Source organism: Sander lucioperca, chromosome 9 (genome assembly GCF_008315115.2).
Source record: "Sander lucioperca isolate FBNREF2018 chromosome 9, SLUC_FBN_1.2, whole genome shotgun sequence".
Taxonomy (NCBI): Eukaryota; Metazoa; Chordata; class Actinopteri; order Perciformes; family Percidae; genus Sander; species Sander lucioperca.
In genome coordinates, this window is record NC_050181.1 from 37,554,842 (window position 1) to 37,803,361 (window position 248,520).

The following is a 248,520-nucleotide window of genomic DNA, read 5'->3' on the forward strand; positions in this document are numbered from 1 at the left end:
AGCTCGAGAACAATTACATTCCTTCAAATCAGGATTAGTCTCATAATATGTGAGAGTACGGGTCAGTCTCTACAAGGCTACAGAGAGAAAGAACTCAATTTCCACTGAAACTGACACCAAATTATGCCTAGTTGTTAGTTATTTTATCCCAGAGTTTTTCTTAATTCCTTAATATCTAAAGTGCAGATATTTTTTGTTACATTTCAAAGACTTTAAATTACATTTTGTAACATTCCTGCTTGAAAAAAAGGGAATTATTTAAAATTTTTATAATACACCGTCTTTGCTGATGCAGAGTTTTGCTGTTTAGATATTGAGGTTTGGACAGAATAAATGACAGCTTTATGTGTGAAATACCTCATAGCACCAGCATCCGTCAGATATATGATTCATTTTTCCTCTCCCATTGTGTCTGTATTTATCCGCAGAGGCAGTTAAGGGCCTCTGCTTGGCATGTTCTCCCTCTGTAAGTGCCTTCAGAAAAGGACTGGCTGTAAAAGCTGCAGTCAAATAGCTGTAATTATCTACAATCAGTTGACATCCAGGGGCTGGCTGAAAGGCTGCTCGCACACAAACATGGCAGAAGGAAAGAGGTATCGAGGGGGCACGGAGGGTAAAATATCTCTGGAAAAGAAAAGAAAATGGTGGCGATGTTAGTTTCAATATCAGCTGGCAAGGTTGTGAAAAACAAGTTATAATTGAGATCACAAATGAAGCCGCAGCAGATGTGAATACTAATCAGAGTAGAAAATGAAAACAGGAATGACTCACCAAAGCCTTCTGTCTCCTACAAAACCTCGTATTTCCTGTATTTCTCCCCAAAAAACACCATCTATACCAAACGTTGTTGTTTTGAAGGATAAACACATTTTACACAACCTACTTTTCACATTTGATTGAATACGTTTACATTTATTTTACTCCTACTTGAGTAAAACATGTAGGTCGAGTCACAAGACTGCAACTTGTGCACGGTATTTTGTCACACTTTCCCTTCCGCCACTTAAAAAATATTGACCATAATGCCATAGAAGATAAAATTCTTGCACAGGCTGAACATTGCTACTGATGGCTCAGACAGGCAGAGAGAAAATAAGTGCATGTAGGCTCCTTGATTAGGCAGAGAGGGCAATGGATGAATAAGAGTGTTTAGGATGTTGTCATGCGGCAGTCATCCCTCTTAACAGCCATCATAAATGAGCAACTGAGATTAAACTGAGCTTGAATTCTGCAAGGGAGATAATTAACTGTGCTGTTGTTGGATATGTCTGAATGTCAGAGAGGATAAGAGAGCACAAACAATAAGCAGAGAGGCTTGGGTTAATCAGCTCTGTATGTTTTTCTTATTAAATATACACGTCAAAGCTCTTGTGTGCATGTACCTGACAGAGGAGCGGTGTTAGTGGAGTGGGAATCAGAGTGCAAAGTGCGTCTTTGTCAGTGCTTACATAAAATAGTTCCCAGAAACAAAACAAAAGTCTCTCCTGCTCTTTTTTGTCCTCTGTCTCTCTCCATCTTCCTGTCTCACTCTCACTGTGGGCAAATGACAGCTTTGTCTGAAAGTGATTAGCAGTTTGACAAATTCCTAACAACTTCTGTAATCTGTAATAGGCTACAGGTCGCTGTTCATACATGCAAGAGCATGGATCGAGAGGAGGTGGAGGGTTAAGACCCCAAAAAGCGTCTCATAATCTGTGATATCACATGATCAAAGCTCAAAATTGTACATGTCCAGACTTACGTGGTCATCGGCGAGCAGCAGTAATGTATCACACTCTTGCTTAGCGCATTAGTGTTTCACATTACTGGTCTCCCACAGGCACACACGCTTCTGCCGGAGCATTAAGGTTGTGACAGAAGCTGCGAAGCATTGGCCTGGAACCACTGCTCTGGAACACGCTGAAAGGCTGAACAGCCTCAGATGAATAGATGGTAATTAATACACATAGCACCCGGGAGACTGCAGTACAATCTCAGGGCAAATTACCCTATCAATAAAAATGGCCTACAGACACAATGAGAGACAGAGAAGAGAGAGAGAGAGGGGGGGTGCAAGCACACTCTCTGGGTATTTGACTGTGAAAGTCATGCTTCCCTAGAAAAACAAACATAAAAGAATTGTTCAAAAGTGAACAATGAGGAGAAAAAAGCTATGAAGGAGAAAACAAAACCAGAGAGAAGGATATGTATATATATGATAAATGATTAAAGATAATATGTGGCAGGCTAAAGCAAAAGATATCAGTATCATAACACCTTGGCATCAAACTTAGGCTACATAAAATGGTCTCTTTAGCAGGGAGATGATAAAGCTAAACTTAATGTTCACAGTCAAACACTATCAATTGGATTTCCCGGGTCTTCCAATATCTCTCACCAATTACTCTTTCTTTGCTTCTCATCTTCCCTCCATCTCCTGCGCGCACCTCCCATAATGATGAAACAAGGCTTCAAGATATCTGGAGAAAAAGATCAATAGGGTAAAATGCATAGCCTACACATAATTAAAATCTTTCACCTAATCTTCTTCTCAGATCATCCCATCCAATGTCCCAGCATTCCTCTGGGCCAGTATCTCACTCCAGCTCCTTTCTCTCAGACGTATCTCTCTGGACGTTACACCTCTGCCTCCCCCTTCAGCAAGAGACAGTTCATACATTGGAACATTTATCTGCCTAAGGGCACAGTCCAGATTACAGCAGAGCGCTCCCCCAGTGAACTTGGCAGGACTCGCACTCATGATCCGGTCAGTTACGCGCTGTGGTCCCCCGAAAGATCAAAGGCTGAGCGAGCTGCCTGAAGAGACACAGAGAAACACACAAGTCCCACAGTGACTCCAAGAGAACATGAAGGCTCTGGTTTGAGATTCAAAGTGAAAGGCGAGCTGGATCCAGTGTCATTCCTCTTCAAATGCAGGTTTTATACTGTCAGCACATCTGAGAGGGCAGATGTTTAACACACAGGCAGATATCTGTGGCTGTCTGGTAGATGAGGCCTGCTGGTTCCATCACACTTAACTCACTCTTGTGGTTGCAGCTGCTTGTTTTGGCCATATCATTTATTATATAAAATGGCATTTAGGGACAAAGCTAATGAGGCAATAAAAATGACAGAATAAATCAAAAAATGAGAGTAAAAGCAGTCAAAGTCTGGTTTATAGGATAAATAATATATATATAAAATGGTGTTCTACTCATAAAGTCTATAAGGGGAGGTGTTTGTAGACAGTACTCACAACACTCACACACAAGGCAACGGCATCATTTATGCTAAAAACCAACATATGTTATGCAGAAACACTGCAATGTAAAACTTTGTTTGTGTCATATCTGAAATTCTTCAAGACAATGCCGAGTTAAGTCTTTTGCTAATTGAAAGTTAAGATGCATGTCTTTGAATGCTGACCAGTAAAATGACACGGCTTTTGAGCTTATTTCTTTCAAAGCTGTATAAATACTATCACAAAACAACCTCAAATCAAGGCCCATAGCTTTTCCCGGAGCATTCAAAGTTATAGAACTTGTTTTATTGAACTGCTATTTCCAAGGCCACGAATGAACTGTCATTCTTAAATTGAAAGCCAACACAAAATGGGAAGTGTTTAAGAAATACGACTAAAATCATAACAGCTACTACGCATGCATATTAACAGACTCATCTTTTCTGGAGAAAAACTTCAGTCAAGTCAATAGGCCTCATTGTTAAATATGGAAGGTGTGTAGACATGCAAGGCCTGTTTGATTCAGTGTTATTTTTCTATTTGTTCCTGGTTTTACCACATCAATACATGAGACATGCTCGCTTTAGGGGTACCAAATATATTAAGCACAACTGTCACATACCACCACCAATAAAAATAATTTTGGTTCTCCAAAAACGATACACAAAAATAAACACAAGAACACTCATTCAGCGATAACGTACATTTTATTTATCCCTGCCCTTGAATAATTACAATTGCCCCTCTCTGGGGATAATTGTGGGGTCAAAAATGTATACAATCGCCATTGTCAGGAAGGCCAGGGTGTAAACACTCAAGCAAATCAAGGCTCAGAAAAGTAAAAGTGAAGTCCTAAACTTTTCTGACTTAAATGGTTTAGTATGCTTTAAAATACCTAGTTCGTACAGTTTTTGATCTGAAAGGCAAAAGAGTACCTTACAGCTGTTGCAAATGACCACACTCACAGGTGGGACAAAAAAGCCTGCCGTCAAAGAGAAGGGGGAGATGTGATGTATTGTACAACTGGGAATAAAAAGGTGTACACTTTGTCCTCATAAGCTTTCATGCTGTTGAGCTCAGGTGTACACATGAAAAGTGGCAGAAGTAGAATGGAAAAAGTGAGTCTGAGAGAGAAGTTTACATCCTGCATACTTTCTCACCTCTTGACGTTAGAAAGGTGTGTGGTGAGGAGGTTTTTTACACTTACAGGATCGAAGAAGCGGTTGGTTTGAGGCCAATTATGGTCTGGCTGCAGTCAAAGTCTCAGGTTCATACATCATCTCTCAGCGTTAGCTTTATAGAGACACATATGCCTTTACAATGACTGCAGACACAATAATTAAATCCAATATTAATTAGAGTCCCCGTAAGTCATTCAAGCCTGTTAGTTTGAGACAGACTACACAGTCAATGTTGTTTCAAGCTCCACCATACTCCTCAGTGTACGAGAGCATAGAGCAGCTCACACTTTTGGTAAGGACAAAAAGGGGACAGCACGGATCTCTCCAGTGACTGAATTTGGAACGTAGATGTCCGCGAGCAATGTTTGCTCATCTTATAGGGCATGACGTGTCCACATGGGGCTTGTGTTGTCCTTGAAACATTCTTTAAAGCAGCTACAAAGAGTTTTAACTGGTTATGAAACAGTCTCAATTTAATACTGATGCCTCTATATCTACATAAGCAAACGAGACCATCAGCGAGAAGACTGGCTATTTCTATATAGTTCTTCATAGTGTTTGTCCCCGGGTCAATTCCCAGCAAAATCAGACTACAACCATTTACGCCACGCAGACCAAAAGAGCCTATGTTTACATTTTCCTTGGCAAAATTTCACAGTGAGTAGCAGTTAAGTGGAAGCAGGAGGAGAATATTTCTTTGAGAATTTTATTTTTAATGCTATATTTTGTGATTATGGCTGACACTGGGGCAGGATCATCAAAGAAAAAAAGAAAAGAATTGACTGATGAACAAAACAAAGACAGATACAGGGTTTTCAGGACGCGTCATCAGACCCGAAGTCGCCATGTTGGAGGTACTCCGCATCACAACAAAGCACCATAGATCCCGAACGGCGTCAAGGAAAATGGTTAATTATCGCCGTGTTTTAGGTTGTACCAATAGCTCAGACTGAGAAAAACATTTGGAATATTATCGACTTCCAAAAGTTATTAAAAACCAGGGAGAGGAATGCCAGAAGTTATCAGAGGAAAGGAGGCGCTTGTGGTTGGCAAAGCTCAACCAGGATCTACGAGGGAAAACTCTGTCTTGTTCGGTCTTTGAAATGAAAAAAAAAACTATTGAGAGTCACTTGTTTACACCTTGAGTGTCACAATGATATCATACAGTTAAGGTTAGGTTGATTAAAGACGTTATTGCATTACTTACTTTGGCCTTCACAACACATTGGTCGTTAATGACTTGGTACTGCGTCTCCCTCACCCATCACACACCATCTGGTTATAAGCCTCCAAACTTTTGTAGGATTTAAGGTCTTCCGCTGTGTATGGGCTCGGCGAGAAAACCAGGTAGTTGACTATATCGGGATATGCAACTGAAGAATCACCGGGTCGCCATGGATCCAAGAAGAGGGAGCCAACTTGTAGGGATCTGCACCGCCAGTAAACTGTAATTTCTCAAAATATCGCGCCTTTTTTGTGGTCCAAGTCCTTCCATGCCTTTGCATCTTGGACGCGTTTTGATGAGCTTTCTGTTGTTTAGACATAAAGTATTAAAGTCTCCAAAGTGCACATTACTCCATTTAGTTGTTTACACCGAGTGCCTCCAATATGGCCGCGCATGTAGGTTACCGCCCAGAACGTGACGTCGGTGAAAACCCTCTATAGATAGCACTTTATTGTCCGTAGACATGGGAATTTGTTTTGCAATACAAGCTCGATGGTGTTTTTTGCCTCCAACGACGCCTTCCAGGCAGCTAACCCTAACCTTAACCCTAAACATAACCATTGTCACGCTGCCTGGGAGGAGATGTTGGGGGCAGAAAACACCAAAGACCGCAATACAAGCTCCAACAATTACATAACAACATAAAGATAAACAGCTAAAACATATAGGCATCATTAAAAACAAAACATAAATAGATAATATGAGAGGGGCCCTGCCCTGCAAGAGTGGTCTTAAATAGTCATAAATATAAAGATGAAAGTGGGGGGGAACTATCACTTCTTTGCCCTCCTGTGTTGATTCAGCAGAGATATTGCCAGAGGAACAAATAAGTGTTTGTATTTGTTCTTTCTGCAGTCTGGGAACCTATAGCGCCTCCCGGAGGGCAGGAGTTGGTACTCCCCATGCAACACATGGGAAGAGTCCAGGGAGATTTTGTCAGCCAGTCTGACGGTGTGCAGTACATGGCTTTCAGTGAACGCATTCTCCACTGAGTGGCCCACCAATTTGGAACAGATTCCCAGGAGCCGTCGAATCCTGTCCTTCAGATGAGCTGAGAGGCTCCCAAACCACACTGCGCCTCCATACTGCAGGATGCTTTGAATTGTTGACACAAAGAAAAGAGACAGGATTTCGCTGCTTGCTCCAAATGACCTGAGTCTCCTTAAAAAGTAGATTCTCTGCTGTACTTTGCTGCAGATATAGTCTACATGGTGGGTCCAGGAAAGGTCACTGCCCACGTGCACTCCTGGGTATTTGAACAATGATTTTTGTTTTATGGTTTGATTGTGAATGGTTATTGGTGTGATGTGGCACTCATGAGAGGTGCCAAAGATAATCTCCTCATTTATCTGTGTATTGAGGATGAGGGCATTTAAGTCACACCATTTTATCAGATGATTCACTGTTTCCACATAGAGGTCAGCCCCCTCCCCCTCCTTCTGCACGGGTAACACAGTCCTTGGTATTGAGTGTGAAGAGCAGAGGAGAGCTAACACATCCTTTTGGGGCACCGCAGCTGGTTGTGACCATGGGGGAATAGGTGTTATTGACCCTGACCAGCTGTTGCCTGTTAGTAAGGAAGGAACAGTACCAGTGAATGATATTTGGGTTCGTACCCAAGCTAAAAGGGACAGTTGATTGAGCACAGGTGAAAACACATGTCAACCTTGGTTGGTCATTCAACAGATGGAGATAATTGCAGGATTTGAAAGGATTTAAACCAATCCTGAATTGTCCCTCTTCGTCTCAGGTATTCCACCATTGTCATTTTACAGTTATTTATCTTACATAGCCACAAATAGATACATTACCTTATCGCTATGCATCCTGCAAACAGTAGTAATAGTAATAGTTTAAAGTTGCCTCATTCTTTCACTACAAAAGAACAAAACAAATGCACGCACTAGCCAGATTACCATCTTTACCACACGAGGCGGTGGACTTTTGTCCACAGGGGCTGCCAAAATCAACACAAAATGAAAGTTCCTTGTAGCTGCTTTAAGATTTTGGCCCTAACTTGGCAGAGTTTCACCTTTTTACCTCGACACGTGCTGAGAATAAAATAGAAAGAGCTCAGATTACTAATTGACATTAAGAAGGAAATCTAAAGGCTCAGTTTAAAATTGGAGGAGCTAATTTAATTTATCCAAATCAAATGCGCTTTTGAATTAGAACTGTTTCCTCATGATGCACTCTAACTAGTGATGGGGCCGTATCCTTGGGACTTCAGTGTAAGCACTGACAGATCAGTGGGGTGAGAGTGTGCACTTGGTCATTAAGTCTGCAGACAAGCTCATCATAAGCAAGAATAACACTAAATGAAGACATGATGCCACTATAATATTCAGTATACTGTAATAGGAGAGCCTACAGCACAACATGCATACAATATTGTACACTTTGTGTCTTAAACAAACACAATAAACTGTTTAAAATCTGAAAAGGGTTGGTTTTGATTTTAGTGGAGGGCACATGTGCACAGCACCTAACTATGCAAATTGGATGTGGAAATTGAAATGTTAACCTGATGACAGCGCTAGATGAAAAAATGAGAGAATCACCAGTTGTTACAATCATCCTGAGGGAAACATCAATGTCAATTTATAGTGTCAAATCATAACAGAAGTTATCTCAGGACACTTTACAGATAGAGTAGGTCTAGACCGCACTCTATAATTTACACACACCAAACAATTCCCCCCAAGAGCAAGCATTAGTTGTTGAGATCTTTCATTCTGGACCAAAGTGGTGGGCCACCTAATTTTGATTTAAAAAAGCACCACAACTGAAAGAGATTGGTTGTGTCAGTTTTTGGACATTACGTCATATGATTCAGCGATGGGTGTACCATTTCAGATCCTGGCCTTCTCTTGGTCAGTCTACCCACGGCAAAAGGTTACAGAGCTTATGTCCACTATAAAATGATTCCTGATGGGTACAGCAATGTGTGATTCAGCTGGAATTGGGCAGAGTCCCAGCAAAGGTATGAGTCATCAACATCGCCACAAGTCTGTTTACCAACACTTCCCCTCCCCTCCCACATAAAGGTGGCCTGCAAGCACCTCCTGATATAACCCAATCATCTTTACATCTGTTTACACTGCCACGCACGCACGCACGCACGCACACACGCACACACACACACACACACACACACACACAGTATGAGAATATCCACTTGCCTTATTCTGTTGATAGGATTGCTGAATGCACTAAGGCAACATAACGGTTAAAATTTGATTAACAAAATGGTCATGCGTATCTAAAGTGTGTGATGTAGAGGGGCCGGCTGATGGTTAGCTCATAAAAAGGATACGTGTCAGCCCTTCTGTTAATCTGTGTGACAGACTACAGACTTCATCTGTGAAGCAGCCTGAAACATCCTTTAAGTACAGTGGCACTCTCTGCTGGTGAGATTAATAAAAGTGTCCATTATAATGTCCAAATTTTCAGACCAAAAATGTGAAAGCATCTTAAAATAATATCTTTACCATAAGCAGCTCCATTTGTTCTTTCTATTTGTTTTCAAAACACAAAACCAGTTTTTACAGTTTTTATTTATAGGGATGCTGTCCTAGTTGCTCAAAATCTGTGGGACTGTTACCAGATAAGATAAACATTTTTATACGATTATTCCAAAACTTGGTATAAGATGTGGTCCTTTTCTTACCATCTCAGCCCTCTCTTGGGATTCTAAAGCTGTATGGCACATGTTAATGTCACCCTCCCTCGGTCAACACTTGTGATTGACATTCAATTCTTTTTTCTTTTTTCATTCTCTGCCACCTGTGCTTGGCTGTCAGAGTTCAGAGCGTGACTCTGCTGCCATCGCTGCAGGGGAACAACAGGCTCTGTGACAAAGGTTCCCAGACACTGCCCAGGGGGACCCCAAATGTCGAGGCAGGTAGGTCCTTATTTCAATCAGGTTCAAAGGTTAGGCTTCATCACGGGGACAGGCTAGCCTGGGGTATAATGGTAACATCAGGCCTTTATTTTTTGTGTATTTGTATGCAGTTTGTATCCATCTGTCTCTCCAGTGACTTTGCTTCATCTATTTATAGGGCTGCTAGGACATTAGCTCAGTGTCTGTGTAGAAATGTCATGTAAGACATCAGGGCCTCACAGCATTCATCTGTAAATGTGAAGGTCAAGAAACTTGAAGTTTTATTCATAAACTAGAGAAGTTGACCTTTTACTTAAATCATTTTGTGCAGCCAATGTGGAACACTGATGAGACAATGGAAATAACTTTTACAAAGTCAAGAATACTAATAAGAACAGCTGTAAAGACATTGTGATCCTTTGAATCCTCTTGTTTCTGGAAGGTAAAAGCAGGCAAGAAAAGCACTTCTAAAAATACCAACAATCTGAACTGGCCTCTGACTACAGCCAGATTCATATGCAAAGCTTTGTGTAATATGCATGTCTAAATCTGCTGAATCAATTTTAAACAAACTCAGTTTTAAGCCACGTCCATCTTCTTCCCTCTCTGTCTCTCAGGGAAGGTATGGAAGAAAGCTATGACACATTTGAAGAGGAGTTAAGGCCACCAAGAGCAGATCCTCCTCCACTTAAGCCTGTTCGACAGATCTACAGACCAGGTGGCGACACAAAAACACCCACACACACAGAATCTGTAATGCTTGCACATAAAAGCCTTCATCCATTGTGCATATATTGTACATCTCTATAAATACTTGGGAGCAGCAGAACAGGGAGCGACTGAAATATGACTCCTGGTCAAAGGCAACACAGTGACAATGCAGCTCAGAAGTGCTGAATGGATGGTGGGTGTAATCAGCCTCACTCACTTGCGAAGCAGAGCTCTTAAAAGTCTATAATCTAGTTGCCAGCACTTTGGTCCAGACTGAAATAATTTTGTAGTCTTTTAAGGTCTCCAGAGAATGAATCCTAAGGACTTTGGTCTCCCGACTTTTCTATCCCCCATGCTCCCTCAGCCCTGAATTCCCTCAGCCCTGTGTTCCTTCAACCCTATGTTCCCTCAGCCCTTTGTTCCCTCAGCCCTATGTTCCCTCAGCCCTTTGTTCCCTTAACCCTATGTTCCCTCAGCCCTGTGTTCCCATAACCCTATGTTCCCTCAGCCCTGTGTTCCCTTAACCCTATGTTCCCTCAGCCCTGTGTTCCCTTAACCCTATGTTTCCTCAGACCTAGCGCTGTGCAGCCCTAACCCCTAAACCAAGATGATCAGTATTACTGCAGCAATGAATACAATGTCACATATCCAAAACATCATATATGACCGGTGGGCTGAGGGAACATAGTGCTAATTTTGATGTGGGGGACATTTAATAGAAATGAGGGAACATAGGGCTGAGGGACACAGGGCCTAATTTGGATAGTGGGAACATTTCATAGAACTAAGGGAACATAGGGATGACCCCGGTTTTGTCTGCTTGTAAAAAAAAAACTGGCACAGTAGACTTGTAATTTTATGTAAATGAGAGGTTAATAAAATGTAGCAAATGTCAGCCAACAATAATGTATGAATATGCATCAAATGAATCTGGATAAATACATTCCAGATTGAGGGAATGGTTGTTTGTGGTTTATAAGATTTGTGATATCATCCCTCCGTAAATGTCCATCTGTCTGTTTCAGAAATGTACATGACAAGGAAAGTCAGAGAGGTTAGTTGGAAAACACCAACATGAACATTTTTTTTTACTGCGTTCACATCCCTAATACATCTTTTCTCATAAGCTACATGTTGTTCTCCAACAGGAAATGCCTCCATTTTCACAGCAACCAAGAGCAGAACCCAAGATTTTACCCAGGGAACCCAGCTTCTCCAGAAGAAGTGACTCATTACCATCTTTCTCCTCAACCTCTGTCAGCTTTCAATGTTTACTTCACTGGATTACAATAAAAGTGTCCCCTCCTTGTTCTTGCATTTCCTTAAGCATCCTTGCATAAAGCTGTGTCCATCCAAAACCTGAACCAGGTTGACAGACCGTGGGAGAACGTCACCCTCAACCGCTGTCTGTTTGTGGCCATTACCATCCTGGTGCTCACCTCAGGCTTTCACAGGCTTCATGGCAAGTAAACCAAAATTAGCACCACTGTTACAAAATGACATGCCTGCTGTGACTAAGTGGTTTTATATATATATTTATTTTTTTTTAAACAGAAAGTCTGCGCGGTCAGGGGAGAGCAGAGGAGGATGAGGAAGTTGAACTGACAGTGAGACGGTCAGGCATATTACGACACAGGGGACAACCAGCACAGGTAAAGACATCAACAAGTAACTCGGATTCACCTATTTGACTCTTTCATCATCCAGCTGTTCATTGTACCACAGTTTATATATGTCAAATACTTCATGTGTTCTCCCCATTCTAGCCCGAGCCAACTCTTTGGGAGGTCATGCTTTGGTGGCTGCCAGACCTTGATGACGAAGAGGATGAGGAGGACGATGATGACGACGATGGAGAAGTCAAAAGAGGAAAGCCAAAGAGGGGAGCGACAGCACGAGCATACAGAGGTCTCAGAAACAAGCCACTGCCAGACAAAAAACTCATGAAACCAAAACAAGGGAAAATAAAGGACAGGAGGGCCAGGAAAGCCAGGGACGAAGAAATCAAAGACAAGAAAGAAAGAGATACAAAGGAGGAACCTAAAGAAGCAGCAGATGAGGAAGACGAGGGTGAAGGAATAGAGGAACAGCCAGAGAAGAATAAAAAGCTGGAGGAAAAGAAAGAGAAGAAAAAGACTCAAAAGGGATGAGTTCATTCTTTCTACAGTGGCCATGTCATTTTCTAAACAATGTTCACCTGAATAGATTTGATAACATTTATTAAAGGAGGAAATATTGAACTCAATGAAAGATTTTTTCTATCAAATCTTTCAAATACCATTAGGCTCAAAAATAATGTGTGCTTTCAGTTAAATGACCTCAATATTGTTGCTTTGCTAGACAGATTTGATTTGAGTTACCTGTAAAGACATTTAATGTCCTGACTGCATTATTTAAAATATCTATGTGATCATTAGATTTTCTTTAGTGTTGAAAGATCTACAACAGCTTTAATAAACTGCTTGTCAATCATGCCAGCTCAGTAAACTGTCAATAGTATGTAGCTGGTAGGTACTGAACATGGCCGACAAAAGATTGAGATTGGGGGTCATCAATAATTTGACCCACTGTTGACACACAAGCTTATGTCCTCTGAGAGCTGCTTCAGAGAGCCCAGTTAAAGTGCTCATATTATGCTTTTTGGCTTTTTCCCTTTCCTTTATTGTGTTATATATTTTTTTTTGTGCATAGGTTTACAAAGTGAAAAAGCCCAAAGTCCACCCCAAAGGGACTTACCATCTCCAACAGAAAACACTGTTCACAAACTGCTCCAAACAGCTCTATTGTAGTCCAGCCTTTACTTCCGTGACGAACGTGCGTCACTTTGTAACACACGTCATAATGCTCGCCTAGCTGCTAGCGTGGCACGCCCTCATACTCTGCAACTGACTAGCTGGCAGCACTTACTGCACATGTGCGACTCCCAACAAAGATGGAACAGAAGTGAGATGTCTCACTCTGTAGCTAAAACAGAGAGCTCAACACACAGGGTGAAAAGAGGAGCTGCAGCAATGTGCAGTACAACAAAAATATGGTGTTTTTTGATAATTAAACCTATTATGATATAATCTCTAAATACAATTATGAACCTGAAAATGAGCATAATATGAGCACTTTAAAAAGGACCTTTCTTCTGCTACGACCTATTCACACAATCACAGGATACATCAATTAATCTTTGTGTTTGATGTCTTCGTAAAAACCCAGACTTTGATAGACAGATATTTTTTTTCTCCACAGAATTTAATTACAAAAACAGAATCTTAAAAGATGAGCTATTTTCAATCATAGCTCCATATCCCGAATCTAAGCATTTATACAAAACAGTGTGGTCATACGGGCTGCCCTACACATTAACATAAACCAAACAAATGTATAAAGATTTACTAAATGTAGACTTTAAACATAATTGAAAACACCATGAAAGAAAGCAATCATGATACTCTAGTAGGGATCAATTATTAGACATAAGACCGTCAGGAGGAGGTGGCCTCATTGGCATGGGGGGCATGGGCATCTGACGGGGCATATGGGGGTTACCCGGAGCCCCAGGTGGGAGAGGGGGCATCCCACCTGGCGGGGGAGGGGGCATAGAATCATTTGGTGGGCGAGGTCCAACTCCACTCATGAGAGGAGGAGGGCGCTTCACACCTGCAGGAGGTGGGGGTCCGCTGGACTGGGGAACAGCTTTCTCCATTTTGAAGTGGAACTGTAGGAAGAACTAGGAGGAAAATAACATGAAAGATTGGTTTGACCGAATACTTCCACTTTCCTGATAAAATACCCAGGTTGGCTTTGTGGTAACAAATGTTAATCAGCTTATCAGTACCTGTTTAGTTTCTCTGTTCCAGTGGGTCCAGAAGCGGTTTTCTGCTTTATCAATTTCTCTACTCGGGACCTAAATGAGCAAATATGTTGATGTTATATCACAGCGAGGAGAAAAATATTATAAAAGCACAGTAGAAGTGCAGCTTCCACTCACCTTAAAGGCAATAGTCTCATATGGCTCAGCAGCCAAAAGCAGGTACTGCCAGCGACGATCAGGGGGCTCGATGCGCTGTTCGTAGGCAGACATGAAACGATGCCTGGGCCCAATTCCTTCAGCGATCTCTGGGTAGTCAATCTGAGGAACAGAGATAAGAACAACAGGTAGTTATAGATTTGTCCTTTACAGTCAAACCACAACGACTAAAAACAGCCATATTTAGTCATTACTGCTGTGGTAAAAACAGTAAAAACAGTGAGTACCGACTTTACACACAACGCGCTTACGGGCTGTGTACAGGTAACGTGAAGAAGACGGCGCCTATTGCAAAATGGAGGAAGAGAGAAATAAGCCGAGGGGGCGAAGAAAATTCTATACAGTATGTCTATTGTAAAACTCATCTAGCCTACCACAGTAGCACAATTTTAATGCTTCAGAATTTCAGCAGAAAGCATCCAGTCTAACATTACATTAGCTGATTGGGTTAGTTGTTCATTTTAAGAGATCTGTCTTATTTTCTCTTTTGTATATTTACAATTGCTCTTTAATAAAAGCAAAAGTACTTCTTATCAGAGTCCTCGATTAATGGATGGAATAATCTGTGGAATACTCGTCTACTAAAATAACTGATGTATTAAGCCTCTTTTACAGTTCTGCGGAGGCTCCACGCAGAGCTTTTGCCATAGCCTATGTAAGTGGCCTGATGTTTATACTTGTGCGCTGGTGTGTGCGTTGAGCCAGCATGTGTGTGTGTGTATGTGTGTGTGTGTGTGTGTGTGTGTGTGTGTGTGTGTGTGTTTGGGGAGTGGGTGATAGAGCGAGGGAGAAGTGAGAGAGTGACGGCGATTAGCTCCAGAGCGAGTTGTGACTCTAGAGTCATAATGAGAGAAACAAAGTGTCTCCCCTGTGTTTTCTGACCACGGTGGGAAATCTGTAGCAGGGAAAGTTAACCCTCTCCTTGCTTTCATGTTGTTTATGGAGAAGGCGAACCAGGAAATGAGTCGGGGGAAATGCAACGCTACCAAGCCACGGCCGAGTGACGTGCGTCGCTGCGACGTGTAGTTACATTTTTCGAGAGGTGCACGTCAGGTTATGGCGTAGGGTCCGGCGTAGACGCAGAGGGGTCTGCAGGGGTACGCCATCGATTCTACGCACAACCATAAAACGGCCTTTAGACAGCAGTTTCAGACTGAGAAAAGGTCAGGTTCTTAGAAGTCCAGTATATAGCCAGACTTGGGAGAATGGGGCTTGAGGAGCTGGACAACATCTATTTACAGCTGTTTCAGCTGTAAGGGGTGAGACTAGACCACACTCAAAAGCCAGCATCTATCTTAAGTGGAGCTTTAATGTTAATTTGCTTTGTTTAAGAATCTTCACAAAACAATAAAAAAAAAAAAACTTCAAATCAACAGATTTTACTGTGGGATTCCCACCAAACACACTAACCTGGAAAAGTAAGGACTGTTGTCCGGTCTCTGGGTCCCTCTGTTTGGTTACTATGAAGAAGAGAAAGACATGGACCATATATTAAAATGCAATATATGTGCAGTGAAACCACAATCAGCATAAACTTAATAATGACTACACTGAATCCAGCTTACCTTTGTATCCTGGTCGACCAATTTTGACAAACTTCTTGACCTCAACTTTTACTTTTGCTGGAGCTGGCTGAGCAGGAGCTTCTTTTGCCTCTTTGGCTGCTCTCCGCGCTCTGAAACAAACAAAATAAACAGTTTTTAACTGTTAATCAATGCAGTGGACACAGTGGGTTGTTGCTCCGTCAATTCACAGCAACCATAAAATAGCTGATGATTAGGGCTGGGCGATATGGAGAAAATAAAATATCACAATATTTTTGACCAAATACCTCAATATCGATACCGCAACGATATTGTAGTGTTGACTATTGGTGCTTTCACAAAATATTTACATAGAGATTTTTGATAAATAAGCATCAGTAATGTGGCTATAAGGACTAAATGGGTAAAGGCAAATAATAGAACAGCTAGAACAGCCTGGTAAGTTCAGAAAATGACATAATTTTACTGTAATGCAGCCTATAAAACCAGGAAAAGACAACACTTATGCCATATTACGATATCCAAAATCTAAGACGATATCTAGTCTCATGTCACGATATCGATATAATATCGATATATTGCCCAGCTCTACTGATGATCCACACACAAGTCGAGTATATGTAAAGTGGGCGTGTGGTTTGATAAGTTTATCAGTCATGGGAAGGTGTGGTAGAATAAATCTGTCACAGAAAACACAACATAAACAGAATCAATAGATAGAAATAGAAATTGCACATTGCACTTACAAGTTGGTCTGATGTTTCTTTCCTTGTGTGTGAGCCAAGTAGCTGCCCTGTGATGCAGAGGAGAGCAGTTTGTCAAACAAGATACTTGGATAACAAGAAATAACACCAAGTTCAGATAACATAATCTAGGAAGGTGTCATCATGTGCCTCCTCACCTCATTGTTATGAAGTGTCAAGCAAAGTTTGCACTCGTATGATCCTAAATGATTCTTCATAAAGTAGGGGTCTTTGTTTATGTCAATGGTCTCCAGGGCCAGCTGACGTAACCGTTCTCGCCTATCACGGTTACTCTCAGAGGCAGATGCCACCCCACCGCTCCCCGTCTTCCCTCCAGCTCGGTGCTGGAAATCCATCTTTGCAATGCGATGGGTTCAATCACGCAGACACCCACACCTGTTTACCCAGTTAACACTGGACGGGTACTCAACGTAGATCCTTCCTGATTATCTGAGGAAAAATAAAGCACACAGTGTTGCCAAGGATGTAAATAAAGAATAATATTTACTGTTATTACCGTACTATGCATTCCTGGACTGAGGTGTGGAGTTAGACTACCACTTATGAGTAAACATTGCAAGAATATTGACTGGGTCGTATTTACTGTATTAATAATATACTCTATTGCTCAGATAATAATATGATTTGAATGTAAGTTCATATCTTATGTGCATGTACACAGTTTGAATAGCAGATTAAGTAAAGTATGTGCCCCTTTAATTCCAAGAGAATAGAACAAACACATCCTAACTCCAGTCTAGGCTGCATATCTTGTTTTAAAAACAATACAATGGATCCTCAGTCCCTTCTTGGCTGAGGTTCTTTATGCTAACTTCTCTTAACGGGGATTGCTGTCCTACTAACTTAACTAGCAACAAAGTCACAGCACAGTTATTTAGCCAAATATTTCTTAATTACTTCAGATCATTAACCACAGTCAAGAGGGGTTATATCACGCCGTAACACAAATGTATTCCATTTAATGATTTCTACGAACTCCAGTTAGCCCCAGTATGTTAGCATAACGCAACGCTAACGTTACCTACTGAATGCATTGCACTAATGCTAATGCTAAGCTAACGGTGTTACCAGCTAGTAATTGATGGATTTTAACAAATCTGAATGATCAAACTAGAAGTAAAAAGTATCTAGCTGTGTATGTGTGCTAATACGGTGGTTAGTTACACGACAAAAAGATAATTAATTAGCTATACATGAAGTGATATTGTAAACAGTTTACTGTTCAAAACACTCACCGACTCCACAACGTTAGGATCATGCCATGTATATTTGGAGTGCGCATGCCCAAGTAGCTTCTTCTTTGGCTTTTGGCAGTTGGCAAACGGCTTCAGGTACATTACCGCCCCCTACTGGACTGGTCTGGACTGGTCTGACCATAGAAATATTTTTTTATTTTAATTATTTCTATGGGTCTGACACACTCAGTGAGAATGATTGAATAAAGCCACAGAAGAGCGTACAGAGTAAACATGTGTTATACCTGTCTCTTGCTACATCTGTGGTAGTCTTTATTGCCCCATGCACAACATTTTTATTGTATTATGACCTCTCAAACAAACTATTCCAGCTGAATCACAAACACATCTAACAATCACAAATGAAATAGACTTCCTCTCTGAGATTCAACACGTTCTTGCATTTCACACTATAGTTCATAAACAGGGTCATGCTTATAGCTCACCTAGACCTTTGATTAAAGTTAAACCACTTGCAATACAAATTATTCGTTTCCATAATACTCAAGTTTTAATTATTCATCTGCTTTGTTTATATCACAATTGGGAATCTACTGTAAACCCCCATTTTATTGCTCATACATCCAACGTGGCTATTGACGGTTTTTTATGTATTCTTTTCCACATTCCTTCAGCATTTGCCAATAGTGAAATAGATCTATTTATCCATGTTGTTAATTATATTTTTTATCATAACAGTAAACAAATACATCACATTATATTACGCAGTCGGAACAACAGGCTGCATCATTTAAGTACTTTGTAGTTTGTAAACGCTGTTTCACCCAGAGAGAGCACCTTTTTCTCTCACAGAGACCACAAACACAGACCACCACACCTTTTCACTGTCAGGGCTTTTGGGGAAAACAGCCGGCAAAGTATATCACTATTTCTAAGAGAAAATTATTTAGTAAAGAGGATTTAGGTTTAATTTATCTCTCGTTCACACTCCAGTCCAATTGGTGGCAGTAATGCACCTTTAAGTTGGTTTGCCAACCGATAATAAACCATAAAGAAGAAGAAACGCACTGTTCGCCTAGTATGACCCTCACCGACTACCGTACTATTACCAGCGAAACGCGTCACTGCCGTACCAATCCCGAGAAGAGTGTTGTGTGTGTCCTGTGTGTAGCATAAAGTAGAAGTAGGCTAACAGTCTTGGCTGTTTGCTTGACCGCAGAAATGAGCAAACACACGTCATATTTCGAGTACACCAGATAACGACACAGCGACGTTTAACCGACAACTCTGTCACTAACGTTACGTAGCTATTGCTGTCTCACTCCATTATTATGCTGTCGGTGGGAATGGCTCAGTCGTAGCCAAAGTATCCCCTTTAACCTGTGTTTTACTCATAGTTTGTACTGCGTCAGTTAACGTGATGCGTTTCAACGAGAAGGAGCTGGTGTCTCTGAGCCGCCAGCCCTCGGAGATGGCAGCCGAGCTGGGGATGCGAGGACCCAAGAAAGGAGACGGTAACCGGCTTCATTACATACCAATTCAGTCCTTATCACACCTATTTCCGTTTCATGTTATACCTAATATTAGCATCAGCATCCATCAGATATAGTTTATGTTCATGTCATGCATCAGCTGTATACCGTCTCTGTACTGTCTCATATCAGTTCCCTTTTGTTGTTTTACAGTTGTAAAGAAGAGGCTGGTGAAACTCGTCGTTAACTTCCTCTTTTATTTCCGAACTGATGAGGAGGAGGTCAGTTGGATTACGGGTTTTACCTGCCCGTAGGGCATTTCCATCCATGTATTCGTTGTATTTCCTCCTGTTTGTCTTGAGAAAGTGAAACAATGTCATTATTTATTTGTCAGCCAATTGGAGCTTTGCTGCTGGAGCAGTGTCGGGTGGAAAGGGAGGACAGACAGAGCTTTTCTATTGGTGAGTTACACTTTCCATTTCACATTCACATGACTCACCTACACTTTCTTAGCCTGGCTCCGCCCTCCTTGTTGACTGGTTTTAGTTTCAGTTTGTAACATTATATTACAGTTACCGTTTGTGCATGTGTATTATTTATTCCTGAGTAATTCTATGTGTTTCTCTTTGTAGCATTTCTGGATGAAGCAGAGAGGAAGTATCTGTTTGAGTGTGACTCAGAAGAGCAGTGTAGGGAGTGGGTAGACTCGATTATGAAGGCCAGGTAGGACTGACTCTTTTCCATCTTATTACAACAGACACCACGATCATATGTTTGGTGACCTGGCGGTAACTGGCAGACAATTAATTGATTACAATTTTGATAATCAGTAATTTCAGTCAATTTTCAAGTAAAAAATACCAGAATTTCTCCATTACAAGCTAAAGACTTTGAGTTCTATGGCTGATAATAACACAATACAGTTTAAGGCACTAATCACTGCGATTTGTCAGCTTTTTATGTTTTTATTTTAAAGACTAAATTGTTTATGCATGCCTCAAAGAGAAGAATGAATGTGACTTTTGTTGCAAAGAAACCTTACAATAGTTGTGGCCTACTTGCTTTATGTCAGCACATCAGATGTATAATAATAATATAATGATCAGCTAATGACCACATGAATCACCCTCATGCATATATCATACATCAATGATAGCCTCATTGTACACGCGATCCATAATAATGAAAGAAAATCTAAATGCATGGTAAAAATAACATATTGTCAATATTTAAGAGAACCCCCAACATTTCACGAATCATGTTTTTACAGGAGCTCATGTCTTATTAAGAGGCCCCTGGCTCCCCTGTAGTTGGCGCCCTGCTTATTGCATATGGTCATTGAGTAATCTAAATTAAAAAAAAATGCAGCAGCATGTCTGCATTTTTCCTTCCAACTTTACTACACAACTATGGCCATATGAATGAACAGTACAGCAACTGTGTTCTCTACTGAATACTACCTGAATATGGTCACATATCTGCAACGATAAACAGCTTGGCTGGTCTCAATGTGCAGTGAGAATTTACACCTCATTATGTCTTAGCCTCCAGTAATAGACTCACATGGGTGAATCTGTCACAAATGAATGATGTAGCTGTTTCCAGAGACACAATGTCAACAATGTGACTTGTGTTGAACAGTTTTTAACTGATTCATCACTACTTGACCTTGTGTTTAAGTATACTTGGGAAAACCATGATGTTCCCAAACAGGGAATAATATCCCCCCTCGAATGTCAAATTAATTTGTCATCTCATGCCTCTCTTGCAGTTACGAGTTCATGAGGAAGAACCTTATATTCTATCGAACTGAAATCCACAGGCTCACTGGCAAGGTAAGACCCGTCATTGCAGAAATCTTGATGCACTAAATGCCACACAGATGGTGCTGGTATCCAACTGTGTCGTACTAGCAAGGATTTAGGTGTGAAGTGTATTTGTGCCATGCTTGACTCACTGAAATGCACAGTATCAGCAATAACAGAAGATAGATGGATAGCTCAGGATAGGAAAATTCAGTAGTTTAGGTTTTATTCAACAAGGTTTTGCTGTTGAGATTTATGCCACTCCATCAAACAAAAGTGAAACGTGAAATTTCTTTTTTGGTGCTCAAAGCATATATTACGTACTTTAGAAAAACTTAAAAGCAATATGTCTTTTCAGAAAAGGTTTCCTGGATGACTCAGAGACCTCAAATAGTTGTCACTGAAAACTGTTCATAGCAAAGTCTGTAAAGAAATATGGTTGTTTAGGTTATCAAATGTAATTTTTGGATGCTGTAAGAGCCGCTAATTAAATTCCACTCACCTACACTGTATTTTGTGGAGGAAGAAGTCTCAAACTTCTAACCATTTTATGTAAAGGTTGATTTTGCTTTGCCTCTACTTTATTCATCTTCTCCTTTCTCCACAGGACCCCTTGGAGCAGTACGGTATATCAGATGAAACTCGCTTCCAGGTCAACAATGGCCTGCGACTTATGCCTAGAGATACTTCCTCCCTGTAGAGCAGCTACCTGTGTCCAGATGTACTTTATTTTCATTTCAGTCCGCCCTGCATTACCATAAGCACACCAACTTTTTAGATCTTCACTGCTCTGAATGTATTTAGTGTTGCTGGGCATTCACACCCATTTTTTTTTACCCTCATAGTGTTTTAAAACGTTCTTGTGGCAGTGATAAAGGCAGTAATGTTTCCTTTTTACCGTACGGGATTCTCAAACCATAGCTCAAAACACTCTGACAAGTCTGATCTCCCCCGCCACAGCCTACACGTACTACCCCCATTCAAAATAAATGGAAAGACCTGCGTTTTTGTAGGATGGCCGACACAGGCAGACTGAACGCGGCCTTACAGCGAGATATCTAAGGCCATGCAAAGTAATGGAATGATAACGCTGATTATTTCTTTAATTTCAAATCATCACAGGTTACACGGGGCTGTGGAAAAGTGGGCACGCTTAATTTTGGTTTAGGGGACATTACATGCCATTTTCCGACTTTGTCTTGGTTAATTGGTTGTCTGTATAAACGTGTTTTATACTATGTTTTCTACTGGACTTTTAGACAATGTGATTTTCAGAGCGTCTGATGATGTGCTGTAGAGCTGTGACTTTCTTTCAGGACCGTTTGTAATATGAGCACTATTGGGTTTAACAAGAATCAATCCAGGGCATATGAATACTGATAACTGAGTAAATGTACGCTGCTTGAAGAAGCTTATGATTATTAGATACAGTGCCCAATTTAGAAAATCTTTGGCAGTATTTACTGTCTCAATTTAAACTGCATGGGCCCTTTGATTTGCTGAGCTGAGCCTCCCATTTCACTCAATTTTTGGTTGTGAGACAGATATTTTTACCTATCCCATTATGTATTTAGACTATTTAGTTTTAAAAACTATATTTTTGCACAAACTACTTTACTGGGTGTTGATTTTTTTTATTTTTTTTATTCTAATTTCACTCATTTACTTGAACCTACTGTACCTTTTTCTGTGGCACTTTGAATCAGATTTATTTTAGATAAGCTGTTGGACCAGGCTCTTGACATGATTTATGAATATCACACCAACTTCTTTGACTACAACAGAGTTGCAGCTAATGCTTAGTTGAAACATTGCTCTCATTCCTATTTCACTATTCTGCTACTGGTAGAGTAAGGTCTGGCAATGCAAGACTGCTATTCTGCACAATGGTAAGATATTGATTTCAGCAATCAGGAGTCTAACCACATACAGGATATGTCATTTAATGTATATATTTCAAACCTTTGCACATCGAATGTGTTCAGTCTGTTTTTACTTAATGTTAGATTATATTTGTTTCACTTTTTTTCCCATTTTTCTTTTAGTAATAAAGCCATTTGAAAGACTGTTTCTGTTAATTAGAATACATTTGTCAACACCAGAACGTTATTTAATTATTGTGTGTATTTAATCATGATTTGTCCAACAAAAGTGTTCACCCGCTGGCAGGGGCGTAGAACAAAATTCTTGTCTCTGTAGAAAGGCATTCTCTATGGGACCCTCCCCACATTCACAGCTATTCATTGTAGCATCTTTTTGGGCCCTTCTCACAGTCCGACACCCCTGCCGGCTGGCAATGATGCTGCGACATAGATTGAATAAGACAGTCACCCTCAATGATATCTAGTTTATCATCATGAAAAACAGAGGCTTTATCACTCCTTTATGCCAGTTCAGGTGATCATTTGACAAATCAACTATCAATATGTGCATGCCTCATTGAAACAAATACATTTATCACTCGAAAATTAATAAATACAAGCAAAAAAATTACATTTGAAATATATTCGTATCTTTTATATGAGGTGACTGGAAAATAAGCTATGTTTGATTCGTCAAATGCTATTTTGTTTGACATAATTTCTCTTCATAACCGGTCGGCTGAACATGTAGGAGGCTACTCTGTTGATAACTGACACGTTTCTTTAATGGTTTCCTTAGCAACGCAAAATGTGTGATTCAAAAATAGTGACGTCACATCCTTCCCGTGATGCTTAGCGAACCCAAATTGAACGCTTGGCAAAAGAAAACAATTGTATTTAGCATGCTCTGTTTTAAAGAGTCAAACGCATAAAACAAGACATTTCAAGTGGAATTGACACCACTAAGAAAAACAATTCAACGGCGCGTAACAAGGAGAGTGTATCCGGGAGCGGTAGGTGTTAAAACAGGAGTAGATTGTGAACAAACAATGTTGCTAATTCATTAGCCGGACAGCTAGCGTATTTTACGTTAGGTCACTTACATCTGAGCTAGCGTTAGCATTAGCATAGCTCTGTATGCTGGATTATATAATTATTTGTTTCTGTCTTTTTTTATATAATTTTAGCGTCACGATTACCGATCATCGATAGCCACTACAACTGTATTTTTGTCTAATGGAACCAGCAAGCAAATACCTGCAGTTAGGATGGTTTCTACAATAAACTATGTGCTAGTTCTCACAAAGATAATTACCGTTAACATTAAGTGTTGTTAGCAGAAGACTGAGCCCACCCGCAGCTGATCACTTGCACTGTAATTAATGTCATTGTCATTTGCGAACAGATTTGCCCCTAGTTAGTTAGCTAGTTTTAGAGGGATTTAAATTAAGGTACTAGAGAGACACTTGATTGGTTTGTCTTTGTAATCCGATTGATGGATGTCTTATGCTATGCCATTATATCTCTAGGAATGCTTCCTGAAGGTGACTGTTAGTTTGTCTTTTCATTATCATCCAGTTAAATGTGATGTCAAGTGAATTACTCTTATTTTCTTTACCGAATACCAAATGAAATAACGTTACATGGCGGCATCGAAGGCATACTTTTTTATTTTTTATTTATTTATTTTTTCAGTCAGCCTTTTATAAGTCAATTTAGTAGGAAGTGGATCACTCATTTATTTTGCCATGCCAGAACATATAACGTTAATGCTACACTGCAGTATTCCTGAAAACAATTAGTCTATTAATCGAATCTACAGAAAACTCAAATGTTGATAATCAATTCAATCCATTCAAGGTTTGTCATTATACACTACTAGATTGCACACCGAAATGTTTTTGTCATTCATTTATTGAAGAAAAAGAAAAAAGTAGATCAAGATTGATGGATTGAAAAAAAATCTTTAGTTGAAACCCCTAAACGGTGACATTATCTTTTGCGCAACAGTCATGTATGCGCACAATAGGCTTAGTTGTCAGTGTCAAAAGGACTGACCAGAAGTCAGCAAGTCATAGCTATGAGTGTACATCTGAGATGTGCATTCAGGAAACTGTTATATGATGTTATAAATGTGTTGATGATCAGTCTTAATCTGTTTTCAGGCATCATGGATCAGGACTACGAGTGCAGGCTGCTCAGACAGATCAACATTCAAAATGAGAACGCAAGCCCCGTAGTAAGTAAATAATACGCACACTTGTATATTAAGGAGCTGTGTTTTCTTTGGAACAAATAGTTCCTAAAAAATGAACCTAAATTGCCTCATCTATCCAAGGCTTACAGTGTTGACTAGTATCACTGGTGTGTTTATGTCATTAGCTCTACGATAGCATGATGACAACCCCTCCCAAAGAGGATTGTTTACTAGCAAAGGACTCAAGATGGGCGGAGATGGTGTTACTCTCCATGTGTTGGAAGAATAAACGGTTTAACAGGCCAGTCTTTCTTTTGACGATGTCGCTAGTGTTGAGTGAAAACAAGACCTTCCCAGCCAAATGACTGTGTTTTGTGAATGATGCCTCCTGTTGTTACCACCTCAGACAAAAGTACCATCTGCCACCTAAATGATCTTTGTGCTTTGTTACCAAGTTTCCACATCACTGTCCAAGGTCTGTTTGTGTTTGGTCTCCAGTCAGAAAAGGCTTTCTCCTCTCTCCACTTGTGTAGAAAGCGTTGGGAGCGGTGCGAGCGCTGACACCCACCAGCTCCCCCCTGTCCTCCCCTAGCAAGCATGGTGATCGCTTTATTCCCTCCCGGGCTGGAGCCAACTGGAGTGTCAACTTCCACCGCATCAATGTGAGTCCGCTGCAATACACCCAGGACTCCGCTGTGTTCTCAAGATCTAAGTGTTGATATTAGCTTATGAAGAAAATAACCCAAACCGTTTTTTCTTTTGCTTGCCTGTAATTGCCTTCCATGAATGTTTATGTATTCCACTTTCTGATGTAGGAAATTGAAAAGTCGCACAATCAAAACAGAAAAACCAAAGATGGCACAACAGACAGCAACAAAGGTAATCAATCCACCTTTATGTCCTGAGACTAGGCATGGGACAAGTTAATATAATAATAGATCATGATACAGTGTCTTGCCAATTATTATTGGTACCCTTGCACCAATATGGAATATTGTGCTCTGCTCCTGAGGCACAGGTGCATCCTTCCTTTACTGCAGACAGTTGAATAATTTTATGACTTGTATGTTGCTGGATGTTACAAAGTCAATGACCAAAAGTGCATTATAATGCAGGGATTAAGTACAGTATGTGGTGGATTTATGTTTTAGAAAAGATTTTTCACCATTTTTAGGGTGTATTTTTCTCTTCAGCTTCATTGCTGTGATGTATTAAAGACTACTTGTGCGGAAACTACAGTAGCATTCATTTTTATTGTACATTACTTGTTTGGTCTATACAATGTCAGCAAATTGCAAAAAGATATGTCTGTCTCAAGTTGATGCCTTCAAATGTGTTGTTGTTTTGTACAACTAACAGTCCAAAGCCCATATTCAATTTACTGTCATAGAACAATAAGAAATCTAGAAAATATTCACATTCACAAGCTGCAACCCTAAAATATTTTTTTTTGTGCCATTTTTGCTTAAAATGACTAAGTGATTATCAAAATTGCAAATTCATCTTCAGCTCTAGAGATGACTGCCTTTCTGTATATCGTGTATTGCAGAATTATCTTGATTATGAAAATGATCCTGATAGTAATGTAACCCTGAGTTATCCTATGGCTGTAATAGTGTGTAATAGCTGGTGTGAGTCGGATCCCTTTTTCAGATCATTTCTGCAGGTATCTCTGTCTGCTCCAGTCAAAGTTGATAATTTTGACCTTCTCTTGTTTACTAAGCCTGGACAGGCTCATGGAAACTGGAGATAAGGATGAAACAAAGCTTTGTGAAAAATTCTCCCTGATCTTTAGAGATGTGAGAGAGAGAGAGAGCTAAAATTGCGGAGGGAGCACAGTGTTTGAACTTAATCATTTGGACAGCCTGGTCTGATTTCCCCTCTGTCTCTCCCTCTGCCTTCAGCGGATGGTCTGGCTTACTCAGCCCTGCTGAAGAACGAGCTGCTAGGAGCGGGCATCGAGAAAGTCCAGGACCCCCAGTCAGAGGACCGCCGTCTGCAGCCATCCACTCCTGCCAAGAGAAGCCTTTTTAGTGTAAAAAAAAATTGTTAACATGTCTGTAACTTTCAATGCATCGGTTTCATGGGGAGTTTTTCCTGCATCAATAATCCTCCCTTTGTGTTTTGTAGTATTCTGTAAGTGCTAAGAGGGCTCTGCCAGAAGAGGATGGAAACACGGTCTCTCCATATTCTCTGTCACCTGTCAGTAGCAACAGGTAGTGTGTTTTCCTTGTCATTCCTCAAATCTCATCTCCTCCTCCATTTTGGAGAAGTAGCGTCGTATTCCTTAACTAAATTGAGTTGTGCATTGCAGCCAGAAACTGCTGCGGTCGCCAAGGAAACCTACCCGCAAAATATCCAAAATTCCTTTCAAAGTCCTGGATGCGCCAGAGCTTCAGGATGACTTCTACCTCAACCTAGTTGACTGGTCCTCTCTGAATGTGCTCAGTGTTGGACTGGGTACCTGTGTGTACCTGTGGAGTGCCTGCACCAGCCAGGTGTGTGTGTGTGTGTTTGTGTGTGTGTGTGTGGGATCGGTTAACACCCACGTACCGTTTACTAAAAGAGTATTAGGATGTCATTGAACTGCCTCTTGGACGTCATGTTAATCTGTGTTTTTGTCTTTTTAGGTGACACGCCTATGTGACCTTTCTGTAGAAGGAGATTCTGTAACATCAGTGGGCTGGTCCGAGAGGGTGAGTTTCACTGTCATCTATTATCTTTTTTCAAATTGTTGTCAGGGTTACATAAAAATATATACAACATCCAACATCTCAAATACGATTGTAGTAGAACCTGCACAACAAAACTCTATTCACTTTTTTACTGATCAAGCAAAGAGTTAGTGACAAAAGGACTCAGATTGACCTGGCAAACATCAGTCATGGAAAAGAACTTGGTGTTTAGTAAAAAGGAAAATTGAGTTTTGGTGTGCAGGCTGTTTCAAATTCCTGTATTTTTTTGTTGTTGTAAATGCTGTTTTGAAGTCATTACAGACCCTTGGCATATCAGTGTGATATTCAGAGTGTGTTGTCTACTTTTAGGGTAACCTGGTGGCGGTGGGGACTCATAAAGGCTATGTACAGATCTGGGATGCAGCAGCAGGGAAGAAGCTCTCCGTACTAGAAGGACACACAGCCAGAGTGGGTGAGTGGATTGGCCGGAGCGATGGAGGCGGAGACAGTCGCAGGAGTAAAACATTACAACCGTTTGTTCATTTTCACACACAGTTGTTTAGCAACATCTCTCATTCGTGGTCGGCGAATCCTCTTTCCCTTTCGATTTCATTCTTCGCTGCCAGGTGCGTTGGCCTGGAACGCGGACCAGCTGTCGTCTGGGAGCCGCGATCGCGTGATCCTGCAGAGGGACATCAGAGCCCCGCCTCTCCAGTCAGAGCGCCGTCTCCAAGGACACAGACAGGAAGTCTGCGGGCTCAAGTGGAGCACAGACCACCAGCTGCTAGCCTCGGGTGGAAATGACAACAAGGTATGTAGACAGAGAATCTCACCTGTCTGTGAGCTACACGTCAGTATCAGGACCACGTTTTTTCATAAAACATCCCGTTTCTCGACCTCCTCTCCCCTCGTTTCAACCTGTCTGTAGTTGCTTGTGTGGAACCACTCGAGCGTCCTCCCGGTGCAGCAGTACACAGAGCACTTGGCTGCAGTGAAGGCCATCGCCTGGTCTCCCCACCAGCACGGCCTGCTGGCCTCTGGAGGCGGCACCGCCGACCGCTGCATCCGCTTCTGGAACACTCTGACCGGCCAGCCCTTACAGTGCACAGACACCGGCTCTCAGGTCTGCAACCTGGCCTGGTCCAAGCACACCAATGAACTGGTGAGTCACCGGAAGTTTTGCTAGTCATGCATACAGCATGTTATACGTTATGTTTTCATAGTAAAGTTGCTGCCGTATTGGTCCGAATATAAGACTATAATATAGGACTGAACGATTTTTGAAAATAATCTAATTGCGATTTTTTTCCCCCAAATATTGCGATTTCGATTCGATTATTTTTTTAAGCTCTTTGTCTTCTGTATTATTCAACAAAGAATAATATAATAATGTATAGTATGAACACACAATTACACACTAGACAGTTAAATAAGTAAAAATATAGTGTATATATATATATACACACACACACACACACACACACACACACACACAATTTTTTACAGTGCACAGAGAGGAGCTGCCTCCAGCCCCTCCCCCTCGTGAAGTTGCGTGCTGCCGCGTGCACTTGTTCAGAGAGGCTATCGTTACGTTAGCTAGTTGCTGGTGTTCTTGTCGTGGGATTAACTGTACTAATAAAACTGTTGAAACACCGCGGCCACGCTGCTGTGAAAGCTCCCCGAACGTCATTTATCAGTCTGGTTGTTACCCCTTTCAGTGGCAGCTCCTCCACTCATATCTTTATAACGGAGCTAACTGCTAACCGGAGCTAACCGCTAATCAGAGCTAACCGCTAATCAGAGCTAATCGTTGCCAACCGAGCCTTGAGTTCTGTGTGCCTGTATTCATTGACTGCATGTATGGACTCGAGCCCGAATAAAACCCTTCATTTTATTAAAATGGCTGTAAAAGTTTTAAACTACAACTCAGAGTTGTTTGAATGACAGAAATCTGCTCAAGGTACAGTGTAGCGTTAGCATGCTAGTTGATGCTTTCTCTACGGAGTGCAGACTGATTGCTCTCGTGAGTCATGTGACCAAATCGCAGCCTTTGCGATTAGGAAATCGCGTTTTAACATATCACGATATTATCGAAAATGCAATTAATCGTTCAGCCCTACTATAATATAGACTTTCCTAGAAAAAAAGTCTGAAAAAGTGGGGTCGTCTTATAATCGGGGTCTAGACTTTCAGCTGTTCAAGTCGCAGAGTGTAAGGGATGTCACCTTTTTCAACAGCCAATAGAGAAGTCAGATATAAACTATAGAAATAAAATGATCCATTACAAACATCTGGTTGAAAAAGCAGAGTTTTAGACGGAGCCTCAACGAGCGCCCGAAAGCACCCAGCGGCATGGAACAAAGCTGTGACTCAGAAATAAAACGTGTTTTCGCTGACTCATCACTAGAAGTGTAACTGTGGCAGGCATCTCACTATCACTAACGTTATCCACATTCAGACATAGACGAAACAAATGATATATCCAGCTACAAAAAGCCTGGAAGTCTGAAGTGGAACGGAAGTACAACGAGGCGTTGTCACGGAGATGGTATACTGTCTAAAAATGCAAACAGCCAGAGAAAATCTTACCATGGTCCTCAAAGCGGCCGCTTCCAAGGGATTGACAGGAGGGTGTGTGATTACGTGACAGAAAAAACGGAATGATGGGATGCCCATTACCAGAGCTTCAGCTGAAGGCCTTGGAAATATTTACCATTGATTTAAATGTGGCACTTTCATCTAAAAAGATATTGAAAATATTATTGTATTTAAAAGATGTTCAAAACAACAGCCCACCTTGTTTTATTCAATGTGTTGTTATTAGAATTATTTTTCAAATCAAATTATTTTCTTTATGAAAACATTATTTGGCTTTTATAAAGTATTTTTCCAAAAATGAGTCTTGAAAAAAGGGGGGGGTCGTCTTATATTCGGACCACAGCGGTATTTGCACACTGTCGTAATTGAACTAAGTCAAAGTGACTCCTGGATGTGTTGCTACCCAACAAGATACATCATGTCAATGACACAATTCTAGTGTTGTTGAAAGGTCGACTGAAGAAAACTGTTTACCCTGCTTCCAACCTTTGAGCTTAGCTAAAAGCATCTCTCTGTAATATAGGCAGAGTTATGGCATTTGTAATGATTTTATTTGACAGTATGCAGGCAGTATATGTCCCAAACGAACAATGTTCTTCGTCTGAGGCAAATCTGTGAAAAGCACTGTTTGTTTTCTGCAGGTCAGCACACATGGCTATTCCCAGAACCAGATCCTGGTGTGGAAGTATCCCTCTCTCACTCAAGTGGCCAAACTTACCGGACATTCCTACAGAGTACTCTACCTGGTCAGTGTGTACTTATATCTGTCTGTTTGTCCCAAAAGTGAAGCAACAAACTAGGTGCTAAAAACATTGCTGGGAAATGAATATAAGACACAATCTAATAAACAAAATATGTGCACTCACTAAAACCTTTGAATTAAAATTGTGAAATGTGCCGATGAAGTATTATAATTCTCCTTTTGTTTATTTCTGCAAATCAAGGAAATAGAATCGACTCTGACAAACAAAATGTCGGGATGTTGTTCCGGAAGTGAAATTATGAAGTGTCCCACGCAAGAAGGGAACTAAAACAAAAAGAAATACCCCTGATTACTTTGATGTTCTACTGTTATGATGCTGTATATTCAGTGTATGATAATGAGTTCATGTGCAGGCCATGTCCCCGGACGGAGAAGCCATTGTGACTGGAGCTGGAGATGAAACACTTCGCTTCTGGAACGTCTTTAGCAAGATGAGATCCACTAAGGTATCCTCGCTGCTTCTTGCTTTACGTCTAAGATCAGTCCCTCCAGAAAAACGCGATTATGCAATCGCATTATTCAATGCATAATCAGCCCAAGTCTTGGTCTTAGTCTATGTATGCGGGGGCCGCATTTTTTCAAGTATGTCGCACTTTCGCCGCATAAATTGCAGATTTCCGTGCAAAATATGCGGGGCTTGCATGATTTCATAATCCCCGCATTTTCGTTGCAAAAAAGTCACAAATATCTCAGCAGAAAGTTGAAAAATGTTGCGTTTACTTCACACAAGAGCAGCCATTTTCCCCTGTTGCCATGGGAACGTTATGAAGTGACGTAATTACGCGACGTGAACATCATCGAAAAGCTGCAAACCCCGTGATGAAGCCATGATGAAACCGCAGTTTTTGCAAGTTCCCGCAATTTCATCGCATAAAATTGCATAAATATCCCGCATATTCCATCGCATCTTTTAAGAAAACGTGCCGCATAATCAAGGATTTTTGCCCGCAACAATCACAAAAAAAACTCTGCGTTTCTCTGGAGGGACTGGAAGATCTTTTTCTTTGTTCCCTCCTCTGTCTTTCACTTTTTGGATTCCCCGTGGTCTTTGTCTTACCTCTTTCTCCTGTCTCCCTCCCTCTTTTAGGAATCTGTGTCAGTGCTGAACCTCTTCACCAGGATCCGGTAGTAAGCAAGCCTCTGTACTATGACGGAATAAAGCCAGGAAGGGAATTCATCTTTGCATGTATCAAGCTGTAAATGGGCCCTTTCTTTGAGTTTTCACCTCAGTAGTCTCGAGAGGGGCCCCCCCCACCCCCCTCGATTGCCCTTATTTGTTTAGCCAAGTTGTAGCTGGAGGTGAGAGAGAGCTGGAGAGTGTCGAGGGCAGAGGACACACACACACACACACACACACACACACACACACACGTACAGTATTCCACTTCCTCCTGAACGATGGAGCCACGGCCTCCTCCATCAGACCAGTGATCTCTGAAGAGGAGGAGAGTTTTGGGGTCGCTTCCCTCCCCATGTGATTATGTTTTGTTTACAGACTGACGTTGTGCTTACCTGCCAAAATTTGAGTTTGTCCTTTTTGATTGTCTTATTTATTTTATTTAGGTTTCTTTTGTTTTAAAAACAAAAACAAAATCATTTTTAACATATAGTCCTACTAGTGTGTTTGTTTCAAATGCTGGTAGGTTTTTCCTTTTTATGTGTGTAACTGCAGTTTCTGGTCTGATCTGTGGAGTATGTTTGGCTTTGTTCAGGTTTGCAGAAAAATCCAAGCTTGTCTTTTTGTATTTTACTGAGGAACAATAATGTTTCATTTACACTGATAACCGATTACATAATTCTATGCCATTTCGAGAACTGTTAATGGTTAACAAGGATTGGACGAATGGACCTGATCTTTTAAATCTTGCATTAAGTTAATTTTAGTCTAATAATATTAAGCAGTATTGGCTCATTGTTTCATAATCTCTCTTGCTATGGCATACGGCACATCTAGCACTGTAGAACGGTCGCTTACTAGAGTAGTTCACATGAAAGCAAGAAGATTTAATGTGAATTGTGTAGATGCTTTTCACTCATCTTGTTTTCCGACTTTCCTGAATGGAAGATCAGGCAAGGAAAGTTTAAATGAACACACTTTGGCTTATCAGCGTAGTTTGTAACAGCAACGAAAGCACACTGTAAAACGTGGGGTTAAATGAGAGGAGCTCCTGCTTTGTGCTGTGTCTTAGATATTCAAGCTCAGGGCACGTTGTCTTTTGCTACTTCAGACCATTTCTGTGTTGAGCAGTCATTCAGTTATACTTTTGTTTTTATCTGGGGAAAAAAAGATTTCATATCATCTGCAATTTGTTTTCTCCCAGTTTTGATTATGTCCCCCCTGTTTGAATGTTTTGAGTCAACTAGCACGCCACATTTAAACGAATGCTATTTATTTGTGTTGTGAAGAAAAGTTCTTGTACAGAAATGGCTTGTTTCTTTACTAATGTTATCTGAGGGAGGTTGATGGGCTAGACTTTATTTCTTTTAATGCCACTTCAAAATCAAGACATTGCTGCCAACTTGAATTACAAAAAGAATGTTAAAAAGAAAAATATTTCTGTACTGAGAGATAATCAACAAATAAATGATCATATCTTGTACATTACGTCGTCGCTGTTTTACTGTTCCATACCTCGACAGTATACATCTATAAAATCAGTCTGCCACTGTGATGTAAAAGGCGTGAAATCATTGTAATATGATGCTCTAGTTCAGGCAAGATCAGATCAATTAATTGATCTATACAAACGTGTAGGCAAAGCCTGATATAGCTTATGATTACTGATTCATAGAGCTCCGAAACACATGAATGAGCTGCACTGGGTGACCTGCTCCTTTTTTACCATGAACATGGGCATCCATTTTTGGAGGCCACAACGTGAAGTGATTATATACTTAAATGAACATTATGAATATTTTATACCAACCCTGCCAATAGATCCACATAAATCCTACACTGGATTGGGCCCGTGTTAGTGAGGACTAGATTAGGACTGTATTTAAAGCTGATTCTGGTTTCCAACTTCTCCCCAGGTGTGTCTGTTTAAAACGGTGTCCTCGAGATCTGACAACCCACAAACACACGTAGCAGAGCTACCCACACCCATGTTTGTACTGTTGCTTAATTAAATAAAACATCAAAAGAGAGAAGTTGTCTCCGTCCGTGTTTTAAACAGACACACCTGGGGCGAAGTTGGAAACCAGAATCAGCTTTAAATACAGTCCTAATCTAGTCCTCACTAACACGGGCCCAATTATAGTAACTACATGAAAACTTCACTGTTGTTGCATGAAATGTGGTTTGTGTTTAGCCTACATCATCAGTTTCTATCATGTGAAGTAAGAGGCTAAGCCAGCCTGGTGGCCAAGCTGCAGACAGATGCTCCTCAACAGTGTGCTCCCCAGCAGTCAGCTCCCCCTGCTGTTCATAAGGTGCCTCTGCACCCCTTTCGTTTAAGAATTTCAAAAGCCAAATATTAAAGCCAAATGGAAAAGCCAATGTTAAATTGAAATTGAAAAGCCAAATATTAAATCCAAATGGAAAAGCCAAATGGAAAATTAAAAAAAATAATATTTTTAATTTGAAAAATGGAAAATTAAAAAAAATAAATAATATTTTTAATTTGATCTCGCTTTGTTTTCACTTTGGACTTTCAATTTCTCTTTGGACTTTCAATTTGAATTATAAATAAATATTTTGTCCATACACTGTTGCTACCACACCCACACAATCAACCTTAACCATGTTACCTTAAAGGTGAGAATCCAATCAATCAATCAATCAATCAATCAATCAATCCAAAAGAACTAGATCGTGCGTATAAGCAGTCGGCATGGGTTTTCTCAGAAGTGGTGGTTGGCGTCTCCCTTAGAGATAGGGTGAGAATCTCAGTCATCAGTAAGGAGCTCGGAGTAGAGCTGCTGCTTCTTTGTGTGGAAAGGAGCCAGCTGAGGTGGTTCAGTCACTTGGTAAGGATGCCTCCTGGGCGCCTCCCTAGGGAGGTGTTCCAGGCAGGTCCAGCTGGGAGGAGGCCTCGGGGAAGACCCTGGGCTGGGTGGAGAGGTTATATCTGCACCATGGCCTGAGAACGGCTTGGGACCCCCAAGTCAGAGCTGGTTCATGTGGCTCGGGAAAGGGAATTTTGGGTCCCCTGATGGATGTGCTGCCCCCGCGACCCGACCCCGGATAAGCGCTTGAAGATGGATAGATGGATGGACAGATGGGTGGATGGATGAAATCATATAAAATATGATTCCAGTGATTTGTAATCCCGTCGTTCCGGTCCGTCTTTGTGAAGGCCATCTCAAAGCTCTTACTCCTGCCCCGAGGAACAAAGAGCGAAGAGCGAGGATGGATCTCGAGGAGCTATGAGCGAGGATACACGAGAGCAGCCTTCCCGGAAGCCGTGCAGCTGAAAGCCGTTGCTAACCCGCACAGCCGATGAATTCACATGATGCTTCAGAGGAAAGGATGTCTCATCTCTCTAAAAACACATTTCCTCGTTTCCTCTCCTCGCATGATTTCCTCGCGTCGCTCCCATGCTTTCTCAGTGGGACGGACTAAGACGCGAGGAAGGGAAGCAAGTGGAGGAAACGTGGATGCAATTGAAGGACCTGGCACGTACTCCTAGTGTCCTGAGGGTAGAAGCTCCTCCTGAGCCTCTCAGTGCTGGCCTGGTATATCGGAACCTTCTTCCTGACCTCAACAGGGAGAAAAGGCTGCTATCCGGGTGGTTGGGATCATTAATGATTTTTCTAGCCTTATTATTGCAGCGCCTGGTGTAAATATCCTTTAGGCAGAGTAAAGCACCGCCTATTTTATGTTCAGCCGGTCGAACCGCTCTTTGCATGGCCTTAAGATTCTGTTTGGTGCTGTTTCCGTATCAGGCAGTGATGTTCCCCGTCAGGACGCTCTTGATGGTGCAGGAGTAGATAATCCTCAAACACTCACTAAAAGAAAAATCCTGCCAGTAATGTTGACTGGCTTTATAACCGTCTTTGAGGAAGGTTAAACATCCCAACAGAGATTGTATCTGGTTTCATTTTGTCCTCGGTTATGCATCACATTGTAAGAGCGAGAGTTTTTAACGGCAGCAAAACATCCTGTGGCCTCACCTTGTTCCCTGAAAGTCAGCAAATGTTCATCATATTATCTGTCCAGCCCACACAAGCATAGTGTTTTACCCAGAGCATGAAAAACAATGAACGTTCTCCGCCTCCCAATGCTCCTACACCTCTTCTTGTGCCCTGTGGCCTATCCAAACTCACTATTACACATTTAAGCAGGAAATGGATTATTTTTTCAGTGTAAAAAACAGCTGAAGGGTCTAAATACATGACGAATCAGGGGATCTTAAATGATTTTGCTCCTGTGGTTTTGCTATAATTTACCATTATAAATCAGAAAATGGCTGATATTGAATACTAGTCTTTATTTCGATCAGGAGGCTATAGGCCTCCATGATTCAGCTTGTCTCAACACCAGAGTGCCCAAGCCATTCTCCCCCTCAGACTCCATTATAATGTCATCTAAATAACATGCATAGTCCATTATAGTGATCAGATAAATCATCTGAATGGAAGACATTCAACACAGTCTCATCTGTGGCTCTCGGTGGGCAGATGTTAACATTAAGGCCTGAAAGCAGAGGGGAGGACAGAGGGGGGTGGGGGGTTGTTAATATGCATAATCCTACCTCCTGATGTTTCTATCAAGAGGCACAGAGTGGGATGTTCGTTATACAACTAAAGCCTCACAACACAGAGAGCAGGATCTTCCCCCAGGTTCCTCCCTAAGCCCGACTCTTGAGATGTATTGATAACCGAACTACAGCTGTATCAAAGGAACAAGGCTTTTGTGAGAACTAATGGCTGCAGCCACCCAGGCTTCTTTTGGGTAATTTCTTTCAGAGCACAAAGAGGGTCACCCATGTGCCTATTTCACAAATAGACTCTAGTCACTTACCCCAGCAGCACCTTTGCATTCATTCAACGGTGGATTGACAGGGTGTTCTTCCACCGCCTGTAGACTGTGACGAGCCCTCAAATAGCAGTTGTCAGAGAAGATGCCATGATGTAAACAGCTGAAACAAGGTCAGAGCAGCATAAAGGTTCAGTTGTGTCTGATTGTCTTGAGGCTATTGAAAACGTTGTTAAAATGTCACACAGGGTCCTAAAAGCAGCAAGAAAGTCAAGGTGTCCTTGTTATTTTCGGAAAATGAAGTTATTCCGTCCTTAAATCGAGCCCTTCTGTGACGACTGCTCAGTTATTGATGAATATAAATAAAAATGCTCAGCACAGCTTTGCAAATATAAAGAGCTGCTTCCTTTTCTCTGCATGTCACTGTAAATTAAACACGGACAACAGCATTTTACTACATCCCAGAGGACTGGTAGCTTGTGAAGAGAATTGGAGAATCATTTTTGATATTTTCTAGATGAAGTAAAAACAGGAGCCCTAAAATGAAGACTTGTCAACATGTAAAGCATAAAACTCACGTGGAATTATCAACAGGATTCATATTGTTTATATATGTTTTATATTATTTGGTTTCAAACTGTTGTTTTTCATTTGCTTGTAACAGTTCATATGCCAAGGAAATATTCCTCATAGACTATTTCTTCATAAGGGAGATGCCACCTAAGCTTCTAATTGCTGACAAAGCTTTTTAATGCCCCGTGGCTCACTGACAATACTGTTTTATAATTCTAAATCACAGGGAGGTACAATCCAATCCTTACATAAACAAAAAATGTTAAAATTTGGTTTGTAATTCTTTCTTCCTTCTGACGGGTCGTTTGGCAGTTTTCCTCTGGTTCAGAAAGGATGAGTGAGGAGCGGGCAGAGTCATAAAGCACGAAAGAACCGCAGGCACCTCTGCTGACTGTGATAATGCTGCTCAGTTTTACAGTCGTTGTACTAGAAGAAAAATCAAATAATGTTATACTAATAATACTAAACCCAAACTCTTAAAGGTACAACAACTGCACATTTAAATCACTCTCTTGCACCCTGCAGGCCTACAATTACAACTAAACTGTCAAGGAGGTCAAAAACAATGAGAATAATTTGACTATTATGTCATTTGAATTGAAATTATATAAAGTGGTACTATTCAGGACTCCTCTCACCCCGCAAAACATCTTTTTTTAGCTTCCTCCCTTCTTAAAAAAAGTATCAAAACCAACCCAAGGGTGTTGTTGTCCACAAGACACTGTATCTACACAATGGTATACATCATAGTTGGGTTGTGGCATTGACAGTATCCCCATGGGAATGCGTGTTTTATCTATTTATTGTTTTAATATTCTTTAAAAAAAGTTACAAAGCAATGATTTTCAAAGATTATATGAAAGGAGGGCATTAACAGCTGCAATATATACTGTATGTTCGTTGACGTGTGTGTGTGTGTGTGTGTGTGTGTGTGTGAGCTGGTGTGTTTGTAGGTGTATTTGTATGTAATTGTGTGTGTTCATATGTATAGTAGATATATAGGTTATATATAATAAGATAATTGTGAATACGACATATGTGTTAAATGAAATAACAATTACAATAAGTTATTGAGTTATGGAAAAGGGGTAGGATTAAATAAGTGTATACTTCCTCCTACTCCTTTTCAGACATGTCTATGTTGGTTTTTATTTTTGTGTAATGTTTTGTTTGGATTATTTTGATATGTCTGAAATAAATTTCTTCATTCATTCATTCACTCATTTTATGTATACAGATTTTATTGTTGACTATGGTCATTTTAAGTTTTTATCGATTTCTTTATGTTTCAGTGTGGTTACTGTGTGTGATGGTTATGTTTTTATGTGAGCTAAAAGCAATCAACTATGTTGAAAATAAATGACAAAGTATTGAATTTCCCAGATCCACTGGGCTTTTAGTTTTAACAAAATTAACCAATAGGCTAAGTCTAAGTGTATAACTGGCTCCAAGCAGGAGGATAAATTAAACTGTGTTAAGCTCAATTGTTTTTATCCAAAGCAATTAATTTTACCAGTTACAATTTCCACAGCCCTTTAGGTATGTAACGTTCCACTCTTGTTGTTTCCCTCACCAATTCATTTGATGCATAGTCCTGATCTGCACAATTCAGATTTAATTAAATTACATCTCAGATCCTCACTATACACAGGTGCTCAGTCTTTCACACACTTGGGGCACAAGATTTCAATTTATGTTGTGTGTGTGTGTGTGTGTGTGTGTGTGTGTGTGTGTGTGTGTGAGAGAGAGAGAGAGAGAGAGAGAGAGAGAGAGAGAGAGAGAGAGAGAGAGAGAGAGAGAGAGAGAGAGAGAGATAAAGGTGTTTTCTTGATCAGATTAAAATTACGCGCTGACATGAGGTCAGAAAACTGCGTTGATTTAACCCTACAGGAATCAATCTTTAAATAGAAATCTAAGGGATATTTTCCATCGACATACATTCTATCTCCCCATATGTTTTATTCATAAGCATCGTAACCTTATAACCATATAATGTAATGTGGATGCTGGTTTGGGCCGCACCCTTAACGAGGTCTGGAGGAAAAAAATCCACGTCAATTGGCCTCCCCTCGCGGTCGTCACTCCACCTCGTCCCGCCTCCGCCTCCGCCTTGTCTTCTCCGGGCAGCAGACGTATATAAACACGCTGATCCATCTTCCTCCAGCCTACCCAGTAACATCACGATAACCATTACGTGGAGCTCAGATGGGAGGGCGCAACAGCCTCAGATCGTGGCTGATTTCAACAGAAAAAGAGACTCAGCCTTGGCTGCCCATCCAGCACACGTTGCATCGCATTATGTCGGCATCACCTGTTGTTCAGGTCGATACACGGTGAGTCCAGCACTTACAGCCTTTGTTCCTTTTTATTAAGCGAATGCAATGTTAGGCTGCAGGATATTCATATGTTTGCATTGTTTATCGCTCCACAACCTTTTCTCTTTTTTTGCACTTCAGGATTGAAAAACAAATATGATGAAGAAAAAAAAACACAAAACACCCTCCGAGCCATTAAAAAGAAAACACGAATAGCTGTCGAAATCCCCGACAGCGTCTACGGGAAATTAAATGGCAACCCCTTCCTCCTCTTCCTGCCTCGCCTGGCAGGGGAAAATGTTTATCATGTCGTCATGTTGTCGTGATTTGAGAGAAAGAGAGAGAGAGAGAAATATAACTGACCTTACTTTAGACCAGGATAGGAAGATAGCAGAGGTCTTTTGGCTCTATAACCTCCTGAGAGAAAACTTCGGTGCAGCAACAGGTGGCATGTTTTTTCTTTTCTTTTCCCGGGCCGGAATCGAGGCGAGATGCTGAAGAGGAGATGGACCCGGAGGAAAGTAGGGCGTCATTTCAGCACCAATACGCTGGACAGCTCCCACGTCGAGGGCTACTCATTTCTCTATAGCTGCGATCTGGACGGAATGACAGGTTTCTTTTTTCGCTTTTATAGCTTATATTTTCAATCCTGTTGACATGTCTAGCGAATATTAACACAACCCTAATGGTGAGCATTCAAATGTCCCTGCTGCTTGGAAACTAAATGGACGATTTTTGAGCTGCAGATGCTTGAATGTGTGCCTGCAAGAGCAACAGCAAATTAAGTCATTTGTGTTTATCAATACTAGGATACAATGACTCTGGTGAACATTATTGATTATCTCTTTTGGGGTTCTCCATTTGGTCTAAATAGAGTGTTGTCTCTGCTCAGCACTCCTCTTTTCTCTACTCTACACTCAAGGACCCCCCTTTCCCTCCTTCCTTCCTTCCTTCCTTCCTTGCTTCCTTCCTCTCACTTAACTGTCCCCACCTTCCCATCCCCCTCTTCCAATGGCTCCCAATCTTGTTGCATAGCTACCAGCTCAGAAACATACTGGAGATGCAGGACAATCTGTCTGTCTCTTTTCTCTCCCTCTTTTTCTCTTTCAGTCCAAATGTGACTTTTTTTGGAAAGAAATCACATATCAATGAGTTGATTTTCTATTTTCTCAATCGAAATGGGGGTGTAATTGCAAACTGTGCACAGCTTGGGGTTTTCTGTTCATTGCATATAGTGAACAGCATTTAGTGCTGTGCTGTGATCCTCTCTGTTCCTCCCCTCCTCCTCCTGTCTCCCTCTTTTGAGAGAAACTGAAAGGTTGACATTACAACAACAAAGGAAGGATGGAATGTCAACAGGCTTCAGAGAGAAATGGGTTGAGGGAAACATAAATATGGGAATTGCATTAGTGTTTCCATCTCCGACATCTGAAGTTCACAAGCTGTCACACACCCCTAGCCGGTGGTCGGGTGCTCGGCAACACCTGTGACACATGCATATCCTGAAATGCTCTGTAACTCTGGGTGACAATGCAAGATTGATGTATCATGTTTAACTGCGGAAGGTATTTCAAGTATTTCAAGGCCCCGTGGTGTTACAACAGTTTTTCTTTCATTACAGATTGAAGCAGTGGATGTGGCGCTCCAAACACAAATGAGAGGATGCTTTGCCAAAGTGTTGGTAGTGCTGAGTGGAAGACTAGTGATTTTGTTGTGACGCTGATCAAAGAACAACAAGTCCCAGTCTGCCTCTCAGCACAAGCAGTTCTCTTCAGTCAGCTTTAACGTGCACGGCTCTTTAATTGAGAATGCGTTCACATTTCAGTGTTGGCATTGTAACTGAGTTTTCATGTTTAATTCAGCTTCAACAATATGTAACCTGTCCTTAAAAAAAATGTAATGTGTAAATGTTCTGATTCATCCCTGCCTGCATGTGTCTATGTGTAAAATTGCAAAAGCACAGTTTAATCAACGATACTCTGAACTGAATCACGCACAATGAAAACTGTACTAAAACCTCAGGGAAATACTGAAATAATGACATACAGAAGCACATTCCGTACAAAACAGACCCAATAACCCAGCGTTACTCACTTCCCTTTCCCTTTCCAGTAGTTTATTCTGCACTTCACTTCTTTCCAATTGTGCTACATGAATGTAATTGTTTGTGTGAATGTTAATTGCTCCTTAATTAATCTGCATTGGACCTTATTTCTAGCTTTTTATATTGGTGAAATAAAAGACGGATGTAAACCTTTTATGTGTATTTCTGCATTTCCTCACATTGGCACCAATGTGACAGCATTGAACGTACATGTCACAATGTCACTATACAACACACACCAGGTGCTGAGGAGCTCCAAAAAAAAAATCCTGTTCTCGTATCCTACTAAATACACTCCATTCCCCAACCTCTCTTAGATGAGATGGCTTGCTGCCAGAAAGCTTTACTTAACGATGTACTATGTGCAACACTTTGAGTGCTCAGAGGTTGAAATACATGTCAACCATCAATAAGAGGGGTCTCAATCCCTCTTCAGTGGCTGCCTCAGTCACTGTAATGGACAGTGGAGAGCACTTGCTTCCCGCTGTGCTTTAGTTTCTTCAGAATGTGTGTGTGAGTTTTGAGTGACCAAGTGATGGTCATGGTCAGGTTATGCTGCTGTGTAAATACATGAATGCATGCAACTAAATTCTAACGCACACCAAATGGTAAAGATATCACAAAAAACAGCTATGCAGGAAATCATGCTAATTATTAAATTATTATTAATTATTAAATTAAAAGAAGTGTATGGAGGCTGACCTGACTGCGTGCATGTTGACTGACACATTGCTAAGAAGAAAGCATTCAGTGTGAACTTAGCAGCAGTGATAGGAGCAGGGGCGTAGCACAACATTCTGGGCTCTGTAGAAAGGCATTTTCTATGGGCCCCCTCCCGCATCCACAGCTATTCATTCTCGCATCTTTTTGGGCGCTCCTCACATGAGGGCCCTGGGTAAAGTCCCCTTTCCCCCCCCCCCAGTCCGACACCCCTGGCTAGGAGCCCATTAGATCAGAAATAATTAGGGAATGAGTCTCTGAATGCATAGCCAGGCCTTTTCTGAGCTTTGATTAATATCAGTAAACAGACCTGAGCAAAATATACAGTAACATGTCTAGAGTCAACCAAGAAGCCTGAGAGGCAAGCTCACACATTAAAGAAGACACAAGTCCAATAGATCCTGCTCACTGCTCCAGTGCGGGTGTAACGGCTGATGCTGTATTCACAGAGATGAGCAAATTTAGAATAGAATAAATATAGTAACAGACACAGATGTACAATTAAAAGACTTCAAATCACAATGCTTCAGCATTACGTCAAAATCTACCAGAGGTGCTGAAATATATTTAAAAAAAAGAAGTGGAGGTGAGCACAATTATTTCTTAGAAATGGGAAATTGTAAAAGGATTAGATGAAAATGATGGAAAAGGCTTGAGGCTTTAGACACTAAACATTCACAAACACACCACATGCCTCTCCCTCCCCCAGGATACCTGCATGAGTGACCTGACAGGAGCTCTATTTTTATTGTGCATGGCAAACACGGTGCTTAGAACACAAGGCAAGCTCATATCAAATGAAAAAAGCACATTCTTTTAAAAAAAAAGACGAAAAAAAAACGATATTTACAATAAATGTTTCAGATAAATGCAAAGTAAAGGTTGCTTGATTTAGCATAATTGAAACCCAAAGCTGACATGAAACCAATGATACATTTGAATGACGAATCATCTTTATCTCCACTGACACTAAACTTAAAAATTCAGAAAAGCTCGCAACGTTTTAATTAAATATGCATTGTGGCTGGTCTCATTCACACTGCACCCTGTAAGTCTCCAGATTGGCGACGTGCTGTTTTTTCATATATAAAAACCAGGGACTGGCTTGCGTTGCTAAGCAACACAAAAGAGTGAAGTGCATTTGTTTATTGGCCAATAAGAATGCAGACAAAGTTTCAAGGTTTTCAAGGAAGGTCCTATACTAATGTAACTCTCAGGAAAAAAAAAGCAGAGCTGAGGATTCTCTGAGAAGAACCTTTTCATATGAATGTATAAAGATGTTTCTGCCTCGCGTCCTTCACAGAGCTCATGAACAGCTCTCAGCCTGTTTGCTTAAGGCGGTGGATTTATTGTTGATTGTAGCCCCATACAGAACATACAAATTATCGCTAAACCTTTTTCTCTTGAAAGAGGCTCTATAAATTTAAAATCTACTGAGGTGGTCAGCAGTGAACCTGACCATTTTATAACATACTCTGGCTACGTTCTGGCCTATTGTTATTAATAAAGATATAGATCTAAGGAACAAAGCATGCACCCTTACATGTGCAGCCTTCTGAGCCCCAAGAACCTCTGCCACGCACAGGACGCCATGCACATATGGTGCTTTATTTATCTCATTTCGCCTGAATTAACAAAGCTAGTATAACCTTGTGAGAAACGATGGATTCACAGTCAAAGACACTTGAGTTTATAATTACTGTGTCTGAACAATGAAAGCAGTTGCCAAGAGTCCAGGCAGATGGTTTCACGAAGAAAGAAAATGCTAGAAAATAATGATGGATGTGTAAAAGGAAGTGCACAACAGTTGACAAATTGCATCAGACACATTCTCAAGAGCACAGACCTTCTGTAATGCATGTACTCCCTCCTCGTCGTTATTACTATCTGGGCACCCAGCCTGGCGTGATGGTATGCCAACTGTTCCCCCGCTGTCTGTACTGGCACCCGTCACCAGCACCCTGGCACCCTGGTGGGACTCTGGGGGAGGGAGAGGCAGTCAGCATGTGGCTACATGTGTGGTCAGGAGACACGGGAATCAGGAGAGAACATGGGTGCCCGTCATCAAAGCGGGGCTGACGTTTGATGAGCAGACACTGATCAACCCTGTTATCAGACATAAGCTCCACCTCATGGCAGATTGTGCTTGGCATTAAATAATTACAAATATCAAAGCAGGGTCATTGCTCATATCTTTTTGTTGATGATGAATAATTTGCAATACTGTAGGACAAATAACGGCTGCTTACAGAAAATAAGGGAAAGCTATGCACTACAAAATAGAGGCCTTTTGCACAGCCAATGTGTGCACAGGATTATGATTATGAGTGTCTACTGCTGATGCCAAATTATCAACTGTGTAAGTTAATAGTTTATGTTCCCCTGATTTCATTGGCCTTTAAATACAGAAGTGTATCAGGAACCTGTTTAAATTAGGTTAAAGAACTAGAGGGAAAATGTCGAGTCAAACTTTATAGTTAGTTATGAACTTTTTAAAGCATGACACACATCACTGATTGTTGTTATTTCTTGTTGTTACACTTTTTCTTTTAATGTGTAACTGCCTGTTTTTGACCAATATTATCTTGGTTATTTTGTTGTTAATCCCCTTGTAACAGCTTTTGCCTCACTGTTAAACATGGAAGGCATCAGTGTCAATGTCAGAATCTATCTGTTTAAGAAGCTAAATAAAGAAATAATTTTTTTTTTCTTGCAATGACCAAAGTAGGGTGTTAAATCTGTCTCATACTGTGCTACAAGAATTGTTTTTTTTTTACTAGAATGTGTACTGTTCATAGAGCTGGGCAATATGGAGAAAATTACATTACATGTAATTTAGCTGATGCTTTTATCCAAAGCAACATACACTTGCTATGTATGTCAGAGGTTGCACGCCTCTGGAGCAACTAGGGGTTAAGTGTCTTGCTCAGGGACACAGGGTTCAGGGTTGATGTATCGCAGTGGGAATCAAACCCAGATCTCCCACACCATAGGCATGTGTCATATCCACTGCACCACCCCCACTATCAAATATCAAACATCATGTAAATCAAATATATTTTTGACCAAATACATTGATGGCAATATTGTAGAGTTGACAATTGGTGCTTTAACAAAATATTTTCACAATGAGATTTTAGATAAATAATCATCAATAATGTGGATATAATGACTAAGTGTGTAAAGGCAAACAATATAACAGCTAGAACAGCCTGGTAAGTTCAGAAAATATTATATCACTTTACTCTAATGCAGCCTGTAAAACCAGGACAACACTTGTGTCATATTCCGATATCCAAAATCTGAGACATATATCAACATATTGCCCAGCCCTAATTGTTCATAACATAAAACTGTGTTTTCGGAAGTTGGTGGCAAAAATGTATATTTTACTTACTATGACTAGTTATTTCACAATTGCATTTGAAAGGTGAAGATGGGTGCTTTGGGAAAAAACAGCGTAATGTAGAGTATCCATTGACTGTATTCAGCGAGGGCCAAGGAGGCTTCAAAACCCTAAATTATATAAAAAGAAGAATTTAACATTCAGTTAGATACGCACATAGAGCCTACATTTAATTCTAATAATATTCACATTCTGAATGGGTCAATTGTGCCACTATATCAGCAACATATAGACAATATGGAGGTCACATGGTGAGAGCCTTGGATTATGAATTAAAGTGTAAAGTGTAGCATGCTATTAATTAAGAGAAGCACTACCTGATCACCTCCGACAGTACAATCATATTAATGTATTGTACTTTCAACCATGGTGGAACTCATTCACACAAATGAACAAAACAGCCACCACACAAACAACCTTTAACGAGAACTTGACGCGAAAATAATTTTCAAGCAGCTTAGTTTTACGTTCATAAAAATGTCTGATTATATTTACAGAAAAAAACAAAACATATTTAGGGTCACAATGAACAATAGTTTGAGTCGTGAATATATATCACATCATTCATATTTTGGCAAATAATAAAGACTTTAGTCCAAAACACTAAACAATGTTGGGAGCCAATTTGAACTACATAAATAGTGTGTAGCACAAACACCGTTGAAACAACTTGACATCAACATCAGTATTTTTCATATATTATCGTAATGTAGAAAACTTGCAGATTACATGATGAAACAGAACAGAACTATGATAAATGACTTGTTTGATATATCTTGTTTCATCATGTTTTATATCCATGATGTGAGACTGTCAAGTCTCATCAAACCTGAAACACTTGAAATGAAATCATGGTTCACTGTGATGGCAAGATAAGCACACTGGTCAAATGAATATTAATTCTATGGTCAACAAACTTGAGGCCTACCCAGTGACACACAAAGCACAGCTGACAAGTCTTGTCAAAATGTCACCAGCAGCACAGCCAGGTATTCCCGAAGAAATAAATAGCACAGGCGTATATAAAAGTGAAATGAAATAACAGTAAAACACAGAGGTATATAAGTAAGAAAGCTGAATTATTTGTTTGATGTGTTGCTTACAAAAAGTATGAATTTGGAGTTTGAAAGTTGCACTATACAAGTATGATTTAACCAAAACATACTTCTAGCTCCATTTCATCTGCTGGGCTATACAACCGGTCTCAGACCTGCTTTATTTACATTGATGAGGACCCCACAGTTATACAAGAAGGTCAACTTAAAATTGAGAATCAAAAACCGAGATATCTGGTGATGTGAGAAAGAAAGAAAGAAGCCCCCGCCCCACCCAACCCTCCCCTCAAAAAAAGAAAAGGCGTGGCTTTTGATCTTCGGCACATCGCCTCCAGCTAGAGGAAAACTGAAATGTGTAACACTTTCACAGGTAACGACTGGTAGGGTCAGAGATGAGCCGTCAGCTGAAGATAAATCGGACAGTCAGTTCTAGGTGGTCTTCACCAGATCGTAGACGTGGATGTGGACGTCATCGTCATATTTGATGTAGTATACCGTGGGCTTAGCTGGGACCTGGTAGATGACCAAGCCCGTCCTCTTCAGACCGTTATCTGTGACATACTCCACCTGTTTACCCACGAGGCTCTCTGGCTCCTCACCTGGCTTCCTGTCGGCTGGCAGCAGGTGTTTGTTCTCTGGGTGACAGACAGATAAATAACGGCCAGATAAGTCAGCGAAAGACTAAATAAGAACGAGAGCAAGCAATTTCTTCTTTTATCATTTTTAAGCAAAGCTTAAACATTTGCGGAAAAAAACCCTGCAAGGTTAAGATAATAAATCATCTACAATTGGAAGCTGAACATTGCCTCCTCCCAGTTCCCAGCACTACCCCAGAACTGCGGGGAACACAAAGTTTGCCGACAGTGCGGGCACTTCGCAGTTTAAACACAATACACTAGTTAAACACAATCTTAGCCTCAAGCAGAGAGTATGCCGTGACATGTTAATAAATGAAAAAGCAACGCCACTGCCGGCTGCTTTTAGAAGACGAGAGGCTGTAAATCAGAGCGCAGATGAGGCAGAGATGATGTTGAAATTTAACATGGCCTACTTCGTTGCTAAGGAGGAACTACCCTTCACCAAATTCAAAAGTCAGCTCGACCCCTAATGTTTACATACATTTGTTAAGTATTGTTTTTAACTGTGAAATGACCGAAAGATTACTAAGCACTTTTTAAAATTCTGAATGTATATATGGTATATTTATTTTAATATTTGTACTGTCGTGACAGCGATGGTGCTGTCGGTTTACCTTCTATGTTGCATCTTCAAAAGTGCACAATAAAATGTGACACAGAATTTGAAAGAGCACATTGTAATTTCTGCATTTAATATATTATATATGTTAAGTATTTATTAGTAATACAGTGGAAATTAGTAGAATGTGAATATTTGGTTAGCATGTTGATTTACGGTGTGTGCCCCTACATTTTCTGGTTGCGCCCCTAAATTTTCAGTTGGGGGCCACTGTGCTCCTAGTGAAAAAAGTTAGTCTGGAGCCCTGGATAACATAAGCATTTTGGCTCGGTGGATGTCAATTTTAAAGTCATGTTAAAACTATTTCCCATCCTTCTTCCAATTTCCAGCCCCAGACTGTCACTCCCCCTGTACTAACGTTACTCGGTACGTAACGTTAGCTCACAATGCCGTGTGTTTCTCACTCCCGTACTTATTGTTCAGACGTGACATGAGAAGAGGGAGATTAGCGAACGTTAGCCAACCTATTTATAAAAATAATCACATTTGAATAGTAATTTCAGCATTCGAAAAGTACTGATTTTTTTACTATTCAAATTATATTCAACTTTCCAAATTCGTTCCAACAGCCCTAGTAGATAGCATTGTCTCTTCATGATAAGACACAAGTGCTCATAACAGAACATACTCTCTCAAACATACTCTCACAAAAGCAGAAACTATGCACAAAATGTTCAGGAAAAAAAGAAGGCGGCGGAATAGAGATTGGAGTGTTTTGTAATGCTGACTATGTAAATGTGCCCTGCTCTCTTCCTCCCACCCTCCCAGGAGCATCTAAAATACAAAATGTTTACAGTTTAATGCACACAAACAATAAAGCACTTGTTAATATACCTGATTCAGGCAGGACACGTAGATCTCCGTCCTTATAGTCGTCCCAGAGCTGGTACATGTAAAGCACCGGGTCCTTCTCGTAGGTGATGTAGTACCAGTGGGTCATGATGGGGGCTCGGGACAGCACCATGCCTCGCCACTCATTTTTCTCACCGTCCTCCTTCTCAAACAGATGCTCCACAGCCCGGCCTACCAGCTCCTCTGCCCCGGGAGGCACCTTAATCTTATTGTTCACTGCAGGAAGAAGACACTTTGATAAGCCTGTGTTAAATGGCAAACTTTATAGATCCCAGCATAGTAAGGCATTACAATTATGGCTGCACAATATGATGAAAATATGCGATACGCGATAACGTTGAATATTGCGATAATGATATTACTTGCGATAAATTAACAGATATTAGAGTATACTCAGTTCTGCCTTTCTGTTGCTTTCAGTGTTCTTTTAAAATACAAACTGCTTGTCGAATTTAAAACAAATAATCATTTCTAACATTCTCTTATTGAACAAATTGAACATTGAATTGAGGCACTACTAAAAGAGAATGACATACATTTTAAAGTGCAATTTTCTACTGATATTTTCTTTAAACTAAAACACAAAAAATCTCGTAGTGTCTATCGTGATATGTCGCAACCTTTCGACCATATGTATATTGCGCCAGTTGATGTTGCGATGACAATAAAAAAACGATATATTGTGAAGCCCTAATTACAATATTATCCTTAGCGATAGACCGATTTTATCGGCCGGCCGATATATCGGGCCAATATTTGCGTTTTTACCTGTATCGGCTGATACACGGCTGCTGCGTTCGCCGATAGTTTTTCCATATGTCATATGTTTATAATATGTCAGCAAGCAATGCATCATCAAGGCTGTGTTGTAGATGTTGATGAAAGCCTTTTACCTTTGCACAGTTAACCATATGCAGTGCACCCATCCATTTGATGCACATTGCACACATAATTTGGGTGATATGAATGATGATTGCAGAAGTGACACTGATCTGTGGTTTTGTTTATTATTTTTAAAGAAATGGGAGAGCAGATTCCAAAAACAAATCCAGTGTGGCAGGTTTTACATTTTTATGACATAAATTGAGGAAGCAAAAGCAGTATCGGCTTCAAATATCGGCAGCCCGTATCGGTCATCGGCTAAGGCCGATGGGGGAAAAATAAAAAAAATGAATAAATAAATCGGTATCGCCACTAAAAAAATCCATATCGGTCAATCCCTAATTATCCTATGATGCTGCCAAAAAGAAATGTTTTAAACTGACTAGAACAAAAATTGTTGGCAGATGTATTAGATGTAACTTATTCTTTGCACTAAAAAATGTCCAGTATCGACTAGGCTAAAGTGTTCACACTGTCAGTGTTATCATTTCAAGTGTATACCATTCTTTCATAAATGATTGTCCCTTTTGGTTGTTTTCTACAACTCATTAATTCATAATCAGGTACAAAATAAGTGATACATTTCACGATTCAGTAAGCCAAAACAGTGGTGTGATTAGAAGACACAAACTCAAGCATGAAACAGAAACTTCGAAGAAATAGGCAAAGTGATTCCTGAGAAACTGTACTGAAACTGTACTGAGAAACATTATATATGACCAGAGTAGTTACCAAAATAAAAAAAAGCTAAAAAATACAACTTCTAAATACTTAAGTGCTTACATATGCACACCCAAAGCAAAGCAAAAATATGTCAATGATTAGAGATAGACCTTGACACACTTACCGACTTTCTCTGACAAGACCTGCAGATTGGACACCCGATTGTCTTTGAAGAGCTCGATGCCATAAACGCAGTCAAAGCCGTCATATTTGACCATGTAGAGGGAGCTGTTCATAGTTAGGCGCTCCAGAACGGTGCCTTTCCACTTGGTCACGTTACCCTTCTCCCTCCACGTGTGCTGAATCCTACGGCCCAGCAGGTTGTCAGGGTCTGGGCTCAGGGTCGACGCCGAGCTCTCGCTCAGCTCTCCACTGCTTCGCTTCCTGTGAACATCGAGGGAATTAGGTCCATATTAATATTAATGTAGTTGTAGATCTAAAAGGCCTTTTCCAAACATCCAGGATGCTAAATGGGTAATATTCCCCCCAAACAGTGAAATGTTACATATTATGCACTAGAGGTGTTGAAATTAATCAAATAATCAATGCATCGAATCGTGGACATGGACGATGCTGCATCAATTATCGGCCAGGCCATGATCGATTATTTCTGTTTACAATTTAATGTATGCCTAACAACCTTTCTGTTTACATATTCTGTTATGTTTTGCACATTCAGGAAGTGCCATGTGCTCAGTGCTGTAGTTTTATGTATCCAATGTATTTAGTATTAGAGCACTGCAGAATGTTTTGTTTTTGAAGCTTGAAAAGCTATGAATTAAATATCCTATATGGCTTTAATAGAAAAATGTATTTAACGCATCGTGATGCATCGAGATATCGAATCGAAGACATGATAATCGTAATCGAATCGGGATCAGTGAAGATTCACACCTCTATTATGCACACAAAGGTATAAATCTGTCATATATTAATATACAAGTGTCATGCTATCAGCTTAACCAATTTCTGTCATGTTTAGTCATCTTCCCACTGAGGAAAACTTGCTTTAGTGCCTCTAAACATGCCATTACTAATGGCAGCGTAACTTCACCAAGTGTCTGCAAACATGGCACAGAGGGGTAGCAAACAAACACACTGTAACCAATAGTACTGTAAAATGGCAGCAAAAATATGTTTGTAAATCTATTAGTCGGACTAGTCAGTCTTATCTATCTTATTAATGGTATCTGTAGTGCTTATGATATGGCAATGCCTTAAACCCCGAAGATGTTTGGCAGGTTCAACATTACAGGCTCATGTTGTGCTTACTAACAAAAGCCAACCCCACATTACGTTATGATTACAATCTAAATACAAAGGCCAAGTATGCCAGACTGAATTATAAATAAAATGACGTATTACAAAAACCTATTCAATGTACTTTGCTACAGCTTTAATGAAGAGTGGAAACAAGTAAGCACATTATAAAAAGGATGTCAAACTGTTTTGGAATAATGTTTTTATCCAAGTTTAAAGCAACTAGGCTGCAGTCTAATATAAGGGGAATACTAGAAACACTGGGATTAAAAAGTTGTTAATAAAAAAGGTATTAGGTTTGAAGAGTACTTCCTGCTGTGTCATTCTATGTACATAGAGAAGTAACTGTCATACATCAGGGTAAAGGGGGTTTAATCAGACGTGCTGTGTGATCCTACCTGCCCCGTTTCTTTGACATGTTTCCATAAATTCACACAACCCTGTAAGACACAAGACAGTTCAGTAAGTGAATATCACAGGACCAGCTGACGCTTACATTGTTATCTAACCTTAATTCATATTAATTAAAATATATACACATACATATATTTAGCAATTAACAGTTATTTTACCCAGCAGGTCTGCTGCCCTGAGCTCAGTCAACCACAGCCATGCAAATAAGCCAATAGACCCGCATTCGCGCGTTGTAAACAACGCAACGTTAGCTGCGACAAGCCTAATGCTAACTAACGTAGCTCAATGCTAATAAAGACCACAGGTTATACAGTATATAATACAGCTAACCATATGGCTAATAAATGTGTAACTTCCCCGAGACTAGCTAAATTGACGTTAATGTCGACGTGTCGTGGGAAATGTGTAGCTACAGTGTGTCTAAAATAGGAAACAGCTAGGTAGCCAACGTTAATGAATCCTTTCAGTCACTGTTTATTTTAAATGACTTACATTTCTGAGAATTTGGCTTAAACATTTCTCACATAAGCTAGCTGAACAAAAGGAAATGCATCGCCATGTAAGCGCTGCTTTTGCACACTGATTTTAGCTTCTAGAATAACGGACAAATAAGGACTGACCATAAGAAATTAACTGGCATTTTTAATCCAAACGACAAATTCAATAGGCAGGAGCCGGCAAAATAAGCTGTTTGCCTTACCTGTTCAATGATTTCACATGTGTTTGTCTTTACAGAGCAGATTCCACCACCTAACTCACGTAGGCTAGATACACGGAAACAACTCTGACTGTGGACTACAAATACCAGAAGGAACTCGCAGCTCTCAAAGCACTCTGGGAATTTAAGTCAGTTTTATGTACTTTCTTGATTTAGTGCTACCGCTAATAATAATCATTACACAGCCCAGTGTTTAATGTATTTTTGACAAGTTGGATATTTACATTATTAACACTTCTCTTTTCGATGTTCGGGACATGGGGAAGCTAAGAAAGTCCCGAAACTACATGTCCCAACATTCACCACAGATCAAGCCCATTTTCCTTCAGTAGAGTACTGCACATTTCCAAGGCATGGGCAGTCAAACAATTTATGAATCAAAGTCTGATGAGAAAGGCAAGGTTTAAAGTTTTAACAGAATGGAATGTAACAGATTCACATAGGTGTTATTTGATTGTCTATTAATCAATCATAACATTTGTGAAAGGCAGCTAACTAGGCCTATGCCCAAACATCTCACATAAAATACATCACAAAAAGGATTTTAATGCTTGAAGGCTGTCATGAAAGAGGAAAATGTGGTCTTTCTTGTAGCTGAAATGCTTATTTCCACCACAAGATGTCATACTAAACACAAAATCTCTGCCACAGGCTCTTCTAGCAGACATCATAGCCTACTATGGACTGACCAGTGTGGAGAGTAAATGATGCAGTACCCTTGGGTACCTGTCTGACATAGTGGAAGCTTTTAGTTTTATCTTGTACCAAACCACCTGTGTGTGTGTGTATGTGTGTGTGTGTGTGTGTGTGTGTGTGTGTGTGTGTGTCTTGTCTGTATCTGCTCTTTGGGCTACTTACCTTTACACAACTATTAACTAAAACAAGTATGTATGTAAGTATGTATTGAGTTGATGTAAATTAATGCTTTTGTTTTTTTATCCGATTCATCGATTAATCGAAAAAATAATCAACAGATTAATCGATTAGGCTATTAAAATAATCGTTAGTTGCGGCCCTACATCACACAGAATATCCTCCTTTTAAGTTTATGATCACATTGTATGGATAACAACACCTGTGTGTGTGTGTGTGTGTGTGTGTGTGTGTGTGTGTGTGTGTGTGTGTGTGTGTGTGTGTGTGTGTGTGTGTGTGTGGCACATTTACTGGCAATCACAAAGCAATCATACAAGAATGAATGATTGTGGCTCCATTTCCTAAAAAAACAAAATTGTAACACAGCCTATTATTCATGCATTTATTCACCTATTTATGTTTAATTCATTCATTTTGGTGTAAAATGCCAGTATTTTGACACACAAATACCGATTTACCATACATTATACATATTGTATGACCAAACAGACAATAAGAAGAAAATCATAATCATCATGATTTTGTCCACAGAGTAACTTGAGAACACTGAGGTCATTTGCTTGTGTCCCTGGCAATTTGTGAGTTTGTGGTGTTTTAAAGGTCAATTCCAGTATTTTTAGACTCATCATATTTAAATTGGAAAACCGTTGGACTAAAAAAAGGAAATAAATTATTCAGTACCCCAAATCTTATTTCTAGCAGTGTGAAAGCTTTCCAACAGCATTTAAACCTTCATGTTGGGGAATGAAATGTACAGAAACTGAACAGTAAACAGAGTGAATAAATAATTGTAAATCCAAATAATTTGACCTTATTAGTGTCAGGTCCAAATTTTGTAATAGGGATGGGAGGGATCGCGGCTACGACCCTGATCATGATGTACGTATGTCTGCTTTAAAAGTTGGCTTAACCTCTCTGCAAAAACAGACAGGTAAATGTATTTGTGTTCAGTTGAACCTCACCTACACATCTTGAACTCATCATCATGTGTGGCCTATCAGAAAATGTTTGCTCTCAACTAGATCAATTAATTAGATAATTTTACCCACATGCCATTAGTAGCCATGGCGGTCAGAGTGGTTACAGCTGGAGTGAGCTCTTTCTGATAATCAAATTTTTTGATTTAAAACAGTTTGACCACAGATATGTCGGATTAGTTCCCTACAGATGGAATTGCTGTGAGGTGTGAATGAGTGTCGGTGCTCTGTAAAGCTGACAGTCTTCAGGAGAAAGCCAGTGTTGTATCGACACAAAGCTGTCCGGCATCCAAGGTTGCCTTCTCTTGTCATTGTTGTTGTCACAGCAACAGATAAGGCCTGGATATTGGAGACATGGGCTGGCTTCTTTTTTTGTTTTTGTTTTGTTACATTTAGTCCCATGATGCTCTACAGCACGCATTCAGCAAATCAATGGAGGTGACTCAGTTTTCAGGGCAAAAGGAACACATTCCCAAAACCAGTTGTTACATCTCTGCCTCTTGCATTTGTTAATTTATACCGACTGTATTGCAGTTGCAAGGCCCCAAAATATAAATCCTTATGTTTACTCGTCTGTGACTGACATCTTCTGCAGCTCGTCTCGCAGGTTTCTCCAGTGCTGCCATCTGAAGAGGGGAGCCCACAGCGGCCCTCTCCCCTGGGACACCATGAGAATACCGTCTCTAAAAATAGAGGTCTCCTCCTCTCCTTCCAACTCTGCTGCTCTTCCAGGTATGTGTCGCTTCTGTTTGCATTAGAGGACACACTCACAGATCATCCACACACTTCTGCACAGAAATTATTTCCACCCTGCTGAGAAATACTGTTGATTGTTTTTTGTCAAATATTGCCGGGAGATTGCATAGCAGACTTGTAAAGTCAACACAAGGTTGGTGTGTGTGCATGTGTGCATGTGTGCGTGTGTGCGTGCGTGCATGCATGGATTGATTAGATATCTCTATTATTAGCAACATCACTATGCAACCTGAACTATGTAGCTTTAAAGGGATGGCATATCATGTCTGTATCATACGTCTGGAGATGAATTGAACGTGACTGTGATGTGTGTGTGTGTGTGTGTGTGTGTGTGTGTGTGTGTGTGTGTGTGTGTGTGTGTGTGTGTGTGTGTGTGTGTGATGCGTGCGTATGTGTGTGTGTGCGTGTGTGCGTGTAAGCATGCGTGAAGCAGGGTGTTGGAGCTAAAAGAGAAGTGAGCTGCTGAGGTTGTTTTCAGCAACATTAATTAGCAGGGTTCTGTTTCTGTCTGGATCAAAGCTCACCTTTCACTCTCTGAAGACAAACTTGCAAATATGAACACATTCAACAAAACTCTGTGAGCCAAATCAAGACCAAACATGAAGAAACAGTATCTTGAGTATTGTGATTTGGATTTCCAGAGACCCTGAGGACAGTATATACAGAACAACACGATGAGCATGTGTATTCGGCTGGCTGCTGGCTATTCCTGTGTTTTCTATCATGTTTAGATGGAAGCTAATTCCCCTTTGTACTGAGGATTAGTTTTCAAACAGATCTATTTATCCCTGGAGAAATGAAAAATATTTTTTTTAGACTTTTCAAGAGGTTCACACCTGCCTTCGGCTTTTGATAGCCAATCTCAAGGATTCAGTCAAATAAATTAAAAATCCCCAAAGTCCAAATTCACCAATTCTGGTGAGAGAATGAATCACCTTTGGATTGCATGTGTGTAATGTAATCTCTTGGTACATGTGATGATGAAGTGCTGTGTCGTCAGGCTGACAGTGTTGCTCATCTATTTATCAACTCATCCACAGCTAATGTATGAACATGCGAGCCTATAGGATTTACTGGGCATTGTACCTCAGGGGCAGTGTAGTGTTTTTCTGATTACACATGCTTTTTATTTATCTAACTAACTTTATCTGTCAGTTGGTGGTAAGGTTCTCATTTTGGGATTTCCTGTAGGGAGTCGATATCTATAAAATACTGAAGCTAAGGTATGTCTGTCTATCTATCTAGTATGGAGAATATTTCAAAAACACAAAAACCAGTAGGCTGTCTTAAAAAATAATAGCTAAAACCACAAAGAATAAAGTGCCACAGAAATAACTACATAAAAAACGACTGAGAGCTGAAGGTAGCCGGAGCATCTGCCATCCAGCACTTAACCATGACACTAAATGTTTCAATATAATTATCCAGTCTGTATGATAATAAGTAAATCCTCTCATTAATCGGGTCTTAGGATTGTGTAGTGTGTGCTGTCACAGCTAATTGACCCCAAGAAAGAGGTGGAGTACATCTGCCTTCATTTATGCACACCTCTAATTAACACCATACCAGAACCAGAAAGGGACACATTTGTGTGTGTGTGTGTGTGTGTGTGTGTGTGTGTGTGTGTGTGTGTGTGTGTGTGTGTGCGCGCACGTGCGTGTGTGACATGGGATCTCTTGACCCCAATCAACAGAGCCAGACCATATGGAGAGAGAAGTATATGCTGGTTTAGTACCACATATGTAGAGCTATATGCTCTATATATCATCAAGACATGGTCTCTCTTTTCCCAGTGGTTAGCATTTGTATCACTTCAAGTATCAGAAGTTAGACATATCAGCCATTTATTCATTACTTTTAACAAAACATTTAGACTTATTCTAATCTTGCTAACTAGTTTTCAAGTACTCTCAATTGCATTATTTGGTGTTAACGTGTTACAGTTGATTCAGGTTGAGTCAGGAGGCCTGTCCTGAGCAATCAGTTGCAAACCTGCAATTAGCTGTTTTTTTGGCTTCTTAGGGGCAGTAGAAACAAAGCCATAAACACAACACTGACAATCTCCTTTTAAGTTGATATTGTGAACTTGTGAACAAATGGTTGTCTATTTGCACATCCAAGCAATAAACTGAACTCTGTTTTGGTCACTAACTCCTGAGAGAAATATTTGTCTTTTCAGCTGCTAAATACTCCACTATGTTCACCAGCTAGGTGCTACCTGTGTCTGTCTGCAGTTTGGTGCTGAGCAGGTAGTGTACACTGTTATCCCAAATTAATTGACTTTACTAGAAATATCCCGTTGCCTTCAACCGTCTAAGTTTTTACACAAGGTGAAACTGAACAGGTCAAGTTGTATTAACACAGAGCAGTAAGTTGATGCAGTAGACAAATTAAGTTTACATTAGTAGTCATTACTAAAAATGATTAGTAAACATAAATTATACGTTACATTGTTACATCCAAGCCATTGCCAAATGAGTTGATACAAATTCTAATTAAGACTATCAGCTCCACAAAACTCTCTGTGTATTTCTCAGTATGACTATGTTCAGAAACTGGTGTTGTCCGGCAACTTTCGCACAAGAATTCCTCATGGGGGAGACAGAAACTACACACTATAGCTTTAAACATGCAAGGAAATATTACAACTATAAAACATTAAGCTACTTATCGTACTGAAGAAATAATTGGTTTATATAAATATTGTTTTTCCTTTATGACAATTTGGTTTTAAGAACAATGTATTCAATACATTTGTTCCAAAAGAACAGAAATAAAACAATACACACAAAACATTGTCATTTACAATGTATTGTGCTGAATGGAAATTTTCACTCAGGAGACAGAGTTACTGATTTCCAACCTGTGTAACGTAACTGAACCCTGCCACTGCCCAGAGGCCATCAGTCCCCACCCGGGTCTCATCATGGTGCAACAATAAATGGAGATAAACATGAACACTAAATCAACCATACAAAACTAAGACCTAGATAACATAAATGCACACCTAAAACATTAACAGAAAATTATTAAAACACCCTTTAACTAGGACAGAAACCAATGAAAGTGGTGAAAGTGAACCAAAACAGTAAAGTTTAAATTCATATATAAACTTCATTATTTTTGGTCTTAACTCAAACCAAAACAGTGAGTTAAAAGACTCATGCTGAAAAATGAAATTAAAATGAAATTGTTCCAAATGTATCAGCTTATTAGTATGTTTAGTGTTCCTGGAGAAATTGTGCTTTTTGAAATTTGAAGGTTAACTTTCCGCTCCTATCCTAGGTGACTGAAGTAAATGGGATGGGGTTTAGCATCTTGCTCAACGACAATTCGGCAGGATAGTGTTATTGATGGGCAGTGTTATTGATTGTAGTCGTGGTGGAGATGTAATCTGACACTAGCTGCTTACAGGACAGCCTCATTCACCCCGAGGCAGCCAGTCAGAGGACACAGACGTCTATCCTTTTACTCCTCACACTCTAAGAAATAATTTGAGCTTCATGTTTCCCCTGCTGAGATAATAAACAGTGCTCAATGTATTGATCACTTTACCCTGCAGATGTGTTATTGCATCTAATGTTGATCACAGTTTATTTGGATGAATAACAGTGCTGTGTTACTCTCTGTAGTCTCTCCAGCGGGCTACTGGACTTAGTGGACTCTCTATCTGTCTGCCCACGCTTTCTCTCCCTTGTTCTTCAATCCTTTAATCTCTGCATAAACCCTCTCTGACTTCATAGCCCTGAGTCATTCTGTCTCCTCTCCTCTCCTCTCCTCTCTTCTCCTCTCCTCTCCTCTCCTCTCCTCTCCTCTCCTCTCCTCTCCTCTCCTCTCCTCTCCTCTCCTCTCCTCTCTTCTCCTCTCCTCTCCTCTTTGATGGCTGTATATATGTATAACTGTAAACACACTTAGGTACACCTGTTTAACTGCTTGTTTACACACATATCTAATCAGCCAATTACGTAGCAGCATCTCAATGCATTTAGGCATGCAGCATGGCGTGGCATGGTTGTTGGTGCCAGACAGGCTGGTGTGAGTATTTTAGAAACTGCTGATCTACTGGCATTTACATGCACAACCATCTTTAGGGTTTACAGAGAATGATCCGAAAAAGAGAAAAAAATCAGGGCAGTTCTCTGGGCTAAAATATCTTGTTGATGACAGAGGTCAGGGGAAAATGGCCAGACTGGTTTGAGCTGATAGAAAGGCAACAGTAACTCAAATAAACACTCACTACATTACTCATTACAACCAAGGTGTGCAGAAGAGCATCTCCGAACGCACAGCACGTTGAACCTTGAAGCAGCTGGCTACAGCAGCAGAAGACCATGTAACTCCTTTTATGACCACAGTGTACCATCTTCTGAAGGCTAACACCAGCAGGATAACACACCATGTCACAACAAACACTGAAGTGCTCATATTATGCTCATTTTCAGGTTCATTATTGTATTTAGAGGTTATATCAGAATAGCTTTACATGGTTAAATTTTCAAAAAACACCATATTTTTGTTGTACTGCACATTGCTTCAGCTCCTCTTTTCACCCTGTGTGTTGAGCTCTCTGTTTTAGCTACAGAGTGAGGCATCACACTTCTGTTCCATCTTTGTTGGGAGTCGCACATGAGCAGTACCTAGGTAAGGACTACTAGCCAGTCAGAAGCAGAGTATGAGGGAGTGCCATGCTAGCAGCTAGGCGAGCATTATAACGTGTGTTACAAAGTGACGCACGTTCGTCTCTGAAGTAAAGGCTGGACTACAATAGAGCTGTTTGGAGCAGTTTGTGAACAGTGTTTTCTGTTGGAGATGGTAAGTCCCTTTGGGGTGGACTTTGGGCTTTTTCACTTTGTAAACCTATGCACAAAAAAGATATATAACACAATAAAGGAAAGGGAAAAGCCAAAAAGCATAATATGAGCACTTTAAATCATCTCAAACTGTTTGAACATGACACTGAGTTCACTGTACTCAAATGGCCTCCACAGTCACCAGATCTCAATCCAATAGCACCTTTGGGATTCATTGTATATCTTCAGCTAATTTCTAATTTAAGGCAAAGGCTTTTAATTCTGACTCTGCAAACAAAAATGATGGTTGGTTAAAATGATCACAACATCCACGAAGAGCACATTAAAGCTGCAGGAGTGGAAGAAGTATCTTTATCTTTTATCAATTATATTTTACTTGATACAAAGTAGAAATACTGAAATGGTAAAATAAGTTAAAGTCCTGCATTAAAAATCCAAATGAATTAAGTAAAGCTGTGAAAGTATAACAACAAAATGTATATTAAGTATATACATTTATTATTGGATTATTATAATTTATGAATCACTGTGTAAGCAGCATTTCACTGTTTTAGCTGGTGAAGGTGCAGCTACATTTAACTACTGTATATACTGTTCGGTAGTTGAAGCTGACAGTGCATCACATATCTTAAACCCACGCTTTGTATGTTAAACCTGAATCTGCAAAGTAACTACAGCTGTCAAATAATGTAGTAAAAATACATTCCCTTTTAGTTGTAGTGACATAGAAGTATAAAGTAGCATAACATTTAAATACTCAAGTAAGTAAATTTGTACTTAAGTACAGTACTGGAGTAAATGTACTTAGTTGCATTCCACGATTGTAAAACCATCACTTCCCATTAAAAAGTGTTATAATTGCACCAAAATAAAGCCAAGATTTGTTATCATCATTCTTGTTAAGTAAGTCATATAAGTCATAGTTTGTTGTCGGTCATTTGAACTTCAATAGTATCTTTTCTTCCCAACATGCTGCTGTTGCTATTTATTCCCTATCTATTACACTGCCCACTGAGCAGTGTAATAGATAGCATTATCAAGCTTTGCCAATCACCGATTTGCACACACTAATTTCTGCTTTCCAGTAAGTGAAGCCTGTGAGTTTCATTTTTATACCAAGTCAGATGTTTTATAGCCACAGCACGACATATTGGAAAGATATATTGCAGATACAAAATAAAGTATAAAGATACACACAACAGCAATGTGGTCAGATCCACAAAATGCCAGCTGTGACCAGAGGCTGTGACTATAAAAAGTGAATTAAATCTTCAACCTACTTTTTTTCTGTTGAATAGATGTGTGATATGAAAAACATATCAGGATCTGATGTTAAATACACAGCATATGAGTGCAAGGCCTCCAATCTACTGCTTTAGTTTTACTTTTTTTTTTTTTTTTTGCTGTTTAGTGCGATCTGGTTTGTTTTAATGAGTCCGTATGACGAAAGCTCAGCCGGTAACGATACCGCAGGATAGCTGTGGAGCAACAGTATGCCTCATCCTCCATCCTGCGCCCATCGCTCTCTTGGGTTGTGAGTGTGCGTAAGTGTGTGTTTGGTGGTGGTGATGGTGGCAGTGGGGTGGAGACAAGCTGTGAGTCTTGGTGTGGGGCTTGTGGGTGAGTAAGAGACAGGAGGAGGAAGAGAGCTGGTCTGCAGCTTTAACCTTCCAGTGACTCAGCAATTTCAGAGATGATTTTTTCGTAAATAATCCCCTCTTCTCATTTCTGCTCCCTTCACTCCCTATCCCCTTTGCCCTTTTCACACTCACATCACTGCCTCTTCCCTCCTCGCTCCCAATAAACATTTATGTCTCATTACCTAATTGCTTTTGTACATAAAAATAACATCTCATCACTGTAATGATTCTTAATTAGAGAAAAGGTACAGCACATTTGAAAACTCATCATCACACATCCATTGTCTTCCAATTGCTCCTTTTCTAGAACAGCGATTGAGGTGGAAAACATAATCCGGTGGGGTAAAAAGGGAGAGTCATTATTTAAATTCTGTTGGTTTGCGGTAGGATCTTCAGCTAAACACTCATCACTAACAGCCGTCATCTGTTTAGTGCAGAGAGAGACGTCAGTGGCACTTTGCTAAAAACATAGAGACGCAGGGACAGAAATAGACCATACTGGGATATCTGAGGAGAGAAGGAGAAAGGAGAGGCCCTGGGTATTCTGCCATCCTAGATAACATTGACTCTCCGGCATGGTGGGGTGGAGAATTAGAGCCAACAGAGACAATGAGGAGCATAAGCGTGCACTGGGTCATGCACTGAACTGTGTGTGTGTGTGTGTGTGTGTGTGTGTGTGTGTGTGTGTGTGTGTGTGTGTGTGTGTGTGTGTGTGTGTGAGAGAGAGAGAGCAATGAGGTGGCCGCAGCAGTGGTGGTCTGATAGAAGACAGAGAGAGGAAGGGAAAGTAAATGAGCTTGCTATTAGATTAGGAAGAGACAGGATTAGAGAATACAACAACCAGTGGAGAACATTTGCAAGGGAGCACGTGTCATGGGTGTAAAATGGAAACTTAGCACAAGATATTGATCATTTCCTTCATTTGTATCAATTAGCAGCACATTTTGGTTTGAGGACTGACTTGATATTAGCCTGATAATCGGACTGCTGTTTAGTTTTACATCATAATTCATTCTGATGTCGCGTTCTTGCGAATTTCTGTTTAGGAGAGCACTGACTGATTCATCTGCCCACTTACGTTCACTCATCACAGTAGTTGTAGTTTCTTTTTTTTAAGATATATTTTTTTAGGCATTTAATTCTTCAATGAGATAGTGACAGAGAGGAAAGGTGAGAGAGAGGAAAAACCTGTAGCAAAGGCCCCTAAGCCAGACTTGAACCCCGGCAGCTGCTCTACCTAATAGTACGCATTCTAACCGTTTATCTACCGGGGCGCCCCAGTTTCTAGAGACATTTACCATAACGTTTTTCACGTCAGTTGAATAAATATGCCAATATAAGAGTTGTTATTTCTGTAAGACTAAGAGTCTACAGCCATGGTGGCGGCTCTGTGAGGCTGTAGTGAATTGGTGCTTTTATTTAAATGCTAAAAAACATCAGCATGCTAACACACTCACAATGACAATGCTAACATCCTGATGTCTAGTAGGATTTTATGATGTTTACCAGTGTTTAAGCATGCTAACATTTACTAATTAACACTAAAAGTACTTGACAAACTTTGGACTTAATGATGGCGCTAGAGGAAAAGTTAGGGGATCACCCTAATTATAAAGATGCATCCTTTAAGAACCAAGAATGTCTGTACAAACATTCATTGAAATCCATCCAGTAGTTGTTGAGATAGTTCAGTCTGGACCAAAGTCGTGGATGGAATGACAGCTGTGTCGATCTCATTCACACTTGTGGCCATTTTTCTGCCATTGTTTTCCTGGCTCTGGCTCAGAAAGATGACATCCCCATTCTTAATCCAGTTTACAAAAGTTTGATAGCCTTGTTTGAGGCTAACGTTGTGACTGTAGTACTTGACTCCGGACTCAAGTCCACTTTTTTAAGCCTTGCACTTGTCTTGGTCTCGAGCCTTGTTGGATTGAATTCTCTCTATTGGGAACAGGTCAAGTTGTCTCTGGCTGCTGATTTGGGATCAGTTGTACAGAACAATGCCTATAAATTCTATGTATTAATTAGTTTGATGTTAGAAAATAGATCATTATTTTTTACAGATCAGAACTCTTTAATCACTATATTAACATTGGAAAGACACTATTGCCTATTATGGTTTTGAACATGGCTCGATTTGCTCTGGACTCGGTCTTGACTTGGTCTCGACTTCCTTTGGGCTCGGTCTTGATTTGGTCTTGAATGGACCTGGTCTTGGACTTAACTTGGACTTGATTAAGTTGGTCTTGACTACAGCCCTGCCTTGTCATGACAACACCACTGAGCCGGGCTCTCAGGCCCACCCAGTGTCCTCAGATTGGAAACAATGCCTCTCTCCATTTCAGTCCATATTCACTGGGTTCCTCATATTAGCCATGTCAGATTGAACAATGGGTCACCATGACTGGTTTGGCTTTTTCTCAAAGCTCACTGTGCCCAGACCTCACTCCTACTCATTCCCATTACTCACCACTTATTTATACTGTTTGACTTATCATATAAAGGCCAGCTATGATGTAGATCATTATGTATGCCTCATTTGGTTTTGTCAGGATGACATGGGTTACAGAACATGATGAATACAGCGGAAATTGAGCTGTAATTTACAGGTTTTTCATCTCTATCTATCTTATCTTCATCATGGCTGCAAATATCTGCTTAGCATGAAGGCAAGAGAGAGAGTCATCACTTGCTTTTTGAAAGGTAATCAAACAATTTAACATGTTAACTAGATCAGACCAGACTTAGTGGTTATACTTTATTTCTCTTGAGCGAAATAATGTGCCTTTGATTTCTGCTTGCACATCCTCTTTTTACAATACATTTTGATTTTCTCCTAGTAGCCACTGCAACATCTTGTTTGCAGTGAATTGCTTAATGATGATTGATAGTTTGACAGGCATTGGCTGAGTGGTCTAATGGGCACACTGTTTCACATTTCGCATATTTCCCTACTAAAATACATTCTTCAGTCAACTTTGTCCCAGAACCTTTAGCCAATTATTCTGATCAGTGGGGGCATTTAAAGGCCCCCGTCTCTTTTTTCTCCCTGACACTGTATATAATTAGTTGGGATCATATTTGTTTTTCAGTTGCAAGTGATTCTGTGTACCTATTTAATGATCAGGTCACAATGCCACCGTTTCTCAGATAAACATGAATATTGTTATTATCATAGTTACACATTTAGCATGAAAAAGAATCTCTGGATCAAAAACACAATGTAAAAACATTAGACATTAGACATTCGTCAGGCATTAAACACCAACATAATACACTTAAGCCACAGACTGCAACAACCAAAACGGAGTCAAATACCTTGGACAATAACCGGTCAATAATTGATCAAACATGTACATAAAGATGAGACAAGCAATGCATTTCAAGATTCATAGAATAAAATACAGTTTAAATAGGGGAGATTGGTAACCAGTCAAAGTATATTATACAGTATTTATTATCTCTGTATATCAATATTGCAGGTGGAAGTGTGCAAAAAAGTTTACGTTCATCTGTAATTTAAGTGTAATTAAAGTCCCCCTCCACTGACTTCACATGCAAGTTTGCACGTAACTCAACTCTAGTCCACGCATGCTTTTAGCAAAACACTTGATTCCCCAAAACTGTGGTAGATTGTAGAAGCTCCTAGATCTAACTTTGTGTGGCTGTAAGTTAGGCACTAAAAAAAGAACAAAGCTTTCTTTAAACAAATAAAGATAAATATGTCATGGTGAGAGACAAACCGATATTAAAAGACAAAATGAACCTAGGGGTTAATAACACGTGTACCGAGTCGACCGTTACTAGCTTATAACGCTAGTCGTCGGGGCAAGGGAAAAGTAAAACCCTTTTAAACTGGTTACTGGTTGCACAGCGTTCGTCATTCGACTGATCGTGACTGTTTTCCTAAGATGGCACCTGCATGTATACATGAACGGTTCATTTTGCGCCGGATTTGTCCTTTAAGACCATATGCCATACAGCACATTCTCATTAGACACTATGCTGAGCACTTTCAGTACATTTCTATTGCCTAGTGTTTGTCTTTGCAGGACTTACCCGAGGTCTGTTTGTTCCCAGGTGAGAGAGAGATTGAGATTGAGAGAGAGAGAGAGAGATTGAGAGAGATTGAGAGGGTGGGATGGACCCAGGGGTGCTCTGTGTGAATGTGATGGATGCTGTGGGGTTTCTCTATCTTCCTGATAATTAGACCGTCTCTGCTGTTTCCACCTCACATACAGCGGCCTGCTTGAGATGCCTCAGCACACATTCATCAATCTTTACTAAGGCCACTTAAAATCACTACTAGAGATTATGTTTCTGCACAGAGTGCAGGATTCCACTAGAAAATGCAAGCTCCCACAGCCGTATATTAGTGATTATGGTCACATAGCCAAACACAATGACAGAGCAGAAGAGTCTGGCCCCTGGGCTAATGCTCAACAACAACAACTAAAAGCTCGACACTGCCAGAATTAAATAGCTCTGTTAAAGGGTCAAAGCAACAACTAGTTTTTTCTCTGTTTTCTGTCACTTCCTCTCTGCCTCCCCTCACATCATCTGAGCTGTTAGTTAAAGTAATAGTTTTCATGCACACAATATATCTGCATAGAAATAGGAAAAATTACCTTGTGATTTGTGCAAAGCTAATTTTGTAATGCTGTTTATTTCCCAGTGACACGTGTGTCAAAATGAGAGAAATCAGTTGCTCAGGTTTGAGTTTGAGTGTCTTTGAAAATAATTATAAGTATATAAGTATTTTTCACATTTTGCATTAAAGAAAAAGTCTAGTATTTTTTAATCTTGATCTTCGTCTATTCTAGAGATTTGGGAGATGCAGGCAACGTATATCCTCCGAACACAATTTCCACACAAATTTCAACTTTACATAAATCATTCAGACAGCTAGTCGATCACTATGCAGTTAGCTACAACAGCTAATCCAGGGGACTCGTTTCTGTCTACTTTCAATCACACTCAGAGACAAGCATTTGAAATGATGATTTTCTTTCCAAAGTGTCAGGAGGCTGTCAAGATGAGTGTTAAGGGGTGCATGCATTATTCAGCAGAAATTATTGTTGCTGCTTGAGTGTAAATGCTGGCGAGGTGAATGCAATTCTCGGCAGGGATGTAAAACTCGGCACATCACCGTCACACGTGTGCCCAGTGTACGTAAATGGTCTGCAGTATGCATTTTCAGGCATGTATGGACAGGGATTAGTTCTGAAATGTTGCTAAAACGCTTTTGAGGACAAAGATTGTTTTGGTTTTAAAGGCAGGTTTAAAATGAAAACCTAGTAGTGTAGATGTAGCCTTAAAGGCAAGTGTTTGAAATGATTTATTTAAGTTTATTTGCAAAGTGCTGGCGGTGCTTGCCGAGATGCCTAGTGCTAAGTTAACATGACCAATAGAATGGACCCAACTATGGGAATAAGATCCATGTTGAAAAATACTGGAATTTTCCTTTAAACATAAGCCTATATAATGTCTTCTTAATTAAAGATGCCCTTTTGAATTTTTGTTTACAACAGTGTTTCTCACCCAAATTGTGTGTATCCTTGAGGCCTAACAAAGCTTTCAAATGTATTACCTTCCTAATAAAACATTTGCAAAGCTGATATTTGGATCATTTTAAATCATGCATTGTTTACATCCATGTGTACTTGATAGCAGTTTTCTTCGGGTGCCACCTGCAGATCAGTAGAATAACGCTAAACTTTTGCAGGAACGTGTATCGTTTCACTCTTATCCTTTTGCATGTGCATGATACAAACAAATCAAGGGCCCACTCATAAAAACATTGCTCCATAGTCCTATAAGTGGTTAAACAATCCACAGGGTGCCTTTAAAATGAATAGATATAGCATATGTAATGACATGACCCTTAATCACACACGTAAAGAGTGTGGGGTGACTTTAAAGTGTGCTGCGCACTGATTAGTTAATAAAGTGTGTGTGTGTGTGTGTGTGTGTGTGTGTGTGTGTGTGTGTGTGTGTGTGTGTGTGTGTGTGTCTGCTCTGATGAATAGCCAAAGTGTCACTGAGTACAGACCTTGACAGAGCAGAGCAGATGAGATGATTCAGAAGCTAAAGCATTGTCCTGGCTCTTTCAACATCAGTTGACAGCACAGAGCAAATATTATTGGTGGAAGTGGATGATGGAATGAAATCAATGAGTGGCGGCCTTAGTTTCCTGTCACAAAACAATCATAGGTGAAACAGCCTAAAGACCTGGAGGAGATTAAATGTTTTGCAAACGAAACAAAAAAAAGGCAAAAAAGGGAATAATATCTGCCTGGATATTCTTCTTTCCATGAATCATATTTCATATTTCATGTTTCATGAATCATATTTCCGGTTTTCCATATTGCTGGCATATCACTGCACTGCTCTCTTTTCTCTCCTTCTTTTGGCCAGAGGGTTCATGGACGTTTCTGGGTCGTCTGTAATGGGAAGTGTTTAGCAGAGCAGGCGAATGGAGTGCTGCTCAGGCCAGCTGCTCACAAAGAGCCCAGCAACCTTTCAGCTCCTCTCTCCTTTGCTGCTTTTCTCATTTCATTTTCAAGAGAAGAAACAAAGTTGAAAGACAAAGTTCAGAAAAAAAATAGTTGCTGAATTATTTTTTTACCTTGCAAACTGTATTCAGGGACTTTCTTAGGAAGCCACATTTGAACGGTTCGTAATTTACATAAAACATTGTATGTATAAGCAGCATACTGTATGCAGGATGTGCTCTTGTTACTGCGGTTGCTCTCTTCCTCCTCCTCCTCCTCCTCCTCCTCTCCCCCAAGAGACACATTGCTCATTACATAATTTGTTGATGTAAGCAAATAAACAGTACTCTATTAGAAATGGTGTTATAAGTAAAGGTGTTGTTAGTGTTCTCATTTTTAGCTGCCAATTGTACTGTAAAGCTTTGCATCACAAGTCTGAATCCACGTCTCATATTTTGGGAACATTACATGTAATGGATTGAGTAAATCTAAGTGTGTATGCATTTTAAACCTTTTTAGAGTCATGCACTGAAATATACATGTGTGTAGTGTATAATGCAATATTGATGAGAAAGTAACCATAATCATATAAAATAGTTAATAACAACAAAGCTTGGCCACATTTTAATAGTTGGTTAGAATTTTTAAATGATGTTTGTTGCCACAATATAAGAGACCATACTTACTATACAAACCAATTATAATACAGTTGGATTTATATGTATAGTGGTTAAAAAATATTGTGTAATCCATTTTTGACCAGCGATTGTATACTGGCACGCCTGCTAATCATAAATTCTTGGATTACTGGACTCTTTGCCATTTCCTGTCTTTTGATGTATGCGTGCAGTAAGTGTGCCACTGAATGGTGGACTGTATTACAGTTGGGTAAGGGTCATGTGATTTATAGGCCATGTGTTTTTGGATAAGGGCTGCATTGATCAGTTGGAGGAAAATCTCTTGTTTTGTCTAAACGCGAAATGAAACAAAAACCCTCAGGGGCCAAAGATTAGAGAGGACCAACAAGTTAAATTCAGATAAAATGACAGCTTGTCCTTTCCTCCTGTCTCTTATGTGTGTTGTTCTCTTGATCATTTCAGCTTGACGCACTTCTCACATCCTCCCCAGCCCACTGTCCAGCAACTGTGCTGTTGCCTGCGGCTATAAGATGATGTACTGTATCTCTCTCTTTCTCTCTCTCTGTGTCTTGCTCACTGACTCATTCGTGGACTCAGAGCTTGGACCAAATGCTAATGCTGGCATTCAGATTTAAGGTGTGTTCTCTAGATGCTCCCCGGCCAAAGCTTCCTCAGCAGAGCAAATGTTCGGGCGGAAGGGTGAACGTTTGTGCCTCTGTCTTCTTTCCACACACACACATAAAGTTTCCTGTGCACATCCACACTTGCAAATGTTACAACAATAACAAACTGCACATGTCCTTATGAATCGCAGTTGCTGAAAATGCTGATTTTGCTGGTAAAAAACCCAGGGGACACAAATGTTTTAGCTTCTAAAAACGGGCAAATTAGGGAGTTTGCGTCCAGTCAAGGAGCAGTGCGAGGGAACTGGGAAGGAGATGGATGGGAGGGGGATGGGGTTACCAGTAAGCAGCTAAATAAGCAAATTGCCCTCTGGAGGTAAACAGCCTGGGGGGTAGTGCGGGAGATGTTGATGATTAATTGAAGTAGGACAGCCAGGGACACAGTAGAGGACCAGCACTGCAGAGGAAACCAGGTAGAGGACAATCCTCTGCCATATACAGGATGAAACTATATATTCAGACCACATATAGCTTCACAACTTGGTGTAGAATCCACCTGCAGCCACTATCAGTACATTGCTTCCTCATTGAATTACCATGAAATGGATAGAGAAAGGGAGAGAGAGTGTGTGTGTGTGTGTGTGTGTGTGTGTGTGTGTGTGTGTGTGTGTGTGTGTGTGTGTGTGTGTCAATAGAGCGGAAGAGAGAGAGGACATTATGTCACGTCAAGGTAAAACTACGTACACGCACTGCGGATGGCCTCACCCACATTTGTACCAGCTGCATGTAGACCTGAGGAGGCAACATGAATGGTGTAAAGCTCTGTGTCCAAACCTCAATTTGCATGTCATTTTTATCTTTCTATCTCAGCATAGCTGAGAATCCAGACAGCAGTGGGGGGGAATAGACAGAGAGGGAATGGGTGGGGGCTGCTCCCAGGCTGCCAGAGGAGTGTGTCCTTGGACTGCCCTCATCTCTGACGCACACACCCACCCACCCTTTCTCACACACACACACACACACACACACACACACACACACACACACACTCCTGCCACTGGTTAATTTACTCTCTCTCTCCATATCAGACAAATACAAAACTAGGGCTTGCATGTGCACACACACGCTCATAGGTACAGGAATTAATACACTTGCTGTTGTGCTGTGTGCTTTTACATACACACACACACACACCCACACACAGTGGGAAGCTCTTAGACTTAGCTCAGACATCTCATCAGGGATGCAGCAGAGCCCCTGTCTGCAGAGAGAGAGAGATCTGATCTGATATGGGGTAGAACGAGGGTGGAGGGGTTGCTAGCTGGTTTACAAGGTTGAGGTGCATGTGTATTGCAGCTACCAATCATAGGTTAAATGTTCACATACACTGCATCCAACACAGCATGCCGGCCAAAAAAGACACACACCAATGAATAAAAGTCCACACACAGAGGTAAGTATGCCAATGCGCTCATCTTTTTATTGCACAACAATGTATCGTCTTTTTACGAACGCTTAAACGACATTGCCACTGACTGACAGACCAGCTTATTGAGAGAGACCAAGGTGTGGCTTTGTGTTCTCGGCCAGCAGAGGTGGTGGACAAGACAGCCTTTTGGACGCAGGCTCAAATCAGCCCCCGCGCCCGTTGCTGCCAGCTGTGCATCTCAGTCTGAAAGGACTGGACGGCGACAAATATCGCCAGCATCCCAAGTATCCCTCTGATCCTTTGAGATCGATTTGGAAGTGCTGCGGCTCGGGCTGGGAGCTGATTTGTCCCTGGATTGTAGACATCAACTTAGACAGAGCTGGAGTTGTGAAATACTTGAACCTTTTTGTTAAGAGCATAAGCAGAGCACAGCCTGAGATGGTTGCAGATTGGCCTCCAGAGAGAAAGAGAGAGAGGACACATGCTGTGTCACATATCTGTGCTGTTGTCTACATGGTGCTGGTAAAGTGTGTCTGGATGCCCACACCGAGCTGCTCGTGCAGGCTGTGAAATGCTACTTAGTCTAGGGATGTGCTGGAGTCTTTTCTAGGCGCATTACAGTGTTGCTTTTTTAGAACAAGTGGAGTTGTGACCGTGTAACACTTTCCAGCTTGTGCTGGCGTCTCTCTCAGCCTCACATGGGTTTCAAACCCCTAAATGGTATCATATTCTCAAGTGGGACCAACATTATAGAAGGAAAGGCACAGGAACACACACACGCACACACAAACTCAAGCACACAATACACAGTCCTGAAGCAGAGAGAAGGCTTAGGTAAGCTAAGCAGGCTACAGTAGCTACGACACAAAGGTTAAGACTAAAAAAAATCATTGTAGAGTAGTTGGTACACAGCAATGTCTAGATTTGAAGGTCCCACTAAGAATCGTACACAGAACTCTGTTTAGATAAGAAAAATACAAGCATGCACTCTGCTGTTATCTGTCAAGGTAACTCAACCCGGGAGCCGAGACTGTGACTGCTGTGAATCGTGAGTCAAATTCAGCCATGGAGAATTTTTTTTTTTTATTTATTTTTTTATGGCAAACCAGATTATTGTGCAACCAGCATCAGAGTTTGAAGACCTGTGCAGCAATATCGTTTGAGAAAGATTTTCCAGCATGTGCACAGTGTAGTTTTTTTCCTGTATTTATGTTGTGCAGGAATTTTATTTATTATTTTCTTTGTCATTTTTGGCTCTGTGCACCAAGCAGATCATCTAAGCTAACGTCTAGACTGCCGATATCCACCAGAAGCCTGTCAGAGCTCACCCTCTCACTGTAGAAAATGTTTCTTTTACAGCAGGTTGTGGTAAAACACAACAATGTGCCCCACATTTCTGTGTATACCATGAAAGTACAGAGTACAGCGCGCATGGTGTTGGAAGGCTCACACCAACAAAAATGTGCAATTTTGTGTTTCCCAAATCAGGGAAAATTATATATACTGACATTGTCATTTTAATTCAGCAATACTAGTCTTCATCTAATGTTTCTTTTTTTTTTTTTTTTTCTTTTTTTTACATATATTGCAAGTTGAAAATAAAAACACATATTTGCATTTTTACAGGCACATACATACCACAAAAATAGACTATGTGGAAACTAGATACTAGGCACAAGGTATATACAGTCCATGTGCATGGGGCACATTGCAAAAACAATAACCAAACAAAATATACAGATAAATCAAAGACACTTTTACAAACAAAAAGAATACCCTGATTTGCTAACATATCAACACCAAGGCATTCAGTACCCTTAATATCTGGTACAGCAAGAATGAGAGGTTTGAAACTTAGATATTCTCAATAATTGTCAGTCAGTGTTTATGTTTGAGGGATTTCAATCCCACTTCACAGCAAGGTCCAGAAGAAGAACCATTAAACAATCGCACTTTGAACCCCCCCATCATCAGGCAAATACAGCGCTATATCACACACACAGTTCATCGGGGGCTGGAAGCCAACTAACTGAACACACTTGTGACACAGACACAAAACAGATAACTGACAGAAGTATGTGCTTGGCCAGGGCTGTATCAGCCTCATGGCTGAGGGTTGAAACAGAGTGGTACTGTTCAAAGTGTCTGGGATGCCATCCTTTGAGTGGGAGTGAATTACACACTACAGTATCTTACTGGATGGATGCAATGAAACAGAGACGGTGCCTGATATTGCCTGAAACATTAGCTCTTTAACTCTCCTTCCATCTTGCTCTCACTGACTGTGGACTCATTCAAATAATATCAGCACAGTCCTGATAGCAGCTTAATAGGGCAAACTCTGGTATTAGCACAAAGGAATAGGGAAGAGGACCATTTGATTGCACTGGAACAGCATTGAAGCACACAACAGCTATTGACTCAAATGGACTCATTTCATTCACATTCGTATTGGCATTTTGGCATGTACCTTTCCCATAGGAAAAAAGCAATACAAAGTTCCCGTGTTACTGATGGAGTGGGTTGCGGGTAGCACTGTGACCCAGGTAGGACAAAGAACAAGGTTTATTGCATGTTACTGATCAAATGAAAAGTGACAATGAGCCAGGGGTTAATAAGCCGTATAATGAAGCCCTTGGATAAAAACAATCACTTATACCTTGTTTTAAGATTTAAACAGCTCTCAAGTGATCAAAACAAAACGGCAGCGAGTTTTGTTAATAACAATCTGAGGGTTATAACTCCACTCGATATATATCCTTGTTTTTCTACGGCAATCAAAATTCAAGGGGAATCTTTCAGCACGGTTAAATCAACAAGTTGATTATGGGAGGATAGACAAGTCTACATACTGTAAATCAATGAATGTGGCAAGCAATACATCTCTCTGGAAAGGTAGCAAACCTAAGTGAAATGTCCATTGCATCAATTTTACAGTTTGGCTCCAGATCGATGGTCAGAGCTGGAAAAATTTGAATGCAGTGTTTGTTTAATACATTGAATCAGCTGCCTATTTTCTTTCCCAATTGGATTCACTCTTCGTCCTTTACAGTTTAACCAGTTAATGGATCCAGGAGAAGTACTGCACCCGTTTTTTTGTTTTTGTTTTTATAAGAATGGAGCATTGATTTTCATTTTGATTACAAGATTGAAGTGCAACACAAGGTGCTTAACTAAATGTCTTCAGTGCTCGCTTTGGACAGAGGAGTTCAAAGTGGTTACAACTCGCTCTCGTTCACGCCCATATCAATAAATTAACTAAAAGAATGGGTTCTCTGGCGATAAATCTGGGGATAGGGTGTGTGTGTGTGTGTGTGTGTGTGTGTGTGTGTGTGTGTGTGTGTGTGTGGGGGGGGTGGGGGGGTGGGGTGGGGGAGTTAACATACAGGTTAAATACAGCAACATTGTACTCAAAGAAGCATCATCAAACCTAAAAAGATCACACAGACACTCAGCAACACGTACAGCAATGCCCACAACCCCCTTGCATCATAAAAGCCTCTTTGAATCTCTGTCCCTTTATTTACATGGCAGTTTATATCTGATTAGCTGTCTTCCTTCTCCTATGGCATACATTCAGCAAGAGAAGGCTTTTAGGTTCAACAGGATCAGAATATTTAGAACAAATATAACCAAAGCCTCAACCCAATCCCGAATTTGAACAATAGGTTTGTTGTGGATCGAAATGTTGAGACGTTTGTGGGAGTTTTGGGTAATATGGGGCACATAAAGACTTTGATATGGAGCAAAGAGGGTTTTTTTTACGTGAGGCATCCGTGCCCCATATTGCCCATCACCAGTGATCTTACAATTTAATATCTTCAAATGGGCTTTAAAGTGACGTTTTGGAGGATCTGATTTGCTGAACTCAAAGCATGGATTCCTCCTGGGACTCCAAACCAGTTTTAAGCAGTTTGTCCTGTCTGTTTTTACGAAAATGACACTGCACGTCCTCTCATTCCCTCCCAACATTTTTGGTTAAGGTAACAACATGGTCACTGGATTACAATACTTCAAGTGAAGCCACAATAGCTGCTGGATTCTTTAAGATTTCACATTAAAAAGAAAACAAAAGGAAAACTTTCCTGTACAGCATATGTATAGATATTTATATTCATATATATTTATATATAGGCGGGGTAGAGTATTGCAGAATTATATTGCATGTGTTAATCAATAAACCTAGACAAAAACAAGCAAGTATACAGTATGGGTTGTTCACAAATGTTACCTTTCAATAAAGCTCAGACTATTTAACCACCTTTGCATTCAGCGTTACAATCAGTGCGCTGACCAAACAGCTGACCGCCTCCCAGATGTTTCATCAAAACAGGTCAGTGCCACTGTCAGCATGTCAAACCAATCGCGCTTGACAAAGCAAGTGTTGAGTGTGTGTGAGTCCATTCTCTGAAAATAAACCAAAACGTACCAACAAACTCACGCGCACAAACTTACACCCACATATATACATACACACAAACCAAATATATGGCTTCTAACGTTGAATCAAGGCAGTTAAATAAATGGCATTTTCTTCTATGTTTCTTTTTTAGTTGATACAGACACAACCACACTTTGTGTTCAAGCTCAACTTTGGTTTGGGTAGATACAATGAATATAATATCCCTCCGTACTTTTTTCATCAACTATTTACACATCGATGTAAGATCGACCAGCGGTCTAAAACACTATTTTTACTACTTTTTTTAAACAATATGAAGAGCAATGTGTTCTTTTGCTACGACAGCTTATACGGAAAAATTACACTCAAAACACTTTTTGAACGCTTAAAATGTCATTGTCATTTGACCTCAAGTCCCTGATTTTCATTTTTAAATCCAGCTCCTGCTAGATTGCATTGCATGGATTTTACACAGTATGCAATAGTTACATGAATCATACTTTTCTTCAGATCTTTACAGTAAAGACAGCGATATACAGTAGGTGTTTGGAAGCAGAGTGTAAGGGGTGATACTAAGACTAAAGGTGCTGGCACAGTACACCAGTTCAACCTTAAGTTATACTAGTTTAATTGTATAGACTCCTCCTAGCCAAAGTGTCTCAAGACTATGAGTTGCTCTTTTCCTTCTGCTGACACCAGCACACAGTGCATCCAGGTCGAATGACTGGTGGCCCTGGCGGTAGCTGATTGGTCATTTAGCAGGCTGACAGATCAGCTGGACTGACCCAAAACAAACAGATTCTCCTACAAAAAAGGCCTCTTTCCTGAACTCTACCAGGGTCACAAGTTGGAAGACAGCCGGGATCTGGCAGAGTCTAGCTCTGGAAGGCTGACAATTGAATCTTTCTTGGGAACTCCAGAGTCTGGAGGTCCTGATCCAGCAGCTGCTGCTACTGCCCCCATTCCAGCAGGTCCGCCGGGAGGGGGTGTGGAGGCAAAGGCCACCCTTTGTTGAGCTCCTACCGATCTCCCAACTCCCGAGGGCCCTGGCAGGCTGGGGTGAGAGGGCTGAGGGGGACCGATGGAGTTGTTGGATGTGCGGGTGGATGGTGGGGGGCTAGGGGCTGCAGAGGCAGCTTGTGGTGTTCCCTCCTGGGGGAGTGAAAGCTGGGAGGCAGACAGGGCCCGGGTATCCTGGCTCAAGCTACCTGTATGAAGGGAGTGGGTGCTCTTGTGTGAGGCAGGCCTCTGCTGGGTCTGTGTGGGGCTGGGTGCATGGTGCTGTACTAGGGACAACTGGGATCCAGAGGGTCCTGCGTTCGCCATGTATTGGAAAGTCCGTCCTGAAGCTGCGAGCGGGCTTTGGACAGGCGGGCTGGAGATTGCAGATCCAAACGCCCCTCCGAACGCCTGAGGGGGTTGAGACTGAAGAGGAGACATGGAGACTGGGCTGGCCAGGCTCTGCATCACATGGAACCTTCGCACCATACGAGGAGACTGCAGAGTCCCTGGACCCACCAGGGGACTCGCCATTTGAGGACAAAAGCTCATGGCCACAGCCTGTTGAAGAGTGGCAATAGCAGAGCCTGACTGCGGCTGGCCGGGGGGAGCAAAGATACCGCCGATGGAAGGGGTCATAGACATGGCCCGCGGCCGCTGCAGGTCCACTAGCTTCACCATCTCACGGTCGTACTTGACAATCTCTTGGATCATCTCGTTCTCCTGGTTGTTGAAGACACCAGAGTTGAGATCATGCTGAACCTTGTGCAACAGGATGGAGTTCTTTTTACCTGCAGAAATAAATACATGGATTGATTATTAAAGAGCTACCAACAGAGATGAGAAAGAATGAGGCAGAAGGGGCAAAAAGCAGAAAAATATATGGAAACGAGAGGATTTGGAAAGAGAGAGTAATATGAGTTAGATATTATGTCCTTCACATCAGGTACATCCTCTAGCAGAATAAGCCCTGAGGGAAATGAATGTGTCACCCTGTACTCTCATCTACTGTTACAGTTTCCCCTGTCATTCTGAGGGAACAGCATGGTTCATTTTACTTCCTATTTCAACAAAGATTTTCTGGACACTTTTCCTAAGCACAATATTATATTGTTCTCTGTGCATTTGGGTTCATTTTAGAGCTGTATGCAATGACTTACAATAATGCAATACATGTGTTACATGCTTTTGTACTGCTAGTCATATGTCTGACTGCATCAGTGTCCCCAGATGTCAGCCTCTAAGCCTATGTACTGTGTGCATGCATTGGAGGAACTTTTTACCAATACGGTCTAGACGGTCGATGGCAACAGTCTCGAAGGCGCGTCTCATCATGGGATATTCTTCCAGCACCTCATTGAAGTGGTCAACAGACAGAGAGTAGAGTCGACAGTAAGTCTCTGCTCGCACGCTGGCTGTTCGCCGACCCCTCGTCAATAAACAGATCTCTGAAACGAGGAAAGAGACAGTGCATCAGCTTCGAAAAAGAAAATGGCACCACCAGAAAAACTATGTGTAAGCCACAAACTGTGTCCTACCTCCAAAATAAGAGCCGTCAGAAAGCTTCATCGCCAGAGTGCCCTTAGTGATGACGCTGCAGACTCCGTGCTGGATGAAGTACATTTTCTTACCAATGGTGCCTTCCCTTATGATGTAATCATGCGGCTGGAATACCTCAAAACGCAGCTTGGTCAACATGGCCGTCACAAAGTTTGGCTCTGCGTTGGCAAACAGCGGCATGGATGCCACCAGTTTGCGACAGTTGAAGTTTACAATTTCCTAAGAAAAGACACATTGATTGGACACGCTCACCACGCTGCAGTCAAGTGTTTCTTTCTGCATGCATGAATGGTGAGTTCAGGGATTTGAGTATAAAAATTAATCTTGTGAGTATATGTGAAGACAAACTGCAAAATAAAGGCGAAAAACATGTCAAGATCACGGTGAACACAGTGAATCATTTTAAGCATCTCAAACACAAAAATCATCTTACAGTACAACTTCATATGTGGAAATTGTGTGTCTTATAGTGGGTTTATGTCTCACCTCTCTGAGGGGCTCGCTGAGTTCTCCCAAAATGCTCTCCTCATCAAACATCTTGCCTTGGTATCTGTGCTCATAGTAGTCATGGATTTTCTGTCGGAAGTCAGACGGCAGCTTGTGGAAGGACATATACTGCTCCACTTGTTTGTACTGAGAGGGAGCGGGACAAACAGAGATAATGTTCTGTTAATGCAGTGCATGATAATAACAATGATAATTCTGACAACATCTTGTATATTTTTTTCCACTGTAACAATGTTTAATTGTATTGTCTGGTGGTGTATTTTTCTTATTGTCTGAAAAATCCCATGAAGAGGATCCCAAACCAACAATGCATTGATCCCACCAACAAGTCCTGTCTGTGTAGACGAAGCCTGATATAGCTTAATCGTCTGTGCCAAAAAGATCCATTGGTGTCCAAAAAAATATTCATAACACATCAATGAGCCACACTGTTGCTCTGGGTGACACTAGAGATCAATGCTTCTGTTTATACATACAGCAGGAATTACAATTCACACACAGCCAGTTTGCAGAGATATTTGAATATGTTTGTATGAAAGCCAAAAGCATTGCAAAATATATTGTTTCATATGTTAAGTAAGCGGTTACACGTTGTTGTTTTTTTAGCTACACTGATATCGACACTCAGCTGGCAGTCCAATGCAGCAGCCTGGCAGTAAATCTTACCTTCATGAAGGGTATAATGTTCAGTTTCTATTGAATTGCCTGATTCAAATTTATGGCCATTTTGGAGGCTGTAGTTCATGGTGCTTTTCTGAATTGTAATGCATTATCCTCAGAGGTTTTTCTAGTGTTTTATTTTTGGGTGGGACAAAACATTTCAGCACAAACACCTCTCAGTATAACACAACATAATTCAACAGCACCACAAACTACAGCCTCCAAAAGGGATGCAGCATATCAATGAAAATAAACAAGGTTTATTTCTGAGGATGATGCAGCAGCAGCGTTTTACCCATCTTGCCTCCAGTGAATCAACAAACACAATGCAAACTGCACAAAACAGTGCAAGCACATGCCCTTCAACTGTCAACTGAAATGAACACACTCGCCCTTTGATCAATGCTACCTGCAAGTTTATCAATGCCAGATCAATAGAAGGTGAAGGGTCCAACACAGCAACAACACAAACAATCAGCTCCTATTGTTGAGGTATGCTAATCACAATCCATCCAAAGTGACCACTGACAAACCAAAAACTACGTGGCCGGCCTGCAGAGGAGGGGAGTGATGGATGTGGCGGTGAACAGAACAGACAGTAAACTGTTGTGAGAAAAAGATTTCTCCTTGTACTTCGCTGTCAGACTGTGTGCACTTCAACTCAAATGGAAAGCCTAATAAGACTCACAGCTCAATTCTGCACCTATATAGCTCTCCCAAACACAATTTTGAGAGACAGTGAAAACTCAGCTCACATGCTGTGTGCTCACAACTTTCAGGGACTGAGGAAGTCATGGTCCAAACCGCCTCTATCCCCTTTGGTCCTAAAACATGTGCAGAGGATGAACGCCACAAAGAACTGTCAGCTGGCATCAAGTGACATCTCCTGACAATGTCTTCAGCAGGTTAGCTTCAGAGTAGAGAGACTGCTCCACAACTGGAAGGTCCCAGGTTCACTTCTGGTGATATTGTATCAGCAGCCATGTATCCTGTCAGAGGCCCCCCGAGCAAAACAATGAGATCCACCTACTCATACACTAAAAGCTCTGGATCCTCAACAGCATCAGATAAATGCTTCAATTGGAAATTGTTTGTACTCTGAGAAAGACAGGCTGGCCCCCTGTTTCCAAAAGAGAGACATATTTGGCAAACAAAGCTTTCTATTTGTACATAACTGAAAACTTGTGTACACAGGAAGAACCCTGCAGTACTGTACAGGGCATTAAAATCCCCACCTTTTTGACAGCAGTACACAGCTAAAAAGCCCCCCACTATATTGTAATTCCAGCTGATATTGTCTTTGCACCTGACACACCAAACTAAACAGACCTGGCCCTGTGAGTACCATTTCATATAACTAGGTACACATTAGCAACAGCAACTCAATTATCTCAACTGCAGAATTGACTAACAGTATTTACAGTGCAGTCAGAAAGTTGTACATTTTGTTTCATTGTTTGATTTTATATGAAACGTTACCTCTGGGGTTAAAGTGCTTTAAATTGAGTGTGATTACATCCACAGGAAGACAGTACGAAGATAGGAGACAGAAAGTAACAAGTTAACGTAAACTAGAATAAGGTCTTTATATTTCATATTTGGGTTAAAATCATTTGCTGTCAATGGCTGGCTGGACTCTATGACCCAAAGACATCAGCAGACACTTGGCATTCTCTCCGTTGATGCTCTGCCAAGTTTGTACTCTTCAGTTCTTGCTTATTTCAGGCACTTTTTAAGTTCAGTCTGGTATTGAGCCAAAGAAACACATACTCCGTTTGGACTGAGGTACGTTAGGGTATATTATCTTGGTGCATTTTCCTAAAAGTAGGGGTATATATAGGGCTGCAAGTCCAACATTGCTCACCTACTATGGATGTTAACACCCACAAAAAATCTTACCCCATCAACACCCACCGCTCTTTTGGGAATGGTCTGCCTGAATTAAAAGACAAATTGACTATTTTTGTTAGTTAGACCCTTGCGATGAATTTGGAAAAAACATTTTCAAGGATTTAATATTTCTGTTGAACTGCCAATTTATGATTTGATATTGAGTGTGGAATGCTTTGTTTTTAAGTTGTTTTTTTAGACATTTACCATTTTAAATAACATTGTGATAACTTTGCATATCTCCTGGTTCACCTCCTGACCAAGTATAGGGCCCAAGAGTCTACTCCACAAAAAGTTTTCATATTACGAGTCTGTAAAAGTTCTAATGCTAGCATCTCACATGAGGAAGAGTAGGTGGTACAATCTTAAAGCCTCAGTGTCTCTATTCTATTTCAAATCCAATGTGCTCGATTACAGAGCCAAAATAGTGAAAATGAATACTTTCTGAACTGTATGTAGGTTTAGTGCTGCCACATACTGTTTCTGCAGAGGGGATGTTGGTATACAATACCCCCACATTGCTAGGCAAGAGAAGTATTGTCACACTGCCCAGAAAAACCAATGCGTTTTTCTGACAGATACCTTCACCCACGCTGCTACCTTCTGCCATATAACATATTTAACATAATTAAACCAAAACATGCAATATTTGAATTATTCAGCATCTAGGTAAAGTACACACACAGCTCCTCTGATGGAGTCACACATTTCAAAGTCTCACCTGCATGAGTGACTCTGCTTCCTGGCATCTGCAGATGGAGAGTGGCCTGAAGAAATGACCCTTTGTCACAACACTTTACCCGACATGTCAAAAGCTAACGCTGCAGCTGGTGAGCCTTTCATAGAACAAGAGTGCTGATTGTGAACAAAGTGTAGGTGCAGGGCGGTCGGGCAGCAAAGGAAAATCTCACACTCCCCGCAGAGACGCAGCGACCATGCAGCTGTGGTTAGATTGTGACTCGGCTAAGTCTGAATGAATCTGATTGAACTTAGATGGTGGCATTTAATGACTTGACTTTAAGAGTCATGTCACAGTGCGGCGTATTGATCAACCAGGCCAACCTGAAATCTCTCCACTGTCACAGAGGAGAGGGAGCAAGCGTTTGGCCGGTGCGCCACAGCACCCACAGGGGACTGAAAAAACACCCAAATGAGAGTGAAAATGACATCCATTTCCTGTGTCACTTTGATGACCGTGTATGCGGCAGCGAAACGCTCCACTTCATTTTGTCATCTAAACAGCTGCTTTTGGGAACTCTTTGCATTTTGTAAATTGTCATTTAAATGAAGATTTATGGAGAGTTTTGTCTTTGATATTTTTCCACGTTTAAGCTCCCATTAACTACCGACCCAATATTGCTATCAGCTTTTTACCATTTCCCGCTACTTCTCCTTCCTCCTACTTCTCTTTCCTTTCCTTTCTCCCTTGTGTTTAGTTTCCTTTTCTTTTCCATCTTCTCCTCTCCTCTCCTCTCCTCTCCTCTCCTCTATGCCACAACCTCTCTTTACTGGAAATACTAATTCGGGTTCATCCCAACGGCCATTTGACTGTATAATTCATTCACTTAATTCCCAGCTAAATCACCTCATTATAGTATGCAGCACATTCACCAAAGAGAGCAAATCAGATAGTGGTAAGTCAGAGCTTGTCTTGTCTTTCTTCAGTTCAGAGATGTGTACACAGGGAGGAACAACACACTGTGAGGTCTCCCACAGTACAAAGTCTCATTAGATGAAATGAGGCTTCTAAGGAAACACTGAAAATCCTACAGTTCAGTCAGAGGGATGACCAAAAGAGACTGGCTGATAAGGGTTTGTTCATCAGACACACTTTCTCATTGAGTAGTGGATATCATTTGCCACGACTAAAGGGATGCTGTTTTTGTTGTAAACGTTGGCGTAGGTATTTCTTTGGCCATCTTTGCAAAGTCAGCCTGTTTCTGGATAATTGGAGCGATCAGTGACAAGCAGTCTGGCTAAGAGAAGACAGATCACTGTTGTTGATGATGGCAGCCGCACAAAGACGGAGCGGGGGAGGAGGGGGAGAAGGTAGAAAACAATCTTGTATCCTGTCTTGTGTCACATTATGGCAGAGAGCTCAGACTGAGATTAGTATCTACGACTACAAGAGAGGAGAGCTGATTCAATGTAAAAAAAAAAATAATAACTGTGTAAAAGCTGTGAGGCCATTGAAAAAGCTGAAAAAGGTTAAAAGAGTTATATGACCACTCTACTGCATGTCTTAAAGGCATAATCTGTGATGTAAAGGGAAGCCCGATTATCTCAAATGTATATTGTTTTAAAAAACATTATGTTAATTAGGTCTTTTTCCACAGAAGATCCACATTTTGACGTGTCACAGTATGAAATACACAGGTGTAAATAATACATTTAATGATGGCTGAATTCAATTTAGCTGCTTCAGTTTCAGGATGCTGGTATTGTGTATGCTGGGTCGTTAATGTTATTCATAACACGTGTGCTTTTCCTGCTATGACAGGTGAAAATGTCTGCTGTGAAAAATGTCTGTCATACGTGAACTCTTCCCAACAAATGTTGTTCACACCAGAACTAGAAATGATGTCACATTTTCTAAAGCAGCAGCTGAGTGATTTTAGGCGCACTTTGTTATCATGTTAATCAAACAAGATTATCCATACCATGAGCTGCAGTCAGACCGGAATTTGACTGCCAAAAGTTTCTTTTTTTAAAGTGTGGCCAATAGCAGGGGTGACAGAAAATAGCATGGGTAGGGTTCTGAACATAAACTGATGGAGCTAGCATTACAGCAGGCTAACAACAGATGTTTACAAAGTTGTAAATTATACAAAAGTTGTAAATTATATTTATCAACATTTTAATGTCATTGACCTCTGTCACTTTCATTGCGCTTACTGCAGCCAAGCAGCATCCTTCCTTCTCTGCTGCTTGCATTATTCTGCTGTGCAGTTAGCATCAAACAAGAATATAAACAAACAATACCGATACTACCATACTATTTAGTTTGCCAGAAAAATATTTAGTATGTCCCAATATATAATATGTCACACGCAGTATGCCAAATATACCAGCATATCATGCTGCATTCGGTCGCATTGCAGTATGCAAGCAAGAATGCTTTTCTGGTTATTCTGACCCACAATCCTCTGCGCAGCAGAAGATACAACACATCGACTGAGCCACCGAGAGAGATGACAGCCTGATGATAACTCACTGAAGGAAGCCTGCGACAGTATAGAGAAAGCTGGACATTAGAGAGCCTCATGCTTTAATCCGATTGAACTCTGAGCGAAGTGAAGGAGGCGGGTCAACTCACAAACAGAAGCAAATGTGTCTCGCCCCACACCACAAAGAAATGAATGGGGAGCAAAGTCTGATCTGACTGCGCCATAGCATGTGACTATTAAAGGTCCTGCACACCTACACAGGTGTTTACACTTGTTCTTGATTAGTCCACGCTAAATTAGACCGAATTAGACCGAACTTCATGATCCTCTCCCACCCAAGCAGGTGCAACAAAACAAATACAAGGGTCAGACATTAGCAGTTAAGCACAGTGCTACATGCCACATTCACATCATACTGTTAGAGCATAATTACAAGTAGCTGAGTGTGAAAAACCACAAACGTCAGCCTCCAAATTTTAAGATATTTTGTGAATTTCTGACAGCGACTATATGTCCCACTTAGTGAAAAGAACTACAAAAGTGTCAACAGACTGCTGGCAAAATAGCTGCCTGCAAAACCACCCTCCCTGGGTGTTGCATCTAAATAAAATCCCACGTTAACACTAATATAATGAATTCAGCTGATTTAAAAGGAGCTATTCACGATTACTTTGTATCTGGTTTCACCTATGAAATACAGAACATCAGAAAAGTCTACTGGGAATACTGTGTGAACACTCAGGTCAGAAAAACGGGAGGTTTTCATGTTCTTCTTATTATGCAGCATCAGACAAAGTCTAATCAAGCAAAGGTACGTGGAAACGCCTGTGTGGGTGCACCATGGAGTGTGAAGGGCTTTTAATGCTGCAATTTCTAGTGACACACCGGATTACATAAAACAGGGTAATGTCAGAATCCCAAAAACCAAATCACAGAACATAATGCACCAGTAGAAGTGTTTTTACTGGCCAGATATGCAAGTTTGAAGGTCAGATATCAACAAACATGAATTCTGATGTGCAAATGTCCAAGAAGTGTGGTCACCAGAAACACATGCCCCAATTTGTCATTTGCATTTTTTTTTTAAAGGTGAATCAAAGGTGGCACAAGTGAGGGTGTTTCTTTTTTGTGTAGGTCTATGTGCCCCTCTGCTATGTGTCAGTGTTCAGGACTTATAAATACCTCATATAGGTGTCTGCACCAAAAAGTCAACAAGCCAAATTCTTCCTAAATTTAACCAGCATGCATTGTGAGTCTGACATTACTGCTGGGCTGAAATGGAAACCTCCACACAATGTTAGCTGGATCCTCAGTGGGGCTGTAACAGACTGCCAGCAGTAATGCTTTGCTAACACTCTCCAAATGATAGAAATGTCACTCACAGTCCTATCTGGAGGCGTGGCGAATTCACCCAGCAGCATCGGCATCAGCCTTATTGGCATGGCTGGCACTTTACGTGTTATTTTTCTTCAAATAAACACGTCTTCGACTCAAATACTAATCCTCACAGAGCAGCAGAAAAAAAAATGCAGCAAGAAAAAGGCAAATCTGACAACTGGTCAGAAAAAAGGGTTATGGGAAAATGCACTTTCCTGCACAAACATTCTGAGACAGGGTGAAGATGCATTAGAAAATGTCTAAATATGAGTGAATATGCACAGAGCACACAGCACTATGAACACATTTATGACGTAAAAGCATACTTCTTACTTCTCAATTTATCCTTAAACTGAATAGAATTATAGGCTGTTTGAGGATTACACTTCATCACAGCTGTTAATAAGATATGACTAAATATGATGAAATTTAACTAGATATTTAAAACTAAAGGAAAAAATTAAAATTTTCAACAATCAGCAACAGTAAAAAGGGACAGAGTTATGGTCTTTTTCTTGGTCAGGTTGCTCGTTTATGTGACCCCCCACTGTGGAAGTAACCATTCCTCAGAGATAAAACCAAATGGATTCCTCTCTAACCTTTTAACTCCCATCACGCAGGACACAACAGTAAGCACTCAACTTGCTGAATCGTTGTCATCGAAAGCATTTCTGGGAAATGATTTATACCCAAGCGTCCAGCAACATGGCTAAAAGAACGCAGCCAAACACACTGTAAAACGATGTTAAAACAGGCAGTGTTATATCTCGCAATGCACCAGGACAACAAGGCCCTAGCGTCTCCCACAGGTTTCCCCTCCCCCCCTCACTTTGCTCCCTGTAGCAGACAGTTAGCAGTAGCACTGCACCTCTCAAGGACACCACCACCAGAGAGGATAGAAAAGGGCGGAGAGGAGGAAGAAAGAAAGAGAAATACAGATCGAGAGGAGAGGACAGAGAGAGGGATAAAGATAAGAGGGAGATGGGAGACAGAGCAGAAAATCAGGTGGAGATATTTAAAAGGTGGAGGGGCAGAAAAGAGAAGGGGATGATTGAAGTAATGTAAAGTGGGAAAGTTAAAGACGCATAACAGATGATACAGAGTGAAGGTAGAGTGAGAGCCAGTGAGTGAGCAGGAAGAGAGAGACGGAGCGAGATAGGGAGAGGGAGAGGGAGAGAGAGAGAGAGGGGGGAGAGAGAGATAGGGAGAGACAGAGAGATAGGGGGGGAGAGAGAGAGAGAGCCATGGTTGCCTACGTCACCTTCAGGATGACATTGGCAGGACATACAGGTCTGCTGCCTCATCAATTCTACTGCTGCCCAAGGGGACATCATAGCACACACACACACACACACACACACACACACTCTATGTCTTGCTTTCTCTCTCTCTCTCTCTCTCTCTCTCTCTCTCTCTCTCTCTCTCTCTCTCTCTCTCCCACATTAGCCCTCCCACACACACACACACACACACACACACACACACACCCATCCTGTCCAGCCCCTGGCGACGTGGCTCTACCTGGCCGAACACACCCGCAGCCTCTGATTGGCTGCTGAATGCCAGCAACACTCCCCCTGCTCCCCAGCCAGCAAGACTCTGCTTGGAAACAGAGAGGCTGCGCCGTTACCACCACAGGCCACTGCTGCAGCACTGCTCAGCACTGCTCTGAGCCGCATCCTTGATGACTGATAGGCAAAGAAAACTAGCTGATGAGAATAGGTATGAGTGGTTGAACAGCATTCGATAATGTGTGATTAAGGTACACCTAGTTGTATACACAGTTTTCCACTCATGTTCGCGGTTATCGCATCCTGCATTTTGAATCAATTAATGGATGAGGCTTCAATATGATACATTTCCATTTAATCAGCAGCAAATATTTAATCATGTAAAATCAACTGCAGCCAATGACTAACAAAGACACACGAGGAAAGAAAAATAACGAGCAGTTCCATTGTTTTAATCACAGTGACCCACCAGTGGACCCAATCAGTACAAGACTCATGCTGTGCAGCCACACATAGTTGAAACTGATCCAACTTTCTCTCCCCCGATACAGACACCCAAACTAAAGGTTCAGCAGATGCTGAGTGAGTACCGACCCGACACCAGTGATCTTCTTCTCGCTAATTTCAAATCTGTAATATGTTTTTCTATATGTAAGGTAACGTGAGGCTGTATCTACAGATGTGCAAGTCATTGTTAATCAAAGATAGCATCAGTCTTCTTTTTCTGAGCCTCTCTCCTTTATCAAGCTTTGTTAAACATGTAATTAAATCAATTTAATTCTTGCAACCTTTAAAAATTACCTCAATCTAAAACTCTAAGGTTTTCATCTTTGGTAACATTCACTAACCATGCATGTCAAAGTCAACACTTACTATGGCCTTACAGTTCAGCACACTTCTGCACATATCTTCGGTTTTTGTACGGATTAAACCAACAAAGATATAATGTGTCTATCAAAGAGCTTCAGAGGTGCTGGTAGGCAGATGTCCCTCTGTCTCATGCTAAGCTAAGTTAGCCGGCTGGTGATTGCAGCTTTATATTTACTACAGACATGATAGTTGTACTGATTTTCTCATCTAGGTTTTATCAAGAAAGTGAATATTTCCCAAAATATCAAGATTTTCCTTTAAGGGGAAACACAAGTGGAAAACTGGATGTTTAGCTGTTAACAGGAAACAGCAAAAGTGTTGAGAACATGGGACAGAGGTGATTTAATGAAGCTTCTCACCTTTTCCTGATACTGCCGTCTGGAGGAGTCCAGGGACTGGATAAGAGCTGTTGCATGGCCAATAAAGACAGCATAGCAAGTGGCTCCTACAATCATACTCAGCATGGTGAGCCAGATATCTGAGAGACTCTCCGGGGCCTGCCGGCCATAACCTATGCACAGCATGTGGCTCATTGCTTTGAATACAGCAAAGGAGTACAGCTCTGACCAGGTATCATTCTGTGGAGAGAGAGAAAGGGAAGATAAGCAAACCGTTAAAGACATCAATGTTACATCAAAAAGGCATGTTGTGAGGGAGAGTGGTGGCAGAGAGTAGGGAACCAGAAGAAAAGCTTTGTGGACAGCGGGGTCATGGAATAGCACTTTTTACAAATGAGAACTCCAGGGATGGAGTTGCATTTAAAGGAAAGAGGGAGAGAAGTGGAAACAGGGGAATCCTTCGAGGCCTAATCAGTAAAGTAAAGTAAAGTAGAGGCGGTTTGGAAATGATTTCCTCGGAGAGAAATGATAATGAGGGGTCATTAAATATGCCCTTTCAGAGCTGTGTGAGTAGGAATCTACTGCAGGCGGTGACAGCCAGCGGCCACCAGGCTGCTTGTGTTGAGATTCATGACAGGGGAAAACCTCAGGTCGTAAGTTACAAATGTTTCTGGTCACTTTGAAAACATCTGATTCTCAGTATAATTTGCTAAATGTTAAAAGTGGCTCTGTGTTATTGCACTGTAGTGTTATACCAAAACTCGTCACAAAAGAGAGGGGTGAATGAGCAATACGAACAAGCTCCGCTGATCTGATAGGCCTACTTTTGTCCACCAGCTTCCTTTGTTTCCCTTTTTTCTTTCATTATGTCTGTGACAGTGGTGACCTCGACATGAACAGACTGCTGATGGTTTAATTTCCAGGGAAACTAGAATCCTGTGTAATGAAACTGTATTATTGAAGCATAGCTCCTGTCCTTGTAAAAATGAAGTTAAAAACAGCCTCCTGAAAACCTCTTAGAGCCTGGCTTCAAGCACAAAAAACATTCTCTATCATGGGGCCTGACCCACACGCACGCACACACACACACACACACACACACACACACACACACACACACACACACACTCCTCTCTAAATTTGTAGCAGGAGGTTACAGTCTGCATTCAGCAAAGGCAATCATCTATATCCTCTCTTATAACTTACAGAGGTGCATTAGCAGTCTATTAGTGCATGCGCCATCACATTATAAAACACTCTTTCTTTTCCCTGGCTTATTTCAAATAACTAAACTACCCCTGCAACCGTCCCGGTAAATCCACGTATCTACAAAATGTCAGGTTTTCATGAGCTGACAAAAGTTGCTATATCATTTTGAAACAGTTAATTATGAGAAATATTATGTCTTATTTGTATATTTGTATTTTTGTATATTATGTTGATATGTGCCTATATGTATATGTTGTCTCTACTGTACAGTATGTTACTACTACATGTCTATTTGTTGAATGTTGTGGTGTCTTAAATAGTAATGCTATGATGCTGTATGAAGAGGAATCCGCCGACACTGTTCTTGATTATAAAAAGGTTTATTACAAACAAAGATTCAGCATCAATTTAACAGACCCATGGATATCTGGAGAGACGACCGACCCAATCTTCAAAATTTGCCGCTCTGACTTTTCTTTGTGTGCACAACATATATATCCTATGCATTGTATCAATATAGGGCGTAATATGTGTGAGTATATGATTCGACCACAGAACTGGCCAATCCATGCCTGTTATCTGGCACAACTCCAAAAAAGGTATCTTCTGTCTTGGGGGGACCTCCGCTCTGCTTAACAATTTCCAGATGTTCTCAGTAAGTGTAGAGTAGAGTTCATAGGACTCCCTTATAACAAACCTTTAAGCAAAGTTTATAGAAAGTTATAGAATGGTCATATACCACAATGTATAGAGAGTTAACACCTACCGAAGTCAAATTCCTTGTGTATGTAAGTATACTTGGCCAATAAATCTGATTCTGATTCTGATATTTTACAACTTGGGCTCTGGAAAATTGCAACCGGCTTTTTTTTTTTTTTTCTTTATCTACTTTTTGATGATATATTGATAGAAGGACTTCTCCATCACGAACAGAGAGAAAATGAAGACTCCAAAAATAAATACAGCTCCACCAAGTGGGCTGAGGCTAAATGGTGTATGTGAAAACAGAAAGAGAAACAGTGGAGTGAAACAGATTAAATAATAGATGAATGATGAGCACTTTGGTTCTGAAATAGCACAAGCAAGAGAGCAGGAGGGAGACTCCATATCCTCATAAGTCTCAACAGCCCTCCCCGGAGATTTTGGTTTGGGAACTATCCGTTGCTTTGTTGGTAATCACCATCTCCATTAGCTGCAGATATTCTGTTTGAAGTTGGCTGATAACGCAAAGGGCTTTAAATGTATCTTCCAGTGTCCTAAAATGCCTCATTGAATCCGCTGCCTGATATAGGTCACATAAACTGTATACTGAACCTTAAATTTCACCTGCTTTCCAGAAGTGACAAAATGTACCACCATTTGACTGAGGGTGTGTGCTAATTTCAAGAAAGAAGACTATGAGTTTATAGCCACGCTGGCAGATCTGTGAGGCTGTAATGCTCATTGAAAAGAAAAAAACAAATGCTAGAAAAAAGAATTCTTAATCTTTAGCAGTCATAATGAAGTAAATTTAATAATTGTACAGAGGGTGATGTCTGAATAAACGTCTTTGGTAACATACATGACAAAGGTTTGTCATGAGAATTAAAGTGTTATGATATTTGTGTGGTATTGCAAAGTTCACAAAGTGAGAATAGTGGTGAGATTTTATGATATCATAGCTAGTGTTGGGTGAGGCAAAGACATGTAAGAAATACAGTACTATGTTTCCTCAACAATTATGCATACAGTTTATTAAAAATCATCAGTGTTTTCATCCGGGTTTTTTTCCAGTGTTACCACCTTTATTTAGCGTGTTAGCATGCTAACATTTGCTATGGAGCATAAAGGACAGCTGATGAGAGTGTCTGCCTGGGAACATCTGGTCCAAATTGTATGGTAATCCATCCAATGGTTGTCAAGACATTTCACTCCAACAAACCAACAAATGTCTATATCATGGTGGCGCTACTCATTAGGATTAATCCTCTGGGGAACAATGAATGTCTGTGCAAATCCATCCGATAGTTGTTGAGATATTTCAGTCTAGCCTAAAGTGGTGAACCAACCCACTGACACTGCCATTCCTAGAGCAAAAAATGACAAAAGGCGCACCCAAAGACCTACACACAAAAGATGAACTTTTTCCCTGTTACCAGTCTCATCAGGGAAGAGGCAGATAATGGAAAATCGAGTTACATCAGATTGGATGACCAATCGCTGTGTGTGTCCAACGGCCAATAAGCTGGACAAATATCAAAAGATAATCAACACACATGTAACAAAGCCTCTGCCCTGGCCTCAGTATTTCATCCATCAACATGAACACGGTGTGATTGCTGCCCAGACTGGTGTAGATGTTGTTGGTTTATTAATTTAAACTCTTATTCATGCTGCTTATGGTTCATACATTTTGGGAAGTACGCTTATTAGCTTTTTGCCAACATGAGAGAATTGATACCTCACGTCTGTGTGATAATTATGGAGCTAGAGTTAGCCAGCTTGCTAAGCTTAGCAAGACTGGAAGCAGAGGGAAACAGCTTTCCTGTCTTGTTCCAGCACATAAAATCACAACTTGTCGTTTTTACATTTCTGTTTGTGCACGGATTAAACAAACAAGATGTAACTTGTTAATTTGTGAGCTTTAGAGGTGCTGGTTGGTGGTTTTCTTTTAGGCTCTGGACAGACAGCTCATTGTTTCCCCCTGCTTCCAGTCTTTAAGCTAAGCTAACCGTCCTCCGGCTCTAACTCCGTACCTAACATAGGCTACATGAGAGTGGTATTGATGTTCTCATGTAAGTATCGACAAAAAAAAAAAAAAAAGCATATTTTCCAAAATGTGAAAGTACTCCTTTAACACATGTATGTGCAGATAACACTATTCAGCATTCCTAAGTATAACAAAGTACTTACAAGCATCACTATGAGTTGACTATGAGAAATTTTAATGAATAATTCTACTTCTACAGAACACACTCCAGACATTTTGGTTAAAAAAAAAAAAAAAGAATGGTCAAAATCATTTGCATGATGCATCAGAGACAGACTTTAACCGACAATTTCTACTGGATGCGGAACGTCTCCGGAACGTCGACGGAGTCATTAGGTTTGCATTAAAGTCAATGTGTGTATTTCCACTGACTGCAGAACGTCTGCGTCCCTACTCCGTCCCAGTTCCGTCAGTCCGCAGCCCTCCGGAGCAGATACGCAGAGCTTCTATTTTTGACGGACGACGGAGAGCTCCGCAGCAATTCAGCACAATTCAGATTGTGCGGGACAGGAAGTCGAGCACAGAAACAAAATAAAACACCCGGATACTTTTAAAAATAAAATACACCGTGCTCACTGCAGGTCATATTTCCCTGCACTACACCTTGAAAACACAGCACAGAGTTGTTTCCCCTCTACTCCTCTGGATGGAAACAAACTGTTGTTGGTTTTGTGGTTCTGTTTATAGAAACTACATCCTGTTATATCGCAAGAACATACGTGAATTCGCGAGATCTCGTGGTCGGCTGGCTGCAGCCGTTACGCAACAAATCCGGACCTGGTGGGTATTGACCATAGACTGTATATAAGAATTATTATATATATATATATATATATATATATATATATATATATATATATATATATATATATATACATAAGTATTGACGGACGGCGGAGCACGCAGCCGTTCCGCAGCGGAGCCGGTCCGCAGACGTTCCGCATCCTGTGGAAATCCACGGTAAGCCTCTATCAAGCTCTAAAAACGCAGGATCCTACATTTCCCACAATGCAACTTAATACTTTAAATGCTTGGTAAATGCCCATGTTTTTCAAACTCCATGACCCCAGTTTCTACACAGGCTTTTAGTTATAAATATGTAATCTCCAACCCAAACCCGAGATAACCCCAGTGACATTATGACGGGTTGTTTTTGTAGACTTGACAAAGCTCCTCCAGAGCGACAGAAAACACTATACGATTGTTTTCACAAGCTGAGGAGTAATGACCATGACTAGTAAACCGACCTATATGTGTAAAATCTGTGAATTTGTTTGTTGATGTTGTTACATATTTACTCTGTGAATATTTTTGATGAATTGGCCTGCATTTGGAAAGGCTATAATAACTATTGAGCCTCCAGTTCTATTGTTGTGTCTGAAATATGAACCATTGAGTTTGATTTGAACATCTTCTCTTTCATAACAGGCACTCTTTTAAATCACTTCTCAAAACTCACTTTTATAGACTTGCTTTTATGTGATGTCTCTTTTTACTCTCTTGTTATTCTCTTCTTATTGTCTCATTTTACTGTTTTAATTGATCTCTATCTGTTATTGCTATTGATCTCTATTCTATATTTATATGCTTATTTTGTTTTCTCATTACCTTGTTTTGCATCTTTTGCTTTTATTTACCCAGTTTTGTCTTGCAAATGTTTGGCTGTATAGCTGTTATTTTGTTGACCTCTTTCGCCTTGCTTGTCTGTCAAAGTACTTTGTAAACTTTGTTTTTTAAGGTGCTATATAAATAAAGTTATTATTATTATTATTATTATTATTATTATTATTATTATCTTTGAAGAAAACTCTTATTAAGATGTCATGGTGACTACTAGAGGATCACCTAACTGGAATGGGCTTGCTTGGAAGGATGTATTCATTTTGAAATGATCTCATTCAGGAGGCCAATTTCATGGCGACCATATGTAACAAAGCAACTGTCTTTAAAAACAGCAACATTTGCACTTCTGCTTGAGTAGTTTTCAACACATTAAGCTTACTGCTGCTTAAGTAATGGTTAAGTGCAGTAACCTAACTTCTTGCTTGATATGATATTGTAGCACGGCCTGCATTCAGCCCAATGAGATCCTTCAGAACCAAAACACCGGAGTTCCTCTGGGACTGAGATAATCACATCCGTTCTCTCCTCGCCCAGGAAACATACACCACCTAATTTCCAGTCCATTTATAGAGGTGAGACAGCGGCTTTCACTTTTCATGTTGATATGCTGTTACAGGCCTAGTGAGTAGTTTAAATCAAATTTGCAAAGTCCAGCAACAAACCTGTAATACTGTTTGGTCAAACTAGGTGTGGTGATTTAACACCATACGTAGTAATTACCAGCTTATCTTCTCCAAGGGAGCAGACCACTGCAAAGCCTCCTCCTGCTGATGGCAGTGGGGCGTGATAAGAAAGAGATGTCTCTGTGATGTGGATACAGTAAGGGATGGGTACACTCACAGTTGTGATTACAGAGTTGAAACTATTCACCCTGTGTTTGTCAGTTAGCGCTGCTGTCACTATTATTACCCAGTCGCCTACACTGATGCAGCAAGGCTCTGCCACCGAACCGCAATCTACCATGGAGATTAAAGGTCCTATGACATGCTGCTTTTTGGATGCTTTTATATAGGCCTTAGTGGTCCCCTAATACTGTATCTGAAGTCTCTTTCCTGAAATTCAGCCTTGGTGCAGAATTACAGCCACTTGTCCAGTCCCACAATGAGCTTTCCTTAGTATGTGCCATTTCTGTGTCTGTAGCTTTAAATGCTATTGAGGAGGAGAGAGGGGGGGCAAGGTGGATGGTGGGGGTGTGGCCTTGACCAACTGCCATGCTTCCAAGGGGGTAAGCTTCGCTTCAAAGCTCGAATCTCCTATGGCGCCATTTTGATGCTACAAAGCGATCACCCCCCGTTAGCATTCCATTGACTGCCATTCATTTTGGCGTCACTTTGACAGCGAATAACTTTACATCTGAAGCGTTTAAAGACTTTATTTGTCCATTGTTTATTTCTAAAGAAACACGACAATGTATAAAAGGCTCCATTACCTTGTACCTCACGTAGCAGACGTTTTTGTAAAAATAGGCTAACGATTGTGTCATAACCACGCGACTTACTGTCGCATAGTAGAGGAATTACTGTATAGTATAGGAGAAGCTCGCAGGCAGTTTAGACTTACATTAGCTGTTTAAGTTTAATTACTAATGTTAACTAGCATTTTAGTTAGCAATAATTAGCCTGTGTCCATGTTATCTCCTTACATATACCTACGCTCTCCGTCTCTGCAAGATTGGGAATGATTGAGATTTCTCTTGGCACAGCTACCAGAAGACTTACAACTTTCAGACACGTTGCTCACGTCACATTTACGTCGTTTCTCTCAGTTGGAGGCTGCGCAGTAACGCTCAGCGCTCACCGGAAAAGTGCTTCTAAAGGCCTTCACTGGTCTCCGTCCAGAGCAACGGGATCTGTTGGTCCATTCTTATATACAGTCTATGCATGCTTCGCTTGTTTTCAAGCCATGATGTCTCTCTCTTTCTCATGGGTGGGCCAAATTCTCTGGGCGGGCAAAGCAGAGAAAGAGGACGTAATTCCAGATCGGCCCATCTGAGCTTTTATTTTCTCAAAGGCAGAGCAGGATACCCAGGGCTCGGTTTACATCTATCGCCATCTCTAGCCACTGGGGGACCATATGCAGGCTAGGGGAACTCACATTAATGTTAAAAAACCTCATAAAGTGAAATTTTCATGCCATGGGACCTTTAACTATGTAGCTGACTAGGCTGCATAAATGCTAATGCTAAATATAAACTTAACCAAATGATGGATGGTAGTTGGGGTGCACTGCAAAAACAACCTATATGTTCCCTGAGGTATTACAAGTTTGACTGACTCTAATTGTTGGTGGATGTCATCCAGAGTTGTTTTGTAAGTGTTCTCAACGCCCTCCATGGGTCCTGCCTCTGGCCCCCACACCACCAGTGCCACTGTAGGGTGCAAGGCATGATGGATGGCCTGGCTGCAACACAATGGCTAATGTTACAAGTTGTCAGCCACTCAATAGGGGGGCGGTCTCAGGTGGCTGGATGCAGCCTGTACCAATGCCAGAGCAGCCCTTTAGTTTGGGAGTGACGGCTCTCTGGAGACTGACTGTCTTTGATTTTACAGAGATAAAGAGCAATGGAGTCAGTGGCCTGTCAGCCCCAAACTTCATCATCCTGGACTTCAAACTCGGCACTGCACACAGCACAAGGTTGTCCTCTTGAGAGTCATGTAAGATTATAAAAGCAGAACTATTCAAGATGTCTTAGCTAAGGTTGTTGTGCTTGCAGTGCTTTATAGGGAAGGTCAGCACGGTTTATATAATTTTTACACTCCATACATGAAATAAAAGAAAGACCATATTAATAGTTGAGAGTATAGCTGCATATGAGTATATTGATATTTATAATATGATGATGCAATGATGCACTTAGAGTCCTGTTGAAGTGTCCAAGATGGACCAGTGCTAGCCATTTGTTTGTGACGAGTAATGTTCCCACCTTCCATGCTGTGCTGAGGAATTTTATGTACAGATTCATGTGCCAATTAACAAAGAATTAATCAAATAATACAATTTCAACTGCCTTAACCAACCCTGCACTTACTGATACCAGATATACCTCCCAACTCTGGAAACACTGGAACACGCATCTGTACCTGTTTTAATTATTGTGCATAGCTATTTGTATGTCTGTATGTATGTATGTATGTATGTATGTTTTGTATGTTCCCTTTATGTAATATGTGGTAGTCAGTATGTCTGTATGTATTTATGTTTGTGTGTTTGTGTGTACCCCTCTTTTAATATGTTATGTGTACTTTTCTATCTGGACCTTGAGTCTGTAAATAAATACATTTAATAAATTCTCGATTTATTAAACTAATATTTAAAAAATCCTCAGTGCCCAAGATGACGTCTTCAATTTGCTTAGTTTGTCTGACCAACAGTCCCAAACCCAAAGATTTTCACTTTACAATAATTTAGAACAGAGAAAAGCATCAAATCATCATCAATGGAAGAGCAGGAACAAGTGAATGTTGGCTGAAGCGATGAATCGATCAAATTATCAAATAAGTTGCTGATTAATTTCTGTCAGTCAACTTAATGATTAACCGACTAACCATTTCAGCTCTAATTACATCAACATATCTTTTAGCTTTACTATTTCTAAAGAAAATACATGGATACCAGGACTCAGTATTTGCTTTGTTACATTCAGAGTTGTGTGTGTAGGTGTATTTCCGGGGAGGAAAATAGGGCGCTCTACCAGGTGAGCTACCCAGGCGCCTAGGTACATGTATCTTAAATGTTGTCTTTTTTTATTATATTAGATATTACACTGCAGTATTGTAAATCTACTTTCTGTACTGGATTTTAAAGATGAGTGATATAAATAGAAGATGCCTGACAGAGATCATGTCACCATCAGCTAATTTTGATTAAATATCACATGAAATCTCCATTTATCAAACCCAAAATATCCCCACCTTATTAATACTGAGAGCCTAAAAGTGCAGTATGTCCGATTCTGACACATTAAACAAAGACAAACTGCTTCCTTTCACCAACATGAAAGAGAGGACATCCATTCTCAACACCTCATTAACTTGTTTAAACTGGAATTACTTTTGTACAGCAATAAACACAAGTTCCACTGCTGTCATCGTGGAAATACCTCAAATCTGAAACTTACAAGTAGTCGTGGCAGACACTGACGATGTCTGGGAGGGGGACCCAATCAGTTTAAAACCCCATTTGGACCTGTGCCTCATGTCTGGGTTAGTGTGTTCTTCCTTCACTCAGTAAAATGCTCACAGACAGGACCTATAAACAACCAGCTTTTATCTCTCTGAGAGAGACATGGTAACAAAGAGCCCAGCTGCCAGGCCATATCCCTCCCTTCCCTCTGTTTTCCCCTTTTATCTTTCCTGTCATCACCCCACCATGATGAAGAGGAAGCACGAGGGGATATAGAGGTGTGCTTAAATATCTTCTTTTTTACAGCTTCTTCATTGGTATCCTACAGTTGTTTTGTCTAGCACACCGGCTGAATGCTACTGCAGAGGGCAGTGGTAGGAGTAATTTTCCTAATACGTTGGAGAGAAATACTGACTTTTCCTCCTGAATCAGTAATAGCATAATTGCAGCAAACATGACTTAGGATAATAATGGTTCCCTGGATAGTGCAGTGCACTGTTTTTAAAATGGACCATCCAAATTACAGTGTATATATAGGCCTAACTATCGCCGCTAACATAGAGGACCCATTTTTAGCCACGCTAGCAGCATAGCTTGAGGGATGAAAATGTGGGTCCACCATTTGGGTTCAGACTGAATAAATAAATGAATGAATATCTTAACAACTGTTGCTTGGATTCATTGCTATGAAATGTTGGCTTCATGGTCTTCAGAGGATGAAGCAAACTGACTAGTGCCAGGTCATACTTTAATTTGTCCAATATTTTTGGTAAGTACCTGTAAAACTAATGACTAGTGATGTTTAATGTTAAATAGGAAATTGAATGCCAACACACCAAACTAAGATAGTGAACGTGGTAGACATGATAGATGCTAAACATCAGCATGTTAGCATTAACACTGTGAGCTAGTTAGCTTTACAGAGCTGCTAGTGTGGATTTAGACTTAGTTTTTAACAAAGGTTTAAGAGGTTAAAAAATAAACCCATTTTCTGACCTTTAAATTAATGTAAAGCTCTTTCAAATGCAAAAGCTCACACATATTTGAGGCTTTCCACCATCCCTGCTAAGAGTTTATCATGGCCACAAAATATTGATTGACATTCAGCCCAAAGAAATTGATGGCGGTCACATACTTCAATCAATATTCTGTAACCACCGTTAGCTCCTTTCCAATCAACTCAAAATAAAAAATGCAAATCCAGTTCTGGGGCAAGGATATGTGCAACTTGGTATGCGCAGACAATATTCCCTGTCACATACCTCCATCTTGTTGAGGGACACCCAGCAGTCTGAGGGGAAGTCCTGCAGCATGGGAACCAGGAACTGTAGGCAGCCGTCCCAGTGACACAGCAGCAGCATCATACCAATCAAGTTAAAGATCCGCATCACTGCACTAGCCAGGTCATAGGTCATATGGAAGATCTGGAGCGAGACAATAAGACAGGGAGGGGAGTTTAAACTGGGCTGAGACATGCAGAGATAGAAAATACGTTGGATTTGGGGATATTAATTCAGGGAATATGGCTTTCATAACTTTGTCAAACACTCAAATTCACTTCTCAGTGGCAGGACTGATTTCCCACTCTGCTCCACAGTCTCCCGTGGATCATACCAAGTTTGATTAATGAGTAGGGGGGACAGGTTCCCATCAGTTGCACATCAAACACAGCAGGAGCAGGCAAGACATTTGTTACACAGAGACACATGACATCAATCAGAGGCTCAAACATGCACACAGAGTCTAGTCACAAACACAAAACACTCACGCAAGCCTGCAGGCACACTGATACACTAACAACACCGACAGACATGCCAACACGTACACATACACACATTCAAACACACAGAGTGATGGACAGGGACCATCATGATCCTTAACAACTGATAGTCTGTCGTCTCACACATCAATCATTCTGAGTCACTGGACAGTCACTTAGGCCAATCATCTATCACCCAACTGACTTCAAGAAACCACCCTTTGTTGGTGCTTAATAGCTGAATTTAATACCACAATAAACTTTATAAGGTTTACATATGTAGAAATTGCAAAACTTGTCATAGTAAGACATGTAGAAAGGTCTGATAAATGGGTCACCTCTTACTCAGTGCAGCTGAGGGAGAAGTGATACTCTGTGATGGGAGTGATGAGGAATGGACTGGACATGAATCACATGAGCAGATCTTTCTAAATGCCGCTTTAACCTTTACAGGGTTTTCACTGTCTGTTTTTATCAATCAGCGACTGACAAATAGAGTCATTTGTCATATCGTCTTCACTGAGGATGGATGAGAGAAACTATAGCGTACACAGTCGTGTTGTGCTGGCTGATGGAGATGTTCAGCACCACGGACATCTCCAAGAAAGTTACAGGAACTAAAAGAAGCTTCTTGGATTTTCAAAATAAATTATGACAGATAATGTCAAACAGACTGGGCTGTTGAAACTGGGTATTTCCTGTGTCAGTGTCTCACTCTCCACCACATCTCTGCTCTCATTCTCCATGCATGCCAAGTATCACTTCCCATCATGCACCACTGTGTCTGTGTGTGTGTGTGTGTGTGTGTGTGTGTGTGTGTGTGTGTGTGTGTGTGTGTGTGTGTGTGTGTGTGTGTGTGTGTGTGTGTGTGTGTGCATCACATCATATCTTCAGAAATTCAATTATCCAAAGGTCAAGTTAGCAGCCGAGCCCCACTGCACTGCTCACCACTGCAAAATGCCAACACCAGGCCGCCCATTCTAGCATAAGCAAAAGTTGAGTGATCTCGTAACATTGTTGGACCTCTTGTCTCCCAGGCTGCTTTACTTCATTTGAGAATGAAGTCCAATAGAGAGGTTGGAGCAGGACCCCGACAAAGTGCATCCCTCACAGAGCAAATAAAAACTGAGTGGCCAGGAAGGGCAGGACTGGGCCATTGAGTTCAGTCCACTAGACTAGCGCTGTGCAATTAATCAAATTTTGATCGCGATTTCAATTTTGGCTCCTTACAATCACAAAAAAAAATGTAATCAAGAAAAACAATTATTTCGCACATTACGTTTTGCAAGTAAATTCTTATTTTACCTTGTGTTCTGAATGGAGGAAAAAAACATTCAAAGGGGAAAAGTATTAAAGGAAATATCACAGTTCAAGGTGTTTTCATTGTTGATTTGATTTGTTTTAAGTTCAATAAATGCAACATCTTTACAAAAGTCAATGAGTAATCATTCAATCAACACTCAATCAATATTGACCAAAATAATTGTGATTATGAATTTTTCCATAATCGAGCAGCCCTAGCGGGACTACCTAGCAACAGCACCCATCTTCACATCCAAAGCCAGTCAAGCCTCGGAGGAAATTCCAGCTTACCTAACCTCTCCGATCCCTTTAAATGAACAATTAGTGACATATATAATCACAGTCAACAGCCCTCTAGTGCTGAATGTTATCATCACCCTCTACCCCACCTGCTCTTCCTCTGGCACCTTAATTGATTAACTGTGTTTTCCCTGGTAATAGGCTGCTTATTAGACCGCCTGATGCCACCTGTGGGACTACCAGGTCAGACAGGGAGACAGAGGGGTGGGGGGGGGAGGTGCTTGTGTGACAATAACAGTAATTAGAATGCAAACTCAAACATCCTGCTGACATTAAACATTTCTCACCAGGTGGCAGGTGAGAACATTAATATCTAGCCTCCAGGCGGAGGAGAGCAGGCCGCTCGGAGCAAACCTAGAGGCAGATTATTGGTTTGGTCACGAGCCAACATCAGCATATTGGAGGCAAAGCAATGACCTTTCATCACAGACTAGATTGGGTGTTTCTTCCTCTGTGGCTCAGAGTTGTGTGATTAGAGTTTATATAATATTTACTGAGAGACAGTCATGAAACGTATGCTCTTACCTCTTCCCATTGGTGAATGTAGCGTATTAATCTGGAGAGCCTCAACAGCCTCAGAAGACTTAGGATCTTGGTAAAGCGGACAATCCGCAGGGCCCGAGCAGTCTTGTACACCTCCGAATCGATCCCTTTCTCCACTATGAGGAATATGTAATCCACTGGGATGGAGGAGACAAAGTCCACAATGAACCACGTTTTTAAGTACTTTTTCTTAATAGTTTTAGGGTCCAAAATGATGTCTGAGTTGTCCTCAATGATGATTCCAGTGCGAAAGTTGAGCACCAGGTCCATGAGGAAGAAGGTGTCGGAGACCACGTTGAAGATGATCCAGGGCGTAGTGGTCTCCTCCTTAAAGAAGGTGATGCCCACGGGGATGATGATCAGGTTGCCCACCATAAACAGTAGCATTGTGAAATCCCAGTAGAACCTAGCAGGTGTGTGTGTGTGTGTGTGTGTGTGTGTGTGTGTGTGTGTGTGTGTGTGTAGGGAAGAAAAGATAAAGATAGAGTCAGTCAAAAGGGAGTTGCAGTGGAAAGCCGATAGGCACAAGAGACTTCTTAACTCAAGATGGCAAAGTGTAAACGAAGTGCAGGAGCCACCCTTTGTCTGCCTGAACATGCAGAAAGTAATTAGATGCTTTCTTTTTCCAAGGTTCACATGCTGTATTATTTAGTCATGAGCAATTTCTCCATGCATTCTATATTCGTATAATGCAACAAAATTAATCGTATGGTTGTCTCTGCTAATGGCTGATGATTCATGGTTCATTTTCTGAACTATGGTAGGTTTTCTAATCTATGACTGACTGAAGTGAAGGTGCTCTTCAGGCTGCATTTTCAATGTTTAAAAGATGGAAGCAACTTTCAAGCCCTTTTTAAACCCTTCTGTTTTGTTGACAATGGCTTGTCACTACCCCACTATTGTATGTGTAAAATATATAAAGATAATTGCAAAATATTTACCAATTTATTGTGTCTTTTTTTCATTTCTTCTGATCATATCAAAACTTATTATGTACCAAGGTATCAAAGTGATATTTTTTTCCATTGCCACGCACTTAGCTTGCACATTTTATGAAGGTGACAAAAATATAGAAATACAGAAATTAATCAATAAAACATTGAACTGTTTGATGTTTTCTAGAATGTATTGGCATATGTTATATATTACATAGTATCCTTCATATTGATGTTACTTATGTTTGAGGTAAATTAGACCTTTCCTAAACAAACTATTATGAAGAAAAAAACTCCAATAAGATCAAAGAAGCTGCATAAAAAGTACTGTCAACACAAATCATAGATATTGACCACTGTTTTACAGCCAGGGTCTCTGAGACAAAACAAACAAAAGTAAGTTTCTTACATTTTCTGTAGCAGAATTAGGTTCATACTCAAGTCTCATACAATTAGGAAAAGCCCTATAAGCTGATAAAACATGTTAAGTATCCTATGTTTCTTGAGCTGGTAAAGGGAGCCAGGGTCTCCAGGACCCTATCGGTTTCATTTATCACGCTGCATTTGGAACTCTTTTCGACCTTGCAGTACACATGAATACCAATAAGGCGTGTGTCTTGCTATTTACTGCCAGTGGTGATGTGGCAGTTTATTGAATGGGACAGCGAGTAAAAGCAGTGATGTTTGAGCCAGTCAGAGGAAGCTCTGCAGGACAGGTGCAGCGCTGAGTCATTACACTGCGACTTATGCAACAAGCTCTGACTCCTCCACTTCACGGTAATAACAATAACCGCCCCGATGATAATGTTTAAAGCAACTTTGCTGCTTTAACTATGCATTCATTAGCATAAGAATGACGAAGGGGGCAGCTACAGAGTCACATCGTGGGAGCTTGTATGGTCAAGAAAGGTATGCAAAGTGGCCTGTAGTCAAATAACATCCCTGCTGTTGAAAACATGTCTCAAGTTTAGTAGTCTACTGACTCGGCGTTATGTGATACATATGGGCCAAATATGAATGGCGCTGTGAAGGGGGGTTTGAAGGTAGCGCTCAAACGCGCGAGAGAACTCCAAATTAGACGGGAGCTGTCCACTCCTTGTGGTGCTGAAACCAAGCAGCCCAGCCTCGAGAAAACCCTGCTGATTGTCTGACCTAAATGCAATTCAGCGACTGATACATGTCGAGAAAAAAAGGCTTACAGGCTAATTTATCAAGCCAGAGTAACGAGGAGCCTTATTGGGTCGTATATTTCTTTAAATATTTGTGTGACAAAATAGCTGCTGAATGTCCACTTGGGTTATCGGTGTTTCAGCGGTGATAAACAGAGCGCGTCCGTCATTGAAATGCAGGATCCGGGGAGTTGTACAGGCCGATATGTCTCCAGTGAGCATGCTTGAGCTTTTCGCACACTTGGCTCAAGGTGACATTCCATTACTGAGTGCATCCCATACACACATACACACACAGGCGTAGCCTACATCCTGTCAGCACGGCTCTTGTCGCAGAGCATAGCTTACAACCAATATTAACCAGATCTTTGAAAAACAATGGCATTTTAAATAAACCCGAATTAGCGTCAGAGAGCTGTCCAGTTTGTTAAATGTGAGCGTGCTGCAATGAAAAGTCGAGATGTGTTAGCAGGCCGAGCTTGTTGAGCATCCCAGGCGTGCTACTGTACATGGAGACTGGAATAGGATTTGTTTACAACCTTGAAAGGACACTCTTTGCTTAACTCCATTTGCCTGACAACAGGTTGTGTGGGGGATTAATGGCAGCACGTTTCAATGCATCGATTCCAATCTCTACAGATTCAAATCATAAGGGATGAAATGATAAATCAGCAGCCTAGCCTTGAACAATACCCATGCATGTGTCCCATGGAGTCACAGTGGTTACTCACTATAGAGTAAGTTGTAGATGACAATGAGGACCCATATGGGCCCCCCATGACTTTCAACGTGCAACCAATGGCAGCCCCGGCTCTTACCTGAAATCGCTGTAAGGGTGGATAATCCAATTTCCAGCTGATTTTACCCTCTCCTGCTCTCTCTCAACTGCTTTTTGACTACCATACATGCGTAAAGAGAATTTGTTAACTCCGGGCTGCAGCATATTACTAAACTGCCGCTGCATGAAGGTGGTTTGGCTGCCCCGAGGCTCCGCATCCTCGGCCGGCACAATTGGCGGTCCATCCTCCGACTTCAGGAAAGTGACAGAGTTCCTGGGCTGCTGGGTCTGAGTCTGAGTCGGGCCGTGCAGCGAGGACGAGGCTTTCCGGCTTGGTGCGTTAGAGAAGGACACCCTGGAGTCCTTTTTCTCGGGAACACCGCTTGACACGGGGGTAGTGCCGGGGTTTGCGCTCTCTCCTCCGTGCCCCCCGGACATGGACCCGCCTGGTGTGATCGAGCCGTCCATGCTGGCGGTGGTCGAGTTACGTGCTCCTCGCTTGGCGCTCCCTCCGTCCTCGGCCCTCCCCGACCCTCCTGTCTGCTTCTCCTGCTTGGAGATGATTGAGCGCAGGCTCCCGGTACCCGAGTCCCTCCTGCATTCTCCGTTTTTGTTGCATTTCATGCTGGAAATTGGAGCGACGCTTTTGCGACCATCACCCGCTGTCGCGTTTAAAACCTCTACCGCGACCGCTGATACCGACGCCTCCGCCCCAGATGCTCTGCTGGTCTCGCCGCGCTGGGCAGCATCGCCCGGACAGGGTGTCTGGGTCTCGGTAGGTCTGGAGGCAGCAGTGGGCCGTGGAGCGGCAGGAGCGTCCTCTGTGTGCGTGTGGCAGGGCTCCTTGTTTGAGTTTCTCCTGGAACCCGAGGACGCGGCTCCCCCTCCTGGCGTAAAGTTCTTCATCCTGATACTGCCGCCGCCTCCTCCTCCTCCACCTCCGCCGCTGCCGCTCCCCCCGGCTCGGCGCAACCGCGGATGCTGAAACTTGGACTCCTCTTCTCCGTCCTCCGTTTCGTCCATCACGACGTTGCTGGCCGCACCGGGCTGCTTACCGCTCGGTGCGCCGGAAGAACCGGACTCCAGACAGTTCTGGGTGCTGTTGCTTCTTGTGCATTTGGACGCAGCAGCCTTCGGTGCGCTGATATGGCTGCATCCACTGCCTCCCACCGCCTTCTTTTTCATGGTGGCAGCAGACGCCGGTGGTACCTCATTCCTGTCCATGACATTGAGCATATCAAATGTTCTCCAATTAGGCCCTATCTTTGGAGAAAACCAATCAGAGACAGAGGCGAGATGGAGAGAAGAGAGAGGGAGAGAGAAAGGAGAGAGTGACAGAGGGACAGAGGGGCAGAGGGAGGGGTGGACGTGACTTCTTTGCAAACTGCGCTTTTACTTTCCCTAGTCATTGTGTCAAAGACGCTCAAGCATTAACCTAATTGAGCCATTTGACTGTGTGTCAAATATCATTACACTGAATGGGCTTATGCCGCTGCTAATTCAACTCAGGCTGCTTGCAGCTGAGTCCTCGCAGTCATGACCTAAAGCTTGAATTGCCTCAAGTAGCTCTTTGCAAATGATCACACGAAATAGATGCTTAATATGTTGCCAATCGCGGTATCTAACATCAAAAGTTTAATCACCACGTGTTAATGAAATTTCAAATGATGTCATATGTTTTAGAAGGTGCTTTCAATGACAACCTCCCTGAACTGATATTGCCTATAGTTGGTGTTTAGCGCGACCTAGCGGCCACACACGGGTAGCACAGAAGGTAGAGGACAAATGTTTAACGTTATGTGATTCTCACAACAGAAATGTCAAACTTTGTGGTCAGAAAGTAACAGAACATGTCGTCTCAAAGATGTCAGATCCTTTGGGTGCTTGTGGCTGGGTTCAAGCCCCTGAGGGAACACAATGTACCTTCTACTTCTTACAAGGTGCATTTTTGCTTTACCTTGGAGTCTGGTCTTGTTAGTTTAGAGGATCAGATCACAGTCCAAAGGTTGATGTGCAACCATTTGTAGGCTACTGGTGGTATGATACCTGTGCGTTTTTACCCCTTAGGGTTATTTTCTAAAAGTGTGAGTAAGAAAAACACCAAAGGAGCACTGAGGAGTATTCAATCAGGTATTCATTAGTCAGCTACATAATCAGTGCAGGTACCTGTAACAAGGGTCAACAAATACAGCAGAGGTATTCATGTGCATACAGTGACAGAAGGATGCTGTTGCAGTCATATACAGGTTCAGCATCACTGATGGGATTATTTGGTGCTCTGATTTAAACTGCATGGTAGGAGCATAAAACCGGCTGGCTCCAAATGTCTAGTGCAGTAATTACATTTTCATTAGCATCTCTGTTGGAAGGAATCACACTAGTACAGTGTTGTAATATAACAAAGGACCAATACTTCATTAGTATATAGAATAGGCATGTTGCCAATGGCCAAAGCTACAGAGCTGCAGAACATTACCCCAACACATTCAGGATATGGGCCATGATAATCGAGTGCTTTGTCACCTGAGAAGTAGTTAGCCTATATTTTCTTTAGACTAATTTTAGTCACATATGTAAAGGATCGCTTGGTTTTACACACAAATGCTCGCACAGGTCTGCTCAATAATAGCACTATAACTGGTGCCAATTACTGAATTTACCCATCATCCCTGCTTTAAAAAAAAAAAAAAAAAAAAATTAAATAAACTTTTAAGTTAGTGTAGAATTTTCTCCCTACACATTTCTTACCTTTTGACATCAGTGCTGGGAAGCCATAAGCGTCATCACTCTCTCCCCCTCCCTCTCTCTGCCATCCTCTCACTACTTTATTAGACAAAACGCTGCAGCTGCACCAAGGTTCACGCTCATCCCTGTGAGGTGATGCAGTAGTGTGACACTCTCAAACCGTCTATGTCTATGACAAATGACAGGGACCAAGAAGACGCAGAGATTCCCTGAAATGGCAATAACATTAAAAGAATTATTCAATTCCAGACAAGTAGACATGAATGGCCCCGAAACATGTTACACGACAACACAGAAGTTACAAGGTTTATCCATTTATCAAAATAAAGAGTGTTAACCCATATAGGGAAGATTGAGTGATGATCTTTTTGGTGTGGAACAAAATACACACACATGTCCTAAGCTAGTAAAAACCAATGAGAGTAAATTAGGCATCTCTTTCCCACAGTATTACAACCAATTAAGTAAGCAGTTCTCAACCAGATCGTCTGTTCTCTCAAGGTTCGGTCAAATAAGCCATTAAAACCAACCTTACAGCTTTTATATTTTTGCAGTTGGTTGCTTAGGGACTATTAGGAATATGACTTGAATTTGTTATTCATATTTATTTGAATATGAAATCCTCTGGTGTCAATTAATGCATAAATTGTCCTGGGCTTGCTGTTAATGTCTGACAAATCTGATTGGCATGCTGCCTAGTTCTGTTGAGGCACTTAAAGACATTTCAGCTTGAGACTGCGTGTATAAAAAGTATTAACTCCCTGTGGAAGTATTCATGTTGTTTTCAGTGACTTGGAAATGTTCTTGTATCCATCCTGACTTTGTGCTTTTCACAGTTACTTGGCGTGCTCCTTTGTCTTTATGGTGAAGGTTTTGCCTCAATACTGATCCACAAAAGTTAGACCTTCCAGACTATTTATAGAAGTGTATTTATACTACAATCAATTGAAAACTGTTGACTGACTTGATACAGGTGGTCTCTATTAATCGAATTATGTGACTTTTATAACCAATAGACCCTTTTCACAGCTGACATTTTGTCAAAGCAGGACAAGTACAGGTGTAATTATTAACAATAATGATGGTTCCATTCCAAGAAGCGTCCCAGTAGAGCTCTGGAACTGGCTCACCTAAATGGAATGTAGCCATCATTAATGTTGCAAAATGTCTGCTGTGAAAAGGGTCTATTGGCTGCGCCAGTGGTGATTTAGGTGTGTCCTTTAAAAGGAGATGGATACAGTTTAGTTAATTTAGATACATTTGTAGACATCTCCTTTTACTTCAACATTAAAATTATAAAATATAATATATATAATATAATAATAAAATAACAAAAATATTTTTCTGTTGATCAGTGTCAAAAACGCCACATTATATCTACTTTCAGTTAAACATGAAAACTTCCACTTTTGTTATTGGGAATAAGGTCAAATTTGGGACCTGGCAGGAAATAAGTGCCACTGCTGTAAGAGGCTGCGTTGTGATTATTATTATTATTATTTTTTTTTAAATCACTTTACTGTGATTAGTAAAAGGCTTCAAGAACTTTTGACATACAGTGGTGCTCATAAGTTTATGAACCCATGCTAAAGTTGACTAAAAAGAGGAATTAAAAAATCATCTTTTGGAAATTGATCTTAATGCCTTAATTAAAAAAAATAGGAAAAATCCAACCTTTAAGGACACCAATTTTCTTTGTGAAAGAATAATGTATCGTAAATAAATAAATGTTCTTCCTTAAAATACAGGGGGCATAAGTAAGTATACTCCTATGTTAAATTCGCATAGAGGCAGGCAGATTTTGATTTTTAAAGGCCAGTTATTTCATGGATCCAGGATACTATGCATCCTGATAAAGTTCCCTTGGCCTTTGGAATTAAAATAGCCCCACATCATCACATACCCTTCACCATACCTAGAGATTGGCATGGTTTTATTTCAGTTAGCCTAATAGCTGGTTTGATTTGCATTGAGAGATGATCTTTTGGAAAGTACCCCATGCCAATCTCTAGGTATGAGAGAAAAGCAGGCGAGAAGAATATTTGGTTTACTTCTTTCCTCTTTCCTTGGCAAGTAAACTGCAAGGCTGTGGTCTTTTATCCTGATTAAAAACAATTGGAGTTTGATTAATATTGAAGCATTAAATGTGTAAAATTAAACCTCCTGGAGCAACAGCACAAGTAGGATAACATTTTCGAAACTATTCATTATCAGCAGAAACTACAAACTTGTTTGTTTTAGCACTTTATTGTGACTGTACGAAAAACCAGTAAATAAAATAATAAACACTTGTTTTGTGCAACACATTTGGCCAGTTTTATAGAGGTAAGATGTTCCCATGCCTTTTTTTTTGTCATTTTTCTTTTGCATTGCTCAATTTGTGTCTTGGGCAAGGGTTCAATAAATAAGTAGAAAATGTGTCCACTGTTGAGCTGTGAGGATCTTTACCTTGTCAAGATGCACCAAATACACTGGATCACACTCTAATGAAGAGAGAATCTAATAAAAACAAGTCATAAAAGAAAATGTGAAAAAATCTTCTTTGTTTTGTTCAGTAGTTTCGCTAAATCTACATTCTCAACATTAGACATAATTTTGTGCAAAAAAAAAGAAAAAAAAAGAAAGTGCAAATAAATAAAAATCAGATGCATACACCCAGTTTCCTTCCCACAAGGTTTTATGGCCCTGACACACCAACCCGATAATCGGCCGTTGGACAGTCTGGCGAGGTCGGTGACTCGAGTCTGTTCGGTGTGTTCCGTGCCGTCGTCCATCGGATGAGCTGTCAGTCTTCATTTTGGCCGACCTGACTTGCTGGGTCGGAGGGCGGGCAGTTGGACTCACTCTGGTGGAGTGCTAACCTGGAAATAACGAGCGGAATGAGTGACGAACGCCTCTCAAAATCTGACGGAAATCTTTTAAGCTGACCTTTGTCGATCTGAAATGAAGACAGATTCAGCAACCTAGGCCCAGCAAAGGCGTATTTCTTGCTTAAAATGTTTTCAGAAACACGTTTCAGTGAACTATTTTCGGAAAATACGAGATCGTATTTCAAACAAGCCACCATTACTATCGGCTGGAGAAGCCAGACCCACGTGATGCGTTGTCATTTCTGGTTTTCATTTTTTTGTATTACGTCTCGCGCACGCGCAGAACGTACGCTCAAGTCGGCGTCGCTTCGGTGTGTTCCAAGGCACTTTTTGGACCTCGGGGAGCCGACTGATCAGTCCGACTGCCTTTTCTGCCGACGGTCAGCCATCGGGTTGGTGTGTCAGGGGCTTTAGTTTGATCCCCTAGCTGTACAGTGGCCGACCGTTCAAAATGAATTCTCTATCTACACATCTATGGACTCTGCACCAGGCTATGTTTTAAAAAAAGAGCATTCTGTCTTTTCAATATAAAATGTGCCTCAGCCTCGTGGCAAAGACATGTCTCCATCAAAAAGCAGTCCACTCTGGCTTAAACTCTGCTCCAGTTCTGGTCACAATACCACTTTACTATTATTCACAGCCTTTCTGGATCCTCCAAAACTGCCCAGTCCCACCTCCTCAAAGAGTCTGCAACAACAGCAGGAGCTGGACCCAGTGTCCGTTCAGTACAGGGGGAGGAATGACGACTTCAAGTCTGCGACAGATTCAGAGTTCAGCTCGACTCATATCGCCCCCTAGAATTGAGACAGTTTGACTGGTTTCAGCACAGAGCCGTTGGGTGTGACGTACGTTGTGAGGTTTTCAGCTGTGAGGTGACGGTGAAAATCTATGAGTTTCTGGCAGCATTCTCATTGCTAGGTGAGCTGGGGGAGGAAGAGGAGGAGGACGAGGGAGAGAAGTTCATTCCTGATAACCCTGGTGGGTCCGTGGCTGTGTTCTGACCGCTAAGACTCTTCCTGCACACAGGACACGTATCGTGCTGTGGGAAACAAGGACAAACGGGGCTCGTATAAACATTGAGTAATTTCAATACATTTACAAATTCACATTGGTCCATGGTCATCCATGGTTTGGATAGAATCAATCGTATCCAATTATGCTACAGATGTAACACAAGAAGAGGAAAATACATCCTGCATACAAGCTTTCCTTAAGTGTTATTATAGTGTCTTATAGTTAAATAGTCAAATGTTTGTAAGCTTTTCAAATGTACTATTTCGACCTACAAAAGCACCAGAGGTGTGTCTCAAAAATGGAGGCAAAGCTGCAGTTTGCTTAACCCAAAGCATCGCTCCTTTTCTTTTTCCTCACTGGCACACTGTCCCTATCACAACAGTTAACTGAAACTGCAGGCTGCTGTTTATTTGTGTCGTTTTGCAGTTCACTTGCTCACACTGCAGCGCACTAAGACTAGCTTCAAAAGGTATTCACAAAACACAATGGGTTATAATAAACACATTATTAGAGACAAATCTGGCTTGGTGTAGCTGGTACCAAGCAAAAGCCATGATCAATGTCTGATATCAATCTTGCAGATCAGTTTGGAACATCTGTGATAGATGGACGTACCTGTTCCAGCCACGGTACTATACAGTCATTGTGAAACAAATGATTACATGGCAGTTGTCTAACAGTCTCCTGAACGCTGTAGTCTTCTTTGCACACAGGACACTCTAAACCAGCACCTGCACAAACAGAAAATGACATGCTGTCTGTCTCTGTGTGAGAGACCCACGTTCACATGCATCAGCTGCATGAAAAATAGTTGCCACACCTGTTCTGATTATTTGAGTTTAGGCAGTGCACTGCAAGATTATATTAAAGCAAATATATATATATATATATATATATATATATATATATATATATATATATATACACACACACACACACACACACACACACACACACACACAGGAATCTTCCCACATTAGTCTGTGATGATAGACAAAACTTTCAAGTGGTGACTATTGTCAGCTGTTTTGTGGTAATAGAGAAAATACTGCATTGAATTGGCTTACAGGCCTCTATACAAAGAGTTTGTTTTTTATGTGGGGCAGTGATGGCCTAAAGGTTAGAGAAGCAAGCTTGTGACCGGGAGGTCGTCGGTTCAATCCCCAGACTGGCAGGATAACATCTGAGTGGGGAAAGTGAAAGAGCAGCTTGTCCCTCCGTCCTTACCACCACCACTGAGGTGCCCTTGAGCAAGGCCCTTAACCCCAACCGCTTAGTGGCGAGCAGATCAGACTGTGGTTGTACTGGGCAGCTTCCAGGTATGAATATGTAACTGTGTGAAGGGTGTTCCTGCAAGAGAGAGGCTTACTCTCAGTGAATCTTCCCTGTATAAATAAAAAAGTGTGGCATGCTATGAGGGTTGTATTGACATGTATGTCTGTATGAAACCAGTACAAAGAACAACACTAATAATGGGTGAGTAAGTGAGAGTAAGTTTTTCCATTACATGGACTTGCCATTTTTGGTTTTCTATTATGAATCCATTATTCCATTATGCTGCTAACAGGTACTTTTTTTTAGTATCACCTCCGTCGAGGTTCCAAGCGAGCTGAGGCGACACCATTGATTGATTGATTGGTCAGAGAGAATCGTCACTAATCACTGCATCATCATTGCTAGCGACAGACGGGGGTGTCCTGAACAAACCCGCCATTTTTAAACAGTTTAGCCAGCTGTGTTTTTTTTTTGCTTTTTTTTTCTTCTTTTAAAACAAAATGGGTCTCATGCCGAGAATCAAAAACAACACAGCTTCCACGTTCTGTGTGTCTGTCGCGTTAGGTCATGGCAGTTTCCTGCGGCGTCGCTCTGACGACCAGCCACGCCCACCTCACGCATGAGGCGGTACTAAAATCAGCAATGGAAAAAGGAGGACAGGGCACTGCGGCCGAGTCGAGCCGAGCCGAGCTGGTACTAGCAGTGGGTAAGCGCTATAAGAGAGACCTGGACTTACCCACATGTTCCTCTGTAATGGTAATGGTGGGTAAACTCTTTATCCTTTCTCTGTCTGCAGGAGGGGGACCTGTGTTTTCAAACTGGTTCAATAACTACAAGTGAAAAAGAGCAGAATCCCAATGAACGGCTGTGAGATCATTGGCATGACAACAAGGCTGTTCTGTACATTTTTACACATTCGCAGGCCTTTCTAAAAAAAACGAAAACACTTTTAGGACTTTAGGACTTTGGATCCTTGTATCATTATGTTGCTATAAACATCATTTATACTATACAAATATACTATGAATTATTAATTATGACATTATAAATAGTACTATTCTTGGGACTTTATTGAAAAGGTTCTTAGGACAATGTAGTCACCTAATTGATATGCAGTTTTATCTCCACGGTCTGTAAATGAAAAAAGAAAAACTTTTTATACCTGTGTAATGATAGCATCAAGACCATTGGCACCCCAGGCGTAGTCCATTGGATTGGAATGTAGCATACCCCTGCAAGACAAGAGGGTAGTCAACAAAAACGATAATAATTTCACTTAGTGATATGAAAAAAGTCAACAAAGATGCATCATAGTTTCTTATACTTACCATGGTCCCATCCCCATATTTGGCATGGCTGTAGGTGCAATGATTCCATTTACTAGCTGCTGGATAATTCTGTATCCGGAAAAAACATCACAAAAAAAAAAAAATACTTTCAACATTTGAATCAAACTGAGAAATTCAACGTGTCTTCTTATCTAAAATTACACAAATGGAAAATATCTGTACATATTAGGGGGTGTCACGATTCTATTTGATTTTCAATTTAAACATTTTCTTTTCAGCAGTGACAGCAATGCCACAATAAGAGCCTCTAGATGGCAGAAGAGTACTTTACAACAATAGTTTAAGTTTTTCAAAATTACCGAGGCACAATTGAAAGCACCATTAGTTTACCGAGATGCACATGAACACACTATGAAGTCCCTTCTGCCCAAATGCTTTACCTTCATTGTTTGTTTCCATAACTCACTCAGGGGGAGAAGGCAAACCGTTGCCACCTCAGTGACTTCAGGGAAGCAGGAGGATTTTCCAGTTCTGTTGTTTCTCCGTCATCTTCGACTCCGGCAGTGGCCATCGTGTCTGTTAAATGGTAGCTGCAGGCTACCGCTAAGCTAACGTTACCCTGTGTCTTTAGTTGCATGCTACCAGTCGGTGAGCTAGTACGCTGTGTCTGTTGTTGTTTTTTCTTCGGACGTGCGCAAGTAGGTGGGGATGGAGAAAGAGAAAAAAATACTGGGGGAATTGCCGATCCTGCTTTTCAAAATCTAAAGCTCATTTCGACCACTTTTCGATTTAAAATCGAAATTGTGACACCCCTAGTACATATTAATAGTTTTATGGTCATAAAAATATATTAATACTCGATACAAATAGTAATGCCAGATATCTGCTGTTTGGTATTTATAGGAATAATAATCTTTGTTATTAAAATAGTAATACTAGATATTTTGTGTTTTATCCTTATAGCAGATCACTTTAGTTAAGCAAAGTTCTACATGATATCACATATTCTAAAACTGGAAATAATATTGTTTATCTACCATAACATGTGAAGCACATATTACTCACACAAAAGAAGCAAATTTTTTACCCATGTCCTCGTCTCCCACAACAACCTCCAACACACTACTGCTGAAATATCTCACCCTTCTAATGTGGGCACTCCTTCATGGCGTGTACCCTGTCGTCGAGGAACATGTCGACCGCGCGGTTGCCGTGCGCTGTATCTTTGCCGTGATGCCATTTCCCTTTCCCTCCTGTTTTCTGTCTCTCGGTTGTCCTCTGTGGGTAGCTGCGTTCGAAGGTCGAAGTTCTCCTCAAAAATGCCAAGGGCGAACGGACCGTACCCCGAGGGAAATGTGAACAAGTGTTGGTGATCCATGCTCTAGTAGAAAAGACAGAGGCAATGTCACAATTATGGTGCAGGGGGAAAAAATGTATCCTGGACAAGCTAAATTAACAAGTCACACTGACCTCAAAGGCTGGGCGGTTCTGATCACTGAAGGAGGACGTGGATGCGGACCCATTTTCAGTACTACATGAACACAATGGTAAAGAATGTAAAAAAAAAAACTAAGACTCAGAAATCCACTTAAACATCTCATTTATCAAATTCACGAGTCACAAAATAATATTCCATACCTTCTTTCCTCAGGCAGTTCCTCAATGAAACCAGATTCACAGCGTGGACAGGTGTAGTCCTACAGTGAAAATATAAATGTGAATATCTAGTGTGACTAACAGACACAGTTGTTTGTTTATTAGGTACACCTAGCTAAAATTATGCATTCAACAGCTCTGCAGATGTTTATTACCCTCATGAGGGTAATAAATAAAGCCCGGCTGATAAAGGATTTTTAAGGTCGATATAGCTACAAATATTTGGTGATTTAAAAATCCGATATTCCGATATATCGGCTGATATACATTTAAAAAAAAAAAAAAAAAAAACGCTTAACAAAACATAAACAGATTTCCCTAACATTAGTTATTTGTAGTTATTTATGAGTTCTCACTAAAATAATATGATAATGCAGTTTAAAAATAAACTTGTTTGTTTTACTGTCACAACAGAGCAGAGGAACATCAAAATATATTAAAGTTCTGACGAATAAAATGTATAAAAATACAAACTTAAGATATGAAACTAATGCTGCGTTCTATTTACCTCGGAACTCGGAACTGGGAATGACGTCATACCCGAGTTGAATGCGTTCTATTTAAAAGTCGGATTTTCATTGTTTTCATTAGCTCTAGCCCGGTTAGCTATTGTTAGCAACCAGTTGATAACAACGCATTATGCCGTTTTTTTGTGCATGCAAACAGCGTAACAACATGTCCACAGATAGAAGTTGGACATGCCTGTGTGAACGACTGATTTAGTGACACAAATAAGACAGAAGTGCTTATAACTTTATGTTACTGCTGCTTTCACAACTGTTGATACAGGGGGCAGCCATGTTGGATTTTGAACTCGGGCTACTGCGAGGTTGTCCGAGTTCCGAGCTCGTAAATCCGAGGTCAGGGGGCGTGTTTACGACTTTGACTTAGTTAAAACCGAGTTCCGAGGTAAATAGAACGCGGCATTAAAGTCTTTTGAACAAAAACACAATAACAACAACAAAAATCAGAGTGTTGCCAACAGGGACGTTGTAGAGCGCCCTCTGGTGGACAAACTATGCAACACCAACACTCATAACATTGTTGAAGGGTGTTTCGTCCGTTTTTATTCATTTATCGTCCATTATAAATGCTGATACCGATAATTTGGAAAATGCCTAATATCGGCCGATAATATCGGCCCGCCGATATATCGGTCGGGCTCTAGTAATAAAGGTTTAGTGTTGGTGATGATTCAACTTTATAGTCATTTGGGAGGTGGTGTGCTGCTGTTGAATTGTATTGTATTATACTGAGAGGTGTTTCTAATATTTAGTCTACCATCACTGATCTAAATGGGGTGGACTAAATAGTAGAATGCCTCTGATTATAATGCAATACAATTGAGCAGCACCAAAAACTGTTGCATCCAAAATACCCATAACATAAAACAGCTTGGATCTTGTATTGCAAGACAAATGGCCGTGCCTACGGACAATAAACTGTTATCTTATCTTTGTTTCAACAAAAACTGAATATTATAACCTTCATAAGAGTAGGATTTATTGCAGGGCTCTTATATTACAATAGACTGCATTAGTTTTAGCTAGATGTGCTTGTACCTAATAAACTGACAACTGACTATATGATGTCTAATAATGGAAAATATACACTTTCCTAAAAACACGTGTTTCTTAAGTTTAACAAATGTTACATGCTGTAAATAACACATTGTGAGCACTTCCAATTATTAAATACAATTTCCTGACAGTACGCTGTCACACAGGTAAGCAGCTGGATGGCTGTCAATAAAGTAACTGTTACTGTAACATTCAAGAAGCTTCCCATGAATGCCTTGACAACAGACTGCTGTGGTAGGCAAGCGGACCGTTACTGTAAACAATCATTCATTCATTTGAGATACTAACTCATTATTTTAAGAAAGTTTCTCATTATTTTGAGATACTAGCTCATTATAATGACTTACAGGATCTTTTTCTCTCATCACATTGGCAGAAAGGGCTTCCATAACAATAAGCTATAACAGCAAGCCTTATGGGAAAGAAATTTACATCAAACGTGCCATACGCCCCTGACAGAATCAAAATCTGATTCAGAAAGTGAACCTGTCTTCTGTTAGCTTGCTTTCTGACGTTAAACGCCACATCTATGAGACCTGCCAAACTGTTAAGATGGGCGCTATTTAACATTAGCTGCCATTTATTATTGTATATACTGAAATTATGTCTAAAACACAACAGCATAACGTGAATCCACCCGCCACACTTGACTGTCACTCTGGACCGTTGTTTCCTATGGAGCTAGCTAACTAGCATAGCTAAACAGCAGCAGGTCGACGTGACTGGGTGTGCACCACAACCACACACACATACATAAAACCACACAAGCCCAAACATAAATACTCATTCTTCAAGTAGGCGAATATATGTCTCTTGGGTCCTTACCGGTAAACGCGGACTAATCTCTGCTGAACACCGGTGACAAAAAAACCGGTAGGGCCGTGGCGGAGCTTCAGCCATTTCTAAGCAGGAGGCTTCGTAAGAAACGGACGGGTAGCAACAAGGGACACAACAAAACTTGACGTTTGCAACGGGAAAGACACGGTGGAAACGGAAACAAAGGAGCGCCATGTCAGCTAGAAAAATTACCAAAAAGAAGACTTCCGGTTAAATATATGACGCGAGAAATGTATTTATTTATTTTTTTTACAACGCAGATGAAATAAATGTAACATAAGTTGTAGCTCCTTCACGCTATACAGACATAACATATATACAATTTTACAAAACATAATGATTTTATATCCAATCGCAACATTTGTGGTATTTAAAAACGGCATTTAAAATGATTACATAAAATCACTTTTTTATTATAATTGTATGTGCACTGCATGTTTGAACTGTAGAGGCTACATTATGCTAAGCAAAAGTAATATAGAATACAGTTGGACACTGTACAGACTTTCTGTCATTGCTCTTCCATGTGATGTGACATGACTTAAGGTTAATAACACACTAAAATATAGACCACATCTTTGTCAAACATGGCAGGCCCTCATTTTCAGACCTTCATGCTTGAGAACAGTACACACAGCAGTTTCTGCAGACTGTGCTCCAAATATTACTTAGTATGGTACAAAAGTACAATTCGTATATGAGTTGTATTAGGTACACATGTAGGCCTACAATCTGTTGCAAAGTAATATAATACCCCTACAACAAATTACATTTATTTTTGTGAAGTTTAAAGTTCAAGTTTTGAAACTGTTAGGTGTCATTTACATACACGTGCTGGGGACAGAATATTAGAAACGTCTAAACAATTCAATTCAATACAATACAACACCACTAACAATGTCAACAAAAACTGAAAACAATAACCTTCACAAAGGCTAAGTTTATTAGCTATTGTAGATTGCATTGCATTGTGCAAGTGTGCCTAACCTAACCCAGTAGCCTATGGTTTGGGGGTAGTGTATTGCCAGACCTATGACCTATTTCGACAGGGGCTGAAAGTTTCTCAAAATGTTCCTTTGGGGATGTCATAATTGAAAACACTATGGTCTGATGATGCAATGGTTTCAAAGTAGTTAGTAGTTTAGTCAGGGCTCCTGTAGATTTGTAGAGATCATAGTCGGTAGAGATAATGCTTTTATTCTGGACAAACTACGACCGGAAGTCTCGTTCCTGTGTTCGCCAGTGGACTCAGCTTACTAATCAGCTATTACGGTAGCAGGCAAAGGCCTTATTGTAGTGCGTTAGTGTCGTTTTCGAAATCATTTTTTACTTCTGCTATTAACATGGAACCTAGCGATGCAGGTAAATATTTATTGTGAATTTGACGTTGATGCTAACGCTAAATATGTAGCAGCTTCCCTTAGTAAACGCGTAAGTTAGCCAGTGTAGTCGTTAGCTAGCTGTTAACGTAAACTACGGTATAGGTTAGCTTTGCGAAACGTTAGCTGTAGGAGAGCTCGCTTGCTGGCGTAATGAGTGTAGCTACAACGTTAGCTAGCTAGCTAGCTGTCGGTAAGATAATAAAAGAAGTTAGTTATCATATAAGACAATTTGCATTATATTTACATAACTTCACAAATACCCGTTTCCTCAGTTCTGCAACATGTAACGTTAATATACATGAATGTCGCATTTGCTCCCATTTCTTAGCAGCTTTTAGAAGTAGTTTTTTTGGTGCGATTTAGAGAAGTTTTCTTGTAAGCTAGTCTGCAATGCAAAGTTATAATATTACATGTAAGTTACCATATGTATCTGCCTTAAATAAGTTTAACCCTAGTAATATCCAGTAACAAAATATACAATGAACTCAAATATACACCATAAGAAATCGTTTCTTATTTGTTTTTCTTGTGTATCATAAAGGGACTACAAATTGCATTTTTTTGTACAGCCCTGTGTTGTAGAATGACAATAAATGAACCTTGAACCCTAACTGGGGCAAATTTCGTAAGATGAATATCACAAAATGTCACCTGTTATATTTGCTACCTTAACTGCCAGCTCCACAGCTGTATAACATGCTTATTGTTGTGATATATTGCATTTTTACTTTTTTTAGGGCGAGGAGGATGGAAGTCCAAGCCTATCCAGCCACAGAAAAACAAGATGAACATGAATATTCTACGTCAAGAGAAGCTGATAGCTCAGAAGAAGAAGGAGATTGAGGCCAGAATGGCAGAGCAAGCAAAACTGAATATGCAAACCCCGAGCAAACCCCTGCCTCCAAGGTAACGATAAACTTATGGACCTGCAAATATGGCACAGACAAGTACAATTCAACATATGGAAATTCTTTTTTTTTAAGTACAGTGTATATGTCTGGTGCTGCCAAATTATAAAAAAGTATATTTAAACATATTTCATCCATTCTGATCCCAATAGTTATCCCAGTCTTCAAGGAGGTACCTCAAACAAGTTTGTAAATGATGGAAGCTTCTTACAGCAGTTCATGAGGTTGCAGAAGGAGAAATCCAACAATGTGTCTGGTCAGTACTTTACTTGTAGTTTTGGCTTATGTAAAAGACGTATAAAGATTCTTCAGGCTGTCTACTATAAGTCCTTGACAGCTCTACAGTTTGTGGGAGCTAGAACTTTTAAATAGGGCATCCTGACCTAAGGAAACTAGTCTAGATTAGGGACCATGACATTACCTTATATTACTTACTTGTGTTTGTTACCTGCCAAATGTTCTGGTTGAAGAACAGTCCTTATCATTTATAGAAGAAAGAATAATACGCTTTACATGAAGGCTTGTACTAGATTTGTTTTTAATGTGTCCTGTTTCATACTCTGTCTAGGTTCCACCAGTGAAACCAAAACTCCCACAACCTCTACTTCATCACCAGGAGGAAACGCACTGCAGAAAAAGAGCATTCTTGTTGGCAAGCGGCCTGGCCTTGGGGTCAGTAGCATGCTTAGTCAGTTCAAGAATTACTCCCACTCCAAGAAGAATCCTGTTCTCAGCCAGAGGCCAAGTGTGTTTTGTTCTCCAGATGATGAAGACGAGGAAGAAGAATCTGATTACTCTGGATTCTTAGAGATGAAAGGTAATTCAAGGCCTATGTTTTTCAGTGTATCTCTGGACAACTCCATGGCTCGGACATTTCAGTGCATCTTCTGCATAGTCCAGTGCCTTGTGACTGGCATTTTGTCATAGGTGCCCATAGAGTAAATGTACTTATAGCCTGCTTAAAGTTTCTCCCCCAGAGGACTCAGACACCAGACTCATTATCGACAAGATGGCCTCTTTTGTGGCGGAGGGAGGAGCTGAACTGGAGAGAAAGGCCAAGGAAGACTACAAGGACAATCCTGTTTTCTCGTAAGTTTGAAGGACAGTGTAGCTCATTCAGATGTATTTACTCATACAGTATTTTCAAACTCATCTGATTTCAAATGTTATCCTTGCCTTTCAGATTTTTATATGATAAGAGCAGCATGGAGTATCTCTACTTCAAAAACAGAGTTGCTGTTTTGAGAAAGGATTTGCTAAGACCTGAGAATACGAAAGATAATGGTAAGATTACCTCTTCCCGCACCTTTGATTCCATTTTCTTTGTCTCATCTTTATTTAAGTAAATTTTTATAGTCTCAAATTGTGCACAACATTATACCTGCAGATACAAGTTTCACAGTGTAGGCATAGTGTATGTGGTGGAGCCTCCTTGGGCTTTACATGGTCTTCATTTGTTACAGTAAATGCCTCACAATCCATACAGTTCCCCATTCACCACCCCTGTCCCCCTTGCTCCTCCTTCCTCTTCTATTGGCTCTAGACTGGTGGTGTGTGAGGGCCAGTTGAGTACGGTACAGTAGTAGAGTGTGAATTGAGTCCCAGTACTGATAGGCTGCTTAAAGTCTCCCCCCCAGTGGACGCGGAAACCCAGCAGGTTGTTGAGAACCTGGCCAGGTTTGTGGCGGAGGGTGGCCCCGAGGTGGAAGCCATGGCTGCTGTGCGTAACCGAGACAACCCTGCCTTCAGGTCAGTTGCTGTATATGTGTCACTGTGTTTCTTTACACTTTGTGTTTAAAGGCCTGGTTTTACACAAAATATCTACTGTCCCTCCCTCAGTTTTTTATATGAACATCAAAGTCCAGTCCACCGCTTCTACCAAGAGAAAATACAGGAGTACCGTGCGGCAGCCTCCAAGAGCTATTCACCTCCAGCAGCAGAGTTGAGAACAGACCTTCCGCGACCAGCTGCTCCACCATTATCAGGAACCCCTCCACCGCTGAACCCCACTTCTCTACCCCACATTCAGGAGGCAGAAACTCCGCCCGTCAAACGGAAGAGAAAGAGTAGATGGGGGTCGGAGGATGACAAAGTCGAGTTGCCCATTCCTCCCATCATTGTTCCTCAGGAGAATAATGTTCCAGACCCTAACACACCATGTCTATCTGGTACATGAACTTGTTTTTTACATTTTCTATAAATATGTATATGTGCATGCACTTTTTGTTCTTGTGGGGAATGGAAGTAATTAACATAAAACCTAATCTCGGTGCCACCTTTTTAGAGGGCAGTATCAATATGTGTTTGGAGCTGATACCATTGTCGAATATTTTCCAACCCATACATTTTCATATTAATATGCATTTTTTGGAATAGTCATAAAAGATAATGTAATTATTGTCAAGAAATTGGCACTGCCATCATTATACATATTGATGTTATGGCACCAACAATCGTTTTTGTAATCGCATTTTAAGTTGCTGTTTTGGCTACACTATCAGCCCATCCAATAATGAATGTATGGATATATAAGTTTGTGGTAACGTCTGTTTCAGCCCAGGAGCTGAGAGGTCTGGGTTATAAGAAAGGGAAGCCTCTTGGTCTGGTAGGAGTGACCGAACTATCTGAGGACCAGAAGAGACAAATCAAAGAACAACAAGAGGTATGAATGTGCCAACTAAATGTATTTATTCAGTGAAAATTACACTGCTGCATTTTAAACTATACCTAAACTCTACCCTCCCCGAAAATATTTTATTCACTCTTTGTCTATTTTTTATTTATTGAATCTGTCTTTTAGAATAATCAAAAGGCACATTGATGACTCGGGTTGATCTCACTATAAATTCAGGATTATTAGGCCCTGTAATCGATTATCAGCATATGTTTTGCTCACTGTGTGTGTGTGTGTGTGTGTGTGTGTGTGTGTGTGTGTGTGTGTGTGGTTATCTCACACTCTGCAGATGCAAGAGATGTATGAAATGATCATGAAGCACAAGCGTGCGATGGCAGAGATGCAGGTGATGTGGGAGAAGGCCATTAGAGACCACCAACATGAATACGACAGTGATGAAGAAGTCGACCAGCAGGCCGGAACCTGGGAGCATCGTCTCCGACAGATGGAAATGGAGAAGACCCGTGGTAAGGCTGACCATCAGTATGGAACATTGGTCTTTGTCTTGCAACACTATCAGCTGTCAGTGCTTGATAATCAGTTCATATGAAGGTAAAGTGATCAACTGTTGCTGTAAAAAAAAAAACTTCTTGTCTGTACTTTTCCAGAGTGGGCCGAATCTCTGACAGAAATGGGTAAAGGGAAACATTTTATTGGTGACTTCCTGCCCCCTGAGGAGCTGGATAAGTTCATGGAAACCTTCAAGGCACTCAAGGTTAGTTTGCCTCTGAATTCACTTGTTCTCTAGCCTAATATTGAAGGGTTTTGCTGTTGTGCAACTGCTAGGATTGTCCATAATCCATTAATTTCATTTTAAATGAAGACTATCACACTAATGTAATTAGTTATTTATTAGTTATTAGTAGTGCTGTCAGTTAAACGCATTATTAACGGCGTTAACGCAAACCCATTTTAACGGCGTCAATTTTTTTATCGCGAGATTAACGTTCTTTTTGGCCTAGCAAACTTTGTAGTTTTTTTCACATGCTGTTGCAACAACTAGTAACGTTAGAAAAACTACAACACCACACCGGATCTAGCTAGAGTGGAAACAAAACAACAGGCACGCCGCACACACTTGTTTGGGCTCGTGAGCCGGCCAAAGAGTAGTAGGCTAACGTTACGTTTTGAGTGGATGGCGAGCGCGAGACGCCGAAATGGATGCCTATAAGATTTTGAATGGAAAGTTTACTTTTAAAAAGTTGTCGAGGGGGACAGTAGTTTCACGCATACACAGCCTGTATGACACGGAGAAAGCAGCCCAACTGGAACTGCTGCAGAGTGCAAACGCTGTCTCATTAACCGGTGATAACTGGACGTCAGTGAGTAATCAAAATTATTTAGAAGTTACTGCACACTATGTTGAATATGTATATCAGCGTATGGTTTTAGGACTGTGCTGTTTGTATCGTTTTTTTGACTGTTTTTGTCATTTGGGACATTGTCCACCCCCCTGTCCAGGAGAATTGTTACATTTCTTATTAGAAAAATGTAAAGGTTACAAATGTCCTGCTGTGGCATCCGGGTTTTGGACCATTTTGTTTGTACTGTATAAGCAAAGTGTTAGTGTTACATCTCAGTTAGGTTAGGTACTTGTAAGAATTGTGCAATAATGACAGATTCACACATTTTTCTTTTGTTTACAGTAAATAAATAATAAACAATTACAAATCTTAAAGTCAAGTTCGTAAAGTAACTTTCTTTGCATTCATTTGATTCCCAATTAAGATACACTGGTAAGAATGGCTTTCCATTGTTAATATGTACTTAAAAACAGTTCTGAAATGCAAAATAATAGAATTTTAATAATGTGATAAAACATGCAATTAATCGTGATTTAACTATAGAAATTTGGCGATTAATCGCGATTAGAAAAATGTATCATTTGACAGCCCTAGTTATTTTTATTTAGTTATTAGTTATTTTTCAGGCATCCAACAAGTCATTAAAAGTTTTGAATTTGTAATTTTAAGAAGTGTTTTGTTTACAGAACAACAACAATTTCATCTATTTTCTGCAGGATCTCTTTAGAGTACTGTAAAACGTGTTTCATACATCTTTAGTGTAATTTGTGGTAGCTATCAGCCATTGAAATGTCTGCTTCTCCACAGGAAGGCCATACACAATTTAGTAGGGCCAGGGTCAATTGAAAATGTCTGTAAACAGGATTGTAATCATTCATCCATGCATGCCTCTGTTTTCAAGCTGCTTATTCAGGTCAGGGGCACTGTGGTAACCGCCAGCAGAGCAACCCAGACGTCCCTTTTCCCTACAAATTCCTCTCGCTCCTCCTGAGGGATCCCCAGGAGGAGACTGTAATTGCCACTTGTTTATTTGAAAGTCTGTTTAACTCGATTTGGTACTGTTGGGAAAACCACACTTGTTTTCCTTTTAAAAGTTAAAAAACAGCAGAGTATGTCAATACAGATTTTGATCTAATGCAAATGTATTTCCAGAGTCATGGAAAGTTAGAGACCGAGGCTGTAAGTGTTAAACACAGCATACCATTTGAGTGTAAATTGCAAAAATGGGGAAAATAACATTTGTTCTCAGGTTTTTACAGGTTGTATTTAGTAAAGACTACAACCCTCCTGTATTAAACAGCCTCAGATAAGTCAAATCAACTGAATAATACAAGATCTTGCCCTAACCCACACTAAATTAGTATTCAAGAATCTTCCCACCCTCCGTTATTTTTTAGAAAGAGACTAAATGGTATTGGAGACAGTGAAATGGTGCAACACCTCAGTGTGTATGGCATGAATTCCCAACTTTATTCTTCTTGCCTTGCAGGAGGGCCGGGACCCAGACTACTCAGAATACAAAGAGTTTAAGTTGACGGTGGAAAATCTTGGTTTCCGAATGCTTATGAAGATGGGCTGGAAGGAAGGTGAAGGCCTGGGCAGTGACGGACAGGGCATCAAGGCTCCTGTCAACAAGTGAGCATTCATCTTCACTACATTTGCCTTTCATTGCATTTCTTTATCATTCAGGGTACACTTGCCAATGACTAAAATCTTTATTTCAATGCTTTTACTTACACTACTTTTACAATCCCTGGACAATAATGCACCAAATCATCACCACATCAAATTCCTTGAATGTGCAATTCTAAGTGAAGCTACGCTACTGTTATTTCAAAGCATGAAAAATTAATTTTCTATTTCTCTTAAATAATGACAGAATCAACAAGACAAAGTGCAAAGTAGAGTACACAACAGAAACAGTTTGTGTTGACATATGACTAATTGATTTTTGTCGACTGAAATCTTTTTTTTTTTGCACATTTTTGGAACATTCTAGTCTACTATCTCACAAGTCTAGCTGTGCAACTGTGTGTTGGCATTGTGCATCTTTTTGTTGGCATTTACACCTGAACAGACCTTTTTCACAGCACACATTGTGACTTGTCATTGTAGGAAAAGCACATATGTTACTAATAACATTTACAACGGCTCTGTTCTCTTTAAGTGTCCTTGTAAGCCATGACAGTAAGCCAGCATGTGCAATACCAGGACCCTGAAACTGAAGCAGCTAATGTAAATGGGATTCAACCATTCATTAAAGTTATTGTTTTCACGTGATTTTCCTATTGCGACATGTTAAAATAGCTTATGTAAAAAAAGTCCTATGTTTGAATTGTTTTTGCTTTATCCAGAAAAACTGAGTTTAAAGGAGAAATCTGGCGCAAAATGAATAATAACACGTGTACTGAGTAGACCGTTCTCTGGGATTTCATGCTAATCGAATGTGACCAGTTTTATCGCAAACCGCTAATTATCTTATAACGCTAGTCGTCTGGGCAAGGGTAAAGTAAAAAGAAATCACTATTTCTATACCACTAACAAGGCTCAAAATAGCACCACACTTCCACGGTAGCATAATGAGGGTCCCTACATGTCAACCGAAGCATTGAGAACTTTGTAAGTGTACAGACAGTTTATTAAAAAGATAGATTATAAAGACAGTACCGTTCATGTATACATGGGGGCGCCATCTTGGGAAAACAGTCCGACCAGTCAAACGACGAACGCTGTGCAACGTGAGCTGAACTGTCACTTGAAATCTCCCATGGTCCGTGGTTTCCCAATGGGTCGATAGGAATTACGTTTGTGAAATGTAATTACATGGAAATGCATGCATTATATCTGTTTATTAAAATATATGCACGGCATTCGTCGTTCGACTGGTCGGACTGTTTTCCCAAAATGGCGCCCGCCTGTATACGTGAAAGGTACTGTCTTTCTAAACTATCTTTTTAATAAACTGTCTGTACACTTACAAAGTTCTCAATGCTTCGGTTGACATGTAGGGACCCTCATTATGCTACCGTGGAAGTGTGGTGCTATTTTGAGCCTTGTTAGTGGTATAGAAATAGCGATTTCTTTTTACTTTACCCTTGCCCAGACGACTAGCGTTATAAGATAATTAGCGGTTTGTGATAAAACTGGTCACATTCGATTAGCATGAAAACAAATCCCAGAGAACGGTCGACTCAGTACACGTGTTATTAACCCCTAGCTGCATTTTGCGCCGGATTTCTCCTTTAACACTTATATTTTGTTGGCTCTCATATTACCAGACAGACATAAAAAGAGAAACTAATTTTGAGTGTGTCTGTCTCTGTCCCACCTAAGGGGAACTACCGCCATGAACGGAGCAGGGTTTGGAGTCGACCGTCCAGCTGAGCTCTCAAAAAATGACGACGAGTACGATGCTTATAGAAAGAGGATGATGCTTGCTTACCGCTTCAGGCCAAACCCACTGGTAACTTCTGTTTCATATTGTTTTCTGTTTGTTGTAACAATATTCTTTGAATTTGAAGTGTAATAGCATTCACTTCTTAGTTCTTCATTTAGTGTGCTGCTGATCCATTCATCAGGGTCAAGTGTCCTTTGCTATAATATTTGAATTTAATTGAGAGTTTCTTTTTTGTTTCCACAGAATAATCCACGGAGACCATATTACTGATGTAGAGGACTGTTTTTGTTTTATACTTGTTCTTGTTTATCACAATTTAAAACCTGTTTTCTGCAACTGCCACAGCTCTGTTCAGTTGTGAAATAGACACTGTTGCACAGTAGAAATTAAAAAATTTGAAGTGTGTGAAAAGTAGAAACATTAGTAGATTCTCCATTACATGTGAGGCTTAATTTGGGTAATGTTTTGTTACATTTCAATTTAATACTGTAACTTCAAATATATGGACTGAACATCGCCTGACTTCCAGAATGATTTCACTCTTCAGTTTGTGTTACCATTTTGTTCTCTTTCAGAGCATGACTCAATTCTGCATTCCCAACTATATAATACAGTTCTGTATTAGTACACAATCTTCCGTATAATATTTGCATTGGGTAATTTTCTTCACTGCGCTATAACTGGTTTTTGATTCATGTCATTATATTCTTCAGTGTTCACAATAAAAAAAACAATCGCCACTTACTGAAATGTGGAGTTGTAACTGATTCCCTGTTTATTAAGAAAATAGTAGGAGCTAAGATCAACTCACTTTTAGTTTATGGTACACGTGCTGAGTGCAGGTATCTATCCAATCATGTTGACAACTGCCATCATATTCATTTCTGCACGGCTCTGGTCAGCATTGAGCCATTGAGTAGAGTTGACCAGGCTCAAGCAGCCAGTGGTGAGGAGGAGGGTAACAGATCAGTGAAATCAGACCTTCAGATTGCCATTTCCCAGGGGGGTTTACATGGGGATAAATATAACTCCGAAATCCCAGCTAAGCAAGAGCATCAATCAGAGGCAACTTAAGCCTTATTAAAAAGTAAACCACCTTAGGTTGGGTAGTGGCATGGTGAAGTTTTAAGTTGAATGTAAGGGTGCAGGTAACTATTATTTTCTTTATGCATTATTTGTTTGGTTAATAAAATGTAAGAACATTGTGAAACATGTTCCTAGAGCCCAAGGTGATGTAATCAAACCGTTTGTTTGGTCTGAAACTTAATCCAAAATATAATAAATGTACTATCTTATAAGATAAAGAAACGCATCAAATCCTAACATTTGAGAACCGTGGACAGTTTTGCTTGGAAAATAATTTATCAAAACGGTTGCTAATTATTTTCTGTAAGTTGATGAATTGACAGAAGAGTTGCAGCTCCTGGACAGTACAGTTGAAAGTAGGGTGGGGGTCGTAAAGGGAAGGGAAGTATCAAACCAGCTCAAATAAATGCATTTTATCTTTATTTCAATGTTAATTATAATTAGTGTTTATTAAAATAACCACCCTGTTGACGAATTACTGCAGTTAAGAGGTACGGTGTGTACCCGCCTGGGGATATCCATTTTAAATTCCCAGAAATATCAATGGGATTAGACTACTTGATTAAATCTAAAATAATGAGTAAATTACTTTTTAAACTATTTATTGTCAGAACTGGTTGACATTCTCGTTTCTCCTTATAACTTTGGGGGGAGGAACGAACTTTGATTTGACGTATTAACGTGATTTGACGCTTGTATGGGCTGTCAGTGCGAGTCGGGGGCGGAGGTAAACAAGATGGCGACAACCTGAGTGGCAAGAGTACCACGAAGAGTCCGAAAATTTAACTGATAGACCCAAGTGAAATATTCGCTTCACTCAGGAAGGACACAGACGAAATAAAACCAGAAACAGCAACAAGATTCATATGGATAAAGGTGAGACCCGGCACCAGGATTGGCACCAGCTTGTTAACTAGCTAGCTACATAGCTAGCTAGCAATTTACATTGTAATCTGAACGGCTTGCTAGGCATCGCAACTCCGGTTAGCTTGTGTGTATCTGGTTTGGTACTCCGTTGTAGGGGCTGGTTTGGATACTGAAGCTGGTGTTCGTTTTGCTATTAGGTGAGCATAATACAATACAGTCAGAGAACAATTCCCTTCTGCTATATTGCCGCTTATCCACCGGCAAATGAGGTGAAGTTGGCTAACGCGAATCTTAACGTCAGGCAAAGTTGGCTATTGCTAGCTTTCGCTGCACCACCGTTGGCTACAGCTGTGTGACGACGTTTCGGTTATCATCCCTAGGTAATCCTCAGCCACATTAAATTAATTGCCGTTGCTTTAAAGCAGACTTCCGAGTTAAAACCTGCAATGCTAGCAAATGTGTGTAACGTTATATCAGTGAACCACAAAGTAAGCGTGTATGTTGGCAGGCTAGTTCATTCAAGCAAACGTGCTATGTTAGCTTACAGCTAACTAATAGTTAACACTTTTTTATTTCAACTGAGCGACAAAAGTGTCAAATGTAACTCACATACGTCTTGAATTAAAGTGGGGTGCTAAATATGTACTTAAATTATAATATGTTCGTGGCTGATGTGAACCTCACAGCAGAATGGAAACCCAGTAAGGTTAACCGGTCAAGTGTTGTCATGTCTGGACAGTGTTTACCAAAGAGGGCTAGCTTAGTTTAGAAACGTGCGAAAGCTATACTTGTATTTTCAATAATGTTTAAATGACCCTTGTTTTAAATAATGTTTAAATGACCCTTGTTTTCAGGCACCATGCAGTAGGAACAGTGGTGGCATGGAGGACACCTGAGGACGGCTGGACATATTGGATGGCTCAGTCGACCTCCATGAGCCGGGCTCATACCAGAGATTGGGCTGATACTGCTGCATGCGTTTGGCTGTAGATCTGTGCTTGGATCTAGTCCAGCTGTACACACTTGTTTATCCTGAGGAAATCTATGCTGTGAAGCATGGGCCTTTGACAGAAATGCTGTGCTGCATGGCCTTGAAGGAGGACTGGTCGCTTCTACCTAAGGCTGTATGGTATTAAATTCATATAAAAGTTATTTAGACTAAAGCAGAAAAGAATAACATTCTAGAATCACAATTTTCTTATTTCTGTTCAACTGCACATGTAGTACAAAATGCATCGTATACAGCACTAACTTGGCACTGGACCCAACAGATTCTTCTCTTCTGTTTGCACCTCTTAAGAGCCCTGATGTTTACAAATTGGGATTGATCCCCCATCTCCTCCCTCAACTCTCAGGCCTGATTATTCTCTCACCCATGTTCAGTATTTTGTAATTCATCAGTATTCCATCTTGTGGAATTAAAACATTTGGCTCAGTGCTGAAAGGTTACAAGTGGATTACTCTACAGCAGCAATCATAGCTATTTGCGAACGTTTTTGCACAAAAGGCTTAAGTTGTGGCTACCGAACTATCAGTCATGAGTACCGGCGAGCTGCATCATCTTGACTATCTAAATGAAAATGAACTGATGGAGATGGATACTTTCATTCACCGCATTGACTCTACAGAGGTGATCTACCAGCCACGAAGGAAGAGGGCAAAGCTGATCGGAAAGTACTTGATGGGGGATCTGCTAGGGGAGGGATCTTATGGCAAAGTGAAAGAGATGCTGGACTCAGAGACACTTTGTCGCAGGGCTGTCAAAATACTGAAGAAGAAGAAGCTGAGGAGGATTCCCAATGGAGAAGCCAATGTGAAAAAGTGAGTGTTTTTCAGGTTTGTCAACCTGCTTTTTTTTTTTACCCTTTCTCTGCACTCTGACAGTGTCATAACATTGTTACTGACTCCTCCCCTGTAATGTGATTTATGTATGCTAATGTGAAGGGTCTTTGCAGTTAGGGATAGTCAGTTATCCTGAGATACAATAGCATTGGCTTGACTGTAATGCTTGATCTTAATATTAGTTAATTCATTTGAATAATCCCCACTGACAATTTAACAAAGACAGTCAACTGGGTTTCTTATGACTGTGCCACAACGAGAGGCCGTTCATTCCTGTCCCACTTTATTAAATTCAAATATTTCACTTGAAATTTCTACTACCTTAGTTTTAGTGTAAATACCCAGATAATACTGTTTTGATGATTTACTTCACTTTCTACAAGAAGCATTTTCTCTCATTTAACTAGGCAAATAAGCCAAACTTGTCAAATGCATCATCATTTCACACACTTTTAAAGAATAATTTATTAGGGCTGGATCCGGATATTCGTTTGATGGGTAGGTATCCAATTGTCGGATTTGAATATTTGTTTTGTTTTTTTACTGTGGCGTTTTGTCAGTTTTAAGCCGCTAGCTGCTGTCTAATTTATTCAGCGCTATGTCATCTATCTCAGCCAAGAATAGAGAAATGTTGCTTTACAAGCAAGCAGTCTGGTGTGTGTAGAGGTCTGTATGGTTATACTGTAGCGGCCTGGTGTCGTTTTCAGGCGATTTGATAAAGGTAAACATAGTATGAACGTTCATAACGCTAATTTACAAACACTGCGTCGGTCGTCACTCATCAGACAGGCAAAAACGCAGGTCTTTTCATTTATTTGCCTGCAGCAAAAAGTTAAGACCGATTTTAACTTTTAGAGGAAAGCAACCCGACGTCACCCTGCGGTGGACAATCATGTAACCGGAGATCAGGCCCGTTTGTCCATATCGTGGCGTGAGAGTCCCATTACTGTAAACAGGAAACATCACTGCCTCTATCGCTGCAACAAACACGTTTTAAACACCATGAAGGTAAAAAACGAAACACTGAACTGCCGAGGAGTTTGTGTAAACAATAGGTGACTTTGTCCTGCAACAACAAAGCAAAGTCGCTTCATCTCGTTTCTTTTTCTCCACTGCCTTCACATGCAGTTGAAAATTTTGACCCGCGCCGCTGCCTCCGAAGCTTTGAATATATTCGGTATAGTATTAGCATTCGGTACAGCCCTTTTATATGTCATTTCTTCTGTTGAAGATTATGTCCCTGTTAAGTAGTTTAGTCAGAAGCAACGCTCTGTTTCACCTGTAACCACACCAAACAGTGATGCTGCACTCAGCACAACCTAAATACACTTCTGCATCAGTGTGAGAACTTCAGTCACTGGAGGCCAACAAAAAGACCTTTTAGCTTTTGTTTTAAAAACTGTGCCTAAAAACAGTTTAACAAAATGATGATTTAAATCAGAAAATATCTTGGCTTTAAACACTCATCGCAGCAGATGCCATTCAGTCAGTACTCAAAAGTGTTACGGTTCAGTACCTATTCATACAAATGAGATTATTTGTAGGGTTAAGTACTGACTAGCTAGGTATGAAACTAGTGTGACAACATACACAAACTCTTAGCTTTACACACAAACATAGAGCTGTGCCTGCATTTAAATGTTCAACACTCATAATCTGACACAGGGCAGGACTGCAAAAAGTCTAAAGCCCCTGACACACCAACCCGATGGCAGAAAAGGCAGTCCGACTGCCCGCCCTCCGACCCAGCAGACTCGAGTCACTGACCTCGACCGACTGTCCGACGGCCGATTATCGGGTTGGTGTGTCAGGGCCATAAGCCTCAGTCCTTGTTTAGGAATATTTGTGGCCTGAGGGTAAAAGCTCCTCCTGAGCCTCTCAGTGCTGGCCTGGTGTATCCTGGTGTATACCTTATACCTGACCTCAACAGGAAGAAAAGGCTGTTACCTGGGTGGTTTGGATCTGTAATGATTCTCTTAGACTTTTTAGCCTTGGGAGGGTAGGGCATGGCCTAATTGCATTATTGTATTGTGGGCGTAGTTTCACCCCTGCTTCTTCCCAAAGTCCACTATCATCTCTTTAATCTCACTGACATTCATGAGTAGGTTGTTTAATCCCAGGTCCTTGAGCTTTGTGACGAGCCTAGAGGGAACTATGGTGTTAAATGCTGAACTGTAGTCAATGAACAGCAATCTTACGTAGCTTCCTTTTTTTTCCTCCAGGTAAGATAGGGTGGTGTGGAGGATGTGTGCTATGGCGTCTTCTGTTCATCGATTGGGACAGTAGGCAAACTGTAATGGGTCCACTGTGCTGGGTAGTAAGAAGCAGATATAATCGTCGAGCAGTCATTCAAAGCATTTCATCACTACAGAGGTGAGAAATCAAGAGCAAACAAGAGCAGCCTGCCTGAATGGCTAACGTCATTCAGGCAGGCTGCTCTTGTTTTCTTTGGTAGACGAATGATGGTGGACTTCTTGAAGCTCGTGGGTATGACCTATCACTGAGCCAGTGATAGGTTGAATATCACCGGCGCTAGTTGGTCAGCACACAGTTTGGGTACCCGCCCACTGATACCGTCAGGTCCTGCTCCTTCCTTGTATTCACATGATTGAAAGCCCTCCTGATGTCATGCTCAGAAAGGGAGATAGTAGCGAGAGGTGCACTCACCCATCCATTTACCTCTTCTTCAGCTATGCTGTTGGCAGCCGATGGCCTCAAAGCAATTATAACATTTATTTAGCTCACTAAATCGGTAAACTTAAAGGGTTAAAGGTTATTTTTGCAATAACCCAGTTTTGTAAACGCCACAGGCAAAAAAATGTGGTTGCTGTAATCAAGGTGAAGGAATAGGAGAAACTTGGTTAACACAGCTAGACCTTTTCTTTTTCTTATAATATAATAATAATAAATTGAATTTATATAGCGCTTTTCACAGACTCAAAGTTGCTTTACAGGGCAGGTAGAAAACAAAAACAATACAAAACAGAACAAAACAAAACAAGATTCAGGCACAGATGAAAAGGGAGGGGGGCGTGGGGCTAAGGATAGGCAGAGGTGAAGAGATGGGTCTTGAGGCGGGACTGGAAGACGGTGAGGGTGCGGATCTCTTGGGGGAGGGAATTCCAGAGTCTGGGAGCTGCCCTGGAGAAGGCTCTGTCCCCAAAGCTGTGGAGGTTGGACTTGAGATTGTTCTATTTGTTCCCGGCTCTCTGTCTATCTTGTCTTTTCTTAATGCCTCTGCGATTTGGCTGTCATGTCTACATATTCAAACTTTACTTCTGCATCCCCGTTTCCTGATGAGTTGAATGAGATGAAGTTTTAATCACACAGTAGTTTATTAAATATTACTCCAGTCTTTCGCTGTGGGCCTGTGCTAATTATAGAGGCAGCTTTAGAAAACTGTAAAAAAAAAAAAAAAAAAAAAAAAGTTCACACAGAGAGAAAGAAGAGCTGCAAGATGGCGTGTTTTTAGGTCACAGTCAAAACGGCAGTAACTGCTCAGAATAATTTTGTCTGGATTGTAGTAGCTTCTATTTATCAGGAATCCAGACTAACTTTACTGAAGTCTATCCCAGAATATTGTGTTAACCATTCTTAGATCAGCAACTTTAAGTTAAGAAATACCATATTTTCCCCTTTCCCTCAGTCTCCAGTTTGTTGGGACTGAAAGCAGCCTGTCAGCAGCTAGACAGTAGCAGCTGCGGTTCTCCATCAGTGTCTACACTGGATCCCTTCAGCCATAGTATTGTTTTTCACTGAGAAGTGTTTTTAGAGCACTAACAGCCCAATCCACCATTTGTTAACATGCTGAAGTCGGGTTAAAAAATAGACTTGAAGCTTAAAACGACTCTAATTTAAAGTGTGTGACATGCAAGCTGTTATGTGGGTGTATGCCAAGTGTTGCATATAACTAAAGTGCTTATCTTTCTTGAGACTCGACTCGGCTGCGGTGCCCCGTCCTCCTTTTTCCATTGCAGATTTAGTACTGCCAAAGCCGGTCTACGGAAATTCTTTGGTACCGTGTAATGCGTGAGGCGAGCTTGGCTGGTCGTCATAGCGGTGCTGCAGTAAACTGCCGTGACCTAACGCGACACACACACAGAACGTCGAAGTTGTGTTGATGTTGCCACAGCCAGAAGACACATTTTGTTTCAAATGAAGCTGGAGGCAGCAAAAAAAAAACTATACTATACTATTTAAAAATGGCGGGTTCGTTCAGGACACCCCCGTCTGCCGCTTTCACGTCACCTTTTGGTATCAGCTCAGCTCGCTTGGAACCTTGATGGAGGTGGTACTAAAAACAGTACAGTACAGTAACAGTGGTCAAAGAGAGACACTGGGAAGAAGAAACATTGCTGGAGAGTGTGGAAAAACATGAGAGATCACTTTGTCAAAGCTAAAAATACCAAAACGCTTCATGGAAAGAGTGTTCTTAACAGTGTTACAGGCAGACAGAAGTTTTGATTTGGAGATGGACAGTCAAGTTAATGATTAGAGTAGATGTTTATCGTGGATGTGTTTACAACTGTTGCCTTGCAGCCTGCTTTCCTTTACGTCCACTCTCTTCTTCTCTACTACTTCTTGCTTATTCACAGATTATTTTGTTTGTACGCCCTCTGGTGTTTCGGAGAACACTGCAACGAACAATGCGCTATGCTTAAACGTCTCCGTGCATACTCATAGCACGCGCGCTATCTACGGAGGCCCCGCACAGTGTCGAGCGCCAGTATAACTGAAGCTTAAGACAGCTCTGAATGGTGCTACAGGGCTCCATGGCTGAGATGGTAGACACTTTGCATGCTACAACTGAAAAAATCTCACATGACATCTTGGTTAATGTAATTTAAAATTAGAGGGTAAAATGAAAATAGCAAAACGGAGAGAAATCCTGGAGGAAAACCTACTGCTGTTTCCAAGAAAAGTGAGACCGGGGAGAGCCAAAGCTACATAGAAATTACTTAAAAACAACTACGTTAATGCCCTGGAGTGGCCAACCCTAGGACCAGACCCCAGTCAAATCCTGAAAGTCACAGTCCCCAAGTTGAGCAAGAGGAATGGTAAAAAAAAAATTAAATTAAAAAAATTTATGTTCACTGTTTATATGAGTGAGATTAGTAATTCAAAATGTTAAAAAAAAAAAAATAATAAACAAAAACAAATTTAAGATGGTGAATATTGGGCATTGTACTTTGGATGGAAGCTACTTCAATTAAGAAAACTGATCCCACTCCAACGTTCTCTTACGGTTGCCATATAATCGCACATCATCCTGAAGTCCCAAATATTTCTAATACCATAAATCATTTTTTACTTTACTTCCCCTGGGTGACAAGACGGTTAGTCTGGAACTATGTTCTTGCTTTTCTTGTTTTCAAAGGTGTGTTTTTTTATTTTTAATCCTGGCTATATTTATATGTTTAGGACAAAGCTGCAGTTGTCGCTCTGTTAAAAAGACCACAGTAGTGTTCCTCATCTGTCTTACGTGGTGGAAGCCTTATGTTTTCCAGCCGGAGAAAGCTAGATGTTCGAGCCTGTAAAGGCCTGTCTGTGTGTGGATGTCGTAGTAGCCCCCAGTCCCCCCCTTACAGCCTTGGTTTAGCATTCCTATCTGCCAAACACTTCCTGCTTTTACAGGGTTGCTATGGGAATGGGCATGCTCATACCGACATTGATTGAGGAATGCAACTCCTGTTTCTACGGCAACACCCCAAGAATGCCATGCCCTAGTTTGGAATGACAGGAGCACACATGGACACACATGCATGCCCTAAACTAGACACAGACTCTGGACCAGCACAGTGTAGACACAGATTTTGGATCATTTTAATTTTGCCGCTTTGTGCGAGAGTAGCTGCCATATCACTGAGTGCTGAAATCCTTTCAGCTCTGCAGCCTGGAGGCCTTGAACACACAGGTCCATCGACACACATTTGAACTTGGAGACTGCAGATGGACTGCAGCAGTCACTGTGCCTTAGTGACAGCCCGCCTCCGTTTTATGATTTGTTTAATGGAAACAAGCAGTGATGCAGATGCAGCTTGGTTTTCTACATTTCAAACCTCTCATCTGGTCCTTCTATTCAGCTGCATAGCAGAGATGTATAGCTTTAAATTAGGCTATTCATTATTCCTTATCATATTTTAATCATAATTCTGTTTTTATGTGTGCATGAGTCAGCTGTGTCTTTTTTTAACCAGTGCAGTGATGCAGCAGTAACTGCTTGTGTGTGTCTGTGTGCAAGCGCGAGGCTGACTAGGCCCAGAATATCCATTTGTCAGTAGTAAGATTGTGTATAAGGCAGAGGACTGACACAGCTTATAAACTGCAGGGTGACTGATAAGGGACAAGTAAGCTCCAACGTGTTTGTTGTGAGATTGTGTCACAGTCACACACAAAAAAGACAGATGACGCCTCAGCACTATAGGGCTTCATGGTCTTTTGGCAGAGGCCCGCTCCCTTTATTTATCCGCTTTGACTTGTCATTGCATGACACATCAAATGTGCTTCAAGGAGGGGTGGGGACGATATACTTATATAAGATAAGAATTAAGATTTTTACAATGTTAATATGTTCACAGAGACCAAAAATGTATTGATTAATTTTTGTCAGTGGCGTTGGTTACATTATGGTTTCTCCACACTACATATGCAATGATGACAGAACTCTGCTGCGAGCACATAGGTCCATCATGATGTCAGACACAGTTCAGGTGGTGCTTCTAAGTATGGAAGAGGGAAATTAATTTAACATACATGTTATTTGCTGTATTAAACGGTAATACGAACAATGTAGCGGAGAGACAAATTGGATCCAAATCACAAAATTCTCTTCCCTGATTGTTAAGCAACACTTCAGTATTTCCTCTGTGTGTGGATGTGGGTGGTATGTCTTGGGAAGTCTGTGGTTTGTACTTTGTGCTCTTCCTATCCAGATCCAAATTAATTAGTGTCCCCACTCACAGCTCTCTGATGAATGTTGAGTCTCCTGGGTGTTTTGTCATGCTTGTGATTTAAACCTCTTCTCTTCGGATAGCGAAGGGAACTGTCAGGTTATCTGTCTTTATGAGACTAGTGTAAATGACTGCTGCAGCTGCACTCCGACAATATCAAGTCTTACAGTATCATTCCTGTATTTCTGTTTTCTTTAAATCACCTTTTAGAAAAGGCTCACATGTGTTTGTACTCTTAATTTAATGGATGTACAAATGTAGGTTGTTACTAAATCACAAAATGACAGCTACTGTATCATGAAATGATGAGATTCTGCTCAACAGATCTCAAATCAACAGCTTAATAGAAATGCCAGTACTGTAATAAAACCTAATATACTTGTGCTCTTACTATACCTAGCCATATTAGTGTGGTTGTGCTGATGTATGGCAACTGGCCTTTATTCTACGTTCTCAGCAGATATGGACCGGTATTAGAATATATAACACTCCCTGTTCATTTGCTTGAGTCATCTTTTGCATGTTTTTGTTCTTGTGTCCAATGCCATTTATAGGGAGATTCAGCTGCTAAGAAGACTCCAACACAAGAATGTGATTCAGTTGGTGGATGTGCTCTACAATGAAGAGAAGCAGAAAATATATCCTTGCATTGTAAATGAGTGTGCATATGAGTTGATTTCTGATAGTTAATGGTTTTAAATGTTAGATTTTAACGTTACAGTTTGGGAGGTTTATTTCTAAATGCCTACATATTTCCATTTGTGACTTATCAGCTATATAATGGGCTTTCTTTATTAAAGGATCTATTTGTTTGGTTTGGTAAATCCTCTTGACTCCTGACTTACGTATATGGTGATGGAGTATTGCGTTTGTGGGATGCAAGAAATGCTGGACAGTGTCCCAGAGAAAAGGTTTCCAGTATTTCAAGCTCACGGGTAAGTGTCTTTCCTTCCCCTCTCTCCCTCTTTCCCTCAGTCTCTGCTATATTTAGATTAACCCTCTCTGCAGCCATTGGTCCAGGCCTAAGTTTAGATCCAACACTGCAGGGCCTCTACTGTTAAAATAAGTGAAGAAGGTTGTGACCACAGTGATAAATCATTTGATATGCCTTTTTTTTCTTACAGTATGTAACACTTCCACTCCTCTTTAAATTGTGTCCGTCAACCCCTCTGTTTCTTTTTTCAGGTACTTTTGCCAGCTCTTAGATGGCCTTGAATATTTGCACAGCCAGGGAATAGTTCACAAAGACATTAAACCAGGGAATCTGCTGCTGACCACAGATGGGGCACTTAAAATCTCGGACCTGGGAGTAGCAGAGGTGAGCTCAGGCTGCAGCATAGTGTTTACCATCCAGGGGAATTTTTTTCTTCTTTTTTTTCACCACCAGATTTCAGCTAATCAAACATCTACGAATTCCTATATTTTCCTTTCCACACATTTCAGCTAATTGGTAGTGATAGTGAAACTTTTAAAGTAAAACTGATAATTTTGGTGGTGTTGCATAAGAAGTAAATGGCAAGAAATTATTCAAGTTATTTGTGGTTATAGATATAAAGAAACACTAACTCAAATTCTCACTAATATAGTTCACTCTATATTTTTCAGGCCCTTCACCCATTTGCAGAGGATGACACATGTCGCACCAGTCAAGGCTCTCCGGCCTTCCAGCCTCCAGAGATTGCCAATGGACTGGACACCTTTTCAGGGTTTAAAGTGGACATTTGGTCTGCTGGAGTAACACTGTGAGTAGTCAGAGCCTCAGGTTGCTCAAGTTCTCATAGAATGCTTTGAATATTATAGCATTTTAAAGGCCCAATTATAGACAGTTGATCTGCTAAGTTGTATTAATATCTGACAAAAGGAGATATTGTTTGCTTGTGGTACTTAATTGATTGTAATGGAAAAATGCTGTTAATGCTTGTCCTTCCTTCGTAAGCGTGGTTTATGCTTCTGCGTTAAATCTACGCCGTGGCTACGTATTTGGAGACACAGACCCTGCGCGGTAGCCTGAAGTGCACCTCTCGAAAAATTTAACTACACATCGCTCAGCCGTGGCTTGGTAGCGTTGCATTTCCCACTACTCATTTCCTGGTTCTCCTTCTCCATAAACAACATGAATTTAAGGAGAGGGTTAACTTCTCCTGCTACAGATTTCCCACCGTGGTCAGAAAGCACAGGGGAGACACTTTGTTTCTCTCACTATGACTCGGTAGTTGTTCTGAAGCTAATCGCCGTTACTCTCTCACTCGCTCTACCACACGCCCCCACGCATACACATGCCATCCTTGCTATTGTTTTAAAGAGATCGACGCACACACCAACGCACAAGTATAAACTTCAGGCCACTAACGTAGGCTACGGCGAAAGTTGTGCGTGAAGCCTACGCAGGACCATAAATCACACTTTATGGAGCTTAAAGGGCAGAGCAGCAGCCATGAAGTTAATAGAGAAAGACACTTAACAGACATCATTACTGATCCTCAGTCTTATCTCTATGTACTTGTCATACATTGGCGGGCCTGTGTATACGTTATGGACGCTTTCACAACTATAGTTTAGTAGACTTGTTGTGTTTCGGGGGTGAAGTTGCAACATTGTTGCATTTTTCATTTACTTCGGTTAGCTTTCACGCTGCACTTTTGTCAAACCCACTGAACATTGTAAACAAATGTCACACAGTCTAAAGCAGTGGTTCCCAACCTAGGGTCCGGGCACCCCTTAGGGGGGCGGCAAAGATCACAGGGGGGGGGCGCAAGTCTTTATCTGGTTTGAGGTTGAGGTAAAAAAAAAATGTGCACATGTTAAACAAATTAGGATAACACACTAGAATATATAATGAATACAAGTATGTATAAAAACTATATATTTTTGTTATCGCTTAAAATTGTAGGCAGGCTACTTAGTAGGCCAAACCTCCGGGACCTCTTAACCTGGGACCCTTGCTGTCATCAGGTCAGCTGCTAGCTGCTATCATTCTCATTTTTCCTGCCGCCACGGCATCACTATTTTATGAATAAAAAATGGCGGAGAAATGTAAAAGTGCTGATAACTCCTCTATATCAAAAAAGAAAGTAAGGCTCTATCTCGCGAGTAACCTCAACTTCGGTTTCAGGAGGGGCTCAGCTTTTCTTAGACATGAGTAGGGGGGGGCCGCCAAGAAAAAAAGGTTGGGAACCACTGGTCTAAAGGGTTGCTGGTCTATTGGACGGAATATCTGAGTGAAACTCGCCAACATTTCTGGTCTCAGAAATCATGGAGCAACACAAAATGTATAACGTCTTGGGTTGTCTGGTTGTACTTTAGTGTTTCTAATATTTTAGAAGATGGGGGACAATATGAGCAGCTGACGGACAGCGAGTGAAGGAGAGGGCGGCCCTGATGAGAGATTTTGGTTGTTTGGTCCGCACCAGAGTTCGAATGTGCTTTCATTCACCCTTAACAAACCAGATTATCCCACCAAAAGTTCCAGGGTTCATTTTAAACGGACCAAACAGCCCAGGGGCCCATTTCAGGAAGTAGGTTTAACAAACTCTGAGTCTAACCCTGAACTCTGAGTTGATTTACCCTGAGATGGCAAACTCTTGAGTTTTCGGTTTCAGAACAGCTGATTGAGTTGGCTCAGTCAACTCAGAGTAGGTTGACGCAGAGTTAAGCACGTGCACCACCACTATAAAAAGGCAGCATGAATGGAGCCATGATACTACGATTCTCCATGGTAATAACCACAAACAAATCGGTCAGCATACTTTACCCCTCTGGAACTACTCATGCGCACATACAACGACAACATATATTTCGTTAAAATAGCAACACGGCTTCTGCTGCAGAAGAGCAAGAATTGCTGTGGGAGAAAATTGCTGCTCGAGTCAATGCGTAAGCTCTAATATAGTGTACAGTATTAATTAGATATTTAATCACAGGTAGCCTATAATATTACTGGTGAAAACTGGAATGTTATTACAGCTATAATTGCAGGATTGCTGCCAAAAAAGTAAGCTACTACTAATCCCATTCTAAGGTTGCAGCATGTCATTAACAGAATTAGAATTTATAATAATTTATTTATTTTTAATGGCTCTCACTGGTTTGTGTCCAGGGAACACTACAAAAATGTTTTAGAGCGGGCACACTTTTCTCACAGCCCTGCATACAGTGGCTTTACTAACATGCTCCGCATCACCAATGTTGCAAAGAAAACTGCCGTTTGCAAAAAACATAATGCGACACAAAGAATCTGCTCGGATGTAAGAGCATATCCACAATGGGTGACGTTAGTGATATGAGGACGGATAAGGTATCTACATATCTGATGGACTGAAGAAAAACAATACCTCTCAAATAGGCTAGGTAGTTATCTGGAAATGAAAATGCATCTACAGTATAGTCGGGACCTCAATATCATCTTCCGATATATGTTTAGCTCTCTGCGAAGTAATACAGCTTCTTCGTCAACGGGATCGTCAACGAAAGGACAAGCCATATTCGAGAAAAAAACGTTATAGTCAGCCTAACATAGTTAATAAACCAACCCTGATTTATTTATTTTTTTTATTCGTGCAGATAACAAACTACGCTAAAATGCGCCTGCTACAGACTGAATGAATTAATGAATGAGGAAATGAAAGAGCGCTGTGTCAGAGGGAGGAGACTGAGAGAAACTCAGGGTTTATTGAAGAAAACCTGCTCCCGACCAGGTTAGGTTCACAGACTCAGTTACCATAGTAACTGACTCTGTGGTTAAGTTACCTCTCTTTCTGAAACAGAAAACCCAGAGTTTCCCTCATCTCAGGGTTAACAAACTCAGAGTTTTCACTAAACCTGCTTTCTGAAACGGGGCCCCAGGTTTGAAAGCACCCTTGCATTCTGTTGTCTACCTCTAGGGACCTCAAAAAGAGTCTATCCTCCTATTGGTCATTCTGTGTAAAGATTAGAGTGTATAATGTAGGGGAATAGATAGACACACTGCCTACAAGATACAGAGAGGATTGAGAAGTAAGATATATGTAGGCATATTATACTATAGAAATAGCTGTAGTAAATTGCCTGTATGTATTGCTATTAGATTTCAAAGATTAGTCAAAGATGACACCACTACGTTGCCTCTGCAGCTTGTTCTAGTCACAGTGAATCAGGGCAATGCCGATAAAGCGGTTACAAGTGTGTTTACACTTTTCAAAACTCCACGCAGACAACATGTGCTGCAATAAAATGTAATGGCGTGCTGAAAGCGCTCACAGTGTGGTTACACTTCCTCTGAGACACATACAAACAGCGTTCTAAATAAACAATTAATAGGTTTGGACTTATTTTTACAACTGAAATTAATTGTTACAAATTAAATGTTATTACAGAGAGAAAGTACGGAAAAAGGTACCGCCGGTTACCAGTATCGGATCAAAAGTAAAAGGTTCCCAACCCTGTGACAACTATTAACAGTATTCCGGTTTATGATACACTTACAGTACTTGTTGACTCCTTCTATCCATTTAGATACAACATTACAACAAGTCTGTATCCGTTTGAGGGGGACAACATCTATAAGCTATTTGAGAACATTGGAAAAGGAGACTACACGGTTCCCGAGGAGTGTGGACCCCTCCTGTCGGACCTGCTGCAAGGTGAGTGTGCTATAGAGCTAAATGCTTTTACTAAAAGGCCAAATTATACTTTGTTCATCAAGGTTTGTTGCTGTGGTTACAAACGTATGCCTTAGTGGATGATTCATAGGTCAGCATTGGATTAATCCATTGAGTGTCGTATTTTTGTCATAGCAGTAGATGACTGTCATGCATCATCAAGCAAGGTCATGCATTTATTTTAACAATAGTGGTTTGCTCTTAGTATGTTTTTGATGATTACAAAATGCAAGTTTGTCAATCGGAAGTAACACTTTGAGATGGAATTGGTCAGATGTGTAGTGAGAGCAGTAATAAATCACAAAAGTCCCAGCCAGTCGCACTGTGATCTTTTCTGCATGCATCCAGTAGGTGGTGCTGTGACACTGAAAGTCACTGACTTCTCAGCATATGAGGCTTCCTCCAAATTGTAGAAATCCCTCTAGCTGTTGACGTAGTTCCCATTGATCTGGAGCCAGCAGCAGAATACTAAACACATTATAGTCAGGCGTTGCTTTTCCTGACTGGACTGCAGCAATGCTTGCTTGTTGCCCCTTGTAAAAACAAAGAGTCAAGAGTCTTTTATAGTTAAACGTATTATCGGCTGAATGGATGTAAAATCCAAAAGAATGTTGGGAAGATTATGTTTGCACAGACTAATGAAATAATTAAGATGGATAACAAGCTACAATACTAGGCATTCAGCTTATTTTACTGTACTTGTTATCACATGGTGGGATTTTGAACAATGCCTTAACCGTGTATAGAAAAAAAAAACTGCCACATTCTGGTGCTGTTATATCTCACCGATCCTCCATCCCCCATTTTGTGTAAGCGTTTGACGTCTGTGTGTGATGACGCAGCACCTGGGAGATAGTCAGTCCATAATTACATGGTCTAAAATAAGCCCAGTGCCACAAAAGGTGTCCTTCAGCAGGCACAGCACTACTATCGGAACTCTGCATGCTGCCCCTCTCTGCCTGCTGGGAGACAATTACATTATTAGGTCTGGATAGGCACTGCATCACTGCTGCCTTATCACACTGACATTCTGCTTTTCCCACAGATTCGGCCCACATTATGATAATTGAGGGACAAAATCTTCATTACTTGGTACAGCTGTTATGCTACTCATATTAATGTTTCCTTACTGTACCTCATTGACTCCTTAAGCTTTGCAGGATGCCTTGACACACAGTGATGAATGAGATTATTATGGGCTTTAATTAATGTTCCTTGAATAAGTTTATCATCTTCTGCGGTTATCTCACCCCTCACTGCTGCAGCCTCCCACCACTTTATGTTAAACACTTAACAGAAAGATGACGTGAGTGGAGAAATTGTTTAGTGTTGTTGTGATTGAATTGATCTTTGTAATGTTTGTTTTTCAGGAATGCTTGAGTACGACCCTGCAAAGAGGTTTTCCATACAAAATATAAGACAACACAAGTGAGTGATTTAGTATATTGCAGTCATCCCATGTAAAATGATGTACAGATCTTTTAAAAATTAATGGAAATGTGTGCGACTCCTGGCCTACAGTAAGTGCTTAGAAAACCTATTTGAAGTCTGATTTGTCATTTCCATGTGCATGTCCTTTCTAGCTGGGTGCGTAAGAAACACCCTCCGTCTGAGCCCCCTGTGCCCATCCCTGCCAACGCAGAAAGCAGGGATCCTTGGCGGAGTATGACAGTGGTGCCCTACCTGGAGGATCTGCACGGCTACACAGAGGAGGACGATGACGAGCTCTACGATGGAGAGGATGAGATCATATATACTCAGGACTTCACAGTGCCAGGTAAGTGTGAGCTCAGAGAATTCTTAAAGTTGAACTCAAGATGGATTTAAATATCTTTTGTTTTTTCTAGTCTCACATTGCCAGACCTATTTCCACAGCGCAATTTTGAAAATGCCACATAAAAATATTAAAGAAGTTAACTGTTCACACAATACCGTAACGTTAACTATTTAAACTTGTTGGATACATGGTTGAACATAATTTTCTCTTACCAGTGTATCCCCGTGTGAACTTCAGCAATGCCCACTAATCGGCCCCTAAACGTCCCAGTTATACTGTATAGTAAATGCCGTAAACATATTCTTTGTAAATCTTGTTGATCCAAATTTTCTTCATAACTTGCAATTTTCAGCATGTAGCTTGCTAGCTCTAAATTTGTGCGCCGGATGTCAGGCAATTTTTCTGGAACTGTAATTCCCTTGATCCAGACTAATTTTTTTCCAACTTTGTGCAGTATGAGAGCAATCAGCATTTAGTAATTGTATTGTCTTGTATTATCTTGTGTGACAACGCTGAATCGTCCTTCTTAGAAATGCGTCACAAAAAAAGACACTGCTGTATAGCACCAAACCTCTTCCTTGTGTCAAAAATGTGGTTAAAATTAGCATTTAAAATTTCAACTTCTAACTAACCCACATTAAACTTTGGCCTCTGACTTAAAGTCATAAAAAAACATACTTGATGCATTTCACTGGAAAGTGAAAAGCAGTAACAGGAATTGTTCAGTTTATATTAACATTATGGTAACACCGCTTGTACTCTCTCATTTTGGTAGTGAGTCTTTCCCCCACTGATGCTCATACTCTTTTGTTTTAGTGGTTGAAAAAACTTGGACCATTGGAGTCTGTTTAATCAGAGTTCAAGGCAAGGGTTGGAAATGAGCACCAGCCAAATGCTGGTAAAATATGCAAGTGGCTGCTAGATTTGCTTCACTCACCAGCCAAAAAAAAAGTCTAAAATCTGTTGAGTGGCTGGTGGACAAAAAAGTTAATGTCAACTCTACAGGCATAAACTGACCATTAAAAATATCCAACACTACAGTATCCAAAATTAACCCTATTAGACACTGTTTTTGTACTGTATAGGGCCTGAATATTAAACAATTTTCAGTTCCACATCACACAAAATAAAATTGTCATTTCCACGACTCACTGAAACTGCATTGAGGTAAATAAAGGCTTACCAGAAATGTCATTCTATATTAATTCTGATAATCAAACTGAATTACCATTTCACTTCATTCATTCAGCCTGACATTGTGTTCACGTTAGCCAATATTTTGTTGGAAGGATGGAGTTATTTTGTTTTGTGACATTCATCCCGCCAATATCTTTTTTCAGTTGATACATAAGCTGCAGTAGCCGTTTCCAGGATCGGTCAACTTAACATTTTCCACATTGATCAAAGAATTATGTCAATTCAACTACAACTACAGCTGTATCGATCTCATCCACACTTCTTTCTGTATTTTTCATGAACGTAGGTAGAAAGCTGGCTACATGTATGTAGGAAGATGATGTCCACAATCTTAAACCCACCTACTAAGCTCTGATTGGTTGACAGTTTACCTATAAGAAAATTGTAAACAAGGCTTAGATTTGCATAGATTCAGTGTAAAATGTGTCACCTTTTTCAGCCCTTCTGAGTTTGCAGGTATGAGTTTTACAACATACTGCAACGAATAGATAATAGCATATTTATATTTGATTTAATTTGTTCCCCAACTTCTTTTATTTTTTCCCTCCAGAAATCGGATCCTTTATGTGTTGCTAGGCAACAACCGGTGGTAATGAATGCAGTAGTCAGTGTTGAGTATCTAGAAGTGGTGCCCCACATAAAAAACAAAATAGAGCTGCAGAATGTGAATGAAAGTGTTCTAAAAATAGTCCAGTTAAAATGGTTTTGGTGTGCAAGTATGAATGGTTTTCAAGGGTTCACTCCCACACATGCTGAGCACTGTTTCATAGGATGCTTCATATAAATGAAATAATAGTGCATGGTAAATTAAACAACAGTATGACCTGATGTTTCTCTTAAGCAGTAACTAACATCTACACGTACCAAAAATCTCGTAGCCTGTACCGATACCACCAAAAGTACACGATACCAAAGTCGATACCACCGTGTGAAGAAGGAATAAAAAGAACTATAATACATTAATTCCTTTATTTGAACATTATAAAAAACACAACTATAGTGGCAACTATGGATGTCATGATACCAGGGACATGTTGCTCTTCTTTCAGTGTCGGTTATTTTTTAGTTTGGTGTGGAGTGGAGGGGTTTGAGTGGGGGCAGAGGAGAGCGTGATTCACGTGTAACCTGGAGAAAACGTCAGTCTTATGGAGCCACAGCCCGCTGCTCTGAAGCCTGGCATCGCGACACAGCCAGCGTACGGTAACGTCTTTCATGAATTCACCCAGAACTCCCAGAGAGCAAGCATGTTTAGTTAGGTCTATTTCTCTCTGCCGTCGTCGTTTTTCACATAGAACCGGGCTGGTTAAAGTAAACCTAACTGACGTTGCAGTGGTCCTCTAAAGTTGGCTAATGTCAGCCGTCGTAGCTAACATTGGGCTGTGACAGACAACGGCAGAGAGAAACCGACTTGCTTTCTGTTTGGGAGCTCCAGGTGAAGTTGTGAAAGCCTTTGCTGTAGAAGTACGGTAAAGCAGTGCACGGACATAAGGCGCCCTGTTTTTCTGTGCTGGTGGACGTTCTTCTTCTCCAGCATTTAGCGGCAGACTAAGAACACTTGTAGGCTTATACTGCCCCCGTCAGATCCGGAAGAATTGCATGTGTGAATTGCATACACACACACACACACACTCACACCTCTGCACTTGAAATGAAAAAGTCTCATTAAGGACTGATTTCCTGGTGTTGTAGTAGGTTACTATTTATCTTGTTTCTCATGGTTATCTGACCTGACATTATGCTGGTGCTGCTGACAAATGAGCTTTTTAAAGGTCCCCTTCTAAAAAAAAATGTGCTTACAGTTTTTACAGCAGCAGGTCTGTGGTAATTCCCATCCATGTAATCGCTCAGTGTGCACTCTCGTGGTTTTACTGCACTTGTTCAATGAAGCAGTGGTCAAGTCAACACTTGTGTGAAACTGTGATGGATTTGTTTTGAGCCTAATGTGCGCGTGTCTTTAGGACAAGTGGCCGAAGAAGCTCGGGGTCAGGAGCACGCAGACCACAGTCCAACTGTAGCCAAGCCAGTTTGTGTGAACGGGACAGAGGGTGGGTCTCTGAACAGCAAGGCCAAAGCCGAACGTCGATCCTCCTCTTCATCCAACCCCTCACGTAAAGGAGTCTCCACAGCCAGCAAGATCCGCAAGCTCTCCACCTGCAAACAGCAATGACCCTCCCTCCCCCTCCCCTTCCTCCCTCAGCAACAACCCATGTGGTGAGTGTGTAGACTGTTAACAAAAGCTCTGAATTGTGCTAAGAGGACACCTTCCATACAGTAGATAGAGAAAAAAAGATTAACACCTAAGGAGAACAGATGAAAAGATAGGAGGGATGAGATGAGAATGCGTTAGAACCAACGGAGACGTGGAGATGAGTATCAGTGGACGAGGAAGAGAGAATCAGGGAGGAGAGTGTGTTGATATTCAGAAGCCAGTGCTCTGACTCACCACCACTCCCCAGGCAGACTCATGGGCGGTTTTCTATACAGTCACAAAAACTAGATCTGAACTTGTCCGATCATGGAGCATCACTTTTCTATTCTGTTAGAATTCATCTAGACTATAGCCTTCCAGGGGTTCATCAGTGCGAAGAAGTGGGGCAGATTTATGCTGCAAGCATACACACCAATATAACAGGTTGTCCTCTCTTTCCAATTACCACCCACATTTTGCTCTTTCAATCTCTCGCACACACAAACCAGTCACGGTGTGAGGCTGTTTGTCATGAGTGCAGAGGAGTTTATTAATTTGTTGAGGCAATGACTCATCCTGGTTAAGATAAAGTGGGCTGTGGGATGTTTATCTCGCTCTCTCTTCCTCACCCTGTGGATGAGTCTTTCCGTGTTAACAGCACCAATTAGTACTTATGTGTTGTAATTCTCTGATACTTTTAACAAAGGCAAACTTGCTTTTGGACATATTTGATGAGCTTAAATGAGTTATACTCTGTCCTCCGTCTCTGACCCTCTTAGGTTGATGTGTCCCCGTCCTTCTGTGTCCGGATTCCTCACGGTTGTGAGAGAAACCTGCTGACGTTAATGCCCCTATACCTCCTTGGATCACTGGCCTGCAGAGTCTTTTGAAGATGCGGTATGAGTGACGGGGAGGAGGAGGACAGCATGACATGTTCTTTTTGCTCTGAGACTGAGGCACTGGCTGTGAAGATGGTGTTTTTTTTTTTTTCCCCTCTCCCATATTTTGGCTCCTTTCAATTCTTGTCATCCAGTTCTTTCAACTAGTCATTTTCCCCTCGCCATCCTGTCATCCTCTTTGGAGGGCCAAGTGTTACACCGGACGTTACAAACACCATCACCCCTGTACCCTGCCCATCCACCCCATCAACCCCACCTTCTGTTTCTTTGACTACCTTTGTTTTTACAGAACCCTGATGGCAGTTTTAAGACACATTGTGATGTGTAAAAAAAAAAAAAAAGAAAAAAAAAGAAAAAAAAAATATTAAAGAGAAAAAATAGATAACAAAAGTTATGAATAATTCTATATTTAAATCTATAATGAGAATAATTATGATAGTACTCTACTACCACCGAAATAAAAAAAAACTGCATGCTGTACAGAAGTGGAAGAAAGGGAAAGTGGTTGGTGGACAGACTGAAGCTTTGAGATCCACTGCTGACCTGTTAGGGATTTTTGATTTCCATTTAGTTTTTTTTTTTTTTTCTTCTTTTTTCCAATGAATATTTTTTAATTATTATTTATATAAAATATGTCCCAACCAGGCTATTTTGTTGGATGATCATTTTGTTTAATTTTGGGTTCAGCATATTTTTTATTATGAAATACTCCTCAGTGGTTTATGTCCTGTTTTTTTTTTTGTTTTTTTAGTGTTTATTATTATTTGACCTGTCCTTAACGAGGTTATGCTTTGATAGGAATACTGCACTCGTCTTTCTCTGATGTCTGCAACTAGATTGTAGTCAGATCCCAGAACATCAAGAGGCCGATGCCGCTCGGCTTGCAGGCGGTGTGCGTCACCATCGCCCAGTCACCTGTTTTCCAGTGATGCTCTTTGTTGCGCTGATTACAGCGCCTCCCCTCTTACGCAGCCAGGCCCATCGTCAGCCCCTCGCTGGGAGTAGATCAGAGAGCAGGTGAGTCACAACTCTGAGGGAGGGAGAGAACAGCGCTTCCCACGTCAGCGATGTCAACGCAGAGATTCTCCGTTCAGCAAGACACACGAGGAAGGATGAAGAGATGGCTCACTTAACAGGCTGAAGAACATTTCAGCGGTATGATTAGTATGTCAGGACACGTTTTGCTTTCTGTTCCTCAAGGTAACGATTCTCCTGTTAAGACAGTTCCTCACACTACATTAGCTTACATGAGTCGGATTATAACACGCATAAAATCCCAGTTTGTGGAGTCACTTTTAGTTTTTCACTTATTTTTTTTTTTTATTCAGAATTTTTTTTTTTGATCCAAAATGAATATGCACCTCAGTTGGTCCCACAAGGTCTAGCCTTTGTAAAGGCTCCAAGGCATTGGATTTTCTGCACTACTCATTTTACAATAAAGCAGATGGTTCACCATGAATGAGAATAAAAACATGAGTTTCATAACATACATAATGTACTGTAGCTCAATCCCAATTATGTGACAGGAAAAAGGGACAAGCTGTACCTACCCTCACAGTTTCCTAGGTGACCTTATACATTATAACGTGCAGCAATGTTCCCATGTTGAAGAGATGCAATTTGACATGAATGCAGAACGAATAATTACATTTCACATCCATACTTGCAGAGAGCGTGAAAAGACAGCTTGTCAACCTGTGATTTTAACGTAAGACAGGCTATCCTCAGAGCATTACTTAACAGATAGGTCTACCAATATTTTATAGTTTTCTTAATGTCAACAAATAAACAAAGCCATCAAGGTGTTTGTTTGTCTCTCAATACTTTCTGACTTGCCCAGCCTGTCTGTAGTTCTCAGCCCATCATTTTCCTACTGAAGACAATTCTTTAGAAGTGGGTGACAAATGTATGCTTTTATTCTTTTAAATCCTAAATGGTTTCCTTAAACAGCTGAGCACTGTGGTTTTTAGCAAACACTCCTCCAGTGGGAGTAAATAGTGCATTTTTGGGGTAATATTTTCAGCTGTGGATTAATACATTTTGTGCATATTTATGATGTATGTGGGATTCATTTAAAATAAATGTGGCTGTGTTTGTAGCAATGAAAAAATGTTACCCTAGCAACATGTTTTTTTTTGTGGTGGGGGGGGGTTATACTTTATGGACAACAATGGAGAGGACTACGATATATCAGGCTTCAGCTACACAGGTTATTCTTGACAGTAGGATTAATTATTAGTTTTGGTCTTTTCATTGCATTTGTTGACAATAAGAAACACAGAATATTATCAGACTTATCTTTTATTTGGTAATACAGAGTAAGTATATCCCATGCTGCTGCTTTTTTAGTTTCAACCTCCACTTTCGCAGCCTCAACTCTGTCATTGGACCATCTGTTTAAAAGCCTGAGAGGCTCCTGTGTCAGTCACTTACGTGTCATCAGTCAGTCTGCCCCTCAGCAGAGTCCCAGCAGTGATACAAACCCTTTGCTCGAGCCCACGGAAGCTCCTGGGTACCGCCTCCTTTATAATAATGAATAACTGGGACAAATGACTAACAAAATCCTCTAAAAATAAATGAAATATGAGTTTAAAAAAAGATCTTGATGCACATATTTTCGACCCTTGTGTTGGCTGTATAGTCTGGGCATCCCATCTGTTTTTACTTAATAGGCCTAGTGTGTGCATTCTCCAGATCTGCTTATATGGTGTTAATGAGAGAGGGCTGCGAGCACTGAAGAACTTAACTTTTTGTTTTGTTTACATGGTCAGCGTTCTTCCTATTTCTAAATACAGAAACCATAAGCTTTCTTGGAGATTTACACTTGTGGTGATTGAGACAAGAAGGACACTTGAGGAGGATATGGTTTTAAAATGAGAGAAATGGGTGACAGAAACTCCATTATCTTTCTTCCCATCAAAGTGCTTTTTGTTTTAAACTGTACAGTATTCACATACACATTGTTTGGACATACAGTAGCATGCTGAAAATTCACAGTAAAGGCTGAAAATATTTAATTTCTAAAGATGGGTCTATATTTTCAAAGCAATGTAATGAATGCATTTGATTTTAAGAATGGTTACCAATAAAAAGGGGGCTTCACGTGTCACATGGCGTCACAGTGGAAATTAAGGTCTAAATGGAAATGCTGGACGAGACTGGCCACCAAGAAAGAAGGTACTTCTGTCCTTTAGGATATACGCAATCTGTGTTTTGATGCATCGGTTAGGCTATGTTTATTTAGAAATAAATGTAAGGGACACAAAGATCGACCAAGTATCTAGCACATGATGATGTTTGACGTTCTATAAACCAGTGTTTCAGTCTGTCGATTATAGATAATGGATCTGAAATAAAGTTGCAGATTGTTATCAGGTTATATGGAATTGAAGCCAGGCGAGGCCGTGTGAGTAAGCACATGCTCCGTTCCTGCCTGGCCGAGCTTCTCTGCACTGCGCAGGCCGCCGTAGAGCCTCTCTTCCACCGACACGACCAGCTTGTCTGTCAGGCTGCTCTCTGTTAGAATAGCTTGACTACTGTTGTTGTTTCTGTTGTTGGCTCTCGGATCCATGTGGATCATTTGTGTAGTCACAGTAGTGCAGCTAGTTGTGCTTTCTGCGTCCTTTTTCGTAGAGGCCTGGCAGCCATTACCTTCATCGGTTGACTCCGCACAACTCTTTGTTGCATCAGTGCCTTCAGAGGTTGTGTCGGCTGTACTTTCTGTGGCGTCCCTCGCAGCTCCTTCACTTGACGGATCTTTGTCCTCTGTGCTCTCTTTGGTTGCATCCTCACAAGCCGCAACCTCACTGGCTTCTTCGTCGGCAGCGCTCGCAATGCGTGAGAGTGTGCTGTGATACCTGGTGTCCAGAGGGTAACTGGCGCTGTCACCTCTCCGCAGCGGAGTGAACCTCTGCCTCTCCAAAGATGGGGAGTACCTACCCCCGGCGCCTGACCCTGGGTCGCTGTATTGCTTGTGTCTCTGCCACTGTTTCCGGAGGTGAACTCTGGATCGGTGCCTGGAGCGCAGCGGAGAATCCTGCTGGTCGAATCGGGGATCATGCCGGAGGAACTCGTTGAAAAGAGCGTCTGTCTTCTCGTCGATGCTGTAGTCGCGGCGGCGGAGACGGGGTTTGTGAGGACTTGATGGCTGTGGGATTGGCTTCATCAGCGGAGACATCAGCTGGGAGTGTGATTCTGGAGGTTTCTGAGGATGAAGGGATTTCAGAAGCTCGTATGGTTCTTGAAGGGTAAGAGACTGGCTGCCAGTTTGAGATCTCTCCCTTAGTTTCTCCTCTGCGCTGTCTGCCATCTCATCCTCCAGCTCCTCCTGAAACAGCCTGGCCTTGATGCTCTCGCACACTGAACCTTTTCTCCCAGAGCTGGTGAAGAACAGCCTTCTCTCAGACGCCGTCTTCACTCTAGGAGCTCCAGGAGTCCCAAAAAGCCTCATTTCCTCCGGGGCCCTGGATGGTGCTTCAATGGAGGCGTAGCCGCTGTCCATCTGGAGGAGCTTACGGTTCCCTGGCTCACCCTCTCCTCCAGCTCCGCTTCCCACCTCACTGTCCCCACCTGAAGCCCCTCTGATCCCTCCCTCCAACATCTCTCCCTCTCCTTCTTCAGGCTCATCGTCCAGGTCTTGGGACCTGAAGCAGCTGTCCAGGCCAGAGCGAACTCCGGCACCATCGAAAGATGAGGCGCTGTCGGCATCACTGCGGATGGACTCCCGATCGGTGCTGCTCTGGTCTGAGGAGGCATATTGCTCCAGAGAGGCTCGCAAGCTCCAAATGTCTCTGTACAGGGAGGGAGGAGCCTCCAAACTCCCCTGGCGATTCATGGACAAAAGGGATGAGCCTGAGTCGGCCCTTCGTCTGGCCTCAGCTCCCAACACCCCCTCATCTCCGTCATCTGCTTCTGCCTCACTCTTTTTCCTCACATCTGATGTATTGGTGTCTTTAGTTATCCATGTCATGTCTTTAGACCTTTCCTGTACGGCATCTCTTTGTTGTGCTCCAAACAAGTCATCATCTTCTATCGCTTCCAGCTCGACTCCCGATGCTTTTGTTCTTATAACTGCACCAAACTTTGTTTGTTTTTCTACCCCTGTCCCATTGGCTGTGGCCTCCTCTTGTTTCTGGGAGCGACAATCATTTGATGGCGAACAGAGATCCTCTTTTCTGGCATCGGTGCTGCTACCACCTACCTCCACCGTGGCCTCTACTTTTAACCTGCACAGATAGAGAATATTTAATAATTCTGGGAATGTCATTGTGCAAGTCATGGGATAATGAGAAGGGATTTACCTGCTGAGGAAGACTGAGGACGTGGGTGCAGTGTCGGCGTGGGACAGAGACTCTGCAGAGAGGGACTGGAGGCCACTGGTCTGGATGGGGGACTGTGGGAAAGAGTCAATGACCTCATCTCGGAGGGACAAAGAGTCGTCTTCGCTGTGATCAGTAGTTTCACTTGCTGCTCTCTGTCTCTGGAAGGGCCTTCTCTTGGGGGACCCTGGTAGTAATTCACATAAAAGATAGCTGTCTACTGGATGTTTTTCACCTTTTTCTTTCAAATTGCTATTATTTTGCATAGTTAGACATCATCCACACATTGGAGCTTATTCATTCATTTATGACATTTATCCAAACCTTTGGCATCCAGGCTGGCAGCCCGGTGACTGCTGTCAAACTTCCACCTTCTGAAGTAAGGCCCTGCCCCCTCCAGACTGGCATGGCGCCGCAGTTTAGAGAAGAAATGTAGAACTAAAGTCTGGCCCGGAGCTTGAGTCAACTCTCCTCTCATCCCCCTTTCGCTCTCAGCCTCTCCACTGTCCCCGATAGTCTCCATCTGACAGAAGAGATGGAGGGAGGAGATGAGACATATTAAGGAGGTGTTGAGGCAGACGAGCTGAGATGAATTGCGACGGGCAGAGGCAAAGCCCTCAGGGGACAGCAATTTGTCATATTGTCACTCAGCTGCAGTGATGACTGATGTCACAGTGCATCAGTAGCTTTGAGCCTGTGGCAGCTGCTTTTCACACTCTGTTTGTGTATGATACAAGCGGATCAAGCCTCACTGAGGAGTCTATCTGTGCAAATGTATTTCTGGCCAATGAAAAGGCTCACAATTTTGCTGTAAAAAAAAAACCAAACTATGAAATGAACAAAAAATTGGTTCTTTTAATCTAAACAAATGTTTCAAGTAGAAACTTATAAACATGCTAACAATGTCAGCTGTGATTTCATACTTTTCTCACAGGCATTTCTGAGAGTCACACCCTGAAATGTTGACGCACACTGGCGACAAGAACCCAGGATGAAAACATGCCTGAGAACAAAAGATCTCAATGAAACCACTGTGCATCTCATCCCACGTTGAGGAAGTGATAAAACAAGACTCTACAGCTACGCTAGCGTGAGGCTGTACTTAGGCAAAGCATCACTTTGAGCTGGTCTGGAATCTGGACCAAAGTGGTCGACCTGACCAACCGACAGACCAACTTTGCCCTCTAAAGAGTCATGCTGCCAGCGTGGCTAAAAAAATGTATTGACCTGCATTATGTATTGACCATCTTATAACCTTATAACACAAAAGGGGAAACTCACTGTCTGGGACCGTGTGTGCTGTACTTTCATAGCTGACGATGCCTGTCTGGTGCCCTGGTCCAGGATGGTGGAGTGGTGCGGGTCTCCAGGAAGACCTCCGCTGAGGCTCTGTCCCACCCAGTCGGGGACTCTTCTCTCAGGGAGCTGGAGGGAAAATCAAATGCAGGTTAGAGATGAAAAAAAACAACAATCTGATTTGGTGAGATTTGTGCGTTAAATCACACCCAGTGTAGAGTTACCTGGTAGATGGTGAGGGGCAGTTTGGGAGCTGTTGTCTCATTGATGTTGACGGTGCTGCTCTCTGTTGAGTCACACTCCATGATGGTGAGGATCTTCAGGTCACAGGGGGCCGGAGGCAGGTGAAGGTGGGTCAGCCGGGCCTTTTTCAGGTGGTGGAAGTCTCCCTCAGTCAGGGTGTACCTGAGAAGACGACGAATCGTCAAATCCAGTTCCAGCTTATCCAAAATAAAAATGCCAAAATGACCTTGTCGAACTGTACCTGCGTCCCTTGTCCTGGGTCGTCTTCTCCAGTTCGTAAAGTGCCGATTCATTGAAGGAGACTCTGCGGCCAGTTGACCCAGTGGAGACAAATCGTTCTGTCTCTCCATCGTGACAGCTCGCAGCTGAGAGAGCGTCTGATTCATCCAGATGAATAGTGATCTCTGAGTGACGAAGAGAACAAGGACGAACCGAGGGAGAGAAATAGCGTTAGTGACGACGGTGAGCCAGGAGACACATTGTATGTATGGAAATACACAGCTCGGACCTTGGGTGGGCTGAGAATCCTCAGCATAAGTGGTGTTTGTCTTCTCAGGGTCATCACTCGCTCTGAAAAGGGGAAAATATATGGTTTCACTCTTTGTGCTCTTTCACAGAAAACACAAACGTCTTAATCACATCACAGCTTTCAATTTCACATATAACGCAGCTTTAATCCACTGCTGTCCCAATCACGTTGGCTCCTGTAATCCCTGTGTGTTTGCAGAAGAAGCAGGTCTGCTTGTCCCACAGTGTGTCCCTCGGCGGGGCGCACCCACCTGGAGTAGCGTCGTCCACCCATGCAGCAGTGGTGACAGAAGAGGAGCAGCAGGGAGAGCAGGACCAGCGTCCCCCCGGCAAAAACACTCAGCAGCACCAACAGCAGCACATAGTTGTCCACCTGGCCCGCCGACACAGGCACATCCTGATCCGGAGCAGCCAAGAGTTAGTCAAAAACAATACAGGTTTGAGGCACTTGTACTTCACTTGAGTATTTCCATTTTACGTTTACATTTCACATTCTCTATTTCAGATGGAAATATTGCACTTTTCACTCCAGTACATTTTACGTACATACCAAATATATAATTACTTCATAAAATATGGTGGTAATATATCAGTGACAATTAGATCCACATATTAAAACATACATTATGTCTGAATGAACTAAAGGAGTGAAAATGAGTGACTCCTTTTCACATGACACAGTCATTTGACTCATTATTAAATAAAAAAAGATGTATCATTGCAGCTTTAAGCAACATTTTGAATACTTTCACTTTGAGTACTTCTTTCACCAGTGGATCCCAGAGTTCAGTTTATCTGCCATGTACTGGACAATGTATTTCTTTTGCTCAGCACATTTGCAGTGTTTATAGAGATTTTGAAACCTACACACCAACCAGTTTATGATGGGTGGAAGTAACAGAAATGAATTGATAGAAATGGAGTAGATGAAAATGAATGTGAATTGAAAAAGAAAGATCAAGATTTGATTAATTTATGGCTGATTTGATTATCATGATATGATAAAAAAAAAAAAGTAATGTTTTATCATTTCCCCTGTCTTTGATATTCATCATTCACAACACAAAATTGCCATTTATCATTTAAGGAAAGTGGCCTCAAGGGTGGAAGTAACAAAAAATAATTGGAGAAAAAAAACAACCTGAAGTGATGAAAATGCATTCGAATTGAAAAATGGAGTGATACATTATCAAGTGATTCGATAAACTTGATTTTCGTTGAAACAGTGTTCATCTGATAATCAACTGGGCTGTAAACCATTCATCATTCACAACACCTGACATGTATCATTTATCAGCAATGTCAATCAAAAACCACAATTTAAATGCAGATCACTTCAGTCTTTTTCAATTATTTGTGTTATCACCCTTGAGGCCACTACGCTTAAATAATACATTTGTGAACGATGAATGTAAGACAGGAAAATGATGAAACATGGCTCTGTTTTTATCATATCACGACCGTTTCAATTAGCCTAAATCAGCTTTAAATGAATCAAATCACTTGATAACTTATCACTCTTACTATTCACGTCCATTTTTCCCACTCTGTTTTTCAATTCACATGCATTTTTTTCTCCTCCATTTTTATCAAATAAGTTTTGTTACTTTCACCCCTTATACCAGTTTTCCAATCCTAACTCTTGGCTCTAGAGACAACAACAAAACGGTATATCCTGAAATATGAATAAAGAATTTACCTTAAAAGTTCAAAATAGAACTCAACAATTCCTTGCCGACAGGAATCAAAATCAAATATTGACAGAAAATATGATGTGTCACTCAAAATATATCAGCATTCAAAACCAATATGGGTCAAACCCTGGTACGCTCTGTACTCTGTCACTGTTGCACAACATCAATTTAATCCCCATTGCTTGTATTCAGATGACATTGCTGGAGCTCGTAACTCATTCATTTAATAGCACGAAACGGCAGGAGCTTACATACAGTATCTCTGTTGTCATGTTTAGTTGCTGTGAGCTCACTGGCTGTGTTAGTCATTGCTTTTTCTCCCTTTGAGCTTCCCAGCGATGATGAATCTGTTTGTCGCATTATGCTGCTAGCTAAGCACCATCATATTGAATAAGGAGTGGAATTAACACTAAAAGACTTTCTTAAGTCCCTACCTCCTCACAGTGATTCTTATCTACACACACCAAACACACACACACAGATACAACTGCTTTCTACTCTCACTGATTAATACTCTCAGTCTTGGCTGAGTGAGCTTGGGGATGCTAATTGAAACATCAGCAAGACCCTTAATTCAATCTCCCAGCTCTTCCAAATGAGGGGGAAATGAGGCCTCCGCAGGCTAAAAATGGAAATCGGAGGAGGATGCAGAAACACATGAGCAATCCCCACACCAGACTTTCCTGGCTCTTCTTCTGATGTCAGTTTCAAAAGAGAGTGAAAATAATTGGGCTCTCTTCACCGTCACAAACGGAATATTCATCTGTTGCAACATTTAGCGTTACATAATATATGGAAATGTCAAAGATTGACATTGTGCACAGATTTAAAGGAAACCGTGGAGTGGAGTGGAGAAGCTCTTCACAGAGCACGGACCGACCTTTAGATGAGGATGGTCTTAACAGGAGCAGCAGCAAGGATGTTACAGCAACAACCCAAAGCCTGCTGCTGACTGGATCTGCCCAGTACTTTCTCAATCAATTTTTGTCTATAAAATGTCTGAAAATAGTAAAAAAAAAAATTAGCTGTCTCCAAATTCCTTATTTTGTCTGACAATCAGTCATAACGCCCAAAATATTCAGTTTACAACAGCAAATCACAACTGCAGCAAACAGAGAATGTTTGACATTTTTGATTGAAAAATGACTGAAAAGATTAATTTTCTGTCAATCGGCTAATGGATGTGTGTGTGTGTGTGTGTGTGTGTGTGTGTGTGTCAGAGTGTCTGTAGCTTAATGAAATCTGCTGTTTTTACAAGCTCAGCCAAACAGGAAGAACAACGTAATCAATCAGCTGGAGCCGCGAAGCCTCTCGCCAGTCTTTAGACCATGTTTCTAACACACACTGTCGAGGCAAACAACAGCCAATTCTCTTTCCCTACAGACAGCTTTAACTCTCCGATAATCACTGCCGCTGGCTCCGATATACCCCCCCCCCACCCCAGCCTCCAGAGGCTACAGTATGTGGCACACAAAGCCAGCAGCACAATCATTTGTATACAGATCAGGCTATCCTCCACTACAGCAGCTCCACCTGGGATATATAACACCTGTTACTGGAACACTCTGTGGTGTTAACTCACTGTGTCTACCTATTGCTTTTGGCTGAGGTCCAGTGTGATCCCTAAAAGTGGAAGAGTTGTCGTTCACCAGACCACAGACACCAGCTGATGTGAAGGTGTGCAGAGTATGTGTTGATGGTGTCGGACGTAGTGGTACTCACAGTGGAGTTCTCAGTCAGACTTGTCAGAACAGGCAAATCATTGCTCATGGTCCAGGTCAGCGTGTGTGAACCCTGCAGAGGATAGGTGGAGAAAGTGGAGTCAGACACAGCTGCTTCTTTCTAGACAATAATACAATTTCTGTTTCTCATGCTGCCATAAATAAGCACCACAGGTGTATTCATCCACAGCTGGAAATGGACCTCAACAAACACACTATTTCCTCCTGTGTGAGTAACATTTGCTAAAAACTACGGTGCCCAGCTGTTTCGGGAAATGATTCAACCAGTTTTAAAAACATACATGTGCATTGACTTAATGCTTTCCTTTTAGTGTAATAATTACATGGACAGTGTGTGATGACGAGCCATCACATCTCATATACAGTACAGGTTTTCCCACACAACTCCTTTGCCAGAGGAAGACATATTTGTGGTCAAACCGTCTCCTGTGACAGCAACCCACCTGTCAGTCAAAGCGGAACGCCCTTAATTATACCGCTCCGCCCTCTTTTGTCTCCTCCGGTTTCAAAAAACCAAGATGGCGATGGCCAAATTGAAACTTGAGTCTTCAAAACAGCAGTCCGCAAACCAATGGGTGACATCCCTGCTGCTACATCCATTTATTTTATGGTATATGGTAAGTACCTACGTCTTTCAAACTCTACAATCCCAGTTTGTAATGACGCCTTTCTGTTACAATTCTAATGTCATCCCAAAAATAGCAAAGATACCCCTGATGACATCACTATAGCAACAGAAACATTACACAACTGTTTTCGCACACTGAACAGTACTCCTCATGTAAGGTAACGGATCCTCTTGTTTAAAATTGGTGTAATGGCCCTTTAACATACCCAAGTGACACAAACCTAACTCTTGTCTGGACTGAGTGCTGTGCATTAAACCCTAATGTGTCTACCTACTGATATCTCCTGAAGATGGACAATTACGGCACAATAACCAAGCATCTCTCAAAAAAACGTTCATCTCGGTGTCACAGTCCATTGTCTATAAAATGAGACAGACGGTAAGAGGAGAAGACCTGACAGTACGTCATTATTTACACAGAGCACAGCTTGAGTAACAGTACATGATTGCATTCCTTACACATACTAGTAACACTGCCATCTGCCGCACATACCCTCTCCGTGGTATTTTATGTAATATCTCATACAATACATACAAACAGCTCAAGGTAACTATGACGAGGACGAAGCTCTGAATAGCAGGAGCACACCAACATTAGAGAACCACACAAAGATTATGCTACATTTTAACCCCCATTATTTAGCATGTGTAAACAGTATGTAAACATGTAACACATTATAACTATAATGTAGTTGCAAGCAGTATTTGTCAACAATTATACATTATCCTATGAAGACATATTTGATATGATTACAGCTGTTTTAAACTAGTTATCACATATTTACTGACATGTGATAAATAGGGTTTTCAAAGTTAAGTGTTGGCTGAATTTTAATGAAAAAAATTGTATTTTTATTTTGACATGATCATAGTTTGCTGCCTGTATAACAAACAGTTGTTAAACAAATGGTTTAAAGCCCTCTTGCAGAATAATGAAATGGTCTAATGAATGATATTGTCCAAGGTCTTAAAAATGTCACATTTTCCTTTTCTTTCTTATTACAACTTAATAAAACCACTAAACTCACACTTGGAGAAGGAGCTTTAAAAAGGCTTGTCTCAGCAGAAGCCCATTTAACTCATTTCACATTAACTGACCTGTTACAGCAACTAACCTTTAATTAATACTGCCAATCCAAACTCAGCCATAGCAGTTCCCTTTATGCATATCATGCATGCAATGCTGTAATGAAATATGTATAAACATTGATTGTAATGTTGATCCACGGTGTGTCAGTCATGACAAACTTCTACTGTGAAGCCAAACTGTTTTTAAACCCACATAGAACTTTATTTTAAATTCTAGTTGAGGTCCTAAAGTTTCCAAGGAATCACGTACACTATATATTAGTCTGAATTTTGGGGACAACACATCTAGATGGTGTAGCCATTAAAACATAGTCTTGAATATTTCAGTCATTGTAAACATCATATAACTGCAGGAGGTACACAATATAGGCCTATGTGTTTCGCTGTCAACCAGTGTGGAATAAGAAATGAAATAAAAGGAGAGAAGGTTTTTTTTAATCATCATTATGCCTAATTTTGAAATAATGCCTCGAAAATCCCCTTATGGGTTGTAGGGGTGTGAATCTTCACTGGTCTCACGAATTCAAATCATTCAAATCGATTCGATATCCCAATGCATCACTATGCGTCACCTCCTCAATATTATTATATATTGCTACACATGGTTTTCATCAACAAATTCAAGCAGTCTATATGAGCCTATATAAACTCCCCTTTTTATTCTATCTGCTTTTAAAAAAAGACACTTCCTGAATATAGCGGAGTTTGACAGCAGACAACACACAAAAGGCAAAAACAAAAAATCAGCGACCGGAAAATCAACAAGTAACATCAGTAGGCAATTAATCGATTATGGTCTGTCACTGCATCTATGGAGAATTGTCTAGGATTGTTACATTATTATGAATATTATAATTAAATAGGCTATATTTAATTTTTTTTTTTGTAATTATTATTTATTTGAGGGGTTACTGTGAGTGAGTGTGCGTGTGTGTGTGTGTGTGTGTGTGTGTGTGTGTGTGTGTGTGTGTGTATTTCCAGGGTCTCGTGACATGTTATGCCTTCACATCATCTCTCGTTTTAACCATAGGCAGACAGATGGACGAGGCGGCTCCGACACACACACACACACACACACACACACACACACACATTTCATTCCATTAGTGGAATGATGCTTGTGGTGCTTACACCCTTATAAGCACCATCAGTATGGAGGGAGGAGGAGGGGAGCGGGGTCACTGCTTATCACCCTGACGTGTGACTGGATTATGGTGGTCTCCATGTGCTGTATCTTACGGTCTATACAGGCGGTGTTGGAGCAGCTTCCCTCCGCTGTGCAGACTGACTACAGAGAGCCTCTGCAGCCGGCGGCGGCGCTCAGCAGCAGCAGCCTCAGCATCAGCATCAGCAGCATCTTCCTCTCTCCTCCGAAAACCCGCCGATCAGGACTGTCCCACATCTCTGCGTTGTCTGCTCTCAGCCTGCGGGGATCACGATTAGTAACACAGGAGCCCTCATGTGCCGGACACGGGGGGCTCCGTGCTCCCCGCGCCTCAAACATATCTCACTAAATCACTGCGATCATCTTAAGCCGGCTCTTGTCACCTGTCCCACGTCTTGCATAATGAAATAGTAGCGCATTACACCGCGAGCACGCCTGTATAGGTCCAATGACTGGTGCTGATGTGAGCGGGACAAAGATCGGACTCACCCGGCTGTAGACTCCGTTTGAAGCGGCGGTCCACAGGCAGCCTGCCCCGTCTGCATAGCCTACTTTAATTTGGGCTTCAAATGAAGACTGTAGTTATGAATGAAACCACACGCGATTAGACACACCCACCGCCCGCTCCCTACGCACCGCGTGACCGCCTCTGATGATGATGATGGTGGTGATGATGTGAGATGGAGGAGAAAACCTCATTCACAGCACCGGCTCATGAATGGCAGCTGCTGACAGAGCGATTGATAGGTTGGCTAACTGATTTTCTTTCTTTTTTTTAACCGATCCAGACATTCTAATTCATATTTTAACATTTTCCAATTGGTGTATTTGAGTCTGCCACTGTTTCTTTGTTGCGTGATAAAATGCAGGGAGACACATATGGGTGTTGTGGAAGTTTTCTTTATCTCTCGTTTCACCACCTGGGGGCAGCGTTGTACTGTTGTTTTCTGGTTAAATATGGACTACCTAAAATGGAAGTTCTTCATGCAGCTTTTCCTTCTTTAAAAAAAAAAAAACAGAGTCAGATCCAGTCCAGACTCACAGCTAAATAGAGAATAGGCCTAGTTTAAAATCATTCTAAGTTAATAGAAGCAATCCAAATTAAAACAAATGTTACACCATTGATCCGGCAATATTGTTATCTCCTCAAATGCACACTGTTGAGGGATATTATTCAGGGAACATGTAGACCTATCTATCTGTAGTAGCCTATCACTACTCACACGGTTAGTACAGATGAGTTCCATCAACCTGCGCTCCATGACGTAATGCATTCATTTTTTTTAATTTTTTTTATTTAATATAAGGTCATTAAGTCCTAATACACTAATACACACAGCCAAATCTAAACTCTGTTACTTAAAGTTAAATAGCCATAAAACTGCTGCAATTCATGATCATATGTGTGTTTGCCACATTGCATCATCTTTCAAACAAGTCAAACCCTGGATCCAACTCTAGTTTGACAATGTTCGATGGATAGATTGTTTGATCGATAGATAGATTGATTGGTTGGTTGATTGATTGATTGATTGATTGATTGATTGATTGATTGGTGTTTAGGATTGGTAGTGGGGTTCAGGCCCGTATTTGATGATTTGAGCTTAGTTATTTGACTCATAACAAATGTGATTAAAAGGCATTCAATATGACCAAGATAACCCACCTTTGTAAGAGTGTTTGTAATTTGGTTCAGTGTCAAGTTATTCCCATTATATGTTTCTTTTATTTTCTCTATCCCCTGTGCTTTTTGCATCACACATGTCCTATTCTTTTTGCGCTCACACTCTGATCCCAAAAGGCTCCTTGCAATCATCACCTCTGTAGTGTACGTTCCTGTGTGCTGCACAAATAAAGGAGTAGCACGGATGGAAAATGCAGCAGCTGCAAAGTGGCAGGAAGTCTAATCTGCGCCTGTTTGATAACAGAAAGCGGTAGTCTAGTCTAGCGGTAGGTAGAAGGTCAGACATCTGAAGAATCTATTTCTACACAAAGACCTTGCCTAAAAAACTTTAGCAAATGGGCCTGAAACTGAAAACAGCTGGTTGAGTGACAGAAATAACAGCACACATGACTAGAGAAAACTTTGATTCGACTGAGGTTCAGAGCCAACAAATTGACCTACATGTATTTACTCACTGGAGTTATTATGGAGAAATAATGAAGTCTGTTGGAGCAGTGAGGTGTCACTGTTTTTGGATAGATGCAGAGGACAGAGGAGATGCTGTTGATTCAGGAATGTGACCACACGTCCTCCTGCCATGTCAACTTTAATGGCCTCTCGTGTCTTCTCAGACTATGTGTCTTTTATTAGTACATTCTTGGGACATATATAGCTCCTCAGTCTCTTTTCCGTTTAGGGTTTCATTAACTCTACGGGCACAAAGCCTCTTCAAACATCTGAAACGTAAACACAGCATATGGTTTTCAAGAACTTGGGACTTGTTTATACACTTTAGCAGACAAAAAAAAATTGCCGTATTGAGTGCAGTCTCTGAGATATAGCTTTAGGCCCCTACATATAATTATATTATTATATGTATTACAGGTGTAATACTCTACACATATATAAAAAAGAAATTCTCCACTGAATACACAGTATCATCCAGAATCTAAAAGAATGGCAGTACTTTTCAAAGCTATTCAATGTCTGGAACGTCACACAAAATATTGCTTCAAAAATAATTTTAGCATACTTTCAGGTGTTAGTCTCACTCCTAACATGTGTAATCGAGTTGTTGTTGCATTTTCGAATGTACACTTATTCAACTAAAAGAATATGATTGGTCAAATCATTTTTAGCATAAAGTATGTCTATGCATGTATATGTGTGTAGTCCTACCTTGTAACCGTGAATCATTTTTCCTAAAACAGGAATTTAGCGTTCTGTCCTCGGCCCTCTTCCCTTCAGTTTATACATGCAGCAGGTTTTCAGATGTATGTGAATGATCCTGTAATATATGTATCCAGTGAAACTATTTAATCAGTTTCTACCCAGCTGTTGCAGCGCTTAAAAGCTTAGCATTAAGCATGCTACTGGTCATACCAGACCAAGTAAAGCTGTAGCAGCAAAACCCCTGAGTGTATTCAGGTGAAAAAGGGTGCGTTTTATAACTTATGAGCTCAACTTTTAATTTGTAAGAGTAATGTATTATTTATTCTTGAAAAAATGACATAATGTTGCTTTAAGTTATTAGTCACAAGCAGTTTCTACAACAAGCAAGCCTCCTAAAGGTGATATACAATCGTGAAAATGTACAATTTTGGATGCAATCCCACAATTTTTATATTCTTAAGAAACTAAATTAGATGTTAAGTTTGATCATTTCATTAAATTTGCTAATACTAAATTCATCCATAAATGGCTAAACATTGCAGTTACATGTTGGTACCTCTCAGGGTTTCTGGCTTAACATATGGTTAGCATTGGTCCATGCTTTGTACTTGTAGTACAGTGAATGGGTAAACAGATAGCTGAGCTAAAGACAATGACTAGAAATTAATTTACAGCAATTCATTCAGATTTTTCATCCCAAATAAGGATATAAAGTAATGCATTGTAAGATCAGTGAAGAGCCATTAGTGCTGTCCTCCATCTGTGTTTCTCTATTTGCGACAGCCATTTGATTTGATTCTATCAATTAGATTCTCTATGAGATATTCCGAACTGACTCCTCACATACAAATGTTTTTTTATCTTTGAAATTCCAGCGACTCTAAGGTGTAACATACCAGAGGATTGAAACATCTGGGAAATGATGCCAGGAGAGGCCATGTACGGGTAAGAGGAATGTGGAGAGGTTAAACGCAGTGTGTGTGTGTGTGTGTGTGTTGCTGGATGGTTGACGTCAGAGCTGCGTCTCTGCATGCTCTGGAGAGCAGGACATCCTGTGGAATTGTTCTCAGCAAGGCCCGAAGAATGTAAAGCAGCAACCTCTCCCTTCTCACTCGTCTGGGCAAAACATTGGAATAGCATGCTGCCATAGTAACGTTGGGGAGGAATCAGAGTGGAGTAGGCTCAGGGAGGAAGGACAAGATCTCCATCAAAATCTCATTGGGACATTGTGTTCATCAAGACACTTAAAAGGAGAAAAGACGAAGAAGAGAACCGTGTGGGATTCCTTTTGAATTTCACTGAATTTACTGTGTGTATATGTATGCTATCTACACTAGCTCTCATGTTTCTACACTATTCATCAATAAAGCATTAGAGAAAGAAACAAATAGAGATGAAAACAGCCATGCAAAGCAAAACAGAATAGAAAAGGAGACAATGGATAGCTGTTTTTCTCACTTAGGCCTACTGCATAGGTTTTCAGACAGAAAGGCAGCAAACATGTCTGCATTTAGGAGAGGAGTGAGTGTGGGGGTGGGGTGAGGAAGGGAGGTAGGTGATATGGGGCATGGGGGTGGAGTGACGCAGGCTGGATGAAGAGGGGGGTGTTGTGGGTGTAGCTATTTTTAGCCACTGTGAAGAGACACATATTAGCTGCAATATCCTGCCCTATCCCGGCTTCCTACGTCACTTTACTCCAAACCGATCCTCTCTATGAGTCATGTGGCAGGTGCAGCCCAGAGACCCTGCTATGGACCAGAGGTGGGACACGAATACTAAACAGCCGAGGATGAAAAAGACTGCAGAGGACAAAGGGTGGATGCTGTCTAGCGTCTCCTGCCACTGGCTGAACAGTGAGATTATACCGCATCCACAGATGTGCATGTGATGAACTGGTCAGGGTGTTTCCCTGCCTTCAGCCCACAGCCCAGTGCATGCTGGGAAGGGCCTCAGCACACATGTAACCTTGAAAAGGCAAATAAAAAAACCCTTACTGAATTGAATCTTTTGATTCTAGCGGTTGAAATTAAAAATATATTTTTATAATTCAAATTTGTGATTTTTAAGCTATTTGAATAAAATGTAGGCTACTTGCTTGACTTGACTTTTCATTACACACCTGGGCTTATTTGTGTAGTTAGAATTCACTATATAAAACTACCAGCTCTTCTTTATTGTAAGCTGTTAAAACATCCCAAAATGTGCAGGAATTATTTTTACTATTGTAGTTTATATAATAAGTTGTAGCTACACAAATGTGCATATTCATATAGCATCCTAAGACCTAAAAAATAACTTGAAATCAAGAAGACTTTTTGGCTTTTGAAGCTGATTCACCTAAAGAGCAATTGTCTGTATCCTGGATGATAAGCAGCTCCAGGTGCTTATTCTATTTTTAGGATCATCCAGTTCAGGTTTCACACGTTAAATAAGTGTCACTGTATTTGTAGGCCGCACAAATACAGATGAGTAGTGGTTGATGTTATAATGTCCCACAGCCTGGGAAAATCTGGTGCAATAATAAGGCTATTATGATCATTAGGAAGTAAAGCTTTGTTGTTGGTGGACTATGAGTCATTTTAGGACTAGCACAGAAATATTGTGACTTCTCTGGGAAGCTTTTAATCAGAAATCAGAAATGGTTTATTGTCACAATAAGTACACTTACATGGAATTTGCCTTGGTGAATGGTGCAAACATAAACAAACAAACATACTAAACATTAATATGAAATAAACAATAAATACATACAAAAACAGTTTTATAAGAAAATAAAAGAGGCTGAATGGGTTGAGTGCAGAATGTGCAAAGAGCACTACAACATTTTGTACTCTACAGAATGTCATCATGTCAAGGTGTTTGTCTCATTTTTCAACCAAAAGAGACAGACTGTTTTGTGATGTTTTTAATATTTTAAAAGATTTTTCATATTAGTCTCTAGTCACTACACTTTGCACTAACCTTCACCCTGGACTATATACTATATGCCCATTGCACATGTATATACACATATATATATATATATATATATATATATATATATATATATATATATATATATAAATATTTTAATCTTTTAAAATATTAAAAACATCACAAAACAGTCTGTCTCTTTTGGTTGAAAAATGAGACAAACACCTTGACATGATGACATTCTGTAGAGTACAAAATGTTGTAGTGCTCTGCAGATTGCATCATTTATGAATGGTGAGTATGGCACAAAACAGGGTGGAGCCATGTGAGAAACAGGCGTTTTCGTTTGGACAGTGCAGGCAGACTGGTCTCGGGGCTGTCGCTGATTGGCTGTGTGTCCGAATGGGCGGAGCTTGCACTGACAGTGTTGGGGTGTTTTACGCTCGGTGGAGTAGTCGTGCTGCGTCTGTTAAAGCCAGAGAGAGGAAGCGTTACACTCGGTTGTGGTTAAACTGTTCTGTAATGTTTAAACAAAAAATTGTTATGTTCAAAGTTGCTTCACGCTGTCCACTGAGGAATGAGGAGCAAGACTAAAGAGAAAACATATCGCCTTAATTCAGTCGAGCGATCAGAATCTGGTTTACATTTGGACCTTTTACAGTAGCTAGCCAGCTGAATGGAGCAGCAGCGGGGCTTCTGTAGCTTCACCCCGGGCGAGTCTGCAAGTTGCGGTGCTGGGGTCTCCACCATGCATTTGTCCATCACCTCGACCACCGGCAGTCCAGTGGAGCTCACTGTCCCCCGAGGAGAGACTGTGGAGGGACTGAGGACACACATCTCCCACAAACTCCGACTGCAAACAGACAGAATCGCCCTCCTGTACAGAGACAAGTGAGTTGTGCTTCGTGTAGAATCAAACATATTTCTTCATCACCACTCGTTGGTATTATTTAGTCAATTTATACTGATTAGGCTATATCATGTGCATGTGGCAGGCAGCTGACTGCAGGCAAACTGTTGGACCTGGGTGTAGCAGATGGAAGCAAACTGACCCTGGTCCCTGCCATTGAAGCTGGTTTAGTGGTGAGTAGTAAGCCGATGTATATCTTTCACTGAGGGGAAACACATTTCCACTCACTTCTATGCACACATTTAATCACATCATGTTGATGTCATGTTCTATTTTACTGCCACAGTGCCCCACTGCCAGAGCTGAGAGAACTATGATGGACGTCTTGGAAAGTTTAACAGAAGACCAGGTAGATTTAATGTCTTTCTAACTCTATGCTGCAAATAAATGGACACTTGTTGAATGCATGAATGAGGACAGGGGGAAAAAAATGCTTGTCTGTGAAAAACTATGCAATGGACGTGGGTTTTCCACTTAAGCCCTATTTTGTGAAGTAGGATGTAACACCAAATCTAATTTCTGTCCCGTGAAAACTACGTATTGACACAAACCTCTGCTTTTTTGTTTTCAGCTTTGTGACAATGCATTTTTTCCAGATAATCTGGGCTTTAAATGTTAACTTGCTCAAGAAGTATAAGCATTTTCTAAACCCACAAAGCAACACTTGATCATTCAGTTTTTCTGAAAAAATGTGTATGTATAATTATGCATGATTCAGCTGTCTTGGGAAAAAAGAAAACTCCACAAATTCTTGTATTGATGTTTTAGGGAAACATGCATACACATGCAAACATTATTGCATCATGTTCTTCACAATGGCAATGCACACTTCATTTGGTTACTGACAGTCATACGACACACACACACATTCGCACGCACACACACACACACACACACACACACACACACACACACACACACACACACACACACACACACACACACATAGGCACAGCTGCATGCTTCACTTGAAGGGGGAGGTTAAGCAGAGAGATGTTGCCTAAAGTTTATTTAAAGTTATAACCCTTTATTTACATTCATAAATGACTGTATCCTCTATATGGTAGTTTTCATGGTTACTGGAGGGGTATGCCACAGGAAAAACATTGCATGTATCCAATGCATCCATGCTGACTTTCTTAAAACATGTGAGTTTATGTGGCTGTGCAGTAAACAGATATGCCAGTTGCTCTTATGTTGTATTTCTGACAACGTAGCTGCTCAATGAATGTTTCCTAAAGTATTAAACCACACGTGCTGTTACCACGGTAACCATGCGTGTCAGCAAAAGCTCATGGATTGTAAATTCTGAAGTGTATCTTTTCTGACTATCCTGCAGATCAGTGACTTCCTGTCTGGGCGCTTGCCTCTGACCATTAAACTGGGAATTGGCGCCCACGTGATGTATGTGCAGCTCCAACTGTCAGCACAGAACGTGGCGGAGCTACAGCAGCACCGGGACTTAAGAGCTGGGAGCAGCAGCGAGCTTCAAACCGGCCTGCCCACTGCCGCCAGGATGAGCCATCCTGACTCCTCCACCAACGCCACAGGGTCCGCCACCTTACCTGCTTCTCAAAGTTCTACTGTAGCCCAGGACTCTTCTGACTCTACATCCTCGATCCAAATGAGCACTCAGAGACCCAGAACTTCGCACTCACTCACCACTGCCCCTCCACATCAGTCCTATCCTCCACGCTCTACGCGCTACACATCTTCTCCTGTTCTTTCAACCCCTTCTTTGCCTTCTGGTTGTCCACATCCCAGCTGTCCACTACCAGCAGCCACACCAATCTGTTCACCTGCTCCCACCTGCTCCATTCCAGGACCCCAGAGCCCAGCGCCAGCCTCAACCTTCAAAGAGGTTAGCCAGACATATTCTACTGCAAAGGTCAATCTAAATCACAATGCATTGTCATGGTTTCAGCACTATGTATTATTGACATGTATTAGTAACATAACCTGCATAATAAGCCACTTAAGAGTTCAAAGTCTCCAGTTTTCAACAGTTCTATTCATTATTGTTCCTCATAATGGATGATAAAAAGATCTTTTCCTTCTCATTTTACAGAGTAATGCTCATGCATCATCCACTGCAGAGCCATGCAAGCCGCCAGGAGCAGTCATAGAAAGTTTTGTGAGCCACTCTCCAGGCGTCTTCTCAGGGACTTTTTCTGGTAAGTGTGTGAGCAGCAGCAGAGGCCTGAAGATGACATAACAACACAATGAGAATATACACTGTACTATTGTCATTAGTACAGCAAGTCTAGTAGGTAAAGTGAAATGCTGTACTGCAAAGTGCAGGATTGTCCTTGGATATTAAAAGAGATAAACTGCACAGATGGCTTGTTCTTTAAGTGTTAGCTTTCAACAGTTCATTTATGTTTTTTTGGGCTTATTGATTCATCTGCCAATCATTTTCTAGATTAGCTAATGAATCATTTAGTTTATAAGATGTAAGAAAATAGTAAAATGCCTATTATAATTTGGCATAGCCAAGGAGATGTATTTTATGTATTAGTTTTATTCAACCACCAGTCCATCACCCACAGATATTCAGTTTATGATAAAGAAAAGCATTAAATCTGGGAGCTGGAAGCAGTGAACCGATGGGATTTTGGCTTGAAAATGACTAAATGAAAGTAGTTGCTTTTAAAATAGATCTGATATGTTATCGCTGCCGCTCTAATGTCTACTGGGTTCTTCTTTTTCATCCACTATTATCCTTCTCTCCCTCTCTCATTTCCCACGCACTCTTCTTATCCCATCAGGCACTCTGGCCCCTTGCAGTCCGAGCAACGTCAGCCATCCTCCACGTGGCATCGCCATCATTCTCCAGATCCTCAACGACCTCCTCAGGGCTGCCTACCACCACCAGGGGGCTCAACCTGCCCCTCCTCATCTCCCCTGTCCTGATGCGAACCCTCCAGCCAGCCCCCCCCTCACAGCCGAGGAGCAAAGCAAAGCAAAAAGCAAAACACTGGCGACCCAGAAGACAGAGCAACTTAGCAAAACTCCAGGTGAACAAATAATATTACACACTTGAACACTGTAGGAGTTACTGAAGATTGCATTGGTTATACTGTACGTTCCTTATGCAAACATGGATGCCTTGGCTAACAATAGAGGTACAGTTGGCTTAAATGACACTTGGTGCTTTAATAAAAGGCCGTATTTATTCACACACAACACTGGCTGAGGAGTAAAGTCTGTTACTATGCCTAAACTCAGAAGTCTCAGTACTTTGCGTGTGCAACTATTTATTTAATTTGAAACATGTAAGAATTCAAAAACAAAACAATATAATGAACAGTAAACATATAACAAACTCTTACTCTCATAAAAAACATAAATAAATATCACGTAGGAGTAGGAAGATGTTTTTACTTGGGCTTATATGGTCCTACCCCTTCTCCATGACTCAACAACTGGACATAGTAAAACATATTTATGATATACACAACTCAAACAACTATCCCAACTTATCAACAATCCTCTTATGCACAAACCAAATATCCACCCAGTGTCAATAATAACAACAAAATAGTAATAATAACTTAAACAATAAACTCATGTTCATCCTACCAACCCTTCCTCATCTCTATACCTCTTAAAATAAAAAATGTTTCTGTACATGTTCCTAAATTGATTTATATTTGGACTTTGTTTAAGTTCAGTATCCAAACAATTTCCACAACTCCCCCCCACAAATCGAAATACACATACTTTTCATAGTGGTACGAACATTTTTTTTTTTTTTAATGAAACTTTCCTCCTAAATGATTACCCCCTAGTTGCTCCAGAGGTGTATGGTCTCTGACATATATAGCAACTGTAAGCCGCTTTGGATAAAAGCGTCCGCTAAATGACATGTAATAATGTGATAGTTTTTTAATGTCAAACCACCGTTTTAATTTACTCTTCTCCATTGTGATCTCCTCCAAAAAATATTAGTGCCGTCCACATATAAAACAAATTTCAGTATTTTTGATACTCTGCATATACAGTGTCATTTATGTACTATATTTTAGTTCAGTTTCCAGCCTAATACTGACCCCTGTGGGACTCCACAAGTTATCCCCAAATGGTATCAAAAGCTTTTTTTTTTTAGATCTATAAATACTCCCACTGCATACTTTTTTTGTCTATACAATTAGTAATTTTTTGTATTAATTCAATTAGCGGCAAAGATGTGTATCTGTTTGTTCTAAACCATATTAACTATCAGACAGCAAATTGTGCTTCTCAATGAAATCATCTAACCTTTCAATAAAGAGCATTTCCAATATCTTATAGAATTGGGAAAGTAAAGGTACAGGCCTGTAATTTGTGAAGTAGTGTCTATCCTCAGCTTTATATAAAGGGATAGGTTTTGCAATTTTTATTTTGTTTGAAAATTTCCCAGTTTGGAAGTACGAGTTGCAAATCTGAGTGAGTGGTTTTGCAATACCGGTAGACGTTTTAATCTTACACTTACTAATAATAATAATGGTAATTTCCTTTTCTTTCACTGCTATAAGAAAAATAAAACTTGGATTTCTCTCCCCATAGTCATCAACAGTCCCCCCCAATCCCCTCTTTCTGTTGTTTCTGGGTCATTGATTGCTTCTGCCAATTTTGGTCCAACACTTACCCCATCATCAATCTTATTTATTTGTGTGCGTAGGAGTACAAGTATGTGTTTCCATTACTTTGCTTTCTCTTTTGATTTATTCTCAGTTTTTCTGGAGTTTCCTGTAACTTACACCTTTTGGCCTACAATAATGAACTGCATTTTCCCATCTGTAGCTTACTTGCATGACAAATCTAGTGTATGCTCTATTTGATGTGATTATATTCCCATTTCAAATATTTGAATATAATGAAGGACTAGTGAGTCCTGGCTTTATCATTTAAATTGTTGCACTGGGACTTTAGCATATAGAGCCTTTTTCCCTTTACTCTTGTACCACGCCCAAAAAAAATTCATGAATATATTGTGTATGATAAAGTAAATTATTCACGGCAGAACTTATCAAACAATAACTTCATCATTGTGTAGCATGTCTAACAAGTTGTTATTCCTCCCATCTTCTAGGTGAGGAGAGTCACCCCATCTGCTCATCCACACAGGAAATTCAAACACTGCACTGTAAGCTGGAGCGCCTGCAGTTTTTGATGCATCAGAGGCGTCTTCGCAGGCTCACTCGCAGGAACTCACAAACGTCTCACCCATATCAGCATCGTCCCTAGTCTCTTGGACAGAAAAGATCCACTCACTGTGATAGCAATAGCAACTTGGAAGCCATCATGGAAACCAAAGCTGACCTCTGAACTTGTGGAACAGGTGAAAGAGCATCAGGGTGAGCTGCTTTGTTGCTATTTTTAAACTATGAGCATTTTTGAAGAATGTAAGCCCAAAAAGTCCGTGGAGTCTTATTCCTGTGGCTGTCACTGTGCTGAGCATGTTATTTCATCTGAGTCTGTCCTGTAGTGACTATGGCTCTCATTGTTATGTAGCATATGCCACAAAAGGTAGACCATACATTTTCATCTTGGTGTTTTGTACAAAGACCTCTTACTGTATATTTGTTTATGTATTCCAATGCCTTAAATGTACATGTCTTGAATGTAAACTGTATGTTTTGTTCTGTGCAGGGGATGTTCCTCTAAAATGTTTTACTTATGCAATATTAAAGTGTAAACACAAGGAAGGAAAGAAAAAAAGAATAAATGAAAACATTTTAAAACCTGGAGATATTTTTGTCAAGCTTTTTTTCCAGACACAGAACATCTGACAATGCTGCCCTCATGGGCGTCTTTTATTTTAAATTCCTTACATACAGGCATGACGGGAAGCCAACCATCTACGGAAAGAGCCACAATGCCTATGTGATATTTGACTGTGAGGTGATGGCCCAACAAGGAAAAGCTTAAGGCACAGGCCCGCCTTGAATGCACTAACTGGAATGTTTTTTAGGCTGCAGCTACATGAACTCACAGGGCTGTCTTAGTCCACTAACACTCATACGATTTTGTCAACTAATCTATTAGTTGATCTAATCGACAGATCTGTAAAACTGAGTTTCTCGACAAAGAAAAGCACCACTTTAAACCTTGTGTTTACCAGAGATGTGCCTTAACAAAATTGACTAAAGAAATCTAAGTCGACTAAGACCAAAATTACAGATTAGTCAACAAATATACTATGAGGGGACAGCCATAGAACTCACTGACACTGGTATCTTATCTCAGCTTTTGGAAAAATGTTTGTGCCGACTACAAACTTTTTGCAAATAAAACAACAACAAACCTTGGTTTACAGGAAAACTCAGGCCGCTTTATCAGGCTGAGTAGGAGCCCTACAGAAGTGGGAAATCCTGTTTGACCAGGCCAGAAACACACTGTGAAAGGAGATCTGTATAACAAAGAGAAGCTACACTTAAAAGCCGCAACCAACGACCCTGCAGGACATCACCACTTGCTGATGAACTGAATGTATCTGATAAGCCTACTTCACACCCCTCACCTGCTTACATTCGACATCAGACGACCAACTGCACCCACCACGCACTCAGGATCTGTGATCTGCACATCAAAGATAACCCCACCTTCACAGGTAAGAGATGTCCAATAGGCCTACAAACACAAGCACGCCGTTGGCTGCTAAAAAATAAACTTTACTTAACAGTAAACAGTAAGGCCCTGCTTAAAGCACAGAACAACAGTTGACTGTTGCACATTGAAACCAATTGCAGACTGCAAAATGTCAGAGTTGCTGTGTTGCTCACAACACATTTTTTTCACCATTTTTTATTTATTATCATGTTGACATCAAGGTGCACCAACTACAGACTGATTGCAAAGATTATTCCACTTGGAGAAATCCAAGACTGAAGCAGATGGTTGTGATGTTCAACAAAAAATATGCAATACATCACAAACTATTACAAGATAACAACATCTGCCTACCAACACCTCTAGTCAGCCTGATGAATACCACTGAAGGCCACACCATCCGTTACAGTAGGTGGCGTTATGGAATATATACAGTCCATGGTGTATGGACCCGCCATGTTCCTTGGTGGCCACCAATGAAGCGACAGAAGAAGACGTCATCGCGCAGAGTGCTTAAAAGCGGAGCACTCCTCCTTCGCTCCCGCATTCGGCTTGCAGCCTCGTTATCAGCTCCTGGATTCCTGCCAGTTAAAGGTAATTGCTATTTGAGGATTACATTTTTTTAAATAACGGTTTTCACGGTGGATTCCGTGTGAATTAGACATGTTCGCATACATCTGCATTTACAAGGCATGATTGACATGTTCGCTGTTTGCCTTGCTTTATTTATTTAATATTAGCTACGTTTAATAAAACAACACGAGCATTAGCTCATTGTACCGTTATCAAAATACATTGAAAGCCGTGAAAATGTGTAATAAACCGCGTTTAATTTTTTTAATCGTTATGTAACCAAGACAATATGGCATCTAGCCGCATGTGAAGCTAACATTACACGCGATTTCGGTCAGCGAAACTAGTGAGGCGCATAAGCTCGGTGCTACAAAATGGCGCCGAAAGGAGAAATGCCAGCTACCTAATCCGCAAACTAACGGGACCACGTTTATGGGCCCGAGGCCTAACGTTAGCTCTATTTTGCATGTATCAATAGCGGTGATTTAAAGTAAAATGCATAAATAATAAAAGTCGAATGCATTGTTTACCAAGGGCAAAAAAACGCTTCGGCAAAATATAAGTTGATGGTCGGTGACCTACTTTTGTTCTGCATGAGCGGACGGCCTTTGTCGATGTTTTAATAAAGGAGCCGGTTGTTACTGTAAATGTTTATCTTGAGCTTTTTGTTTTTTAACGTTAGCTACACTACATTGAAGATGTCGGACGAGGGGAAATTGTTCATCGGAGGACTGAGCTTTGAGACCAATGAGGAGTCTCTGGCCGCGGCCTTTGGCAAATATGGAAACATCGAAAAAGGTAAAGCCTTAATTTTTTTTGTTCTAAGTAATTGATTTGCTCGTATAAAGCGTTCTTTCAAATGACAGTTTTAATCATTTGCTCCCCCCCCGCCCTCCTCCTCCCATTAGTTGATGTGATCAGAGACAAAGAGTCGGGGAAATCTCGCGGTTTTGGCTTTGTGAAATACGACAACTGTGAAGATGCTAAAGATGCACTGGAAGGCATGAACGGCAAGGTAAAACGACACTGCAAAATGTACCACTATATACGTGTTTTCATAATTTATTCTGAAATTGTAGTCTTAATAAACAGTCGTTCAAAGATCGGTTTATGTATATGCTCATACATTTTTTCTTCTTCATTGTAGTCTGTCTATATTCGTCGGGAAAAGGTTTTAAAGCCACCAAATTTAAATTGACAATGATTGCCTTGTGTTGCAGACCCTAGATGGCCGGTCTATTCGTGTGGATGAAGCAGGGAAGGGTGGCCGCTCCAGAGGAGGTTTCAGCTCCGGCCCAAGAGGAGGACGAGGTGGATTCGGCGGGCGTGGGAGAGGTGGACGAGGTTACTCCAGAGGTGGACACTAGCTGTCTGCGACTGCATTATGATCCGTTCCATTTTCTGCGCCATGCTGCTTGCCCTGTTGGTCAATGATACACTTGTGTTTCCTTAGGAGGTGGCGGATACAATGGAGACAGGGGTTATGGTGACAGGAGTTACAGTGACCGAAGCTTCAATAATGAGGGCCGGTTTGGTGGTGGTGGTGGCGGCGGTGGCAGCCAGTACAGGAGTAGTGGAGGCGGATACTCAAGCTACAGAGACAACAGGTAAGAACATATGTTAAACCACAGATGAGACTCTGACAGCATTGCTTGTGCAAAATGTAATCATGTAATGCAATCATTGAATCTTGTGGGTTTTTTTTTTTTTCTTTCCAGGGGTCAGGGTGGATATGGTGACCGCTCTGGATCCTACCGCGATCACTACGACAGCTACAGTAAGCATTAATGAGATGAATTTGTGCAGTGTATGTACTTATGTTGGGGCTGTCCATTTCAAAGTTAAAAATAACATAATAACCTGCATTTATACTTATTCAATTATTACTTTACTTGAAAACCAGTATTTCAAACACAACACTCTAGTTATACATATTAACCTATTGTGTATGTGTGGTAGGCAGATTTTAATATACAATCTGTCATTAAACTTAATTTAAACCACTTCACAGCCCCAACATATGAAGACTTGTATAATGGATGTCCCTCAGTTTTGTACCTGAGCCCAACTTGATTCCTCTCAATACGGTTGCCAAATTTTGCTAGCCCCTTCCCACAGTCCCCGCTCTGATAAAGAGGCTGGCAAACGTTTTTGAAATGCTTAGCAAATGTTACTTGTTCAGAAATTCTCAGCAGATGGAGCCCCTTAAGCAAAAACTGAGGGATGGTTTATGGACTGTCTGGTGGGTTGAGGGGGATGTTGTGAAACTCCAGTGTTCGAACTTTCCGTGTCTTTACCTGTGTGCCCACTTCTTATCCTCAGCTGCACAAGAGTAAACATCTCCCTGATTCAAGATCATCACTTGGCTGGCTGTATTTCAAAGATGCGCTCCTCAAGAAAAATGTCCACGTGTTATTGCTGACCTTAGTTTTGTAGTTCTGTTGTAGTAGCTCAAGCATCTTAAAAAAAAAAAAAAAAAATGTAGCCATGAGTTTTGTTCATTCCATAACAAACCATGTTACAAATTACAGTTCAAGACTCATACCCTGCTTGATTGGGCATCTTAATTCCTCAAAGGTCGTTAGCTAAAAGGCATCTGTGTAATCTAATTAGCACTGTCCCATTTTTGGGGACTGAATGGCTCATTACATGGCTTTTTGTTGAAACTACCATCGCTGTAGACTTTTTGTCCAGCACTAAAGTGTTTCCTGATTTGATTCCATTTAGTTTTTATTTTATATTGAAATATCCGATGGGGTTTTTTATTTTTAATTTCCCCTCTCAATCTCTGTGGCTGACCTACCTCTTGCCAGGTTATGAACTGAGTGAGGAAAGAAATCCAATTACTCAAAGACGGACTTTTGGGGGATTTATGCTAAATTCCTTTTACTATAAAAACTTAGTATAGCTGAGGCTCCTGTGTGTTCAATTTCCCAAAATAGTGAATTCCTTTCAGACAGGTGAACAACACATCCGAAGTGGCTGGCTGTTCATGAAGTTGCGAATTGCAGCATGCTACAGTCTGTCCAAGGTATCTTCTGTGCTCTGCATTTTAAATGTGCTGTAAAATGGACTAATCTTGTTTAAGTGATCGAAAAATGTAACTACGTTTCCCCAAAGTAATATCTTAACCGGAAACAGTTTTGTACTTTATGTTCTTTGTATGATCAACATTTTTTTTTTCTTTGTCAGTTGGCTTCATGGAGCCTATTAAACAGACTGTGGAAAATAATCTTGATTCTTTTGCCTTAAACTACCGCATGGGGGAATTTAGTTGAGAGCTGTAGCTAATGTTACTGTGATGCTGCGTGAAGAGTCAACTGCTCGGAGCACTGAAATATACATAGCTTTCTTGGAGGGCGGTTATAGCTTGGTAGATATCCTAAACGTTGGAGGGATGCGTGTACATTTAATTTTTATTTATTTTTTAAGTCGATAGTCCACAAGCGTCGGGGTTTTCTAGATTTCAAAATTAAAGATGGGTTTTTGGCCTAGTACATGTCTAAAACCATTGATTTGCCAAATGTGATGGCACATGGTAATGCTGAGAAATCAGCTGGTGTCTGGTCATGTTAATGCTTTATTACATTCAAGAGGTCAGCTACTACAAAAACCTACAAGTCCTTGGAGTTGCGCCTTCGAACAAGTGCTCATCAGAGATGAAAGCTGCTCTCTTGCCTAGGTCATATGTGGAGAAAGTAGGCCAATGCACGTGAGGTAAAAATCTCCTTTTGCTTTGCTCACATCCTTCAAACTCAGTTCTCATTGTTTCCATGAATACCTTCAAGTTAGCAGTTTTTAGTCCTCTGCTTCAGATGTCGCCTACCACATGCCATGGCCTCTTCCCCGATTGAAAGTTCATTGAGAAAATGTTTCTATGAAGCTCCTCTGGATTGTGGTGCTCCACCTCCTGAGTCCACCAAAAAGCATTTGCCTAAGTCATGGGTAGCATTGTGCTCAGTCCACGCTGTTCACTGCACTAGTCCTCAAATTTGCTCCAGTAATGTCCCACAACAGTCCTAATTGACGTCTAAGGTGTCTTGACTGTATTCAGTTTTCTTTGTCCCCTTACATTTGAATGAGTTTTCAGACTCCATAGGATTGCATGCATTTTGTTGTGATTTGACTTGTGGCAAATGTTGACCAGGCTGTCTTTTTCTTTAGATTGAACGGGCTGTCAGAGGCTTCAGTGGATCTCCACAGCTGAGTAAAGTATCCGGCTTTAAATGGCAGTGATTGATGCAGATCTTGTTATCAGGTAAATTCTTGTAATTAAGTCATGTTTTGTTACTGGTGCAGTCAAACGTTTGCCTGGCTAATACAAACCCTTACTGGCATGTTTCAGGTCTAATGTGCAGCAGCGCTGGCGCAGCTGTAAGCAGTGGCTACGTTGGAGGAACCTGCCAGGATCCTGCCAACTAAAAGTTCGAGGAATTTGTGAATATCAAATCATTGGCTTGTCTGACACATTTTTCACATGTAATGCCTGCTATTCAAAGGTCCTATAGAAGGGGTGGGGGAGAAACAAGGCAAGATGGCAGAGCTATTACACCCTAGTGCCTGAACACTTTCAACAATGACTTCACCTATCTGAATGTAAAGGAGTCCTTATAAAGTAATTGGCCTAGATTTAAGATGGAATACTGTTATGGTCATTTTTTTGACCATATCGCTTTACTATTCTTTTTTGTATTGCAATTTCAAAAATAAAATTGGCAAACTGCTCTTTTGTGCACAGTACTTTCTTTAATTTTTTTAAATAACTCAACATTTTACTTATGAATACTACTTGGATTACATTTAAGTCAGAGTTGATGACAAAGCACTTGACAGATTGATACGAGATGTTGGATGATGTAAGGGTGGCGCAATAGGCCCTTTTTTTTCTTCCCCCAGACATTTTGACCTGCCACTAGAAAAAGTACAGGTGACTGGCTGAATTCCATTTAGCTGCTTTGATTGCAGGTCTCCGGTATGTTTATGCTGTCATCACTGGAAACCTTGTGACTATAACCAAGCCCTTGTTGGTGTTATTGGTAACTTGGTGCTTTTCTTACTGAAGTCAAAATGTCTGCTGTGAGGCCTATTTGGGGCGATGCACCTCAAAACACTTAATACACACACGTATTTAAAAGTATTTCCTGCTAAATACTTATCAAAAATATTCATTTCAAATGACCCTTGAGTTGAATTGCATCACTATTCATGATCATTTGTATACATATTTTAATGTAGCTGTTTATTTTATATACTCCATATCATACTTTTAGGTAGTTTGATTAAATAACACACTATACCTTATACACACACTTTAAGATGAGACTACCTGAAAAGTAACTAGCGACCATAAAATCTAAGACCAATATTTGTTTCATATATAAAAGTGGGATAGAAGTGTAAAATGGTAAGTCGTAGAAACTTCTTTATGCTGTGAAATTCAATCCAAACTGAAACCAGGATGAGGTACAGAAAAAGATACTTTAATATTGAACATTTACAAGCTGAGTTGAGCGAGGGCTCAGGTCCACATGGTGCTGGAGCTCAGGACGCTGTACGTCTTTGGTGGTGCTTACACGTACCACAAGAAACCGAAACGCTTGTGCAGAAGCTGTTCGCGGGGCCGGAGGTTAAACAGCTCCTCTGACAGAGGGGGGACCCAGCGGTCTGTGTGGAAGACCTTCTCACCAACCTGCACGAGTGGAAACGGGACACCGTTTTTATCAATACAAAGACATTGATGTTAACCTGGCTCTGACAATTATCACTCCCAATAAATAAAATAAACTAAAAATAGGATGGCCAAAAAATGAATTGTTACCAAAGAGGTATCACTTTACAGACTTGCATGCATTCTTTTGGTGTCTGTCTTGTTTTAAAACAGCTGAATATAAAAATACAAATATTCACTAGTAAATGAATTGCTGGAATGTGGTCTACCGATAAAGCTTACTAGTATTGTTATGATCCATTGGTCATTTAATGAACTGATTAGAATCTGTACTTTTTGGTCATACATGTAATATGTATGCTATCTTTATAATTTTGTTTAAAATAATTTCAATTCCACACAAAAATAAAAGTGTAAACACTTTATTTTAAAAAGGCAAAAAGGAAGAACAATTATGAACAAAACATTTTCAGTGTGTGCCCCTAATTGCATGCTACTACTTTGTTATGCCAACAGTACATACACAACTACAGTAATATTGTTAAGCTGTTAAGAGACACCTGTTTGTCACAATGACAGCTATAGACATCAAGACAGTCAGATATATAGACAGATATATATATATATATATAATATTTGTGTGGCAGTGCTAGGCAGATGTTAAAAGCAACAAAGAGAAATCAAAGCTTTTATTTACCTTCCAACCAGGAACGTCCTTCATCAGAATCGCCTCCTCTTCTAGATTTTCCCTCAGCATCCGTAAAGACCTGGCCAGATGGGAAATGTATCGGTTACACTCAGGCTAGCATAAGGGAGTTACTACCATATTTAAAAACTAAACATGTTTGTGAGTTGTTTTATTTGTGTGTCACCTTCGGTCTTGCTCTGCCTGCAGCAGGGGCATCAGAGCTATCCTCGCTTCCATCTCCTCAATCTGCAAGCGCCTGCAATGCACAAACACATCACCAGTAGTTCCAGCCTGATTGTGAAATATCAAACAGAATTTGACTTTAAAATTTAAACCCAAAGCATAATTGCAAGAATGAGCCTACCTCCTCTCTCTGTTCCAGCTAAAAAGCCTCCAGTAGCCAAACACCATGATGCCAATGCCAATGCCAAACATGCTGTATCCTGTAGATTAAAGAAGTGATTAGGGACAGTGTAAGGCAATATTTTATTTTACCACGGATGATCAATGTTGTGATTATAAGTTGAATCCCAACCACAAACAAATAAGTTATGAAAAATGTGTCTCTGATGTTGGCAAGACGGAATTAATTAATCTCTTGTTACCTATCTTTAAGCATATTAATGGCTGCACAACTGTCTTCAACAGGGTTCCCACACATTTTCATGGACAAAATTTCAAAACTTTCCCATAATAAAGTTTCCATTCACAATGTATAACCCAAACAGAATTGTAGAATATACTTTACTCCAAATGTTAATTATTGTATAAAAAATAAACACCTTTATCAATCTCAAACAGTTGGTTACGTTCATGTCTTTAATGTAGTTGATTATAAATACAGGTCTAAAATAAATTAAGTCTAAAAAAAACAATGCAACACATATGTAGCCTACATACTATAAAATTCCACAGCTCTATAATGACTGATGCTAATTATATCATCATTAGAGAGCCATGAAATATTAAATGTACACTTGCCCAGCGCCAACTCAAACTATTTGATGACTGTGGGGACCCTGCTTTAAGAACTGTGGCTTACACTATAGGCATACAGATAGTAACTGACCAAACCGGTTTAACACGCCTGATGTCTGTCAAATGGCAGCTATAGACATTGTGACAGTGAGATATAGAAATTTGTCTGGCATTGCAAATGCTGAAAGAAAATAATCTATTTGAGTAAAGTTATTGACATTCAACCCCTATTTTATACTGCAGGTTGTCACTTTGTACCCTCCACAGTATTGAGCAGGAAAATGTTCGTTTAAAAAAAAACAATTACTTTCTTCAGGTTTATACAAATATAAGACACATGTGGCATAAGTGCCAAAACTATAAAAGCTATAACTTTCCTCATCTCTAGCAGCTTTGATTATTATTTCACTGGCTCAAATGTAGTGCTTAAATCATCTGACTAACGTTAATTGTGCTCTTACAAATCTGTGTGCTGTTAAATGTTGACTTGCAGACTGACTAGATTTTTGGTTTATGCTCAAATATTTTGTCATCAATATACTTCCATACAGAAGGCAGTACAGTAACAGTGCGTATCGACCTCGCAAAAGTATCCGTAGAAACGATCGTTTCGTTCAATTTTGGCCAGAACTAGTACAGAATCTGATGGGGGCAGATTTAAGTGCAACACCAGTTCCGGGCAAATTTTAAATGTTTAATAAATTGGTCTCAAGATTTTCACATAGCAGCTAAGTAGTATCAGAATCAGCTTTAATGGCCAAGTAAGTGTGAACACCTACAAGGAAGTTGAGTCCGGCTTTCTGTTGCTCTGAAAGTACTCACAGAAATAGACATACGGCTAAAAACAAGGACAACAAAGGGTAACATTTGACTAATATGTACAGATATAAGTATGTATATAAAAAGTGCGTTTAAACATAGTACATGCACATGCATTCACACATGTATGCACACGTGTATACGAACAGCTCTGAGGATTGTAAATAGCAACGAATACAATAGTGCAATGCAAAAGTGCAAATGGTGCTGGACTAAATAAAGAATTATTAATATAACAGGTTGCTTATATCTCTCAGATAGGTGGATATGACATGCTTTAGTATGCTTTACTAAAGCCGTGGAAGGAACTGCATTACATCAAATATAAAGCTAATGTCGCATTGAGAACAAAGTAACATCATTTGACCGAACCTGCACTCACTTCAGTTAGCATGTAGCTATCATCAGTCAATAACAATTAGCACTACAATGATGTTTAGCCTCTTAAACATGTTTACAGTCTGTCATATTATACAGGTGTTGTCCCCCCTTATAACTGACATCAACTGACGAGCCTCCAACAACTTTAACATTTACATTTTAACGTTAGTAGATTAGCTTCTATGTCAAACTGACACTGAGCCGTTAGCATTAGCAGCAGTTCAGTGAGTAGCACTTGTCATATGACCTGTGCATATTCCAGAACTAGTGTGTGGACCTGTATATTAACCGTGTATGTAATGTAAGTACCAGAGAGTCCTCTTTTCGGCAGATTTCTCTTATAATCAAACGAAGCATAGCCTCCCGGAGGAGGCATGTCCTGCTTCACCTTGGACCCCGCCATCTTCCTCCAGCCTTCTCCCAAACACGCTGCACACGTCACTGTAGGAACGCTTTTTCTCTCGTCCGGAAAGGTTTTTGTTGCACTCTACCGCCCCCAACTGTCTGGATGACAACTTCTTATTTTTTATACATTTTACTAGCCTGGATCAGAGCCATAGAGATATCACTCTGGCCTGGATGCCAGCCGAATTTAGCCCCGCCCACAAAATTTGAGGTCGGGAAGGGAAGTTCCATATTCATTTATTTTTCATTTTTTATTTTTTCAAACTTTATTGAAGAATGTGGACATACAGTAGGAAGGAACGTCTTCTGTACATCTCAACAGTCTATGTTCTAAACGAGCCAGGGGGTTACTAAAGGAAAACAAAACCAAAACAAAGCAAAAAAACTTCATAGAAATATTTTGTAAAGCTTACAAAGGTGATATGATCTAACAGCTTTTTTGTTTGTACAGGTAGAAATGGAAAAAAATGTATTGTTTAATATTGGCAGCCAGTTTCAAAAAGCTTGGCTTCTTTTTATTATTTTTATTATTATTATTATTTACTTATGTAAATAAAATTTGGTTAAAATAATTAGTTCATATTCATATTCTGACTACAATCTGAGTATGACGACGTCAGGCTAACGTTTTATGGCACGTGACCATAGAGTCTATAAGAGAAATAAAATCCATTTATTTTGTTTCTATGGTCTATGTACTTGGCACAAACAACTTATTCTGAAGAATGATAACTATGGGGCCATTATTGATTGTAAAAAAAAAAAAAATGCAATATTGTAGATTGTTGAGGAACAGTTTATTTTGTAACAAAATAAATCACATTTCATTAGTTGATATATTTTGGTATGTGTATAGAGTAATACGTACAATATTGTATTGGAGTAGAAGTATAAAGTAGCAGAAGACAGAAACATTAGTTTGTTTCTCAAAATTGTTCTTAGTATTAAGTAAATGCACTTGATTGCATTCCACCACTGCTTCTAAGGTGTACATTCATTTTCTTACCTGAATGTATAGAGCAGGGGTCTTCAACGTTTTTTAAGCCAAGGACCCCTTATCTGAAAGAGAGATGGAGCAGGGACCCCCTACTACATATATTGTATAGAATTAAGTTGCATATTAAACTGGGTCTACAATAACTTGTAGGGCGGCCTGATGCCTTTATACATACCCTTTTTTGCATAGAATACTAAGCTATTCAAATAGCCTAATAATTGTGGGCTTGATTTTATGAATCATGTTTTAATGTTAAACATACATGTGGCACACATCTGTGGATGGCCTTAGTGACCACCTAGGCCAGTAAGCAGTGTGGATTTATATTTGCTAATAATATGTTGGATTCATGTTAAGACTTTTTACATTTTTGAAATAACTTTCAAAAATTAACAATGATTTGGAGGCCCCCCCTGCATTGACTCTGAGGACCCCCTAAGGGTCCCAGACCCCCTGTTGAAGATCCCTGGTATAGAGGACTCAGATGCCTGTCACATGGCAGATTGCCTTCTTGCAGTCTTGTATGATCGTTTATAGTGTTCTTTTCTAAATAATAATAAACTTGTTTTTCCCGTTTCTGTTTTTACCTCACTTCCCAACTGATATCTGATCTGCCTTTATGATCAATATTTGCTCACAGAAGTTTCCATTTTCCTTATTGCTTGCTTTTCAATTTCATTTTCGACTTTGGACCTACACAATGGAGGAGTCACTGGCTTTGTACAGACACTGCTATAACTTCTCTGACATATCACTTCTATCACCACTAGTTCAAATCTGTTACGGTGCAATAGTTAATGCCGCGGAATTGATTCAACAACCCATGGCTTGATTATATGAGAAAAAGCACTGAAAATGTCATCCCATAAGGGTTTTTTTGTATGTGAAATGTAAAACTAGTGACACATCATTCACATACAGTAAATGAAAACAAGTGTTTAAAATGTATAATTTTTTTATTTCTTCAGGAGCTAGGAAAAAAAGTAAACCAAATAAGTTTTAACATAAGTTTGTACAATGAAGTTAAAGCCGGGAAGCAGAGAAATGACGCAATATTAGTGGTACAAGATAAAGATACCTTGTGTGTTCCAGGCTCTTGGTAGCTGGGAGATCAGGGCTACATGTATGTCGCATATTGTGTGAATTATAGTTGAATAAATCTGAGGCAAAAACTCAGGCTCCAGTGTGGCAAACTCAGCTCCTTCAGAGTTTGCATTTTCTCAGCAATGACAAAACACTCAAAATAGCCTTACAATGTTGACATTAATATAAAATAAGCAAATTACGGATGGTAATTACAGATGAATTGAGCAACAACACCACGCTTCTTCAGCTATGGTGCAAAATGAACAGAGGGGTTAAGGGCAGGCATGCTGTTAAAATGGAGAGAAAAAAAGCTTGAACAAACTCTTCATTTGGGAAAACCACAATATACTGAACATAATAATAATAATAAAAAAAAAAAAAATAACTTACTGTAAATACAAAATAAATTCAAATCTTCCACTACAGGGGTGATGTACTGAACATTTTACAACTCAGTTAATTTGTTTTTGCTTAAAATAAATGTGTATTTTGTTGAATGTGAACTCTTGGGTATGACCATTCAAGTTTCAAAAGGTTGGGTCAGTTTGACCTACATCATGGCAGAAAAGGCTTTATAAACCCAGAACACAGTACTTTTTAATCAAAGTACTCAATGCAAACCAACGTTTAGCCACCCAGTCTGGAGGACAGAAGTACCCAGGGGGAAGCCCTTCAAGTATTAGAATTTTTCTTTGCCCCAATCAAATCAAAATGGTTTCTGCACAATTACCAAAGAACAGCGAATCTCAAAATAAACAACAGAAAATAAGAAAACTAAAACAACAACCATACGGAAGGAACATTTCTCCACTTTGAGAGATTGTATTTGCTGAACAGTCGTCCGGGGGTTGCTGTTGACCATATTATTGGAGCTGAGGAACTTGGAGAAAAGCAAAATAGTACAAGAGTATTATGTGAATTATTTCCATGTGTTTGCAGTCTGCGAGATCGACGAGCGAGAGGGGATCATGTCCAGCAGGTACTCCCTCTGACGAGCGTCGGCGCTGGCTGACGACTTGTGACCTGTCAGGCTGGGGTTCACGTAGGCCATAGTGACTCCTGCGAACAGGCAACAAAGCAGCAGGTCAAGGTGTGGAGCAAGCTGTGCGCTGGCAGTTTAAAGACTTTTGAGTTACAGTTACAGTTTTTCGATTGCTAAAACGACAGTGGTCACAACTGAAGCCACATGTGCAAAACTCTAACCACAGTCTGCACTACCAACAGTCACCTGAGCTAAATAGTTCATCTCCTGCAAAACTCATTCCAAGCAGCACAACTCTTCACACACGTCTCAAATCAGGCTCAGTGCAGCCAAACACTCAGAACAATCCTCACTGAGATAACACACACACTGTCACTCAGAACACACTGAGAGTACAAACACCAATACAGAACATGCTAACTTTCTCATCTTTACCGTTTGAATAATTTGAGTGATTTCACACAAATCAATATTTTCTTTGAAGAAAAGAGCAATTCTTTCACATGAATTTATTTTATTTTATAACATAACCAGTTTTTAAGGTAAAAATGAAGGAATGAAAATCAGCAGTTTGCTTCAATACCTATCTATTTTGTCTGTAGTAATTTACGTAATTACTGGGGAAAAAAGTTACAAACTAAATGTATGTAATAGTAACAAAGAATAATGGGACTAATCCTGCCTCTCTCCAGCATCAGGCCACACGTTTTCATCAACATCACATTGGATGTCCTCTCTTGCCATGCACCTGCATCATCTCTACATACAAATGAATGTGGTGTTTCTAGTGCTTCCACCTCCATTACTTCCTGAAAGGGCACCAGTTTTACTGTAGTAATGCTAGTGTTTTTCAGATTTTTTTTATAGCTGTGTATGTAACCTCAGACATCTTACCTGTACATAGTGGTATCTTTGCTCTTTTACCTGTTTCTCTCAAACGGTACAATGTACATAAGTGTTCCATTCTTACTTGGTGTTTCAGAGTCTTTATGAGCACTTTATGAGTGTGTGTGTGTGTGTGTGTGTGTTAAAGTACTACACTACCCACGCACACGCGCACGCGCAGTCAAAAGTTTGGGGTCACTTAGACATTTCCATTACAGACAGAATACCAGCTGATCTGAGTGGGTGGCTTTTTTTTTTTTTTTTTTTTTTTTACTAATCTGATATCATTTTAAAAGGCTAACTGAGAAAACATTGGAGAACCCTTTTGCAATTATGTAAGCACATAAAAAAAAAAAAAAAACTGATCTCAGCTGGTATTCTGTCTATAATGGAGTGGAATGGAAATGTCTAAGTGACCCCAAACTTTTGACCGGTAATGAATGTGTGTGTGTGTGTGTGTGTGTGTGTGTGTGTGTGTGTGTGTGTGTGTGTGTGTGTGTGTGTGTGTGTGTGTGTATATATATATATATATATATATATAGATGCAATCAGCAGTGTTAGAATTCATCAGGCTGAAATCTATTCTGTTTTGAATGTGTGGTTAACAGTTTTGACAGCAGTGTGTTAGCATTTGAACAAAGTGCTGTAAATCCACAGTGTTGTGGTTAAAGTGATGGTATAAGTGTGAAGAGTTTTTAAAACTGTGTTCAAGCGATGAAAAACGAACTAGAGTTTGGTTCACATGAACTGCTGCTGTGCAGACTGTGGTTAGAGTTTTGCACATGTGACTCCAGTTGTGCCCACTGTCGTTTAGCAATGGAAAAAAAAAAAACTGTACAAAAAGAAAAGAAAGCTGCAGTATGATTTGACAAAGCACCTGAATATATAGCCACCCATGTCCCCACAACACACAGACGTCTAGACACAAGGAAAAATGACAGAATTTCTTCTCTAAAGTTTGGTAGTGACAACCAGAGAAACTAAACCACCAAACTGAGGGACTAAAGTAGGAAGGTTGAGATCACTGGCAGGGGGAGAAGTGGAGAGTGGAATTGCCTTGTCCGAAAACATTTCCTCTTTAACTGTATTTTATTTTGTATCTAGTGTATGCGATCATACTGGAAGGTAACTTTTGTTTAAGAATGTAAGATGTTCAAGGATTGCTTTTGGACCAGACAGGAATTTGAAAGAGAGCCGATGTCAGCTGGCAGGCTGGTATTAATGTGAGTCTACCTGTGTTGCTGTTGCTCTGCTTCTTCCATGCAGTGGGTGAGGCACTACCTCCGCTGATATTCCTGCCGCCGGCGGTTCCACTGCTGCTCACCTTTGAACTCTGGACAGAGCGCAGGGAAACGTGGGCATTCTTACCTGGCCGGCTGACCAAAGCTGCAGCCGCCACTGCACTCTGCAGCTGGGAGGAGGAGGAGAAGGAGTGGGGGATGCCCCTCACCCCCAATGATGAGACACCATGGGACAGCTGGCCCTGGGAGCTCTGAGGGGAGTTCAGAAACAGAGAGGGTCTTAGGAGTTACAGTTGCATCGAGTGCCCAAATGCTTTTCTTTAAAATAAAAAAAAAAACGGATAGATGGCTAGGGTGGTGGCGTTGTACATGTTACTAATTGTATGTTGTTAAAAAAATTAAAATTGTTATAAACAGAAAAAATTAAAAGGGATTCCCACCTGCTTGACGGAGTGATGGTGAACCATGTTGGCTCCTCGGCTGGCCTGGTGGAGGTGCTGGGAGGATGCTCTGGCGTGAGCCTGCTTCAGCTGCTGGGACACCAGCTGCTCGGCTTTCATCGACGAAGAGGACGAGGAGCTACTGTGGGAGACCGGTGAGCACGTCTGCTGAAAGATACGCTGCTCGATTTCCTGCTCTTGTTGCAGGGCTTTGACAAACGCAGCTTTCAGCCTCTTGGTATGCTCAGCTTTCAAAACCTTTTTTTGATTGGAAGACATGCAGTGTTCACAGAGGACTGTCCCGCCTTTTGTCTTGTCGTGCCTCCAGCGGCAGGTGAAGTCGGTTTTGCACTGGGTGCAGGTGAAGGGGTCTCTGGTAATGGTCTTGGACAGTGCTACACCTGTCTTTCCTGAAGGGAGAGAGATGGGAAACTGACAGAGGTGCTTGTATCGTGTATATAGGTAGAAACAGAAACAGATAGATAGATATTTAAATCCTGGGTGAAAGTGGGGATGTCCTGACTACATATGGACAATATTTCAATTCCAGCCCAAGGAGATATGAGAAAATTGCTTGTTTTGTGCAACCAGCAGTCCAAACCTAAAGATATTCGCTATCATATATAATAAAGAAAATCTTCACATTTTAGAAGTTGGATCTAGAAAATGTTTGACATTTTTACTTAAAGTGCTCATATTATGCTTTTGGGCTTTTCCCCTTTCCTTTACTGTGTTATATATCTTTTTTTGTGCACGTTATAGGTTTACAAAGTGAAAAAGCCCAAAGTCCACCCCAAAGGGACTTACCATCTCCAACAGAAAACACTGTTCACAAACTGCTCCAAACAGCTCTATTGTAGTCCAGCCTTTACTTCCGTGACAAATATGCGCCACTTTGTAACACAGTTATAATGCTCGCCTATCTGCTAGCTTGGCACTCCCTCATACTCTGCTTCTGACTGGCTAATAGTCTTTACCTAGCTACTGCGCATATGCGACTCCCAATAAAGATGGAACAGAAGTGTGATGCCTCACTCTGTAGCTAAAACAGAGAGCTCAACACACAGGGTGAAAAGAGGAGCTGCAGCAATGTGCAGTACAACTAATATATAGTGTTTTCTGAAAATTAAACCATGTAAACCTATTCTGATGTAACCTCTAAATACAATTATGAACCTGAAAATGAGCATAATATGAGCACTATAAAAAAACTTGATTAATGTTAAAGCTTTTTCTGTTAATCAACAGATTGATTAACTACAACATGTAAATAAAAGCCATCAAATACAGAAAAGTAACACACCTCTGTGGATGGTATCCAGCAGATTCTGTACCACTTCTTCCAGTCCCACCAGGTAGATGAACTCATTATTGGCTGCAGAGGGCAGAAAGTTAAACTCTGGGGCAGGGGGCTTGGGTGGGGGAATCTCCAGTAGGGTCTTCTCCAGTTGTTTCCGCAGGGCGAGTTTAGCTGCAGCTTGGCGGCTTGCTGGAGAGTCATTCACGCTAACCACAGACACGCCGCTGCTTCCTGAGGAAGAGCCCTTCAAACTGGATGCCGAGGCCTTTGAACACAAGCAAATACAGGAAGAAACAAGACAGGTGTGAACATCCAGTTGACTTGTCTAAGCAATACATCAGTTACCAAAGGGCTGTTGGTGTTGTTTTATTGCAAAGTGTTTAATGATCAAAGAACAATGATCAGACAGTTGGAGCCCTATTCAAAGCTTCTGGGACCATATTAAAAAAAAAGAAAATCCAAATATTAAAGAAAGCCTGATGAAGACCTACGTCGATCGCAATGTGTTGATCATTTTAAATGCATATCGCCATGTAAAATGTATTGTGTGTGTATGTATTTTTTCACTAAAAAAATGGTTATCGTTTCGTCGTTTCGTACTATTAGCCAGTCATATATATATATATATATATATATATATATATATATATATATATATATATATATATATATATATATATATATATATATATATATATATACACACACACATATATATATATATATATGCAAAAGGGTTCTCCAATGTTTTCTCAGTTAGCCTTTTAAAATGATATCAGATTAGTAAACAGAATGTGCCTTTGGAACACTGGATGAATGGTTGCTGATAATGGGCAATGTAGATTGTAGATGTAGATGTAGATCAGCCACTTCTTTCTACAATAGTCGAGAACCCTTTTCTAATAATAGCAATAGCAATTATGTAAGCACAATGTAATCTGAAAACTGCTGCCCTGATTAAAAAAACAATGCAACTGATCTCAGCTGGTATTCTGTCTATAATAGAGTGGAATGGAAATTTCTAAGTGACCCCAAACGTTTGGCCGGTAATGTGTGTGTGTGTGTGTGTGTGTGTGTGTGTGTACACACACAACAGAATATTGTTTAATTTTCTGTTCATATTAAAACAGATCGTACAACCGCACACCTTCTGAATTCAAGTTTTTCTCTTTTACCAAACTAAGACTAGATTAATTGCCTTGTTAAATCATAGTAAAACACACTTAATTTAAAGTCAAGCTAATTTAGTATTTTTTTTACTACTGATAGGGCTGGGCAATATATCCATATATGAGGCTAGATATCGTCTTAAATTTTGGATATCGTAATACGACATAAGTGTTGTCTTTTCCTGGTTTTAAAGGCTGCTTTACAGTAGAGTGATGTCATTTTCTGAATTGACCAGACTGTCTATTATTTGCCTTTACCCACTTAGTCATTATATTCACTTTACTGATGATTATTTATCAAAAATCTCATTGTGTAAATATTTTGTGAGAGCACCAGTAGTCAACCATACAATATCACTGCAAAAATCGATATAGATGTATTTGGTCAAAAATATTGTGATATTTGATTTTCCCCATATCGCCAAGCTCTATTATTTACATCCTGGATCCCATATGTGCATATTGTCCTTTTATTTTTACTTGAAAGCACCTGTGAAATACTAACCAGTGTGTTGGCACTACTGCCAATCCTGATGAGGCCTGAGTGGACCATGCCTCTCTGGCCGTGGCTTGCAGGGGCTGAGGTCCTGGAGCCCAACAGCAGAGGGGGGGGTCCTGAGCCTCCAGAGGCAGCCAACTGCTGCTGCTGCTGCTGCTGGCGCAGAGCCTGGATCTGCTGTGGAGATACAGAGATGGGCTAACCAGGACAATGAGAGGGATGACACGGAGGGACATCACAGACAAACGTAGTGGAGGACAAGGGAGGGGCATCAAAAGCACCAAGGCAAAGGCACACACAGAGAGAGAAAGGAAGACCATAAGTCTTAAGTTTAAGTGTTAATTCTTTCCCTGCAGATTGTCCAAGAGTGGAAAGCAGCCACGAGATGGTACACCTCACGCTATCATTGCCCTGACAAAGACAACATTTAAAAACAACAATAAATATAACATTTAGGAAAAAAACATCATTTTCTTCCTTCTTTATCTTAGCGTGGTTATAATACTGTATTTCCCCATGACTCACCTGTGTCCCTCTGACCAGAGGCGGCATTATGATCTGGGAGCCATGTTTGGATGACACCTGCTGGCCTCCTCTCACCAGCGGCGGAGGGATTACTGTGCCTGAACTCCTGCCTGTCAAAATCTGGTCAGAGAAAAAACAGTATAAACTACAGTATGAAGATGCTGTCACACAGATATGCTGCTTGATTGCATGTGTCATAGTAGAGCATTAACCTGCTGAGAGCCTTTATTGTTTGTAATTGTTCCCCGAATGAGAGGAGGAGGAGCCGAGGAGCTGGAAAGACCTGAGGGCTGTGAAGGAAATGGAGAAAGATATTAAACAATGAACAGGATGCTTGAAGTGGAAGGCCGTGTTGTGGGGAGATGTGCGACTCTTTGTGGTTACCTTCTGGAGAGTATCCTTTTGTATCTGGCTCTGTCGAAGTTTCTTCAGCAGCACCAGCTTGGCCTCCTCCAGTCTCAGCTCCACCTTCAGCTGCTTAATGATGCGCTCCCTCTCCACTGGGCTGCTCTTCTGCACTCCACAGATAACAACATCACTTACACCACTCGCTTTACAAAAGACAAAAACCCCTTTCCAGTGACTAAAGGTCTTTTCAGACAGGGAGCCATTGTCGCGCCTCGTAATTCTATTTCAATGAGAGGCGTGCAGGCAGGTAGGGGTGGGCGCGGGAGATCTGACAAGCGACGCAACAAGCGGGCGCAATGCAATCCCGTTAACTGTCATGTTCAGGCTCGTCACACGCACGCTGCAAGAGTTGGATTGCCTTGAACTTCTCCCTACGCGAGTGATGCGCAGTGCAAATAAATGAACAAGAGACTGATTCTTGCTGTTTGTTTTCCAAACAGTTATCAGGACATACACAGTGGGGCTTTTGCTTTTCAGAAATGAAATTAAGCTAATGAATAATTTACGACTATGCTAATTTAGCTACATTTAGCTAACAACAATAACAGTCTATGGTTAGGAAAGTCTAGGATTGCCACTATTTGTTATAAATCGACCTGCGATTAGGGATAAATGATTGATACAACAGTCAACTAATGTCATTCAGTTGATACAGTAGTGCACAGAATCCCCATGGTTACCACCCATTGATTGCCTGGCGTTTCCTCGCGGAGCGTTGACCGTCTGTCTGTTCACACGAGGAGCACAGTGAGACTCCGCGCCACACACACTTGTTTGGGCTCGCGAGCCGGCCAAAGAGTAGTAGGCTAACGTTACGTTTTGAGTGGATGGCGAGCGCGAGACGCCAAAATAGATGCCAATAACATTCTGAATGGAAAGTTTACTTTTAAAAAGTTGCCAAATGGTACCATTGACAAGACCAACGTGATCTGTGTGTTTTGTCGTTGTGAACTGAGCTATCATCGCAGCACGTCCAGTCTGAAATATGGCCAAGCACACAGCTGATGCGAATTCTTCGCCCCCTCGTCAAAGCCAGGCGACAAAAGCACAAAGCAAGCCGATTCACTTTTCCATGTTGATAAGAGCATTAAAATGAGAAAAAAATAATTGGACAAAAATAAATCTAGGGACATTTAGAATAGATAAAAATGTGCGATTAATTGCGATTAATTGCGAGTTAACTATGACATTAATGCGATTAATCGCGATTAAATATTTTAATCGTTTGACAGCACTACTTATAACCAATAACAAGCCTAGGTCATGATTTAAACATGTCTCAGGATCCATCTCAGTAGTATAGCAGAATAATACGCATGACTTCTAGCTTTGTGTACGTGTGTCTCACCATGAGCAGGTCTGTGTCCAGCTCCTTAAAGTGGCTCAAGCCATTCATTGGTGGACTGGGCGAGTCATTATCTGACAAGATGATGACATCGTCATCTTCAGGGGACGGAGGGCGCTTCTCCCTTTTTATACTGCTGGACACAAGTAGGACAATGACATTCAAATTTACATCTCAGTATTTTATAAATCTAGCACTGATACTGAATACAGTGAATACAAAACAGCATTATAACAGTTACGTCAAAATTATTACTCAAATTAAATGTAAGGATGTAAAAGAATATAAAATTATGGGGAAAAAGTTATTTAATCCATTTTAACTTCTTCCACATTCCCCTTTTATTTCCTCTTAGGTAGATTTAAGGTTGTCAAAATCATTTTAACACTATCTGACAAATATTCTGTTTCAGCTTGTTCCAGCTCTTTACTGAAGTTTTAGGATGTGAAATATTAAAATTCAAGACCCATGTTTTTTTATGGTTACACCAAGATATTCAAAATAAATGCCTTGTGCATCATAAATACACATTTCCCTAACCGTTAGCCAAATTCAGACATATTTGGCATTTTGAAAACATCGGGATCGCCACTAGAAGTTACACAAATGTTATTTAGGTTCAAACAATGTTTAGCAGCACATTATGAGTTTGTACTGATGGATCCAGTGGGGGATGAGGTTAGGAACATTGTATGGCTATTTGGGGCAAGATGAAGAAGTACACATCAACTGGCTTGAGTTCTAGCATCCATTAGTAATGTCTGTATTCATGGAGGGTTGATCCGCTCCACTATAACCTAAGAAGTCCAGACATCTCTCCACACAGCTTCTCTTCATGTTGTTGCTATTCCATCAACAGAACAGTCCTACATTCCAAGAAGGAGCAAGGTGGGAATTTAAGCTCCAGTAAAGGTCTTTTAGTCACAATGCAACAGATGTTGGAGAACAAGCATTTCCTGTTGAAACAGGAAATTGTGGCAGCGCATTATACAGTACTGTAGGCGTCATTCTACATACCTCATTCAAATCATGCTAAAGGAAATTAAAGCATGTGGGAATTTTGAAGGCAGTCTGGATTAAGCCACACATATTACACATACCCCCCTCACAACACATATAGCTTCTCATGCAAAGTGACTAGACAGAATTTAATGAACAGAGAGTGCAGAGGTCCCCATGTGCTCAGTTACCAGAACTGGTACCTTACCAATGGCAACTGAGGTAGGTACTGGGCATATATAAAGGTATTCCTGAAGAGCGGCGTCTATGTGTTTTTTGTCTTGGTGTTGTTGAGGATGAATTTCATTTTGTGTTCCGTTGACCCCATGTACAGTGACACAGTGTACAGAGACAGAGAAATCAGTCATTTGAAAAAATTTCAGTCGAGGAACCCAATTTGTTTTGGTTGTCTGAAGGTTAAATGTTGGGTTGGCTCTTCAATGAAGACATTTGTAGAAAATGCATGGAAGCTAAGACAGAGAACACTGTATCCAACATAATAAGACCTTTCAGTTTTTGGAATGTTTTGACATGATTTCTTTTTGAATTTGTGGAACTGTATGTCATGACTGGTCATGTGGCCATCCTGGTTGTTGTTGCTGCCCAGCCCATATGGGCTGGGCAGCATACTGTACTCAAATAAACAAATCAATCAATCTGGTTAGGGGATTACACAGATACAGATTATATATTTCTATGAAGTCGTTTAAGTCTACACAATGACAACGCTCTGAGGCCTGTCTCTCCTCTCCGTCCTCCTTATGTATGTATGTGTGTGTGTGTGTGTGTGTGTGTGTGTGTGTGTGTGTGTGTGTGTTAGTCTCTCCTCAGGGCTTAGCGCCATCATCACTTCCTGTGGATTAATCACTACTCTTCCAAAGAAGTCACATGACTTCAAAGTCATCATCACGTGACACACTCGCTTTTTCCTCCTCCCCCCCCCCTGCCCTCACTGTTCCTTCTACTGTGGAAACCATGGCAACAACCGGCTGGAACCGGTTTGTGACACACGGCTTCATTTTGTGTGAGGGAAGTTTTTAGGGTTCAGGTGGTGAGTGGGGGGAAAATGGAGGTAGACTAAAAGATAAAGTTAAACATCACCTCTGAGGACAACTACACACCACCAACCCCCAACACCTCTACCCTACACAGTCATAAACAACGTCAGGATCATAAAAGTAACTTTAAACATTTTCAGCCTTTTAAGATTCAAATAAAGCGCCGTTAACCCTTTTGTATACTCTCATAAGTGAGGTTTTCCCCCAACAAAAAAAACAAGAAGCCTGCAGTCGTTCTGCTGTCTAGATGAAGTTTCCTGTACATTTGCATCATGACTTTTTTTGACAGATACTTCATGTGGCTGTCACAGGTGAAGAGAGTTTACTATGAACTGTTTCTCACCCTCTGGAGGTGCTCATGTCCACAGGCTGCTCTCCCGTCTGAACTTCCACTTTAATGGTGGCCTTCACCTCGCCCGCAGCCAGCATGCCACCGGACGCCTTTGGCTCCGTCAGTCGGACCTGGCTCCTTGTATCCACAGCTGGCTCTGTCTTCACCTTGCTGGCTCTGTCGTTGCAGTCAGTCCGATTGTCTGAGCTGGGTTCAACCATCGTCTGTTGGGCCCGCTCCTGATCCTCCTTCACCGGCTGAGAGGCCAAAGGTAACGCTAAAGATAACGGCGACAGGCTCTTCTCCTGCTCGTTCTCGTGCTCTGATCCAACCATAGTCCGGCACGGATCTTCCTGTGCCAGAACAGGGCCGGGTTCAAGTTCAGTTTGTTCCTGTGTTGTGGCTTCAGACGTGTCCAATTTAGGCCTTTTGCTTTCACTGTCAGCGTCAGAGAGTTCTATAGACTGGGGAGCAGCATCCTTCTCCAGCGCCCTCTTCTGGCTGCGTGTCTGGCGGACAGCCTCCTCAGACATCCCCTGCAGATAAAGGAAGAAATAACTGTTTTATCTGTATTAAATATACATTTAAAAAGGTGTGACCAAAAACAGAACTAGAATGGACTCAAATTTCTTATTATTATTTATGTGGAGAAACAGAAACAGAAAGTATGCACGCTTAGGCTGCGTCCAGACAGAGAAACAGCAATCCGGCGATTTGCGTCGGATTGCTGTTGTCTTCCGTTGTCCTGTTGTGTTCTTTAACCCCCCCAATTAGCACAAATAGACTTTATATTTCACAACTACTGTTTTTCGTCGTTTCCGACCGCACTTGAAGGCAGCTTCATTTCACGGAGAAAGAAAAGAGACGAGCGAGACAGATCGACTGTGCTTTGTTGTTTGGAAACATTCAGCTGTTACACAAACTCCTGGGCAGTTCAGTGCTTGTGTTTTGCGTTTTAAAACTTTCTTGTGGCAGCGATAGAGGCAGTGATGTTTCCTGTTTCCTGTACGGGACACTCACACCGCCTCAAAACCATCTGACAAGTCTGATCTCCGGTTACATGATGGGCCACCGCAGCGTGATGTGGGGTTGCGTTTCTCCAAAAGTTGAGTCAGTCTCAACTTTTCGCCACAGGCCTGCTGCTTTATTTTGCGTGTCCCTCCTGCGGCAAACCCCGCCACGGCCTAAACACACTACCCCCATTTCAAATGAATGAAAAGACCTGAGTTTTTGCAGCACCGTAAGACGTAGGCTGTGTGAATGCCCACTTATGCTGAAAATAGCAGATGAAAACACTGTAAATGAGATAAAATGGTCGGTCAACTGTTGAAAGCAGTGGTAATGACAGTTGAAGTAGTTGAACCTGACTAGCCACTGCAGATGTAAACAGGTTAAAAGAGAATAAAAAAAATAAATCTTTGCTTGTGAAAGACTGTATGGGAGTTGCAGTTAAGGTCAAACAGAAGAAGTTGGAGCGTCAGTTGCAGTTAAAACATAACTTTTGTTTGTTTAGAAGAAAGCTCCACAGGGCCCCTTTAAGATGTCAGTTCAAGTGAAAATACATAAGCTGAAAGCAGCTAAAAACACTGGAAGTGTAATTACTGAAAATATTTGATTTCCGTTTCAAGTTTAAACCTTAAAAAGTAGTTACATCGTCATTTTCTATGCAAGTCCTGAAAGACGTTAAAGCACCATTTAAAGTGTAAGAGTTGAAAGCCGCTGAAGTATCAGTCGAGTTATCAGTCATTTATAAACAGGTGTAGTTCTGGGGAAGGACAGGCACAAAGATTGCTGGGGTTTGTTCTCATATTGATGTCGAATCAGACAAGAGCCAGATGGCTAAATTGTGAGAAACATTGTCAACGCGTCACCAAAGGTCTATTCATTTCGCTCTCAGCAACCAATGAACCTCCAGCAATGTGTAGATAATTAATGACTGTCAGTGAAGAAATTGGGTTGGTGCAAAATAAAGTTGGGTACAATCTTTTGAATGAAACAACAGAGGTGCACTAATGCACAATGCTTAAAAAGACAATTTTAAGCTCTGATTAGATGTCACATTTTATTCCTGTGATGTTGACATTCTCTGACAAACATACAGTACCGAGCCATTATAATAATAATATTCATTTTTACTGAAAAAGTGTTGTTGTGGTCATTCAGAATTTAGACCAAACTGACCTTGAATCAGCTGTAGGAGACACATGGTGACTAAAATGGCCCCCAGACAAAACATGTGGGATTAGGAAGGTCACATGACCGAGATGTTGACTCGTGTATAATTCCAAAATGTCCAATTATCCAAAACCAAAAACCAAAGGAAGGAAAAACTGAAAAAAAAGATGGGGAGTATTCAGTAAGTACTCAAGTTCAGTGAAAAACATAACCAAAAAAATCTGAGGATCACGTGAGTTTTGTAAAAGGGGTATAGCAGCAAAAATAATGCAGCAGTGAGACATTAAACAGCTGGAAAAAACATGACATCGTAATCAAATCAGAGTTAAAGGGGACTTGGGGAATATCCAAAATTAACTGGAGCATGAATTCTGTTAAAATATTCATAATGACCCATGAATCCAAGTATTTAAGTAATTTATGTGTGTAAGTGAAATTCTTTTTTTATTCATTTCAAAGAGCTTGTGTATAACCTTCCCTTCCTTGAGTCAGGCACCAGAGAGCACCAGATCCATTATTATCATCTCTGATATATCCCCCTGTACAACTAATTCAATCCCACCAGTAGTGAAGACGTAGCGATACAGCAGCTCCTTCTGACAGTTGGTTGAGCGGTTACAGAGTACAGTACAAGGTACATACTGGGCAATATGTCGATATTATATTGATATATGAGGCTAGATATCGATATATATAATATGACACGTGTTGTCTTTTTCTGGTTTTAAAGGCTGCGTTAGAGTAAAGTGATGTGCTTTTCTGAACTGAAGTCTGTTCTAGCAGTTATATTATTTGCCTTTAACCACTTGGTCATCATACCCACATTTCTGATGATTATTTATAAAAAAAATCTCATTGTGAAAGCACCAATTGTCAAAAAATATCATATTTGGATTTCTCCATATCGCCCAGCTCTACGTACAGACACCCATTACCCCTACAGTGGCTGCTCTGAATCCCTCAGTGTCGGGTCAGAAATGAGAGGAGACACAGGGAGATGCTAGACCACATGGGTCAATACACCTTTTTTGTTTACCTTTATGGTTTTGATAATGGCCGATCTTACATTATTCTGTGTGTATAAACAACCATTTGTGTATAATAGACACCATACCTCTACACTCTTATACAGCGTCTCTTATCCACACATGATAAAGTATTCTGCTTACACCTGTACAGTTATTAATATAAACCCTTTCAACGTCAAAATTGGAGGAACTCTGTACGACAATCTGATAAGCAAATGCACTTCAAGCAGCATTAGGTTAGGTGTGCGGAGGTGGCAAAGTAACAAGGCTTTGAACTTCTCTCTCAAACTCTCCTTTTTCATTCTTTACATAGCTATTTCTGTCACTTTTCTTGTTACAACAATACTATCAACGCCTTTCAGGAGAGACTGTCTAAACGTGTGCACAGTTATCCCCATATTTAAACGTTTAGCACTTCTTGTCCCTGACTTTTCACACAACTTTCGAGCGTGGCCGTGGATCACGTATAAACACTTCTTCCTTCAAGTTCTGACATGGTCATACTAGTTCTTTTCTAACATAACTCGGCCCTGAAACATGTACGGAAAAGAAAGTGACTCGCGGTCCAACAATGTTTGGGAGTAGCCTCGTTTAAGTGCTGCTCATGTTTATGTCCCATTCTATCGATATCGAGAAACTGCAATACTGTGACATGTGAGAACACTTTATCTAGGTTTCCTGGTACCTTGTAGTTAGTCAGAAAAACATGATGGAAAATGATTTGTCCTCAGCAGCTGAGGTAACTCTCAGTCAGTACAGAAATGACCTAAAGTGGTTCAGATGAAGGATCAAGACACAGCTGCACGCAGATGGTCAGAAACCTAAAGACTGCTATGACCATGTAAACAAGTATGTGAATAACCAGGTTTTAATGTTCCATGTAAACCATATCCAGAATAAGAGTGCTTGCTGCGACACAAATTGCCCTCTGGGACAAATAATAATAAATTGACTGATCGATTGATTGATTGACCAGGATACGACTCAAAAATCGACATGCTATCATGCATGTACACGCACTCATTTAAATGACTTTGGCCATTATCAAATGAGTTCAAGGTACATGTGCAGGAGACGACCTGTGCTCAAAGTTCAGAATCTCAAACAGAAAGCACAAGTGACATACAAAGACTGACTCAGACCGTCGTCTATGCCCTGAATCATATTCATGCATGTATGTTACAGAATCGAGGCCCTGTCCTGCTAAGTCTGTGGAGGCCCTCAGTCTGCCCAGCGACGCACTACCGGAAGCTAGGTTTTTTTAGCCTGAAAAAGGACTACAATTAACCCTTACAGCCTACTACTTCTCAGTAACACACACACACTGTACACACTCCTACCCCTCCCCTTCCTGTTCTAAGAATGGTTATGGTGGCGAGTATAAAGCCCACTCAGTGTGTTCATGATGTACCTATACACAATCTCATACATGTAGAGTCACAATGCAGCATGTAGAGCAATCATCTAATTACACAGAGCCGACTACGTTGTTTGTTTTTTTTAGATTCTCTGAAATCGACAGACATGACATGACCCTTCCCAGGATTCAGTGGGACACAAAGCACTTTTCCTGAGAACCGGTTTAAACTGGTTGGCTAGTGTGTGTGTGTGTGTGTGTGTGTGTGTGTGTGTGTGTGTGTGTGTGTGTATGACTGAGAGAGAAGCTGAAGCTGGGTTTAACCCTTCAGGTGCTGAAGCAGACACCAGGCCTCCACAGTGACGGCCATTACGCGGTATGTGAGTGCATGTGTGCTGGGGAGAGTTGTGATGGCATTATTAATTCTGATGCGTATAGCTGTGAAATGATACTGGGGGAAGAAGTTAGACATGCTACCCCCCCCCACCCCCCCAACCTCACATGGACACTGACCCTATCTTTGTAACAGGGGATCTGAATGGCGGACAGGTTTCACATTTCATCTCTATGGCAGTTTACACACATTTCCATCAAGCCCACCCACGCACACAAACACATATGGTGGATCAAACACCCACCCAAGAACTTGACATCACATGCAACCAGTACAAAGGCTCTGAAGGCAACTAAAGCGGAAAGGAAAATTCAACTCTACACTATAAATTCATACTATGTACACAAACGTAATATACAAGTAAAGTGACACACACACACACACACACACGTACACAGGGATAAAGAGCTACACTGACCATTTCAATATTATACTGTTGTGAACAGATGGCACGTGTGGTTATGAAAGTTTCATGGTACGATTATCAGAATTATCTCGCAGCATAATATTATCCTGTTAAATATTCAAATAAGATGGAAATCCTTGAACAGCATGACAACGCTGTAAAGACGTCACTGTACGATGTGTGGTGGTGGTCATGGGGATGTGTCCTTAAGTTTGTTGGGCTGCTGCCTTTGGCTGTCACTCTTTTAATACATTTTTTGTCATAGCAATAGTTTTCCACGAGTAAATCTTTCTGGCAAAACACATTATTTCTACGTCTTTTCCCAGCATGCTGTTGGGTCTTCCATTGTAGGAGGGGGCGATATTTCTGTTGAACGGTATAAAACGGCACACTAGTGGAGATATGTGCTATGATATGAACTTTGAATGCTTTGTAAAGTAACTGCAGTGAAATAAGGTTCATGTTAGGCTGCAAAAGTGCATGGCTTTAATACTACATATAAGTAAAGAAAAATCAAAGTTGCTTATTTACATTACATCATTTTAGCAATCATCTTGCACTCTGCTGTGTGTGTGTGTGTGTGTGTGTGTGTGTGTGTGTGTGTGTGTGTGTGTGTGTGTGTGTGTGTGTGAGCGTATGCGTGTGTGTAATCAGTCCGCATTAACAAAATGACCACAAGGCTGGTCCTGTAACAAACACAATTTGTGCAATCTTATCTTTAAGATATGACAAATAGAGTTTGTACGGCTCTTATATACTTGTAAGATTTAACCCAACAGCATGTCAACTGTACATACTGCTGAAAAGTCTGATCTAAGTTATTACTTTATATCTTATTATTGCTCTGTTTGGTTAACTGCTTCACAGGGGGAATGAATATTAAACAGTCTGTGTTTGAAGACTTGTAAAAAGTTTAATCTGATTGAACTCAATGCTCACGTTAACATTTGCAGTGTAATTACATCACAATAATCATTACCACATTAGGCACTTGACTCTCGGCGCCTCCAGTGTAGCTTTCACCAAGTCAGAATAGTACTTTTATCTGGTATCAGGTTGCCACTATCAGGACGCCGCTCATCCGAATCCACAGTTTATCAACACCTGTCTTGTTTTCTGCTGAGTGTCTTTTCTTCCTGCCCTGAGATGGTTATTTATCTAGTCAGTCGTGGATCATGTCAAGCATCAGTCACTCAAAAAGTCTTCAGAATAACTCAACTATCATCGATGTCTGGCTGCACATACAGTATGTGTTCAGCCTTTTATTTACCCATTGACAGACCTTTAACATGTGAAAACATATTTCTACACTGCACCGAGTTTTCAGAAAACTGTGCACCCACGCTATCTTGTAGAACTCCTGCACCAGCAACATATTCTAATCATTTATCTGGTTACATCTATCAGAATAACAAATGCTAGCAATGATGGTCTCCAAGCATCTACTACCAGTAGTAACAAAACCTTTATGACAAAATAATTAAATCTGAGCTGGCATAATTGAACAATTTAGATTTGGAGCTGATCATGGTTTTCTCAATGACATAACTGATACTCTGAAACTGAAACAAGCCAGTGCTTTATGCAGCAACTAACGCCACCGTCTACACAAAACAGGCAGAAAAAGGCAATTAGAGAGCAAATTGCTGCATATATATTTGATGAAGTCATGGAGGCTTGACTAAACAGTTGCCCTGTGACCCTTGCAGTCATGTGCAGCAGCTTAAAATGTGGCCAGCAGACGACCCTTTCCAGAACAGTGGCTGATTACACAACTGCTCTGGGCCGGTCTTGTGTGTGATCACTGGAACAGTGGTTTCCGGAATACAACAAAGCTGAAACTTCTAAACACTTTCTAATCACTCGGCCTTGTAATTGTAATACTATGAATGCCGTCACTCTGGGGTAGATAGGACTACCAGTGGATGAACAACTTCAACCCAAAGCATTCTCCTCTCTTCTGACCAGTGGTAGTCCACCCCTTCTCTAAAAGGAAACCAGTATTTTGTTTGCAGTGACAGGTCATAAACAATGCAACCATACAACAGATTGTTTACATGCAAATACCACGTCACAGGGCCTTTGTTCATATGAACAACTGAGATCTCCACAAAGAGGCAATAAAGTCTTCTAACAGCAGATCACTTCATTACTATACCATCCTCAGTCTACATGGCATGCACAGTACTTGGTTTTAAGTGGCTTTGTTGCGCACAGGTCCTATTTAACCAATGATTACTAATAGGGATGTTATATATAACAAAAAGTAGAGGTGCAACAGTTTGTTGATTGACAGAAAATGAATCAGCAGCAACTTTGATAATCAATGGTTTCAGGCAAAAATTGACAAAATTCACAAATATTTTCTAGTTTTCTATACACTTAATTGGATTGTGGACTGTTTTAGCTTGACAAAACCTTGGAATCTGGTAAACTGGGAAGGCTCACAATTTGCTATCATTTTATAAACCAAGCGATTCATCAAGAAAGTAATCAGCAGATTTAGCGAAATATTGAAAGGAATGGTCAGTTGCAACCCTAACAAAAACCATTACCTCTGAATTCTGTAAAATTAACCAATACAAAAAATGAAATACCTAATATAACAACTTAAAGCCATTCATGTATTCCTCTATTTTTATTAGTCTGATTATGAGCATACTTCAGTTCAAAGTTGTAGATTAATTATTATTGTCACTGAGAATGCAGTAGATTTAAGTCTTGAATAAGGTTGTCAAAAGTAGCCTATCGATACTACTTTGATACTTTTTCGACACCAGTTGTTTAAAGATACATCACCGTTAATAATACATTTGATAGTATGGAAAGTACCGAAACTATAAAAAAAATAAAATAAATTCAATCCAACAGTCACAATATTACAAATGTGTTGGTATGTGTTCAGTGACTTTTTCTGTACCAGCACTGTGCAGGTTGTTAATAAAAAAAGAGTATTCTATTTTGTTTGTTTGAATTTAAGTCTTGATTTAAGTATATGTTATAAGTCCTTAGTAGCCTAAATCTAAATCAAAAGTAAAAGTAAAAGTGAAAGTATTTCATCAAAAGTGCAATTAAGCTTGACTGTCTTAAACTAGCACAAATAAAGTTAACAGCAGTAGCCATACTGTCTTTAGAACACGATGTCAAATATTGCATGTGGTTTTCTGTCAACACACCGGCTTCCGCCTTTCATTGAATATTAGGGCTAAAAGCTTTTAAATGCTATCAAGTGCGTACACATTCAAACACACAATAGACAAATTAGTATAAACTGGTTTGATGGCAGAAAGCCGGAGCCTTATAGCTTTGTCCCGAAGCGCTGCAAACTGGTATGGCTATGGTGGCTGGAAATGTTAGAGTGTGTGTGTGTGTGTGTGTGTGTGTGTGTGTGTGTGTGTGTGTTGTGTGCGTGTGTGCCAGTCTGAGTGAGACAGAGAGGGAGTGTGTGCGGTGTGTGTCAGAGTGTGTGTGTGTTCAGCTTTAAGAGGAGGAAGACTACGGTTGTCACAGAGAGAAGTAGGAAGATTAGCTACCAGATAGCAGAACCAACACTGGTGCCCAGGGGCTTAAAGCGAGCGGCAGAGTCCACCATTAACCTTACACCACCCAGTATACCTTCCAAACCAAACTCAGCCCTTTAAAAACTAAACCCAGCCCACACTACATGTGCAACTAGCCGGCTTTTTTTATTATTGACACCGCCTCAGAGGAGGTGAGCGTGTTATTAGTGAGCTAACATTAGCTAACACAAACAAAAACACGAAGCCTATTTAGCTCGGATAGAAGCAGTTAACGTCTGAACATAACGGCCGTTGAAGACTTTAAGTCAAAGTAGGCTAGTTACGTTAAAACTCCTCCACCCGGGCTCGTCAACATGATCCACACAACCAGAACCGAGCCCGAATCGTTGACCTGGCTGCACCCCGATGCGGGACAACCATCAGCTCAAAAAGCGGGCACAAACTTTTATCCCACAGCCCTAAAAGTGAGACTGTATGGGACTCCCCGGACTGGTTACCTGGGTGTCCCTCCAGAAGAAAGAAAAAACGAATCGGAACTCATACATTTCATCAACCGGCCCAAGGACTGAGCGTGCCGCCGGAGAGCCGCTGGCGATGTCACGTTAACGTTATAATCCTTACCTCATTTAACGACTTCTAACGCACAAAATCAAGTCCAGGGATCATAGTTACAAGCTGGCACGCGTAAGAAAACGTAAAATAAAAGAATCTTTGGCTGAGTAAGCCCCCCCTCTCCTCCCCAGTGCTCAACCTTTGGCTCTGCGGAGAAGTGTTACTTTTCAACAGCCCATCAGCTTCTTTATCGTCACAGATAGGTGGAGGAAAACCTGGCTCCTCTCGACGACTCCGAATAAAAGGCTCCTCTCAAACCACTTACTAAAAACTTCGGCTTCGTCTCAGTCAACTTACTCGGTCGCTTTGTCGCCCGTTCTCCACCGATGGTCGACCAAGGAATGTTTAATCTGCAGTTAACCTCGATAAATCGTTGTTTTTTTTAAATCCAGGGGATATCCTCTTTTTTTCGGCCCTCCCCACTGCCGCGTCTGTTGCCAAATAATGCGCCTCAACACACATGGAGCCGCTGCGTCCTCTTAGTGGGCATGCGCACCAGGGCGACCGGATCGCATCATGCCACTGACCACCAAGGGCCAAAGCAGGACGACCCTATCAGGGGCCCCGGGCTCCTCGGGTTGACCCATGACTGTACCAGCAAGTACAAAGATCCCCTCCAACACTTCATCTCTCTCTCTCTCTCTCTCTCTCTCTCTCTCTCCCTCTCTCTCTCTCTCTCTCTCTCTCATTCACACACACACACACACACACACACACACACACCATATAACAATGAGAACCTATACAAATTTGAAGGCATCACACATTTCCCCCAAACACTCACCAGCATCCCAATTGCCTCCTAACATTCAATGAAGACCTAAACCAGCAACCTCAGGTCAGGACTCAAAATCACTTTATCGCCAGTATGAGCACACTGGATCTGCATATAGGCTACCAAAAATATAAACATATGACAATTTAAAAAAAAAAAAAAAAAAAAACTTGCAACATGTAGGCTAGAACAAAATCAATTTACACAGTGGGCAAACAGTTTCAACAGCATGTAGCACTAGTGCATAAGTGAAATAGCTACTGTGGAAGGCAGCCACAAACCAAGACTGGTTTGCCAATTGTGGACAGGTGGCAAACCAATTGCCCTAGGGACCTAGACCCCCAGGGGGCCCTCAAAAGTCAAAGGTTTACTTTGTTATTTTTGGTAATCTGAATAACTGCACCACCAAAGTACAAGACAATGTGTGTCCTTTATTATTCTATAATCTTGTAGAGGGTTCTTGTGTTTACATCTAGCTTTAAAATGAAATTATTTCAATTCATATTGTGCTTACACAGCACGTGTTCCTTGAAAAAGTTGTGTCTAATCAAATTGCTACCAATAACTGACACACAGTAAACCTAAGGCCATGTGCTGAGTGCACTATACTGGATGGAAACCTTGTGGCAACGGAGTGTTTACACTGAGTGTGAGGTGGGGAATTAATAAATGTTTGCACCGGAGCCCCTAATAGGTCATTCAGGCCATGTTGGGAAGTCTACACAACATGCATTCACATTATATACATATGTAATATGGTGCATGTTTCTCCTTATAAAGTCTGGCAACTCCAGCATCGTATTATCCCCCAAACTCAAACTCTGGTCTAACACCAGCAACCTCAGCTTCATGTTTCTCAACCAGAACCTGCATCAGCATCACCTTTGGATCCTTATCCCAACCTCAGCACCACATACATAATTACCTCAAGTCTCTTAAGGACCTACACTAGCTATCATAGTGATTTAAAGGATGGTTGCATTATTAACCAGTTCAACTAGGCTTGCAGTTACAGTCAGATCCATACATGCAAGTCCTGAACATACATGGCAGGGTACAGAAGTGGCAGAATCGTCTCCATAAAGGATCCAGCTGGCTGCCTCTTTCATTTCATCCCTTTAAAGCATCCCTGCAACTGAATTAATCCTCATCCACAAACACCTGAAATGCACATACACACATGTACACACACACATATGCGTTTGTAAAACTGTGATCTAAGTGAGAAGTAAACTGAAGTGGGTAGGGGGCTGCTGTTCTCTAACAGGTGGGGGGTTGGGGGAGGAGGGGGGTTGGGGGTTGAGTGATTTGTCAGCGTTTTTTGTTGCTGTTCTTTAAATGACAAAAAAAAAGCTCTCTCTAGATGCTGCTGTGTCATCAGGTCTGATTGTTTCTGTCCTCTCATCCTACCATTCCATCTCCTGAGGCTACAGATTCTCACGTATACAAATGCAATCAAATCTGTACGAAGGGGCCATCTTCTCATAATCCCCGCCCTAAACAAAAATGAAACAACAATCAATATGTTGAATAAAAAGATAATATGTCAGGCACTGACTAAAGTTCACAAAGACAGTAAATGGCGTCACCAAATTGCATGGCAATCCATCTAACAGTTGTCAGGACATTTCACTCTGAAACAAAACAGTCAAATCAGTGTTGGTGCTAGAGGAAAAGTCAGGGCATCACCAAAGTCATCAGGATACCTCCTCTGGGGAACAGAAATCTCAGTGCCAAAATTTGTGCCAATCTGTGTTGAGTAGACATTTTATTGGATAAGTAAAACAGTTCAAACTGCTGGTGGCATTAGATAAAAAGTCATTAGGGTCTACAAAATATTATGGCGATCCATCCAGTGGCCGTCAAGACATTTCACTTAAAAACAAAAATGTCAATCTTGTGGTGGCGTTAGAGGACAAGTCAGGGGATCACCAAAGTTATTGTGATTCATCCTCTGGGGATCATACATGTCTGTACAAAATCTGTGCCAATGTCCAATAACTATTTCCCCAGTAGAATATGATTCATGGCTTTATAGAGAACAGAAAATGTATTGTTGAGAAATATTTACAGAAAGAATAGGCAAACAGCTAAGCATCATAACATTTTTTTTTAGAGTTGCTCCTTTCTGGTGTCTGGTCAGATTTTTTCAGGGGGTATATGGGAGATGAATGGGGGGACATAACTCACAACCTTAGTATTTTTAAAATCCTGGCTACAGCCATGGATGTATAATAAGAACTGGATACAGCGTTCAAGGCGGAGCCAGGTTTATTCCTTTGAAATTGCTCGTGGATGATCAACACTGCTTCTTCACTGTGCAGCCCATAGAGCAGACACTCTAGAGACTTTCGCTGGTCGAGCCGGCTACTTCCAGTTTAGCGCTCCTCTAACATAAATGGTGATTAAATTATTTGACAGTTTTTGTGACGCTCAAAAAACTCGTCGTCTCTTTCGCTATGTTAGTCTATAGGAAAAGATTTTTTGGGCCAGAGGGCATCACGTGACGGACCGGGAGTTATGTTTGGCCCATAGACTGTATAATATTAATGGACAGTGCATGTGTGACATCATCCATTGGTTTGTGGAGATCTGCTATGAGTCGTCGAGTTTGCTGTTACGGGCGCAGCCATCCTGATTCCGGATGTGACAATTTTAGACGAGAGGGAGGAGTGAGGGAGGAGTGAGGGAGGAGCCACGTTATGTTACACACTTTCACTGGCAATCACATCATAGCCACGCCCTTAAACACCCCTTGCTTTATCGCCGATTTTAAAATCAATGAGACCATAATTCAAAAAATGAACATCATTCTGTATTGCAGAAGACTTAAAACTAGCGATTGAGACCATAAACTCATTATAAAAATGTTTACTGAAGTAATAAATCAAGTGAGAAGTGGGTCACTTTCTCATAGACTTCTACAAAAACCGTCCTCCTTTTGCAACCGCCCGTGTCGCCCCCTGCTGGAATTCAGATAGAATGCAGGTTTAAGGCACTTCCGCATTTGCAGCACTTAGCCGAACCGGATGCTTTGTCCACTAATATTATACAGTCTATGGTTTGGCCACTATGTTTGATTTGCTTCAAAGCCCAGCGCACTTCCAAGGGGCCTGCTATAAGGCATTTCAAACATTAGTAAATAAGAGGTTAATGTGTCTTTTAATATATTTAAAGCTACATTGTGTAAGAATTTCTCCCATCTAGCGGTGAAATTGTATATGACAACCAACTGAATATTACTTTCTAGCCCCTCCCATTCCGATCGCATTTTAACTCATCTACGGTGGCCGTATTATTCCAAGAAGTATGACTTCATCCGTGAGTGTTCCTTCCAGTGTAATAATAGTTTTACGTTTTCGTTATTTTGGTAACATTTCATGGTTCCCAAACAAATGCAAGCTAATGTTAGTATCAGCATGATCCTCCATCTTCAACAGGCTTTCAAATCTGCCGGCAGATCGAGTAATCTCCCCCTCCCTGGTATTCGTCACAGTGCCACTGAGTGTAAAAGCACAAAATGTGGCGGTATGTCCCTCTTTGGCTAATGTATTTTAAAGATGGAGGCGCAACATGGCAGAATACATACGAGCGACTTGCTTGAATGTATTCTGAATGATTGGCAATGATTGGCAGATTCTACGCTTACGCGAATACATTGATTAGTTGGTGGAAGTAATTACACATGAATGAGCACATATTTGTGAAAGAACAAAGGGGGTTTTGCTAAGAATCAACTCAAAACATTACACAATGGAGCTTTAAAGAGGTGGAAAACAATACAGAAACACCTAGAAATATAATACAGTGAAACACCCCTACACTAATTACAACCTAGGGCATATTAAGCTTATAAGATAAGGTCATAGTCTTAGTAGTTTTTCCTGTGGCTTTGTTGTATTGCATATTGTCAGTTGGTCTTTTTTCTTTGTCCACCCCATCTATTTATAAATAGTTTGTGTACTCATTATTAATAACTTTACAAAACAATGATGATGTGATGATTTTTTTTTAAAGAAATTTCTATAGGAAATCAATTCAATTCAATTCAATTCAATTCAATTCAATTCAATTCCTGTAGGAATGGATGTAAAAGTTGATGATTTAGGCCTATATGTAGGCTACAGTGTGACAGGACAGAGTCAGTCAGCAGGTCCTGACCAGGTGAAGGGATCAGCTGTGAAATCAAACAGGGGTATGATCAGTATCCAGCCTATCTCGTCTTTCCGCGTGGAGTAAGCCTAATGGCCGCCAGTTGCAACATGACAGCTTCAACTTAATCCTCATTAAGTGCTGTAACAATGCAGGAAGTGGCTGCTGTAGTCACGATTAGACGGGCTCACTATTTGGCAGGAAATGGCTCTTTTCAGCTGCGTCCAAGACACTTTGAGCGTCCCAAAACTTTTCACTTCTCACTAACCCTCCTCCTTTGGTGACGATAGGTTCCCGACAGCAGCGGACACGAAGACATGAGAGAGAAGAGAAGAAATATCATAACTTGATGATATTATTGTTGAAAACATTGATTTTGATAGGAAATGATAAAAAATCGGAGATCTCCATTAAATACCGATGGGCTGCAGAACCTCATGCTCATACTTGAAAAATACTGACGATTAGGCTGTGTGTTAAGTTAATATTCTGACGTGAGTTTACTTTTTATATTACAGCATTATATTGTCAAAATCGGCGGGTATTTTCAGTTGATCAAGTGATTCATGTTTTTGGAACCTGGCCATCTAATTAACAGCTAAAAAGAATAGAAGACTCCTACATATTAGGGCAGCATAACGGCCTACCTGTTTTAAAACATGAAACAGACTACTCAGATTTGGCAAACTAGCACAAGTGTAATCTTGATAGATTTTTTGTATAAATCACTTTGCCTCCATAAATGCCAGAATTTTTTTTCAGAATGTGTGGACATTTTTTTTTAGTGATGCTGATGCAAACATCTTTAGATTTTGGATTTGTATGTAGGCCTAGATAGGAAAATATATCACCCTGTCTGTAACATAATGTAGGCTACTTTGGCCTGAAGGGTTATATTGTGTTTGAAAATAGAATATTTTGTTATAGACATCAAACCATCCCCCTTCACCATGTGCTGCTTTTCTCTGTACGTCTTTCACTCACATGGCATGTGAACTCACATTTTTAAAACTTGGAAGAATCTCTAGACAGTTCGATGCCAGTGGTTATGATCTGAAACATACAGTAGGCCTGTTGGTGACCTTTTTCTAAACAGGTGACCTGATCCTCGTCTCCCTCACAACCCTGATGGCCTTTATGTTGGACACAAACATAATGTCCTTCACATTTTACTCAGTTATTCCTCGGAAGTCAGGCCCCTTATTTGGGGCAACAATGTCCACATCACCCTCGGAGCGTTTTCAGTGACATATTTCTGTTATTAAATTGGTTTTATACTCGAGTACTTTGCAAATGAACAGTAACAATTAATATACGACTTATCACTCTGCTGCTTTTATTGAATAGTAGCCTAACTACACTGTGTATTCTTTATTTTTACTAATATAACAATTGTGGCCAATTCATGGATGTTAAATATCAGCAGATGATTATGTTTCTGGTTATTTTTCTAGTTTTCTAGTCGACTAAAGCTTTTAAAGAGGAAAGGCTAATTCAAATCTGATTTCGTGGTTAAAAATTGCACTCTTTGGGCGCCTGGGTAGCTCACCAGGTAGAGTGTGCGCCCATATACAGAGGCTTAGTCCTCGACGCAGCGGTCATGGGTTCGATTCCGACCTGCAGCCCTTTGCTGCATGTTGTTTCCCCTCTCTCTCCCCTTTCATGTCTAAAGCTGTCCTATCTAATAAAGGCCTAAAATGCCACTAAAAAAATCAATAAAAAATTGTACTCTTTCAAATTAGGATATTTGTCTAATGGTGATTTTACACTTTAAATAAATTTGATTGAATTTTATTGATATCGATATAAAACTCCTAAATTTGGCCTTATAGGACCATTCCGGTATGTTTGCAAGTTTTAGCTCTTGTACGTTATGCTATCGCTGTGTAAGTGCTGATGGATCCATGAGGTCTACACTGCATTATTCTAAGATAATAGAGCAACTTTGACATCAATTCATGCAGACTTCACATTGGCAACTTAAACAAGTAACAAAAGTCTGCATACAGGTTTTCATAACGTACGAAATAAATGTAAATGTCAAAAACAACAACACAGCTTGCAAAATCGTTGGCATAAAGTGTACTATGTGTGTTTTGTACTGAGTAGGCTAAAACATGAAAAACCTTGTTGTGGTTCTGTCAGTCAGCACTTAGATGTTAGTCATTGTTAGAGAATAATCAATTCATTCTACTTTTGTATCTTTATTTATAAAAAGTCATAGATGTGTTGAAGTTGAACACAGTTAAAATGACAATTGAGAAAACACAAATAAAACAGTCCTCTATATAACATACTGTTAAATGTCAATACAATAAATGGTATCCATAATGTAGGTTTTATTGCAGTAATTACTTTGCAAAATAACAAACTCAGTTTATTTTTAAACTATCAGTGCACAAATCTGTAAAATAAATGTCTTCATAGAGAAAACTAAAAATACACCATTCCCACATTAGTGTAACTGAATCGACAGTCCTACCAGTTATTTGATAATAAATCAAAAGGTAATCAGCAAACAACTGCATCTGGTACAGTGAAAAGCAATATTAAATAAATAAGGTATTTAAATACAGATTTATACCGCCATCATCTGGAAGACATGAGTAAAACAGACAATGAGAAAAAAAACATGATTCCAAAAAGATTAAAAAAAAAATATGTGTTTCATCATAAAACAACATATGTGTAAACTTATTATTATTATCTTATTATTACTGGTTTCTTGACTCCACACAAAATGTGCACAGCATATAAACATACACCACCACAGTGAGAGCGAAAGGGGCAAAAATCCAAAGGTCAGGCAGCAAGTCATCTGAATTGCAGTGTCCAAAAATTATCCAAATACGTTTTTGATGCATCAGTCTCAAAACACATTTAAAGTACACTTTCGAATCCTTCGAAACATTAATAAATGCTTAAATGCCTCAATATTAAATGGTCAGCTGGTTTCAGGGTCTAGTAAATCTAATATAATCTTAAATTGTCTTTAATCTCATGAATGCTCATATTCGTTCCTCTTCAGTGAATAAACTACATGCAGCTGCCAAGTACATACCAAACATACCACTACGCTACATTAAGATCATTACAGATATATAGTATACTGTATATCCACATGTATCCTAACTAATACTGTGTGTCAGAACTAGCCAACCAGTGACAGATATTGAGTTCACGTGCAACAATACAATGAGTCACATTTGACTGTCTGTTTGGCCAACGGATGGTTTAAATTCAACACTAATTTAAGATTCTTTAATCTTTAATGTTCTCTGAACATTTCTATTTCATGTCATACAAAATAACAGTACCTCCATGATGGTCGAGAAAGAAAGAGTGAAAACATAAGCTAAATGAGTGGGACAAATCAGTTGAATTTAAAGGTTCCCTGTGGAGTCCCTGTTTCCATTCTTTGTGCCAAGTAAGCTAAGCTAGTTTTATACTTACAATACATACACGTATAAAAGTTGTATTAACCTTCTTTAAGAACTTTTCCTTTAATTTGTTTTTGGTCTAGTAGAACAAACTATTACAACCAATTCAAAATGTTTCAGTGTAATAAATTATGCTTTTGCTTTCCAAAACAAACTTACATTTCTTAAATTCCAGTCATGCCCCAGTGCCCCAAATAGGTGAAGGAATGCCCTGAATGAAAGCCTGCCAAATGACACAATTTCATTAGAATGCCCCATCTTCTTCTTACCCTTTTATCAGCTCCTTCACCTATTGTCAGTTCATCTTTTTTATGTCATTTTCCCTGCAATTGCTCTTCTGTGTCTCCTTTTCCCAGACAGGGTGGGGTTTTGAGCTCAGAGCAGGCTGGCCAGAAACTGTCCACTGGAACACAACACATGACACTTTCTTTTAAAAATCTGGGCAGGGTGGATTGACTCAGTGTTTATACTGTAGGTTTAATGACTGACATTGTACTTACAAGGACGAGGTGGTGTTCAGGGAGGCTGCAGGCTAAGATGTGGTCCTGCAGGAGCTGCTGGGAAAAGTTCTGGTGCATCTGAGCTGCCTCGTGGGCCGCCATGGCGTTTCTACAAGCCTTGTTCAGATCTGCTGGGAAAAGATTATTGTGAATACTGATGAAACACAGCGGCAGTTGTATGTGGAACGATGTTGGATCCTAACATCAGATCTAATTTAATCTAGTTGTGGCTTCATTACTCTGTGGTGTATCGATGCTATGACTGAATGAGAAAAATGGGTATCTTTGCCTCCTCTGCAAGGGATCTCTCCCTGTATGATTGCTGAACATTGGTGAAAAGGTTGGCGGAATGAAAGCTCTTCTGATGAATTGTACAAACATACAAGCGAGCAAGCTCAGCAACTGCTACCAGATGCAGCTGGTTAGCTCCTGTTAACAAGAGCAACAACAATGTCAAAGTACTTCTGAATCAATTGCTACTGTAAATAAACACAGACACGAATAAACCTCTTTAGCTTTTATTTGTGTTGTCTTGAGCGACCACAAAGAAAGGCTGTCTTGTCTTTTTTGATATTTACAGAGGCGTGTGTCTTTGTCTGAGAAGAGATTCCTCAGAGAAATGTGATTCAAAATGTGGCAGAAGTAACTCAACCAGCTAACGTTAGCTGCTGCCGTTAACACTGGCTCTTCACTTTGATGCTGAGTAATAAACCCAATTCCGGCAAGCTAGTTAGCCAGTTAGGTAAGTAGCATGTGCAGCTTTGTTAAGCTAAATAAACAAAAGGAGAGGTTAGTGTCTGTGTTTATTTACAGCAGCAGCCCAATAGTTGATTCAGAATGACTTTGGCATTGTTGTTGCTCTAGCTAACAGGCGCTAACTGGCTAACTCTGGTAGCAGTTGTTGAGCTTACTACCTTAAGAGGCAGGGAGCATGTGATTGGCTGAAAGGTGAAAAGGCGCTGACAGCACCACGATCAAGAGTGATATTGAGAATTAAAAATGTAATTTTGAAATAAAAACAGACTTTTGAAAAGGGCATTTGAAATAATAATTTCTATCATTAAATAACAAACTCTAAACAGAGAGTATTACTATGAAAATAATGAATGATGAAATAACATTTCATAATGAGTAATACATGAATAATTTCTTACATAATTTCATAAGTTATTGCTTCATTTCATAATTATTTAACAAATTATTTAATATTGAACACCTTTTTATGCCTATGAGATCTGATGTGAATATTGATCATAACCAGCTGATGAATCTTAATGCTTTTGGTGACCCCCTTGACATTTGCCAACATCACACCAAAATGTCCACTGGTACACAAAAATCTAAATTGAATGGGCCGACTGCATGGAAATTCACTGAGCACATTCTTGAAGGCATTCCATTTTGGCACACTACGAGTTCTCCTCTTGCGCCTCCATCAGGCCAAATATGTATTATCTTTTATTACATCCTTTAACAGGAAAATATTTCCTGTAACACAATATTAACATAAAAGCTGACTGTGAATGATGACTGAGTGGCCGCTGTACCTTTAAGGAGTGCAGAGGACCAGAGCTGCACAGACACGTCTGGGATCTTGCTGGCCAGCTGCATGGCAGGAACCACCATATTGCTACTTTCCTGAGAAAAATATGGAACCAGACAAGTAGTCAAGATCACATCTGCAGTCCTAAGATACTGGTGCTACAGTGTGGGGTCTAATGAAGAGGATATGTGGTAATATGTAGACTCACCCTGTGGTTGCCCAGGACAAAAAAGATGTGACCCAGCAGGACTAGCGAGCAGGCAGTCAGCCTGTTTAGATCCTCAGCATTAGACATCTTCAGGGTCTCCCTTAGAAATCTCCTGTTGATGCAAGTTTACATGTTAAGCTCTCTTGCTCTAAACACGAGGGCAGAACAGAAGACTAATGTTACATTTACAGGGTAAAATAAGGTGTTCTTACTTGGCCTCATTGTAACGTCCCTGGAAGAAAGACAGGAGCCCTCGGATGTAAAACGCTGCAGCTCGTAGACAATGAGAGCTGAAGAAGTCAAAATGATACTATTTTTTTTAAATTCAGCAAAAAGCATGGAACAAACTTACATGATGTTATCAAGAGGTATAGTTACCTGACAGGAAAGTTGTGATCAGGATTAATCCTCTCTAGAAGGCTGTACAACTGTTGATTCAAAAATAAAATTTTGTTAAAGAAAAAAACATAAATATTAGTGCTGTCAAACGATTAAAATTTTTAATCACGATTAATCGCATTAATGTCATAGTTAACTCGCAATTAATCGCACATTTTTCTCTATTCTAAATGTCCCTTGATTTCTTTTTGTCCCATTATTTTTTCTCATTTTAATGCTCTTATCAACATGATACAACGATACTTTTAAAACGGTGCCTGAACCGAAAGATTTATATATATATTTTAAAAAAACGAGCACTTTGTTTAATTGTATTTGTGTGTTCTGTATGTTCAAAAATATAAAACAATCAAAAGTTGATCTAAAAAAAAAAAAAAGGAGCACAAAACGGCGAAAACAACCACTGGATGGGGAAATGACTTTGAATGCACCACGAGGCTGGCGAGGCGAGGCTGAGTCTGTGTTTTTCAGACAGCAGCAACTACAGTCTGGTGTTAGAATCCTCTCCAGTGAAATACAGTCACACTTTACACCGTTTAGCTGTCAGCATTTTAACCGTGTTTACTCCAGCTGCTAGCTAACAGTAGGTTAACGTTAGCTGCTGCTAAGTGTAGTGTTGACTAGCGTCCCGTGCGGCGATGTTTCAGTTCCCTCTAACGTCCGTTTTCGGAGCATCAGAGAGAAGCGTAGGCTGTCTGTCTCTGATCTCAAAAATTTGACGGCATTAAAATAGGTTTGCGTTAACGCTGTTAATAACACGTTTAACTGACAGCACTAATAAATATAGAATGTAGGGCTGGACGATTAATTGAAAAATGTATCGACATCGAAATTCTGAAGCTGTTATCGACGTATTTTCCCCATGACGATAATTTAGATAATTTATTCCTGTTGATAGCATGGTTGATAGGCCTACTTTCTCCTTAAAAACATTCTACCGTGTGTGTAGTGACTTCGCCCAGACCAGTCAGCCGCATGGAAAGCATAATGGAGGATAACTCAAAGACTGAGTTTGAGTCAACTGAGCAACTTGTGTCCAAAAAAATTGCAGTGTCTGTTGTCTGGAAACATGTTGGCTTCAGAAAAGATGATTTAGAACAACGTGATTAATTATCTTTCATTTATCGTTATCGAGGTAAAATGTGCAGTTAATCGTTAAGTTAAATGCTGAAGGAAACAGCAGCTCCCTGACCTCCTGATGTCTGTTGCCTTCCCAGATGTAGACACTGGCCAGGTTGGTCACAACAAACATCCACAGCTCCTGGTGTGTTGTCGTCTAACAGAAGAAGAAAAGAGAACGAAATCTAATCGTCACATAGTCAGGGCTTTTATACCCCAAGGTATACCCCATCCTCTGTTGAAATGTCGTTTATTGGCTTTGATATAATTGTCCCGTCAGCTTTAGGAACCGATACAAATAGGCTTGATAGTGAATTAATGAAAACATTTTCTTGGTTTTCTACTGGGTTTGAAAGATCTGGATAACCCCAGGAAATCAGAGAGAGTTCACAATCCACAGGGGCCTTGTGATCTAACAGTGACGACATGAAACTCTGAGAAATCTAAACACAGAGAGCAATCATCAACACTCTTAAACTAGGATTTAAAACTCTGGACAAGCTCCAGAGTACACTGGTGTTATAGAATATCTGTGTTTTTTTTCACAATCATCAACAGTCTGGCAACATACAGATGAACTGCTACTGCAGATGACGCACCTCTTGTAAAGCTGTGGCCTTGTGTCCGGTGACCAGCCGGCACATGATGATGTGTTCCAGCAGGAGGACTTGGAACGTGGACAGAATGGACTGCTGTCCAGCACTTTGAAAACATACAGATGGATCACAGTTGAGTTGTCATTAAGGGGGAGATAAGAAGTGAGCGTATTCCAATAAACTTGCTCTTCAGCTTCTCCAGCTGCATTAGAGTTTTGTCTGTTTACTTATGTGCCTTCTCCAAGTAGCCCGCCTGCATGGAGTGCATCCCTGTCACCTTTTGTACAAAAAAAACAACAAGTCAAATCATGTTGCAGCTGCATCACACAGAATATCCTCCTTTTAAGTTTATGATCACATTTGTGTGTGTGTGTGTGTGTGTGTGTGTGTGTGTCTCATACCAGGTACACAAGCACACACATGTGCTCCTTGGGCAGCCAGTGAAAGAGAGCTGCTGGATTAACAGGAAGGATCTCATCATCGTGGAGAGTGGAGATGGTCTGGATACACTGCTGAAGCTGCTTCAGACATGGCTTCACAATCTTTACCTACCAAACATATAGATAAAGACAATGACTTTGTTACTTTGAGCATCATATCTTATCTAGAGTGTTAGTTATTTCATACCATAAACGTGAAACTGACTATGAAACAAGCATATTAAGCATTAGTTACCATAACTCTTCTCGTATTGACTACAGGTACTATACTTAAAGGTGAAGTCTGCGATTTTGGAGAAAGATTGTTGATATTTGAACTTAACACCCAAACAAATACACCCCTCTCGTCATGTGCCAGATTTACTGTGACTCCCACTGCCTTTCTCTTTATACATCCATGGCCTTTCCCACTGTCTTGTGCACAAGTACAAACGGAATGTTGTGTGGCTCGGTTTGGGACAATTTCTTTGTTTCCTATTTACAGGGCTGTGTATGAACACTGGATGTTTTTTCTAGCACACACAGAACTGACAGCTAGGGGGTTGTAAGAAGATATTTGCTGAATTTGTTAAGAAGTGTTTTGGATTAAAATTGTTATATTATAATCCATTTAATTTACTCAACAACACAAGCTTTAATTACAAGTTAGGGTTGTGGCGCAAAATCCTTCACTGAATAAGTCTTCCTTTCTTTAAAACTTTCAAATGTTTGTGTGAAAAATGCGAGAGAAAAAATCTAATTATTTTTCCTTTGAAATGCAGCTCTTAGCTTGGCATTTTTTTTTTCCAGTAGTGAGACATGTTTATACAGCTGTACCTGTCCAGCATCCAGGTAGTGAGTAACCTGCAGCACCAGCAAAAAGAACCCACAAGGGATTCCTTATGAAATGGATTTCCCTGCCAGTTTTCTACAATGGTCCCACACAGCGTCAGCAGAGGGTGCACCTCACTCAGCTTCTGCTCCGTAAGCAGCAGCTGCAGAGCCACAAACGCAAACAGTATGCAGTTTACAGAATTGCACATTGAGAACACAAATAATATGTAAAGTGCCTTTAATTAACAGAGAATGATTTACGCTTACCATTCCTTTACTTAGTAAAAAAAGAGCTCTGCAGGAAAAGAACAGACTTAATGTGAGGTCATGAGCATTAAACCACACATCAATGTCCAATCTCTCAGTGTGTTCAACATAAATCTAATCTGTTTACCTCGTGTACTCTAAGCCCATGACTTTTGCATACTCTGCTGAGGAGATCACAGGCAGATATCAAGTCCTTCTCCAGTGCATGTAGTTGCTGAGAAAGAGAGAAACATCCCACACATAATGAAAGTGCTTCAAATCAACTGAACAAATACGAATATGTTTATAATACATGATATCTTCTTACTGCCAGCTGTAAAAAGCAGTCTACAGTGCCAGTAGGGAGTTTGCTGAGAAATCTGGATGACCTTCCGCAGCACTGGTTTAGCAGAGTCCACCAAGTTCTTGAAAATAGAAGCCAATAGGTGAAATAAGACAGATCAAAACAACCAAGCAATATCTGGAACAGAAATTACATTATTTTACTCATTTAAGTTACAGCATAATTATGAATTTTAACATACATTGGATGAAGAGATGCATGCGCCTACCTGTTGACAGTAGAACTCTGATAGAATACGTGCTGCTTCAAACTTCTCATCTTCAAATTGGGAGATCTGATATAAATCATGAAGGGATTTAAATGTCCCAATGACAGATACATTTGTGCCAAGTCAAATCTCTTTATTAAACATATATATATGATTTTGAGGAGCTGCGTTGATGTTGAGGTAACACCCCTTGTATTAGTTTCTGTGTTATTTCATTATACGCAAAAAAAGGGATAGGCCTACTTGTTGTGATAAGAACTGCAGAAGACAATAAGAAAGCCAAATATTAGTGTCAGCATCACACTGGGCATGGGTTTTGACAGTGAGCTGGTGCAATTGATAGAAAATCACACATTGGTAAACATGTTTCGCATCATAAACTATATCAGTAGTTCATTGTACCACAGCCTGGTATCAGACACTCTGGCTGCTGCGCACCGCTTTCTCCAGGTGAGTTTGGGTGTGTCGATACAGCACCGAGCCTTGACCTTATGAGGCGGCTTGTACTGAAACACTGCCTGCAGACAGTGACCACACACAGACCGATCTTCGGCGGACTCGACGTACGGAAATGTTCTGCAAAGCCCAGCAGGGCTAGGTACCATGGCTCCGGGGTCTCTGCACTCGATGCCATCTTCAGCGGGCCGAAGACAAAACAACAACAACATGTACCAATTTTACTTTGGACCAACGTCCGCCGAATTTGTCCCTACAGTTGGTCTCTCACGTTGTCAATGTTTAGCCATAGACTGTAAAAAGGGTTTTATACCTCAACCCGTTCTTATTACACATTCATGTCTCACGGTTTTGCATGACATTTACATAGACTGTATAAGGACATTTAGTGGTAGCGCCAAGCTAGCAAGAGGAATAACAACTTCCGGTCTTTATCTTCAAAATAAAAACGCACGAGTAAGAGTAAGACAAACTTAATACACGTTTTCGAGTAATTCAAGTTATTGCAGTTATTGCAATACATTGCCTCGAAAGAGGTATTTCACGATATATATCCGTTAGACATGCATGGGAGTTTACCACGATAATGTTATAAATGACAAAAATGCCACCTTTATTTTGAAGGGACAGTCAAAATAAAACTTTCACTTAGCTAAAGTGTCCGTTTGTGTCCCATTCATCCATGGTCCCCTTATAACAGATAATCACGTATTGCGTCCCTCTTCTTGATATTAAGAAGCTAACGTTACTCCATTTGTAATGTTTTTCCCTTGTCGTGACCCCGGTGATAAATTAACGGTTAAATCGTTGTCTTCAGGAGAAACGGAATTACTGGAACTAATGTTTTGCAGTCTGAGTCCTAACCGAGAATATGTATGAGTGGGACCTTTTGCGGAATTTACTATTCACTTAAAATTTTACGTCCAATTCACGCCCTGTTCACGCCCCGCGCTCCTTGCTGAGGCAAGCTACATCCATGCATAGCTGAGAGCTGAAGTAGCGTGCACAACGACTACGGAAAGTGCGTAAATCGACAGCGAGCGGTGGCCCGGTTCATTTAACTTGTCTGTCACTTGGCGGTGGTAATATGCATTATATTAACAACAGTGTAACAGTTAAGTAATCTGACCTATTTTTTGTATGACGATATTTTTCTTAAGTGGAAGAAAAACATCGTGATATCGCGAGAATCCTGCTGCCGTGCAAGGTAAGGGAAACATGAGCGTTACATTCGGTTACATTACAACCTGTTCAAAGATTCTCTATAACTAGGTTCCCGTCTCTGCCCTATTATACATTAATGATTACAACAGCTTTTTGTAACGGTAGCTTCAACAGCTGTTGTCTGCAACAAGCGTAGAGTAGAAACGCATATATTAGCTAACTAGCTAGCTAGCTATCTTGGATAAGACTGAATTAACGCATCTTCTGACATTATCCGGTATTACACTTATTTTTCACAGTGGCGATTAACTGGCGAAAATGGCGAAGCGGAGGATCACACAGGAAACCTTTGATGCTGTTGTCAGGGAAAACATGGAGGAGTTTGAGATGGGTCCTGATGAGGCTTTGAAGGAGGCTGTGGAGCAGTTTGAGTCTCAAGGTAACGTAGCTAGAAAGCACAAGGACTGGTAGTTTATTGCTGCCATATATAAACATCTCTGTACCTATATGGGTAGTTTAAGAAAATAATGTATTAAATAATAACTTTCTTTTATCCCTTAATTAAATGGAGGCTTCTGTCTTGAATAATGGTCCACCAACCCACACACATAGTTAGGTTGCAGTGTAACTGAAACTCTTTTAAAGATCCTCCTCAGATATTTGATATTCTTACATCCTCAAGTTTTGGCATCCCCCCCACAAAGTTTGCAGCTTTGAATAAGAGAACACACTCACACACACACCTGCCCTGCTGCCTCTGAACTTAGTTCTGCATGCTTACAGAATTATGCTTATTTTTGATCTTTTCTGTTTTTGTACTTTCTATTTTGTCGTGTGTCAAAGCATTAACCCTAATCTTATGTGTGGATGCAGGTGTGGACCTCAGTTATATAGTAAAAGCTGTAGCAGCTGTATCATCTGACGACAAACCAGAAGAGCAATCACACAAGGTCTTACAGGTAAGTCCTGTTATTGCGAAAAGGGATCGCAGACTGCAAATGTGTCAACATCTCTTCATCATCTTTTTTTCTCTGTCAGGCTTTGGATTCCCTCCGCATTGGAAAAGACTCTGCCGGTGTTAAGGAAGTGACGGCAGACATAAAATGCTTCACTGAGCATTGCTCACTTGAATTTGCCCAGAGGTACCTGGCTGCCCAAAAAGACGCCTACCCCGTCATCCTCTCTTACTGCAAAAAGAGTGTGGAGGAGCAGGAATCTGTGTTAACTGCCCTGTCCGCTCTGGCTGCACTGACAGATGGACAGCCGGACTTGTTGGATGCAGAGGGCCAGCAGTTCCTTTTGAATGTCCTTAAGAAGTACGAGGCAGATTCCTCTGTGTTGCGTGTAGCCATTTGCACTGTGCGTCACTGCTGTTTGAAACATGAACAAAACAGGCAGGATTTGGTAAAAGGTGGCGTCCTGCCTCTGCTGACCGGTGCCACCGCACAACACAGTGGATGTGCTGAGCTGGTCAAGGAGGCGTCGGCTGCTCTCAGGATCATGACCTTTGATGATGATATCCGAGTTCCGTTTGGGCAAGCTCACGAACACGCCAAGATGATTGTTCTTCAACACAATGGGCTGAAGGTTTTGATTGAGTCTGCAAAAGGTAAGGCCAGTTGATGGCTAGTTTATGTGGGTGTTTAGCATAATAGCTTTAACTACTTTATTTTTTTCATATCATATATTTTCTTATCTGATTTTGATTTCTTTACTGTAATTCGGTTATCTCCTGTGCTCCTCCCTCCCAGCTCACCTCGGTAATACTTCTGTTCTGAGAGAGCTGTGTGCGACTTTGTCCCATCTGGCTGTAAGGAATGAGTTCTGTCAAGACATCTGTGATCTGGGAGGATTGAAACTCATCATGACGCTGCTTGCGGAGAGCTATGAGACACCAGTAGGCTACTAAAAACAAAGGATTGTCATACAAACTGATTCAACTTCTGTGTTCCGCTCACTGAAACTGGGTTTTTCCTTATAGGAGTTGGTTCGGCAGGTCCTTAGTGCAATACGAGCCATAGCAGGAAATGATGACGTGAAAGATGCAGTTGTTAATGCTGGTGGAGTCGAGCTCATTGTCATTGCCATGAACAAACACATGAGCATCTCTGCTGTGAGTTAAATGTTAATTGACTATGAATAGGTTTGATCTAGCATTTAGTATACACATTTTAAAGGTCCCATGGCATGCAAAATTTCACTTTATGAGGTTTTCTAACATTAATATGTGTTCCCCCAGCCTGCCTATGGTCCCCCAGTGGCTAGAAATGGTGATAGGTGTAAACCGAGCCCTGGGTATCCTGCTCTGCCTTTGAGAAAATGAAAGCTCAGATGGGCCGATCTGGAATCTTCCCTTTATGACATCATAAGGAGGAAGGTTACCTTCCCTTTCTCTGCTTTCCCCGCCCAGAGAATTTGGCCCGCCCATGAGAAAGAGAGAGACATTATGGTTTTCAAAGGAGCAAAGTGGCAGTTGGTCAAGGCCACACCCCCACTCTCCACCTTGCCCCCCCCTCTCTCCTCCTCAATAGCGACAGACACAGAAATGGCACATCCTAAGGAAAGCTCATTGTGGGACTGGCTCTAGTGGCTGTAATTCTGCACCAAGGCTGAATTTCAGAAAAGAGACTTCAGATACAGTATTAGGGGACCACTAAGGCCTATATAAAAGCATCCAAAGAGCACCATGTCATGGGACCTTTAATATACATCATTTTTTGTTGAATGAAAATGTATTTGAGTTCTAAAGAAATAATGCAAATGTCCTAAGATTATGTTGCCGTTCTTCTGTAGGTGTGTGAGCAGGGCTGTGCATGTCTCTCTGTCCTTGCTTTGCGTAAACCAAACAACTGCAAAGTCATCATGGAAAATGGAGGTGCCTTGGCTGCTCTGCAGGCTATGAAGATGCATACTGATAAGGTCAATGTGCAGGTAATATGAGGTCATTAATAATAATTAATATGCTTACTTAGAAAAACAAGGCCTGGGACAGTCTGTAAAATCTCAATGTCCCCGTTTTCTCTTTATTTTGCTAAACAGAAACAGGCATGTATGCTGTTGAGAAATCTGGTTTCACATATGAGTAACTTAAGCCAACCAATCCTGGAGATGGGAGCAGAGGCCCTGATAACCCAGGCCCTGCAGACCCATGAAGACTGTGGTGACGTGGGTAAAGCAGCCCTCAGAGATCTGGGATGCCACGTGGAGCTCCGAGAGCTGTGGACTGGCAAAAAGGGCAGCCTTACCTACTGAAAGTAGGGGAGAGCATCGCTGTACACCCTTACCATAAATTTGCCTGAAAAGAAATTTAAGGCAAGATGAAATGTTATCTTGGTATACATAGCCAAGAGTTTAAGCAGATGCACCTACCTACTATATTTGTTTAAAGTAGTTGATGTAGAAAAGGCTTGTAAGTCACCAGTCCCACACAATGCTTTTGAGAGATAATGTTTCCAATCCTTTTTCTGTTTTTGAAATGTAGCCTACAAAGAGGTCATTGTACCTGTTGTACATGTTTTGTTTGTTATTAAATTTTTTTTTAATCAAATTTTCTGATTCACAATTTCATATCTGTACTGCATTTATGTTAATAATATGTTAATTTGTGTGTTTTGTGGCATGGGTAAATATAAATAAATCTATTTGCTATCATGCAAATAGTTTAACTGCATTGTTGTGCAGATTTCTTTACCATGTTTACAGAGCCAAATTTTAAACAAGTAGTTCACTTTTACTAGATCTAAACATTTTCCTTTTAATGCATTATTACAATGTAAAACTGAAATATCTTATAGACCAACCACATTATTTACAGTGAATATTTTGCATGATTATGATGAACACTCACTTTTGGTGCTTCACCTTTATGTGGCTGTGTGCAGATGGCAATGACTGTATAAATAGAGACTGAGTACTTCACGGACAAGAAAAACTATGGGAAAACAATTAAGAGAAACCAGCTCGTTGCTAAGTGTGTCCATTAGTGTGTCTCTTGCTCACGCCCCCTCTAACTGACCTATCCAAACATAACCCCTCCCGTGGATGTATAGGCCCCTCCTCGTTCAGACTTCATTTCCCAGAATGCCACTAAGCTCGTCCTTGTCAAACCTCAACTGTGGTCAGTCAGGTCGCTGACGGGAGTAGTAACCGTAACGGCAGAAATAACAGCATGGACGATACCAGTCACTTATAAAGTCACTGCAGAGCTAATGGATATGAGAAATGTGTTGAAGACAGTGCCTTCATTACCAGGAGACTTTTTATAAAGACACAAGCGCACTATTAATATTTCCGCAACGCTGTCGACGAGAGTAACAACGTTAATGTAGCAGTAAGCTAACAGCTGGCTAACATTACTTAACCTGCTATTTGGCTAACTTGGAAAAATATTTCTGAAAAAGCTGCTAGCGACTCGAAACACCGCATTAAGTGAGGGATATCAAAGCATCAGAAATCTACCTGCTGGTGTCAAATTTGTAAGGTAAGAAATGTGTTTATAACTACTGACAGCTAACTGGCTGCTGGATAAGGTGGCTGTGTTAGTGGACAAGTTTCGACAGGACTGGTGAGTGCACCAGCCGGGGAAACATGAAAAGCATGGTAATTATTTAATGAATGAATATCTAATTCTAGACCAATACTTGATTTGTAACCACACCCTTTTTGTATGTATGCAGTGTTGGTGTTAGCACACATAATTTTAAACAATAATATTACATTTCAAGGTGCTACATGGGATGACAAATGCTGTTTCAAAACTATTGCCTAACGTAACAAAGAGGTAAAAATGCCAGGAGGTAGACAAAATAACACCTCATAATATTATGCAGTCCCGTACAGAAACACCACAAACCCAGGATTCTTTCAAAAATGCCAAATGTGAGGATTAGCTACCTTTCTCTGTGCTATATCATATATACCTGTATGTTATGTTGTGTGTATTAACTGCTGTCTTTTATTATCTGCTGGCTGTAAAATGAATTGCCCCCCACAGGGATCATAAAGTTAACTTATCATTGTAAAGAGAACATATTTGGGTTTTGAGCGGTCACTTAACAAACCATATGAAGATGTCACCCTTAGCTCAGGTAAAACTGTAGGCTAAACACTATTTTCTGACATGTTGTAAACCTAACACTGATATATTGATATTTTACTGATGCCCACTCAACTGAAAGGACAGGTTGTTCACAGACGTTTCTAGCAACAACTTGATCTCACACTGAGTTTAAGACTATTAATCCACAGGGACAGCTCCACTTCTCCATTGCTTTGTATATAGCATGGGTGTTGTGTATTGGATCATAGATGACAAGTAGGGCTGGGCAATATATCGATATTATATCAACATCGACATAATATGAGACTAGATATCGTCTTAAATTTTGGATTTTGTGGTATAAAGTGTTGTCTTTTCCAGCTTTTAAAGGCTGCATTACGGTAAAGTGATGTCATTTTCTGAACTTACAAGGCTTACTAGCTGTTTTATTATTTGCCTTTACCCACTTAGTCATTATATCCACATTATTGGTGATTATTTATCAAAACTCTCATTGTATTAATATTTTGTGAAAGCACCAATAGTCAGCCCTACAATATCGCCATCGATGTATTTGTTAAAAAAAAAGGTGATATTTGATTTTCTCCATATCGCTAATGACAAGTGGGAGAAAGTCCTGCAGCCAAGCCTGCGGCACACAAATCAGGCATAGCTAACAGTCAGGAACAAGGACCTGTAAAATGATATGCATGGGGCTGGGGGCTGCTGGGAGGGGTGAGGGACAGGCCCTGAGTAAGGACAGTGGGTGAGGTGAAAGGGGATGTATTACTGTATGCCTGTACTTATTTGAGGATCTGGCTTGGAGCACTGCTGTTCTCCTCACTGCTGCTAAACTCCCTAAAACCTGATGTTTCAAGTGGAATTCCCCCCAACCCAATAATTAACAATTATTCAGTATAATAATATAGTAATAATAGTTCTGGTCCTTGTTTTGAAGCTGGATAAACCTTATATTTAGCGAAGTATTCAAATTAAAGGTGCCATCTTTTTGTGGCTGCACTGTAACATTCAAAGGAATAATCTAGTACTGTAAAAAGAAAATTAGAATAGGAAAATCATTTATTTATATGTTAGATATAACAAAATATTGTCTCTAGAGCAGAAACTGCAATGCTGACAACAGCAAATTTAAACCCTAAATAACATTTAAAAAATATTCCTGGCACTAAAAAGTAAAGGATGTAGAAAGTAGAAATCAATCTCCATTTTTGCTGTTGTGTAGAATATATGTGTATGTTACAAAGTGATTTATTAAAGAAGTAAACTATAGGTTCATCCAGTCATTCCCAAAGTGGGGTCTGGGTACCCTGAGGGGTCCTTTAGGGGGTTCCAGGGGGTCCCCAGCAATTCATTTTCACTATAATTCCACCCATTAGTAACACAATGACAGAATGTATGACTATTTTGGTCATGGGTTTCATACACTTTCTGTGATAAAACATCTAAAAGCAAAAATCCAATCATATAGGCAGCTCTGGGACAAAATTGTATCAAATGTTGGTCCTTGGTCTAATTTGTGTAAGTTTAGGGGTCCTTGATGTGAAAAGGTTTGGGAACCACTGGCTTAATCCATCAATATATCAGTCAAATAGTGATTGCAGCCTTACAAAAATACACTTCAAACACATTCTGCACTTCAGGTTTACATATTTAACAACTTTTGAATTGTGACTGTGATTTAAAGTGAAGTTTGTTTGAGCAATGCTTGGCTGTGAGCCTGTGGGGGTTGAGGGTCGCATGGACTGGTGAGTTGTCCAGTCAAATGATTAGCTCATTGAAAAACATGCAGCTGTCTTTGAGATTGCCCCAGATAATGTTCTTCCTTTGAAGTTCATCTCATGCAAGTCTTTATTGACTACATAGGCAGCACTGTCCTGGTTGTACAAATATGTGCTAAGACTGCAATCTGGTACGTTAACAAGGAAGTGGCTTCAATCGTATTCTTGTTTGTTGGTTTTTCAGGTTTTGCTCAGACAGACACCTTTCACCTACAGCACAAGTCCTAAACTCTGTTCTTCAAGAGCTATTTTGGATGTAACTTTTTGTAGTTCTACTTTGCTTAGTGTCTTTATATAGCCGTAAGGTGTGGCCGTTGGTTAAAGTTAACTGGATTATTCTCCAGGGAAGTATTTACTGGAGGGGGGGGTGTTTTTTACAGTTTCTTGTTTAAAGATAACCCTTATCTGTCAGTTTTTCACATGCTGACATGACACTTGTTTTACTCAGCAGGGGGAGTGCAAATAAAGTACTAAACTAGACTACATTTCTGTGCCTACAGGTTTGCACAGGGCCAGACTTGGATACTTTGCTACTCATTGCCATGATGAAGCCAATGTAGCTATATACCCCTGCACTGGCAGGCATTTGTACTGTATACAGTGTTGGCGTGACTTGCTTGTCACTTGTTTAGGGTTCAAAATTAGCAGCATTTACCAGCCAAATGCTGGTGAAATGCTGGTAGATTTGCTTCACTCACCAGCCAAAAAACAATGGTAATCTATTGAGTGGCTGGTAAAATTTGAACATTCACTAGCTATTTGGCTGGTGGACAAAAAAAGTTAATTTTGGACCCTGCACTTGATCCCCACACAGAAGCTTAGCCACAGAGATATCTTGTCAATTGTTTTATATTTAGGCTAACCTAAAACCTCTGTTTCTCTCTCTGACCTATCCTTCTCCCCTGTTGCTCTCAGTGCCTGGTGTTGCCCCGCCCAGCAGTGGTTGAATTCATGAGCATGCTCAGTGGCAGCAGTGCGTAGGCCTCGGGGATGGGGAGTGGAGTCCAGGAACAACGGGCATCACTCGCGCAGGGAGAAGTGCTGCCGCTGGCTTCCTCCAGTCAGTCAGAAGTAAGCAATGAGGTGACATTTTATAGACATGATCCTTCCTTCAACGCTTAAAGGAAAACAACCACCCAAAATCTTTTTTTTTGTTGCAGTTAAGTTTTAATTTGTGAATTTAATTCATTTGTCTAATTTAGAGAAAAATAATAGAAACCTTTGAGAAATGACTTATGTAGAATAAAGAAAATATGGGTCATTATCTGGTAATCTAAAATGGCAGAATTATAGTGGCATCGGAATGCTATTTCTCTCTGCTAGTTGCTCTGCTGTATTTGTGTGAAAGAGATGAACTGAGCTGAGATTAGTACCTTCATGGCCTCTATCTTCGGTTCATTTAAGGACATCTGCTCCCATTCCTAGTGTTTTGTGAACTGGTTAGTCAGATCATCTACTATCCTTCCATAACTCATTTAATCATCAACAGCATCTCAAACACTACTTTTTCCACATAAGGAGGCAGTTTTTACAGGATTCTCTCTGTTGGTGTGTGTAACCCTAAATGTGATTTTGTGTGATCTGTGCAGGGCCTGAAGCACACCCGGCCTGTCCTCAACTCGCTCTTCTCTGGGGCTTTAGCAGGGGCTTTGGCAAAGACAGCTGTCGCCCCATTGGACAGGACTAAAATCATCTTCCAAGGCAAGTTGTATTCTCTGCTGAGATACAAGTGGGAACTTTTTTTAAATTAGAAATGACCCACATGGAGGCCATGGAGTTATATCTAGAACTAAAGTTATGTTTTAACTGAGTTGCTCTTGCATTCATATCAGTTTGAATATTAGAAACTGTGTGATGACTTACAGACTAGAGACATGTTATTTATATTGCACATATGTTTTGTTTTTTAGTGTCTTCAGCAAGATTCTCTGCCAAGGTATGTTTGAGCACATATTTAATGTCAGTTTCTTGGTAAAACAATTGTCTGATGCTCATTCATACCAAGAGATTACTTCACACCCATTGCATTTAACATAAACCACACATTTAAAGTTTAATTGGAGTTAAAATGAACTTGTGTGTAGCGTTCATTTAGTTTTCAGTCTGACCTCCAAATAATATATCACAGGAACAAGTTTAAAGACAAAAATCTAAACAGAAATAGATGATCATGAATCAATCATGAGCATGTACGTGTTTATGTATGCACACTACATTACAGGAGGCCTACAGGTTGATCTACCGCACCTACCTGAAGGATGGCTTCTTCAGTCTTTGGAGGGGGAACTCTGCCACCATGGTGCGAGTCATCCCATACGCTGCCATCCAGTTCTGTGCACACGAGCAGTACAAGAGGCTGTTGGGAGGCTACTATGGCTTTCAGGGGAAGTAAGTGTCCTTTTAGGCTGGTAGACTACTACTACTCAGGTCTGTTGCCTCACCTATTGACTTTCATCTTGTCAGTTGTGTTTGGTTTGAGATTGAATTTATTTATATGTCTTGTGGAGTAAGTCAAAATCTGAAAGGCTGATGTACTTCAGGCTTGCCATGGTAGTCAGTGTTTCCGGTGTTACGCGGTGGTCGGGCATACACCGGTTACATTACTTGCAAAAAACGCCCCCACCATCGTTCTGTTTTTATAGAAATAAAACCCATTTAGTTCATTTTCATGTATCAGTGCCCACTAAAATACTACGCTTGTTATCAAAGTCAGGCAACAGATGCTATAATTATAAACTCAAAGTGTCTGCTCTGTACACAAGCAGCACAGAGTGGCAGGCGTTACATAGTAGGGAGTGATTACAGAGAGAGTTTATAAGACAATGGCAAAGGATTTGGTGTTGAAGCAAAAATTTGTCACTATTTAATAGGGAACCTAATAGGGTTGGGCATTGTTTGGATTTTACCAATTCTGATTCCAATTGCGATTCTTCCTTTCGATTCCGGTTCTTATCGATTGTCGATTCCGATTCTTCGAGGGGTGGAGTTGAAACGGGTCACATGCTTATTTCACAAATAGTGAAAAAGTTTTATTTTGATTCAATGGTGGGTTGCAGTTTTACCGGGCTTTTTCAACCTAAAATAAAGCCACACTAGAGCACCGCTTACTGTGCTCCATGGCTGCAACACAACAAGCGCCTGGCCGCTACGGAAACCAAAACTTGTGCGTGTTAAATTTGGAACCCATGATCATATTTGAAACCAAATCCTCCAAACGATTCCAATAAAGAAACGATTCCACTGGAATCGTAATTTTTGAAACCATTCCAAGTAGGAATCGGTTCTCGATGCCCAATCCTAGAACCTAATAACCTTAATGAGGCAATCTGTAAGGACTGTAAAATCTGGCGGCCGCCACGCAGCCGGAACGCGGCACAGCTGTGCTCGACTCCATAGTGAAAGCTCGACCGGAGAGGCCAGAGATCAAAGTAAGTGCTCAGATATTGAGCGTCATTGACGAATATATTTTCTTGTAAAATGTCCGGTGTAATCGGTTTATTAACCAGTGGCAAAATACCTTTACTGTGGCATTTCTAATGTACACACAATTGTTTTTCTCTGTGTTCCAGAGCCCTGCCTCCATTTCCGAGGTTACTGGCTGGGTCTATGGCTGGTACCACGGCAGCCATGCTGACCTATCCTCTGGACATGGTGCGAGCTAGGATGGCTGTAACGCCAAAGGAAATGTAAGGTCATCTTCAACTGCCAATACGGGCTTTACAATGATGCCAGATTATGAGCAGGAGCATTTTGCTGCACAACTTCTCATCCAGTTTCATGCTCACATGTTTTTTGTTTGTTTTGGGTGCCTCCACTGTTTAGGTACAGCAACATTCTGCACGTGTTTGTGCGGATATCCCGAGAAGAGGGCTTGAAGACATTGTATCGAGGCTTTAATCCCACCATGCTGGGTGTCATTCCCTATGCTGGTATCAGCTTCTTTACCTATGAGACACTGAAGAAATTACATGCAGGTAATGCACTACCACTGCCAAGTCAAGATTTAATTGTGTATTGATCCACAACCCCTTTCTTTCACACCTAATGATTAATGTTGAATATATAAAATGGCACTTCTCTACATCCTCCTCTCCCATGTAGAGCGCAGTGAGCGCCCTCATCCCTACTTATATGAACGTCTGGCGTTTGGAGCCTGTGCGGGACTTCTTGGCCAGTCGGCGTCTTACCCTCTGGACGTGGTACGGCGACGCATGCAGACTGCAGGAGTCACAGGTCATACCTACAGCACCATCTTTGGCACCATGAAGGAGATTGTGTCTGAGGAAGGGGTCATCCGTGGACTCTACAAAGGTCTGAGTATGAACTGGGTCAAAGGGCCCATTGCGGTGGGGATCAGCTTCACCACCTTCGACCTTACTCAGATACTCCTGAGGAAGCTGCATCAGATGGGCCATACGACTCGATAATAGCGATACAGAGATAGGAAATTGGGACGACAAGTTCCCCATACACCCTCTGAGGAGAAAGGAAGTGAGAGAGTGACAAGTGTGTATCGCTGGATAGAAGCAAACACACACTGGCTCAGGAGGAGTGATATTAATGTGTTCTCTCGCTTTTTCCTGTGTGCAGTGGGGGGTGTACAGTCCCTGTAGGAGTGAGGTATGTTGGATGTTACACACATCATGTACAGCTAAGTGCAATATGCTCAGTGATGTTCTGTGTGTTTGTGTACACATAAATTACAACGCTCCTGCCCTTGTGGACCAGGCCTATGAGTGACTGAGAGTTTAGAGAGACACACACACACACACACACACACACACACACACACACACACACACACACACACACACACACACACACACACACACACACACACACACACACACACACACACACACACTGAGGTCTCCCATCTGCCTTGTGTGTCTGCTTAAACCTGACACCTTCCAATGCAATGCACGTTGCCACTCATTTATTATTAACTTTTTCCAGATGCATTTGATTTAATAACAGTAAGATATGCCCCCTTGAGATTAGTTGTGTGTGTTTGTTTTAAGGTTCTTTTCAGCATTGTTACTGCCATCATATGGTCAGTTTTTGTTTTTAATATATTGAAATCACTATAAGTCCAGTATCTTTTAAGTGGAGCTCCTAAAGATTGACCTCACAGATTTGTTTTTGTAGTTCAGCTACAGTGCTGACAGCAGACACATGAGCTTGATTTTATGCCAGTGCCAGCACATATGAAGTACAAAGAGTGCCCATAGGATTTTGTTTGTGATAATAATAATAATAATATAATAATAATAGGCTTTTTAAAATATTGTCAATTGTGATATACGGTTTTGTTGTTTGAATTATTATTACAGATAATTAGACAGGTTTTTTTTTTTTTTTGCTACGCCGTTTTCACATATGAACTAACTAAGTAAACACTGCTTGATGTCCGATCCAACTGACTTTGCGTTGTCACTCACAGCTCCGCCGGCTGATGTTTAGATCATTTCAGATTTGCACTGCATGTGTGAAAGTGACTCTAGTGAAGACATCATTGGAGTTCTCTGTTACAGGCATGATCTAGTACATTTAGGTGTTCTCAGTTTTGTACTTTTACCTCAGCACAATTAAATGGTCATGAAATCCTCACATATCAATGTGTTATGAGGGGTAGTGTCAAAAATGGGACTAGGTGCTCAAGTTTTCATTTGAGCGTATGTGAGACAGTTTGAACAGTATTGATGCAGGCTGACAGTCGTGGAAGACTGTCAATAGTTTCTATACTTAGGCCACACATACCGAGGCAGGATGGTTGAGCCGGGGGAGCAGCTGGGTGCAAAGCCAGATGGAGCAGAACGCGGGAAAGTTAGATTTTTACCAGAATAAAGCAGAAAGATTTCTCTGTGAAACACATTAAAGGATACCTACTAAAACTCAAGTTCATTAAAAAAACAAAAAACTAAGACACTCAAAAACAATATTGTATTAAAAAAAAACTCTACTAGGGCTTTACTAAATATTTTTCATTATTGATGAAGCTGACAAAATGCCCGTCATAGAGTAATGTCTTGATATTACTTAGCGTATGTGTTCTGACCAGCAGACAAACAACCCAATTATTCACTGCTGTAGATAAGCACCTTTTTGCATTTGTGAATTCTCCAATCAGCAAATGTTTTGTGTTTTCATTATTAAAAGTTTAACCGATTATCAAATTGGAATTGATAAAAAACTTTTGTCCATTAGCTCACCAATTTTACAAGTGATTTATTTCTCTTCTAGGACTTTGTATCATTTTTTATTTGTTGATGCTAATACAGTTAGTTTTGGCACCAACACCACAATAATACTTTTATATAATAATAATATATATATATATATATATATATATATATATATATATATATATATATATATATATATATATATATATATATATATATATAAGGAATTCAGCAAACCTTTTTTCATTTAACAAGAGGCCAACCTTCTCAAATGTGAAAATGTCTACAAGCATAATAAAAAAAACTTTGCCTGAATAAAATAGTCTAAAACTTGTAAATGTATGGTTGAAATTTGAATTTGTATCTGATCAGAAAATAAGTAAAGAACATTTTGATCAGACCCATAACAGTATTGAGACTCGTGTCTGTCCCATTGGTCAGTCAATCAGGAGAATTGTAGCAGCTCTCTGGTGGCAGACACCTAAACACAGTCAGTATTTATTCTAATCAGCAAACAGTGTTGATTCAGTCGTCTTTTAATATCAGTGTGTTATCTTTACAGCTTGCCTTCGCTAGTAGGTGTAAAATATGTGTAGCTGAGTTTTAATCGATGACAGCTTGAAAGCTGCACATGTTCTGAGCTGAAACGTACAACAATGCTGCATAGTAGAAAGTATACAGTAACAGATCGCTGACTAATACCCCTTTCACACTGAGTGCTCTACCAGGGTTAACCTGTGTTGACAAACTCGGCTCTGGGGGGGGTGGGACAAACTGTCATATGGCACAGTTGTCGCAGGTCCCTGCACATTTTGTGCATACATATATTTTGTCTCACTGTGCTTTAGAACGTAAACTTAGGATAATAAGTTTTATCTCTCTCTCTCTCTCTCTCTCTCTCTCTCTCTCTCTCTCTGACCGCTGGCTCGCACAAATCTCTCTCTTTCTCTCTGTCTTTTTAAAAAATGAGTCGGTAAGCCCACAGCAAAGCCTAGCTTTACTTTTAACGTTATCAAACAAAGAAAAATGTCCAAAATGGTAAAGAAACTAGAGTAGCCTACTTCCTTGTTTTCTTGTTTGAATGAAATGCAGAAGGAGGGGAACTAAACTAAGAGCCTCTGTGTCCACAAAATCGTCTGATGAATGTTTGATGGTTATTTATTAGTGCTTTAGAATGTAGTCGCTGTGAAACAATCATACAATACGTTTTTTATTTCTCTCGTTCTGGCTCTCTCTCTCTCTGCTCCTCTGAGCTTACAGCGCAAAAATAATAATAATAATATTAATAAATCTATTCATTTCCAGCACATGAGGTAATTGATATGCATTGGGTTGTGACCCAGGTTGTTCCTGAATTGTCATGACCAGGGATCAACCCATGGTAGATGACCCTGGTCACTGGTGTGAAAGAGGTATAAAGGGTAGCTACTTAAGTGCCTAGCAAAGAAATAGTAAAGTTTTTATATATCACTGAGCTACTTCTACTAACCTTTTTGAAAGTTGCTTCCATTTTCTAGCCTTTGCTTCAGTCTTGAAGTTATACAAAGGACAAATATTTGAGGGGCAGCAGATTGTTTGAAGTCTGGGGATTGTTCAACCTCTGTGATTGAATGTATCACTTCAGGTCCAGTTTTTGTATGTGAATTTTGTCAAACTTATAAACTGCCTTGCAGTGTTTTGCTGTCTAGGGTGACATGCATGATCCTTGGCTCCCTAGCAGACTCAACCAGTCCATTCCAACCAGTGTAGGATAAACTCAAAAGTACATTTAATGGTTAGGCCTATTTGTAACCTGATTTCAATTAGAAGAACAATATGATGCTATCATCTCCCTATTGATCTACCCATTGATCATAGGAGGTAGGTAAATACATGTTCAAATACACTATGATAGGGAGAGTAGACAACAAGCTTGGAAAACCCCCTAGACAATCATGTCAAGTACTTTTTTTTGACAACCCGACAAGTGGCTTATGAGGAATACTGAAACACTACGACAGCAAAAATGGCAAAAGATGTGATTTTTATTTGCTCACATAAAAGCAAATTTAATTGTTTTAACCCTATTTGTGGGTAATCCTACATAGACATGCAGACATACGATGCTACTGTGTTTGCATGTCCCAACAGAAAACCTGGTGTTGTTTTTGTTTGAGTGCAGCAGTGGCTGCTTTGTTAATCCTAGTGATTTGTGCCAACTGAATGTAAGCGTACCTATTAACACCACTGTGTGTCCAGTCTCTAGTAATGGTGGTGTATCTGTAGGAACGTTATGAAATATGAAACTCTCAAATAAAACTGGATGTTAACAACAGATTGCGGCTTTTGTTTTTTTTTATCCCGTCCCTGAGTGATGTTTATTTGTACTTGTCTTAACTTTTAGCATTGAATTAACACTGTAAAATCTAAAGTTTAGATACAATATGTCCAGTGTGGTCTTCAGGGACACTTAACATTAACTCAACACCCAGAGTCACACACCCTTTGTGTCATTATGTTTATCTAAAAATAAATAAATGCATAGTTTCTTATATTATAAATGAAGCCTTAAATGTCAATTAAGAAAAGATAAAATACAAAATGTAAAATAAATTAATTACTTTACCTAAACAAAGTGTCTAACGTAGTTGTTTTAATAATACCTGAAGCATATTAATTATATGTACGCATTTCCTATTAATAATAAGCTTTAGTGGCCTGTTTGGTCCAAAGTGACACAGACTATAGTAGCCTCTATCAATACATATGAAAAGTAATAAATACATGTGGAAATAGGTATAAATAGTAAATGTGGAAATAAATACATATGGATATATAAATAAGTAAATAAAAGGGAAATCAATAAAGATACTCATAAATAATTTTTTTAATTAATTATATATATATATATATATATATATATATCTATAAGGGCTGTCAATCGATTAAAAAAAGTAATCTAATTAATTACATACTCTGTGATTAATTAATCGAAATTAATCGCATACATAATTAACGGTGCCTGAACTGATACTTTTTAAGAAAGTAAAAAAAGAAAAGGAAAAAAAAGGGTACTAAACAACAGTCGGTGACATTAAAGAACGGCTTGTTTATTACTAAGGCCATATGGTCAAAATTAAATGATTTAATAATAATGTATAACAATAACCATAACTTATTTCACTAGTAAATTGCTGTTGAACGACAAAAACAACCACCAGATGGGAAAAGGACATTTACAATAACTTCAAATGCACCACGAGGCTGTAGTTTACCAGTTTCATTGAACGCACCATCTGTGTTGTTTGTCCGACAGCTGCAGATTGTTACATACCGGTGTTGAATCCTCTACAGTAAAACACAGTCAAACTTTACTCCATGTCACTCCCTGTATGTTTCTTCTGATAATGTTAAGAAAGCCAATTCAATTGTTTTCCAATTCCTGTGGAAAAACTAAACCCATTATATTAAGAAATCACAGCTGGTTAAAGACTATGATATGGGTGGTATCAAAGCATTGGACTTTGAATCAATGTTTGGGACCTTTAAGATCAACTGGTTGAAAACATATCTATCACAACCAGATTCTATGTGGTTTCACATACCTAGACATTTATTTAAAAAAATAGGAGGGCTTGATTTTCTTCTGCAATGTGATTTTGAGGTGACCAAAATTCCTGTTAAGTTGTCAAACTTCCACAAACAAGTTCTCCAATATTGGAAAATGATATTTACCCATAACTTTTCTCCACATGGATCCACCTTATGGAACAATAGGGTCATTATAATCAATAGGAAATCATTGTTCAGGTATGATTGGTATGAAAAGGGCATTGTTTTTGTGAATGATATTATAGATGACAATGGTCACCTTTTGGAATATAAAGCCTTTTCAGAAAAATATAATTTAAACTGTACTTATAGAGAATACAATACGATCTGTAAAGCAATACCTGTACCATTATTACAGTTAATTCATAACACATTGTTATATGCAAGAACAAGACCCTTACCAACTTTACCAAATCTTGTTATCAATGATTGTACTTTAATTGACAATAAATGTAATAATAAATATATTAGTGATGCTTTGAAATCTAAATTATGTCTTGGTTATGAAAGAGGATTGTGTGTACAGGTTCCGAACATGGATGCATTGTCCATAGGAAAAACACATTTTAAATTCATTAAATGGCCCATTTCCCCAAAAGTCAAAGAGACTCACTTTAAAATAATCTATAAAATATATCCAGTCACTGACTTTCTTAGAAGAAGATTCAAATTTGATGTAGACCCTTGTGTTTTTTGTGAGATAGCTGATGAGACACTGGAACACATGTTCTTTTTTTGCCCCGTGTCTAACAGCTTCTGGTCTGAGATACAAAATTGGCTGTCACTTAAGATGGATAATATCCCTACTCTCACCTTGCCACACATCCTCTTTTATATGGATAATATAGATTCATCAATATCAGATCTAGTCAATATGATTATTCTAATGGGTAAATATCATATTCATTGCAGTAAGTGGAGATGTTCTAAACCTTCCTTTGTTTGGTTTATAAATGACTTTAAATTATTTTTTTCCTCACTGAAAAAGATCAAATCTACTAAGATTGCAAGGAAAATGTGTAGTGACACTACTGTTTTGATTAGTCTCTCCTTGTGTACCGCTCCAAATGTTAATTTTACTTTTTCTAGCCTTTTTGCTTTTGACTTGTATATTTTAAGCAGCTCCCCCTTTTTGTTCTATTCTTTGTTTCTTTTGTACATTGACAACATTTATATTGTATATACGCATGTATATCCTTTTCCCCAACAAGAGTTTTGTATGTTGGTGCTTTTTGTCAATAAAAAAAAACAAAACAAAAAAAACAAACAGTCAAACTTTACACCGTTTAGCGTTAGCTGTCAGCATTTTAACCGTTTTTTAATCCAGCTACTAGCTAGCGGTAGGCTAACGTTAGCTGCTGTCGAGTGTAGTGTTAACTAGCTAGCGGTAGGCTAACGTTAGCTGCTGTCGAGTATAGTGTTAACTAGCGTCACGTGCAGCAGTGTTTGTGTTCCCTGTATCGTCTGTTTCAGAGCATCAGAGAGAAGCGCAGACATATCAGTGGCACCAGATTTCGGTAGCCAGGGTTGGCAGGAAGAAGATTTTTACAAGTAAATGTTCCAATTAATGATCCAGGCAGCACATTCTTGTCTCCCTCCTTCATTTTACAGTCCAATGGTGGCTAGAACGACTCCGGGTCAAACGTCAGTATGGAATGGATTAATCTGCGTTATTTTTTCTCAGATTAATTAATCGAAATTAACGTGTTATTTTGGCAGCCCTAATATATATATATATATATATATATATATATATATATATATATATATAAAACAATAAATACAGAAAAAATATAGCATTTATTATTGATTTGTTTATTTATTTATGGCACCATTTGTATTTATTTATTTAGTTTCCGTGTCACTTTTGGGCCCCCATACCCGAGAAGGTATCTTCGTTTGGGCTGAAGACACATGTATGTAATGACATGTAGTGACCACTGGAGGACGCTCCATCACCATGAATGAGTGAACTCCCTCTTACAGTTTTTTTCCATTGCTAAACGACAGTGGGCACAACTGGAGTCACATGTGCAAAACTCTAACCACAGTCTGCACAGCAGCAGTTCATGTGAACCAAACTCTAGTTCGTTTTTCATCGCTTGAACACAGTTTTAAAAACTCTACACACTTATACCATCACTTTAACCACAACGTGCACAACACTGTGGATTTACAGCACTTTGTTCAAATGCTAACACACTGCTGTCAAAACTGTTAACCACACATTCAAAACAGAATAGATTTCAGCCTGATGAATTCTAAACACTGCAGATTGAAATTTTAGCTGAAAGACTAAGCAGGTGTCTTGTTTTAGACTAGTTAGTGAACATATACGGTATTTATACAGAGAAAGCTCAGAATGCCTTTTTTTGTATACAAACACCAAATAAGAACAAAACAATTATACACTGTACCGTTTGAAAGAAACAGGTAAAAGAGCAGAGATACCACTATGTCCAGGTAAGATGTCTGAGGTCATATACACAGCTATAAAAAAAAGAAGTGAAAAACACTATATATTTACTATAGTAAAACTGCGTTCTTACTGTTTTACAGAAAGTAATGGAGGTGAAAGCAATGGAAACACCACATTCTTTTGTATTTAGAGATGATGCAGACATCCAACGTGTTGAAGAAAACTTGCCACATGATGCTGGAGAGAGGCAGGATTAGTCACACTATTCTTTGTTACTGTTACGTATATACCTTTAGTTTTTTCCCCAGTAATTCCATGAATTACTAGAGACAAAATACTATATTGAAGCTGTGCAACGAAACTACGACCACGGTCGTTTAGCAATCAAAAAAAAACTGTAATACATCCATGTTGAACTCCTCCGGCTGTGGTTCCACAGATGGCCGCTGGGTGGCGGTGCAGCCCGGCGCTCGGAGCTGAGGGAAGGTGAGCTGGGTCAGATGGCGCTGCTTCACTGCCTCAGGCCGTACTGAAGCTTTGAACTTGACCGTGAACGCAACACGGCAACATATGAACCCGATGAAGAAACTGAGCAAACTGAAAACAGTCTTAATTAATTATTATGCCTGATATTATTATTAAAAAAAAAAAATATATATATATATAGGGTGTTTTAGGAGAAAGATATATAGGGTGTTTAAGATTAGATTTAGATGCATCAAGATTTTGTAGAAGGAAAGGAAATCCATATTTGTTTCGCCTAATTAAAGTGTTTGTGTTCATAGAGCAGCTGTTTAAATGAGGTGAAATATTTGGTTTGGTCCAGGTTTTCTTCTTGAACCGGATAGGGAGCTCGGACCAGACTCTTTGTGCAAAGATTTCTGGGAACGTGGGAGAAAAAAGCACCAGAAGAAAAGAGCTATAGGGAAGATAGAGGACTAATTAGAGAGTGAAGGAGGGAGGGATGGACGGAGGCTGTCAGAGGATGTGGTTGCTATAGATACTTGGCATGATGCCAGGTGGAGGCAGAGCCAATTTGCATTTATTCAGATGATGGCTGCTCTTTCTCTCTCTTTCTTTCTCTCTTTCTATCTGAAATAAAAGCAGCGAAATGCCAATTTCCTATATTTCAAATGTATTCTTAAAAACTCAATTTTCTTTTAAAACCCAGTGAAAACTGATTCAAAAATATTAACCTATTTAAGGTAGACGATAATACATGAGCTATTGTGATTGTGCCACAAAGCATTTTATTTATTTATTTTTTTCCATGTCAGATTTGATTTTAATTTAAAGTTCAAAGCTGTAAAACCAGATTGTAGCTTTTTTTTTTTTTTTTTTTTAAACAATACGTAACAATGTCTTTCTTTTCTTTAATTAAATAAATATACAAAAAATAAAATTCTGCACTGTAGGCTACTCTAGCCTTTGGATAGTATTAGGTAGGCCTGCAGTTGTTCCTCAAATTAAGTTAAAAAAGTAAGTAATTGGTTTTAGATAAAAAAGCTCATGTAAAAAAAAAATGAACTAAAAGAAGGTTGTATTGCAATTTTGCAGACATTCATATTAATTAGCCTTTTTTTTAGGAGTCTGGCCTGTACAGCTTAGCTATAGTCAGTTTCTGTTGGGCCTATGAACATATATATATATATATATATATATATATATATATATATATATATAAGGGAAAAAAACATGAAAAACGCTAATCATTAAGGGCTGAATCTGAAGAATAAAAACAACATTGAAATAAGTCTATTATTTTACATATACGTGTTAGTAGTGTTTCATTATTTCTATAAATTAAAATGTCCCCCTTTTACAATTCCCAGTACTAAATCATACTGCCTGACCTAAATTAATTCAATAAAAGCAACTCAATGTTTAACTACAGGAACCAGTGAAAGCATTGTGTCAAAGTTAAGAGTTTTTACTAAATATATATTTAGTATACCAAACTGAATAAATTCACTGGAGAAAAATGTTCAAAGTCGATGTTCTCTTTATTGACCACATATATATTCACCCAATATACACACACAAAGTTGTACAGCAACATAAATGACACCTCAGGGTGTTTATCAACAGATTCCATTCAGTTTAATCAGATTCAATACATTGAGACACAGTATGAAGTGAACGCTGTGACTTTTAATAAAAAAAATCAAATCATAAAAAACACTTCCACACCATAATGACTTTTCCAAAACGCACACCAGGATAGACAGGACAGCCTGGAATGGATGTATTTAATCAGATATCAGCTAAGATCAATTAGCATCATCAATCCTATATTTAGAAAAATAAAATCATTTAATTATATTAATTATTAACCCACAAACATCAGGTGCTGTTTAACAGGAAAAACACATCTTAAGGTACAGCTGGTGAAAAGAAAAATCATTTTCAAAGTCTGTTTGTCAGTGTCTTTTCCTTGGATTTGGAGAGTAGTGTCACTATTACGTGTGTGTGTGTGTGTGTGTGTGTGTGTGTGTGTATGTGTGTGTGTGTGTGTGTGTGTTCAGAGACAAAGTAGGGACAGTCCATCGTAAAATGTTTCATGTCAGAAGCTTTAATTATTCAGCAAAAAAAAAAATCAACACAAATTGTTAAATTGGTCCAGTCCAATCTGGGCCCGAAATCCTTTTCTTTGAGTCAAAAGTTGTTCAGCCAATCAATGATTTTGCACCATCACCAATCTGCAGAGAAACAGGAAGACAAAGGGAAATTAGTGACATAATTAAAAAAACAAAAAAAAAACAGCCAGGATCACAAAGGCCATTGAGATGGTCTGGGAATATATATATATATATATATACCTACACATAAGCTTTCATAGTGAATAATCATGAATGTGTGTCACGTCTCAGGACTGACACAGCAGTTTTGGACTAAAATAGAAAAAAAAGGGGTTTGACGGGGGAGTAGAGATACAGAAGGGACTCCCTCCCTCCCTCCTCATGACTACCAATATCTGTCTGTGTTTGAGTCTGCACTCGTCCACCTCTGACCCCTAAAGTCTGGAGCGTCCAGAGGACACAGATAGTCACAATTATGCCCGAGGGAACACACACACACACACACACACACACACACACACACACACACACACACACACACACACTCTTATGCTGTCTGG

At 40.5% G+C, this 248,520-nt stretch overlaps 17 protein-coding genes and 1 long non-coding RNA gene across 50 annotated transcripts; 10 read left to right on the forward strand and 8 right to left on the reverse strand.

The window, feature by feature from the left end:
* The first annotated feature begins 9,417 nt into the window (after positions 1 to 9,417).
* On the forward strand, positions 9,418 to 12,702 carry LOC116037208 (nucleolin). 3 transcript variants are annotated; one of them, XM_031280986.2, is made up of 7 exons: positions 9,418 to 9,530; positions 10,127 to 10,227; positions 11,246 to 11,274; positions 11,369 to 11,444; positions 11,548 to 11,682; positions 11,775 to 11,872; positions 11,987 to 12,702. In XM_031280986.2, the coding sequence occupies exons 2-7, from the start codon at positions 10,134 to 10,136 to the stop codon at positions 12,368 to 12,370; spliced, it is 816 nt and encodes a 271-aa protein (XP_031136846.2). In that variant the 5' UTR covers positions 9,418 to 9,530; positions 10,127 to 10,133; the 3' UTR covers positions 12,371 to 12,702. The 3 variants fall into 3 exon arrangements, with proteins under 3 accessions (XP_031136846.2, XP_031136845.2, XP_035861545.1); XM_031280985.2 differs by having other exon boundaries at positions 9,418 to 9,526; XM_036005652.1 differs by lacking the exons at positions 9,418 to 9,530; positions 10,127 to 10,227 and adding an exon at positions 10,272 to 10,413.
* Positions 12,703 to 13,444: 742 nt separating this feature from the next.
* sf3a2 (splicing factor 3a, subunit 2) lies at positions 13,445 to 17,923 on the reverse strand. Its single transcript, XM_031281090.2, has 8 exons — positions 17,785 to 17,923; positions 16,687 to 16,978; positions 16,532 to 16,578; positions 15,807 to 15,916; positions 15,652 to 15,701; positions 14,203 to 14,343; positions 14,050 to 14,118; positions 13,445 to 13,941 (listed from the first exon to the last, which is right to left on the reverse strand). Exons 2-8 carry the CDS (start codon positions 16,882 to 16,884, stop codon positions 13,675 to 13,677), a joined length of 882 nt encoding a protein of 293 aa, XP_031136950.1. The 5' UTR covers positions 16,885 to 16,978; positions 17,785 to 17,923; the 3' UTR covers positions 13,445 to 13,674.
* A 945-nt stretch (positions 17,924 to 18,868) lies between these two features.
* On the forward strand, positions 18,869 to 23,097 carry plekhj1 (pleckstrin homology domain containing, family J member 1). Of its 2 annotated transcripts, XM_031281093.2 has the most exons (7): positions 18,869 to 19,028; positions 19,142 to 19,259; positions 19,431 to 19,498; positions 19,612 to 19,678; positions 19,850 to 19,940; positions 20,989 to 21,052; positions 21,630 to 23,097. In XM_031281093.2, the coding sequence occupies exons 2-7, from the start codon at positions 19,166 to 19,168 to the stop codon at positions 21,720 to 21,722; spliced, it is 477 nt and encodes a 158-aa protein (XP_031136953.1). In that variant the 5' UTR covers positions 18,869 to 19,028; positions 19,142 to 19,165; the 3' UTR covers positions 21,723 to 23,097. The 2 variants fall into 2 exon arrangements, with proteins under 2 accessions (XP_031136953.1, XP_031136952.1); XM_031281092.2 differs by having other exon boundaries at positions 18,869 to 19,259.
* A 609-nt stretch (positions 23,098 to 23,706) lies between these two features.
* Positions 23,707 to 33,717, forward strand: LOC116037270 (fizzy-related protein homolog). Its single transcript, XM_031281089.2, has 14 exons — positions 23,707 to 23,897; positions 25,050 to 25,123; positions 25,615 to 25,743; positions 25,897 to 25,960; positions 26,986 to 27,116; positions 27,212 to 27,297; positions 27,396 to 27,579; positions 27,712 to 27,777; positions 28,126 to 28,228; positions 28,383 to 28,567; positions 28,685 to 28,918; positions 30,996 to 31,100; positions 31,471 to 31,563; positions 32,205 to 33,717. Exons 2-14 carry the CDS (start codon positions 25,055 to 25,057, stop codon positions 32,244 to 32,246), a joined length of 1,491 nt encoding a protein of 496 aa, XP_031136949.1. The 5' UTR covers positions 23,707 to 23,897; positions 25,050 to 25,054; the 3' UTR covers positions 32,247 to 33,717.
* A 12,582-nt stretch (positions 33,718 to 46,299) lies between these two features.
* Positions 46,300 to 53,434, reverse strand: LOC116037390 (spindlin-Z-like). The gene is made up of 5 exons (XM_031281273.2): positions 53,299 to 53,434; positions 52,583 to 52,624; positions 51,049 to 51,308; positions 49,302 to 49,535; positions 46,300 to 47,845 (listed from the first exon to the last, which is right to left on the reverse strand). Exons 2-5 carry the CDS (start codon positions 52,600 to 52,602, stop codon positions 47,640 to 47,642), a joined length of 720 nt encoding a protein of 239 aa, XP_031137133.1. The 5' UTR covers positions 52,603 to 52,624; positions 53,299 to 53,434; the 3' UTR covers positions 46,300 to 47,639.
* A 21,886-nt stretch (positions 53,435 to 75,320) lies between these two features.
* Positions 75,321 to 106,756, reverse strand: LOC116037397 (potassium/sodium hyperpolarization-activated cyclic nucleotide-gated channel 2-like). The gene is made up of 8 exons (XM_031281277.2): positions 105,368 to 106,756; positions 102,428 to 102,851; positions 99,804 to 99,965; positions 88,860 to 89,078; positions 79,005 to 79,151; positions 78,497 to 78,737; positions 78,242 to 78,406; positions 75,321 to 77,749 (listed from the first exon to the last, which is right to left on the reverse strand). Exons 1-8 carry the CDS (start codon positions 106,561 to 106,563, stop codon positions 76,800 to 76,802), a joined length of 3,504 nt encoding a protein of 1,167 aa, XP_031137137.2. The 5' UTR covers positions 106,564 to 106,756; the 3' UTR covers positions 75,321 to 76,799.
* A 4,600-nt stretch (positions 106,757 to 111,356) lies between these two features.
* Positions 111,357 to 118,755, reverse strand: rnf126 (ring finger protein 126). 2 transcript variants are annotated; one of them, XM_031281315.2, is made up of 9 exons: positions 118,582 to 118,755; positions 116,159 to 116,217; positions 115,991 to 116,051; positions 115,663 to 115,901; positions 114,560 to 114,628; positions 114,394 to 114,463; positions 113,968 to 114,061; positions 112,572 to 112,687; positions 111,357 to 111,981 (listed from the first exon to the last, which is right to left on the reverse strand). In XM_031281315.2, the coding sequence occupies exons 1-9, from the start codon at positions 118,654 to 118,656 to the stop codon at positions 111,829 to 111,831; spliced, it is 936 nt and encodes a 311-aa protein (XP_031137175.1). In that variant the 5' UTR covers positions 118,657 to 118,755; the 3' UTR covers positions 111,357 to 111,828. The 2 variants fall into 2 exon arrangements, with proteins under 2 accessions (XP_031137175.1, XP_035861380.1); XM_036005487.1 differs by having other exon boundaries at positions 115,991 to 116,054; positions 118,582 to 118,753.
* Positions 118,756 to 119,936: 1,181 nt separating this feature from the next.
* On the forward strand, positions 119,937 to 129,002 carry sugp1 (SURP and G patch domain containing 1). Its single transcript, XM_031281228.2, has 14 exons — positions 119,937 to 119,955; positions 120,713 to 120,881; positions 121,036 to 121,139; positions 121,452 to 121,700; positions 121,849 to 121,972; positions 122,067 to 122,167; positions 122,509 to 122,632; positions 122,723 to 123,051; positions 123,439 to 123,545; positions 123,847 to 124,024; positions 124,166 to 124,272; positions 126,351 to 126,496; positions 128,195 to 128,324; positions 128,502 to 129,002. The coding sequence occupies exons 1-14, from the start codon at positions 119,937 to 119,939 to the stop codon at positions 128,526 to 128,528; spliced, it is 1,914 nt and encodes a 637-aa protein (XP_031137088.1). The 3' UTR covers positions 128,529 to 129,002.
* LOC116037355 lies at positions 124,279 to 125,546 on the forward strand. Its single transcript, XR_004101846.2, has 2 exons — positions 124,279 to 124,401; positions 125,477 to 125,546. It is a non-coding gene; the product is annotated as an uncharacterized LOC116037355 (long non-coding RNA).
* Positions 129,003 to 130,013: 1,011 nt separating the features above from the next.
* On the forward strand, positions 130,014 to 151,078 carry stk11 (serine/threonine kinase 11). 3 transcript variants are annotated; one of them, XM_031281053.2, is made up of 11 exons: positions 130,014 to 130,220; positions 131,066 to 132,032; positions 139,558 to 139,641; positions 139,849 to 139,938; positions 140,189 to 140,321; positions 140,609 to 140,745; positions 144,494 to 144,621; positions 146,010 to 146,067; positions 146,223 to 146,416; positions 149,572 to 149,824; positions 150,581 to 151,078. In XM_031281053.2, the coding sequence occupies exons 2-10, from the start codon at positions 131,749 to 131,751 to the stop codon at positions 149,778 to 149,780; spliced, it is 1,317 nt and encodes a 438-aa protein (XP_031136913.1). In that variant the 5' UTR covers positions 130,014 to 130,220; positions 131,066 to 131,748; the 3' UTR covers positions 149,781 to 149,824; positions 150,581 to 151,078. The 3 variants fall into 3 exon arrangements, with proteins under 3 accessions (XP_031136913.1, XP_031136915.1, XP_031136914.1); XM_031281054.2 differs by lacking the exon at positions 130,014 to 130,220 and adding an exon at positions 130,290 to 130,408; XM_031281055.2 differs by lacking the exon at positions 149,572 to 149,824.
* Positions 151,079 to 152,049: 971 nt separating this feature from the next.
* LOC116037247 (voltage-dependent calcium channel beta subunit-associated regulatory protein) lies at positions 152,050 to 165,020 on the reverse strand. The gene is made up of 11 exons (XM_031281052.2): positions 164,893 to 165,020; positions 164,478 to 164,662; positions 161,502 to 161,573; positions 158,337 to 158,482; positions 158,066 to 158,127; positions 157,799 to 157,961; positions 157,539 to 157,719; positions 157,300 to 157,443; positions 156,343 to 156,541; positions 156,001 to 156,205; positions 152,050 to 155,925 (listed from the first exon to the last, which is right to left on the reverse strand). Exons 3-11 carry the CDS (start codon positions 161,547 to 161,549, stop codon positions 154,077 to 154,079), a joined length of 2,997 nt encoding a protein of 998 aa, XP_031136912.1. The 5' UTR covers positions 161,550 to 161,573; positions 164,478 to 164,662; positions 164,893 to 165,020; the 3' UTR covers positions 152,050 to 154,076.
* Positions 165,021 to 170,582: 5,562 nt separating this feature from the next.
* On the forward strand, positions 170,583 to 176,794 carry LOC116037378 (midnolin-like). Its single transcript, XM_031281255.2, has 7 exons — positions 170,583 to 171,043; positions 171,148 to 171,235; positions 171,349 to 171,411; positions 172,402 to 172,923; positions 173,131 to 173,236; positions 173,831 to 174,079; positions 176,137 to 176,794. The coding sequence occupies exons 1-7, from the start codon at positions 170,829 to 170,831 to the stop codon at positions 176,289 to 176,291; spliced, it is 1,398 nt and encodes a 465-aa protein (XP_031137115.1). The 5' UTR covers positions 170,583 to 170,828; the 3' UTR covers positions 176,292 to 176,794.
* Positions 176,795 to 178,089: 1,295 nt separating this feature from the next.
* cirbpa (cold inducible RNA binding protein a) lies at positions 178,090 to 182,692 on the forward strand. 9 transcript variants are annotated; one of them, XR_004101860.2, is made up of 8 exons: positions 178,090 to 178,250; positions 178,912 to 179,027; positions 179,138 to 179,244; positions 179,450 to 179,585; positions 179,683 to 179,836; positions 179,948 to 180,006; positions 182,394 to 182,487; positions 182,575 to 182,692. XR_004101860.2 is itself a non-coding variant. In XM_031281256.2 (7 exons), the coding sequence occupies exons 2-7, from the start codon at positions 178,928 to 178,930 to the stop codon at positions 180,563 to 180,565; spliced, it is 570 nt and encodes a 189-aa protein (XP_031137116.1). In that variant the 5' UTR covers positions 178,090 to 178,250; positions 178,912 to 178,927; the 3' UTR covers positions 180,566 to 181,461. The 9 variants fall into 9 exon arrangements, 6 of the variants coding, with proteins under 6 accessions (XP_031137116.1, XP_031137118.1, XP_031137119.1 ...); XR_004898411.1 differs by having other exon boundaries at positions 179,450 to 179,573; XR_004898412.1 differs by having other exon boundaries at positions 179,450 to 179,564.
* Positions 182,693 to 183,688: 996 nt separating this feature from the next.
* ndufa13 (NADH:ubiquinone oxidoreductase subunit A13) lies at positions 183,689 to 187,289 on the reverse strand. The gene is made up of 5 exons (XM_031281263.2): positions 187,073 to 187,289; positions 184,950 to 185,028; positions 184,770 to 184,841; positions 184,595 to 184,664; positions 183,689 to 183,918 (listed from the first exon to the last, which is right to left on the reverse strand). Exons 1-5 carry the CDS (start codon positions 187,164 to 187,166, stop codon positions 183,799 to 183,801), a joined length of 435 nt encoding a protein of 144 aa, XP_031137123.1. The 5' UTR covers positions 187,167 to 187,289; the 3' UTR covers positions 183,689 to 183,798.
* Positions 187,290 to 189,102: 1,813 nt separating this feature from the next.
* On the reverse strand, positions 189,103 to 210,473 carry LOC116037377 (transcriptional repressor p66 alpha-like). Of its 13 annotated transcripts, none has more exons than XM_036005705.1 (12): positions 209,812 to 210,048; positions 200,544 to 200,969; positions 200,446 to 200,507; positions 198,049 to 198,178; positions 196,677 to 196,805; positions 196,505 to 196,582; positions 196,293 to 196,412; positions 195,774 to 195,965; positions 194,103 to 194,364; positions 192,800 to 193,209; positions 192,352 to 192,610; positions 189,103 to 190,310 (listed from the first exon to the last, which is right to left on the reverse strand). In XM_036005705.1, the coding sequence occupies exons 1-12, from the start codon at positions 209,857 to 209,859 to the stop codon at positions 190,171 to 190,173; spliced, it is 2,256 nt and encodes a 751-aa protein (XP_035861598.1). In that variant the 5' UTR covers positions 209,860 to 210,048; the 3' UTR covers positions 189,103 to 190,170. The 13 variants fall into 13 exon arrangements, with proteins under 13 accessions (XP_035861598.1, XP_035861597.1, XP_035861599.1 ...); XM_036005704.1 differs by having other exon boundaries at positions 198,049 to 198,181; XM_036005706.1 differs by lacking the exon at positions 209,812 to 210,048 and adding an exon at positions 210,224 to 210,473 and having other exon boundaries at positions 198,049 to 198,181; positions 200,446 to 200,969.
* Positions 210,474 to 217,125: 6,652 nt separating this feature from the next.
* Positions 217,126 to 225,184, reverse strand: mau2 (MAU2 sister chromatid cohesion factor). The gene is given in 16 exon segments (XM_036005181.1): positions 217,126 to 218,696; positions 218,794 to 218,921; positions 220,341 to 220,431; positions 220,545 to 220,656; positions 220,923 to 220,972; positions 222,136 to 222,219; positions 222,662 to 222,798; positions 222,845 to 222,935; positions 223,060 to 223,206; positions 223,915 to 223,965; positions 223,968 to 224,072; positions 224,179 to 224,206; positions 224,306 to 224,344; positions 224,346 to 224,392; positions 224,486 to 224,582; positions 224,730 to 225,184. Coding segments are annotated over 16 exon segments (1,428 nt in total). The 5' UTR covers positions 224,843 to 225,184; the 3' UTR covers positions 217,126 to 218,588.
* Positions 225,161 to 230,015, forward strand: armc6 (armadillo repeat containing 6). Of its 4 annotated transcripts, none has more exons than XM_031281077.2 (9): positions 225,161 to 225,179; positions 226,346 to 226,392; positions 226,649 to 226,788; positions 227,223 to 227,308; positions 227,388 to 227,958; positions 228,101 to 228,246; positions 228,331 to 228,462; positions 229,143 to 229,280; positions 229,389 to 230,015. In XM_031281077.2, the coding sequence occupies exons 3-9, from the start codon at positions 226,668 to 226,670 to the stop codon at positions 229,599 to 229,601; spliced, it is 1,407 nt and encodes a 468-aa protein (XP_031136937.1). In that variant the 5' UTR covers positions 225,161 to 225,179; positions 226,346 to 226,392; positions 226,649 to 226,667; the 3' UTR covers positions 229,602 to 230,015. The 4 variants fall into 4 exon arrangements, with proteins under 4 accessions (XP_031136937.1, XP_031136935.1, XP_031136934.1 ...); XM_031281075.2 differs by lacking the exon at positions 225,161 to 225,179 and adding an exon at positions 225,917 to 226,206; XM_031281076.2 differs by lacking the exon at positions 225,161 to 225,179 and adding an exon at positions 226,246 to 226,267.
* Positions 230,016 to 230,438: 423 nt separating this feature from the next.
* On the forward strand, positions 230,439 to 239,393 carry slc25a42 (solute carrier family 25 member 42). Of its 4 annotated transcripts, none has more exons than XM_031281079.2 (8): positions 230,439 to 230,829; positions 234,124 to 234,269; positions 234,776 to 234,887; positions 235,097 to 235,122; positions 235,408 to 235,574; positions 236,756 to 236,872; positions 237,009 to 237,160; positions 237,288 to 239,393. In XM_031281079.2, exons 2-8 carry the CDS (start codon positions 234,177 to 234,179, stop codon positions 237,611 to 237,613), a joined length of 993 nt encoding a protein of 330 aa, XP_031136939.1. In that variant the 5' UTR covers positions 230,439 to 230,829; positions 234,124 to 234,176; the 3' UTR covers positions 237,614 to 239,393. The 4 variants fall into 4 exon arrangements, with proteins under 4 accessions (XP_031136939.1, XP_031136938.1, XP_035860919.1 ...); XM_031281078.2 differs by having other exon boundaries at positions 234,127 to 234,269; XM_036005026.1 differs by having other exon boundaries at positions 234,127 to 234,257; positions 234,785 to 234,887.
* Positions 239,394 to 248,520: the final 9,127 nt, after the last annotated feature.

What these genes read in the sequence shown, in the direction of transcription:
- LOC116037208 (XM_031280985.2), top strand. An exon ending in ACCCAGCTTCTCCAGAAGAA is followed by an intron (nt 11,445 to 11,547) that starts GTGACTCATTAC and finishes CATTTCCTTAAG; the next exon opens with CATCCTTGCATAAAGCTGTG. An exon ending in AGGCTTTCACAGGCTTCATG is followed by an intron (nt 11,683 to 11,774) that starts GCAAGTAAACCA and finishes TTTTTTAAACAG; the next exon opens with AAAGTCTGCGCGGTCAGGGG.
- sf3a2 (XM_031281090.2), bottom strand. Translation starts at nt 16,884, where the DNA reads ATGGATTTCCAGCACCGAGCTGGAGGGAAGACGGGGAGCGGTGGGGTG. An exon ending in AAGAAACATCAGACCAACTT is followed by an intron (nt 15,917 to 16,531) that starts GTAAGTGCAATG and finishes TGTTTGTTTCAG; the next exon opens with AGCGCGGAGAGCAGCCAAAG. An exon ending in ATGAGACTATTGCCTTTAAG is followed by an intron (nt 14,119 to 14,202) that starts GTGAGTGGAAGC and finishes TTGCTCATTTAG; the next exon opens with GTCCCGAGTAGAGAAATTGA.
- plekhj1 (XM_031281092.2), top strand. Translation starts at nt 19,166, where the DNA reads ATGCGTTTCAACGAGAAGGAGCTGGTGTCTCTGAGCCGCCAGCCCTCG. An exon ending in CAGACAGAGCTTTTCTATTG is followed by an intron (nt 19,679 to 19,849) that starts GTGAGTTACACT and finishes TTCTCTTTGTAG; the next exon opens with CATTTCTGGATGAAGCAGAG. An exon ending in GACTCGATTATGAAGGCCAG is followed by an intron (nt 19,941 to 20,988) that starts GTAGGACTGACT and finishes CCTCTCTTGCAG; the next exon opens with TTACGAGTTCATGAGGAAGA.
- LOC116037270 (XM_031281089.2), top strand. Translation starts at nt 25,055, where the DNA reads ATGGATCAGGACTACGAGTGCAGGCTGCTCAGACAGATCAACATTCAA. An exon ending in TCAACTTCCACCGCATCAAT is followed by an intron (nt 25,744 to 25,896) that starts GTGAGTCCGCTG and finishes TTTCTGATGTAG; the next exon opens with GAAATTGAAAAGTCGCACAA. An exon ending in TCACCTGTCAGTAGCAACAG is followed by an intron (nt 27,298 to 27,395) that starts GTAGTGTGTTTT and finishes TGTGCATTGCAG; the next exon opens with CCAGAAACTGCTGCGGTCGC.
- LOC116037390 (XM_031281273.2), bottom strand. Translation starts at nt 52,602, where the DNA reads ATGTCAAAGAAACGGGGCAG. An exon ending in ATGTCAAAGAAACGGGGCAG is followed by an intron (nt 51,309 to 52,582) that starts GTAGGATCACAC and finishes CGATGTTCACAG; the next exon opens with GAAGCGAAGCAGTGGAGAGC. An exon ending in GGTCTTGTCAGAGAAAGTCG is followed by an intron (nt 49,536 to 51,048) that starts GTAAGTGTGTCA and finishes TTCTTCCTGCAG; the next exon opens with TGAACAATAAGATTAAGGTG.
- LOC116037397 (XM_031281277.2), bottom strand. Translation starts at nt 106,563, where the DNA reads ATGCTCAATGTCATGGACAGGAATGAGGTACCACCGGCGTCTGCTGCC. An exon ending in GACGGCAGTATCAGGAAAAG is followed by an intron (nt 79,152 to 88,859) that starts GTGAGAAGCTTC and finishes GCTCCCTCTCAG; the next exon opens with TACAAACAAGTGGAGCAGTA. An exon ending in TCAGCGAGCCCCTCAGAGAG is followed by an intron (nt 78,738 to 79,004) that starts GTGAGACATAAA and finishes GTCTTTTCTTAG; the next exon opens with GAAATTGTAAACTTCAACTG.
- rnf126 (XM_036005487.1), bottom strand. Translation starts at nt 118,656, where the DNA reads ATGGCTGAAGCTCCGCCACGGCCCTACCGGTTTTTTTGTCACCGGTGT. An exon ending in GAACTGCCTGAGGAAAGAAG is followed by an intron (nt 116,055 to 116,158) that starts GTATGGAATATT and finishes ATTGTGTTCATG; the next exon opens with TAGTACTGAAAATGGGTCCG. An exon ending in AGAACCGCCCAGCCTTTGAG is followed by an intron (nt 115,902 to 115,990) that starts GTCAGTGTGACT and finishes CTTTTCTACTAG; the next exon opens with AGCATGGATCACCAACACTT.
- sugp1 (XM_031281228.2), top strand. An exon ending in AGCAAACCCCTGCCTCCAAG is followed by an intron (nt 120,882 to 121,035) that starts GTAACGATAAAC and finishes TGATCCCAATAG; the next exon opens with TTATCCCAGTCTTCAAGGAG. An exon ending in TGAGAATACGAAAGATAATG is followed by an intron (nt 122,168 to 122,508) that starts GTAAGATTACCT and finishes GGCTGCTTAAAG; the next exon opens with TCTCCCCCCCAGTGGACGCG.
- stk11 (XM_031281053.2), top strand. Translation starts at nt 131,749, where the DNA reads ATGAGTACCGGCGAGCTGCATCATCTTGACTATCTAAATGAAAATGAA. An exon ending in GGAGAAGCCAATGTGAAAAA is followed by an intron (nt 132,033 to 139,557) that starts GTGAGTGTTTTT and finishes TGCCATTTATAG; the next exon opens with GGAGATTCAGCTGCTAAGAA. An exon ending in CCAGTATTTCAAGCTCACGG is followed by an intron (nt 139,939 to 140,188) that starts GTAAGTGTCTTT and finishes TTCTTTTTTCAG; the next exon opens with GTACTTTTGCCAGCTCTTAG.
- LOC116037247 (XM_031281052.2), bottom strand. Translation starts at nt 161,549, where the DNA reads ATGAGCAATGATTTGCCTGTTCTGACAAGTCTGACTGAGAACTCCACT. An exon ending in GGTGGACGACGCTACTCCAG is followed by an intron (nt 158,128 to 158,336) that starts GTGGGTGCGCCC and finishes TCCCCTTTTCAG; the next exon opens with AGCGAGTGATGACCCTGAGA. An exon ending in TGCCAGCCTGGATGCCAAAG is followed by an intron (nt 156,206 to 156,342) that starts GTTTGGATAAAT and finishes AATTACTACCAG; the next exon opens with GGTCCCCCAAGAGAAGGCCC.
- LOC116037378 (XM_031281255.2), top strand. Translation starts at nt 170,829, where the DNA reads ATGGAGCAGCAGCGGGGCTTCTGTAGCTTCACCCCGGGCGAGTCTGCA. An exon ending in AAAGTTTAACAGAAGACCAG is followed by an intron (nt 171,412 to 172,401) that starts GTAGATTTAATG and finishes ACTATCCTGCAG; the next exon opens with ATCAGTGACTTCCTGTCTGG. An exon ending in CAGCCTCAACCTTCAAAGAG is followed by an intron (nt 172,924 to 173,130) that starts GTTAGCCAGACA and finishes CTCATTTTACAG; the next exon opens with AGTAATGCTCATGCATCATC.
- cirbpa (XM_031281256.2), top strand. Translation starts at nt 178,928, where the DNA reads ATGTCGGACGAGGGGAAATTGTTCATCGGAGGACTGAGCTTTGAGACC. An exon ending in TGGAAGGCATGAACGGCAAG is followed by an intron (nt 179,245 to 179,449) that starts GTAAAACGACAC and finishes CTTGTGTTGCAG; the next exon opens with ACCCTAGATGGCCGGTCTAT. An exon ending in TCAAGCTACAGAGACAACAG is followed by an intron (nt 179,837 to 179,947) that starts GTAAGAACATAT and finishes TTTTCTTTCCAG; the next exon opens with GGGTCAGGGTGGATATGGTG.
- ndufa13 (XM_031281263.2), bottom strand. Translation starts at nt 187,166, where the DNA reads ATGGCGGGGTCCAAGGTGAAGCAGGACATGCCTCCTCCGGGAGGCTAT. An exon ending in AGCTGGAACAGAGAGAGGAG is followed by an intron (nt 184,842 to 184,949) that starts GTAGGCTCATTC and finishes TGTGCATTGCAG; the next exon opens with GCGCTTGCAGATTGAGGAGA. An exon ending in CAGGCAGAGCAAGACCGAAG is followed by an intron (nt 184,665 to 184,769) that starts GTGACACACAAA and finishes CCATCTGGCCAG; the next exon opens with GTCTTTACGGATGCTGAGGG.
- LOC116037377 (XM_031281254.2), bottom strand. Translation starts at nt 209,859, where the DNA reads ATGTATGAGTTCCGATTCGTTTTTTCTTTCTTCTGGAGGGACACCCAG. An exon ending in GACATGAGCACCTCCAGAGG is followed by an intron (nt 198,182 to 200,445) that starts GTGAGAAACAGT and finishes ACTTGTGTCCAG; the next exon opens with CAGTATAAAAAGGGAGAAGC. An exon ending in GCAGAGCAACAGCAACACAG is followed by an intron (nt 190,311 to 192,351) that starts GTAGACTCACAT and finishes GCCTGTTCGCAG; the next exon opens with GAGTCACTATGGCCTACGTG.
- armc6 (XM_031281077.2), top strand. Translation starts at nt 226,668, where the DNA reads ATGGCGAAGCGGAGGATCACACAGGAAACCTTTGATGCTGTTGTCAGG. An exon ending in AATCACACAAGGTCTTACAG is followed by an intron (nt 227,309 to 227,387) that starts GTAAGTCCTGTT and finishes TTTCTCTGTCAG; the next exon opens with GCTTTGGATTCCCTCCGCAT. An exon ending in CGGAGAGCTATGAGACACCA is followed by an intron (nt 228,247 to 228,330) that starts GTAGGCTACTAA and finishes TTTTCCTTATAG; the next exon opens with GAGTTGGTTCGGCAGGTCCT.
- slc25a42 (XM_031281079.2), top strand. Translation starts at nt 234,177, where the DNA reads ATGGGGAGTGGAGTCCAGGAACAACGGGCATCACTCGCGCAGGGAGAA. An exon ending in CAGCAAGATTCTCTGCCAAG is followed by an intron (nt 235,123 to 235,407) that starts GTATGTTTGAGC and finishes ACTACATTACAG; the next exon opens with GAGGCCTACAGGTTGATCTA. An exon ending in GCTGTAACGCCAAAGGAAAT is followed by an intron (nt 236,873 to 237,008) that starts GTAAGGTCATCT and finishes TCCACTGTTTAG; the next exon opens with GTACAGCAACATTCTGCACG.